Below are 288,358 nucleotides of genomic sequence, written 5' to 3' on the forward strand. Positions count from 1 at the left end.
AAGTCAAGTCAGGATTTTGAGGATAAAACAATTTCTTTTGAATGAATTGTAATACTTTGCAACAAGGAGATTCACTAGCAAAGACTGTAGTGCTGCTATGGTGCATGTTATCAATGGGAGGCTGCCTTTCATAGCTGTGTTCAAAGTCGTGCACCTAACTGCCATGCATCCTCTTTGATTTTCTGAAAGCACTCTAGCCTATGTTTTTCACTGATCTTACATACATAAGCATGTCTGAGAAAACCATCTCTAAGTGATAGTGCAGCCCTGTGAATTTTCTCTGGTCTCACTGGTCACGAAGAGATGACTAGCACAGTAAAAGTAGAATCAATGAACAAAATTCCCCTTTTAGTCACATGCTCTGCCAGCTCCAAGTATTCTTGGAACATTAGACTTCTTTAGTAAGATGTAGATTTAATATTTCTATGAAATATACCATATCTATGTGTATTTAGCATCCCTAAATAGACCTATCTCTCTCACTCCTGTCTAGTAACCTCTTGGGCCCAGGTAATCTTTTACCATCCAAAACACCCTTAGGCAATGAGTTTCAAAGCCCTACCACCCACCTTGGTACCACCTTTTATTTTATTTATTTATTTAAATCTAGCTCATCCTAATTTTGCTTGATTGCCCAAAGAATTAAACATTTTTGGAATTCACCAGAAGCCTTGCATAGATCTAACTTAAAATTCTTAGTATCACTGTAGTGAGGGAGAGAGAAAAGATGAGAAAGCAGGTGGCCCTGTTCCCAGACCCTTTAAGGGTCAGACATGTCCAGCTCACTCCATTCGCTCTCCATTATGATCCCAGCCATTAGCCAATTTCTTCACCACATAGATATTCCATTTCCTTCCCTATACCTTGACATATCCCCTCAGGTCTTCCAAAAGTGTCTAGTGCTTCTTCCTAATATTTCACTAGCCCTACTGTCATGTTGCTATTTTCACTCCTTCTTAAATGTTTAAGCAATGACAGATAAGTTCCAGATGCGCTTCTGCTCTTCCACATTCCCCCTCCTGCACGGTAAATATTTTTAAAAGGTTGGAATAAGAAGTTCTGGTGATAACAAGGATACCATATGACTACTTTCATTCCTGATTACTTCACTTACTTTTAACTGGCTGGTAAATGGGTCACATTAGTCCCTTTGCACCTAGAGGTTTCCTTTCAGTGGGTGGTCTTGAAACACTCCTCCTGATTTCTAGTTAGGATAATCTGACTTATTTCATAGGGTGATCAAATACTTTTCAGTCACGATTTCTTCTTTTTATGAATACTTATTGGAATAGACTATATACAAAGATCATGATCTGTGTCATATTCAGAATAAAAGCTATGTGGAAGAGGTGTCATTATGATTTAGTATATATGTAACATGAACATAGCATATACAAGATGGATCATTTTTGAAAGAAGCTTATAGTATATTCTTTTTTTCTCCTGGACTAACTCCCTTTTGGGTTAAAACAATACGTGACTTGAGTATGTTGTTTGCTTGTAAGAACTCAGTAGAGTCATTTGTTACCCAATAGCAACTCATCTAATGCTGAGAAGCCATTCACTAATCTTTATTAAAGAACTATTTGGAATTTATTTTATGAGGAATAGATGCAATGGCATTATGTGAAAATTGGCATAACTATTCCACTTCTGAGCTCAAATTCATGCTCTGGATACCTATAATTGTATTGCTTGTCAGCCAGCGCCAACAGTTGGGAATGCTGGGAAGATAATAAAAAGAAAGCCTCAGATTTCTGTCTCCACATGTATCATAGGTGTACTGCATATGCCAGGTCTTAAGCCCAAGATCTATATATAGTTCAGATGCCAAAGATAAAAATATGCAGTTTGCACACATCACTCAGTGCATAATCACAGTTTGTGGGGTACAGCTATTAATATGAATTATATTTATCCAACTATACCTACTATCTGAATGTCACCCTAAATTCATGGGAATCCTGGGTTAACCTATAGCAATACAGATTGCAAACCTGTAAAACTGAGCTCCTTCGAGAAGCAACATCTGAAAATATAAGAAACAGTCCAAACTACCAAATAAACACATGCATCATCAAATTTATGTCAGAGCTTTTTCAAAGGAGTAGACATAAACATTTCATAAAATGTCTCCACTGAATCCACAAATGAAATTACAGCACAGGTTTTGGGGTGGAAAAAAGTGATTGGAAGTTAGAGGAATGGATTTATTTAGGCATTAAAAAAAAATGCCTAAAAATGAGGAATTACAATGAAACACTATTTTCTCAATTCCTATTGGATTCATAATAAAATAAACCAACTCAAATTGGAGAATATAGCTGTGCAATTAGCAATGAAAGAAAAATGAATAAACAAAAACCTTAGCTCATAGTACCACATTTTCAGGTTCAGATTGGTATGAATCCAGAAAAAAACAGTACGGGAAAGATTTTCATCTCTAGATATTTTGAGCCCAAACGATCCTAATATGAAAAACAAAATATAACTGAATTTATTTTCTGAAATGAATCTTTCATTATCCCTTCAATTCTCACTATTAGCGTCCTTGAAAGATTATGATGCTGCTCTATAACAAAAAGCAGACCACACCTTCTAAGTAGGCTCCTTCAGAGCGTGACACTAACAAATTCAATCTACTGCTTGCATATTTAGCTAATAACAAAGAGCCAAATTCCAGCTCAAAAGCACAAGACACCTCCTCAGATCAACTCAGAGTGAAATAATTAGAAAAATATTTTGAAGTCAGACTGCATTTTCAAATGCAAACAACTCCCTTTCTCCTGCCTCTCAACCACAAAGTAGCTTCAATAAAATATATATACATATATATATATATATATATATATATATATATATACACACACAAGATCTGTGTTTCCTCATATGAAAAATATCTGTCACAAATTTGGTATCAGACACTACACTACTTACTAAAGTAAAAAAAATCATTGGTAGAAAAAAATCTTTTGCTTTTGAAGGTGATAAAATACAGAAACATCATTCCAGCTCAAAATAATCCACGAACATTGGCCTTAAACTAGGAACACTTAGGAGAACGTTCCAGGGACATATGACTACCTACTTGCCCTATTCTTACATTAAGCATCCATTTTTGACCAGTGTTATAGATGCATTGTGGAAAGTTTTGGTCCAGCTCAGCCAGTCGTTCCTACAACATCCTTTTGAAGTTCCTTAACTCATCAGTATCCCACACTGAAGCAATGTCAATGCTTCATTAAGTAACTTCAAGAACACCGTACTTATTCCAAATCAGAAAAATACTTTCCCAGCTCATGGTAAGAAATGTCTTCTTTTGGAGCCTCCTTCTAGCTCAATAGCCTGGAGAGAGTATCCACTTCATACTTGACACTCTTGTAGATGTCATTATCTGACTTGAGATTTTGTGGTTTGAAAGTAGAGGAGGTAGATGTCTTCCTCCTCCCTCCCTCCATTTCATGTAAGAATAAGCCTATTCTTTCAAAGCATTTTTTTCTTTTTAGAGAGAGATGATAGCATGGTGTGAAGCACTGAGGTTCAAGTCTCTCAATGACTCTTGAAAGAATGACAGGAAAAGAAAGGCAGAGCAAGGATTTGAACCTGAGCATACTCTATCCAAGGGAAGTTACCTGAACTTAACTGTCTAGTCTTAGCCGAGTCTTTTTTTCTTCCTCTCCAAACTTGTGAAGCCATTCATGTCAGGACTTTCACAGGTATTCCCAAACAGAGCATGTGATGTCGCCCTCTTTGTTGCCTTTTATAGGATGCCTTTTTTCCCCTAGTAGCTTCAGGATTTTGGCATGTATCATTTAAGATCTTATATAGCAGAGCTCTTCTTTCTCTCTCCAGTTCTGTCAACACTGCGAAGGGTCAACTTATTCCATAGGTGCTGGAACAGGACGAAGCCTTTCACTTCCTTTTTTTTAAAAAAAAAAAAAAAAAAAAAAAAAAAAAATCTTTTACTCTACAGACTAGAAGGTACTTCTTCCAGGTATTTAATCTCTTACAACAGAATGAGAAAGGTATTCTCTATGTCTTTGTGGAGGCAACAGCTGTTTCTTCCTTCTGTATTTTTTAGAAGGGAGGAAACAAAGAAGTTGGAATGACAGCAACATGTATACATAGTAAACTGTGTGTGTGTGTCCGTGCGTGTATACACGTGGGGAAAGGTCATTTCTACACTTAAGAGTACTTAAAGCCCCACTTATATGCTTAACCATTTCCACATGCACAGTGTATAGAATGAGAAGAGGATTTTTCTCCCCCCATCACTTTTGTGCAACAGGACTCCACTGAGTTCTTGTACCTCAAAAACAATATAAGGTAGAATTTTCAGCCAACAATCTCAACTACTATTTTAGGCAAAAGTTAGTAATTACTGAGGAAAAAAAAATCTGCCATTTGTTAAGTACTGTATATTGCACAAAAACTGCTACAAGATCACAACTGCAACGTTATATCCACTTTGCAGTGACTTGAGTACTCTCATAGAGATCACAGACAGTTCCTTGCATCTGGGAACACAACCTTATCAGGAGGTCCTGGCGGACCTGGTGGTCCTGGTTCCTCTCTATGGAGGAATCTGCTTGGAGGGACAGGAGAGTCAATAAGGCCAACACTGTTTCTTGCATACACTCATGTGCCCCTCATTCTCTATCCTCAGCAACCTGTGCAACAGCATTCTTATGGATGCCAGAAGAGCAATGTCTGAAATCTGAATCAGATGTCCTGATGGTGCTTGCTATTTTATTAAGGCAGGGTCTGAAAGAACATGTTCAAGGAAATAGTTTCAGATAATTTCAGAACAAAATTTGATGGGGGACTACAAGAAGAGTAGCGATCTGTACAACACGTGCCAAAATCAGCTCCTCCACCTGTCTTGTTAGATCCTCCTCAAACCACCAAGGATGAATAGAAAGATGGCAGTCTAACAACAGGTCAAATTAGAGAGTATCTCATTTACTGAAGCTGAGCTACATGCACTGCTTCTTGATTAACGGGCAGCTGCATTAATAGTAGAGAAGAGGGGGAAAAAAAAGATTTCATGTCTGCTCTCTATGTGGGTGATGCAATCACACAAACTGACACCTAAAGATAGAGCCACATAACCTAAAAGTATAAACACAAGCCTGTCTCTTGGTATCTCTATTCACTTCATCTAGGAATATTAATCAGCAGAATGGAATCTAAAAAGTGAAAGACATCTAAAAAATAACAAAAGGTCACCTTAAAAATCGCAAGGCATTTATCTGGTCCTAACAGTGCTACACAATGTTTCATGAAAGATCTCAGTTCAAGTTTCCTGTACGCTTCCTAGTTCTTTTTCCTGAAAATGTCGGAAACTCAAGATGGGCAAAGGAAGAAAAATCATTCTCATCTAGTGCAGAACTCTACATTTCTTTGTTATACACAAGGCAAGCAAATAAATCACACTATCTAAATATCTTTCTATCATCTCCAAAACCACAATATTTTTCATCTTTCTCAACTATTTCCTGTTACAAACTTGAAAGGTAATTTTAAGCCTGATCTGTGCTAGTGTATATCGCAGATCACCAAAACAACTTTGCTAAGATAAAAGCACAGTTTTCTTACATAAACTACTTGCAGAAAGTCACAGAGAGAATAAGATTTGCAGCCGCTCATACATAACAGTTAACAGCTTCAGTCTGAAAAATCTTGACGGTCCCCGCACACCCAGCTCCCACTCAGGGATGCAGGCTGCCTCCTTGCTCCCATACACACACCACAGCCATCTGTTTTAGCGACGTTAGCGTGATGCCATGCAATTTCACTCAGGCAATCACTGCAGAAGGCCCATTGCCACAATAACCTAACACTCTGTTGCTAGTGCTACACGAAAATAAAAAATAAAAAAAAAATGTAACAGAAAAAGAATTATAGAAAAGCCCTGCTCTTGAAATTACCTTGAATATTGAATATTTTTCAACTTACGCTGCAATATATTTTTGAGGGAGAAAAGAGGAAGTTTGTTTGGAAATATATTTTTGCAGAAAAGACATCTTTAGCTGTGTATTCAGCTCAGTTATGTTACATAATTTGCCTTTGATTTCTGCTCGCTGTAGAAAATGTGTTGCTCTGTCAAAAATACTTTAATAAAAATGATTGGTAACTACTGTACAGTAACATGCAAAAAGATGATTATTTTGAAAAGAAATAAGTTTTTTTTTTTTTACATCATTACAGTTTTTTTGTCTTCCTTTAAAAATTTTTTCTAAAATGCTGAAAAGTTACTTTGAAATGAGTTTAGAGGAGTTTTTAATGACGTTTTCTCTTTCAAAATTTATTTGTAAGTGAGTTCGAGATGGACATAGTGGTCTCAAATAGTATTGTGAAGTTAAAAGCTTTTTGGTCCAGCTTCATCCATTCCAAGCTAAGCATTCACCTCTGGAGCCTAGATCACCTCTGGACTGCCATGGTAGCCTTGGTCTCAAGGCCAGGTCCCCTGATCACCCTCCACTGTCACAGTGAAAATCTGAGGATGTCACTGGCTGAATCTCTTAACTCTGAAAATCCGAACCCAGATTCAAGCCCATTTACAACGCATTTACAATTGCCTTGCTGCAGCAAAGCAAAGAAGACGTTAGGGTTCCCAAATAACGAACAGAGAAAAGTATTTAAAGAAAAAGAGGATGATTTGTCCCTCTTAAGACCTTTTTCTTTTCAATCTTTTTTTCTGCTTTCAGACCTTCCAGACCTTTTTTATCTTTTTTTTTTTTTTTTTTTGAAAGTCTTGAAAGGTCTTCTGCCTTTGACCTTTTCTTTATTACCTCTGGCAGCATGGAAATCTCTGCAACACTTGGGTTGAATCCCCATATCTCTCCTTTGTACTCTAAACAGTACGCAGTAATAATATAGCAGCAAGGAAAAAACTTTCAACGAAAAAGAAATGTTTGAACCAAGCAATTGTTTTGAACCAGTTTTTCCGCTCCAGTCTCCAATGTCTGAGCTAGATTGAACATACAAAGGCAGAACATTTAACAGAAGAGCCTGGTTTTGAAGATTTACAGGTATATTTTGCTATACCGTTTTTCTTACCACCAGAATTACAGCCAATATTTCCCTTTTGACTGCTTAGACTAATTGAAACCAAGCTATCCCCTTTTTGCATTTTTGTCCCTCTTTTTGCTATTCTTTTGATGACGCTAAACTTCAATTCAGGAACCCTGAGGAAAACTAAAATAATGAAGAGATCCATCTCAGCTATAATACAAAACAAAAAGATTATATGCAATTCATCTTGAAAGTAGAAGCCATCATTATTCCTTTTCACAACTATTTAAAAAATAAAAAAGAAAAGCTGCTGAAATAATATTTTCACCTTTATACATTGTCCTAAAGAAGGTGTCATGGTTGAACAAAGAAATCATCAGAAATTCTATTTTCCATTTCCATTGTGAAATTAAGAGAGCTTTTGCATTCTGAACTCTACCCACACACCGGGGCAGCAGTTCTCTGGATTGTTCTGGCTCTTAAATAGGTATGCTTTGGAGAAAGCAGAAGGAAAAAAAAATATCCTTCAATAGATCCCACACTAATGACATACCAAACTTCTAAGAAGTTTTCTTTCCATATTTATTGAAGCCAGGCAGTTAACTCTGTACTTACAGGTCCCAAGGTATTCAGAGTTTCCTACGGGAGATTTGGATATTTCGCTGCTTGGACAACTGTGGCTGTAATTATCTATTATTCCAGCAGCCTGAGCCTTTTTGTGAGCGTATATTATTAGTTAGTAGCAGTGCTCAAATGTTATTTGACATTGGGAAAGGACAATCTCTGGGCCTAACTTTTCCCTCTACGTATGTGGTATGTGAATCATAAATAGCTCTTCAGAACTCAAAAATCTAGCCCAGAGTGGGACTGGAGTAATGAGGCAAAAATCAGACTCTCCAGTTCTAAATTCTGTCTTATTACAGAAGCTAGATGCTGTTTATAACTGGATATTTTCTTAATTTTTCATCTCATCTGTGGAAACTGGCCCAGTCATGGTGAGCAGCATCAAATACAGACAGTTTTAACAGGGAGGATGTTGTGGCCGCTACTGCATCGCATGAGTGTGAAGTACGTGCTGCACTTGATGGCATCTTATTTACCTTATCAGCAAGTCTCAGCTGAGAGGTCACTAGAACCGCTTTAACAGTATGTCTTCACTCTTAGAATATTTACATCAAGTCTCAGTTAAGGTAGCACAAATGTTTTGAAGGCAAGGCACTCATTTAAGAAAGGCATGTCTTCACCCTTAATGGCAAGTCTCTGCCATTGCAGCAGAACAGGCTGTTCCTCTGGGGATGTCCTAGTTGATGCAGGAGGGGAGGATGCATGCTCCTCACCATGCAAGTGCTGCATGGTAACGTACTCCCACTCTCTCACCTCATCTGAAACTATATGCATGGGCAACATGTGCTCTCCAGGAGCCCACAGATCTGCAGCACTATCACAGGATACACAACATGAGCAAGTTTTAAACTGTGATCTTGCATACCCTGAAATTCTTTCCTGTTTCTCTAGTCTGGTCTATACATAATCTGTAAGAAGTACTTTACGACATGCTTTACTAGAAGTGGCTGGTGAGTTTGGTCATGACTATGAGACAGCCTGCGTGTGGTTTTGTGTAATACTGGGCAACAATCCTCCTACAGCTACTGAGACATCCCCACATCTTCAGTCACGAACAAAGGATCAGCTAACGAGTCTGAGAGCAGGGCAGGTCATCTTCCCCCTGCATCTTCCCCTCCCTCACGGTACACATATTCCTGCTTTATAAAGAATACATTTCTGGAAATTAAAGGATTTCCACAACACAGTGAATTAAACACAAATTCAATAAAATACATTAGAGCTTATCTTTGTGTTTGACACATAGTTAACATAAGCACATGTACACTTTTTTTTTAAGCCCTCTTACATTTTTCACCGCCAATGAATCTGTGATCCTTTGGGACCTTTCCCCTGTATCCACTTTAGCACTACAGAATTTTAAGTGCTTAGAATAATTTACGGAGAGAGAGAGCACTTGTACATATTTATGATATATTCTATTAGGCCTAGAAATGTGGCATCTTGAAAGTACAGTAGAAACTAAAGTTCCAGATTGATGATGGTGGAATTGTTCTCCTCATTATATGATTTCTAAATTTGGGCTAATAAAGAGGATCCAATAATGCGGCATGTAAGAATGAAAAAAAAATGACTGCTGAAGCATAAGAGAAATGCCAGGAAACTAGTGCCGGACTGCTTCCACTCGTTCACCTGTCCTTAGCCACTTTAAATTGATGACAGCTAACACAAGCCATGGGCATCATTAGAAGTGTAAACTAAAAAGAGAATCCAACTGAAAAATATTAGGTCATCATTTCTTTCTTTACTTTCCAAAATCAAAAACTCCTTGCTTGCTGCGTGCTTTGGTCTCATAGTAAAACTGTACATTGAAGTGAACTGCAGGAGTCCTTACAATTCTGTTTTCAACAATGTTAATTCATGAAAGTCCAGAATTAAGTTGTGTAAAATCCAAAGCATCATGGCTCTGAATTAGCATGTAAGACAGAAAAATGTTAAAAGTACAATGAAAAGAAAACTGACTTTAAATCATAATTAATGTCACATAAGGGTAGCCACTCTCCCAGGACTGAAGGAAATAATTATGAAAGCCTAAAAGTGATCAGAGAGATTATAAGGGCAGAGAATATTAACAGCGGAAAACTTCAAGCATCTTTATGCAGACTAGAAAAATACCATATTGGGAGATGGATGCAAAGCATATGTTTTTAGGGATCAGACAGTACTGCTTCTTTAAACAAAATATTCATAGATACCCAATCTCTCTTCCTCTCTCCCAGTCTCCCCAACACACTGAAAAACTTGAGTCTTAGAAAAGGCCTGACACCTAACTTAAGTGGTAATTATCAAAGGTACAACATTGTATTATTAAATTAATTATCAAAGGTACAACATTCAGCTTTTATAATAAGAGTTCTTCTCTCTTACTCACAGAAGGGTAATATTTGACTATCATTTAAATGGTAATATTTAGCAACAACAAAAAATAGAGAAAATAAAAATTAAAAGCAACAGATTCTGGTGGCACCCGGACTGTTTGGCAAACCTGTACAGAGGGCTCAGAATAAATGCAGACCATCTGTAAGAAAGTTCTCCTCCCTCTCAAAAGCCAGCTGGTTAAAGAATCAAATGTAGGAGACTATTGAAAAAGCTTTCTGAAAGTGGAAATCACATACAGTTATAGAAAATAGGGGGAAAAAAAGTAGATTTTGTCAAGCTAAAATACAAAAAACAAAATCAAACAAAAAACCCCACACACTTACACACAGAAAAGTCACAAAGACGTTGTAAAGTAACTTGTCAGAGATCTAAATATTTTTGTGATAACATCAGAAGGAGAAATCCTGCCACAGAATCAATGAGCATACCAGAGATCAAAAGCAGATCAAAAGGAGATAAAGCCAAAACAAAATGTTTAATCTATTCTTTTTGTTAAAATTGCTGCAGAAGAAACCAAGTAAATTCTACTGCTACAGCTCTCTTTATGGAGGTGGAGAATCACAGAAAACTTTACTTTGAAAGGGACCTTTGGAGAATTTCCAGGCCAAAACCCTGCTCAAAGCAGGGCCATCTTAGAGCCAGCTGCTCACTCCACCACCTCTGCGGCAACCTGCTCCAGCGCTCAACCACCCTCGCTGTGAAAATTCATTTCCTTATATCTGATTGCATTTTCCCAGGTTGCAACTTGCATCTGCTGTCTCCCACCCTATCACTGCCTGTCTTTGAGAACGGACTGACTCTTTCTCTGATCCCTTCCATCAGATAAGCAAATCCTCCAAAGCTTCCTCTTCCCAGGCTGAAGGAGCCCCACTTGTTCCCACGCTCCACCATCTTGGTGGCACTTTGCTGAAGAGCCGCCCTGTCTTGCACTGCATCAACTGCTGCCCCCACCATCTGTTAATCTGCCGAGAGTGCACTGCATCTCTCACCCAGACTGTTAATACGCACGTTAAGCAGTACTGCCCCCACATAAACCATGAGGGACACCACTAGGAACCAGAGACCACCTGGACTTCACGCCACTGAGCTCCAGGGTTCATCTTTCAACACAACTCATAGCCCGCTCTTCCAGTCTATGTCTCACCAATTTGCAAAGAGGATATTATGGGAGCCTTTCCATGTCAAAGGCCTTGCTGAAGTCAAAGTAAACAACATCCACTGCTCCCCCCTCAATCACAGAGTCAGTCATGTCATCATAGAAAGTTATTTTGCTGATAAGGCAAGGCTTGGCCCTTGGCAAATCTGTGCTGGATATTCCCAGTCGCCTTTTGTCCTTCACATGCTTGGAAACGGCATCTAGGAAAAATTACTTCATAATCTTCCCAGGAACAGAGATGAGGCTGACTGGCCTGCAGCTTCCTGGATCCTTGTTCTGGAATGCTAAAATAAAACCCCTGACACACTCTTTGGGGTATGGTGCTGAAACTTGCTTAATTTGGACCCAGTGGAAGATGAACACAAGGTGACAGTCAAGACAACCCTATTTGAAAAGGAGGTTTTGGAAGGAAAACCCCTGAGGGAATCTGGAATCAGTAAATCTGGCCTCCGTGCCTTAAGAACTATTGGAAAATACAATAAAGAACAAAATGAAATGCAAAGGCATGTTTTAAACATTAAAAATTGGCCATTGGACTATTTGGTCAAAGGATAAAAAATAGAGAGGAGTAAACAATCAGCTTCTGCAACGGATGGTGGTCAACAGTAGGGTCCACGAGCATTCATGCTGAGACCTGTGTACTGCTCAAAAAAATTCATAAATTATCCAGAAAAAGATGACAAAGATTGCAGCTGACCAGAACACTTCAAAACACCCAAAAACAAATTTCACTCTGAAGTGCTGCAGGACATCTGGACTGGGCAATAAAATGATAAAAAAATCATTTCTGTATCTGCAAAAATATGGGGGGAAACAGCAGTAGCTGTACATACACAGTCCTACCACTCAGGAAACAGATCATGGAGTCAGTGTGACAAATTCCCTGAAATGCAAGTTTAATTGACAGCAGCACCTTATGTCCCCTGAAAAGTCAGGTATTGCTGAGCAGAGGGTTTGCAAACAAACAGAAAACACCTGTATGCCTTTGTTTAAACCCAGTGTTAAGTACGACAGCCTACAAAACCTGCAATTCAAATCATTGATTGCGAGAACCTTGCAAAGTATCCCGCGGGGTGCACATACACCAGGAATACACATACATCTGCCAGTGATGCTGCTGTACTCAGGTTATCAGCCCAAATGTATCTTTGGTCAGACTCAGTACAGAAGTACTGATACTATGAGTCTCTGAATAATGAAATGTAAATCAGATTTACATTTCAGAATTCATTCCAGCTTTGATGTGCTAAGCTCTGTAGCACTGCAAGTAAGGAAAAATGGAAACGTTACATTTAACAAACTTGACAGAAAGACATTTCTAGGGATTAAAATGATTAAATGATTAATTCAAATGTCATTTCAACAAGTGAGTTTACTATATGTTTTGAATGTAGATAGTTTTGAAAGATAAAAAAAGCAGTTTGGACTAACTCCTGCTAGCTTATTTGGAATTCCACTAAGCTGTCCAAGTGAGGTAGATGGACTGCTATTGATAGGAAAGGAGGTTAGCACAGCCATCATCTCTTGGTGTTCACAGATCACATTTTCTTTTCCTCAGAACTACCCTTTAGGATAACTTGTCAAACAATTGGAAAGCAGGTGCAATGGTACATACGGAATACAACGTGAAAAAAAATCTTGTGTTTTCTTCAGTCACTATGTTGTATTTATCCTCAATTTATTAAAATATACAAAATATAGTACGTAAGACAACAAAACTGTAAATGGGAAGAAAACATGGCCCAATAAATGTAATCACATTGGAAGTCTTTATGTTTGGTAGTACACTGAAGATAATCTCTTCTAACTGCTCTTTACTACAAATTACTAGACCAGGTCTGCTATAAATTAGTCACCAACTGAAGCGACTAGCTGATAAAGATAAAATTCTCTCAATTCATTCATGCAAAAAGGGGCAAGCAAAAACCATAAATTTGAGTAAATGCGAATTTCTCTTAACCTTGAGGCAGAACAGAGGGAACTTGGCCTGTTACAGACCCTTCACATTTGAGTTTGTGGCAGATGCTTTCCTTTTGGTAATACATAATGTTGAAACTTGCACCTTTCAGTATGAAAAAGGCTATTAGCATATGATGAAATGCAGTCAAGCTACATCAGCTTAATAAATTACCATTTAAAAATTAAGCCACTTTAGCTCTCTTTGGGCATACATTTGCAAAAGAAAAACACGTTAGCTTAAACTTCACTACTAGAGGTTTAAATTAACATAGCCCACCTTGCAAGTTTACAGTCATATTTTACCTTATAGCTACTTCAGGGCATTTATATGACCATCTATGGCATCTTAATAGAAGTAACCCATTACAATGCTGAATTCAAATATATTCTGACTCCAGGCTGTTTAATTTATTATAGTGATTTTATATTACAGAAAATTAATGTTGGCTACAAAATGTAGCAAGTTCATAAACTAGGGGGAATAGCACAGGTTGGGAAACTCAAACATACGTGAAAGAGAGACAGACAGACAGACAGACAATTCATATAGCTACTAGTCATGGCTAAATAAATGGGGCTAAAAGATACATTTGTTCAGTTCGAGCCATCAGCTGAACTATGCAGATTTTATCTAAAGTATCCCCAGCCTTGCAGGAAGAAATTGCTTTTTGAAACTTCTGTATTTTTTCCAAAGGTAGAGTATGCCCATCTGGCATAGCAGCTTTCAGGTCAGGGTCACGCAGAAACACCCTGAAGTAAAGAACCCAGAGACAACTTGCAAAAGTAAAAAGGGTGCTTACAAGCCTGTTTTCGCTAGTAAAGGGAAACGGGTATTAATGTACTTAAAGACCAGCCTTTTGGGCAAATGCTCCTGATTAGAATACTATAATTATAAGATGCAGAACTGTAATGTTTCTCTGCAAACTGCTTCACCTTTCCATGTTTATTAACATCATGCTAGGAAAAACCTCTACTGATCCTTTTTGCTTTCAACAGACACGTGTCAAAATCATGTTCTGCAGCTGGGAAACATCTGGCAAAGTTGTGTGGGTTCACATTAGGGGACAAAAGGTGTTCGAGATTTCATTTTGGGAATGATATTTGACAGTCCTTAACAATATTACTAGTGACACTGTGAACAGCTGCTGCAGGTCAGGCAGGTAGGGAGCTTTAATGGTCTCTTGTTTCTAACTGTCCAATGTTTTTATTTTCTATTTCAGCAGATATGAAAAAGGATAGTATCTCAGGGCATCTATATAAAAATAGTCAGCTAACAAGGCTAATAAATAGACTTCTATCTAGGTCATAACAATGTCAAAACAATCCTTTATGCACCGCAGTTTTTTGAATGACAAAACAAAACTGATACTTAGCTGAAGTGTTACTAAATGAAGAGAAAAATTAAGTCAAGTCCAAATTTTCAAAACTATTATATGCAAGTTGAGAGAAACCCTGATGGGGCTAATTAGTTATAAGTAAGTGCCATTTTTTCATGCAGAGGGAAACAGAGGAAACTATATACAAAGAGGTACCGTAAGAAATACAAGGCCCACGTAACATCTCAAGAGTACCACTAAGGTGGCAGTGGTAGAAACTGGCCAGGAATTTGAATTCAGATTCCTGATGTTACTGCCACTGCGTGTGTGTATGTTTGCAGAAAATTGAGTCAGACAGATGAAAAAGCCTCAGACATAAGCAAGAAGCCTGCGAGGGTTACCCCAAGCCATGGCTGAGAAAGAAAGCTTTGGGGATGAGCAGAAAAGAAACAAAGCTAAGTAGGGTTGGGAGTTCAGTTCAGTTCATAAAAAAAAAAAAAAAAAAAAAAAAAAAAAAAAAAAAAAAAAAAAAAAAAAAAAAAAAAAAGATGCTTTGGCTGAATCTAAAAAACCCCAAAAAACAAAAAAAAACCCAACACCCACAGCCAAATCCTTAAACACATTCTTTTTCCAGTGTAAGAAATCTGTTCCATACAGAATTCTGTGCAACTTAATCAAAAAATAATTGATCAAATAATGCTGTCTGGGGCGTTCAAGAGGCAGACAGGAGCTACGGAACCCCTCCAGGGCAGATCCCTTCTGTTTGAAATCACAAGTCAGTCACTAGGCAAAACACAGTTATCTTTAGGTGCCTAAAAAGCTCAGAAAAAAACATAACCTTTTTTTGCTTAGTGGTTTTTAAGTACCAGAGGTGCCTTTTTCCAGCAGAAAAAAAAATCTTTAAGAAATGTTTGATCAGCTCAGTAATACCGCTGCTCACTGTGCAATCTAAAAGACAACCAGGTAGACTGCCTGAGGGCTGTTGAGCAAGGCAGCTCTTCAGTCACTCCCTCTTCTGGCCTGTTTATTCCATGTGTCATGTCCAGAGGTAGAGTCTTCCTCAGTGACCTTCCTGCCACTGTTTTTTCTGACCAGTTAAACCAAATCCCACAGCTTCAGAAGCTGGCAGACTTGCCAACTAACATTCAAATGAAGCCTGGCAAAGAGTATCCACACGATAAGCAGGACTAGTTCCAGTACGTATCCGCCCGTACAGAGCGTACGCTGAGGCCCAAATCTCACTTACGCTACTGAAAATCTCTACTCATATCTGCACTGTCATTTAAGTTTCACAACAATATCGGTTAAATCAGAACCTAAACCTATGCCAATGTACTAAACTTTTTGAGTTTGTATTCTAAAACACAGTATAACAGTCTGGCAGGACATTCACTGACATGTAATACTTCTACAGAAGACACTGCCATTTCAAACGGACCTTTACTGAAATTCCTCAACTTGCATAGGATCGGTGCAGCCAACACCCCTTCAAGAGCCTCCAACAAAAATTAAATTGTATTTTTGATGACACCTGTGTATCAGAGGTAAGTGGATCTAGAACTCCTGATCTACGTAAACCTAACTATAGTACCTATAACTCCTGTTACAGGTAAACAACGTCTGGAAATCTGCATTTGTATTTATTCAAAAGATGCCTGATCCAAATCTCAAACTCAATGAGAATCTTCTCATCTACTTCAATTCAATCCTACCTGTTTTTTTTTCCCATACCACAAACAATGTGAAATGAAAGCAAGAATAGTAGAGATCTTAAAGAGTGAAAAAAGGAGTTCAGGGTGAATAGCTCCCATATAGATAGTAATATTTAGTCACCAGAATCCCACTAAAGCTAGAAAAACTGTGGCTTTTCCCAAGTAATTCGTGTTATGTTTATGAATCACCTCAGCTACAATAATAGCAAATCAGTCCTAGATTGTGTTACAACATTCAATCTTGAAAATTAATATGCTTATATTTCAGTACTGAGTAATTCACATTATTTTTTCAACCCAATGATCAATAATTCTGTCAGTTTTATGCTAAAAATGAGCAATGAGGCCAAAGATTTCAGTATAGATTCAACTCAAATTGCAAATAAAGAAGAGAGATTCAGTCTTTTAATAGACTTTTACATACTACTTATTCATACAAAATTACTCAGGGTCTGAATTCTACCAATGATTCTATCATGAAACAATATTCATTTTTTACTGATGAAAGCGAGTCATTGAGATATATGAAAGAAGGAGAAGCAGAAGATAAACAAATAAGTACTGACATCAGCCACAAACTGGTTTTAGATGAACAATTTTATTACATATTTGCCTGAAATTTCAGCCCAACATTACGGAAAAGGAAGTTATACTACCCTGGTATGTAGTAGCTGTAAATATCTGAATTGTCAAGTGGGGTCAGATTTTCTGCTAGTGTTCACTGGCAAACTACAAGAACCAGTTTAATGTTGCATTGAAAAATCTGATGGATTATTTTTTCACAGCAAAAATACAGAGACTTCTACTGATGTATCCTTGCTGTCTTATAAAAATAAGTTTATTCTTCTCACATAAGAGTAAACCAAGATTTGCAGAATTATTGTGTTAGATCAACTTCAGGACTATATCCTGCCACTTCCTAATAATAATTTGAACAACGGGGAAGGAAAATGAGGCTGAATAGAAACATTTTGTAATGTAAGTCTGACAACTTTTGTACATGAAAGATCAAGGCATCAAATGAGGTTAATTTGCCTAAAAAACACATACGAAGTCTTTGCCAATACAGTTTTAGCCGCTTTATATAATGCCTTTTGCCCAGGATAGTTTATGAATCATAATATTAAGCTAAGGTGTGATAAACCACCAACCTGTAACAGCAGTGGAAAGAACTTTTTAGTGCATGATCATGACTCACTAGTAGTAGCCGGCCTCAGTGACCTGGGCCAGCTTGAGCTTAATAAGTTTTCCTCCCTAAAGAAATGATATAGTAGCAGTGTTTGATCTGTAGATACGTATCTATGGGCTCTCTCCACGTATAGGGGCATCGTTCTTCACAAAACACTGGCTTTTTGTTGTTTGGAGGGCTGGGAGGGAGGGAGAAGGGTGTGCCCTCCAGGGATTTCTTTGCATTATCAATTTATCAGTTAAAAGTATCAGTATGATGAAAAGTTTCTATTGGAGACTTTTCATACTTTGTTTATAAGTTTCCACAAACATTGTTTGCTAATGCAGTTTGTTCAGTTTCATAATGGTGCTACTAGTCTGATATTTAAAAAAGTTTTCTTGTTTTTTGAAATGGCAAGGCCACTGTGAAATGTGTGAGCCTCCATCAATTTCTTGTATGCATGCATACACTCAAGTTCAAAAGCATCTGAAATTAAAGAGTTACAGGCACTTGCTATGTTTTGCGTGCCCAATGAGTGGATACCAGAGATGAATAGATGCCGTTTTTCCCCTCATTAATCACAACAGTGACATTTTCAAGACTACTTCAAGCTGACAGCGTAACAGTAACAACTCCACTTATAAAACAAGAAAACAAAGGCTAAGTTCCTAGGTCTTGGATACATCACAGGATATTCACACACAGAGGCTGATATTCTTTTATACCTTTACCACATCTAGCTTGAAGTGACAGGCATCACTGCTTCCCTTTTGCTTTTGACAGATAAAATGAATCTAGGAGAGGTAGGTGTACATGGAGGCAACTAGGACAGCAGTTGAGACACACTTGGTATCAGTCCAGATTTCTCTGCACAGCAAACTGGCTAGCTTCTTCCACTCTCACCTGTTTGTATCCTTCTAACAGTAGTGTGTATTTGTCCCAGATCTCCACCAGCCCAGACTCTTGTCCAGGTACAAATGTTTTTCTCCTGGTCTCTCCTACAGCTGTTTTACAGTCTTTCCCCCACACTTCAGGTTTCCTCCAGCCATTCCCACTTTGCATTGCACACTACTCGTCTTCAACAAAATGTTATTACTACAACCACATTTTTGTGCCTAGACATCCCCCAGGTCCCTCAATGTGCCCCATAAAGTTTGCAGACACCTCTCCTGACAAATTTGTGATAGCTCAGCCCCTCCCTTCTGTCTCCACCAACTCATCCTAACTGGTAGTAGCCATCTACTTCTACTCCAAGTTATTCAAACAGTATTAAAACCATACATTTGAATTTCCTTGACCCTCAGATAGTTCTCAACTGCATCTAATATATTATTCAACCTCTACCCACGTACTCTGCATAATTCCTTATCCTTCCCTTACCATTTGGTTACTTAATATGTAGTTTATTTTGCATTAGCATAACACTAATCAATTCCAAATATAATGGTAAAGCATTTAGTTAAATCATACAGTCTCAAATATCTTATTGAAAAAATTGTGAAGATGAAAGTTTTTAATCCATGTACATAAATCATAACAATTCCAAATGCTTAACTCTTAAATATTTCTTTCTTTGACTCACTCACTCATAGTTTTTTTTCCCGGGCTGCCGGCAAGGAGAATGGTGACACATCCTTTCAATAGGGCCAAGACCCTCCCCCTCAAAACTAGGTCTGTACAGTCTAGGGAAAAATGAGAGAAAAAGAAATCATTAAGAAGTCAACTGGAATTAGTATATTTTGGCTAGGCTAACAGCATATGACAAGATTCTCCCATCTGAAAAAAAGGCGATGAAGCCCAGCTGGTACATGCTACACAATTTACAAAAAGTCAACACTTCTCTTACTGGCAAACTTATGTAAGTTGAGGTCAGAGCTGGTAAAAAATAGGTTATTTATCATTTAACTAGTTTAAATGATCTCAATTTTTCTAAATAATTTGCAAACATTGCAATAATGAGTACACTGAATAAATACTATGAAAATCACGCAGAGATCATCCAAACAATTAACGAACTCATACTACTAGCTAATGGACGGACTTTATATTAAGAGCCACCCAGAACTCTTAGACTTCAGATTTTTTTAGTAACTGGACAGCCATCGGTGACTGTTTGCAACCAGCATGTCAGTATTATTTTGTTTGCTTTGGTGTTTCCCTGAAAGGAAACTTCCATGATCATTAGCTTAAGCTCCTGACTACACAGATAGGAGTCCCTTGCTGCTGAGACAGGCAGGCTTGCGAGGAAGAGATGACATCAGCCACGTATTCAAGATCCATCTCTGAGCAGCACAGACCACAGGACTTTTATATTTGGAAATCACAGACTTGTGAGGACTTCTCTAGCAAAAGAGGTGCAATGGCTGCACTTCTGTAACACATCAACACAGCCGTCACCTTTTGCATAAACCATACCGGAGTTTTTAATATTCTAAGGTGCTAGTAAATCTCAAACTACAGAAAAGTTGAATTTCTTTTGATCAGGAAACTAGTTTCACTGGTTATGTGTTACCCAACAAAAATCTTCTCAGACTTCTGCTTTCTGGGCTTATTTTTTATTTTTTGACAGGAGATGAAGAAGAAGAGGGTTGGATTTCTTGTTTCAGTTTTATTATTATTTTTAGAGGGGAGGTTACATAAAGGGCTTCCTGAATACTAACACAATTTTATCTGTATTTTCTCAGGTCAGATGTTAAGCCCCTTGTCTTAGAGAAGATTTCACCATCACCTGGAGGACTACCGTGCTGCGTTCTGAGTTTTGGTGCCTTGCTGTTTACTTCACGAGACAGCCCTGCAAATAGGGTACCTATCCCAGAGACTGACAGCTCATTTTAGTAGCAAGTCGAAAAAGGAAAATCAATACATAGCTCTCTTACCTCAGACGTCGCTTGTATGAAAAGAACAGAAAGTTACAAATTAAAGTATTGCAGCCTCCTTGACTTGATATGTAGAACCAGTAATTTTCAAATCTTGCTGGAGTGCGGGCGTGTGTCTGAGTTTGAGGTGGGAAGTGTAAAGCTTCTTGATAAAAAAATTGAGTCTTATGCCTGAAGTAGGTAAGCAACGAGAAGTGTAGTAGAAATTCAATCTACCTTACAAAAAATCAATTATTTTAAATTACAGTTTTTCTACATTGTAGTAACAGCCTAGCATTAGCAAGGTTAGCAGCTGTTTCCAATACTGACAACTCCACAATATATGAGATTTTTTCCTCCATTGCTCAGTGACTGTATGGATGAGTAGAGCAGTTGACAGTCATTTGTAAGCAAAGTGCAACTTCCCCGCAATTTCTTTAGCCTTTCATCCCAAAGTTACCTCACTCAGCAAAACCTCCTCTCTCATGGCATGGAGCATACGAGTCTAAGTCCCATTAAATGAGATGAAGAGAACAGCAATTCTCTATCACAGTAATTTTCATGGGTAAGATCACTTATTAATCCTATCAGGTTATCAGTATGTAAGCAAATATTGTATTTTCCCTCTCTTAATTTAGCCTATTCTTAACCTACCAGCCTCCCATCTCCAAATCCTCTCAATGTGTGAGGAAAAAAAAAGGGGGGGTGAAATAACAAGTTTAAGATGAATAATTTAGCAATACAGGAAAATCTACTTTTGCTGGTACCATTTCCTTTGACTAACACAATTTCATGCTTTTGCTGCAGGCTTTGAGGGATTTCTCCCCAAACCATCATCTTCTAAAAACCTTTAACTACATTATTTTTTTCAGGCAAGTTAAAGTTCACACTTGGCATTGGAATAAAACTAATCACCATGTCAATAAAATAAATAACAACATGTTTAACAGATGAAATCTTAAAAACCAAGATCTTCTCTACTTTGAATAAACATTAAAAGATCACATTACTACAGAAAACCTTTCCCATGATTTCCCCCACAAGGTTGTTCTCTCTCTCCTCTCCTTTTCCTAATCATTCTAGCATGCACTATGAACTAGAATGCTATATATCATACCTTCTGCCTGAGAGATGCCTTCTGAGAAATTGTTGCATTATTACCATGCACAACTTTTATTTTACTCACTTGAGTCCAGAAGAAATAAAGAATCTGAATTTGGTTTTAGCATGAAGAAAATCTTTGAAGTAAAAAACATGACAGCAGTGCAAACTGCCTCTTAAACATAGGTACTTCAGTCTTCGAGCTGGTGAAATGGCAAGATGCAAATAATTTCTAATGAATTTTGATGTTTTTCTGTGATCATTTTTAGTTACATGTATGCAGCATGTCAAACAGCAACAACAAAAAGAAAAACGGACTCAGGGATATTTATTACTGTAGAACAAGTACGTTGTGTACCAAAGAAGAACGTACTGGTTCTGCCAGCTGCAGGGAAGTGGATTGGGTTCCCAGGCCAGTTAGAGCAGAGCAGGCATTTAAGCAGGTCTCTTCTCTTGGCTGTTAATTACCACCACCCAGCTGCGATGCAACATCCAACTGCATGAACACTCCTAGGCATTCAAGTCCAGTTCTGGCTACAAAGGCTACCTACGTTTACCATTGAAAGCGGTCTGACCGTCTTAAGGTTAATCTCATCAACTTCAGAGTAAAACAGTCTAAAAGTGCTCATTAAGACAGGATAGGTGGTCACAGCTAATTGTGCAAGGAAAAATCAGTCAGTTCGTATCCAAGTGTAATAGTCAGATATATGCCGTAATACTAACTCCGCAGGAGTATCTAGTAGGCATCCTCATGCATACCTACAGAAATGCTACTTGAAAACTGCCTGGTCTTCATAAATACAGTCAGCTTCTGGTTCTAATGTCTGTAGGCTAAGAGCAACACAAAAGCTAAGACTCTAGGGCCCAACCCTAAATACCAGTGTAAATATGTTCTAAGAGATTTCAGAAATCTGAAATAAAACAATTGCTTTGCAAAGCTTCAGTCATGCTATATACTGCTCACAGCTTATGACATATGGTGGTTATTTATTCTTCAATTGAAATAAAATGAATGTAAAAAGCCACACAATACAGCCAAGTTGAGCGACTACATTTTTAAAAAAAGATTGAAACTAGACCCAATTGCAGCTTGAGGTCAAATCACAGTTTCCAAAGCACTCATTATTTTTTCCTAACACTGCTAAGCTGACAGGATTAATTACCTGCATTGCAAAATATAACTGAAGGAATGCAGCAAAACTGACAACCCAAAGAATAGCGTATCTTTAAAAAGCACTATCCAACTTCATAACAGCAGCAGGAACCATTTATAGACTCAATAATGTTTTATCTAACACCAAATCCTGAAGGGCCTCAGTGCTACAGTGCCCCAATCTGTGGTGAGATCCCCTAATGAAAGGGAACCAGGATTGAAAGTAGGGAATAAACTAAACGGGTTTGTAGTACAATACAGCAGGAAACACATCATCACAGAATACATTATTAGCCTTTTTAATATGCAGAAATGTCCTGAATTAAACAACAAGATTTTTCCCTTATTCAGTCAATATATAGGTGCATAGTGGGGTGCTGCTTGAAGGGCTTCCAGCTACTCTGATAGAGGTAAGGGTGGAGAACCACATGCCTGAAGCACAGTATGTCTGCACCTGATCTGATTAACCCTGCACCTCACAAGTGCAGCACTCAAATTAATGTAGCTGTACAGACTATATAGGAATCTGTGACTGAACAAGCACTTCCTCCCAACACAGTGGTACTCAGAGATTAACCTGATGCATCAGCATCAGCTCAAGGACTTGCATTGTAGCATGAGACTGTGCTATGTAGCTGTTATAGGATGCATATCCTAGAAAAAAAAATAAGCAATTTCCAGAAGTAAAAATGAAACTTTACAATTCCATTGGTGTTAAAGAAAGAAAAAAAAATCAAAACAAAAAGGCTTCATGAGAACTTCCAGAGAAAAGAATGTACACAATGTAAATGGAAAATGGGAGATCTTTTTCTCAGCATTATTCCCACTTCAGTTTTGTAGCAGTGGAACTCCAGTAACTTACAACACCATAAATGGACAAACAAGCTCTTGAGTAGGTATGTGGTCCTGAACAAAATTCTCATAGCTAAGCAACTTTGAACTCAGAGGAGTTAAACTCTATAGTTACCTCCTGGCAGCCCCTCTGGAGTAAACCTTTTTATAATTACATTTTTCTAAAGTAAAGTATACAGGGAAATGAAGATGACAAGCTATAAAAAGAATGTCACTCTGGGACATTTCTCAAAGCAGAGTGCAGTGGCTTTGTGGACGAGCAAATAGTTGAAAGCGAGACCTGTGAAGGTAAACACAAAAAAGAAAGATTGTGCTCAAAGATGAAACAGGAAAGAGACCTTGCTGGGAAATGTAGTAACTTATCTTCGATTTGTTCCAGGAGACTGGGGTAAATATGACAGAAAGAGAGATGTTTTCAGATGAGAAATAAATGAAAACATACTAGAACTAAGATGATATGACTCTTCCTTGAAGGAAGAGTAAGCCGTAAGTCAAGAGCATTTTGAGGTCAAACTGTGCTCCTCTTAAATGTTTCAGAGAGTAACTTCCCCGTGCAGGCAAGCACTGAGTGCAGGTACAGCAGACACCTGCATGGCACCTCTCAGTAAACAGAAGTACTCTGGTTTGTTTTTTGCACATGCAATAAGGGCTATACAGTACAAAACAGATGAGATCTGAGCAGCCGAGCAGTTTCAAATTCAGAACAAATTATAAACACACAAGGGTGGGTTGGAGAGAAAAAGAAGTTATAAAGACGACGTGGCAGCTAGCTTTAGTACTATGAGTAGGATAAGCTTTATTAGTATTGTACTCTGACAGAGTTAATTAGCTCTAAGAATCAGGGCTCCGCTATTGATTTCTATATGGAATATCATCCATAGTGACTTGCTTATTCATACAGTGAGCATGAGACAAAACAGGGAACTAAACCAAGTGTTTCAAGTCCTAGATCAGCATAAGCACTGGCTCTTCCCCTAGAAATGAAGCCCACCTCTCCTCACAGTACTGTACATGCCCTTTTCCATTTCAGTTCTCTGCATGATCACACAAGGTAAACGCTTAATGCTACTTATGTCTCTGCCCGTTAAAAGTAGATCATAAGACAAAGATGAAATAAATATAAAAATTTGGTTCAGACTTCAACACATCTCACATCAATACTACAGCATCTCTACGCACAAGATTATAAAAATTCATGTTACTAGCATCTTCCATTACCCACAGCAAGATTCAAACACCACCATTTGACTTTTGATTTTAAAAGATAAGACGACAGCTATCTGTTTCTTCTCATCACGAAGCTCTGCCATAACTTCTCCTCTACCTCTCACTTCATCTTTAGGTCACACTAACAGGACTTGCTGATACTTAATGTAATTCTTTTCTGGGTGAGGCTCTGGCAGGCCAGGGAGTCAAGTATGTTGTTATGGTAAGATCCCCTAAAGCAGACAGCTGTGTTCAAAATGCATACTACACCCAAACCACACCCTTGTGCTACAGACTTAACTTTCCTCGAAGTTTTAATCGTTAAAGACCCAAGCCCCAAAATTTGTTTCCCTAAATTAGGGCTGCAGAAGTCTCCATTCTTTCAGTGCCAGCATGCATGCAGGCTAACATGATGAGTGGAATTAGCGTTTAGCTGTTTCATTTACTCAAATGAATAATCTGACTGTAGAAAATGCTGTCGGTACATGACAGTTAAGACTGCATTCAGTCTTAATTCTTGCTACGTACCAGCTCATAATTTCTTTCAAATTCCACATAGTCTCAGGGCACCTGCGACCCTGATCTCACTAACAACCGCAGCAAATCTCTGTGCTGCACCACTACCTACAAACTGGAAAAAAAAGAATTGTTGCAATAGAATCAAACCCAGCAGCATTCATTGTATTTTCTTCTCTTGACCCATCACCCCTTAACAAATCCATCACATTGGCTACTTCTTCATTCAGATGCTTCCTAAGGCCAATTAGCAGCTGGCATTATACTTGCCCGCAAAGCTGGAGCAAGTCCAAAGCATAGCAGGGTAACTGAAGAGCTGCGCTTCACTGAACTTCATTTGGGCACGGAGCTTGTCCCACAGACTTGTATTTCAGCACTTAAAAGCATCTTTAGATTTTAAGCACCTGGTATTTCCTAATTAGTACCCTGGTAAGTGCCTCCAAGGCCTAGTTCTTCCCAGGACCTCCAGACATGGAGTTTCTGATCCCTTCTCAACAACTGCCTCAAAACGCTCCCTTTCAAGCATAGAATAGTGGCAGCAAGTTTGTCCCATCTGTGTTTGCTGGTCTAAGACTACTATGCACATACACTATCACAATGCAACTTACATTTTCCTCTATGAAAGGGACCTCCTTGCTTTTGCATGTGCCTTCAATGCCTTAATTTTATTGTGATTTTAATCAAATTACTGCTCCTTCAGTGGTTGCAAGAGCACTAACCAGACACGGTGGAAAAACTCACTTTGTATTATCCCAATTATGACACACTAAGTTGATCTGTTCTTAATCATTCTCAGCCCATTTTCTCCCAAACTTAGATAAACAGAAAAATATATGCAATCTCCTCGATGTTTCATATTTTATGCACAGAGAAATGCCTGCAAGTTTATACAGAGGCAGTGATATACTGTATTATCATATACAGCTTTCAATCATCTGCATCTTATGTAAAATTCTATTCCTATTTTAAATCTGCACTTTAAGTTATAGGTGAATTCTCAACACTTGCAAACCTGTCATCACTGAACTTCAGACTGCCTCCTGTGTTATTTTTCCAATCTAACCTGAAATCTCAGTGACAGAAATGTTTTTTTTTTTTAACAGAGCATAGCATTAGTCATTTCTCTGAATCTTGTCTTCATCTGCAAAATAAAGTAGAAGAAATAACATATGTGAAAGCTAAAATGATCTGTTTCAATTATATTATATATGCAAGTTTTCCTGAGTCATATGGTGATTGTATAAGAGACCTTCATACAATAAAAAGCACAATTTATTTGATGGATGACATTTGGGGTAAAATGTGAAGGGACAGTTTGTTTTTTTTTCCTGTCCCTGCATTCCTTAAGTTTTCTCCCTATCCCCTCCCTCTTATGTGTATGCAGGTGTGAATACGAGCTGTTTACAGTCAAGAGGAAAGAATGTGCACTTCAAATTTCAGAAGCGTGTCATTCTTCCAACACACTGTGGAACACATTGCAATTCAATAAAACACAGTGGATTTTGACCTGGCACACACATCTTGAGCCCTGCTCATTTCATCTGAGGAAGAAATGAAAGTATTGTAAGCACAATACTCTTCTGGATTTTTTTTAATACTTCTTATTTTCAGTCTGTTTGAACTTTGAGATGGGGAAATGAGTCTGACTTATTTTTTTTTAGTTGCATCTAGAGCCACTGATGGCAACAAAAACTCTGAAAAACACAGAATCTCTGGATCAGAACATGGTCACGCTGGTGGAGTGGTACCTTTTCCAAAACCATGGCAGTTGTGCCTCCTACATGTGCTCTCCCTGTCCCCTGCCTGTCTGGATTCTTCCAAAATGGTGCTCTTGGGACAATATCCCTTGATAAGTCTACTCCCCTCCTACTACGAGAATCACAAAGGATCTGCAAATACTTGGGAGTTAAAATCCACTGAGAATTCTGCTTTTTTAACCCTTCCATCCATGTTCTGCTAACCTGATTGAGCAGCTCTCTAAAAAAACATTTTTAAAACTCTCACCTTTTTACCTAAATTCCACATGGCAAATAAGTGAGTTGTCAGTGCATTTAGGAATTTTTCATAATCTTTGCTCCCCCTCATCTTCAGAGGAAGGAACATCAGAGGGTGGAATGAATACTGCTTCTATTTTTTTTCTTCCTGTTCTCCATTCCTACTTCCTTTAATTCTATTCTGTGTCTTTAATCAACAATCTGACCCGGGGAAGATGTCATTGATTTTTTTTTTTTTTTTTTTTTTTTTTTTTTTTGTTAGTGAGAACTACTTCTTCCCATCTAAATTTGGTAAATTGGTCAGATGAACAGCAGTTACATGTGTGTGCTATGAGGTAAAGTTAAAATGGTCTGCTAGTGTGCCTGCGGTCTGCTTTCAGACCTAACAAGGGCTGTGAGAAGTCATGAACTACTCTAAACAGTTTGCTTTGAAGTCTTTTCACTGTTGAAAAGTCATAACACTTCAAAGTGACAGTTTTTTTCCTCTCTCTCTCTCTTTCTCTCTCTAAAGAAAATGAGCAACAACTGGGTTGATATTCTAGAATCTGAAATAACTTGTCCTTAAAAAAAACAAAAAACAACAAAAAACCCACCACCCTTTTGCAGAAATGAGAGGAGTTACTACAATTACTGCAGTCAGAAATTCGCTGGCAAGTCACTACAAGATTCCTGATGGATGTGAAATCAACCTCTCCAAGATGCAACAAATTTAAAATTGCATCCTATGTCAGAGAGGAGAGACAATATATTTCTTTATTTCTAATCCTGATTTCCTACAAAAGCTTTGGAGACCCTGATTTCTCTTACTCTCTCTGCACGTGTTTGCATATGTATACTTACATGTCTCCGGACCTCTTATCACTTTGGAACCTGCTAGCAAATTTCAAACAAACGTGATAGAAAACGAAGGTCTCAAAGCCATGAAGTTCTTCCAAGTTTGACAAAACCAACCACAAAAGCCGTTAACAGCTCCAATACTGAAGGATAAGTTGCAGCTCATCCTTCTGGGATGCCATGGAGAGAGGCGTCGTGAATGTCTCGAGCAAGAAAAGCCCGAATAGAGCTTGCCCCTTCACAGATACCAGAAAACCCAATCACAAGACACTAACAAGAGATCAAAAGTTAAACAGCCCTAATTAGTTTGGCTGATCATACTACTTGCCTTAACTGTTACTATAGCAGCATCTATAAATCCCACTTGAGTGGCAGCCCTCTGTGTGCTAAGAGGGGCTGTACAAGCCCATAGTATAGTAATTTTGCTGCTATCGAGAGGGTTGTCTTTTAGAGTTAGTTGAACTCTAATAAGCTACATATTTTAGTAGCTGATGTGGCACCTGCATTTTGTTGATAAGTATTTTCGATATGTCTGCGTCACCTGAACTCCTAGTAGAGTCAGGCAAATTGATATTGCCTATCAATAACAGGCAAAGCAAAATCATTCCTTTCCCATTCCTTCTGTAAGTAAAAGCCAAGATATTCAAAGCAATTATAACAAATCTATACATTGTAGCTATGTAATTAATTTGGAGGCTTTCTAATTGAAGTTTTTCAGACTTTATTAACTGAACTCACAGAATATAAAAGGGTATAAAAGGAATACAGTTTCACACCATAGACTATATTGAAAGTCACAGATCAAAGCAATAGGGAGGATTTTATGCATACAAAGGTTTTGCTTCTCTTTTACTGGACCAATCATACATGGACAGATGGGCTTGTATTTGTCTATTTCAGTTACAAAATTACTATTTAGTTTATGTATCGTCATCTACCTCATCATGTGTTGGCTGCACTGTAACAAAACATTCAAAATTTTTATAGAAAAAAAATGTATGGAGAGAAAGGAGAGGAAAAGAAACCTAGTCCTAGACTCTCTGTTGACATAGGCAGATACATCTCCTGTGGCATCAGCTGGCCTATGCTGATTTATAATAGGAGAATTTGTTCTATAACATGCAATGCTTGTACTTCAAGCGACAGGTCCTCCACGCAAACTCTTGTAAAGTGGTAAAAGCCTATTAACACCATGTTTATGCAGCATAGCACCATATTAGAGGAACTTGCATCAGCAAGAAATCATTCTGCTTAGAGATGATTGTTTAAATTATTAATATATACATATCGCCGTGACTAAATTGCCAAGTAATTTGTTCTAGATAAATTAAACATGCTGAGTAAAATCCTGGCCTGCTATAGTCAGCAGAAGTTTCTTTGACTGACTGATACTCCAGAACTTGACCTCATGATCATGTCTCAGCACATCTGGTTTATAGCAGCAATATGAAAAGATTGGTATCAATTTGCATTATTTTCTTATGACCCAATCAGTACTTAGCCCTCTAGAAGAGATTTGCATGTATATGTTGCATTAAGAATGAACCAATTACTGATCTACAACATTTACTATACTTTGTAGCAAGCTAATTTGCTTCAGACATATTAACCTATTTAGAAGGTTAAATTGTTGCCTACATGTTCTAGTGTTATTGGCATTTTATTCGTACTTATCACTGAAAACTGGAGCAGAAAGATGCTGCTTTCAATCAAGCTGGTGTATTATAATTATTTCCTGATTGAACAAGATGCTTGATTGCAATTTACACTGTAACCTACTATTTTATGGAAGGCTCTTTTAAAAGTGATTTTTACCTTCCAGTATGGAAACGTAGGTGATGCTAACTATGCTTTTCAGGTTTCTTTTCCTGGCAGCAAAGTCGTCCTCACCAACTTTGGAATCTCCCTTTGTTATTTACAGTGTTTTTACAAAACCTCTTCTTATTTTCTCAGTGTTCAATCAATGGAACAAGAATAGCAGTAAACTGGATCATTAGTAAAGAAAGGCGAGTACTTCCCTTTATCCAAGAAAGTACCACTTTCTTAACACATTAGTTCAGATCTTGGTGAAGATACCCTGGGACAAAGTGAAGACCAGGAAATGACTTGCTACCATCAAGAGACCTTCAAAAATACTTAGATTTGGAGACATGGCAGAAGTTCTTCATCTACCAAACTTCAGCCTTTTGATTCACATGCCAAGAGTGGCATTTTAAAATATTTTGAACAGGATTTAACAAATAAGGAGAGAACATCCAGACAGTGATACAGAGGGAACAGTAACAAAGTAGATGAAAACAACTGAAATAAGAAAACTGAACCTTCCTCTTTGCTTTCCAAGTGTCTTTTTATGTTCTAGTTCCATTTGATACAAATACATAATTGTGCATGGACTCACAGTCATTTCAGTGAAACCATGATTTGAAACTGTGATCTTAACCTTAGGTTTTCGTCCAGAAAAGCATTCAAGCATTTGAATCTTACTGAAATTAGTGGCATATATCTAAGTAGTTAAGTATATGTTCAAGTTAGGTACTGGATCAGCTACTTAGTCTCCACAAGTAGAGAATAAAAACAGATATTGAGATGACAAGTTAAAAAAAAAAAAAAAAAAAAAGGTCAGAGTTGCCCAGCTCTTTCCTTGATAAGACCCTGCTCTTACTAGCATAGAAATCTTTGACAAATCAAGGCATTCACAATGGAATTTTTCCATACCAAATGTCTGCCTCAATTCTACATTCTATCAAATTGCACCTAAAATAATCTTGATTTTATATATATCTAAATACACACACACACACCAGGATGAGACCCAATCTCATTCTGTTTTACTCTTTCCCCCATAACACTTTGATTTCCACAAAAACGAGAGGGTTATATGTAGGTGGCAGGGGAGAAGAGCAGAAGAGACACACCACTTTCAAACCAGTCCCCCAGTCTGCAAATCCCTTGGGGCACGCTACAGCATATTGCAGAAGACAATCCAGAAGCAAACATATTCTTCTTGCTCTATCTAGCTCTCAGAATGATTTAGCACTAAGTGTTAGAGCACTTGACGCTTTGCCAGGGAGATTAATTTTTGCATGGACATTCATCCTCCTGTCAAAGAGGCACCTGATGCTGCAAGTCTGTCCATGCTACCAATCTCTGAATTGCGGTCCTGTCTCAGAGTCAACATGTTTGCACTGAGCATGAAACAAAGTTTCAATCACAGCTGTAATGTAAGCTTATCAAAAAGACCAAAAATCCAGGTTTATTAGAATGTAAACTGTAATACTGGCACATTTAGGTTTTAAATAAAGTCGAAGTGTCAATGAGAATATATGCAAATAAATAATGTTCAGAATCAATTCTCCCTCTGTGCATTATGACTTTACAAATGCTTACTTGCTTTTAAGCTTGGTTTCAAGAAAAAAAAAATAATTCTGTAGAGCAGCAAACTTTGCACAATCCCCTCAGGCCCTTAGGAGCCCCCTGTACATCACTTGCGATGCCTCCCTCTCTGCTCCCAGCTCTGCGCGGCAATTCCCTTTTGTCTCCTACCGACTTCTCTTGTCACTCCTTTTTGTCTTCAAAAGTTTTTCTCCCTGTAACAGCTAAGAGGAAATCAATCCCACACAAAAGCTGCAAGTCAAGAACTAAATTAAAGGTTACCTTTTCCCCCCTTACGTATTTTTCATTTGTATGTGAGATGAGATCAAGGGGACAATGGGTACACAGGACAATCTAAAGCTGCATACTAGCCTACATTTAATAGAATAATTCAGAAATAAGGTGTGCAACTTCTAAACTTACACATGCTGCAAGTATTATTCAACTGTTAATGGCTGGTATCAGGTCTGTTTTAAAATACATTTGGCTTTACATTATGTAGTAAAAAACTATCAGTTTCCCCTTATCCTTGTGTAAAATGACATCTACTGCCTCTATCTTACTTTATGTAGGACACAACTTACAATTTGTGAGAATGGGAACTTGAAAAGCCAACAGATTTTCCTTACAATTGTAACGTTTTATCGCTAACAGCCAATAAAAGGAGTCGAACAAGCTCAACATGAAAATACAGCCTTTTACAAACTGGTGACTAACACTAAGAAACTAGTAAGCTGTAAAAAAAGATACCGAGAAATATAAATATCCTTTAATGCACATTAAAGGGGACCTTTCTCAGCCTGAGCTTATTAGCATCAAAGAACTACTGTTGGCATTTTAACTCCAGGTGCTGCAGGGCCACAGGGAGCATGGTCAATGCAATCAGGTAAAACATTACGTCCTAAGGAGGAGCCATAGATATGAACTACATAGATCTGATGAGACTAGAACTGGAAGCAACTCAGTAATAAAACTAAAAATGTAATTCTGAAGGAAAAGAGACAACCTAAAGAGACTAAAAACATGAGAGAGAAAAACACGTTATTTGATGAGATTGTTCTATTTTTCCTCACTTTCCATCACTCAAGAGGAACAAGAAGGAAAGAGAAGGAAGAAAAACAAACCAACCAACCTACCCACACTCTTTAAGTGTTTTCGGATATTTAAGAGGATATATCGTATATTATTAGAACACCTGGTAGGGTTCTGTCTTCTCCCATCCGGGCTCCAATTTAAATGCATTCAAATTATCAACCTCAGGTAAATGTAGCAAAGACCTATGGAGTAGCTATTGTTGTATGCCACGATTCTACAAAATACGCCAGCACCTATTGGGGAGGCCTAACTATTTCATTGTGAAGCTGTATTTAATTTACTGCCCCTTACCAGCCACAAATCTGACTTGACGCCACAGCTTCTGAGGTTCCTTCATTCCGCAGAGGTTGTGCTGCCTCCCTCCAGTCTGCATTTTCCAGAGATGAATCCCATTTTGCTGTTCTCCTCCTCATCTTTCTAATTTCCCTAAAACTTTTTGTATTATGTTTTGTCCTCAGTGACATTTGGAATGGCTCACAAGTTAGCATCATTTACTTAGATCACTTACATCACTCCAAAGCTGCTCTTTTTTTTTTTCCTGGTCATTCAACAGGATATTTAATAAGACTCGTTAACATGAGACATCGTGGAAGTTAGACATCCCTTCCAATTCCCTTTCTGTTCTACCTTTTGTTTACACGTTGCAAATACTAGTACATTCTTCATGTGTATGTCAAGGTCATTTGAAATACAAATACAGAATAAATACTAGCATCTATAAAAAGAGAGTAAATTTTGCCAAAGTATTTCAAGAAAAAAATTGAGGTGTTTCATTGCCTCTAAGTAAAAGTTTGCTGCTCTCATCCAAACAGCCAACCGAACAGCAAAACTGTACCTATAAAGTTATTTGGGAGAATTTAGTTTTTATGAAACTGTATTAGCCTCCACGTCCTTTTATCCTACAGACAGCTACTCATTTTTATTTTAGTATTTGTTCCATTATCTTTTCCAGGAATTAGTTAAAAATTTTGGTCATACTTTCAGTATTTTTCGTTATTTGAATATCCTAGTACTGCCATTTTTATCTGCATCTCATCTTTTAAGTTCTACCAAACTATCAGTTCTGTGTGACTTGCCTCACAAGTAGTGCCATATCCGATTGCTTCCTTAGTGTCACAAAATCCATGTCATCCAGATCTGCCGATTTGTATGTGTTCACATTTTCAACATCTCCCAGGTGTTTCCTTATCTAGTTTCACTGATATTTCTCAGCAGATCTTCAAATTTCTTCCTAGCTGGCTAAACTTTGATTTTCTCCCTTTCCCCACCATTAAAGATGGATTAAAGCAAACAAAAAGTTCAGAATTTCAGTCATTTTAGGGCCAGAATCACTGTCTGACTCACCAGCCACCAAATCATTTGTGAGTCAGAGCCCATTATGAAACCTGAGATATTCTTATCCAATTTTTATTTTTAGTGCTGTAATAAATTTAATGTATATAAAGCATCTTAAAGTCCACTATTTTCCTATATTACCTTAAAATACTACATCATTCAAGAAAGAAAATTGGGAGGAGGAATTCAATGCTATTAAATTAACTAAAATCATATCACAGTTAAATATATATATACTGCACTCGTTAGGGTAGTAGAGCTCAACTCTTCTCTTGCCTGTTTTCATACAGAGTGGAACTGCTGCTTCCCACTACAGCAGAAGTGCTAGATCTTATATTTGAACCTGGATGCAAGTCAGGTACTACAAAGCATCCTCAGCAAACCTGCAGAAGCTCACTTGTGTCCTGATACGATGTTTAGCTTTACATTTCTCACCATCCACAAAGTAGCAACTTCACTACTCACCAGAGTATCTTCTCCCTCTCAACACAAAATGAAATTGGCTCTGAAGTGTGTTATCACTCAACTTCAGAGTAGATGTAACCTCCGCTTGGGTAAGAGGCTGCAGATGTATGATTCTGCTAGTGTCATATATCCTGCAGCATGCTTTTTACTCCAGCTAGCTTCAAAGACAGGGAGAGCTCTCCTGATAAATCTACAGCTAGTGTAATTAAATTAGTGTTTAAGCTTAAGTTTTCGAAGAATTTTCCAATGAAAGTTTTCATTTTCTTGGAAAATTTAAGGTCGCTTTCCCTAAAGTGGTACTGTAACTTTACTCTAAGTGAGACAAATCTACATTACATACTAATCCATCATTCCTCACCTGATCTGTTTTTTCAGGTTCTGAGTTAACACTCTTTTCCATTTATTGCTGTTTTGCTCTTCACAAACGGTGTCAGTGAGAATTACCACAAAGAACCACAGTACTTGCCTCTCTGCTTACATCATTGAAACTTGCTGGTAAAGATTTAGCCCATCCACTAGATCATCATACCATACTTTAATGATAGTCCCAAATGCTGCCCTCTGCAATACATCTCTGTCAGATACAACTGACAAGCAAGCACAAAGCAGCAGTCCTAATACTGCGTAGGATTGCCTCTTTAATGCAGCATGGAAACACAGCAATTACTGTAAACTAGACACAGAAGTTCCACAGGAAAAGTTCAGGCTTAGATTTTTTTGGTTTTTACTTTTTAGTCAGCCAATAGCTTAGGAGAAAAAAAAACAAATAAAAAACAATCCCCCCAAACCCATCTGTTTTCAATAGGAGTTTTGAATATTTACACATAGGCTTTGCTCCTGAATGCCAGCATTTGGCTCAAAGTCAGGCTGTAAACATGCACTGAAAAAGAGAAAAGCTGGAGAACCTTCTCTCTAGCCGCAATCCCAGACACCATGGGGAAATGTCAACCAAAGCACGAATTACTGCGCTCCCTCGTTTGCTGATAGAGCTACAAAAGGCATTCCAGTAACAGCCATCCACTGTGCCTCACTGCACTTTTTGCTTTTACCTTTCAAGTCTTAGTCTTTCATATCTTTTGTTGTTTTTAATGATAATAAAGTTCTTCCATTCATTTGATTCAGGGCTGTGAATGTTTATTCTAAACAGGCAGCGACCGCTCTTAATTAGGAGGGGAAGGGAAGGGGGAGAGGGACTGCAATTTCTGGCTCAGAGATAAGTGCAGGGTTTGGTACGCAGCGTCATCTAGAGGCCACAGAGCTCCTTATCTCCTTAGAGCTTTATGGTGAGGGGCTGAATTTCCCCCTCCACACACACACTTTAATAACCAACAGTTGTGCCTCCTTGGCTGGGCACATGCATTACCTCTACAAACATCTTGTGCTGAAGACCACGGCAGTAATTCCAAATGTCTGCACTGACACCTACAGATTAGTGCAGGCGTGTTTCATTGCAGGCTGCCCATCAGCGAATGGACTGAACGTGACTGACGTCCTAGGGATAAAGCTAAGCTCCTGAGCTTTCTCCTTACCTTTCCAAGAAAAAGCTGTCAGCACAGGGAACTGCCAATGTCTTTGACACAGAATTGCAAACACTTTAAGTTTACTTTAAATACATTTGTACTTGGATTGGGATGGGCGCCAATAGGGCTTAAACCATAAATCCTTGTCACTTCTTCCATTTTGCTATTTAAAACAACTTTCAGTAAACGAGATACATACGAGGAACTTCCCAACTACAATTCTAAAAGTATGGCGCAATGAGAAATAAATTGTTTTTGTCAACAGCTGTCACACAGAGGCATCAAATCTAACTACCCAAAACAAATACTTGCGGCAGCCCAAATATGACTTTATGACAACCTATAAAAAAAAGTTATGTATAAATCTAAGATGGTATGCTGCTTACGTGTGTGCACCATATCATATGGTTTCTAAAAGAACGCTTATTTGAACACATAGAAAAGAGTGATATTCACCTGCCAACTCTCGCAGAACAAAGCACAAAGTTAGATAAAGCACATCCTGAAAGTCAAGTCTAAACAGATTAGTATCACACACAGACTAAGACATTGGCACAAAGCAAATTATGCACACAAAGATTTGAGGCTTGACACACACTTAGGATACTCTGTTTTCCAGAGGCAGGGAGGGAAGAGTTGGAGACATGCGAGAGCAAATTATGGAGACTGTCATTCCTGTGATAGCACAAGGCCCATCAGAGCTGTTTCAGGAGATAAAGATGGTAGAGCACCGCGCTGAACATGAAAAAGCTCTTAGAAGTGTGTGTAGACTGTGGTGGACAGCAGGAAAGGGATGTGTGTCCAATTTGACTCTGTTCCTCCTGAGTAAGGAATAAAGCTGAACTGGTCACAACTACCCGCACCAGAAGGATGAGGTTCATCTATAATGAATGACTCAACCTTAGCGTAGTTTCTTCCAGGAATGTTATAATCCAGACCAAGATTATGAGAGATGAGTCTGTCTATTCCAACTATGTCAATAAAACTCCTCTTTATCTCAGTTAAAATATAGTTCAGTTTCTTCTCTGATCCAAAATTACTACTATAATCTTACCTGCTCTTGCAGCTTGGATGAATTCTTTTTTTATTCTTGATAGCATCTGTAATAGTCAAATGTAAGTGGCAATTAAAGCTTAAATATATATAGTCCTGTAATACCTTCCCCCCTACCCCCTGCTATTCAAGTCAGTTGAAAAGAGAAAAAAAAAAAAAAAAAAGTGGGAGAAAATGAAATTTCAAAACATTTATCTGCTATTTTTTCCTCTGTTTAGAGCGAGCTAAACAAGGATGTCTGTAAGAATTCTCAGTGCTGGTAGAGGAAAACTCCTACTTGACTTAATTCTTTAGTTCAACAATGACAACCACTATTGATATAAACATTACAAATATTGAAAAAGACTGCTCATTTATGCTAAAAAAAGCACCTGCTGCTATACTAGAAAAGTTATTTGAATCCAAAACATATTTAGTAGTAATAAGATTCATTGGGAAGAACAGGAATATATACTCCACTTAAGAAAAGAAATGAAAATGAGAAATAACCAGTAAATTAGTCTTCCCTGCCATGCTCAAAAGTACAATGAATTTTAAAGTGTTAAGTTTTAAGAATTGAAGCACTAAGTAGAATTATTTATACAAGTAGAGACTGCATACCCAGCTTTTCACTGAAGACCCACACCTCCAAACACCAGTCAGTCTTAACACTTCCTACACACCTGTAAAGCAGAACAGAGTTTAAAATGAGGCTCCACAGCCTGTTCCAGCAATACAGAAACCAGCCAATTCCATTTAAAAAGAAAAATACAATCAGTTCCTGGGGATTTACACACAAAAATGGGAGCACAGGAAAAGGGTAAAGTCACCATTAGGGCGACCATGCACACGTAAAATTCACCTCTGAGCAGGGCAAACAAGCCATCCTATCCTCATTTTAACTTAGAAAAGTGCTGTGCCTGAAATGGATTGAAAACCTCAAACTGAATAAACTAACTGAAGTAAATCAATGACAAAGGAGGTAAATACGACCTCTGCAATGAACGCAATCACCCCGGCAGTTCTCACCAGCTTTTTATTATTTCTCACACTGAAACAGGTTCTGACCTAGCTCTGCAACACCTGAAAGTTATGGCTGCTTGGCTTTCCACAATGTCAGGTGAAATCAGAAACCTTTCTGCTGATGTCTTTGAGGAGAAACAGTAACCTCGGCGTTTCTTTGCAGTGGGGAAAATGAAGGTAATTGATACCTACGTTTTTGCAATTGGAAACTTAAATCTCAGCATGATTGCTACTGAAATTTGACAATTCATGTTTCTGTCACGTTCTGCTGAATTTTCATTAAAATATACAGATAATCTGTTCTGGATGAAAAACAAGTATTAGCCAGACAAGGAAAAAGTTTCTATCTTCAGAAGCTTACAGATTGGCAGCAAAATTAAATTAGATCCAGTTTAGCCAAGAAGATATTATAGGTGCTTGACTAGAAATCTTGCTGATGTGAATGGGATTGTCATCTGCAACCAAACAGGAGAATAAAAATAATTAAAAAAATATTTCTTCTAAGTTTTAAAACACTCATTTTTCTTTTAAGGCAAGTCTTTCCATACTTTCCTTGATCATTATTCTGGTTAAGAGTACTATAGGATTATCTGGCCAAAGCTGCACAAAACTCTTTGAAAGGATATGTGGTAGTTTTATAGGTTGTTTCATCTTCCCTCCATTTCCGTTTTTAATCTCCATTTCCATGGGAGCTAGGCAGCTCTCAAAGTTTCACTAGGTGCTTCTCTTCATCTTTTGGATCTGAAACACCCAGAAGTTTGACTCCTGTGACTTTTGAAAATATTGTGTTAAATCCAACATAACGCTCTCCTAAACAGGATAATGTAAAACTAATCAATTTGCTTAGGTATGTATTCTGTTCATAAACAGTTTTAACTACTGAAAAAAGAAAGAGAGAGAGAGAAAGAAAAGGTTTCCAAAGCTCTACTCTCATTTTAAAACTGACATGTTCTCAATCTGTCATATTCTAGTCTTTAATGAGGAAGAATTCATAACTTAAGGACAGACAGCGAATTCGTTCTATATAAAGGATTACTTTTTCTTTTTTTTTTTTTTTTTTGACTGTGGAGAGGGCTTCTTCTATTCTTAAAATTGGTACCTTTAGGATTCACACTTAAATTCAAATGATAAACATCATAATGGGATGTGATCAGATTAATAAGACAGAACTAATATCAGATGACCTAGGTTGCATCTCTAGTTTATTAGCAGTTACGCGCAGATTTTAAGATAATGTTTTGAAGGACTCCTATGTTTCAAACAGAATCTTTTTTCCTTTCCCACCACCACACAGAGGTCAGAGCACCACAAAAGCACAGAAGCAGCTCGTTATTTTAAGTCACTAGTTGGAAGACGGTTTTGCCAACCAGTATTCCCCCCTCCACAAGAAATAACGCTTCTTTCTAATGATTTTTCAATTTAGCCCAGAAACTGTATGTGAGATATAATATGACAGGCCTTTTACAGACAGCAAGATTTTTCTTGTAAAAATTTTTGTTAATAGCTTCTTCTATAACTGTAGATTCAAAATCCACCAAAAGATTTCAGCTTGCACATATATGAGAAATACAGTGATCACATGAATCTTCTGCCTACTTTTTATTAACATTTGCTAAAGAAAAACAAAAGCTACTTAATGTGTGGCAATGAAATCAGGGTGTACACAGTGAAACTTCTTGGATCTCCCAAAAGAGCAATTCACAGAGATGATTAATGGTTGCATGTAAAGGGCATTGAGGAAGTATTACTAGAAAACATTTCCATTCAAAAAAAAAAAAAAAAAAAAAGAAAAGAAAATCTATTTGCCAACTCTCCAAGCAGACTATTACATGCTGTAGGTAACTAAAAGTAAAATAGTATCTACAGATTGCTTGCTATTTATTTGATAAAAGAACATTTGGTGTTTTACAATAACTGTAATATTATGACTAGAATATATAATCAACCACTGGCATTCTCACTTGGTCATCCATGTATTTTAAAAATCATTCATCACAAGTTTTTGAATAATTGATGGCTTCAGAGCACAATCCTAATCAGATTTAGCTGCTGTAGTTCATAGACCAGGGTATTAATTTAAACTGTATTAAAAAAATTCAGTTTATATCAGTATGCTAAGCTAAATCTGCAATAAAAATATCAGTTCTTCTGACACCCCTGCTCCAGGAGAGTAATGCACTGTATAGGAGAGGAAGATAGCTGAAGGTGGTAAGCTCTTCACCCAAAACAGGTGGGAGTTGAAAATGGAGAGATTTCCAGTTTAGTTTGCAGAAAATTGAAAGAGTCACCTTACATCATGACAAAGTTAATATAAGTATTATATACTGTAAAGCTTAAGAATAACAGGATGAGTAGAAGTTAACACTGTGGATAAGAAGACTCATGGAGATGTTCACAAAAACATTCAGAGCAATTCGCAGATCACTGGCATGTCACTGCCTGCCATGTCACTTACTCTTCCCGACCCCCTCACCAAATGCAAATGCTTTGTCCAGAGCCCCAAACACCCAAAAGACTCAAACTATCCTACTAATTTATTGGCTTATAATTCCATATTAAAAAAAAAAAAAAAAAAAAAAAAAAAAAAAAAAGTAATCTGCTCCCATCAACTGTTGCTGGATAAAGATATTAAATCCCTCAATCCCCCTTCAAATAGAATGCTAACCCTTAGGTTGAAGCAGGGACAAAAAAACCCCACTGTTCCTGCAATAACATTTTCACATTTTTCCATGAAATTATATGGTTACCCTTCCTCGGGGCTGTGGTGGCAAAAAACAACAACACAAATCACTCCTCTCTTTTTCTAAATGTCACCTCAAAGAGACTGTTGCTGATGCCACTCACCTCCCATTACACAGATCCTGCAAATTCCAATCATTTGGGTTAGAAAATCAACAAAAATAAAATAAAAAAATTACCTGTGAACACTACTAAAGCTCTGTAAGATGACTGCCCTTTGCATTTCACACACATGACTTTAGAACAAAAACAACTAAGCTCTACACAATCCCAGTGATCTAAAACTTGCTTGTTTTTTCTCTACGGTGGAGATTAGTTTGCCTTCGAGTATAGTCCAGAATGAATTAAAAAAATCCACTCACCTGTGAAAACTGGAAATTTGTTTCCTAACAAACATATATACTTGGGCTTTTTCATTAAATCAAAATTTAAACACCGATTGAAAAAAAATTATAAATATTTTCTTTTGCAGGACTAAATTCTGCTGTCATTCTTTTATCATGTATCCTTTATTTAGGGTATGTTTTAAATATATTAATCAAGTTTCTTTATTCCAAAGTAAAGCTAGGACTACTAATCAATGGTTGCACATTTGGCTTCACACAATAAGATGTAACAGTAACATCTAATACCTGCATCAATTGAAAAAAACTGTAAGGTAACTATTTTATAACTGGATACTCTTATAAAAGCTGTATTTCTCAGTAGTGCCTGTCAAGTCAGTACCTCCTCAGTACCCATACAGACTGCATTAAACGTGAATGAAATCAGGGTAATAATGAAATTCAACTGCAGTGATCCAAAAGTGCACTAGATCGCAGATAAAATTTTATTTAGCCTTTCCACAGCATCTTGCAGCTCCTCTCCATGACCTTATAATCTCACTTGCCTGAGAGAAAGCTGTGGGTTGTGAAATATATCTTGCTTTAGTTTCTAAGCTAGGTATATCCATTTAGTTATATCAATGATCATTTATATTACCAAAAAAAAAAAAAAAAAAAAAAAAAAAAAAAGACCTACACACAAAAAAAGGTAATATGCACTTTTGAGGTAACTAGGATTTAGCTTAAGAGAAGGAAAAAAAAAAAAAAAAACACTGACAAACTAAACTATGTAAAATTACTTTGTAACTTGTTCCTTGCTGTACTACTGTTGTGTCAACACATTTTGGCAGCACCAGAAAGCAGGGCAGGCAGCTCGGTCCGTCGGCTGCTCAGTTTTCTCGAGCCTCTTCCTCATCCTCATCCTCTGGAACACCCTCGCTATCGTGCAAATGCTTTATACACTGGCAGCACTAACTCGGACAGCTCCCTTGCTAAATCTTTTTGAGACTATTGGCTGTAAACTTCCTCCAAGTTTGTTTATTTTTATAGCTAAATAAGAAACTCTTTATAGGCCTGAGATCTGAGAAGAAACGCAGAATTACTAGGGAGCATCGCGGGAGCTGGTGCTGAACTCCCCGAACGCCCGGTGGAGGCCGGCAAGCGAGCCAGCACGCTGAACGGGGCGCGGGCGAAGCGTCCCCCGGCGAAACGCGGGACAGCCGAGGGAAGAGTGCCCACCTGCGTGCGGCATAGACCTGCTGTTGCGCTGCACGTTCACAAACGGTTATCTCGCAGTAACTTGTTCGTGCGGCCGTAGCGCAGCACGGTACGCGCAGAACGACAATTTAAGGGGCCTGGAGTACGGCCAGAAAACCAAAGCACCTACCGGGGCTGGGGCCAGCGACAGCCACCAGGTGGCAGCTGCACATGGATTTTCATCATTACCATTTTTTTTTTTTTAATCTGTTTTGCCTCTTGGGACTCCTGAATGCACATGATTATTCCTTTTGCATTTAAGTATTTGTGTTAAATATTTCATTAAATATCAAATAAAAATAGTATCTTTAGTATTCGCTCTTGCCATCTACTCTAGATACCCTAGAACTAGGGTATATTCTCACTTGGAGAGGCAAAGACATCACTGAGATTCCTTCCAAATGCAGTAAGTTAGGGTTTACTCAACATATGCTCCTTCTGAACCATTGATCATTTTGCTCTTCCTTTTTAGCAACTTAACTAGATCAAGCTTAAAGCTCTACTTTTTCCAGAGATACTAAAACTGCTTCTTGTTTTCCACAGCCTTATTTGCTGTACAATTTACCATTTCTGTCATCAACTGCCTGCATTCCCTAATTCAAAATTCATAACCATCTCTATGAAACCCTCTGTTTTTTATAACATACTATATATTTAATATGAGAGAGACACTTTTACTCCTACTACCATTTCCAATGAGGGCATTAAGGTTTTATTATGGGTGGATCAGAATGCATTGCAGACAAGTAGAAAAACCATCAATAAATTATCCAGGTCATTCTAAGCGAATACCAATAAAATCTTAATATACAGCAGCATTCCTTTTGGAATTTAGTATGTGCTCTGCTTTTAAGCTTTATTTTTTGTAATGCATATTTGCTTTTTCTCTCCATTTTTTGCACAAGTAGAGCCAGATGTCTTTAATCATCATGAAAGGTATTAAAGAAAGGGAAAAAAAATTACTCCATTTCATTCTCTAAGAATAACCAAGAAGGAGTCTTCTGCATAAAGCACTGTTGGGAAGAGTTTCGACCCTCTAGAATTCCAAGGTGTTAAAAAAAATGTCACATGGCACATTAAAATTTGGCTATTTCCCTTTTGCATTTTCTGTACATCTGAAATTTATAGATATTGAGGGCCATGATGCCTTTAGCACTAAGCTTGCCTTAAAGCTAGAAATTTCTCCCTTTGCAATGCAAGAACATATTTGCTGGATAGTGGTTAAAGTCAAATTCTGCATTTCTGAAAAAGGGCGAAGAGACATTGCTCAAATCCATTCCTTGCTGGAATGGATTGGTTGGCAGACTGGCAATGAAATGAAAAATGTGCATCATGAATCCAATTTGTCATACAGACATCAGCACCGTGTTTGTGGTCTGCTTCTCTGGGTTTTTCATTCTGCAGCGCAACACAGACACCGACACATAGCCTTGAACAAGTGCTTTTGGAGCAAGAGCTGACAACCTGCTCCAACCTGCCATGGGTTCCCAAAATCTTCTGGGCTACAGCAGACCCATCTCCCCTGCAGATAGGATACGGACAGGAACATATCACATGCACGTTCATACTGACCCACGCATTTGGGTAGAAAACAGCTAAGTCAAGTGATCCTTAGAGGTGAGAATTCTCTAAAAATTTTAAATGCTATATGAAAAGCACTCTTTGTAGAAGCAGATTTATATTGGAGAACTAACATTCTGCAAGCCTTGAGTTTCTAAGAAACAATGTTGACATTCTGTGTAATCTTTTGGAGGAGAGCACTGATAACGAAAAGTTTCCCAATTCCTGCAGATAGGCACATACAAGTTCTCAAATTATTTTTACTCCGGAAGCCAAACAAAACTGAGAGAACTGTAAAGCATAAATAAAATTCTTAGTGAGCCTGACTATAATGCCTCTTTTTCTCATCCCCCACAAATTTACTATCATTTCACTAGTTCAGTAACAGAGTTGAAATTTAAAAAGCAGCCTAGAATACTGAGGGATATTTTGAGTGGCAAGCTTTGATGTGCCCTTTTCCTGACAGCACTACTATGCCTTAATATTACTTTAAGAATTTTTAATATTTCATGATCTCACTTAGAAGTTTGATTTTAAGTGCTCAGAAATACATTCAAGGAAAAAGAAAACAAAAACCACACATACACACAGAGAGGATGGAGCAGGCCATACCTGCAATGCAAAAAACCTCAAACATTTAAATACTCCATGGAGATCTGGGGGATACATTCTTCTTTCATGAACAGAAGCACAGATCATCCTATTGTAAATAAGAGAAGCAACATTTACACACTACAAGGTAAGACGCTAATTATACTCCAGAATAAGCGTTGTACTGTGAATACCACTTAGATCAGCATTTATGTTGTACATTAGAAAAAAAGGTGTTCCTAAAATGTTACCCTGGGTCTTATTTTTCATGATTGCTGAGATTGCTTGACTGCCACTGGGCTGGCTTATTGCCCAAAGCAAACATTGGGGGGTTGCTTTAATGGACTCAACCTTTGATTTGTACATGTTTCCGTCTGGGCTTCTGTTCCTAGCTTTGGTTTCTAATGCACACTCCACTCTAAGCCCTTTTCTTGAGATAGGTCAATTCTGAGCTTGAGTTCCATAAGCTCAAAAATTCCTGCTGAAGTCTGGCACTAGCATTCGTAATGACTGAACATGATCTCCTCTCCCCACCAGCCCCTCAGCATTTCCTTTTTTTTTTTTGCTTTGTTTTTGACTAGCATATTTCAGGAAGAGAATATTGATAATAATAATTTCTGCTTTTCCTGCTAATGGACTTCTCTCCAGTCTTTAGTCTGCAGTATATCTTCTTCTACTATGAATGTTTTCTTTCATCCCCTTGTTATCGGTCAGGTATGAAATCCTTAAAAACAAACAAAAAACCAAAAACAAAACAAAAACAAACAAAAAAAATTCTATTGCAACAGTTCTGATAAAAATTACATTGTCTCACAGCGAAACATGTTTATTACTGAGATTCTCTCAAAGGATTTGTATGAGCTGCCCCAAGACTCTTCTCTGGCTGTAACGCACAGGTCACACTCAGGATCTCAACTCTGAGGAGGAACCTTCCCTTAGCACAGCCAGTACAGCATTTGCTAGCTACAAAGAACCACTGCATGTTTAAACTATAGACATTGAGGAGTTGTTTCAAAACAGTAACAACAACAAAAAGATTCCTGGCCAATTTTGACCGTTTTTTTTCCTACATACTTTTTAACTTAATATCATAAATCTTAATTCATCTATTTTTAAGAAAATAGAAATAAAGACACCATCTAGTGGCTGGTGTATAGGCCTTTCCACATAAACCTCTGATGACTACCAGTTTCTAAAACATTTCCTATACACATAGTGTATTGAGAATACTGTATTCAAAAAAAAAAGTGTCAGTGCCACTTGTCATCACAAGGCTGTAAGAAGGATGAGATGCATCATCTAATCTGCTTTTATAAAGCTAACATTCATTTAACAGGAAGAAAAAATTAGCATTGGACACTAATACAGAGATGAGAAATTTTTATCTAAAGAACCACACAGAGAAATCAGAGGGCTAGGCCAGATCGTTTTTAAAACTCATATTCCAAAACTTCTTTCTCAGATTTCCATTTAAGCTTATCCTATGCAACAGAAAACTCATATGCTTTTGAGAAATTCTGTATTGAAATAAATCCTTTGTTAAAACACAGTCCCAAGGCCCTGCATATGCAAGTGCTTCTGTTGCTAAGGAACTAGATTTCTAAGAAAGTAAAGAGATTTTGTTAGGTTTTTAAAACTTATGAAGTTGAGCTTTATTATTAGCTTGACTCTTTAATAGGTGAAGAAGCTTAATTGAAAACCTGTCCAGACTTACCTAACAGCAAGCTTCTGTGTAAGTTGGAAAAAGATTCTTGCACACTAACAGTTCACAAATTACTTTTGGCCTTTCTTATTTCAGTACAGAGATATTCTTTTACTAGTTGTGCTTTGCTTACTTTATAGGTTCTAATCTCTACATATTCTAGTTATTTTCCCTTCTCTCACAGCACAAGCATTTCTAAGCTGAGCATCACAGTCCTCGATTTTAGACACAGGCAGAATAGCGCCACAGAAGCCAGAATTACTATCAGGAATCCGCACTGAGCTGCAAGCGTGTAAGGAGAATTTCCCATTCTTCTGCTTAACTTCCATCAGTCACTTACCGCAGAGCGTTCCGCAGACTTGAATAACAACTGTCCAGTACGCTCCTTTCATTTAAAAACTCATGCGCTACTTTTGAAAGATAAATGGTCCCATCAATTTAACAGATGATTCAAAATTCTTGGCCCTAATTCTGAGTATACTTACACTACTTTTATATTTATGTGTGGTCTTTCATCTGCTCTGAAAGCACTCCTGATTGCCATGGATCTTCACTTTCTGTTAAAATGACGGGAGACATAGCTCTGAAGCACGTCTCCACAGACCCTTTGTTTCACGCTCTCTGCTCAAAAAAAAAAAAAAAAAAAAAAAAAAAGGAGGAAAAAAAACCCTATTGTCAGAGTTAGTAGGAAATTCTAGCCAATAACCTCTACTTCGAGTTTATACGGTTTCTATGATGTGGTTAAGTTGCTAGAGAGCTCTGGATGTGTTTTCAAGTTAAATGTCTGACCCCTTTGAGGTTTCCTTTCCCCATCACTATTAACTGCGTGTGCGCAAAAAAAGTAAAAAATTCTCTTTCTAGCCATAAGTAACTTTAAAAGGCTCTTTCCCCTTCTCAGCCTTATTTTTCACTTTGTGTTTCTCAGAAAGGTCTTCGTATAAAGCACCACGATTCCTGAAGCATGTGATCAGTCCTGTAATTCTCACTGTCGGTTGAAAGAACATCTCCAAAAGCTCAGCATACAGATTTGGCATGTACACAGATGTTCAAAATAGCACCTTATTGATGTAACGCTGGTAGAACTGTGATGAAAGTCACCCATAAACTCTTGCCTTCCCTCTCCAGGCCTTCAGGTTTTTTCATCATTAAAGAAAAAAGCATTCACGAAATCTTTTCTTATAGCTGTTCTTACCCCCTTCAATAGCTTATAATGCAGGAACGTAACGGGAACAGAGCAATTGAGAATCAAGAGTGAGCATGTCTAATGATGCACAGCTCGGTCAAGTGGCTGAACAAATGAAGATAGATAATGATGAATTCACTCTATCAGAGCACCAAATTCCTTTTAGCACTCTTGGCAGTATTTTGCAAAAGCTTACAATTTATCACTACCTAGAGATAGAAACTGTAATAACACAGCATAATACACATACACGTTGGAAGATAGACACCAACAGGTAACCGAAAGTTTTCTATAGACTGCTCAGCTGAGAAAAGCAAGGCTGTGAGAAGAGGAGGGAGTCATCAGGATCCCTACCTTTAGGTATAACAGAGCAATATTCAGAATAACATAGCAACAGGACAAGGATTGTTGGATTTGACACATGGTACCACATATAAATAAGAGGAGTTAGGCTGTTGATTTCCTGACTAGGGGAGATAAAGATAATAGGCTTTCGATGTGACTTTTGGGGGACCATTTTGCTGTTTAGATACTGGCTAGTATGCAGCAAGTCCAGTCTTAATCCTTAAATAGAGTTTCTAGGTGCTACCACAATTTATGCATTAAAAACTAAGCATGTTTACTTGCCCAGAATTGGGCTAAGCAAACACCTTTTACTTTTTAAAGCAAAAAAGGGAAAGGAAATGGTGGACAGAACTTCCCTTTCTAAAAGACCCCATGTAACGACATATAGATTAGCTCACTTATGTAGCTGGGCAACCAAAAGGCATCTGCCGCTAGCAAGCAGTGCTTTGTATATGCAGTTTCTGCAACACGACAAGGAAGAGATCATTGCAAATGCAATTCATTTGCAGCACCATGTTCACTCACACTGTGGCCACCACGACAATGGAGCTCATACACAGAGAAATACCTGACATTATACATTCTGGCTTTTCTAGGCAGCTATTAAAATAATTATTATTATTAAATGGAAATTGTAAAATGGAAAGATGACTTCTTAATTAACACAGTTATGGCTTCAAATTGGCAAACTAAGATGCATCCCAAGAGGATACATGCTCATCATTAATACTGATAGTACTGTTGTGCAGTACCTCTATCAAAGAAAAAGTTACCTTCAGTGCTCTTAAGCCAGTTTACAAACACATAGAGCAAGAAAAACCCAACTGAGGACTAGAAGTACAGATCAGCACACTTGAGTCACTCTTTCATCTAAGTTCACTGCAGACAGATGGTACAGAAGAGTTCAATTGCATTTTCTGAGCTTGAGACATGACTTTATCTCTGACACAAGTTATAAAAGATGTAGCAAATTGTGCCCTAAATATAATTGCTCCCCCTTACTCCTAGCTTGGCCCCTCTTCCTAAGGCGTGCTGGCCAGGATTCTGCTTCACTGATCTGCTTGAATTGCCCCAAGTGAGGCTCCGTCTCAGATGGCAGCAATGGCTGTGAGCAGAGCACAGAACCCAGAACAAAATGTGCTTTTGGTCACAGCTAATTGACGGCACAATAAAAGCAGTGTATGTTTGTGTGTCTGCTCAGGTGCATTCACTGACCCAAATTTTCCTCATAAAAATTACTTTAGTAAAAAGTTCTGTGCTCTCACTGATGAAAATCAAGGATTTCTTAAAGCACCTGAAAACAGGTTTCCAAATACAGCAAATAACCAATAGGAACCAAAGAGCTTGGCCCAAGGTCACATTGATGGTAAATGAATGGCCAAATTAAGAAAACAATGCATTTAATTTCTTGTTTTCTATTCTAGCGAGCACAATAGGTCTTTTCTCTAAAAACTGCATTCCAGCACTTGTGGATCTAAGAATACAGGTTTAATTCAGTAAGTTGTCTGCACGAAGAATTACCGTAACAGTTAGCATGCCTCTCTTCGTAAGGATCTGCAGATCATTGTCACCATCTAGCTCCCCATGAACTCTGATTCTCGGCTAGCATCAAAGTTAGAAGCACCTGATGATGTGGCTGCTCTATTCCTAAGGAAGTCAGTCTTGAATACGCTCTCCCAAGTGATTCCGAGTATACTTATATCATGACTATGAATTCTTTACGAGCTCAGAAATATGGCTTCTTTCAAATGTTTGCACAAAAAGAAAAAACAAACATAAACATACCTTTGGTAAAATATATATAGATATATAAAGCAAAAAGTAAATCCAGGAAATTTAACTGCCTAGTGCATCACATGCACCTCTGGAGAATGCTGGTGTAGCAGCTTCAGCTTCCCAGTTCCAAACAAGAGGAAACGTGAAAGTCTGCAGGAGTAATTGAATTGGCTCAATTATAAGTGAAACAGAAGATACTAATCTTCCTTAATCTGCAGAATTGACTAAACTGACAAAGAAGCTAAGGAACTGGTAAATTTGAATTGGTTTCAAAGAGATCCCCTATTGCTTGCACAGTTTAGGATTTATTTGTTTAATTTTCAAATACACTGTGGCCAGATCCAGAAACTACAGGATAGAAGAACTTTCAAAATCTCTGGGGGGCTGGGGGCGGGGAGGAGGGGAGGAGGAGCAGTAGGAAGGAACAGAAAATATCTGTTCCCACAAAAACAGTCTCAAGAAAGGAAATAAAAGCATCGTTTCAAAAAGATAATTTTAAAACTCTCCAATCTGAGCATCTCATGTTAACCTGTTAGCCTCACATATTAAAACGTGAAGAAAAAAAAAATTTCAAACATGCCAGGGACCGCCTGCTGATTTCATAAGGTCCAACTTTCGCCACTCATCTGTCTTCAACACAAAAGAGTATCTGAGTCACTTGACAGCATGGATGGAAATGACTTGGTACTCATATGTGGATTGCAGAAAATAGTTTGATAATTTTCCCAGAGAGCATAAAAAGAACGTGCCGGTCGTTTACCATGATCTCCAGAAAGGAGCAAGCTTGTTTACTGAAGAACAGAAACAAAAACCAAAACAAACAGAACAGGTTGCCCAGAGAGGCTGTGGAGTCTCCTTCTCTGGAGATATTCAAAACCTACCTGGACGTGATCCCACCTAACATGCTCTAGGTGACCCTGCTTGAGCAGGGGGTTGGACTAGGTGATCTCCAGAGGTCCCTTCAAACCTCAACCATTCTGTGATTCTGTGAATATCCTCAAAGTTATTTGTGCTAACTTAACCATAGATTTATTCCTATTAAAAAAAAAAAAAAAAAAAAAAAAAAAAAAAAAAAAAGAGCCAGCAACAACAAACCTGTTAAAGGATAAATAGTTTGAAAGAGTGTTTTTTTCCCCCTTCTGTCATAAAAAGCAAGGCAAATGCCTCCTGTGCTCCCCACGTGACGCAGGTATGCTATTGAATAAGCTGCATGGTAGTAAGCAACTGACAAGGGAGAAAAGTATACGATAAGATAAAGCAACTGAAAAGCACTGTTAAATGCTGCCCATGGAATATAGGGAGATGATGAATTATGTCTTCTCATTACAGCTATGCTACCTATTCAGACAGGAAATAGTTGCAAACTTAGTAAGTGTTTGCAAGACACTGAAAAAAGACAAAATTTTCACTTCCTTCTGCATCTTCAGATTGCCTTCTTCAGGCAGACTAGCACTGCTTAACCCAAGCCCCTGCTGGCGATGGGCATCATGCACATACCTGCCCTGCTACGCAGCTCCTCACCGTGGACAGGTGGGTGGCAGCCCTGTCACCACCAAAAGTGGGGAAAAATCCTTGGCTGTACCTGTCACCTAGGATTTCTGGTCATATTAATGAGTCTTCTTAATTCTCCCTTGCACTCTCTAAACCCCCAAATAATTATTCTTAAAATATTGTTGCCTGTGAGTTTAACCGTAACTCAATTGCGAGAAATGAGCAGTATTTTCAGTATTTCAGAAACAACCTCTTACTGAACTTTTAAGATTTCAGAATTGCACTGGTTTTAGAATAGAAGTCTGATGTTCAGCTATTTATGCTGCAACAAATCTCTTGAAAGTTTGACCTCTTAAGATGGTTCAGAGAGGTCTTTTTGCTGGGGGAAAGGGAGCACATAAATGTACCTAGTCTATCTCTATTAAAACAAAATTAAAACAACCCTAAAAAAATGCCTGGATTAATTACATCTTTTAGGGATTGTCTCATAGTCAGCATATCCACTGTAGCCACACACAGTTTTTGTAAATTTGGTATGCTCACAATAATACAGAGAATTTAATACTTTCTCTTCCTGACAGAAGCCATATTCATCGACCTTTGAGGAAGGCCACTTGCTTTTCTGTCTTTGCATCCCTCATCCCTTAACAATTTCTCAGTTTGAGAAAATTCTCAGTCTACAGGTTTCCCACCCTCTCCATATTGGCTGTCATTCACTACAGCAAGGGAAATCTCTCCTCCCCAGCACCCTCAGTTCCCTCCAGGGAAGGAATCTTCTCACCTTTCTTCAACAAGAACTCCTAACCTCCTTTCTTAGTTTTTATTTTAAAATGAATGTGACCTATGAACCATGAGTCAAACATATAAAATAGATTTTTCAGTTTCAAAAAGACAAAAGATCCATTTATTACCAAGTATTGTTACTACTGGTTACCAGCCTCCAAACATTTTGGAAAAACCCTTTAGAACTTGCAGAACAACCCATGTCCTGGCTCATCTTCTTACCTCCTGGCCAGAAGCCTAGATGTTCCTTTCTTCTCTCATAACTTTTTCCCCTCGATTAATCTCTTCTTCAGGCTCAGGCTGTTTAATGATATTCACCATAAGTAGTGATGCAGCTTCCTAAATGACTGAAATTCTCGTTTTGAATTCAAGCTTTAATGACTATATCAAACCATTGTTTCTTTTAAGACACATAACAGATAAAAAGCACCTTTCAATTTGCCTGTTCAACGAGACTAGTTCTGGGAAGTCATCATCTGAGAAGGGATAATACCTGAAAGCTACTACAAAATAAAACTTACTGCTACATCATTCTGATTTTCAGAGATATATATTCCAGTATTTGTTCATATTACAAATGAGTTCAATGCAAAGAGCAAAAAATCTAGTAATCTAGAACAACAGTATGTGAACTTCAGTAAGTTTATGGGGTGAAATGGGGGTATAGGGGTTTTATGTTGTTCTGGGAGTTTTATTTATTTTTTTATTATTTTTTAATAGTGTTACGTGGCCATCCACTGGCCTTCCCAAGTCAGAAGGATTTGCATGTCCTTTAATATTATTGTAGACTGCAAGTAGGATTTCAATCAGGAGGCAAGTTCAGATGGCCACAGATCAGGAACTGAGCCAAGAGGCACATGGCTGCTCTTACTCTTATGCTGTGTCATCACCATCATATGGAACACAGCACTTTTTTCTTCTACCTTTCAGGGTACCAGACAGGAGTTAAAGTACAAAATAAGACTGTAAAGGCACGTAAAGCAAACTGGATGGTACATAGATCTCTACCAGTAATTAGTTACTTAAGTGAATAAGGCAGCTTTCTACAAGACTTTGCAATGGAGATCATGGGATGTGCTGCTGTAGGCAAAGACTTCTTGGAGCCTGGAACAGATTACAAAATGTGGAAGCTGAAAAGAAAACTGACTGGCCAGAAATAACAAATTCTCTATACTGCTTCTGACAGTAAAGGTGGGCAGCAACATCCAGAGCCTAACTGAATCATTATGTGACCAGATGTTCATCTGAAGTCCTAAATCCTAATACTCCATTAGTCCAGTTTTACAGAGTGGCTCCAGTAAAGTCAAATGACTTCTAATAAGCATCAAGCTGTCATAATGTAGTACAGAATCAGGTCCTTTACTGTCCCGCACATTCTTACAATCTGGCAGCTGGGGGAACTACGGTGTTGCAGATTGGAAAAAGCGTGGTTTGATGTGTGGGCTTTGGCACATGGTGAGCATTTTTGCAAGGAAGTATTTTACTGTAATTTAACTTTTATTGTAAGGCATGACACATCCTTTCCAGCTAATTGCTCTATTCTAGCTTTTAAAATGAACAGATCTTTCTCTCTTATGTTTCAACTCATATATTGTAATGATATTACTGTTACTGTTAAAGGTGACCCAAAAATGACTTTAATAGATTTGCTTTTTGCCTCTTCATGCATTTATGAGGAACAAAAATGCCTAAGAAATTTTAAACTTTATTTCTGAAGTATATATTTTTCTCTTTTTCTATTTTTACTTTGTACGTGTCATCGCTTGTACTCTGGCTTTACTCAATGACTAGTTAAGATCACACATGATATAATCCTAATACCTGTTTGAAGTCAAGGAGGTAATAAGGACTGTGAGGACAAGCCTCAGCTCTGTTCCATGCTCTGTTTTACTGCTTTTATTAATGTTACTCCTGGGGGAGCTATCTGGGCTTTCTCTCTTCCACATTGAGCATGAAATTCTGTGGTCATTTTATTCATACGTAAGGCTCTTCATTTTAAGATTAATGACTTTGGAGTGGAGTTGCCTTTAGAAAAAGAGGCCATAAGGCAAGAGATGCTGTCAAAAGACCTGCAAGACACCAGTAAAGAGCAGGCAGGTACAGCTCCCATGGACAGCTGTATCAGCATAAAAAAACAAACCAAAAACCAGAAAGATTGAACCTTATTAAGATTTGTTTATGGAAAGAAACATGGATGTATTTAAAGAAAGAAAAGGTGGGTTCAAACTTTGCAGGAGAAAAAAGAGGAAGCCACAGTCTGAAAAAGACTACTAATGCAAAGAAGCTCTCTCATCCAAAGCCAAGTCAGAAAAACAGCTGCATCTGGGAATGGTGAGCATTCCTTAATCTTTCACTTTATGTGCAGAACAAAGAGATCAAACAACTTCTAAAACACCCGAGCAACAGTTTGTTCTGCAAAGAAGAAAAAGTTCTCTTTTTTTAATATCTGTTATACTGAAGCATTTACAAGATGTAAAATCCCTACTGGGAATGTAATGTGAAAATCCACTCAGTGGTGAATCCTTCTTTAGGAAGATAAAGTGCTAGCAACTTTCTCTCTCCCCAACCACCCTCAAAAGATGAGCATTCTGAAATGCACAGTGAAAAGTGTTTTATACAGAAAGGATTTTATTATGTGCAAATCCAAATTAGATGATGCATTTTGTTGGCAGAGTACTATGCATGCTGAAGAGTGGTGTGCCATGACAGCATGAGGCTGCTAAATGCCTGCAGGGACTCTATATGAAAATCCACAGGTAGCCAAAATCTAAATGCAAGTTCAGTGGTCCAGTTGCACAGAGACATTGCACAAGTAAGCGGGCAACAAGCTTAAATCCCTGCAGTCCCAAGGCAATCGATGCATTTAGCTGATTCCACCAGCACAAAACCACGTAACAGTTCCAAAACCTACGTGAAGGATTCTTTCTCAACTGAAATTGCACATAGCCATATCCTTTTACAAGGTCAGCCTTGTATCGTTTAAAAAAGCTATTATTTAAATTTCAAAGGAATGTTTCAGAGTGACACAGCACTCAAACAAATCCTCAAGTGGTGATATTCATGATGTGGGTCAAGACACACAAAAGTTAGATGCTTGACTGAAGAACATGTCCAATTGATTTCTACCCAGATTAGACTGTAGTGACAAGGCTAAATTCTACATGCTCTACAACACTCCTCTTAACATTTTCTTGAGGGAATGAAAGGCTTTAGTAATGCTTTTGACACTGTCTCCCATAACATCCTCAGACAAATTGATGAAGCATAGGCTAGATAAGTTTTAACAAGAGTGAAAACTGGCTGAAAAGCTAGGCTCAAAGGGTTGTGATCAACAGCATGAAGTCCAAGACCAGTCACTACTGGTATCCCCAGGAGACTGGGGCCAATACTGTTCCACATCTTCATTAATAACCTGGCTGAACGGACAAAGGGCATCTTTAGCAAGTTTGCTGATGATACAAAACTGGGACGAGTGATTGACATGCTGGAGGGTTGTGCTGCCATTCAGAGGGACCTCAACAATCTGGAGAAATGAGCAGAGAAGACCTTCGTGAAACTGAACAAAGGCAAGGGCAGAATCCTGCACCCACGGAGGAATAACCGCATACACCAGTGTAGGCTGGGACTTGAACTGCTGGAAAGCAGCCCTGTAGAGAAGGACCTGGGAGTCCTGGTGAACACCAAGCTGACCACAAGCCAGCAATGTATTCTTGTGCCAAGAAGGCCAACAGTTTCCTGTGCTGCACTGGAACAGCATTGCCAGCAGGTTGAGGGAGCTGATCCTCCCCCTCTACTCAGTCCCGGTAAGGCCTAATCTGGAGTAATGTGTCCAGTTCCGGGCTCCATAATACAATCTGCAATACAGAGCTACTGCTGTGAATCCAGAGAAGGACTACTAAGATGATAAAAGAACTGGAGCAGCTGTCATATTAGAAAAGGTTGAAGCAGCTGGGACTGTTCAACCTGGAGAAGAAAATGCTCAGGTGGATCTTCTCAATATGCATAAATATCCAAAGGAAAGGTGTAAAGAAGACACATTCAGACTCCTCTTAACAGTGTATAGTGACAGGACAAGAGGCAATGGGCACAAACTGAAACACAGGAAATTCCACTTACATAAAAAAAAAATAAACCAACAAAAACACACAAGCAAAAACACCAAACCTTTGGGTTTTGTTTCCCAGAAAGGTTGTGGAGTCTCCTTCCTTAGAGATACTCAAAAGCCATCTGGACAGGGTCCATGGCAGCCTGTCAGCTCTCGGATTTTGGTCAGCAGTCTCTAAAAAGCCTAATTCATATCACATACAGGGGACACATCCATACGTAAGCAAAAGTATGCATGAAAATGGTCATCACCACAGAGATCTTCATGCCTGTATGTTTGCCAGTTCCCTTAATTATTCACCACTTTGATGAAAATGTTTTCCTGTTACCCTCATTGCAGCAGTCAAGGTGATATTAAATCTTCAAGCAAAACCAGGACAAGATTAAATCCTCAGGGAAAGCCAAGAGTTCAGTATTAAAAAGGTTGATCCTCTCATTCAGAGAAACACAGCTGAAAGAAACGTACTAGGACTTACAGCTTTGACCAAGTAATTTTCATGATGTATCTCATCACTTCACATATAGATTCAACAGTGCCTTCAGAAGCACCACTATTACCATTAGTGTCTAAACAGTCCAAAATTCAACACCCTTCTGTTCAGCTGCTGACTAGGTTATTTGGAGAAAAAGAAAAAGAAAGTGTTTCTTCTTTTATATTTCACCGTATTTTTTTTTCCAGGGGTGGGATAAGAGACAAAACTTCAACAGCAACTGCAGATACATTTAGAACCATATTGTTCTGCAGGAGAACTCAAAACATGAGCTTGATGGATCTTCTCCCCACACTATGGCGGAGTAAGGGGAGAAGAAAAAAATAAAAACAAACAAACAAACAACCCCCCCCCCATGCATTCCCAGTGCAGAGTACAACACTACCTTGCTACAGAATTCAGTCACAAAGCAATCCAAGTACTCTCACTCTTACATAGTCTACTAATATACAGTGGTTGGGGATCTCAGGCCACTAAAGAATGAACATTTTTGCAAGTCACACAAAATCGCAAAATGGCTGAGGTTGGAATAGACCGCTGGAGATCATCCAGTCCAACCCCGCTGCTCAAGCAGTGCTTAAATAGTCCCTAAATAGCGGTAATAGTTAATACAGCAATACTTAAACAAAAAAGGAGAGTTTAGCTACATAATCGGGATAAACCTAGCAGGAGGGGTTTGGGAGGATGACTTTTTTCTATTTCTTGAAACATTCTATACCTATGAGTCCTCTCCTTTTTCCAAATTGTATGGGGGCAAGGGGAGGGAAGGATAAGATGTTTGCTATACTGTGAGACTCAAAAAAAACCCCAAACGCCAGGTCCTCATAATGTTTCATTTCATTAAAAAAAAGTGTGATTTTTAGACTAAAAAAATTTAAATGAATGAAGCCAAGGTTCAGTCTACCATAAAAAAACTGAAAGTGTATATCCAAAGACAATAAAATTCAAAGCTTTTTTAATAAAATATTTCCATTTTTAATATAACTAAGTTTCTAACTAAAAAAAGTTGGTAAGTTTTATTTCTGTAGTTTGGGACTTTAAATGTTGGTCAATTATTAGCACAAAACACCCCATCATAAAATCTAAGAGTATTCTAGAAATTAAAATTAGTTATTAATAAGTACTAAATCACAGCTTTTAATTCATAAATACTGGATTAGAAGCAGACTTGCCATAATTGCTGCATCTACTAACTATCCACTTGTCTGATTTCCTCTTATCCTTACCAAAATGAATACTAATGCAAGTTTTTTTTTACTGCCCTGTATTAAGAAGGTTTCCTGATACTGTACTGTATTGTAAGCCATATTGATAGGATTTACTGTAAATGCAGAATTCTATTAGCAATCACTTCTATTCCAATATGGACCTTTCATATTTCAAAGCCCAAGGGAGGGGAGGGGGATTAAAAAAAATAGAATTTGAGATAAGTGTTGCCAGTTTAGTATTTATGGACCAAAGCAGTTTAATTAGTTTTCCAATTACCTTATTCAAAGTTTCCAATAGCCTACCATCACTTTTTTTTTCTTTTTTTAATCTATTGTTCCTTAAACTATTCATGGGGTTATACTGATGGCAGAGATCATTTGTCATCAAAGGAGTAAGATTAGACAAGAAAATATAACATTGGCAAACATATTTCAACAACAATACACAGGAAGGGCAAGTACATAATAGAACTTTCAAACACACTTTATTTTTTCCTATTTTCCTTCCAGTTAGAATGTGTTTTCTTACCATCACCGGTATAATAACTTTTAGACAACCAGCAATGCATTATATAAACAGTGATTGGAAAGACAGTAAGTTTTTTTTTTATTTTATTTTTTTTTAAGACTGCTTGCATCTACTTGTTTTTGACAAGGTCAAAAACCTCCTTTAATTCAACTTTGCGCTTGGCTGATGATGAAAAAAAAAAAGAGGACAGAGAAAAAGAAAAAAAAATTGCACAGACCTCAGTATTAAATACATTAAATAGTAAACACTTAAAAGAATTTCTACTAGTAACTGAATTCAGGACAGTGACTGAGCAGAAATATCTCTCTGCCAAACACAGTGCTTCTAAAATATTCTGCTAACCTAAGTGCTGTTAACCTTTTATAAGCAGTGAGCATATCATTCACCTAAGTCTAATTCTATTGTCTGGTTGTCTATTATCATTTCAGACGAAGAGTAATTCAAATAAACATTTTAGAAAATGTTACAGAACAGATCTGCTTCAGAACACTCCCTTAAATGCAAAAAAAAAAAAAAAAAAAAAGTTTCTTTTCTTAATTTCTTAATTCCTCTCTCCTTAGCATCTATTACAAATGTGAAAATGTTGAACTCCATCCAAATCAGTGCTCACAGTTTTCAAAAAATTCCACCCCTTCCTGCCCCAAGCTAGACTATGCTGGAAAGGTTTACTCTTTGCAACAAGGTAGCATTTTTGGAGAGTGCACATCAGGTATTTTCCACTGCTACCTGCACACACCCGCAGATGAAAACGATTTCCAAGAGCAAATAGAGCACAAAGTCTACAGCCAGGCAACATTCTGTTAGCTAACAATGTTCAAGTGACAAAACATCAATGCAAAAATGTTTTTGTTTCCATGTTTCCATGTCTTTTTAAAAGCAGAGAACCATTTCCACGATAGCATGCCATAAGAATTCTCTCTATCACAACCGTTAGGGATACCGTATCCTTTGATGCTGCTCTATTCCTCTTCCATTCTCTGACTTTGGAAATATTTTAGCATATTACTAGAATTGAACAATAAGTTATGGAACTGGCATGTGAAAGCCCAGTCATCGTTTGTGCGACAAATGCTTTCATCTGCTGCACTTACTTTTAACAAGGCCAAAATTCTCTGCCAGTTCTCCATCAAGCCTGGCTGATGATAAAGTGGGGTGTATGTTTTGATGGTAAGAGTCCCTCATCACCAAAAAATAGACATTTCACTGTACCTCAAACAGCAATATATAACATACGCTGCTGAGGTGGATACCAGAGGAAAGAGAACAACAAAAACAAAAACACCCCTCTTCTCTACTGTTCCCAAAGGATTGAATTTTTCTATGTACATTGAGTTACTGTCACTTGTGTCACTGGACCAGGTTGCCCAGGGAGGTTGTGGAGTCTCCTTCTCTGGAGATCTTCAAGGCCCGCCTGGATGCAACCCTGCCTAACATGCTCTAGGGGACTCTGCTTGAGTAGGAAAGTTGGACTAGATGATCTCCAGAGATCCCTTCCAACCTCAACTGTTCTGTGATTCTGTGTTACGTTAGGAGTTGTAGAGAAAGAAAAAAATCCACTAAACATCGCCTTTACCTTACCTTCTAAATAACCTCTATAACCATTCAATCAACTGAATATACTTGACAATACTGGATTCAGTTCCTGCAAGCTGAATTTACTTTTCATTGCCAGACAGTCTTTTCAGCTGAGTGTATACCAGAACATTTCCAGGTGTGTTCTTTAGGGTATATTATACCATATCTGTACTATAATGCTCTAAATTATTAGGGCATTTCCCCCCCCTCCTCATTTTTCCTCTATTCTTAATTTCAAATGTCTTATTTTTAACAGATAATGTACTAATATAAACAAACTTCCTAGCCAATAAAGCAATACTGCAGGGAAAAAGCAGGTTATAATTAAAAAAATCCTAAAGATACTGCTATTTCCAGGAAAAGTATTACCTTGGCTAGTTATTTTCATCACCTAACAAATGGGGTAAGAAGAGTCTTTCAGAATTTACAGCGGGTGAAAAAAAAATATTTGTGATTTACGAACAGTGGAGTTTTCCAAAATACTGGTCACTAGCTCATCTATTTTCTTCATTTTTAACACATTTCACACTGACACTCTTTCTGAAATCTCTCTTTTGCTTTCAGAGCTTTCCCCTCCCAGCTCATCTTTCCCTACCCTTCATTTTGCTACTGAGAAAAGGTACAGTGAAGAGAAGGGAAAGATAGAGGAAAAAAAAGAATAGGACAAAAAATACTAAGTTAGAAGTCACAAGACGTTCGTTAGAAAAATGTCTTTATCAAATTCAGAAGCAATAAAAAGGTGTAAAATTGAATTCAGTATTAGCCTACAGACTATGCATCCTAGCCTTTACATTACGGTTCTTTCTTTTCAAAGGTATTACAAAGGACTTCTCTGTGATACATTATTTTCCATACAGAACAAATGCACAAGTTTTAGTCTTCTTGTTTCATATACCATACAGATCTATTTACAACAATGATAGGAAGCCTGGGAGAACAAGCACACGAGAAAACCAAAAACGCACAAACTGTTGTGTAGCTCTCCTCCCATCAGAGCACAGCTAGATTCAGCCTTGCATAAACTCATAAATTTACTGGGCTCCCTGAAAAGCCAGAAAAATCTCTATTTCATGATCTACCAACCATGCAGTAATTCCACAACATATCCCACAGAAGCCTGCATCTACATTAGTTCTCTATCACTGTTTTGAAATGTCAACTATTATGGATGTTTGGACACATGTAGATTGAGGTCCTAAATCTCTACATTATTCATTGCAATAAAAACGTTTAATGAAGGAATTCATTAAGCCATGGCACAGCCAGACTGATCAACCTGATGCTGATTAGCACATGGATATGCTATCATGCACTTTCTAAAGAGGTTTTGTTTGGATTTGAGAGCTAAATTATTTCTAGCATCAAACCACGTCCTTTCCCACTCCCCCTGTTCAAAGCTCAAGCTAACAACTGTTACATTGTTGTGGGTGTTTAGTACATGCCACCTGATCAGAAAGTAGAAGTTGATGAGGCCTTCTACAGACAGCTGGAAGCAGCCTCACAGTCACCAGCCCTGGTTCTCATGGGAGACTTCAACCACCCTGGTATCTGCTGGAGGGACTACACAGCAAGGCACAAACATTCCAGGAGGCTCTTGCATCGATACTGATGCATCGATAACATTTTTACACAGGTGGTGGAGGAGCCAACAAGGAAAGGTGTGCTGCTGGACCTTGTACTAACAAACAAAGAAGGACTGGTCGGAGAGGCAGAATTACTGAACGCCTTCTTTGCTTCAGTCTTCACTGCTTAGGGCAGCCCCCAGGAATCCCGGAACCTGAAGGCAAGGCAGAAAGTCTGGAGAAGGGAAGACTTTCCTTTGGTGGAGGAGGATAGGCTTAGAGACCTTCTGGGCAGGCTAGACATCCACAAATGGGCCCAGATGGGATGCACCCACAGGTACTGAGGCAGCTGGTGGATGTTATTGCCAGGCTGCTCTCCATCACCTTTGAAAGGTCATGAAGAACTGGAGAGGTGCCTGAGGACTGGAAGAAAGCCAATGTCACTCCAGTCTTCAAGAAGGGCAAGAAGGAGGACCCAGGCAACTATAGGCACGTCAGCCTCACCTCCATCCCCGGAAAGGTGATAAAACAGCTCATTCTGGATGTCGTCTCCAGACATACGGAGGAAAAAAAGGTGATCAGGAGTAGCCAGCATGGATTCACCAAGGGGAAATCCTGCTTAACCAATCTGATATCCTTCTATGATGGAATGACTGGCTGGGTAGATGAGGCGAGAGCAGTGGATGTTGTGTACCTTGACTTCAGCAAGGCTTTCAGCACTGTCTCCCATAACATCCTCCTAGAGAAGCTCAGGAAGTCCGGGTTAGATGAGCGGACAGTGGGGTGGATTGAGAACTGGCTGAAAGGCAGAGCTCAGAGGGTTGTCATCAGTGGCGTGGAGTCTAGTTGGAGGCCTGTGGCTAGTGACATCTCCCAGGGCTCAGTATTGGCTCCCATCCTGTTCAACTTCTTCATTAATGACCTGTATGAGGGGATGGAGTGCCTCCTCAGCAAGTTTGCTGACGATACCAAGCTGGGAGGAGTGGCTGATACACCCAGAGGGCTGTGCTGCCTCTCAGAGAGACCTGGACAGGCTGGAGAGCTGGGCAGAAAGGAACCTCCTGAGGTTCAACAAGAGCAAGTGCAGGGTCCTGCAGCTAGGTAGAAATAACCCCAGGCACCAGTACAAGCCAGGGGCTGACCTGCTGGAGAGCAGCTCTGCAGAGAAGGACCTTGGAGTGCTGGTGGATGACAGGTTGACCATGAGCCAGCAATGTGCCCTTGTGGCCAGGAAGGCCAATGGTATCCTGGGGTGCATTGGGAAGACTGCTGCCAGCAGATCGAGGGAGGTGATCCTGCCCCTCTCCTCAGCCCTGGGGAGGCCTCATCTCGAGTACTGCGTCCAGTTCCGGGCTCCCCAGTACGAGAGACCTGGAGCTTCTGGAGAGAGTTCAGCGTAGGGCTACAGAGATGATCAGAGGGCTGCAGCATCTGCCCTATGAGGAAAGGCTGCGAAAGCTGGGCCTGTTTGGCCTGGGGAAGAGAAGACTGAGGGGGGATCTTATCAATGTGTACAGATAGGTTGGGGGGGGGCCTGTCAATAGGATGGGGCTAAACTCTTTTCAGTTGTTGCATGTGACAGGACAAGAGGCAATGTGCAGAAATTGAAGCACAGGAAGTTCTGCCTGAACGTGAGGGGAAATTTCTTCACTGTGAGAGTGACAGAGCACTGGACCAGGTTGCCCAGAGAGGCTGGGGAGTCTCCTTCTCTGGAGATCTTCAAGGCCCGCCTGGCTGCAACCCTGTCTAACATGCTCTAGGTGACCCTGCTGAGCAGGGAGGTTGGACCAGATGATCTCCAGAGGTCCCTTCCAACCTTACTGATTCTATGATGCTATGAGTCTTTTCTGTGAGAGTGACAGAGCACTGAAACAGGTTGCCCAGAGAGGCTGTGGAGTCTCCTTCTCTGGAGATATTCAGAACCTGCCTGGATGCAACCCTAACATGCGCTAAGTGACCCTGATTGAGCAGGGAGTGTGGACTAGAAGATCTCCAGACGTCCCTTCCAACCTCAACCCTTCTGTGATTCTGTGTGAAATGCAAATACTCCTAAAGAAACAAGATGAGAACGATTTTGTTTCTCACTGGTATCAGAAGGCCTACAGAGAACAATGTACCACATTGAATTACATGAGCAAGGCTAGATAAAACCAGAGGAACTTTCCAGGCAAGACTTCTGTTTAGGTGACTTCTCTCTATACAAGCATATATGCCTCCCAGGCCAAACAAGTTTCTCTCACTTCAGGAACAAACTTTAACCTGTTACATGACTGTGGCAAACAAAAATCAGGTAAGAAAATTATCTTTTGAAATCTCCTGAGCTTTTAGGAAGCCTGCCGATGTTGCATATGTAACATTTTCAATGTATTTTTAATTGTATTTTATTGGAATAACTCAAAGTCACAGGACTAGCATAAAAGAAAATGCACATAAGAATATCATTATCTCCCGAAAATTCTACAGAAGTGAAACTTGTCAGCAATATTTAGGACTGTAAAATATTTTAGAAAGGAAACAATGACTGACCAAAGCCAGGTTTCAGTGCTGCTTTGGATGTAGCTGAACAGGGTTAAAATATTACTATATCCATTTATGTCCTTGTCACTGCTTCCCAATTAATTTACCAGTCCACCCTAATTTTCCTGTGTAACTACAGGCTGCAGAACAACTACAGTTGCTCCCTGAGCCATTCAATCAACGAGCTGACACAGAAGCCAGTACACACTTCTAATGTCAGGGGGATCCATTTTGACAGGAAACAACTATACACACAGATACGCTGATGCATCGGGGCAGGGAGTGGGCAGAAACCCCCTTTCACCCAGCTTCAACCACAACAGGACAGCTGACCCCAGTCTCACAGAAAAGAAATTCTCCTCCTATGCACAGAGACCTGTGCACCAAGGCTTAGTTTTGAGGCGACACAGCTGTGCAGCCTTTATTCAAGAAAAAACTGCTAACTTGCAAGAGAATTGTGAGCCAAGGTAAGAAAGGTAAAATTAGAGACATATTGAAGAGTGTTGAGACAGATGTCCTGTAGCTCAAGGACTGAGGAAGAACACTAAACAAAAAAAATAAATAAATAAATAAATAAAAAAGGGGGAAGAAAAAAAACCTCACATTGGAAAACTGCAAATCAGCAGCACTGAGGATCAGCCCGTTCCACTGCAGCACTGGAGACCAACAGCCTCCCTACCTAACTGATGACTTATTCAAGGGCAGCAAGTACATTAATCATTAGCCTGCAGTTCATGAGTCCCAGTTACCTATTAGGCAATAATTAATTGCTTCTTTTCTGTATAAGGTGAAAACTTATACAGTACAACTGCTTTGTACTCTTAAACTGTGCAACCGCACATCTGCCTTGTGCATAGTATACTCTTCCTCCCAAAAAAACAAGAAGTGTTGAGGGGGAGAGAGGAAAGAGGGACAAAGGTGACAAAGATAAAGTTGCTATTTGTAACTAACTGCGAAGTTTCCTAATATAAACTAAGTTAAATATGCCAGCATTAATAGTACTTCAGCAGTGAGGTTCCAAAATCAGTTTCAGTATCATCAAGAAATAGCAGCCTCCGTATATACAGTGGTAGCTTCACCTTAGAATTTTTCCTCTTTTTAGGCTGCTGAAAAACATTATCTTGCACACAATTGTTCATGTTAACGCAAGAGGCTACATGAAAAATCCTAGGAAAAAGAACATTAATTCAAAAGGCTCTTTTCATGCTGACAAACTGTTGCATCTTTCAGAGGGAGGATGAGGAAGGACAAGGGAGAAAAGGGAAATATGGCCAAGCCCTCCTTCCCCCCCCCCCAAAAAAAAAAAAAAAAAAAACAAAAAAACACACTATTCCAGGTACATATCCCACCAAAAGAAACCTTTTCTAAAAGGAGATTATAAAAGACAATTAAATGTTACCAGTACTTTTACACAGGAAAATTTTTTGGCATTTTTGGCAAAGATTTTTGCCTGACAGAGAACTGTAGTAGTTGGCCCAGAGCCTCCTGTTAGTTATTCAAAGCTAGGCAAATCCATTTCAGTAAGCAGTAAGTCCAGATAAAGGGGGAAATCCATCCAGCAGATTTCTAGAATTTCTGCTGCATCTAGTTTACTAGTTTAAGTGGCAGTGCCGTCATCTTCTCTCTTTGGCTGTTTAAATAGCTCTATATGCTTCTTACAGAGAACCACCAATAAAGAGTTCTCTCTCATCAGCAATGAGCTTCATACCAGGGAAAAACAACTTGTGGATATGAAAGACTGATGAAATAAACAGTGATTTTACTTCCTTGTTTTCCTAAAATAATCCCCCTCTTTAGAGGCGTAAGAGCTGCTTGCTCCAAGAGTAGTCTTAAGTCTTCAAGAGTCTTTGAGATAAGATATTGTTAACCGGACTAGAAACATAAGGCCTTTAACCCTTTACTATTATTGAGTCCTTTAAGTGTTTCTTGAGATAATCAATGAAATTTTATTAATAAAAATGAGAAAAACTTCTACTGTATGTGCTGCCCCAGATTGAGATGGCAACTCGCTTAGAGCTGGACTGATGGAAGACTAGCCTTCAGCAAGAGTCTGGAGCAGGGCCTCAGCTCATGTTTGAGGAAGCAGAGCTACTCTGCCATCAAAAGTGATTCATAGTTTGCTCTCCTCTAATTTGTCACACATGAAAATATTGTATATACATCCCTTCTAAGAGCGTGTAGGGCACTAACATATGTTACACATACAAAAGCAGGTACCAGGACATGTGAAGGAAGAGAGGGCTGCCTCCAGGAACTTCCATCTCTCTTCTTCCACACACACTCCAAAGCAGTCATTAAGAGATGTACATTGATAAGATGTTCTAGCATGTTTGATTTATAACATGCTAGCTCACTAAAATGTTGCCCTTTCCAACATCACTTCTACACTACAGCCCTCCCCTTTGCTTATCCTGCCCTGCATATCATTTCATACATATGCACCCAATCCCTGATTTACAATCAAAGCTTTTTATACCAACTTTCAGCCTCTCTCCAGGATCTCTCAAGTGCAATAATCCATGTTATCCATCACAACTCTCCCAGAAGTTACATAGTCTTTGCTTGCCTGGTTCTGGCCATCCTATCCCAATACAAATTATTTGCTTCTCATTGCCTAGCAAGCTTTTTACACCTCTGTGCCGCAAAGTCTTTGTGCTCCAAGTGATGCCATGGTCTTCATTTTTGAATCCTCTGTGTAGATGGAGATGGCAGGAACCAGGATTGCCCTGGACAACTCTCTCCTCCAAAATATAGCTACCCACAGCTGCTTTGTCTAACTAGCACAGCACAGCCTTCCTACAGAAAGGGCATTTCTCTGCCAAACACATTGGTATCCCTGCTGCAATGAATGCAATGGTTTGGCTCCCGTTACATAGCTGGAAGCTGCCCTTTGCCAGCCAGGCATCACTCCAGTTCATGCTCCAAACCAGTCACAGCTTTTGGTACTCATCTTCTATTCCCCTACCACAAGCTGGCAAAATAAAACACCTGCAAGAGACTTTCCCTCCTCACGGAAGCAGGAGCAGGGGGAAGTAGCAAAAAGCAGCAACTGCAGGAAAAGAGGAACCATGAGAGTCAAGAAAATAGATGCAGAGTGGAAGAAAAAGACAAAGAGGCCCCCAAAAAATTTTATTTTCCTGGAGTTTCTCATGCCTCTTCAAGTTATAGTCTACATTTCCTCCCTACTGGATATCTACAAATTAATCCTATTTTTTTCCATTCTATCTCAGGTCTTCCAAGACAGTAAAGAAGTAGGTGCATGTGTATGCATATGCACCCACAGGAAGTATTTCAAAATATAAACTGAAAAATGAACCGTTTCACAAAATGGCTGTTACCCTTACAGACAGTTAGATTGCCTAGAAATGTAGATGTTCCCTACAAAGCCAACTTACATGAAAATTAAAGAGCTATATACAATCCAAAGGGACATTTGTAACATCAGCCATCATGAACAGTTGGAAGCATAATGAATTAGTTAAAATGTTTTATGGAAGAAATGACTGGGAAGACACTCAGGGAGCACTGTGTATGCTGACACAAGAGTAAGGATTTCAGTGCAATGCTCAGTTTATGAAAAAAATATGTATGGGCTTAAATGACAATGTGAAAAGCACTCCTGTATCCTACTTCATGAAAATTTAGTTTAAACAGTCTTCTAGGTTGAGTTCCAAGTTGAGGAACCTACAAACCACAACAAATCAAGAATATTTTGCATAAAAGATTTCACAGTAGACAGACAGCAATATAGACTTTAGATACTAAGCTCATTATGTGTATTGCCAGTGCCTTTAAGGTCTCTTAATCTGTTTTTAAACCAAAAAAATATATTTTTCACAAAGTAGGTTAATTTATATTGTCACTGAATTCTCATCCTCCACCAAGTCACAATTCTTCCAGAGGCAGACATGCATTTGCTGTAGAAGTTTATGTAAATCATTTATGTGGCTTTATAAGCAGCATTTGAGGGTTACCAGATACTTCAAGAGATGAAGAACAGTGCTAAATCTCTTCAGACAGAGACTGTTGCTCAACCACAGATGCAAAGGCATTCAAGTCTAATGCTACAAATACAGTCAATGGACACACTGTGCCCTCTTCTGCCACCCAGAAGCCTTACCTTCTCTTCTCCAAAGCATATAATACCAACTAAAAGCCAAACAGAAACGTCTGTCGCCTTTGCAGCCATAACCACATAGATATTGCTGTCATCTTTCTGACCTTTAACTTATCCACATTATAAAAATTAAAAATAACCACTCCATTCAATAGAGTGGTTCCCAACAGAAATAATTCCACAACATGCAATTTTGTGATTTACCAACTTAAAACTTAGATGCCAATTTGACCTGAGCTAAGCTGAGTTAGAAGTAGTGCCATAAACCCACCTACTTCTGAATTCCATCACTGCTAACATTAACATAGGTCCAAGACAAAAAGCGAAAAAAGAAAAGAAGAAAACCTCAAACAAAAGGTACCAAGTTCCAGATCTTTTTTCTTGGGAGTGGCCCTCATGAATATTTCATGCTACAGCATAGGTTTTAATCAAAGCTAAAATTGAACACAGGGCCCACAAATCGGTGGCTGCACTCACAGCTCTCTTGGAATTCTGTTGTGTCAAGAGAGGTAGTAGTACTGAAGAAACACCTTAGTCACCACCACCTGGCAACATACATACAAACCCCCTGAAATGCAATTCTCAACACTCCAGCAAGGGAAAAGAGTATTGAATGCAATGGCTTATTTTTAAGAAGCATTTATTAATATTCCTTAGACACAGTAGTTCATGAATGCCAATTTCTCCTCTATATATTGTATTTTGTCTCCTTTCATTACATGTCCTGTTCCCCTCCACAGATAAATCCTTTTTATTATTATTATTATTATTCATTTATGAATTATTTCTCTTTACTTACGTGTCAGGTTTCTACATCTCTTGAGATGTGAGACATACAGTTTTGTTCATTTAGCCATCCCAATAACGTATGAAATGGGTAATCCCCACTGGAATCCTGGAGAACTGAGTCTGGAGAACACAGATTTGTCACCTAGGTGGGTAGGAGATTAGCAGTCACATTGCCTCATTTTACAATGCAGCTGAAGGTAAACAGATACACTTTGGGAGTGTTAAGTGTTCTTTAAATCAAGAGAGAATCAGATATCCTTTTGAAAAATAGGACTTAAGAATTTAAGGAGGAAGTGGACTGGAGTACTTACCAGAAAAGATCTGGTGAAAAAAAAAAAAATCAAGAAAACTCTTGGGTTTTTAAAATCAGTCCTCGAAGTATAAAAAAGTTACAGAAGATTCTTAGGGAAACTCTTCCGCAGATTTTTTTCCTTCAAGTCATTCCAGCATAAACATGGTATTACGAGTGGATTAGGTGAGTGTTCTTTTGTAGATAAACAAGTAAGCACAATTGCCAGTTGCCTTTCTTACAGAGGAGAGGAAAAAACAAAAAGCCACAACCATCCTTCTCCACATTGAGTTCATACACACACAGGAAGGAATTATGTCCCACACAGTTCATGTAATCTAGAGTGTCATTTGCTGTAAGCTTTAACTACTAAACTATTCTGAAGATTATTTATTGTAGAGAAAGACAGTGCAGGAACAACTGACAAATAATTACAGCCAAAACAAAAGAGATCACGTATTACTTAAAAGGATGTTTATAATGAAAATCTAAAGGAAGTTACTCTTTAAATGAAAATACAATGTTTTAAAATAAAGATATCTTCACTTCCTTATTTAAGGAGTAGAAACTACCAAGATTTCTAAGACCATGATCCTCCTTGCAATGATATCAAAGGCAAATCTCCTACAACAGTCAACAACAATAGAGTAATACTGCGTGTAGCTAGTAGGCTAGGCCACAGATAACTTACTGAAGGTTATCAATCTAGACTTCTTACTTGTTCACAGTGCTTTTTCTGAAGTCTGAATCTCATGAAGTAACAAGTCCAAAATGCATTCATCTAGCCAATAAAATCACTAGTAGATCACTACAAGAGTGTCACAGCCTTAAGCACATCAAAATCTGTACGTTACCTATGACTGTTGATATAATCATTATAGACTAAGAATCTAATCTCATGTGACTACAGTCGTAATGTTTACATGACAGACAAATGAGGTAGTGCACAACACCTGGAGGTACCATTTCCCTCTGCAGTTGAAGAGCAAATCCTTCTGAACAGATGCTGTGTGATGAGTATTTGCAAATGAATGGAATCGTCACAAAAATCGCATGCATCAAAATGTTTCGAACAGGTGTGGCATGACGGTAACATCACTATGACTTACTCTTTTATATGAGATACTTTTTAAACATTTAAGCTATAGATCCTGGGAGGTACAGAACCTGTTCGTCAACAGATTGACTGACAAAGAATGAGCTCTGCTCACTATAAGCTGCTCAGGACATCTTACGTAAGTACCAAAGAACACAGAATGAGGATTCACACATCTTATAAATAAGAAAAAGATATTTGACTACTTAAAAAGATCAGTTTAGAAGACCACTTAAGTAAATATCTCCATTAATTTAATTCACTTTAAACAGCAGTTCAAAATATTTTTCTTCTTAATTGTATTAATCACAAAATTTGAATATATAATTTACTGTTCCTGCTCAGCATAGCAATTGCCTTTAGTTCTGTGCCTGTATTTATCTAACATGCCTTTTGATGATTTAAACACATTGATGATTTGATAATAACCATCAAATTAAGTAGGCAAGTTTAAAAAATTAAGGAATACCATTGTGGGACTTCATCCAATAACATCTGTGTTCTTCATCAAGATTGATGCAAATACTTACACATCTTCCTCATGTATTCTACTGTTAAAGGTAACTTTCAGTAATTATTTTACTCCTTAGTGACTCAACTGAGTAAGCTGATAGATACAGCCAGTCTTTTTTCACCCCTTTACACTGAACAAGGATTTGAGAAAACAAAAAGAACACCTCAAACCTATCACCAAAAATATCACAACTCCTTGCCTATGTCTGGCTTTGATTTTCCACTAAAAGAGCTTCCCCTGGGCAGATAACAATGACCAGGTTACAAACAAAACAAAATACAAACCCTAACTGTTGCTGGATAACACTCTAGGAACCATTCTGAGATACTTTCATATTCTGTGAACACAAGTTCTGAAACTCCACAGATAAGAGGATAACTAAAGAAATGCTGTCGTTTCCTCCATAGGTAATGCACATTCACTTTACAGTTTCTGGTTTCCTTTTGAATCCTTCAATCATAGCATAAGCAAGCTACCACTAGTGAAATCTGTGGTTACTCCTGCTCAGAATACTTTTAAGATTAGACCATTTCCTGGCTAAATGAAACATATACTTCAAGTAAAGTATTTGGATACACTCAAAACCTTTGCTACACCTTAATTAAGAAATGCAAACACTTGGGGCTATTGCATATAGGGGCACATTTATGTTTTACTGTAAGCATGAATATCAAATTCTAATCTGCTTAATGGGATAATTTCACTTGTCTTACAAACAGGAATACATGGCTTAAAAACAAAGATCAGACCTCAAGACAATATACAGTTTTAGATACTTGAACAGCCATATGTGATTGTGCACCTTGTAAAACTATCAAGTTTGCCAATAAAATATAATATTAGTGAAAGGGGGACATACTACAGATTGTTAATATTCTGGATGAAAGGAGTCTTGCTGTAAAGAATGCATCCCCATATCCAATGAATAACACAACAGACTTTAAAGTGCCCTGCATTGATTCTACCCTGAAGGTAAACCAACTACCTTGCAATGCTGTAAATTCCTCCCTGAAAAAAATTGCTCTGTGGAAGCTAAAGCCGCTGCATGCTAGTGACTAAAATTCAGCTTAGCTGAGGGATACAGAGGCAGAATACAAACCGTACAATAGAGGGGCTCAATACAGAGTACAGCCAGCCCAACACACTTGCTAATATGTAAAAAGCAGGGAGGAACTACAAAGGCTCATGCAGGAATCTTGCATCTGTTTTAGGATATACAATACAGGTATACACACTTGCCCAGAAACATGAGTATCCTCAGAATCAAATCAAATTGGGGCTTTAGATCCAAATTAAAGCTAAGTCTAAATAAGACTATTTGTTGTTCACACATTCAACAGTTGTTGCAGTCAGTGGTATCTTGGGAGACTCTGGCAGCCAACTTCAGGCTAAATAATGAGTTTAAAACCCACTATTTGAAAAGGTATTTCCTCCTTCAGTCAGTTTCAAAAGTAAAAACAAAAAGCTCTTTCAATAAGTGTACTTACAACCCAATAGCCTTCACTACCACAAAGTTTTAATTCAAAGATGTTTTAAGGGTATGATATAAAGCCAAATGTAAGCAGGAGTTTAACTTTCAACAGGAGTAAGCAAGGAAAGAAATGAAAACATGTCAGATACAGACATGAGGAGACTGTAAATATATACTTTCATTAACTGTTTTAGGTTACTAGCAAGATTGCAGAAACATCCTTTTCCTCAGAACGTTAATTAAATAAGCTTTAATATAACTGTTCAGGCACCATTTTTAGCAAGGTCATATTTAGTACTGAATTCTGGTTTTGCTGCAGTAGGGGAGAAGTTGATAATACTTTGAAAAAACAGAAAAACAAAACTAAAACAAAATATACTTCTTTTTGCAGATCAGAAGGATTTTGAAACAAAACACTGACTAAAACAGGTAAGTGGGTTCCTATTACGGATACGTTACAACCAAACTAGTCACTAGAAGATGCAGAAACACGCAAGTTCCTGATCACTGGAAAAACTGATTCCAACTGAGTGTCAGGTCGGCTGCACAAAATGTCTATCACAAATGGGTTTCTTGATAAATGAAGGACTTGCTTAGACAGCGAAATTGCTTGCTATTGTAATTGACTTACATAGCCGAGAATAGCTATTATATATTACTGTAAATCTCCATCCATATCAACCTTCTTATTCTTAGAAAGAACTAATTCCACAAGCTAATGTAAGCATAGCTTTACTGTAATTAACACAAATTTACAATATCATTCCTATAGACCTAATACAGTATTTTTGTCAAACATAACACATGGGTAAAGCTGGACAGCTTTAAGAATTCTTTAACTGGGGAACTACTCAGCACATCAAAGTTTCAGAGAGCCAACTTCCTTTAAATAGTATGTGCGTATGTATGCTGAAAGGAACTAAGTACTTTTTCCTGCAACTTTCCTTAATTTTCTAAAAATATATATTCATAGAATCATAGAATCAGTAAGGTTGGAAGGGACCTCTGGAGATCACCTAGTCCAGCCCCCCTTCAGCAGGGTCACCTAGAGCATGTTAGACAGGGTTGCAGCCAGGCGGGCCTTGAAGATCTCCAGAGAAGGAGACTCCATAACCTCTCTGGGCAACCTGGTCCAGTGCTCTGTCACTCTCTCAGGGAAGAAATTCCCCCTCACGTTCAGGTGGAACTTCCTGTGCTTCAGTTTCTGCATATTGCCTCTTGTCCTGTCACATGCAACAACTGAAAAGAGTTTAGCCCCATCCTATTGACAGGCCCCCCCCCAACCTATCTGTACACATTGATAAGATCCCCCCTCAGTCTTCTCTTCCCCAGGCCAAACAGGCCCAGCTTTCGCAGCCTTTCCTCATAGGGCAGGTGCTCCAGCCCTCTGATCATCTCTGTAGCCCTACGCTGAACTCTCTCCAGAAGCTCCAGGTCTCTCTTGTACTGGGGAGCCCAGAACTGGACACAGTGCTCCAAACGAGGCCTCCCCAGGGCTGAGTAGAGGGACAGGATCACCTCCCTCAACCTGCTGGCAACAGTCTTCCTAAAGCACCCTGGGGCACCATTGGCTTTCTTGGTCACAACGGCACATTGCATTCATTTGTTCCCTTCTTTGGCAAGCCACTTAGTTTAAAAAAAAAAAAAAAAAAAAAAAAAAACACACAACACAAACAAATCTGAAAAAGGAAATAAAACCTTAAATTTTGAAGTTACACAGTAACTCTGCTTTACACACAGAGTTAAATAGCAGTTACAGAAGATTTATAGCCAATCTAATGGTCCAAATTTTAAAATATTTGGATTGATGTAAATAAGAGTGAGGAACTCATTAGTCAGTCAAATAGTTGGTTCTGTCAGAAAGAATAGTAGAACAACAATAAGCATTTCAACAACAAGCTTTAACGAGGAAAAAAATGAATCATTAGAGTTAGAGCAGAATACCAGTGGCTGCTGAATTCCAAAACTAAAAGCTTTTCGTGGATTTTGGCAGGTGACACCTGACAGAGAGCATGCCAAGATGCAGACATTTCATGTTAATAATCATTTGCTTTCCAAATTCACCATTAAGGGCCGCTTCAAAGCCTGAGAAGTTTGCAATTAACATCACTGAAGGGCTAGAAGATAGGAAGGTTTATATTGACCATAACAGCATCCTAAATACTGTTAAAAAGAACTATTATATTCATTTAACGAAAACACAAAGAATTCTGCAATAAAAACTGTTAGTACAGAGGAGGAAGAGGTCTTCAAGAGTTACATCAATTTCCAGCTATTCAGATTCCAAAGCATTCGTGAAGCATTTGACATAATATGACCTGACATCATAATAATAAATAATAAAAAAACCACCACACCCACACACCAAACTAATCAAAGAGTCAGATCTAAAGCCAATTTGTGCCACTGACAGCTTTTCCGTATGATCTTGGTAGTCTTTGGATCAGATCATAAAGAGGCCAAATCATTCTTCACTTAGCAGAAGAAAGAGACAGATCCAACACCAACCTATCTGAACATGGGGGACAAGAGGCGAGTACAAATAAAGTAAACAGAGTTACTATTTAAACTATACTACATGTTTTGACTTAAATGAAATACACTTTGCAGCAATGCTCTTAAAACAGCCCCTAGCAGTTTTGTCTCAGGAAAACAGGATAAACTACAGCATATGCTGTAAAAACGGGATTGAGTAAAAATAAAAAGAATAGGCACACACATCTGTGAATGTATCTGAGTGAGAGATGGCACTGCACAATATTCTATTTGTAGGCTAGGTTATCAGAAGCGTATGAAATATTTAGAAGCACTGAATTTAAATACTATATTAGAGCAAAACAGATGGAGAATTTTTGAGACAGTTTAATGAATCTGTATCTACTTCTTTGTCAGATTCATTTTTCAGAGTACTTTCTGCTGATCTCCTCGTAGCTTTAAATGTTATGCTGATTGAGCGCTGTCCTGACCAAAGAAATAAGCTGTAAAAGTTACTTATGACTCTCAGGCATCAATTCTCCATGGGCACAAACCTACCAGTCAGCTCTATTTTATCACAAAAGCACAAAAATGCTACAGCACCAGGAAACCGTATGTTTATTATATTGATGACAAGACATTAAGGATTTTCATAGCGTCTAACACTTTATGTGAGATGCCTAACCTGCCAAAGATATCCAGGCAGTCTCCCCATATTTGTTCACCCATTACTTCAGAGGCAACATAGCTGAGGTGCCTTGAACTGGCTTATCTCCATTGCCAACAAGGAGAGCCAAGACAATAGATTTAGTAGTTTCGCATTGGGTAGAACAAACAACAACTTGTCACCAGTCCGGATCTGATGCTACATTTACATATTGAGATACAAAAGAGTGAATGAAGCCTGCATATAAAAAACTAAAGGCAAAATTTACCTCTCAGTCCAAATTAAGTTTCTAGTAAGTCATCTCTGGCTCTGAACAAGTGTTTCATTGACAAGTAAATGAACTTGATGTGCAGAAGACAAACACAATGCCAAGATAACTTCACACTGTGTCAACATGCGTTTTAAAGCAACTGTGGAAGCGATTTGCATTTCTAAGAAACTGATTTCTTATTATTAAGTAGTGCCCTTAGCAGGCATTCTGGTGGATGTACCTTTGTACGCTGGGAATAGTGCTACATTACCTTTTGCTTATGGGCCATTACTTTTCTCCTTATATCAATGTCAGGTGAGAGCTCAGAGACTCTGTGCCAAAAATCTTCTAATCACTTTCCTTGCAAGACATCTCGATTCTTGCTGAGAACAGCCGAGTGAAGATCCCTCCTCCCACCCATTCTAGCAAGGCCTAATATACGACTTTGTATTGACAGCACTGCCTTGCTCATTAAAGGTTCATTCTGAAAAGGCCAGGGCAATCTCAGACATGCTGATGTCTGAGAAACCAAAAAAGCTGAACCTTAAAGCAGCACCCAACACATTACAAGAATGAACCTCAACTAAGATTTAGACTTAGTATCACATTTGAAAGCAAGTGCAACTCCAATCACAGAAGTTACTTCATAATATTCTGCAAATAGACTCACGGGATTAAGTACCTAGAGCTAGATTTATAGTCAAGGTGATATTGGTTTGCTAAGGCACTCTATCACTGTTCATGCTCAGAAAGTCACACATGCCCAAGCTTGCTGAACTGGTTCACAAAAAACAGATTTTTGTCCTCTTCATCACTTAGAATTGCAAAGCCTATAGCATACGAATTCTTGAAAATGAAAGATCTATTGGGACAACCCACATTCTTCCATTAAACATGCCAGTTCTCCACAAGGGATGAAGCTCATACACTCCATTAAATTGTATCTGTTGTAAAATAACATTACAGATACCTTGTATTTTCAGAAAGCAAGACATTTAAATTCTTCAGACACACTGTCTCCAAGGACCAGACTTTGAAGTTATTCCAAAACATACTTGTCTGGAGAAGACATTTCAAGTGTTCTTTACAAATTAAACACAACAGGGTGACACACTTCACAACTCTGAGCAATCCTACATCATGGTGCTTCGAAAACCCTTCATGGTTTTCATTGCTTATGTGTACTCTGCATACATCCCCTATACTCGGTTTCTGAAAGGCCCAAGTTTCAAGTCCCAACCTGGCTCTGAAGTCTTCCAAAGCCGAGAAATACAGGATTCAAAGCTCTTGGTCTCTGCTTTCAACTGGATGTAAAACAAAAACAATACTAAAATAATTTAACTTGATTTATCAAAAATCGACTCAGAAATACTAAAATAAAATTAATTTGGACCTAGACTGTAACAAAACCAAGCAAATAGGTTTCTGCAGCTCTCAAACTTGCTCAAGCCTCCTAAGGCCCCAGATTCAGGGATGAGTCATCTCAGGTTTTAGTTTTTAAATAAACTACGTAATATAGCAATTTCCTCAGTGGAATTTCTCCTCAACTTTGGTAAACATCCATGTTTGTTTACACAATTACAGCAAGGGTTTTCTTGGCCACTGGCCCTCTTGTTTGCCTCGCCATTCACTTGAAAGAACAGCTGGATCCAGCTAAACCATTCCTTTTCAGTGAGATTTGACATTTTCCACTAATGCTTGTGAAAATTAAATGATTCATCCAAAACAAAAAATAAATTTACTGCATGAGTAGTGGATTCAAACTACTAACCACAGGAAATACAACTTACTTTTAAAGTTCTAAGGATTAAAAGTCTGTTTTCAGACATCTCCAGAGTATTTATTAAAGAAAGTCAAAAATGCATCTAACTAAAATTAGGCCTTCTACTTTCCAAGTAGAAAGCCAACAGATTTTTTTTATCTTGAAAATTGTAGTGAAGTAAGTACAGGGAAACATTTTGTTCAAAAGACCGAGGGCAATGCAATGAGGACAATACAAAGAATACTTGTTTTACAAGTGTCCCAGTTACTTGCAATGTACTTTTGTTTTCCTGTGCTACTATGTTGTATTTCACATTTGTAGTATTTGTAGACATTTTCTTGTGGCAGATCTAAAAGTGAGAAACAATAAGTAACAATCTGTCACACACTTCCATCTCTAACTTTTCCTTTTCATTTTGCATAGCCACAAAATCCATGACTCTAATATAGGTGTTTTAAATTTATGATATAAAAAATGCCAAATGAAGAAGTAAATCTCAGGAGCATAATAGAACTTTAAAGAACAGATTTTCATTTCTGTTATTGCTTTGGTAATTTTAAATAGGCTATATTTAAAGTATCTGTGACAAACCAGGACTGTTCATCACTTTTGACCAGTGTGTGTACGTCTACACAAGCCAGTAGCACAGTGCACTGGAAGTTCATAGGAAGAGTGAAATGGTTGGAGCTGGGAAGCTGAAATCCACACTGCGTGCACTTTGAGGGTTTCACTTTTCACTAGCTAGCCTAATCTCATGGGCTGAATGCCCATTAGCAGTTGCAGGACATTCTGATTATCTTTGGTCAAAAGGAATCTAGTGCATTCATCTCAGGATCATAGAAACCAAAAAAAGCAGCTTAGTGAGGACAACAGGGAGATTTTCTTCAGGACACACACTTCTGATCCTAACTACAGTGTTAATGTGCATACACCATCAGGTTTAACAATTAAGCAGCTCACCTCAGATCTACAGTATCCGTATAGTGGTTTAACATGTGATGCATAACACAGGGCAGAGATTACTTTAAATATACAGGATGCATGTACTCAGGAATAAGACAGAGCAATATTATTACAAGTGATGAAAGGAATACAGAAGAAAGTTTAAAATCAGTCAATAGAGAAAATACAAATCTAAGATTGATCTGTATAATTTGAATTAGGATGTGTGGAAAAAAACAGTATCTGAATGATGTAAAATTGAGTCATTTTTACATGTATTGAATTTGAGTTGAGTCACATCAAAAGTTCTCCTAAGTAAAAACAAAAAGAGAAGAAAAAAAAAAAGAGAAAAAAAAATCTGGAAGGCAAACCATGTTTCCAACAACTTCCAAGTATTTCCATCTAGTACTTCTCCCACACATAAGCCAGGATAACAAATGAAATCTAAAGTTATGTAATTTTAGATTACAAAAGGATATGTTATTTCTTACTTTCAGTAGATGTACTCTGCAAATTGAAAAGCGTATCAAAATACCGACATCCAAGGAAAACCCAGAAGCATACTGCCTAAATTCAGTGCATGCTATCTATTTGCCACTTACTGCTATTCACAATGAAGACGGTGCTGGTGATGATCCCAGAACACAGAAATCTATGCATACTTAATGCACAGGCTAAGGGTGATCAAGTTAATCAGATGAAGATTCGCTAATAAATTGGTTTACGCTATCACTTACCACTTATGATTAAAGTGATTAGAGCTGCATCCGACTCCTTAATGATAGACTGCACAACTTTGTATTTATTGTACATTAGCATTAACTCTCAGTAAGAATTGTCTTTGTTATTGTTGGGCTCTTATCACCTACAGCTCCGAGTTCAATATTGTTCTTCTGAAGTTACTCTAAGAGATTATTATATTTTGTGTTTCACTATCAACATCTTTATTGCTTTGCTTGGTTTAAATCAACTTCTGCACATGCATCTGGGTCTTTGGACTCCTTCATGCTTCCAGCCTTCTGAAATGGATCATTTATTGTTAATTTTCACTATCGGAAAGATGTGGGCCCAGCTAGAAACAGTTATAAGTAGATATTTGTTAACTGCTTAAGAGTGAGTTACCAATCAAGTGCCTCAGTTGTGTCTGAAAGTTTACTTCTGTGAAAACCTTAAAGGCCACTCACAATAGAAGCAAAGCACAAGTACCCTTGGACTTTTTGTAACATTTTCTAAATATGTTTACAGTCCCACATTTTTCTACTATTGTGCTCTATATTGGAAGAACGTTTTATGTTTGATGATTGTTTTTGAGCATTGGGTACAGTGCAATGGCTCAGAAGAAAAGGAAGATGGAAGGAAACAGCTTTTAGCGGTCAGTATTTTAGGCAACTGCTTTTCACCCAGTTGCATCTACTTCCTCCCCTTCTGCCCCATACAGTCTGAGAGTTTGCAAATCTCTCCTTCCATTGGTAACACAGTAAGGAAAACTTGTTACATCATTTCAAAATGAAACCAAACAACCAATCACTCAGACTCTTCAATTTTACTAACTTGCGCTACACTGTACTACTGCAGACATTTTACATAGCTATGCTTCACAAATTAAACTTATTGGATGCTAAAGCTATCAACAAGAATTTATTTTCCTCACAACTGTGATATAGCACACGTATTACATATCTTACAATCTTCCATTAACACACAAGTTTCAGTAACATATCCACAGTTTAGGGCAAAATTTATCCTTTTGTACTTAACTATTTTAGAGATATCATACTAAAGGCAAAGACTTTCCACCTAGTCTGTCATCTTGCTCTTTTAAAGTCTGCAAAGCAGAAAAACGTGCATGACATTTCCTGCAATTTCTGATCCAGGTAACATTGGTTAATATCAAGCTTACCCATGGAGTTCTTTTCTACATTAATCATTAAATTCATTTATCTAATTTATATTAATTTCTTTCATAAACACTCTAGAACACCCTTTTCTCCTTATATCCACTGATTGTCCAGCTTCAAGCCATTCAGTGCTGGTGTCTGAAATTCAATATGGAATTGGAGGTAATACGCTCCCCAGTACCTCCAGCGCTTGCTTTCAACCATGACAGATCATCTGTTCCTCAGACATTTCCATTGGTAAGCAAAGCCTTCCTGTCTACTGCTAATATCTAATTTCTTCTCCATTATTCTGATAAATTCCAACAGCTCTCCAACTTACAGCTATGTATTATCAGCTATTTATATTATCAACTTATAGTCTCCATTATGTTCTTGTACTAAATACTTTGATTTCTAAACCCTGTTGCATTTAGTAAGTACTGCAAGCACCTTTCCTAATTGTTGCAACCCTACTACCTTGAGGTCTCCAAAAGACAGTGAGGCACAGAAATACTGAAGCATTGTGTTCTCCTCTCTCTCTCTTTTGATTTTGTTCATAAATCATTTTATTTTCTGTTTGGTCTTACGCCCTGTTAGGGTTTCTGTCTTTATAGGCATGATGTTCTGAATGATCTTCCAGAAATGCTGACCTCCTGTCTGCTGACAGCATTACCTGTGTATGTCCTTCTACGGTGGCACCAGGTAGCATGAGAGAAACACTCAGTTCTAGTGGCTGCATTAAGCTATCCTGTTCCACAATCCCCTTGCCATATTTGGCGGTAACTATGAAAGTTTTGGCTTGAAGTCCAGAAACCTAACACATGGTCCACAATATTGGCTGAGGAAAGAGTCACCTTATACATTCTTCTATGAAAGTTCTTCAAACAACTGTACTTTCTATTAAGATGTCTTTGTCCATAATGTATGCTAAGTTCCAGTAGCACTCCCCCCATCCATCTTCCAATCACTGAGGAACAGATGGGGACAAAAATGAGTCTTTTCAATGCATGGTCCAATAATCAGTAGTAGTAGTTGAGATTCCATCAGTAAGTGATGAGAACAGGCGAAGAAGTTGGAGTGTGAAAGCAGAAATGCGAGACAAGCACAGTAGTGAGGAGAAAGAAAAGAAAAAATAATTGTGGCAACTATTATTCCTCTCTTTTCCCATTCAAGAATGACCAAGAAAAACTTCAATCAAAAACCCAAATCTTCATGTAACATCACTTGACATAAGTCTGCAAGAGAAAAGCAGATGTCAGTTGGTTTTGGTTCCTGCTCTGATAGTTCGATTTAAACTCCAGCCCCAAGATATCTAAAGCTTACACATGCTGTTTCCCCCATCAGCTGTTCCAGGCACCTCATACCACCTCACTGACTCCTGTGACTCACTGTCAGCATCTAACTTATCAGCTGCTCCAGATCTGCCTCAAAGCACTCCACTTTCTCCCTGCATCACACAAGCCAGGGGCCTCACTTAGGCTTAATAATTCTGCTCTGGGAACCAGCCGTATACAAGTCTAAACATACAAAGCACTAAATGTATGTGGCAGTTACTGGTTCTCTACATATTTTAACTACTGTGTAAAAACTGTTCAGAATTTATGCATTTTTCTAGTTTTAATACTAGTGTAAGGATTTTTGCACATTTGAATGTTTATGTCGTCAAGTATCTATCATGTTACAGGTTCACAAGCACTACAACTATACACTGTAGAAACCTCCATTCCTTTCTAGATGCAAGTATGCACCCAGCTAATCAATAAGAAAATAAGATGAAAGATGACCTCTCACAGCTAAGAATTATTCAGCTCCACAATTCTATCTAGATAAAAGCACGTGCACACAAACACACACTGAAGCAAGACAATTAGGAAAGAAACCACACGGGCAATTAAGACGAGAACTGATAGGAAGTTATTCAATTCTCCATTAGATTGGATCTGTTAATAAGGACTAGCTATTGAAAATAATCCCTCTGTTTGGGCCTCTGTGCTTGATGAAGGAATTGCTGGTTAACAGTCTATGGCCTGGGTTACTCATTAATTCTGATCAGAAAGTCAGAGTGGTCCCTCTCTGATGTCAAGATCTATTACTTTACAAATTTACTCTAAACCAGGCATTTCTCTGTATCATATCTGAACATACAATCTAACACAAAATGTGGAATTAAAGATGCAACACTTGGAAGATAAGAGAAATTAATTTCATTACTACATACTGCACAAGATGCACAAGTATTTATATTTGAATAATAATGTTAATATTAGGAAAACTATAGCATGATCGGTTGTGCTTCATTACCCAATCTTTGTTGCTGCAGCAGTATTTCAATTTGATACAATTACAAAGCTACTTAGCACTCTGAAGCACAAAACAATTTCTCAGCTTGTGAGCAAAGCCATTTTTCACTTCCCTGTTGGCTATGCCATCGGAAATATTATTAAAACTCAAATCGGTCATGTACAATAAGAAATCTCAACATGACAGTTACAAAAAAACATTTTAAACATCTTTCAAAAGAAAAGCAGTCAATCTTAATAAGACTCAATGGTAAGCAGAAGTGGCTAATGTTGCAGAAACCAAAGTTTCCTAGAAACACTCTTCACAGTAACATACCTCCAAGTTCATCCTCATTTGTTCTTAGACTACCATAGTACGACGAGGACTCAAAGATTTTATGCCTTCCCCATAGTCCATGAAGAGAGGGTTTTCCTTACAGGATAAACTTACTCTAGAGGCAACTCAAAAAACTCCATGCAAATATACCTTTCTCGCTGTTATCTCCATCACACTCCTTCACTTCCTCATTCCATCCCCACCTACTACACAGGAGACGAGCGTCACTAGGCTCAGGTTGGTCTCTGTGACTACTTCGCAGTTTGTTCTATTTGTTTAGATCTTGTATTTCTCAATTCTGTGTGTAAAACAATCCGAATACTTTCAGTAAGAACTTCTAAAAACAAAGAGACTTATAACGAATACAAGAATAATACAGAAATTTAGCAATTTTCCAAAAGAACAAGCTCCTATTGACTTTTGCCAGCAAGAAGGCACCTTTTCCTAGTTAAATAAATTTTCCTTGACAGGAATAATTCTCTCCTCCTCCCCGACTATTTACCAATGCTATTAAAATCAGCAGTTTTGTACCAGTGAAAGTGACTATGCAAAGTGCAAAACAACATTTGTTCAGGTATAGTTAAAATGGATTTTTATATTATATTTTATATTAAAAATAATCTGCATTCAGAGCACAGCAGAAAATACAGTTTCCCAAATTCATCTTGCACTTGAGAAATCATTGTGGATATATGGACACCTGGTATTTATATATTTGTACACAGATAAAATGCAAGACCCACTTATACAAATGAAAAGGGGCCTTCTGTCTCTAATCTTGCATTATCAAGAACAGCTGTGATGCAACCGCCACTGAGAAGAGTCAGTTCAAAAGCAAAAATGCAGGGAGTCGGGGGGCCCTTTAAGAAAAGCATTTCCTGAGCATCGCTCCTGCCAGGATTTGTCATCCATCCTTTATTTTATAGGACATGTCATACAGTGGCAAAAATAGTATGTCCTGTGTCAAATCAATAAAGCAAGCACTTTATCCTGCACTTCAGCAGCCATCATGAAAGATTAATCTGCACAGCACATAATCATACTTCAGTCCCATTATATTCCCACAGAGCAGAGTCTTGATTGCGTTTCAGCTCCAGGCAGGAGCTCACACAGGGAGAGGAAATCTCCAACAAAGCTGGGGCCAACTCTGATCCCAGACCCCAGTTCAAACTAAGGTTTATGGGCTATCCCACACTCCCACAAAACGCTGCAGTGGCCTCAGGTTACTTCTTTGAGCCATCTGCCCCGCTGGCGAACGCTTCAAGAATTTCCAGCATTCCTCATCTTTCTTGCTACGTGTGCCTCCCAAGTGTTCGGTAGCAAATGGCTGAAAGTACAGTATAGGCATTAACAAGTCACTGTTGTGGGGGAACAGAAGTTCATTCCCCTGTCCCCCCTCACCATTCTTTTTTTTTTTTTTTTTTCTTAATATTAACTAATTGTACATGACCCACTCCAGTGAGTGTGTAACACACGAATTCAAAGATCATTAGAATAGAAGACCTGTATTGCTGTTTGAAGAGAGTGAAGGACATAGCCTGACAGTTTGGGCATCAATCACTGCTTGAAAAGCAGAAAAGACCTCTGGACATTTCTACTTATCTTTTCTGTTTTGTTAAATATTATCTTCCAAAGTTCAAGGAAACTATTTCAAATGGGAATTTTTACTGTGCTTCATTAGTTCTATGTAGTAAGCTATTTTTGTTTTGTTACATTAAGCATTAAGAATTAAGGGGCATAAAGTTTTAAAAGCAGTCTTGGACAGAAGAAATGATGATTCAAGTAAGAATCTTGGAGAAAATATTGCAGAAGAGAACAGTATCTTTTAGTCTCTTTGCATGCTGCTATCTTATGATGTAGTTCTAGTTGCCTATACAAGCATCGTAGTACCCTATATTAACAAAAACAGTTTATTGACAGCTAATGATTGATAGCAAAACATTAAAGTATCATGGTATAAACCCTGATGCTTCTGGATTTTGACTATCAGACACTTGCTGATAATGTTAACGTATGGTAGTTTGCTTGTAATTCTCTCATAAACTTCCCACCCAGAGTGAATCTGAACCTCATTAATACACACCGTCTGCCTTCTCAATTGCCCCATCTGCTCTGATACTGTCAACTTTAGATTGTTTTTGTAGCACTGTAGGAAAAGATAACATGCCAAGGCTTTTATAACCAATTCAAAGTATTTTAGAAATATGAAGTCAAAAAACGCATGGAGTGGGGTGTTACAAACTAACTGCCAACTCTGAAAAGATATTAATTTGAGGCAAGCATGAAATCTCCTTGGTTTATTAATCTCACAGAGTCATCTAGAAAGAATTTGACCAGGTCTTCCATTTTACATACTGCTAAAGGCCATACCTACACAACTACATTTATGTAATCTGCATTTATAGTCAGCACCTTCTGGATAAACAAAGGTGGTTGAGTATTCGTAGAAAACTTAACCAAGTATTATGTTGATATTTTTTTTGTTGATATTTTATGTTGCAAGTGACTTAATTCTCTGAAACTCAGCAAGAATCAAGAAATCAAGTCATTCCTTTCCAAAAAAAAAAAAAAAAAAGTCTCTTCACAGTAACAAAAAAAAAAAAAAAAAAAAGAAAAAAAATCAGGATCTAATAACCATAAATAACTACTAAGGAGATCTGTGCTACACACTATTCTTGCAACCTTCCAAACTGCAGCAGATTTATTCTAAATACGATGTACATTCCCTGCACTGTCATATAAAGTGCATTTAGTACAGTAACACGCAGGCAAAACTGTAATTCTAAGGTACATTACTGAGTGAAAGTCAACCATATTTTCTAGGCAATCCATCTTTTGAATTTATAGAAATGCTACTACAAATGAAAACCATGAAGTCTTGATTCACTGTACTCCAAAATTCCCTATTACTTTACTTACAGGAAAAAAAATCATTAGTGTGTTAATTCTGCCTAGTACTCTTCTCAAATTTAAAGAGGCATTACTTATGTCACAGTGACAATGTCCAGTAAGACTACAGATATGAACATTAATTACTTAATGTTCCATGCACTCTCTCTACTGTCCACAGAAGTTCTGATTTCCCAGATTTCAGTAGAGCGAACGTTATTAGTTCGCTTTGAAACTTCTGTTCAGCTCTTAAGATATGGGGATGAGAAGAAGGAAGGGAGAAGGAGGAACTGTGATGGCGTTAACAGTGTTATCATCAATCTTTAGGTCATTTACATATGACCTGTGGCTTCAGCTATTTCATATTGCACCTTGAATATGACACTTGATAAACATCAGGGTATAAGCTACATGGAGTTGAAAATCTAATCAAGAACCAGTGAAACAAATGCTTGAAGGGTTTTTGTGGGTTTTTTTGCATTATTAGAAGCATCAGAATTTCAGCATTCATTTAACATTTCTATTTCTGCTATAGAAAAATACGCTCATTTTTGCATTCATTGATGACAACCTCAAATTTTATTAAAAGGTAAAAAACACTGTCAGTAAACTCCTTTTTGATATGGGCCAGCTGGACTCTTTTTAGCATGTTATCCTCAGGAGCTTTCATTTCTTACACTGAAGAAGTTTTACACCATTGTATTATTCCAGCAGCTGCTTTTTACCTCAGTCCTATACAGCAGCACTACTATACTTAGCAAATGGCCTACCATGTAACCAGTTTTTGCATGTTACAAGGTGAAAATCTGCTGTTGAGTACCTAAAAGGTACACTAAGGATTTTGGGCATTAATGGAAGCATAGCCTTTACCAAGAATATTTATAAGCTGAAATACTTGTGAGAAACCCGTAGTATCAGATGACACTGTTCTAGATAAAGACTGCCAGATTCTTCTGGCTGAATATAGAACACTAATGAAGTATAGTATTTCTTTTGCAAGATAAAATGCAACATATGACCAAACTGGGAAAGGGTGAAACTATTTCCTTCTGCGATTGCCGTATAAAGATGGGCACCTTCACAACAGTCTGACTGCTCAGTTAGGTGAGAACAAGAACAGAAGATTAACCATAGCGCATTTTACACACACATAGGTCTGAAGAGACGCTGAGCAGCTTTTAAAATATGACTCTATGTACATTTTCATCTTATCTGCAAAGTTTTCTAAACTGGGCACGTTACCCAGTCCTAGAGAAGAACATCAGAACTCACAATCGCACTTACATACACCCACTTCTCAGTGTTCACAAGACACAGGGCAAAGGAAAATATAATGTTTCTAGGTAGAGATACACAGGCCCAATATTTGACAAAAGCAGTAAAAATAGAAGTTAGATTTAGCATCAAGACAGGTCAGCGTAAGAACATGGAGTAACCATAAAATCATGTTCCAGCTAGAGGGGAAGCCCAGGGTGGTCAAGTGCCCCCTGTGGAGAGAAAGTTCCCCTGGCAGGCCAAGGATACTTTAGGCCACTTTGCCTGTCAACTGCAAAAATATCTGGAAGGAGTGTGGGAGGATCTCTTCACTGCTTTTGTCATCATGACCTCTAATCAGACCATCAGATATTTTGATAGCTCATGAGAAAGGGTTGTAGAGGTAATCTCCCTTCAATCCATGCACTGGTCACAGCTTTTGTCCAAGTCTTTCTGTGGCTTTAAATAGAGATGAGATCTGATGTCTTGAAATCAACTTCAGCATCTGTGTCATCTTTTATCTACACATTTGAATGTGCTAAGGTTTTTAAGAACCTTTTACATATGCCAAATGTTTGTTTGCCATCTGAATCTCTCAAGCAGCACCGATCTGAATATAGGTATGCTGCCAATATGATAAAAACATTCAAGAAAACAAAGACCCCATAATATGGTTACTGTTTCATCAGAACACATAAAAAAAGGTAGTGAGCAAGCTAACGGATAAGTAGAGAGGTTTAAATAATGTTAATTAGATTTCCATGTTTTTGATCATGCTAACATGTTCAGCTACCTCTTCCCTTTTTCTCCTCATTCTTCTTGGAGTCATCTTTCCCCAAGATGCAGTCCCTCACCACACTGTAATTCCAAGTAAAGATTTTTTCAAGGCAAACATATCTAATAAGAGAGGTTCTTCAAATAAGCCTTTAGGTTGTCTCAGTTTCTGGTATGGGAAACAGGAACAACCTGTCTGGAGCAGATCATCTGTCTTGTCCTTACAGCGCCAAGATGGCTTGCCATTTCTGGCATCCAGAGAGACAGACAGAAGCCATGTAACTTACTGCTGAAGTTATCTGATAAGTTGAAGTTATCTGATACAAGCTAAATGCACCATTATTGCTGCTGCTTCCTTGAGCTGCCAAGAAAGGAAGCACTGACATAGCTCAGACGAATTCAGTTTTCCCACTTTGAAACAACACTGTGCCAATGTCAACTCTTATAAGGTGCCATTTCAGGATCAATAGGTGGGATGGAAGAATGGGTGGGATGGAAGCAGTCCACATCTTCCTGTCACTGAATGCAAATGAGATGTTGTGCAGAATGGAAGAACCATTTAAAACAAAATAATTGGAGCTGAATCTCTTTGTGGATTTACTTCTTTAAATATAGGTGGCACCCCCCCAAAAAAGGGGGGGGGGGCTCAATTTGATGTACTAATTGCCATTAAAAAAAGAAAGGCAGTGAAACACAGACTGCTCATTTACAGAGACTGCCAGTCAACAATACAAATTTAGAAACATCGCTAGCAGTCTATAAGATGAGTACTATTATATTTGATTTATGGTTTTCCTTGTATCTTTGTGCATCAATTTGGATCAGAATCCATTATACTTCAGAAACAACTACAACAGCAACAAGAAAAAAAAAGCCTCAGCAGTTTTCTGAGAAAGAAGGCTCTCTTTAGTGGCAGGCTGAATTAAAATGGAAGTCAAAACTAGGTTATACACCATTGCTAACAGAGGAAGCTTTAAAGAGTCAAAGGTAAAGCAAACACTTTCTCAAGCTTTTCACGAGATATGATATAGCAATAACTGTATTATTATTAATGACTGGTATGACAACCACCAGCTACAGAAATCTAACTCAGTAGATTTCTGTCAAGGATACACTGGGAATTATCCACTCCCGCTTTCTCTCATGAGGTAGTTGTATTAAACCAGCCACGAATCAGGTTAGAGCAGAACTTCAGCTGATTTTTATTTTCACAAATAAATAATTCTGAATATTGTCTGTGCACAACATCCTTGAGCAAATAAGGCTGTCCCTGCCAGAGATGCTCCTCTAAGTCAGGATTATCCAACCAGTTGTGTTCCAGGGACTGAGATGCAAAAGCAACCATATCCAAACATCCGTGCATAGCTCTCTGCCACATTTTTATGCTACATACACATCAGCTCTATTTCCACATCAGAGCATATACCATTATAGCTCTCTTGCCTGAAGCACATAAAGCAAAGGTACTACTGCTCAGCACCACAGTATTAATAACAGGCAGCTGGCGTCTGAGAAGAGGTTACCGCTAGTTCACAAAGCAATGACAAACAACAAGACCACAGCATGCCTTGAATAATGTTCTGCTCTGAAAGTTACCTGGAGCACATAATTGCACTACACATAAGAGCTCCTCTACCATATCCAGAATCGCTTCCTTAAAGCAGTAGGTCTCTCCACCTGCTGTTTCTCCTCATGGCAGGTCCCCTCCCTCTGCTTTCTCTCCCACCTTCCTCTGCCATTATTGCTCAGTAAACACCAGCCAGCGCAGCCTATGGCAGCCTCAAATATCCCTCGCACCAGCAACCTGGAAACATGAAGCCCTGTAAGCCATCAGTGCAAGTACTTGCACAGGTACAGCTCCGATTTTCTTCTCTTCAGCCCTACAGAGCCTCTCTCCTGAGAAGGGCTGTCGATAAACTGGGGTTACACAACTCCCTGAACACACACAGGCCTCGTGAAGTCACAACGAGCTCTAACCACGAGCCGCACATCTACAGCCCTTCCAGGCTCACTCTGAGGTTGCAATGGTGACTACAGCTACTCAAGCATGCAGCCTGCTGCCGGTCAGGCACATCCGCTCTGCTCAAGCCTGATACAAGAAAACAAACACCCAGAATATTCCAGAAACAACAGAGAGAAACCAGCACTGAAGCTCAGCCTTAAACTACTGGGAACGGTCCAAGTTCAAAGGAAGCTTGGAAATCCTTACTCAGCTACTAATTCTGGAGGCACTTGAACACCGGAAGGACTCTGAGTTTCCCTGATCGCCCACAGTTTTGCCTCTGAATACACTCAGGTTTGAGCACCACATATTTGATAGGAATAAGTAACTCAGGGCCCTGCTCACATTTAAGTCACATTTGAAAATAAAAGTACTAAGTCCTGCACCACCTAAAACCTTCAGAGAAGTTCAATTAGTAGTTCGGAGAGAGTACTAAAGCCACAGCGCAGACGAGACCTCCACGGAGCGGATATCTGCAGACAGCCCAAAGCAGAGGACAAGCTAACCATACAGGCTCAACACAGCACGTCAGATACCCATATCCTACTCCCAGTACACCCTAAGGAAGTTATTAGTTACTCAAAACATAAACCATAGGAAGAACAACACACAGTACCTGGTCAAGACAAGAGGAAGTATTTGCTGAGGCTTGTGCTGCCAGCACTCAACTGCCAAGGTGAAGAGGCTTCAAAAAATCACAACTTTACAGTAAAGAATAAACAAAAGCAGATACTTACTACAGCTCAAAGGCAAATACCTGCAGGGGAAAACTGAGCATCTCCCCTGTCCCTCACCACAGACTTTATTAAGTAGCTCTGCCACAGGTGAGGACTGAGGCTCCTCCTCAGGTCCCACCTCTTCCTGGCCCTTTACCTCTCCCCTTTGCTGTGGAGCCAGCAGTTCCTCCCGGCCATGTGGTCCATAGCCCCCTCTCTTCTGTTAACCCTCCCATTGCAAGGGGTGCTCCTGAAGGACCAGCCTCTGCACCCATTTCCTATTCAGTGCTGCAACATGGCCACAATCTTAATCCTTCTGGAGAAGAGCCACCGACTCCTCACTTTTACACCACCTGGCACAGCTTACTGTGGTCTGCAGCCAGAAGTGGGGCTGGAAAAGAGCAAAAAGCTCCTGTCTCCAATTGTGACGCTAATTAGAGAGCAGGAAGGCAGGTCTGCCTTTCTTGGGCCATGCTGTATTTTCGACAGGACTACAGCAAGCTGATGTATGCAAATAGATCCCCCTGTGACTTCCCAGCACTACAGAAAGCGAAAGGAACTGACTGTGCAGAGCAGTTTGAATAATTAGGGGCCTTAATTAGAAAGTGTGAACTATGCTTCCAGCATCCATATAAGTTTCACTAGGATAGGTGGCTTCCAGTTTTCCTCTAAGTTGTCCTCAGATAAAGCTTTTATGCTTTTGAATGGGATTATTATATTAAATTACTGTTTATTTAATACTGAAGACTTGATGCAAGACATTATTTAAGCACATACTAATTCTAATCACATGGCTTCTCTTACTCAATATATTAATGGGACATTTCACCTCATCATAATTAAATTCTCTTTAAATGCTTACCTAAAGTCCTTGAGACAGGTATAAGATGAAATGCAATACTTTTCACATTTATAATATTTTATCTTCTCTGTTTGCTTTAGAAAGATGTCATAAAAGTAGATTGTTGATTAGAAATTCCTATTCCTCTTCCTTTTCAGTCTCTATTTATTTATGTTTTTCTCTACTTATGTCTTTCACGGTGATTTGCTTTTTCTGGAATCAAAACATAGCAATGAGTCAAAACTGACAACTGAAGCAAAAAAACAGATCATAATGAAAGCCAGCATATAATATATACATAATACTTCATGTATTGCATCAGGGTAGTCATTATCTTTCTCATATTGGAACATTTATGTTCTGAAATGTGCCAACTGAATTTACAAATATCCCCCTAGAGTATTAGTCACACAACAGTGTTGGTAGTCAAAGATACGCTTTATGCTGGAAATAAGACAGACAAAAAACTTTTAACATAGTAACAAACTGGGAAGTGGAGCCTGAAAAATGAGTATTCAACACTAGTTTTATTGCAATGGGAATGGAAGAATTTACTTTGAAGTATATTGCTTGCAGTAGCTCTCTGTCTCCTTCTAGCTTGTTGCCAAGTAAAAGCAACTCCTTACATTTTATCACCATGTATCCTGGGCTTAGTCCTTAAACAGCATGTGACATTGACAACCTCGAAGTGACAGTCCTTGCACTCTTCCAAGAGCGCAGATTACCCTAGAGCTGCCAGGGAGAGCAAACAGGAGGTATTTCGCACACTCCTAGGCCAGCAGACATGTCCATCTGGTAGCAGGAACTTTATTCACTTGTCCTGCAGTCTTCATACTATGCCACAGATCTGTCTTGTACACTGAAACAGGGGAGAGAGCCCTAGCTTAAACTGTAGTACGTAATCATTCAGTTAAACAGTAGTAGGTCATAATATATGCAGGTGTGCATAGGCACTAAAATCCTGGCATTCTCCTTCAACCATGTGTTAATCAAAAATAGTGATTTAAGTACAGCTTCAAATTTCCACCAATTAAATGCTATACATGTCAGTTAAGCCAGAGTCTTTTGCTCTTCAGCTACGGCAAATGCAGGGCAACATGACTTAGCTTAACTGTCTTTTGCCACAGGCCAAGCTAAGTCTTACTACCCTGTATTTCCCATGAGCCAAAAACAAAGCTACTGTAGCTCAGCTGATGAGCTGCACACAGTATATGTGAACCTGAGCTATTAAAATGTTCTTTTAATGTCATTCTATTGCTGTTCGATTCTTTTAATTTTATATAAGCAAAGAGTCGTATCCTTTTCTAGTTTTTATTTTCACAGGTATATAAATGCATAGCTATTGTACGCAGCTGCAATGCAAGTGTGTCATGCTGTTTTAACTAGCAGAAGAAAGGGCAGAGATGTCTGCACTATGCACTGGATTCACAGAAAATAAAATACAGGCCTCTTGGGTCTGCAGGCTTACAGAGGGTATGGCCCAGACCACTTCTTGGCCAAACAAATAGGCAGTTTTAGTGAAATGCTATTTGACCATTGCAAGTGAAGCCCCGAGGCACTCTTTTCTCCTACCCATGAATGGTAAATTACCATGAAAAGAAGACGACCTAGACAGTGCTATAAGCTTGCAGAGCTAAGATGTCCATTCTGCCTTCTCTGTGAACACAGCAAAAATCATCAGCAACTACACTACTACACTAGAAACGACTGTAGCTCTTTGGTGATGAGACCTGACCATTCAACATATCTGCGTCTGCTATTCATATTTTGTGGTTTTCTGAGGGACACACATGGCATAGGGAATAGCTACTGTCCTCAGATGGAACGCAGTTTCATGTGACAAAGTAAAATTATCCCAAAGGCTTGTGGTCAACACTGAAAGAGCTGGAGTAACTCAGAAATTATCATTAGAATCTGTTATAATGAAACATGCCATGTAACTTCAATGCATGATTACAATCCATTATTTCTACCAAATATGTAATAATTTTCAGTTGGTCTCAGCTATTTCAGCTTCAAAATCAGCTTACAAACCTGATCTTACAAACTGGACATTATATGTCATTTCCTCCAACAATACAATGATTTGTCTTCACTATTTTCATTTAGAAATATATTGGAAGGGTAATATAGTCAAGCAGTTACTCTTTTTTAAAAATGAAAAGTAATCTCATCTTAAAGCTCATCGTGGCATTTACCCAAAAGTTATTGAAATGTGTGGGGGTGGAGGGGGGTAAAATCAGCTTTGTAGCTTCATAGTTTCATTATAACTTTACAGAAAAAGAAACAAACTTAAAAAGCTTTTTATTATGGAAACAGGAGATTTAGTCTCAATTGGTATCCTGAGTACTGCATTTTAATTCTAGTTTTTTTTTTCCAAAATGGCCTACTGAGGGAAATGGTTAGGATGAAAGGATAGATCTGGACCTTCAAAATAATTTGAACAGCAATTGCCAAACTTTTGAAGTCTCCATAAAACACAGACTATTGGGGAAGACTCTAGTGTTGCTAGCTAATATGAAAAAAATGATAGATAAACACCTAAGATCACTATAATCCTGAAGAAAATGTGATAATATTATCAAAATACTACACACAGCAAAGAAAAAAATGAGCCCAAGTTTTATGAATGGCTTGGGGGACAATTCGCATTTCTCTAAAATCTAGAAATCATAAAGGAGGCTCAGATAAAGCTTCTTTGTGTTTTAAAGGAAAACACTAGGCATATCCTAAGACCCTTGAGCTAGAAGAAGAGTAGAAGATGCTGCAGCAATGGATGAACTTCCATGCCACATGATTGCAAACACACAATACAGCAGTCAATGAAGTCAGCCTTCCAGCAAAGCAGAGGCCAGCTAGGGCATTACTTACAGTCTTCTCCTTCTGGTAAGTTTTAATCTGGTTGGCAGAAACTACAAGGCTAGAGCCTTCTTTGTCTTTTTTTTTCAAGCAATAGTTGAGTTTTCCCTGATGTCTAAAGATTCTGAGAGCTAGAACATCAAGAGAAAAAATATTTTAGGAACAGCAAACACACATCCCAGAAAAGATGAACACAAGATGGGTCGTAAGCATGTTAAAGGTGAATTAAAACTGGGCAGCTGTAGCTGTTCTGCCATCACAGGCAATAGTCCAGCTTAAAAATGAATTCACTGAACTCTGGTTATAAGAAATCTCTCTATGCCTGCAGAAACATGCATCTTCATTCTTCTGTTTCTTCACTTTTGTTTTTCCACCACTTAAAGATATAGACAACTTAATAAATATTACTTTAATACACAGAATAAAAAGGCAAACACAGAGATGCTCTGGAGCAGTAAGCTCCAACTGGAGAACAGACAGTAAATAAAAGGAATTCCTACCTTCATGTTTCTGGCAGCTCCTCCTCTAGCACCCCTGCTCCCACTCATGCAGGCTCTGCTTCCACAGCTGAGACCAGTTACTCCTTTGGTTTCCAGAGCCCAGCTCCCCTGTCCCTGCACAAGTCCATCCTGTCCTTTGCACCAGCTCTGTCACTAACTAGTTTCTGCGTGGGCCCTTTCAGTGTGGCAAGCCATCATGAAACTTTGTCTTCAATGGCTTCATGCACTGCTCACAGCCTGGTGTTGGAGAGAGGCCCACAGGGTGAAGGCAAGAGAAAAGGGGGAATCATTACAGCCAGCAGCCAGGTGGGTTTATGCTGCCATTGGACTACAGCCTGATAATCAGTATCAAAGAGCTTTTACTGCTACCTGTCCCCAAACTGGTTACCAATAAAATAATCAACCCATAAATCCCAGTGTTGGAATTTATGCCATTGTGAATTCATACCAAGTTTGCTTATCTGTCTTCTGAAGCTCTTGCTTCTTTCTCCTCTACGTTCAAGCTTGGAAACTAATTTTCTGAGATGAGCTACACTGAAGAACCAATGTAGGATTCTAATAGGGAACTACTGCTGGCACCCTAAGTATGCTGATGGTAACGAATTTTATCTGCTTCAAAATGTCAACTATGTGTCAACAGTTTCACTAAGCCATTATTTACACATCCAGTGTTTCAAATAATGATTTTACCGATAAGGAGAAGGAGCACTCATACTAAGGTTTCTGAAATGAAACACTGAGACATCCTTTCAAGAAAGAACAATCTAGGAGTGCTGAATGATATTATACTACCTTGAATTCAACAGGGAGAAGCTTCATATCTGACACTTCATTTAAAAAACAGCCTGTGTCTGAATAGAACAGATAAGACGACGACTGTTTTTAAAAGTATACACAGTGATTCACAGACTTCTTCCAATATCTTTTCATTGATTGCAATATTAGTCATGATAGAGGTATTTTTTTCCTTTTGTGATTATGTGTTTTTATAAATGCTGAAACAAAAGTTTTGGAGTGACAGAAAGCACCCTGTTTTCCCTTTTCATTACAGCCTATAACATACAACCAGGCTAGCTCAGGAACTGAAAGAAAGAGTACTCACATCACTACAGAGCTCAGGTTGAGTAGCACTGCTTTGCTTCTGGGATAAATCCAGTGATTGCCATACTCCTTAATAATATAGCTGTATCTTTAAGCAGTTTGCCCAAAGTCACAAAGGGCTGAGTTAGCTACGAAAGGAACTGGGCTGATATTTTAACTCACAGTGCTTAATTTAACAGAGACTTCAATGTCTCTTGCTTATCTCCATAAACATAGACCTGAGCTTTCCATCTCCTGCGCAAATGTCTTTGCTTTCAACAGCACTTGCATGCACTGACCACACTATGAAACTGGCACACTCAAAGAGTAATACAAGGTTTAGCCTCATTCCAAGTGTAGTCTGAATTATTTATACCAGCTAGATCGTATTCTTCATGATTCCTGTTGTATGTGTTGTCCTGTCTTAAGAACTTTCTTCACAAGTAATGAGGGGTTGCTGGCTTGTTTTGCAAGATAAAAACAAACAAAACTTTTGTCTGGGAATGACTAATTAGATTGAGTATGTGCAATATTAGTTCCATATCAAAAAATAAGTTCCTTTATTTCTCCCCTCTGACACCTCTTCCTTTGCTTTTTAGCTACAAGAAAAAAATATGACATTTTAATGACAGAACAAAGTTCTCAAGGGAGGAAAAACAATGTAAAACACAGTGAAGTATTCACAGACTGAAGAAAAATACTGAACAATAGAATGAGATAGTTACTCCAGAATTTGTTTAACTCTCCTTATGGAGCCCTAATTGCAAAGGAGTTGAATAGTAAGAACATATTTCTGTCATAGCTTCCTTTAGGTATAATATTTGCCATGGGTAAGAAAACTTGACTTCTCCTTTTCTCTCATTTTGCAAGACTCGTAATCACTGAATCCTTGTTGAAGATTTTCTGCAGAGCACTACTATCTTTATCCAGCCTTCCTATCCATGTAAGGGCCAGATAGAGGTCACCTTCCCACAGGGTGCTTTTTGTAAGAAACTGAGTTTAGAAGACTGACATTTGGGCTTCACTGAGAGACTGCTTCAGTTTAGAAAAACGTCATGAATAAACTCACACAAATGTAGTATTTTTGTTTCTTACTAAAGCTAAAATGAGAATATCCAAAATAAAGATGAATAAAGATTAATGAAAAATATTTTTCTCTCAGTTATGTGAAGTGTTTGGTTTCAAATCTGTTCAGAATTTTAGATTTAAAGTTCAGATTTGTCCTTTTTTCAATCAGCACTGATTATTTTAGCTGTAATCCCTTTGATTCCTAAGTGTCCAAGGTACACAAAGGTACACATCCCCCAAAGCCAACTAAGAGAAGAACTGGCCAGGGGAAAGTTTTTTGGCCTTCTCTTCTCATAAGAAAGATTTTGTTATTCTTTTCCTTGCCTATTCACATGTTGTCTTCCTGTGCTATCATCATCCAGTATTCATATGGCTGCATAATATCTTCCCACTGTGTGCAATCTACAAAGAAAATTGCATTTCAATAAATCAATACCATATTTTAGGCAAGCTTAAATTCCCTGGATAAGTCAGAATGTCCCATTTAGTGTAAGAGCTGACTGACTGCTAACAATAGATTAGGAATTATGAGTGAAATCAGTTTTAAAATTACATGAATTAGCAAAACTAATATACTCCCAGTGCACGAGTCTCTCATAGTCTCTCATTCTCTATTTTCTAAAGCCCCAAACACAAACACACACAAAATATATTCACTACATCAAGCATCTAGGAACACAAATATATTTGAAGACATCAGGTGGGTTATTAGATCTATTTTCCTCCTAAATTATAAAGGAGGATTATTTCTGCATTCATGCTGGTTTCTCCTCTTATTTGTTACCCAGAGAAATATCAGAAACATAGTTGATTAGGCCAAGAGACAGAGTAAGGAAGGCACTTTAAAAACCAGTAGTTAGCAAATTAAAAAGGGAACTTTGCATAGTAGTCCCTTTATTGGGCTAGGAATACTCTGATATAGTTTTATATGTAGATGGCATAAAGGCTACAGGGAACTGATAAATCAATCCTACGCATGTTTTATTAGTGCACTTCTTTGAGTTATGCAAGTATTGGCTTAATACACCTGTGTCAGTTCTTCAGAGTACAGATACAATGATGTTGTATATGAACAAGAGCAATGTAATCTGACATTTACACCTTGTGCAAATCCATGTTATATCTAGTCAGACAATGAGAGAAAATTTCTGTTCACTCATGTTACTGAAAACATCTAATTTTATATAAAAACACTAAATTTATCCTAAAAAGTTTAAAGGTGGCCAAAATACTAAGTCATTTCCTGATGGGTTTTAATTTGATATGAGGTATTTAAATTTCTATAAATTATTCTACTATATAGCATATAGTTCTACAGGAAAAGAATATCATTTCTGTGATAGTCTAGATATATTAGATATATGTATTTGTCTAAATTCTGCAAATCCAAGAAGAAATCTGTATTTTTGTAAATATTGAAGTTAGTCATAAAAATCTTCCCTTTATTCCTATAACAATTGCTGATCCATTCTCAGAATGTACTCAGCTTTTCTTTCATCTTCTTTGGAAAAAACAAATGCCTTTCACTTTATGTAGAACTGCTGAAAGAGGAACAAACACTGAAACTGGGAATGGTCACCTACAGAAAAAACAACCAGACCTCCTCTCTGTCTTCCTTTGCCATACAGTTCTTAATACATGTCTTTTGCTTTACTATGGCACATCAATTGAAACCAGATTTCTTGTTTAGAAACTAGGCTTCCTGCTTAGAAGTGTCAGTCACTAGGTGCTTTCTAGGGCACACATGGTGGAGAAATGCATGAAAAATTAGACAAGTGAGCTCCAATTCTGCTTCTTGTCTCAACCTGTGTTTTGCAAGATCTCCATTATTACAGCATTACAAGTGTATGAGCTAAACTCAGTTTTATCTGACTATCCAGCCTCCAACCATGGGTACAAGCTAGAAAAGAGCTGATGTCAGATTCTTCTGGCTATATTAACCAACAGTTAGTAAGGATCCTTTCCCTAAATTTTCCAGATAAACCAGGAAGGCAGAGTAAGTCAACTATTTTACATCAAAGATTGCTTCTGTCAGGACAATACTCAGCTGATCACTTAAAGATCAGTTTGCAAAAAAGCTCCTCCATTTGCAGCCACAGATTTCACAAATATGTGAAATCAAAGATGCTGTGTACTTCTGAAAAGGCTGCCCCCTTCTAGGGGGGCTGGAAAAAATGCAGAGCTCTTCTGAAATCACAGCCTCAATTACTGCACCTAAAGAGGTGGTAGTATTTCAATTTCCTTATCCTCAAGTAAATCTCATGTTTACCACCATTCGATTTGTTTGCCCTCAATAACAAAATACATCTCAAGGAGAACCCTGAATAAACTCATATTTAAGTTTTGAGCTAAATTTAACTTCCTTCGGATTTGAGGGCATGAAACAAGCAGCCTGTTTTCACTTAGATTTCCTGTATTTGAAGCGCTAAATCAGTACAACTAGAACAATGTAGTGAAGAGCTATCAGTTTGCTCAAGAATAGGTATTTTACAAGGCCTTGTCTACTAATATGGATACCATTTGAGAACTTATCCAAAACTGATGCTTTTCAAATCCAGTGCATTTTCTGTAACAATTCATGTTCCCAGAGCTTTGCTCAAACTGGACACTTCTATCACTGCATGGTCAAAAAGCCCTGCTGGGAAGATGACATACCCTCTGCTAAAGACTCCAGATGCAGAAGCAGCAGCTGAGACCTGATTAGTCTCATTGATACAAGCACTTAGCCATGCTGGGAACTAGGCATTTTGTGCTGCAGTTTCTGAATGCAGTTGTAGGCAGCCCAGTTTGAAAATACTGCTTTTTATATGTTGGCACAGAAAAGAGCAATAGTTGTTGCATACAATTATGGAAAGCAACTGTAAAAAGGTTTAGCACTTATTCCCACAAATATGAAAAGCCACACGGTAGTTACGTGGTTACAGTGATATGTTACAGATGGATTAGAGCCAGCATATCAAATGCTATCAGTAAGTCTCTACTAATCGGGTTGTTGTACATATGTTGTTCCAAAACCTTGATTAACAAAAGCAAAAGTAGGTCTGCCCAAAACTGCAGGCACTGTATGTCCAGGGAATTGTTTCAGCAGTCTCTTGTCTTCTCCAGCTGCTGAATTTTGTGGTGAGAATCCCTGGGCTGGTCATCACTTCTGATTATAGGACACTGCTTTGATGAAAATGCATGCTAGCATTAAGAAAATCTGTATATAGAAGAATGAACACTGGAAACCTGTGGGATGTGAATGAATACCTCTTGCATTTCTTGTTAGGTGAACCCTTTGTTGTTATTTTTGGGTTTTTTTTAGGCACTAGCCTATACATTTAGCGATGTATTTGTAAGTTAGCAGTTATATTTCATAATCATTTTGCAGAATGAACAAGTATATAATGTCTAGATGAAGCAATTAAAGGAAAATCATTTTTTATCTTGTATCATATGTACCATATGACAACTGATAGACCATTTCTGATCTTCCTTTTCTTTTTCCTTTTCTTTTTTTTTTTTTTTTTAATAGTCTATGTATTGTCAGTCCTCTTATATATATATCCTAAGGGAAGGATTTTAAAATTAAATCTAATTTAAAAATTAGAGATACTTGTCCTGCAAATTGTGGCTTTCTTAGCCCAGGCATGATCAGAATGAGAAATGAAGTGGAAAACATGGTCCAAACGAGTGCATTCACTGTGCATACATCCATGGCACAACGAGCACCGTATTTCTGATGCTACCGCTGCAGAAGGTGCTTGTGTGTTTGCTGAGTTCGGTTATAAGCCTACGCTTTGTCATTGTTACTCATCTGTAAGTCTGTCCCAGAAGGTAGCTGGGGTTATAATCCACCTCTTATCCTCTGCCCATTCATACTCCTGTAGGAAATGATGCTACTCTGCAAAATTATCTCACCTACCTAAATTTTGCTCCAACTCCTTCTTTTCCTGTTTCTCCTATCTCTGAAGTATATATTCCCTGTGCTCCAGGAAATATACTCAGAGATGTTTTTTTTTATTCTATTTCTATTCAAAGACATTTTACCCTGAGACTGCTGCCTCTGTTCACAACCACTTCTTTTTTCCCCCTGTTAAAGAGAATTTAGATAGCAGAGCCTCTGTTGTGCTCGTCTGCCTCACCTACACATCTCTGCACACTGCAAAAAAGAAAACAATGCAGCTACCTTCTGTTTTTACACTTTTTAATATCGCCCTTTAAACAGTCAACATGGGGGAACTCAGCCCAGACAATCCCCCAAGAGCCACAGACCTCCTATTCACTACTAATCCCTTCACGTCCCCTGCCAACATATCCATGACACATGGTGCCTGCACTCTTAACAGCAAAACACAAAAATATGCTCCCTGCCTTCCACTTTTAACAACAGCAGAGACTACCAAGTAGCTATCATTGCTTTTTTTAGAGTTTTATCTCTATCTAGCAAGAGATACCTCGGACAGGTATCTCTTGCTGACAGAACAGGCATTGATAAGGATGACTTTTTTTTTCCATACACCCACTTTAATCACTATATGAAAGCTTGTCAGAGGACTTTCGCAAATTCAGCTAAATATAAAAAAAATCTCTGCTTCAGTTGTTCATTCAGACAGATGGAACTCTGCCTACTCTCTGGCTGAATATATTGATTGGAAAGCAGCAATCATTGGATATATTACAGTCCTTTGAGACCCTCTTTTTCCTATGACACACTTCATCTACCAGGAAACAAATTGGTTAAGGTTTGTGGGTGTACTGGATGTGTCTAGAGTGGGTTAGAATGGGGATATCCAAACTCGTAACTCTGAAAACCTCTCATCAGCTGCCTTCTAGTGCTGAAGGCACCCAAACTCTGCACAGCCCTTACATGTTTAGTTTAAATTCAGGTGACCAGGTAGTGCATTTGCACTTCGCTCACAGATTTTTCATAATCTCAGGATTTGGAAACCCCCAGGGGCCGCAGGAAGCTGAGCTCAGTGAGGCAGCCTTACACAATTCTCTGATGAGTTCAAAGATGAGATGAGTTTTGGCTAAGAAGCAAAGCAGAAGCTGTTTCCAAGCTGCATGACCTACACATTTGGATGCAGTTTGCAGGAGTCTGGGAGACTCATCAGGCCAAAGCCCAGACTTCATCTGTACTTCGAGGACTTACCTACAGGGTTTGACATTGTGATCTGGGACCAGACAGCCAAGAACTAAGCATGGCAATAATTTAGTTTTAGCCACCTGAGTCCTTGCGGGGGCTTGTCTGGGATTGCTTCCAGAAACATAAAGAGTGGGCAGAACAATCAAAACATTCAGCCATCAGTAATATATAAAAGTGATTTCTAAGTGTCTTTCCTTTGTCCACATGATAATAAGAAATGTTCACTTTCGCTTTTGTCTTGCTTGACCTCGACCCTCACTTTGCAAAACTCTTAATTCTGCATTTTCTGTGTACTATTCAGTGCTAGTCAAGTAGCTGAACTCTGGGTAGATAACCACGCTAATGCAAACTGACCTATATTTAAGAACTAGAAAGATTGATTGTATACACTTTATTGTACAAAGCTTGCATTTTGGCAAATAAGAAGCAAATTTACTGAAGTCTTTAAATGTAAAATCGCTTTTCTCTTTTCCTCAATAAACCTAAACAGCTACAAACACGTAATTGGCTACCGCAGAATATAATTTTAGCTTTCCTCTCTAACCGAAATTCACTGGCTAACAGACTGCATCTCGCATGGAAATTAGACGAATATAAATATATTGCACTGTTATTCTTTTTTAGGAAACAGTGTATTTTGGTAGTTATAAGGAACTGTCATTTTAGTACTGAGAGCCATTTTATGTTTTTTTTTTTTTTCTGCCACTAGTGCAGTGAGAAACCCCATCATCAAAGAAAAGGAACCTTTACCCTTAAAAAAACATAATATGCCAGTCTTTTTCCCTTCCCCAATGTTCTTTGTTAGCCATAGCTGAAGTAAGGGGTTTTTTTTAAAGTTATACTGGCAACCTGATTTTAAAGTTTACTCTCATAAAATTATAAAGCAGAATTTTAACATTGATGTATGTATTTAATCTAAACAGCTTGGGTTTTAAATTGTGAATGTAAATTACTTAAAGCAATATTCTTAGCAAAGAATTTCTCAGTAATCTATAGGTTGAAATATATTCGTATAAAATAGCTGCTGAATAATTCCAAGGAATGAAAATATTCTGGGAAGCAATAATTATTTGCCTGCAATTCATGAACAGTAGAAAGTGCTATATTTATGAACAAATTTGTTTGCTGCAAATAATTCTCTTCACTCTAATCAAAAGATATCCATCTATTTTCAGAGTATTTCAGGTGACAATGCACAAAGACAGGCCCCTAGGTATTCCAGGCAATTGCACGGAAAATAATAGAGGATTTTCAATTTAAAATAAAAGGAACAGTACTAATTTTAGTGTAATCACAATTCAAGTCTATTGAACAGAAATTGTTTTAGCTTGTTTTTTCTTACACAGTACAGAGGAAGCAGTAACCTTTATGTTGTGGAAGAGAAACAGAAACAAATCCAGTAATCAGGCTTCAGTAAGAAGCTTCTTGGCACAGTGGCCTTTAGCTCTATTATTTTGGAGTTCAATGTGTGTTTTAAATCTGTGGACTTCCAAGAGAGCAAACTACTGTGCCATTATACCTTTTTCCTGACCTGATATATTTCCTTTGAGGTCCGTTTAGAGTTTATAATCTTGACTCTCTTACATAGTGGGATTCAAGTTTATTGATCACCACTGGCAGGTATCACTCCATTTCATGGTCCAAATCTAGCTCTCCACATGTTAGTCCCAACGTTTGCTAACTTATTTGTTTTAATTTACAGTTCTCAATGGGACATCCAAATGCAAAGATCGGGCAGAAAATAGTCTTTGATATTTTCAAAGGTTGGCAAGCTATTTTTCTCTCCTGCTCTCCAAGTTTCATTTGGACACATGGAAAGAACACTGAATTTTTTCAGGAGGGTCATTCAGATGTAACAATCCACTTCACCTAAATACATCCTAAAATGGTTAGCAAACAAACTTTTCCTGACCTCCCATTTGCTCACTTGGTGTGAAGTTACTAACCCTGTTGTATTGTAAACAGAACTGAGAGGTAAAAAACTACAATAGCTGTAAATGTAACACAGAATTGAACACATTCTCGTCTCTTGTTTCCCAATCCACAGACCACATGAACCTATTATTTCCTCAGGAAAGATTTTTTTCAGGGAGAAGTGGGAATGCAGTGGTTTTGGTACTGCGTTGGAGAGGGCTGATTAGTCTAGTTTATTTAGGCTTTATAAGAACAGGACAGGTTACAACCTCTGCCTGCATGAGCATTCCAAGGCCATGATAGGTTCTACTCTGACGCATCTTTTCTGCACCTAATCTTTCTTTGGCCTTAGTGTGATTCAGCACTGCAACACGTTTCCTGTGCATACGCTTCATGTATGTTATGCTTGCAGCTGCCATGGGTTATCAAGAGTGATGCTGTTATTCCTTCTCATTGCCTTCCTTTCCAGTACCTGCCTGCAACAACTGTTTTGAGAGACTTCACCCTGTTTAATGTGGGCACGTGCAGCTGTAGCATGTATTCCCTACAGAGACTTCGTATACATTTCTAGAATAAGTCACTCTCTCCACATCACAAAATGTGCTAGTCTCAGCAAAATAATACACTCTGCCCTCAATTCCTATATAACCTTTCCACATTCTTTGGGCTTATGTAGTTTCCAGTTTGCGCTCCTAACCGCGGTTTCTCTGTCTGGTCACAGCCTAATCTTGGTTCATCTGGTTGAAGGGTCAACCTTTGCTCTAAAGTACTACCAGCTTCTGCCTCAGGCTGACGTTCCATAATCATTATTACCAGATCCTTCCAGTATAAACAAGTAAGATATGAAGCAGAAATGGGCATACTGGTCTCATTTTCTGTCAAATTAGCCAGTGAACACAACACACTGGTTTATGCTTATACAGCATAAAGATGGAACGGTACTAATACATGGTACTGCTTATCTTGAAACCTGCTGGCAAAAATTAAACTCTAATACATTTTTAAGGACTGGTAGAGCATATCTCTATTAGAAATACTCTGCAACATGTAGCTGTAGCATTTCTGAAATGTACTAGAAGCCTTAAAATCAAACTTGCTCTGTTTGCTCAAACCACAGTCTTGAGGTCCTGCTTATGCCTCCAGGATCGTTAGCATGCCTTTGACTAATGATCTCACCAAGTATGCGCACCTTTGCAGGTGCTCATTAAACCTGAGGGACTGAGGTTGTTTTGGGTCAGCCAGGGCTATTGCTAGTAAGACTGACTGCACTGCGCAGATTCTCCACAGTCAAAGGTCTCCCTTGATCTCCCAGCAAACTGGAGTTTATCAGTTACAGATAAAACAGGTCTTCAAAGGCACCAAAATAGTTTAATTTTTAATTATTGCAAAAGACTAATGTTTAAAACGGTCACAGAATAAGCAATGACAAAGCATATTGGGCAGGATGGCCGTTCTGGACCTATATTTCTTAGTGTGCTATTTTCTAACCCAAGTACAAAAATTTCCATGAATACATACTTTCACAGGTGCTGCTCTTTTCTGAATACTTGCTCCACTGTCTATGTTTGGGAGTCTCAAAGCAGACCAGGGATCCTATGTCCTGTGTGAAAGCTTACAATATGAGCCCGGAGCAAGGCCTATGCTAAAGTTAGTTACAGTCCCAAGCAAACTCTCTGCCTTTCATATATCTTCATTTTAATTCATTCAATTATTGATTTTTCCTAAACACTAAATCTATTAATGGATTTTTCCAAGATGAGGTTTTAGGTGAAAGGAAACAGTATGTTTCCTATTCATCATATTTAACATATTATCGTATGTTTCATATTTATCTTATGAAAGTGAGCTTGGTAAAAGGTGTCAATGCTACTAAGAAACTCAGAAAGGGTTAATATGCAAATTCATTTTTTCCAAGATTACTTATTTTAGGCATAGTGTAGATAGTTTTGTAAAATTAACTGGAGTCTAAGAAATAGTAAATAAGGTTGGAAGAAGCTGAAGTCTGTGAACACATTTTGTGATAGGTCAGTAAAATTAACTGTAATTGACTAAGAAATTGCTGTAAAGTAATTCCCAGCTTTGCACGGGACTCTAGTTCCAGCTACCAAAGGTCACAAACGTAAGCTTATGAGCCACTAGGAGTACACCTTTGAAATATTCTGGTATTCTTCGGGCTACCCCTCAAGAACAAAACACAGGAACTTCGTTGCTGGAGTAGTTTCAAGCACCTTTTGGTATTTAACTGCACAGCCCAAGAGAGTCTCTTTTCCTGGCTCCTTGTTAAATCTCACGCACTCTACAATCTGTTATCCAAATTCTCCAATAGCTCCAGTCATGAAAGCTTATGCTAGTTCCTGCCTTCGTCAGACTAAACTTCCATCTCAGGCTACCATTACTTCCATCCTAACACCATAGTACTAAACCTTCCTTGTCCTTCCCGTGGTAAAGCCACTCTGTTTCTCTTTCAGGCTATCCAAACCTTGCATGGTAGCTCTGTAAAAGGTCAGCTGTATTTTTTTCAGTTTCTTTACATCCATACTACATATGAGTAGTCCACAGCAACACAAAGTACTAACTTACTTGGGAGATCCTGCCCAGCTCCTTCTGCCTTGGAATGCTGCATATACAGTTACTTTGCGGACGTAATGGCTGTACAAACCAGCTACGTGCAAGAGCCATGTTAGACTCAGTGATGCTTAGTGCAGATAGATTCCTTTCTTTTATTTGGACAAATTTTAACGGACACTTGAAATTTATTGAAAATTCAAAGTTTTGACATCAGCAGTAAAACTCAGATCCCAAATGCAGCCACATTTTCAGTCCCTCCTTCAAAGAGAGGGATGCTAAGGTTTCTTAATGAATACCTGTATGTACATTTTCTTACCACAGACAAAGTAATGTATTTCTTTCTCATCCCATTCTCGTAACTGTCTGAATAACTATCTGGAACTTGCCCCCAGATCATCCTGAGGAAGACACTCAAATTAGAAAACTGCAGACCAAATAGCTCGAGTTTGGCAGTTATAAGCAACTTAAAACCTTGTGTTACAAAGAGGAGTGAGAGTCAATATAAAGACTAGGGGCCAGGTTGGCTTTTAATAATTGTTATACATTTTCTTTTCATACTCCTACTAGCTCACAGTTTAGATGGGTGATAATGAAGTCAAGTCCATTTTAAAATAAACTGCATATAAATAGGTGCCTTCTACTGTTTTAGTCTTGAAACCAACATTCAGTTTAAATAGCTGAAGAAACAATTGGATCCATTTACAGTTCAACAACATTTAAATCAAATAACGTCAAATGTTTGGATTCAATCACTTGAATTCAATAGCACAATTTATAATAAAAATTAAAGAGCATGTTTGGGGTGAAATGAGTAATCCAAAAATCAATCTAAAAGCAATGTGATTAAACTAAAACTGTTTAACTATTAGTGATTGGTATTTACATAGGAACATTAGACTACAGGAATTACTTTTACCACGTTTAAATTCTATTAGTGGATTATTTTAATCAACTAGTTGTTACTGAAAAAAACAAAATTAGAAAATAAGTACATACAATTAGCTTCATCATTTGCTTACCCGTTCGTTGCTATGGATGTCTTATTATAGTTTCAAATATTCTAAGAAATATTAATCTATGGAAAACAGGAAGATAATGTAATACTTCAGTGTATATTGAATGCAACACTGAACATCTTATATCTTGTTTAAACCTTATTTCTAGTACCACACAAGCACAAAACTCTACACAAATACAGAAAACTGACATATTAGATGGTAGCTGATGCACTGGGCTCTGGTTTCTTCTTGTAAAAGTGGGCACAAAGTCTGATCAGAACTCAGGTCACTGGGAGAAAAATACTCACTGTCAACAACTTATTTAAATCTAGCAGCCAAACTAAAATGCAGTATTTTAAATCCACTGAGTTGCCCGTAGTGTCTCTTTAAATGTAAGAAAGGTAGCACTGGTCCAAAGTAAGGTAATTTTCCACATGTGCCCCAAATACACCGTGGTACATCAATACTAATGCTCTGCCTTCAGAATGCTAGCGTAGACTAGGGTGAAACCTCTACTTTTCTGAGCTCACTAGAAACTAATAAAAGGTATAAGAAGGAAAAACTGCTAGTCTAGTGTCAAGGCTGGAAGTCTCTATTGCCTGCTGTCATCAAGAAAACTGAACCCAAATTGGAAGGAGATAAAAAAAAAAAAAAAAAAAAGGAGGGAAAAGAGAAAGAGAGACAAAAAGAGGGAGGAGGAAAGAGAGAGAGTATATAATACTGTAAATCACAAAGCCATCTTATTCTTTACCTGTCATAGGACTCTGTACTTATTAGGATCAGGATATAAAATTCATTCCATCATATTCCAAGCAATGATCCAACCCAACAGAAAGTATGGAACTGCACAGCGAAAGTGAAAAAAATAAAATCATAATGTGGTAATTGTAAAAAGCTTTTGATAATAATCCTCAGGTTCTCAACGACAGAAGGAAGAAATCACGTTGCTACTACAAGCATCAGTTCACAGACAGTATACAGCTCAGATATCCGGTTCAGATCAGCCATCCTCTCCTGATAAAGAACATTAGGATTAGGGGAAATGGGCTCTAGAAGCATTACTTTTGAGAATAAAGTTTTCATTAAAAATCTTCCTCCTTCTCTTAGTCACTGTATCTCTGGTTCTGCAGATTTCCGTAACAAAATTCCAATGCATGGCAGTGTCTCAAATGATACTAAATTGTTGCTGAGGAAGGAAAGTAGTTAAAAAGAATCAATCTTGGCAAGAATTTTTAAATAATTTTAAAGGCTTTACAGTTCTTTTGGGGAAAAAATATGAAAAATGTCTAACTAGTTGTTTATATTTGTATGTCTTATTTCAAGAAGAAGAAATTTTCATTTAAATTTAATAAATTACACAAAAGGCAGGTGTAATTTTCAGAACTATTTTTTAGAAATTGATGTTTACTCCAGAGGGACATGATCAAACTTCTGTTTTTTTCATAAGCTGTTTATTTCCAGTAACAAAATTAATGTGAGATGCATCAATCTTGGTCTGTCTGGGTAAGCCAAGAAGCTGAATAAAACTGCATCTATTAGCTTGTGGGGTGGTGGGAGGCTCTGAATGATAGACTGGGGCTCTCCCAAGAGTCTTTTAGCTCTAAGCATTTAATAAAAGTTTATTAGAAAAGAAATTTTACTTTTCACACAATTTTTAAATTTATGGTAATTGATTTTTTCACTTTTCATTTCAAAATGTTTTGATCTTCTTTTAAACAATGGTATGGGAAGCTCAGTCACAGAAACACCTGGAAAATAAAAAATCTTGAAAAATGATGGAAGATGGTAGAAAATTTTGAAAAAATGAGAGATAATTTCAATTTAAACAATCAAGTAGTTTACAGCTAAACACAGTTTATATTCCAAGAGTTCTGTTTTAGAAAAAATATATATGTACACACACACACACACACACACACATATATAAAAAAATAAAAATATACACACATGCACACACACACGCTCAACAATATCCTTTGTCATCAATGGATTGTTTTCAAATACCACTAGTTTTCTGATTAAATTTATCTTGAACTATCAACTTATAAAAAAGTGCTGGGATTTGACATGGTTGCCTTGCAAGAAAGTGTCAGATTGTTTCATGAGATTTGTTACGCTGCTAGAAACAGTTTGGAAACCAACTTGAACATTTCAACCATCTTTATTTCTGCAGTCTTGATATCTTGTTATTCATAGTCCTTTCCAATGAAAAGTAATAGCAAGTTAATGATGACAAAATGTTAAATATATAAACTAGCAGTGTGAGAATATATCACATGAGCCTCAGCACTTCCAAATGTGAAGGATGTTTTTAAATTCATTTCCACTTCAGTTGTACAAGGACATTATTTACTTTTTGGACTCATTTTTAGATTCATCTCCTTCAGTTCAACCTGGCATGGTAGTGTTTTTCCAGCGTATCTTTCTGGATGTTTTCTCATAACATTAAACCTAATGGGGAAAAATTCGCCTTCTCTACATTTAGATTTCTGGTGGTAAGACCCTTACTGTCCCAGTGCTCATTTCTGTTCCACTCTTTCAAGTCACACACGCTTCCCCTGTGTCCAGTCTTCTCTACTTTCATATCTTCAGCTTCACCTGTTGTTTCTGTCCAATTAACCGATGTCCACATGTTAACATTCCTTTACTATCACCCTTCCGCCAAAAAAACTCAGACCTGAGCCCCCTTTTAGTTACATTAAAGTAAGTTAAGGGTAACTATAATTACTATTAGCCTGTGACAAGGCCACTTTTCTTTGAAGCTCTGAGGACCAGACTAATTTTTAATGTGTATTTTTTAAAAAGAAAGCTGAAAAACAGAAATGATCTACGTATCTATTGCATGTGATGCCACATGACATAAAATAAACAGTTGAACTTTTCACGCTTTACAGAATGCAGAGTAAATATTTATGAATAAAACTGTGATTTTGGATGTAAATATTGACATTGCACAAGGAAGGTCTTATTTTCATGGACGAAATGAAGGTCTAAAACCCACTACGCATTTGAAAATCCTGATCTATATTGTTCATTATCCTTCATGTGTAACTTGATGTGTAACTTTTTTTAAGACAGTTTATTTGCCCTCATAGAGCCCTCATTACATTAGCTGCATTATAGCAAAATAATAAGTAGTATTTGCACACTTTTACACTGGGTTCCAGAACTGGAAACACCACACCTACTTCAGTATAGCTTTACACTTAAGCAGGTACACTATGTTGAGGCAGAGATCTATGCAGATACACTGCCATAGGGGATCAAAACATAATGTCCATGTGCTGCTGCCCAGACTTGCCAGCTCCAGTGGTTACATGATTTCTCCACATTTTGTGGTACAAGCAGACCTGAGAATGCCTAGGGGGGAGCAACAGACTGCTGGAGCTCCACACTCTCATCAGTACAAAGTGTAACTCTCTGTTATCAACAGGCGATGGACATTTTCTCAGATGCTGTTCTCAGCAAAATGCAGAAATGAACTACCCAGTAAATCAGGTTGTATAAAGGAATCATCTTGATGTATGTTTTGAAGAGCCCTAAAGAAGCCTACAAACCTACCACTAGCCAACAGTGAATCAAATGTTTCATCTAAGCATATTTAAGTGCTGGACTGTAAGGAAACAGCTCAATCTGCACACATTTCAAATGCAGTGTGATTAATTTACCTGTTTTTTCTTTTTCAATATGGTGAACAGAGTGACATAGCTAGATAATATATGCTGCCACCAAGCTGAGTTATAATCAGAAAACATTAAGCAAGAATATATTTTGTGTTTTGCTTTCATAAAAAAAAAAGCCTTTGTATCTTTCTGGAGATACAACATTTTATACAGAACAAATAGCTATGATTAAGGACCAAATGGTTTCTGCTTATTTTAGTTTTAAAGCTGATTATTCTTTTTTTTCTTATTACATGAACTTTGCTCAACTGAAATTAGCAAAAATAATCAGTGAGCACTGTAAAGCAGAGATTTTTTTTTTCTGTGGGGTTAGATTAATATTTAGAATTGTGCATAAAAACCACAGACAAGTTTTAACATTACAGAACCTCTACCTCCACCTTTTTAGCAGGCTGCCTCTAAGGGCTGAACTGAATTCTACTTTCTACACATGGGATTGCATTCTGCAGTATTTACAGAGCTCACATACAGAAATAGGAAAGAGAGGCAAAAGCGCTCAGACACCCCTGAATCCTGAAGACCAATCTGAAAGTTCATCCAGCATGATTTGAACTGGGAATGGGCCTGTTGCTTAGCACTGTAACCTGGACCCCAAGCAGATCTTCTTATCACGTTCATTCTACTTAGACTGAAGTCTTGACTTGGACCTTGAGTTGGGCAGATATCAGCTCCAGATACCAAGACAGTGTTATCTTCCCGTATCTTCTCTTAGTGGTATCTTCTCTTTGCGAAGAGGTCTGGATCTAACACTTTGAGTTTTTTCCCCCCTCCCCATTCTGATGGTATCTTGCTGTAAGTTTTGGCACTACACAGTAGATCACGGTTGCATTCCTAGAAGTATTAGGTCGTTTGTTTTGTTTGTTGCTGTTGTTTCCTAGATATTCTAACAGAATATACTTTAGTGACTTCTAGTCAGCATGACATAGTTGAAGCTACTTTTGTAGTAAAGATGGAAAACCATTTTTGCTGATAATACCTGCAAATTTCTACCTAGAGGTGAACATTCAAGATATAGAATCATGTGCCACTGACTGATGTTTAATCAGAAACTAATCATAAATCTTTCAGTTATAAGAGTGGAAGAAAACAGATACTCCTATGATTTTCTTTGCCTGTTTTGCAAGCTATATTCTAAAAAGACTAGTAATGAATACAGCTGGAATCCAAAGTTTAGTATAAAAGCTTTGGTAAAGAAAATTCTGCTTCTTTATAGTAAACATTCAAGAAAAATAATATAAACTGTAATTACGATACTATAACCTCTGCTGAGGAATTGCAACAAAGTGAAGACAAGGATTAAATCTTAGAAGTACTATAACAATCAATACGAAGGAACAAGCTACACTAGCCAGGTACAGAATAACCATACTGGAGTTGCAAAAGTTAGCTGCTATCATATTGAAGGAACCAATCAGCAAAAAAGCATGTTGGGAAAAAAAAGTTTCCATAGAAAAGTAAATTTACATCTAGGAAGTAGGATTGATTAAAAAAAAAAAAAGTACTCTACTTTTTTCTGTTTATTTTTTTCATTTACCCACTATAAATCACGATAAATGACTGCAAAAATCATTCTAACTCTGTTCCATAACTATTTGCTAATGCTTCAGAACAAAATCTAGTTAAATTCTTACCTCTTTTGTGATATTACTGTTCATTATCTCTTCATTGTCTGATCAGGAACATCAGATTTCTATGAGGATAATTTCCGTGTAGGAGATTTTAAGTGTGTCATTGAAGCACATGTAGTAAACTCCTTAGGAGAATTATCTATTATTAGAGATAGAAGAAAGCCATACTTCAAAGTAAATTCAAAGTCATAGATCCTTCCGCTTTAATGTCTCTCTGCAACATTCCACAATGCTCTCGCCTTTTAGAAAGAGGCTAATGATCAGCTCCGTAAATCAGCGTCACGCTAATGAAGACAGCGGAACTCTGTTGATTTATATTGACATAGGGTGAGACCCAAACATGCTATCCTACTCTGTTCTGAAGCAATAGCCAGAAAAATGTAAAGCAACAGAAAAATTCTCCAACCAAATAGCAGCAGGAGGGAAAGAGATACACCTGCCCTCTACCACATTAATGTAAACCAGTGCTCCTATTTTGCAAGCTGGCCCACATGGATTCTTGCGCCTGGGCAAACTCCATTTCAAGTTAACATAATTTCAGTGATGGCACAGATGTAATCATGTGGTTTTGCATATGCCCATGTACATTATCATAGCTAGTTATACTGAAATATCTAGTTAGAACCATTTTCATGTCATTATTATTAATTAAATTAAAAGGAGATATTTGTGCAGACAACAATTGCACAGTAGTCTTCCTCTAAAATAAGGAAACTAAAAATCAGAGTTCCATTTGCAATTGTTAGTGAGGTAGCCCTTATAGATACTTTGTGACATGTGTAGTACAAAATACAGAAAAGACAGTATTGCTAGTGGAGCCTTAACTTTAATCAACTATGTACTTTATACTTGATTCTTGTTTAAAACAAGAATAGTGAGAATAAAATCTTTTGTACTGTGATTTACTGTAGACAGTTTGAATTGACTTTAAAAAAAAGAGGAGAAGAAAAAATTTCAAAGGTGTTGTGTTTACTCAACAATAGCTTTCTCAGTACTGGAAATTATTTAGATTTGATACGTGTCTGGGGAAAAAAAGAAATTTAAATATCCAGCTGCCATCTAGCACATAATTCACAAATTTCAGTCACAGGCATATTTTTTACAAATCATACTATATGTGTCTAAGACATCTGAGTTAGCTGAGTCATATACTAGTGTTACAGGACTCAAGGCTAAATTTCCATCCTTACGATAGCCCCTCATCAGCAGCTGTCATCACACAACCAGCATCAATGCTCCTGGCAGAATCTGCAGCAACAGTCTTGAGCATCTGAGGCAAAGCCGTTCCTGCAGCGTAAAGGTCTACATGTTCACCTTTATAAATGTCAAAACCAGCACACTCCTAGTATTTAGTTCTGCTTGACAGTTCCTGCAGTTGTGTAAACCAGAGAAGGTTTACACAACTCTAAAAAAGAGTGATCACTTAAGTCATTCTCTGCACTGAAAACTGAGCCATGCCATGTTATCTTCCAAAATATTTTCTACTAGACAAGATGCTCACAAGACTCCCATTTTGGACTGACAATTCCATTTCCATATTTTGCCATCCTAAGATCTCACACAAAGAAAGAAAAGGAAAGAAATAAATGGGTAAACCAGCTCACTGAGAATTCATTTTAAGCAACCATATTCCCAATTCTTTTTTCATTACATTCTTATAAAGGAAAAGCACTGTAACTTCAGTAATGTTAGTGGAACTATGCTAGCAAAAAAAAGAAGTTTGAGGAAAGAAGCATCCCCTGTGAACAGGACTATTTTTTACTTTCTTATTAGTATATTAAGACAATCCATGACAGAAGATCCAGACAGTGTTATATGCAAACTATTAATCCCTCAGCACAGACTGAAAAGTAGTTAAGTTGTATATATTACAAACTACAGAAACAAGGTTGACTAAGATGGGGAGAGATATTCTAGGATAGCTCCCCAAATGCTTTAAACTGTTTAACTGTGGCCTTGTTAACACATATCCTTTCTGCCTTGTCTGGGATGATAATGATTAGCAAAGTGTTTCTGTCACATAAGAGAGAAAACAGTATTTCTTTTTTAATGACCCAAATGCTGATCTCATTTATATCAGTATAAATGCAGATAAATTTACTGATACCAGAATGCATTCAAACTGGAATCTGGCTCATTGTTACTATCTATTTTCTGTTCTTTCATAAGTTGGGAAAAGAACAGCTTGTTCAGAGCTCTCTCTTGCTATTTCTTTATCTTCTTTCTTTCTCATTTTTAAAAGATTCTTTTTTCTTCTTTCACACTGTTCTGCCTACCAGGAATAATTCCTTCTTTCTCTACAATAAGCACCCTCAGCTATAATTTTCTGATATTCCTCCACTTGCTGGTTTTCCACTATCAGCTTCATGTATTTTTTTGCTAGCAGAACTTTTCAAAGCTGTAGGTGAACCTTTATTTTTGAGGCAGGCTTTTCAGATAGTACTGAAGCCTGGTAACTTCTACATTAAGGAATCTCAGATCAGGGCCTGGATATCCTTAGATACTTTTTTGAAAAATTTGGCTATTGCATTTTCTCCCATCTCCCACTCTGTTTAAAAGTACGAGAACTGCTGCGGCTTTATTATAATTTGTTATCACTGTTTTTTGTTTGTTTGGTTTTGGACCAAGGTGTTAGGAGCTCGTACTATCTAGAACAATATTCTTCCATTCATTAATTGTAACTGTTTCACTTGATCTATTGACATATAGATGACAGTATGGTACATATATATTCATCCCAGAAAGGCTGTGAGGTAATAGCTGCATTCTATTACCATGTGCTTTTCAATAAAATGTAACTGCAATGCTCCCAGTCTAGTCGTATCACCACAGGGTAGTATATAGTTCATGTGCATCAGCTTCATTTCCATAACTGGACATCCATGGGAGTATTTTCATACACATGAACAGAGATAGTGTTATAATGGAATACTTAAGTTCACAGGGCAAAGTGGAGACTTTTGTCTGGTTTTAGCACTAACTGGATTTATCATATATGTATGATAGGTAATTTAACAGGCTTTTTCTTAATATCTGCGTCTCTTATTTATGCTAATCATTTGAATGACTAAATGGTAAAAAACATATCCTTCAGTGAACCTCAAACTACCCTGCATGTCTCCCCACCACTAGACAGAGCATCAGAGTATGTTCTGCATGTCTCCTGTGATTAATTGAAAGATTCAATTACGCTAGAAAAAGCTTTGGCTGCCTAATTTGTGTGATTTAATTACTTGGTATGTTTTCTTCTTTCCTTTTATGTTATTAAACACAATGACAGAGCTGACTGTGTGTCAAGCCAAAGAGCATTAAAATTTCTGACATATTCATCTAGTTTTAGTGAAAAACATAATTAGATACTGTCAGCAAAAAAGAGTTAGGCCGGTCCAAATTTCTTTCTCTCATCTCTATATAACTACATTCCACTAAATAGTAGCAACTGATCAATACAGAGGGGCAGTTTTTCAAAACAGATGCTGTTAAGACTACACTTCCAACTCCTGAGTAGGAGAATAATCGTATGTTCTGATTTTCAAGAAATCCTCATCACTTAGCTCTCCCTTTTGTAATACGATGAGCAGTTTTGGGGGGATCTGAATATGGCAGATTTATAAAATCTCTGTGCGTGTTTTGCACTTCAAATTTGGGGGTAATTGTTTCTAAAGCAAAGGTATTCGGAGATGCAGTGTCCTGACCACGTTCTTTTCTTTCTCCTTCCTCCAGTTCACCTCAAAGGAAAAAAGAAAGAAGGGAAGGACATTCAATTTTTCTTTTTATTTAAATAGGATATTTATTTAAAATTGAATATATGTAATTAATTAATGTCAATATTTGTTTTGCAGACAATTAATATAATTGCAAACAAACAGCATTTTCACCCAAATAGGATATACTATACTTTCTATTACTTTTCTTAAGAATGAGTTAAGTGATCACTAGCCAGGAAAATATCTTACAAATGTGCCAGATTTCAGTTCTTTCTGGATCTGGTATTTGGTCCCTGGATTTGGCATGATCTTATTTAAACTTGTCTCTAGGGCTCTGTGCTATTTTTGTTGCTGAAGTTATTCTAGAAGGTCATGATTAAATATGAATGCAGCTCTACATATATTACACTTTCCTATCCCTTCATGCCTCAGAATATGGATGAGAGACTAACATTATATATGCATGTTGCTGAATAGATCATATCTTTGTTAAGGTAGCATTCTATCCAAAATCTATAGGGGCAAAATATTTATTGAGTAAGTATGAACTCTTTTTCCCTTTGACTAATGTAGAACGTCTCAGCTTATACACAATTCACAGTTTATGGTTTGTTTGTTACTCTTCAATGGAAAATTCAATAAAAACTTAATTAAAAATAAAAGATGCAGCATCATAAAACTAAAACAGAAGTGTAATCTCAGACCCTCATATTTTGTAAACTTGTATTTGTATGATTTATAATTGTGAGGCAAGTAATAAAAATATTAAAACAGTGATCTTTTTCTTTTGCTCTTCTGATGAAATATTAAGTTACCTGAAGAAAAGATACTTCCTTAGCTCAACAACTGACATTAGTGAAGATGAAGAGAAATAAGATAAAGTAAGACAAAAGATTTTAAAGGATTAAAAATTGAGCTATCTGGGAAAGGAAAAAAAAAAGAAATATTAGTTAAAAAGAGCAATTGCATAAATTATTGCAATAATGTCCCTATAAAAGCCATCAGAGTAGTATCAGTAATATACGCATTTATGAAGCAGGTGCTACTGAAACGATACTATAAATTCAACAGAAAGAGTCAAATCATTTGCCAAGTGATTAAAGTATTACAATTTATTATACTTTTAATGTAATATTTTCCTCAGATATGAAAAAGTTTTACAACATGTAATATAGCAATTTCACTCCTTGCGATCAATACCAACTTAGCTTTAATAGCCTGTTGTAAGATTTATTATCGTATTTTGCATCTCATACATACATAAAGGTAGTTATGAGAGGGAAAATGTAACCTACGTGTTTTAAGACTTTTTAAGAAATTCCACCAAGAAAAGAATATAGCTCCAATATGCCTTACATTACTGAATAAAGTCTACCCTTACTGTTTCCTCTCTTGTTCCACTAAAGTTTATAGCAAAATTGTAAATGACTTTAAGGGAATACTATATGACTTTATGCCTGATTTTTAAGATTTTTGTGCCGTTAAAACTACAAATCTGTGTATTAATTCAAATAGACCTGTTACATTAAGTTTGATTCTAGATCCAAAATTTGTTCTGTTTTTCTACATTTTAATTCAAGCTTATCTCTTACATGTATCTTAAACACCTAAATCATACCCTTTGAAACCAAAGTGCAACCTTGGAACACTTGAACACTTCTGTCAAAGGTTTAACATGCTTTATTATCATTAGTGCCAGTATAATTTGAAGATGTTGAGTATCTCACACAATCAAGCTGTAATGTGGGATTAGATTGCCACCTTTACTCCTTGTGATTAGTATCATACTCCATAGAGAGTCTTGTTGATTAATATCAGCCAATTTAATCACAAAATGAAGGTAACATCTCATAGTAATCCATTGCAGAAAAGAAACTATCAGAAGGATGGCTGGTAGAGCAAGATCATGGTGCAATGCTCTGTTCCATTTTTAATTGATAATATCAAGCTTTAAACTCCAACCTTGTCTCTATTAAAGAACCTTGCTGCCATATATGTTATACCATACTAAAGTTCCATACTATCTGAGTAACCTTAATGTTCCACAAGAGAACAAAGCTGTGCAATAATGTCTTTTACATTCATAATTTTTCAGCAAACCTCAAAAGGGAGCCTTTTTCAACTTGATCAACCAGACTACCTTTTATGCTTATTTGCAGATAATCTTCTCCTTTCCTCTCTAATGCACACATAGATATATCTACACGTGGATAGAAGCCACAGAACAACTTATCACAATCATATCTGTTGCCTGGACCATCCATTCTCCAAGAAGATGAGTAAAGCTGCTACCATGGCTTTTTTCTTAAACTTCTGCATACCATTCTTAAGTAAAAGTAAAAATCTTTTCAGAAAGCTCAGGATGTGCCTGAGTGCTCCAACTTCCAGTAACAGATTAACAGATTAAGGCTGTTTCAGTTTGCTTATAGATCTTTTCCCCTACCACCCTAAACTAAAACATATTCAGAGATGAATTTGCCTAGAAACTAGGAAAGGTATTAACAGCACCTACACATCTACACCTAATTTAAGAGGCTAATCTCTCTCCACCTCCAGTATAGCCAGTGGAGACAGATACGATCCTTCAGAAGGTCATTCAGAGGAGGCATTCTAGGGAGCATTCACTGGATCCAAATCTGGCATCTGTGTCAGCTGTCTAATTCCCTAGACTCCCTCTGTAGTCACTGAAGAGGAACAGACACATCAACAAGGTTTTTCAGGCCCCCAAGTTCTGACCCCTGCTGCTCACAAACACTCACTCTCGCTATCTGGAGTACTATGGAGAATGGCTCCCAATAATTCAGGTATAAAGTTTGGCGGAAGAATAACCTCCTCTCGCCTCTTTGTTAACTTCTTAGCCAATTCTTCTCAGCAGCCGAGTCATGGTTATATTCCACCTATCTATTGCAAAGTCATTATCTGATCCTTTTATTTTGGAAATATTACTATTTTGCAGAAGTTAACAATTAACAGAATTCTCAAATTCTATTGGTCTTAAGTATATATTTGAACATCCTTGAATTTAAACTGTGGAACTGAGTACATGAAGTCAGATTTTAGCAAGACGTGATGAAGTAGTAAACAGTATGATGCTCTTCTAGTATTCTACGTTGCTATATGTGATATATTAAGCATTTTTCCCTGAAGATACCACATTACAAACCTATAGATAGAGTTTTTAAACAAATTATCATTATTCCAGCAAATTGAACTCAGAAAACTTTGTAGACATAATTTGCAGAAAATATCACTTAGTTATTATCTTAAACTTTTCAAAGCAGAATTTGAAGTGCTTTGTAAGAGAGGTAAGTCTCAAGTCTAATTATTCATATGGAGAGGACAAAGTGAGGTATAAATACCATAAGGAGACAACCTCCAAGAAAGAGTAAAAGTAAATGATGCTGTAAACTCTATCTCAATTCCCTTGCACAGATGATACAATGAATGAACGTCTAGCTCGTTCCTTGATTTGTGCTGCCTTCTTGGCAATGAACATGTATATAAAACATATATATAAAACGTACACTGTGTTTCCCCCTTTGCCAATGTTTGTCTTCACTTTGACTTTAACACCTCTTTGTTTCTGTTAATAAGACATGCTCAGTACAGCTGACAGGACAAATCACCTGAACAGCTCAAGACCTCCATCAAGTTCTTCAAACCCTAACTCAAAGTCATAGCAACTGAACTGAAAGAAAGAAAAAGAAAGAATCTACAAATCCTGAGCTTGATGCTTTTTTGTTCTATTTCTGATTTCTGCACCTTGATCCATTTTCTAGTCAAATATAACCTGATGTGCCTGTTTATGGCTACAGGCTATATTTAATGAATTCCTTTAATTTTGTAGCTATTTACAGATTCTAAGTATCTCACTCTTTGAGAAGATCATTTGAAAATCCATTAAGGAAAGTGGACTTTTTAAAAAATCTACTACACTGAATTTATGACTTCTTCTGTTTATTGTTTACACTTTTTCTCATTACAGTTAAGATCAGTTAGATAGCGCTATCATTTTGCGTTACAAATAAAATAGCATGTCACTAGCATATACAATTTCCTTGCATTTATATTCTTTATTTAAATTATGCTAATCAGTTTGATTTCCTTAGGTGTCTGAGAGGTACACAGACTAAATGACTGGAGTAACATAATGGTAATATATTTGAAATAAGCACTTGCAGTAAGGCAATTTCCAGTATCACAATATTTACAAGCCTTAATACTTTCTTTTCTTTGCAAATTTGAGGGTCACATCACCTAATTAACAAAAATACTTGTATAAAAGAGGATATTGAAGACACACACACACACACACTTCAACTAAGTGCCTATTCTGAAATTGTACACTGGCTTGTAAAAATTGTCATTTGGCATTTACAAGTCATATGATGTTTCCCTGTTAAAGTCCTATGATACTGCTCCTGTTTAATTAGCAGGCTTCTGGAATTAAATTGCTCATCTGATATAGTTATTCATATTATGCTCTTTTTCTGATACCTCTTTTGAGAGCTAAAATGTGTTTACGCTTGATGAAACCATCTCAGCTTCATGAGAGGAGTAAAAGGACTTCAGTGCATACAAAGTATATGGAAATAGGAAAATGCTCCTGAGTCTATAATCTCTGTTTTCTTTCTTGGGAAGATGCACAGTAAAATCAAAACAAAACAATATTCTGCAGAGTTTGGATAGTGTCATGTTACATAATTTACTTAATGGCTTCACATTGCACCTGCTCATAGTTTCAGAGATGGACCAGTGATGTGACTTCTGTATTCTGCCTCCCTCATTTCCTAGCTCCATTAAAAATTGCCCTACTTGCCATATTAAGCCTCTGCACAAATGCTTTTAATAGTGCTAAGTCTGTGTCATTCCATGCAACTCCTTCAGATACTGCCAGGGTGTGACTATCTGAGTTGTACTCACTCCCACCAAAGCACAGAGAAACCTCAAGCTTTTTAAATTTTTTAATCTCCTAATGGCAGAGGATGATTCTTTCAATCTTGATATTTACACTGAAGAGTGGTTTAAAGCTTAATGAGCATATTTTAATTACTCCTGCAGTATTTCTTGAAAGAAAAATGACTTTTGTGGAATCACTTGTTCATTAAGGAATATGCACAAGAAGAATATGTATACAGAATGCTCCCATTTAGAAAGATTTTTTTTTCCAGTAAAAAATTTAAAATACAAAGAAACGTGTACGTAGGGGCACTTTCTCATGATATACTTTTTTAATGAGCCTAACTGAAAAACAATTACAAAGGAATTTTCAATATTTTATCAGATTTCCTCCAAAACTAACTATTGTTATTTTCTTTTACTTCAAAAAGTAACAAATTAAAACCAAAAAGACAGTACTGTTTTCAGAGGATCTATTCCTTCAGCATTATTTGTTTCCAAATGAAAGGATTTTGACTGCTTCACTGAATATTTGCATTTATTAAAAAGCTTCTTCTGTTCATCCACAAAAAAATTCTGAAGTCTAGGCAAAGCAATGTATTTTGTGAGAGAACCTAACATTTTATGTAGGGAGGAAAGCACATAATGCTTTGATTTCTCATTGGCATGAGCAGGACAACAAGAATCTGTGGCTTTACTTTAGTCAGTGGTGTTGTACAACTTACTATCTAAACTTTCCATTCAGAAGGATGGGCACATTTATGTAGGAGGCTATGAATTGTGAATACTGTGCTACCAGTCTTATTCTAGTCATTGAAAAAAAAAAAAAAAAAAAAGATTTTTCTTAAAATAAACACCTACAATAGCCTGCATTTAAATGATCACAAAACAGCACACTCATGATCTATAGATTTTACCATCCAGACTGGATTATTACAATTCTGTATTTATAGACCTCTCCCAGGACGCTAGCCATAAATTGTAACTCATTTAGAATGCAGTGGCTTAGGTACTTACTCAGACAAAAAATTACCCATATTTTTTCAACCTGGCTGCATTGCACTGGCTTTCTGTTTGACAGCATATTGATTTTTATTTTCTATTAACTGTCAATTATTGTTTATTAGGTAATGCTCTATCATACCTGTCTTGGCTAATAAATATTGGCTCTCTTGCCAGTTCATAACGATCCACTTACAACTATCAGCTGTTGGCAACAGAATATTAGCATTTATGGATTAAAATACTAAAATTACTCATCATAGAGCAACTCCCGTTTGTACCAGTTTCAAAACACAAAAAGCCCATGCCCCATATTGTGATTATGCATTAAGACAGTCTAATCTAGACAGTATTGTTGACAGCATATTTCTTAAACATCCATTACTTCGTGTAGTCCCATTCTAATAAATGCAGAAATTTGGGAAAATACCTTTCTTATGAAGCATTTCTATCTCCTTTTAAATACTGAGGTGCTGGATGCCTGTATTATCTCTTTTTTCCAGTGCTACCATGTACAAAAGTAAAAATTCCTGTGTGACAACACAGCTATAAAAACACAGCTGATCTTTCTGTTAATAATTAGGGTTTCAGTGCTATTCCTCTCGCATTCTACTTTTGCATGTAATGTGAGATGGTATTAACCTTTGATTTAGCGAAGTATTTGATCACTGATACCTGATATGACATTCAATGTAGTTTACAGTGAAACTATTAAATTCAGGTACTTTGTTAGTGAAAGAAAGGCAAAAAGAAAGCACCTGGTTAGAGCTTTAGCCTTGACCTCATATATTTACATGACACAATACGGCATTATAAAACAAAACTTACCTGTGCCTGAGTTCCTGCGGATAGCTATGTTAGTATTGCTTTTGACCTCGATAAAGATTTACATCACTGTCATATTGAGACATATTCTGGAAGGGATATATTTACAGAAAATGAGAATTTGTCAATAAAATTGTTAACCATGACACTGAAAAGCTGGACATTCTCTTACTTTCAATATTTTTGTGCATAGCTCAAAAGATTTGCTCACTGTGCAAATCTTAGCTGGATCTTTTAAGAAGTTTACCTTGTAGCAATTTAATGTATTGTAATTCCAGCTTGCCCTTTGTTCTGGAGAGTGAGAGATTATTTCCAGAACAAAATTTCAAGCCACAAGGGAGAAGTGTTGGCCACCATTTTAGACAGAGTGCTATCAGAAAGTTTAGATTTACAGTGTTATTTCACTATCTATCAAAAAAAATTCAAGTAAAAATCTCAGAAAGTTTAAGCAAGATATGTATTACCTCTGATATGCAATGGCAAAATGGAGACAAGCAGAGGGACAGATCCATACACTACGTATAAATCAGCATAGCTCTTCCGAATCACTCAATGATTTTTCACACTGGCTGAGCAGCTAGACTACAGAAATGCAGTGAATTGTTCATTGGCAGGTAAGGCCAGAGGTGGAAGATGAGTTTTATTCTTCTGTTATAAGCACCCACCTACAAGGTTTCCATGTTCCTGCAGCAATTCATTTTTGCTGAGGAATTACGCCAATTCTAACTCAAGCAAGATCTGAAGTTGTACTCTATTGGTTGGTCTATAAAGGCTGTATGCAAAAATGGCAGCTAATACCATTTGCCAGATGCTAGCATGACTATAATGTGTAAGAAACATCAGATAGTACCATTCATGTGCTGACAGCCCTCCAAAATCTTCCAATATTTTTCTCCACGTGCCCAGAGAAGTCAAAGATTTTTCCAATAGTCACAGAGAAGAAGTTTTATCAGGTATGTCACTTATTTCAGCATAAAGAATAATGGAAGTCTTAATGCCCACACAAAAAGTACAAATCTCAGATGGCTGTGATTGTTCTTTTGCACTCTGGTAATGGCCTAAGGACATACCGTTCTGGAGCCAGTTGCCCTGCGGAAATAGATTCTCTCCTACCTAATCCTCAGTGCTAGAGGATCCCAGTACAGCTCATCTTCAGCAGAGAAGTTCCCTCATCTGCTAATTTTGTCTCAGACATAACCATTCAAGTTCAATTAAATTTAAACAGCAGGCCATGCAGCTTTGAGGAGAAATTGGTCATGCTCATACAACCTCCCTACCAGCTATCAGGGACCGATAAGGAATGGGTGGCAGTAACCACTGTCACAGCTGGAGCTCAGAAGAGCCATTTGTCTGCAGTCTGATGCAAGAACAGTATCCCAAGTATGGATATTATGAACTGCAATGAAAATGCACTTTAGACTGTGGTAGACTGTGCCCTATCTCTGCTTTCATGAGTAGCTAGACACTTTTGTCATTTTTTTCATCTAGAACTGAGCAAGTAGTTTAAAGCAGTACATTAATTAATACATATCTTATGTATTATTTACTGTGATTATTATATTGTGATGTTTTTTCTAAACAACTCTTACTATGCAGATTTAAACAGCAAAAAGCTAGCCTCTTACAGACAACTGTTTCAGTTATTTCATTTCCTTTTACTACACAGACAAGGTCATAACAGCTGTTTCCTAATTCCTAAGTGCTTATTTCCCCTAAAACATCTAATATTTAAACAACAACAACAAAAAAAGACTATTTTTTGGAATATTATTTGTTACAGTCTGGGAATGAATGTTCCACATATTTGAGCTTGATTGTGTCTGATCATTAAGTCTCTGTTCTGTTAAATACCTTCTGAATGAACTTTTGCATACATTACTTTAAAATTTTTGTTTCCATGTGAACACTGCTGCCAATGACTCCATTGCTGAAAAACTGTTCTTAACAAAACTGAAAGGGAGATGTACGCATATTCTTCACAATAAATTTATTACAAATGGGACCGAATATATTCAGCAAGTACTTTACGTTATTCATCCTGTCTTAGTGTTGGAAAAACAGAAAACTCTCACTTTCTACATCTGATTTACATTGGCTGTATACATGTTTTCTTACATCTTGGGAGACACACAACTGGACTTGAAAAATTAGAAGACACTCTCTTTCAAATCTGGACAATTATATCATGTAAATATATGATGATGTCAAGTCTCAGAAAATAAACTGGAAATACAAAACATGAGAACATTGAAGCTAGGCAGTACAATATAGCACACTCAAAACTTAGTAGAAAGAATTAATATTTCTCATACAGATGGTAGCTGCTCTCCATAGATTAGACGCGCCCCTTCATGAAAAATAAGATTAAGAAATATGTAAGAATAAAAAAGAAATGGAGACATTTCAAAGTGGCATAAGTTATAACTTAATTCTTTGGAATCCTTTAAAACATAGATATATTGATATCTAACATACTTTGTAATTTGCAAAGTTACAAAGTAAGGCACAGTACTTACCATGGCATTCCTTTGTCTGCTTGGAAACTGCTGCTTTGTACTTCCATGCAATGAGAAATGAAGGCCTTTAGATCATGCACATCATTAGGTACTGCCTGGAAATGGGGAAAATTATTTTAGTGTATAAAAAAGTTATTAACATGTTTTCTGTAACAAGCTGATTGTTCTGCTTTTTTTTATGACAAATCAAAATTGTCTAGGAAATTTTAATTAGTTGCAGATTTGAACTAAAATCTGGATACAAATATGGGTTATTCCTATGGCCAAGCCTTCTGGAATGTAATGCAGATAGATAACTACATCACAATGCAGTTCTACATATACATATCATGTATGTCGCTATAATTCAGAATATCCATTCAATATAAGATTCATCATGATTAAATTATTAATTTACTGTAATTTTTGGTATTTTAGTTATCCAGTATGACTCCATGATAGCTGACCTCTCAAAATGTAGGATTTACTTTAAGATTATAATGGGTTCAAAGTTAATAGGCAGGTAATGCAACTAAAACTTCTTCCTCACTAGACTGGACCATCTTGGGAACTTGAAATTTGGTAAGCAATATGAAGGATACTTCTGCCTCTCCTTTTGAGCTATTCTTTCCAGAGCTCTGTGGCTCCCACCACTACCTTCACTTAATTAAAGTCTCATCCATCCTTGAAGGCACGTGTGTCAATGCCATCCTTTGAATTGCTGTTCAAAGGACAAATCAGATACCACTTTGGTTCATAAAGGTTATTATTGCTTAGAAAGATGGTACAGTGGTACCAGCATTAGTTTCTGTAGCACAGTGACTTCAGATCTCACATTTGTTTTATTCAAACTACCATACACAGCAGTGAGATCAGGAAAGATGAATAATATCACCTTTTAAAGTGCTTATCAACATATTTATATCTAATTATTCTTTCCTTAACATTTGAAAGGGAATAGATTGCTGCATTATCTTTCCACTGAGTATAACTGCTCATCTGTTGTGGAATAGTAATTTGCCTTCACAGGAATAATATGTAAATCTGCAACTCTATAAAACTGTAATCATAAGCTCTCTACGAACAGATATACACACATAAAGAAAATGTTAGAGGGCAATGCCATTCTGTATATTCCCTTCTTTGTTTTTCCCTTTCATTTTCTAAACAGCCAATGTAGTAAAAAGCATTTTATAGGAACGATCTCTAGTCTCTCTAGTAATAGATTTAAGATTCTGAAAAATATAATAAATTATTTTAAACTTACTGATTTAACTAACGGAACACTTCAAAACTCAAAATTGTTCAAAATTAATTCCTTATTTTCATAACAGATCACCCTGGATATTTGAGAATTCCAGTCAATTTGTCAGGTGTCACAACATTTCTGAAGAATGAACCAATTTTGCAAATTGATTTTAAATAAGCCTGTATTAAAGGTGAAAGCAGGGGCCTCTAAACTCCATCATAACACTGATTAGATTTTACATTTTTATATCACAGAGTTTTCATCAAATCCCACTACTTACAATACCTGAAACAAAATGATTCTATGGAATTAGAAGCAGGATTTTGATTTTTTTTAATGAAAAACTTCACTTTCTCTTTGATATAAATGATTCTTACTGACCATTCAAAGATTTAAAAGCCAGAAAACACCATGGAGAAATCCACAGCATCTCTGCCTTTGAAGTACATGTGGGATTTGTTTTAAGCAAAGGGGAACTGTGGTTCAGGAAAAAAAAGCTTCTAATCTGAAAGATTTTTTAATACTTTTCTTATGAACCTTACAAAGCTTACCCACTACTACTAATTATTATTATTTTCTCTTATTCATATATTTTATTTTTCAGTTGTGAATTATTTCAATGAAGTATTAATTGTAGCTTTCTTGAAAGTTAAGAACAGACTAATACTCTGAGTTAAAGATGGATATGAATGTGAAAGCAGGACAGTAAAAGGATTCTGAATGCTTCTCCTTTAAGATTAGGCAAAGGCATTATATCACTTTCAATGTCTAGGAACTATTTTAAGTGAATGCCCGAGGGATAATTAACAAGAAAGCACTTATTTGACTGATTCAATCTCTTCTGCCTAAAAAATGGCCACGGGTAGACCTTGATTTCTTTTAACACGTTAATTATGCAAATGTATTCAGAAACTTTTAGAATTTGTTCTGGGTTTATTAAAAGCCTGTGAATTAAAGGTAAATTACTTCATTGGTGAGAAAAGTGACATGACACTATTCTTGACTTCCTGATGAAGAGAATCTAGAAATTCCCCTTGAAATCCTCCTTCTACCTCAGAGACATGCATACAGCCTCAATGCTGTAAGTCTAGAGAGCGCACACAATAGTGTGAATGAAAATATTTAAAAATTTAAGCCAATATTTAAAGATAATATTTTCTATTATTCATCCAATCCTAATTTCAAGTTGCTGTTTTCCATCCTCCCTTTGAGAATTAAGTTACTTAAGGTCATTCCCTGATACTCCTAGTGGCAGTACTTAAGTTGGCGTTCTTTTATAAAGGGCTTTGGGGGGAGTTTGCCTGTGGCATCTTCCTTTCCATTTTTATGGCCCAATTAAAGGGAAACTTACTTTGGCTTTTTAATATCTGCCTATATTTTACTGCTATATCATTGGTTGGCTTTGGTTCAAAAGCCTCACGTCCTTAGTGTATGATGGTTTCTGGCAAACAGCTTCCTCAGCATCTCAAAATTACTACACAGAACACAAGAACTGCTGTAATGGATTAAACCAGTCATCCATCTGGGCAGGTCCGATCCATCGGTCTCATACAAACATTGTTGAAACAAGCCAGTGTTCAGCATTTGAGCAGACAATTATGACTGATGCTGTGCAAAAAGAGGAATGGGGCGGGGGCTAGGGGGGAGGCGATCAAAACAGAGAGTATAAAATATTAACTTTCAGGTGCAAGATTAAGTACTACCAACATTTCTTTCAAAGTGCCCTTGTAAAATACTATGGCTTTATGGAACGTGTACCCCTTCAGTTGAGGGATATGTCTTTACTATTTTTTCTCATAATGAAGTCAAAGACACAAATGCTGTCACATCTTCTATGAGCACTGAATTGCCTAAGATACGGCTAGAAAAGGATAAGCATTTTATTTCTTAATTTAACAAAAGAACAAGTGAAATGAGAGATGGAAAAAAGACCTTGAAAAAATTAATTCCCAGTAAATTTGAGGAAATAGTTTTATTCTTATTACTCACACTTTTTAAATTCAAAATAAATGGGATAGTTCCTATCTACAGTAACAGCTGACATGTCTGGCATCAAATCAATAATAATTTGAATAAAACCCCAGCATCAACCCCAAATGTGTCACCACATTGTATTGAGACACTCTTAAGTCATGACTTTTGACTAATGGCCAAGGCCTTGTCATTGGAAACTCTCCAATGTAAGATAATGGAACATATTGAGAAAATTTCAATTATTATTGTATTTTCTTATGGATGCTAAACTCACTGCTGAATACTAAGAAACTTTTATCAGTAATTAACAGATGATGCTGCTAGTTAAAGTGGCTACAGTGTTGCCTGTGTGTTTTCTTATATTACAAGTAGGTGGGTTTGGTGTACATGCATCCAAATCCAGTGCACCTCTCCTCTTTGATAAAGGATGCATTTTGTAGGAAAATCTTTTTTAAAATCATGGTGGTTTCTCATTCTCTTTGGAGAAAAAAGTTCACAATGGGAAAAGATACTTCAAGGTCTACTTCACAGCTGGGAAATGTAAACTAGACCCTGCTGCTGCCAGTCTCCCCATCTCTCTCTCTCTCACATGTATCTGACCAATTTACATTCAAAACATGAGAAACAAGCTGAAGATATGATCCCAGCAGAGAAAATACGATATTCTAACAAGGAACTGTCATATTCCCACTGAAGTAGTGAAGAGACTCCCACTGGCATCAACAGGAATTGAGCCAGATCCCTAGAAACCTCTTCCTCCCTTCGTGCAGGGGGACCCGCAATTCAGAAACAGAAGAAGGAAATACTGTCTCAGTCTACACCTGCCTGAGATATCAGCATGACACAGGAGACTTGGATCAGTGCAACCAAGTGGTATTGATGGTAATCTGAAAAAAATCTCTGCATGAGGAAGATGGAGAAATGTTACTGTATTAAGGCAGTGGTTGAAAAAATGGAATGAAACATTTTGGTACGAGAGTATAGTTCGATGCTAGAACTATTCAAAATATACTAATCTTACTGGAATATGTAAATTCTCCTTTCAGGAATCCTATTTTGACTATTTATTTGGAGGCATAATTAAAGCCTGATAAAGACTCCACTTCTCAAAGTCTCTGAGTCTCGGCTTTCCTTTAAAAAAAGGTTTCTTCTTCCTAATGTTATGAAGAGAAACTTGAAAAAGTGATGTATGTCACTGATGTAATCAGTGCAGGCGTCTCTGCCTTTTATTTATGTTTGTAACAGTAACTGCACAGCCAGATAAAGAGAGGTAAGAATCAGGAGAAGAACGAGGGATATAGCAGATGTTCTTACTTCATTTAATCCTCCTTTTCTGGCTTGAGAATGAAGGGGGAAATACTATTCACGTGCATGACATAAATTCATGTTTGTCTTCAGTGTGGTCCGTTATAATACTGCTGTTATATTCCTGTTACTATTGTGGCCACCTGAGTCTGCTTCTAATGGTTTTACAGTGCTCTCGCTGGATTCCCAGCAAACTGAATGTACTGGTTTATCAATAGGAACTGGATATAAGTTTTAAAGCTCAAGGCATTTGTCACGAAGTATTTTATAGCAATTTGTAAAGGTCAAAGTAATTTTGCTAGCTATTTTTATTCCAAGCTTTCTGAAAATGCCAGGGACTGCTCTGGCAGCTTTTTTCCCCCACTGATTTCTATGAGGTCTAGCAAGCATTCAGTGCATCTTGGAATAAAATAGAGTGTGAAGGAAAACATCACATTTTAAAGTTATTGGTGCTTCCCCCCTCTATACAGTAAATGTAAGACAAGTGCTTGTCTATTCCTTCAGATTGCTCACTCCCATTCTCACTTTTCCTCCTATTTTTCAGTTTCTCACACGTATTCCTGAAGAGAGTACTTTACAAACTCTTTTGTAAAAGTAGGTGTACTTCCTGCTATCATCTGCAAATATCTGTAAGCCACTGTTTCTATATCCCTGTCATTAATTTCAAAAAAATATGTCCTGCTGCCTGTCTCGTCGATATAGCTTTAAATTAAAAAAAAAAAAAAAAAAAAAAAAAAAAAAAAAAAAATTTGGAAAAACTTCCAGCAAGTGGAGGTACCTGAGATATATTAGTGAGTACAAAACATTGTCTGTGCAATAACTCTAACAATTTGTCAAACTATCCATCAAGGTGAAATCAACCTATATAGCATTTCATATCAAAGACTATAATTGTGTAAACTTAAAAGTTAAGTTACCTACTTTTATATGTACAAATATATATACGACGTGGGGCATGACTGAAAAAGTAAGTGATACAAAAAATAATGGAGGAAAACACAAGAGGTTGGGGGAAAAAAAGGAAAAATCAGGGCACTGAATAAAACAAGAATCTTAAAGAGAATTAGAATCTTAAAGGGAAAATGGAGTAAGCCAGATCTACCAGCGAAGCAGGATAAAAGCATCATAAAACTTAGTGGAGAATGTACAAAAATTGGGCAGGCAAAATACATGAAAAGAAACTCAACAGCTAAAGAAGGCACCAAGAACCAAAGTAGAAACACAGTATTAAATCACATATCATGGAAATACAACCTAGGCAGTGATGCAAGTACTGGAAAAATTTATAAGTCAATAAACAGCTCATTACTATGACTGCATGTATGTACAAAAGGAGTACTTTGAAAGTGTGCTAAACCTTGTACTCCATTCAGGTGCAAACATTAGACCACGTAAGGCAGCTTGCAGTATAAGATGGGTTCAAAGATGCATCCTCCAATCAGAGAAAAAACACGAATAGTAGAGAATCTGTGCTTTGTGACTGCAGTGTTCACATATTCTGTAACATAAACGCTTTACAGAACTGATGGAGTGATCAAAATACCATGTGTTACACAAAAACAGGAACCGATCATACTGCAGACCATTAAGTATAACATTCTCTAAATCTGAAAATCTTGCATAAATAGGTTATACAACTAGCGTAACAACTTCTTTGACAGGCAGCAGGAGTGGAGAGTTGTTAAGGCAAATGAGAAATATAGGAGGAAAGTAGACGGACTGGCTCTCAGGGACTATTTTTACTTAGGATCTGTGGAGCTTCCATATCCTGTGGCAGTACTCAGGGTTGTGCAAGTTCCAAGGATATGATAGCGCAGCTGTGCCATTCGCTCTGTCATCAGTTCTTTCAGGCCTGTGAATACGCTTGATCCAAAAGTTTACGACGACATGGAGTTCATAAAAGGCTAAGAGATGATAGACTGGTCAGACAAGACCACAGAAACACAGCTGTGGTAAATCCAACCATCAGCTGAAGGTCACGTGTAGTAACACGCTAATGCTCTAGGCCTGATCATGGAATAGGACACAAAACTATCAATGTCTCACTCTTCCTATGCTTTCAAATATATTTGGTGTTGAAAACAAGTTACATTACTACCGTTCCCAGCCAAGAAGTCCATTTTTAGAGGACAGTTTTAATGACATGCAAATTAACCTCTTCAACACAGTTATATCAACCACTAATTACAGAGAGGAGGCTTAGAATATAACCACATAAACACAAAACATTTAGTTTTCTTGATTATAAGAGGAAATTAGGAGCAGAGCAATTCTGATTCATTTATAGATATAACTTCAAAAATATTTCTCCCTTTGATGGCGATAACCACAGAAAACTTCACTCCAGGCCTTGATTATAACTCATCTTATTAAATACAGAGTTAGAACATGTGAAACAGCAATTCCAAAGACCTGCTAGTTTATAAACTGAAAAAAAAAAAAAAAAAAAAAAAAAAATTTGCACTTCTGCAAAAGCATTTGGCATTTTCTACAGAAATTAAAAGAAGGAATAAAAGGGAAATTGAAAATTACAAGCAAGAACAGTGTAAGTTTCACTCATTTATTTGTTGTCTAACAAAGTTTTAGAATATAAAACTGGGAGGGTTATGATTGAAAAGAAGATTCTAGTATCTTTTAATGGGTAACTGCTACATGTATGATGATCTGTTGTTCAAAGGCTTGTGCTCATACGTTAGCCACAATAACAGTGTCATTCATACTGGCTTTTCACAAAATTCTTCAAATAAAAAAGTCAGCTGCATCATGGGCAACAATGAGATCATGACAGATAAGCAAGAGTAGACTGAAACTAGTAATTAAGTCATTGAAATTAATCATTCAGAGATTAGACTTAAATGAGAGCCAGAATACAGACGGCACAGGTATTCTGGCCATCAATGCTTTTCAAGATGCTTAAAATTATTTCAGAAAAGATGATGTCCTTGGGAGATGAGAAGTTTTTGTGCCTATAAACAAAAAATGTCTAAAATTATTTTTTTTCTGATGTTTAGTATATGGCTTCTTTGGATTGACTTGCTCAGTCCCTTGGAAATTCCTTATCTGGTGATAGGTAATTTCCAAATAGAAAAGAACTCAATGCCATTCCTATGCTGAATTTTCTACTGAATATTGTATATTTTCATTCAGTTATATTTACAGTGGCAACATTCTATTGTGCATGTTGCTGTATGTCAGCTGCAGCACAGGGAAACAGCCATGAATATGGCCATTTTCTCTGAGTAATAGTTCAGAATTATCTATCAGTCTCATTCTTATTTGACTTAGAAGTGATGTGCTTGTACTGTAACTTAACACATTTTACTGAAATACTAAAAGTTTACGTTAAATTTGAAGCTGCTGCTGAAGTTTTTAATTTTTTTTAATCCACTGTCAAATGACATAATTGTGACACAGTTGTGTTTACAAGTAAAATATTAAACTGCAGAGCTTTAATTCAAAAAAGCCAGATATTTAGTGCTGATGAAGAACTGGCAGTGAGTCTTTTGACTGTAGTTTGTACAGCATGTGCCTGTGTTCAAGCTGCCTAAGCTTTTCCAGCTCTGCTACATATAGACTTGGAACACAGAATTCATGGACAGTGCTCAGAATCTTCTGATTCTCTTTCCAGAAACACTGAATTTACAAGAAACTTCATTACTGACTACCTATGGATGCACTTACCCTACATTTCAGTTCAGATCAGAAATGCACTTATAAAGTTAATCTCCCAAATGTCCCCACTTGCTACACTTCAGTTCACACGTCTGGATTCAGTTCACATATACTGGATTTATTTCAGGTGAAACTAAGCCTGAAGATTCTCTCCAGGAGCTCAAGTTACGGGCTCTCATCCGTAGCAGGCATCAGCCTGCAGGATCTAAAGCTAGTTTAAAGAAAATCCTCTAGAGGTGCATACTGTTGGTATTGGATCCTCAGCATCAACTACTTCACTTTACCTGTCTGCTTGTACAAGGTTGCAGTACTAGCGAATGTAGACATGGACTTGAAGAATTGATTTAATGCCTGATGACACGTTTTTAAATTTGGGGAGTGCAAGAAAACAAAGTATGGTCAGTTTTTCTCTCCTTTCAGCCTACAGATCATGAAAGCTAGGCTGATGATCTGCCTGTCCAGTGCATCTTGCTGATTACATTAATGTAAATCAAAAATTCTCTACTAGCGACAATGTAGTTATAATGGAACAAATGTAGCACCTCACACTTTACCTGTTTTTTTCAATTACAACCTCATGAAACCTATCAGCTATTCTAGCACAGCTGAATTCCATACAGAAACTGACAGATCCCACCCTAACTAAAGTAAGACTTGACATGGACAGACATGAAGTCCCACTGAATATACCAACCTTGGGGTTGGTTAGATGAAACGCCAGCATCAGTTCCTTCCTACCGAGCTCACATATTTACTGTCTGTCTTGCAGTTAACTACCAATACTCCATGTAACCTGACATTCTAGAGAGAGATGAATGGTAAGTGCAACAGAAGCATGCATATACAAATAATAAACAGATATAATATTGTTTGATGCTGGCAATTGATATATTTAGGATCTGGGTCACTATGATGTTCTAATAATTTATTATCGCTATTATATACTGTTTTCTGTATCAATTATAATTAAAATTATGTATGATTTGATAACTTGCCAAATGTAGAATATATTTTTTCACTCACATTTTTTTAGCTACCCTTTAACTTGCTTGATGACCAACTGCAGTGATAAGCTATTCCACTAAGTGGCCATTCAACAGTGTGACTGAGTGAGTGATTGATGGTGTGCTCAGTTCAAATGCAGATGAACACAGCTTGAAAAAAAAATAATTGATATAGGCAAAAAAATGTGGCAATCAGATGAATGGATTATCACTCCTCTAATGAAAAATTTGCTTTTTTCAACAGGTAGGTATAGAGTCACATTAAAATTTACTAAGCTCATTCTTAAAAACAAAACAGAAACTTTAGTTTCACTGTTTATTCGCTATTTATTATTTTTTACTCATAGTTATGCTAATGTATTTCACCTCATAAGCTATTAGTGAATTGATTTATTGGATGTCTTCAACCATGGAGAAATTCTGGAGTCTTCACTTAACATTTACTTACTTCTTAAGACTGAAGACTCAGTAGCATTGTCAAGACCTGGCTCAGCTATAAGGAAGAGAGTGACCATTCCATTTAGATAATATTTGGATTGACTGAAATGAGCTAAATAGTGACATGATTTCCTTTAAATTTGTAGTCAATTCCTTTAGCATGAACTTAGGTCCTTTTATTTGATTTTTTTTTAATATAGCTCTACAAGAAAGGAAAGAGACCAAAAGTTACGAAAATTACTTGCATATTAGCTTGTAAAATTCAATGCTAGCTCAAACTATTCTTCATTTCAGTTTTACACAGGTAAGATTTCATAGCATGTTAAAATGATAATGACGTTTGGCAGTTTTGACTCACAGAAAGAAAACAATACATACACAGACCTAAAATGCTTCCAGGGAGGTGTAAAGGCTACGTATTGAGTTAGAAGCAGTTGTTCCAGTAGTCAAATGCCATCCTGACTATCTACTCCTGCAAAGCCCATGCTCCACTCAGATACCTCTAATTCCCAGGCCACGTAGAGGGAGGCACCTCTGAGATCAAGGCTCCTAGATCAAATAAGCCCTGTACATATCGCCTAGCACTTGGCTTAGTCTCCTCTGCACTGCATGTGGTACTTCTGTGGTGTTTCAGCAACATAATAATTTTTTGCATTTTTTTTCCAGCTGTGAGTGCAAAAATAATAAAGGAAGGCTTTGTCATAGTCCTCCAGAGCGGTGTTTACAGTGATGTGTGTTATATATCTGGTGTACATAGCAGCACTACGGGTAGATATCTGAGGGTAGGTGATCTGCTGGGATAGGCTTGGAAGACTTCTCATGATAGAGGGGGCCAAATGTGGTATATTCATGTCTGTACTTCCTATACGGAGTGTGTTTCACCCCAGAGAAAAACATTTGGTTTACTGACACTAAATCCAGCAGCCTAACATGAATAGATGAATAGCACAGATTATTATGGCATAAGCATACGGAAGCGGACCAGATTACTTTCTTCCCTGGGAAGGAACTAAGGTGAAACACATCCACTTTCCAGCATTAATTTAAATTACATTCATAACCACAAGCTGATATTTCAAGAAGTTCAGATCTGAATTCACAGCTAAATTGTGTAGTTTACACCCACTGAGGATGGATTAGCTAGACTAGTATTATTGCTATGCAAAATAATACAAAAGGTGGTACGAGATGAACCTGACAGAGGAAGCCTGCCAAGAAAGCCAAGGACTATGATACTATGATAAAATGGACTTATTTGAAACTAACTGGAAATTATCACTGCAGATCTTCTGCAACTTTGATGATAAAAGTAACTGCATAACTATTAGATATCCTTGTAAGGTGATTGATTTAGTACAGACTATTGAGAACTAACAATAGTAATAAAATATATATTGAACGGATGAAAATCTACTTACCTGACAAACTTCAGAAGACTAGCTGTTGTCAATGGGTTGATATCTCCGAGCAGGTTTCTCACCAATGTGGTTCTGCAAAGACAGATACAAGTCTAATGTTAGTCAATGACCTATGAACTCACAGTTGATAACTTCTGTGATTGTTGAGTGATTCGTATTCCTTGATTTGATGTGCCTATTCAGACAACATGCATTTTATAGCAGTCAAATACAAAATAAAATAGCTCGTACACCTACTGAGTGGGAGAATATATTTTGAAAAACAATTAACTTGAAAAGGAACTCATGTCAATGTGGATAACAAGTTATCAAATCTGAGCCAGCAAATCTTTGCTGTTGTAAAGAGAAAAATCATACTCTGTAAGTACGTAAAAAAAAAGAAGTTGAGGGTGGAAATGGACATATGATTTCACTTTTGTGTATTTCTTTCATATGACTAATATTAAAATACTGAATAGGGTTCAAGAGCTGATATTTTTAAGAGAACATTTTAAAGCTTTGAAAGAGTCCAGAGAAGTGAAGTAAAAAATGATTCAGTTCAGTAGCTGAAGAAAATCTTTACTGTAAAGAACTTAAAACACAATTTATTCATCTTACGACAAAGAAGATTGAGCCAATGCAATTCAAGGATATAAGTATCATTTAAGAAAACTATAGGTGGTAAGGGAATCTATAACCTAGGAGAGAAAAACAAAGAAAGAACCAATGTCTAAATGTTTATCAGACAAATTCAATTAGAATACAGGCCCTAACATTTTATATTGAGGTTGACTAAATAGTAAAACAGACTACCAAGAAAGATAGGGGACATCATCTCCTTTGAGATTTTCCAAATGATTTAGCCAAACATGCACTGGTGGACTTAGAAAAATAATCACATGAAGTTTAAAAGCCATGAACACAAGGAGAAACTGAGAACATGATCCCATGCGAGCTCCCCACTTCATCTATTTACATGGAACATGCTATCTCCACTTATATGGAACAGAACAAGTGGGCAAGACCGATTTCTCCTCTGAGACTGGCATTGCTCAGTGATCAGGTCATTTTTCATTCTATAGGATTTCACTAGATTGTCCATTTCCCTTAATCTTTATTCATGAATAAAAATAATTGACATGTTCAAACTCTGCTTGCCCTGAGCTTTTCAACTACTGTTCTTTGCCTCTTAAAGTTTCCCCAAACAAAATTTTTGAATAATTCTTGTTTAGCAAGCAATGGCACACGAAAGGATGCAGACATTAGGGTTACTGAAATTCTCCATTAAGCAAATCGATGTAAATATAATAATTACTAAGCTTTCTTCTCCACATATCAGGTTTAGGAGAAGCTAATAATGGAATTTTTCAAGAATCAGCCTTAAAAATGATCTGCCTGATATTTTCATTAGTGATCTTAACACCGAAAGTGGAAGTAAGCTAACAACATTTCTTGAGGACAAAGTCAGAAGGCACTGTCAACGGTGAGGTGGATTGAAATATCATACAGCAACAATTGGATGACTTTGAGGAATACAGAAACAGACATGAGATAAAAATTAATAGTGTTAATTGTGCACTTACGCAGGGATTCACCTCACTTAACTTCAGCCATGTAAAAGTTACATGCCAAATCTATGCTTGATATGCAAACTGAGAGGGCAACACCTAATTCAGATTCTGTAGCACCACTGGAGGTTGTTCTCCGTACTGCTCCCTTTAACTCTGTAGACCTAACAGATCCTAAGTAGTAGCCTGAAAGTAGCACTCATCTAGTTTAAGTTAGGGCCATCTAAATAAGCTGGAAACCCACCCTTTTGGACCAGAATCAAAATTTCTGTGATAAATTTCTGAATAAAAATATCATGAGAAGAAAATTACTAGCTGAGCAGCAGAGGACTATAATTTATTACTGCATTTAACCTCAAAAAGAACCTAAAAGTTACAAAATTAGCATTTATAAGAAAACAAAATAGTACCAGCCATTGCCTGAGTGTCATCTGGAACTTTCTATATACAATGCTAGGCTTGTAATATATATTAAAAAGAAAAAAAAAAAAACACTTGGAATGGGTACAGAGAAACAGGAAAATGGAAGAAAATGGATTTTAAGTGCATTTTAAGTGGAAAACTAAAATAGCTTGTGTTTGTGTAACAAAGCAAATGCTTAGAGGAAAGAAAAAATGTTTTATATAAATGTAAGAGGAGAAAGGTAGAAGAATTTAAACATAAAAAAGGAAGAATTTCTGTAGGACAAAGGGTTGCACTGACAAGTATAAATGATTAGAGATGAATAAAAATGATCACAGAAATTACAAGCTTTTTCATTATGAGTGAATCTCTAGAGAAATTTTGTGTTATAAATGGTGGGAACAAGAAACTGAACAGATATTAAAGTCAAAATTTCAGAACTGTATTAAAAGAAGTGCAGACTTGTTTGCATGCATTCAGAAGGAACCTGAATCTACAGCCTCAACGTTCACTTCTAGGGCTCTGTTTTTCTTCTTCTGACAGCTTTTCTTTCTACCTAGTACATTTTTCACTGTTTACATGTGGTCTGAGCCTGGTTTCAAAAAAAACATTGCTTATAGAGGTTAGTTGAACAGCAGTTCAAAGGGACTCAAAGCAGTTGCCCTTCAGTGGTTTCAGGTGTGCAAGAATAGTTACTTTTTCTTTAATATTTCTGTCTTTCTCTCTCTTTCTCTCTCTAACCAACTTCACTCATAGCGGAAGTATAAAAGAGAAGACCACGGTGGAGTGAGCACAGAGGAAAAAAAGCAGTTGTAAGGAGACAGATGGAACAAAAGGCATTCTGAAGAACTGGAAATGTAATAATAATAGCCTAAGATGGCAAAAAAAGTTCCTACAGACACCTCTGACCAGAAAATACACAACTCCAATAACCTCTAACTGTTATGTTACTGAAAAAAGGTGTTATACTGTAGTCTTAGAATCAAAAATTCATTCTCGCATGGCTCACAATTTCTCTTTCAGAGCTTCTCTAGCTTTAGTTTCTCAACTTTGCAGCTGAACCTAAAATAACATTAGACCCAGTTAATGACCAAAGCCAGTCACTTTGTACAACTTAAATCAATTCATGGGTCTGATCTGTAAAGATGATCATGGCTCTTGCCTGAATTTTCCTTTAGGTTTCAAAATAATGCACTGACTTAATAGTTGTATATCTGATGAGTCAGCATTAGCATACACAAGAAATAAATTTCTTACTTCTGTTACTATGCATCATTGAAGCTGTTACGATTTGCATTTGTTTTGGAGATTCTGGGAAATTTTCAGCTGGCTAAAGTCAAAAAAGACAGGTATCAATGTCCTTATTATGAGGCTCAAGGTAGTACGGAATTCAGTGGTCCATTTCCTTCTGAATGTATGTTTTGATCCTTCTGTTATACTTAATATTTCAGGCTCAACTACTCTTTTGCAAAGACCTTTCAGAGTTTCAGATTATGTACCTGTTATTTCACAAAATATTCTGCGCATTCTAGAAACCACTAGAGCACAGATTTTTAATCTGTATGTGACAGACTCCTGAGGACAGGCTAGAGAGACTGGAGGTACTAAAGTGTATGACGAAGACAGCTAATACAAGGGCAATATGGGAAATTTTTGAAAAGGTCCAGAAAATCCATAGAGAATATTTAGGGTTATAAAATATTGGGGTTGATTTTCTTTTTGGTGCCCCCCTCCCCCCCCCCCGAAAAAAAGCTGAAGACCACTGTAACAGCAATATTATATAACTGTTACTATTGCCTTGCCATTTGGTCAGGGGGAAAAAACACCGACTCAATAAAGGCTAAAATCAAAGGCACTGTCCTCCTGAATAACAAGGACATAATATTAATAATGATATAATAATTAATAAGAAGTTAATAATCTGCTTTATCATGAAAAGTAATATATCCCATTTCTTCCAAAATATTATTACAGCTCTTAGTATATTCCTCACACAGACTATTGATATATAGCCCTTTTTTAGGATGTCTCAGCTGCTAATAATGAAGAACAAAGCCCAGAACAAAACTAGTAAACATCTCAGGCTAAGACATCCAAAATTTTGATCCTTCACTGAAGCAATCTAGACATTATCATTAGTTATTCTGGATAGGCCTGACCACATTTTTTTATTTATATTTTATTCTTCGAGCTCATTTTATGGTAGTACATTTGCAACCTTCAAAACAAGAGCTGACTTGACAAGAGCTGACTGATGTAAAAAAGATACGCAGACAACAGGTCCTCCTGCAAGGGAAGAATGCAGGCTTTCCCTGAAAACTTTGTAAGATTCAGTCAGGGAACTGTGTGGAAAGGGGGAGTTAGATACTAAACAGGCTCATGACAGGAAGAATATAGGCTGCAACACTGTAACACGGAAGCAGGATGACAGCACCACCAGCATATGGCATATGAAAAATTGAATAGAATCATTTTAATGACAGAAGATAAAGTAGGGGATTCTAATTGTTAACTAAACTTTGCACACAAGTGGTTTTAAAAAATGAAGTCGTTAACCTTATGTAGTGTTATTTAAGCAAATTCACTTTTACTTTATATCCTGTGACAGATGCAATGAGGATTATTACTGTATGTTCAGTATCATATACAATAGATCTTAAAACTTGCCTGTTAAAGAGTTTTATTTCCTAAAGATTAGTCCTGCTCATCAAATGCTGCATTGTTCCACATCTTCTGTATTTTTATTCTTTTCACACTGTTCTCTGAACAGCTTTTGGATATTGTTTCAGGGCTGCTGGTTTACACTGACAGAAGTTCTTGGAACAGAACTGTTTTACAATGCAGTGCTAAAAGATGTTCATTTAAGGCAAACAATGGCTTGGATAGTTTCCTCTGTTGACTGATTGACAATTTTGCTGAAGAAAGGATTTGCCTTCAAGCTTACTGTTTCACAGTCAAAACACTTGCCAGATCCAATAAATCTGCATTTGCACTTAACTGCTCCTTTTATCTTTGCTTTCTGGGCTACAGAACAAATTTAGAAAAGCAAACTTCAGCTAAAAGTACCATCAAACTAGTACACAAAACATTACTTCTAAAGTCTCCTTTTTAGACTTTAAATTAATTTGCACAGGATCAACAATAGTAATATGTTGTACTTTCTAAGGTTGTAACTTTCCACTCCACAAGATCTACACACCTCTGTGTGGTTTAGGAACAAAATTGGTGAATCAAAACTGTCATACTAGTGACAGTTTCACTACTGAGGAAGAGAGGGAGACGATATCACTTTATGCTGCCTCACCCAGGGTAAAATCCTTTTACAGCTGTGCTGGTGAGATAAAAGTCTCAGTCTCCTCTTTCCACTGAGCTGTCAAAAGTGAGAACTACACAAAGCAATTTAGAGACTAATTCAGAGCCAGTCATGTTAATAAGAAGGGAGGTCAAGAGCCATCTACCATGCAGTCTCCTCCCCCTCCGCTCAGAGCTCCTTCTTCCCCTTCATTCTCTACCCTAGCCCACAAGTATCAGTTTTCACAATCAATTTTTAAAAGATCATTTTGGATGTTGAAGGTAGGCAGGTGGTGATGTTTTTATCAGGCTTTATGACCTGTAGACAGGAAGGGCTCCAGATCAGTTTGACAGTCAAACAGGACTATCCATAAAATAACACATTCAGTTCAAGTATAAGCCACCTTTAAAACATCTGTCTCATAAAGGTCATTTATTTTTGTTTTTGTTGTCACTTTTTAATATCTGGCCCTTCGGCTCATCAAATGTTTCAGACAGAAGTTTTCATGGGTACTTGGAGCAGCAGGACCTCTAAATTGTGCAATCCGAATATTCATAAAACGCTTTAGTTTCTTTCTTCACCTCCGCAGTAGGTCACTTTAAAAGTTTTCAGTCTTTAGCTAATCCATGAAGCTTTTGCTGTACATTCTGTAAAATGGTCATGTCGTATAAATGCCTTCTTTCCTTACTTTCTTCTAAGTCAGTCTGGATGCATCTCAGATAACAGCATTTTTTTTTCAGAGATGGAAACACTACAGTTGACTTTAACAAATTCTAGTATATCTGTACACTACCCAGACTAAAGATTGGGGACATAAGACTAGAATCTGATAAAAGCAGTATCAGTAACAACAAGCTCTGCTTTTTCAGACAATTTTACTTTAATTTAAACAATTTGCCTTAGATTTTTGGAGTTTTTTCCCCTCGAGCAAATAAATGTCTGAAAAATCAACAGAAAAAAAGTTTTTTGATGGATACAGACATATTAGACTTTATTGTTTCTCTCTGCTTCTACATTTTAATGCACTTAATACATTCTGCTGATTTTCTTTTGATTTTCAAATACAGTTTTGTTGTTTCTCAGATTTAATTTTAAACCTATTCTCCTGACTCCGCCAATATACCTTCTGTTTGTATCTGGAAAAAAGGCAGAAACTGATAGCCAGGACTCATCTGAATCACAAATTGATAGCAGAAGAACAAAGGGTCTATCTAACTCTGGGAAATATGCTTATATGCAGAAAATTTTTTCTTAACTCCAATTGGGATGAAAAGTCAAAATATCTAAAGTTTGAAAGTAAGAAGCCATTTAAATAAATCCAGTATACCATGTTTGACTTTGACCAGATATTCCTTTTATGTTGACATAATTTGACTGAGATTTTACAGGAAAAAGTTATTTAGAACTGAAGAAGTAAATCTCTCACTCTAAAAAGATCAAATCAGGTATGTCTATAGCTTAAAAAAATAGTATCATTTAAATGGTGATTAAAACCCACACTTTCCTGTGAGATGTTTTGGTTAGATGTTTGCTGTTCTCCTTCTTAAAAGCAAGGAAACCTTTAACAGACTCTTCCAACTGTTTCTGGGCTATTAGTTTTTATCTGCTTACCTCTTTAAAGGGAACCATAGTTATCTTTGCTAATCTGACGCCAGGTCAATCTTCCTCTGTTAGGGTACCGGTTGTAGTGGAATACTATTTCCACAGAACCTGGAATGGAAAAGTCTACATAGTGATTACAGAAGCTTATGCTATGTCACTAAAATAGCCCCAAATAAAACTTCCTCTGTAATTTTTACATTTACTTCAGGCTTTCCCCCCCCCCTCTTTTCTCAGAACAACAATCAGAGATCTGAATTTGGGATTTTGATCATATGATGACTATTGGCTTCATAGAGATTGCAAAGCTCTTGTCAGAACTGCAAAATTAAAAACTGGAAACAGTTCTGGAACAGTCCTTTACTGAATTAGGTCTTAGGGGAAAAATATTTACGGGGCTTAGAAACTATTACTTGATATCACTTCTAATCATAAGTTATCTCTTACAAATTTAGTACTATAATTACAATAGCTATAATTGAATTTCAAAAAATATATTCATATATCATTGTATATTCATTATAATATATTACAGCTCAGCTGGATGAAAAAACTTCTTTTTTTCTCCTTTTAATCAGAATTTGTCTGTGACATTTTAGGTGGAAATTTGTGCTTGACCATATTTCTAGTGATACAGGAAATTTAAAATAAACTTTAAAATAAAATTTCATACCCTTTTATTTGCAGAGAAAATTAGTATTTTTAGAAACTTCCTGAACTACACATTATGCCTTGCATATAATCAAATTTCCCAGTAAGTTCTACTGGCATCTTAGTAGTTAGACACTTAATGAATTTCCTTCTTAATTCTAAATGTTGGAAAGCAAACTCCATATACAGAGGCCTATGGGCTAGCAGGTAGGTAAGAAAAGGTAATGAGAAAGACATTTAGAATCTTTGGCTTTTTACATAACGATAAAAAAACACTACACGAACCTTCTCCCATAATTACGTCAAAGAAAGAAGGCCATGTCCGGCAGAGTCCTTTATTCTTGATTCATCCACTGGAGATCCTTCTTTGTTCCTGAAAAACGTGCTGGAATTGCACAACATCCAGTTTGCATCATCTGAAAAACAAGCATAGATAGGGGTTTCATAGGGAGCCATGAGTTAACTAGAGTTAAGAAGTAATTTCAAAATGCCACAAAGGTAACCCATTTAGTCCCCTCTAAGGGAGCTCTAAGGGAGCTTCTATAGGCTTCTTCAGAAGATAGAGATAACCTATATAGGATAAACTATTGAGATAAGATACCACGACTGATCTGTGTGAAAATCAAACTTTCAAAAATTATTATTTTTGCCAGTTTTACGCTTTAAAAACAAGCCTATTATTTCAGAAAAAATGTCATTTGTTTTAAAAATTATCATAGTGTCTTATGGATTTTAAGGTACTGAGACAGCTTCACAGTACTGATGTCAAAGTGAGTAATAAGCCTGTGGTGATTTTTTTCCCCCTACTGTAAATACTTTTGGACAATCTGATCATTAGTCTTTCAATCACCTCCTGCTGTTAAGCGCATATTGCAAGAACTCCCCTACATTTCCATGCCCATGAGGCTTAAACAATAAATGCTAAACGAACCAAATGAGTCACATACCTATATGACATTTTGACTGAAACAATTAAAGGAAATTTGGAGTGAGCTCTTGTTGCTGATGATAAATGCAGGAATCTTTCAAAGCACTGAAGAAATGACAGTTTGCTCCATCCTGTCGGACAATTACTATTATTTTGCCAATCCTGAATGCAGTATGTAATTCAGATGGTAATTTGGAAGTTCGCATTTTTGTAAGATATATTCAGACACTGACATATCAAGACAATGTCACAGAAAAAAAGGTCTAAATGATTTTAAAAGATTAAAAGAAAGTATATGGTGTTCTCTTAAATAGGCTATTGAGGTTGACACAAGCCATCACTTAATTCTCCCCGATACACTGTGATCTCATGCCATAGCTTTTTGAAGTTAGAATCACTTTCTGTATGAAAGTAGCAGGGTTGAAGTCTATCGCATCCTTTATACCCAACACTTGCTAAATCAGAGAAATTCAAGACAAGGAGGAAAGCAGAGTAAATAAAGAGATTGAGTTCTGGATTAAGAGTTGTCTCATTTTTGCAGGTTTTCCGGGGCTGAGGGGGGAAGCAGGGGGAAAAAGAGGAAAAGTGGAAGCTCATTTCACCAGAAGCAAATTTGATGCTTACATTTCCCCTCATGCTTTTTGGGGGGATTTTTGGTCTTTATTTGTTTTTGGGGGGGAACTTAGCTTTATCTCACTTCAGTACCAAGTTCTTACAGGTCAGGCAGGGATTCAGAATATACAGCTTCTGGAGAGCTCCTGGTTCGTAACGCGGTAAGAATTTATGTAGGATTAGCCTGTCTTCATCTCCCACTAGACTAGAGTCAAACAGAAAGCAATATTATCGTATTTAAGTTATACTACTAGAAGGACAGAGAAAAGAATATCATTAAAATGGAGTCACTTTACTTCATATCCATACATTGTTTCAGATGAAAAAATGGACATAGCTTGGTGCTCTCTTGAGATACCTATTTAATATCTTGCTCTGAATCACCCATTGTAGCAGTCTCTCTCTCTCTCTCACGGGCACTTTGAATCAAATGCCTAGAGCTGAGAAGTGTAAGTTTATCCTTCTCCTCCCAAAGTTTTCTTCACACTCGATAAACTTCTTTTTACTCTTGTAGGTATAAATCAGTAATTACTCACCAGACAACAATATAACTGTTGTAGAAAAGAGTAATTGGTTCCTGGCCTTTTTTTTTCCTTTAGTAATGTACTGAATATTTGCTTTTAATGACTCTGGTCTGTGTCAGTTGTGCTGGTTTTTGATATTCTTCAAATGTCAACATAATGTCAAAATATGCCTTCCCGTAACAAACTGATATTTCACACGGTCCAATATAAAATTCCAAGTGAATGGTATTAATCTATCATTTACAAGGACATTTACAAAAATAATTAAATTGACCAGAAGACATGTCTGTCTGTTTCAAGCATTTATCTGATTTTTTTCATCAGCATTTTCATCTGGAAAGCAGAATTGTAAAAATATTCCTCAGGCCTCTAAGACTTGTCAACAAGAGTTCAATAGTTTGTATCTGAAACAAAGCAGGAAAGAAGGAAAGAGAACTAAATAAAAAATGATCATGTGAAGTAATTTATTAAACTAGATTCTAGCTGATCCTTCAGCAATTAGATATAACCGTGAATCCTATGGTAGAAACAAGTGGCCAATGAAGCCAGGACAGAAATAGGGCAAGTAATTTATGTGAGTATGTACAGGTATCAGCACCTTGAAAATGGTGAGATGGAACATAAGGCCCTTCTGGCTGAATATAAGAAAGGAGACATTTACAGTATGAATACCAAAGTCACATTAGATGTGGGACAGAAAGCAGCATTATTCTGAAAAAAAGTGAGAACTGTATATATATTTAAGTTAGTATGTTTTAGTACAAAATACTTCCTTAATGCAGCGCTTGACAAACTACAGTTGCATTTTCCATTGGTGTCACTGACAGCATTGGTTATTTTCTTCAGGCTGTTTTATTCAAAAGAAAGGTCACACAGTTTACAAAATAATGTCATTAAAAGCAATACTCTGGGTATCTTTTCATTGCTGGCTTTGAACCATTTGGATCAGGTTCCACATAGTGAGTGAGCAAAGATCATGCTGCATTTAATGGGGGTCAGAGCTTTCGTTATTTGGCAACTACAGTAATGGGAGAAGGCAGATGACTGAAGCTTCTTTTTACTCTTTGAATTCCTTTCTTCACCTTTTAAATACAGAAAGAAAGTAGTACTTTGCTCTTCCACATCACTTACCTCAATGATCACTTAAGCATAAAATTAGAAAAAAGAGAAAAAAAATCAAGGATGCTGTCAACTCCTAAGCACTATGCTAATGAAATCACTACCTTCTGCATAAGCTTTTTGCATAAAATTGTCTCTAAGTCTTAAAATAGCTTTTCCACCACAGTTCTTCTGACATTATTCTTTCATTAAATCATTGCCTGGTTAATTGTATCCTATTGATGATGGCAATCTATTGATGCTCTATTTTCTTTTTATCAAGTAAAAGGTCACATCCACTGAAACCTGCTATTAAGCAAATAGCAAGGAAATTGAAAGCAGTAATAATAGTCTTTGCCTGCATACACAAGGTTGATGATGAAACAAAGATGCAAATACACATTTAAAACTAACCCATGTAAAAATAACACAATATCTGAAGAAAATATTATACAATACTCTGTTTATACATAAAAAGGAGCAGAATTGAATTTATAACAAAAATGAAAACTATATACAGTGACATACTAGGAGAAAAAATTATAATACTGGTATCTACCATACTTGTATCTTGCCAACTGTTGACAATTTATCTTAGGAACTTAGTTATATTTATAAATAATTCAGCTTATAATTGTCTTGAGTGTTCCTTGGGGAATTTGGGTGGCTTTGAGCATGAATATAGTATTACTAACTTTCATAAGCAGGGCAGACATTTTACTCACCACTTCTTAATTATCTGTCCTCAGGAGTTAACTGCCTTTGCTATAAATACATATGGTTGAAAACAGAAAAAGTAGAAGATCTTACTAAAGGAAAACAGCAAATTACAGAACACTATTGTCAGTCACAAAGTGGGATTCACTGTATCCTATATTGGATGCCTAGACCTTCTGAAAAATTAAATAAAAAACCCTTTTGCAGATAACCTCAAACAATTTCTTGCATAGAAAACATAGGCAAATTGAAAAGCTGGAGAAAATGCTTATTTCAGATGAAGAAGATAATTTGTTGCCCTTTTTTGGCTCAAACAGCACTGAAACTTCAGGAAGATAAAAGAGTTTGTCTCAATTTAAAAATAAATCAGATATCTCAATTGGCAATTTCAAAATGGAAAGCTTGACTTTTCCTCTTTTGCCTTTTTGCACAATACAAACACTTCAATAACTTGAAATTAATTCAGAAAGTATTTCAGCGTCACCAAAGATGCATTTTTTTTTTTTTACATGAAAATATGTCAGCCTAAGTATTTTACCCAGTTTTCTCCTCTAGATACCCATTCTATTGTGTAGCTCCTATTATTATGGTATCTGAGCAATTCACAGTCTTGAATGTATTTATAGTCATAATACCTCTCCAAGGTAGGAAAAGAGTATTGTAATGTACAGAAGGACAGCTCTAAAAAGAGTTCCTAGCCTGAGGATATTAATCACTGAGTGGAATTCATATGGCTGCATTAACTTCTAATGCCTCTCTACATTAAAAGGTAAGAACTACATGCCTAGGAAACCTATCTGCACTATTCAGCCTGTTGAAGAGAGAATAATAAAGCCAATCAATAATAAATACTGAAAATATGACTGAAATTCTGTCTCCATCATAGGTAAGTATCTCTGTGCAATTCTGGCTGAAATATATACATACTGACCAAAATAAAAAAAAAAAAGTCCATCTTAACCCATGGGGTTAAGCTCCTATTTCCCCAGAAAAAGGATTTAAACATGGGTCTCGCTGAAGATAGGATCCATCCATCATGTGGAAGGTATGATGCTGGAAGTCACTCAAGCTTCAAAAAGATGATCGGAGATGGAAAAACTAGATTCCTACCTTTGTCCTTAAATCTGTTTCTCCTCTTCCTTATAGCCAATGAATGTCTTATGTAAAATGAATAAACAGTTTAGGGAGCTGAGACAGCCATCACAAATTACCTTCTTCCCGTGTTCTTAGCTAGTTTTATCTATTCAGGTACAACGTCATGAAATTACGCAGTTTCCAAACTTCACCTGGTCAAATCACTCAGAACTGTTCTGCCCCTTTGTAGAATCACCAGCCCCACTCTGCTGGCCTGCGGATCTCTGCTCTGCCTCTCAGGGGCTGTGAAGACATCCCCTAAATTTCTTGCACAAGGTCAAGCTGGATGGAGCAAGGGATGGAATCGAGATCACTCAAGTCTCTGTGCAATTCTGTCTGTAATCACTGGACCATCTTCCTTCTTAATCTGGTTTTTATTCCTTGCAGATTTCCATGGAGAATTGCAAAAAGGGTGTTCCAGGGATTTATAGACCGTTCCAAGGGACTTTGACAGTAGCTGTGTGTAAGAAATGTGATGGCCTCCTTGCTGCTGGTGTCTGATTTAATTTTTCACTTGGTATCAGCAGTGAAGGAGCAAGTCAGTGGATTATGCACAATCCTGTTATTTTAAATATTTGGGCCAGCATCTGAACCACTTTGAGCCAAATACACTGTAGTCTAAAGTGGACAAATAGAACAAAGGATGGGATGAAGTTTAACGTGTAAAATCTGGACAAATATGTAGAGTCAAGTAACTTTTCAGTTTCAGGTTGCTTGCACTGTTGTCCCTGAATAAAATACTTTTCCTGTGGAATCTAATAAAGAAGGCTTGTTGACACATTTCTTTATAGAAATCATTTCCAATACCACTCATGATTACTTAAATTGCTCCTCTCCAAGGTAACCTTATGATTAATTGGACAATTTCAAAAGCCTGACTAAAATAAATCCAAATGCTTAAAAATGTTACTGTTCCTCATACCAAGTATTATTTACTCTAAAAATTGTCAAACTAGTGGTAGAATAAGATGCTGCTTTAGTAAAGTTATTGAAATCTGTCCTATTATAGGAAAACCTTTATTTTTCATCATACTTATCTTCTAAATCTTACATGTTTTACAACACCTTGATTACTGTGTATGTTTTCATGTATATGGAGAAACAAATGTATAAACTATAAAAAAGGAAATTGTGTAAACAGTAAGAAGAATCAAGAAGCAGGAATTTACAGTGGCAACACTAAAACAGAATGCCAGAAAAGGAAAGGAAAAAAAATGGTCTGCAATAATCACATGGAAGCCTGTTAATGAAAAACTTTCGAAACTGTTAGTTTGCTCAGATATCCATCTTGAGGTGATACAGAGCACTCCAGTCACCATCAACCGAGAACTCACAAAAATATTAGATCCTGAAGTATTGAATGTCTCAACTCATTGGTCACCTTTCAAGCCTTGCTGGATGCCACTGTAACAGGTAAAAATCTCTCATTTTAGATTTAGGCATATCAAACTTTAATGTCACTGTTCAAGGTTAATCATTTCTGAAGTGCTCCAGAATGCCTAAATTAGGGGTTTCATACACTCTGCTGACAATACAGGGCACTTATAGGCTTCTCTAAGACAATTCAGAGCCTCAGCCTAACAAATGAAGAGCAACCTAGAACTGAGTGCAAAGAAAGTGACCAAGCAGAGGTCTGATGCAGGGCTCTGTAGTAGAAAACAGATATGAAAATTCTGCCCAAGAATGAGCAGTTAGAGAAAAACATCTGAGGCAGAAATAGTGGTGATGGCATTGGTGGTGACAGCAACTCTTGCACATTAACCTAGAAACCTCCATTTCCTACACCCACAACTACTCATATGGTTTATATTTGACAGTGTTTAGATAAAATCAGACCTAAGCTAGGAGCAGAACCTAGGCTTAGCTCACTTCTAAGCCAGAACTGCTTATTTTCCTCCTGGCCTTGTGATTCTTGCTTTCTTGGCTTGCTGTGCAAGAAACTAGCTTCTACAGAAGGGTTAGGACTACCTCATCAAGCCTGATGGTTAGAGCACGCATCTCAATTCAGCATCTGCTCAGAGGCTGAGGAGGGCTTAAAAGGCATCTCTTATTTCTGGAACCACAGTATAACTCTGAGGATATGAAACAAGACAACCCACCCCAAAACCGTATCATTCCAAGAATACTCAGTCATTCTTGGTTTGGCCTAGAATTAAGGATCAGTATATTCACTTCCTTGCCTATCTCTAATTGTGGGCACTTAGTTCCTGCCTCTCCCTCTAAACAAGAGTTCTCCAAACGCACGCTGTTGCCTTTGCTGTAATGGTCAAAACATTGTACTTCATGATTCTAAGTACCTTCAAGATACTATAGGCAGATTGAAGTGCCATAGAAAAGTCTGCCTCTGCTAGTTTTTAACAATTCTTTGCTTATTGTTTTTCTTTCAAAATACATTTTTGTTAATGAGCAAACATGATCAAGCAGATAAAAAAGAGCTATAAGCTGGTTTTACACTTTTAATTCATGTGACTGTGACTTTAAAACCTGATAGAGGTGCATGATCACTGTTTCAGATACGTATGGCAGAGGGTGTTGGTTACATTAATAAATGATGGTTAACTAATAATTGCAATTCATTACACAGAATTATTTTGAAGTCTATTTATCACAAGAACAAAAAAGAATAACAGAACAGATGTGATTATAAAGGATGAGTTCCCACTTTCAATAGGGCCCACTTATTAATTTGTCTGTGGATCTACCTGTACAGCTTTCAGGCTTGTTGACAAACAATTGAAATGAGAGAATCAAACAAGCTAATATGTGGTCCCAGTGAGCCAGGCAGCCAGAATGAGAAGAAGGTGAAATATGATGATAATAGAAAAAAGTGATATATGTTCAAGTCCAATCTTCAGAACTATTGTGTGTGAGCCTCCTAAACTGAGTGGCATATAAATATGAACTACACTCTCTTTTATCCTGAGCTTACTGAAAACCTAAACCAAGCAGATTTTTCAGTATCAAAAGTTACATACAGCTGCCCCATGCTGACCTTTCGGATCTGTAAAACAACTAACCACAGGATCTTCATTTTCGAGAAGAGTGACGCACAACTTTATATGACTGCCAAAAAAGGCTGAGAGTGGTTCTGAATATGTTATTAATAACCACCAATAAGCCTGCTATTAGTCTGGCCATTATAACAGGTGGCTGTAGTTAGCAAGGGATATTAACACAGGGTTTTTTTCTGTACTTCACCATATGGTTCCCATTAATTTAATACACACAAAAAAAGAAAGAATATTTGTCAGCCATCAAATCTTCCTCTTTAAGCACCTTGTCCAAGCTGCAGGTAGCTGTGAGATAATTTTTCTGAATAAAACATTATGGCCCACATGCTTATCCATGTAATAAGCACTAATGGATATTTTAACAAATCTATGGCAGCCTCTGTAGGTTGACACAGTGATGTATGCCCTAATGAAAAAAATTTCACAGTGCAGTAGATGGCAGTAATAGTTATACGATGTCAAATTAAATACTACATTACAAAGATAGAGCTTATCCTTAGTGGTTTATAGGACAAAAATATATGGATCTGCAGTAGGAAATTTTCTCCTTTATTGCTAACATGCACCTAGTGATTTGTTTCCACTCTGCTGCATTGCATCAAGGCAAAGCCTTTTAAGTTAAGGGAGAGTCTCCCTTAGTTTGCAATAGCAAGATGCCTATGCTATACACTTATAAAGGTCTGCCTAGAAAGGAACGATTGAGATGACATAGGATTAGAAGGCTATAAAATTACAAATAGCATAAAGAAGATGAAAAGAAGTTAACTATTAAACACTGTACCTCACAGTGTAGAAAAAAGATGGCATCACATAAAGTAATCATGCAGCAGGTTACAAATGAACAGAAGGAGTATCTTCTACTACAATGTTTAATTAATTCCATGGAAACTAATTGCCACAAGATGTTGTGAATGCCAAACACTTAGAAGAGCTTAAATGACGGTGAGACAAATTCAAAAAAGCAGAAACTATTGAGGGCTCTTAAAAACAAGGAAGATCTTAAGGTGCACATTCCTGGCAGCGGGGAGTCAGATGAATTATCACTGTATGTTCTTCCACTTTTGCTCCCTGCTGTCTGAGAAAGTTTTCAGCTAGATTATTTATCTGAAGTTGAATGGCCATTCCTAGTATCAAAAGAGCTGTGCAAGTGAATGTATACCGAAGTCAGTTCTTTGCATACACATCAGGCTGTCTTGCATGTATGAAACTTCAGTAAAGAATACCTTGTAAGGTTGGGATCTTTTTGGCAATGTCATTAAGGGAATACATAAATTAACTTCCTTTCAGTTCAGTTCCTCTGGGACCAATGAAGAATGAACTTTAAAAAGATACTGTATTATGAAAAGGCTATTTTTGAATTCTAGGAACGTACAAGCAGCGTGAATGCACTGGAATTTGGATAGGACTTAGATTGTTCATAGTGTTACAGAAATAATTGCAGTCATCAATTTTCAAGTTTGAGTGACTTACTGCAATAGCACATAGTGAACCGCACTCTGACTCAGTGTATTTCCAGTAAAATTATCAATTCCAAACATATTTATTTAAAAAGTCTTATGCTATATACAGGCAAATGTGAATAAAAATCACTCTCACATCAAGAGATTGAGACTTCAATTTGAATCATTACATCTGTACTGAAATGTCTGAGCTAATATCACTGAGTATGATAGTGTAGGCTAAAAGTATGTGCCTGGATGAAAGCAAGTGCAGAACTGGGTTGTGAATATTTGTTCTAAATCCTGTTCTTAAGTGGTTCAGAAGACTTGTGCAAAGAGGTTGAGCCACTGTTTTTATTAAAAGTAGAACTATTCCAAAGGCAGCAACAGATCATGGGATCCACCCATTGTAAAACAAATTGCATAAGTGTTATGAAATCAAACAGAATTTTGATGTTGCAGACTTAATTAAAGAAGACGTGAATATGAGAGGAAGGACAGAAAAGAAAGTCAAATAGAGGAGAGAATGCCTCATGAAGTCAACAGAATATTGGTTGGATAGAAAGTAGTTATTTTTAGTAGGGATGTTAATCTTATAGCCCCTCAAGTTGGAATTGTCATTTCCTTTGTATGAATACGTTGAATATTAGCAAAATACAGTTTTCTGATGCTTCCATTTTGCACTTTACTCTCTCCTGTGCTTGCAGTGACAACAGTTAGAACAATCCTTGGGAGAGGGGTCAGAATAACTATCACAGTCTGCTATATTTTGAATGCTGTGAGGACACTCATAGGATTTTCAGTCAAAGACAGACTTTGGCAACAATTGGCATTAGCCCCAGCTTTGTTACGGTGTCAAAGATTTAGCATGCCAGTCAAGGTGAGATGATAAATGTTCACTTCAAATTGATCACAATGTATTTCATGCTGATCAGGATGCTGAACTCCAACAATAAGTTGTGCTGGATGCCAAACAGTTTTAGCTATATTTTCACATGCTATTATTTCAAATGCCCTCAGGATATTCATCAGAATGACAGCTGTTTCTCTGTTAATATGTGGAATAACAGACGAGATACAGGAAATAATTCTCTTAAAGGGTTTGATGATATCACACTCCAAAAAAGGAGAGCTCTAATGATTTATTACATCAAGAGTTCCCAGATGGGAGCATTTTCATGTTCTACTTCAGCCAATTCATTTATTTTAATAATATATGGAGTTGTGACTTTGAGACTTTCACAGAGGCATGGCAGAACTCTCCAACTTGTCTTAGCATGCAACTAACTGTGGATGTCAGCAACAGTCATGTAGGTATAGGGAGGATCTTTATAAGGATTCCAGCATTACTTGTTGCACTGTCCGTAATGGTGCATTATGTGACTAGACAAGAAGTATGATGCATTTTTTTCTCACAATATTGCCTGCTAATTTACAACTCTGAACACTTCTCTCCATGCAATGCATTTGTCTACTGCAATTTTTGTGAGGCTTTCGAATGCATCTTTCATGTAGGGTGTTAGCTATTCTTTCCTGACCTCAATGAATAAGTCAAAGAATTTATGTGCTAAAGGTCTCTGTCTGTAGCAGCTCCATTCTTGTAATTCCCATGGCATTCAGAGGTTAAGAAACAGATACAGTTGTTATTTCCTTCTCCTTCCTTTCTCCCTCTTCCTTTCCCCTTGTACTTTCCAACGGCAAAAAATGGTTGTCTTCACATTACTGATTTCATCTCAGAATTTTTCTAGGGTAAAATTTCCCTGTTTCCCTGTTTCCTCTCTCACACAACTTCACTTTCTTTACCAAAAAAAAAAAAAAAAAAAAAAAAAGAAAGAAAGAAAGAAGGAAAATGCAAGTTTTTGAGCCTTAAGCGATTAAAGAACAGGCAGATTTTCTGTTACCTCATAAAAGCGAGCTCAAGTTCCTGCACTGCTAATCTGAAAAATAAGCAGGCTGCTTCATTTTGCACAGCAGATGTAACATTAGAAAAAGCTTGATTCAGAGAGTTGTGTAGAGGCCTTCCTCCTAGTTAGGAGGATTTCATACGAGCTTATGGACCTATGGACTCAGAAAACTGCGTATCTGTGACCCTAGCTCATGGGATAATTTAAATATGCTCCCTAAAATCTGTTGTGCATAAAGTCTCTAATGTTCAGCTTCACAGAGATATTCAGACACTTTACTGCAAAAGATCTAACAAATTCTCCTAAATAAGAGCAATGGACTTGACTAGCCTTTACTACATACTTTACTGGGCTTTTTCATTGATATCAGGAGCAAATACCTTTGTAGATTTGGGCCTAGTTTCATTTTCAGAAAAAGACTGATAATGTAAGAGCTTACTGTATAGGCTAGATTTTCAAATATATTCAAATACCTATACACATGGATAGGTTCCCGCCATGATTCCTGAAAGTGCTACAGAGAATATATGCCTACCTCTCTGCCTGCATACTTTTGGAAATCTTTCTGAACCTTTAACGAGGTAGGCTTTTTGTTTAATGTAAACCTTAATTAATCAGGGAAAAGTGATAAAAAAATCAGAAGTTTTTTTCTGAAATATCTGTGTCAAACCTGTCACTGCACACATTTTTTTTGCTTCACTCAGGTACACCATTAACATGCACCAGAAGCATAGGCTGCTAGACTTGTAGCAATACCTTGCCTTACTAACCATTGTTACTCATTTACCTACGATGAATCCACCAATGAATGCCACAGTTAAAATGGAAGGATTAGCTTTAAATTTCCAAAGAAATACAATTATGTTTAAGAAACATGACACTGAAAAAACAATTAGATTTTGAATCTGTTTGTAGATAATCAGTTGAAAATATGTGCCAGAATGTGTCACGTGTCACGTATCTGCAGAAGTTTAAGTAACAGGAGGCTGAAGTTGTTTTAAAGCCAGATATATTTGTCTTCAATGAAATAATCATCCTCTTCTAATGAATTAATTAATGCTTTGCATTAAAACAAGATGTTCATACATAAGCAAAGAGAGAAAACTACGATAAAGCATTAAGACATCATTAGGAATTTTAAAGTACATTTACCTTAATTTCCATTAATGGCCTCAGAAATTAGTTTTTAATTTATAACCATACAAATAAAGAAAATGAACCCATCAATATGTTCAATTAGGGCATCATTCTTTGGTTATATAATGAATAAAAATTAGACTAGTGCTTCTTTAGAAGGCAAAACTGAACGAACTAGGTTTTCCCTCTGCCATCCTGCTATTATCTTAGTTCTCCCTGAAAATTGTTTTTTCTCAAAACACTCGTATTGCACGAACTGAGATGAAAGTGAATGTTTCACAACAACAAAAGCTATATAAAAAAGTAATAAAACTACTAGTCCAATCAGATAAAAAGGGCACAACTTTACAGATTAAATGATGCCAGACTATCTAATTAAATAAGGGTACAACCTGTCTCTTTTGAAGTTTTGTTCATCAACTTCAGTAGAACCAGGATTTCATCTGCTCACTATAAATAGAAAAGTATACCCTCTTTTGGAGTCACACCCCACCACCACTATCTCCACCCTCCCACCCCCCTAAAAACAATCAGACGGGTTGAAAAACAGCCTGTTTAGGCTACAAATCTTAAAACGTTAATTTTCAAAATAGACCAGAAAAACTTGTAGTCCCATTTCAACCTACCCTACTTCAACTTACCTTGTTCCCTTTCTGTGATAAGCTTTTAAAAATCAAGTTCATCTGACAGTTTACATGACAAAATTGATATATCAGGAAATATAGTACTCACAGAAATGGCTCTTCTGTTGCAGAAAGTGCAACAGAAATGCAACACATCAGGTAAAATATTCTGCTTTTAAGAACAAGGGGAGCGATGAGAAAACATTGGCTGAATTGAGAGAAGCTGTTTTTCACTGCCCAAGTCACATAAGAGTGCCACTTCAGGATGAAGAATTAAAAAAAAAAAAAAAGAAGAAGTCATGATGATACCTTCAATAGGATGAGTTGGAACCATCCCTGAAGTTTTACTGGCACTCATAGCTTCACTCTTCATAAAAACAGATCTCTTACTTTTCAGCAGGCAGAGGAGGTGCCTGGTCTGGTCCTCCGCCTCCAGGATGCCAAGCCCTCCTGTGGAGTAGCTGCCAAGAAACTACAGAGTGAGCAGCACCATGTCCCAAAGCAAAGGAGGATTTTAACTGTTTAGACCTCTAGTGATGGCTTTGATCTCTCTTCTACTTGTCTACTACTGCTCCTCTCCACAGTTTTATCAAGTGGGCTGTTTCATCTGCTGTGATTCTTACTGCTGTTACAAAGGAGCACGGGATTGCCACTCAGACACCGACATGGGCTAGGGTTTCTCTCTGGAACAAAGAAGCTCAACTTAAATGGTTATCACTTCTTTCTTCCCACACTTGCTGCTCCCAGTGCTACTCTCTCTGTCAAACCAGACCTGTCTGCCCAGGACCACATAATCAGAGTTCTCTGTTATTCATATCCATACAGGAACAATTTCACATTTGCTCTCAATTTTGTTACTTCTAGACCTTTGATCGCTTAAATTCAAAAATATAAATCCTCTCAATCCTGTCCTTTGTAACAGGCCCAAAACGAGGCACAGTCTTCTGATTACAGAGGGCAGCCAACTGCAGGTGAAATCCTGGACTTGTTGAAATCAATAGCAAACTTCCATCGACTTACTTGTTCATCCTCTTAATCCTCCTTTAATCCTTTGTAGGGCCAGATCAAACTCAATCCTTTGAACTGTACCCAGACATGAAGAGGTAGCCAGTGCAAATACTGGAACATCATCTAACGCATTCCTTTTCACTCTTCCCACCTAGCAGGTGAACAGCCACAGTCTGAACATTTTGTAGATGCTGCCTTTGACTTCTCCTTAAGCATTTCCCACTTGAAAGTGCATTGCAATATTCTAATTTCAAAGTCAAAATTCAAGTTCGTTGTCATCCCATCCTGAAAAGAGAAAGAAAATATTTTATCAGCTACTTTATGATGAAGAATTATTTCAACAATGGATTTGCCACCTTAAACTATAGCTCAATATGAGGCACACTGAAAATGATATACTCTGCCAGTAAAGGTAGAGAAATCCCTTAAAATGGCAAAAAATCCCCTTTGTTTATGCTCTCTACATACTTCTCTGGATTCACCAGCTTCACTTCTGTCTTGTGAATTAATCACCCTCCAGTTCATCACACTCTGAACTTCAGCTGGTCACTGAGAAAAACACTTAAGGCAAAGCATCTCAGCTTGAAAAACTGTGAGATAAAACTTTGTGTGATCTGCTTATCTGTGATGCTAGAACTGCAGCTATGTATCTGCACTTCCTGCAACTGTTCATAATAAGAACAGACGCACAGAATCTAAATGAAACTTGCTACCAATTGAAATGTAAAAGAAATGAACAATGATTTAACAGATACATACAATTTAATGTAACACTGCCTGTGTAATGGGGCTAAATACATACTAAAAGTGATGATCCAATTCAAAATTAAGTATACCTTTCTTAACTACCCAGCAATATTAGATATACTTGCATAGTAGGTACAACCTACAACTTGAATCACTGTACAAAAACTGCATTTTGCAGCATTACCTCAATGTAAGTGACACTACAACTTAATGCTATGGAATCCTCAAAATACTATAGCTCCCTTGATTTTAGGGACCTCCTTATCATATTAATTTATACTTTAGGATAGCGCATATTTAAATGGTAAACATCCACAGTCCCTTCCCATAGCCTTGAAATCATGAGCTATACTGCCTATATATCCAACGCTGTTTTAAAATGAAAAAATACAGACAGCAAGGGTGTGTTTTCAGCAGCTTTTTTTTCCCCAGAGCAGAAACTCATTAAAAAATTCCTTTACTTCTTTTTTTCTGTATGTACTATAAATATTTAAGAAGTTATTTGGTGTATTCTTGTGCCAAAATTTCGGGTTGGAGTAATATTTAGAAAATCACCTTTCCTTACACTTGGTCTGTGGTTGGCTGTACAGTTCCTGACAGCTGAAGATCAGAAGGAGAATTCACCAAGAGAGGAGGTGAAGAGTCAGGCTACATCCTCCTGCACCTTGCTGTTCAAACTTTAATCAACTCTCAGAGAAATAAACAACAAAATGAGAGTTGGCTGAGAATCAAGAAAATTTGAATGACAAGGTGCAGCAACTTGAATGCCACAGGGCTGAGAAAATGTCAGATTCTAGTCTGTTATCACTCTGTCAGAATCTGCCAAAATCCATCTGCCTTTTTCAGTTCAAACCTTTTGAGTTAAAGCAGATCTGAACTGAAATCTCATAAAGGTTAAAGCTGACCAAAGCACAGCTATTTTATTTTAGACAGAGATCTTAAATTGCTGCTTTCCTGTTTTAAGGTTGCATAGACTCTGGTAATAGGACTGTAAACAAAGATGAGTGCATTGATTTTGGAAAAGTTTGATCCATGTGACATTCATTAATGCTCCCTCTGAATCATATTAATAGCCTTCACCTCCCACTTGCATTTTTAGCTTTCTATAAACTTTGAAAATACCATTACAGTTATTTCAGAACAACATGCGATATATGTGAATATCTCTTATTTCTTCTGAAAGATTTGATTTCTGAGCCTAAGATGCCACCAATCTTCCATCAACAAGGAACAAAGAATAAACTTGTTAATACTATGTATCTAGATTTTTATCTCCTCTCTTCCATTTCAAAATCTCCTCAGTGCACAGTAGAAGTTACAATTTATTTGGGTTTTTCTTCTATTTTGAACAGAAAGAAGAAAAATCTCTGAGGGAAGCTTTACCTCACCTTTAAAAGAACAGCTTCTCCAGAGCTGCCTCTGAGTTTCACCTCAGTTCACTGAGATTAGCTTTCCAGACGTGTAACACACAGAAGTGAGTGTTTTGCTGTTTTTATATTAATTCTTGACTAATTTTGTTTCTGTTTGAGCAGTGAGCATGCAAAGCAGAGAAGCATCAGGACCTTGCCTTGCAAAATATTCTATAGATCTAAACCTTATTTCTTTCATGTGAGAGTAACCAATAAAAATCAGTGGAGTTACATTGCTATAAAACTGATACAAGGATGAAGAAATCAGACCCAGTGAGTTGCGATTCAGCTAGAGCATGAATAGACAGCTTGATTTTTATCTGAGCCTTCTCTTTACTGAGTATTAACTGCATAGTAAATAATCACATCCTTTACAAAGCCATCCAAGACTGCTGAAATATGACCATATTGTGCATATCACCAAATTGCTATCATACTATTTAAAAACAAACCCTTTCAAGACCTTTATCAACAAAATCCTAACATAGCCTATATATCTGCACTGCCATGGATCCTACACTTTTTGATTACCAAAGCTCACATATGCTGATTTTAATGGAGGTCACAATTCTTTCCTGTTGCTCATAACCCTTCTTTTACCAGCAGATATCAATAGGGATTTGGAAATTCATCTGTGGGGGGCACAGTAGATGAGGCAGTAAAGAGGAGGTGGAAAGAACGTGCTCACTTAGATTGCAAATAATGTATTTTTATGATGGAAATGGTGTGCTTGGGCTCTGGATGCATACAAAGCTGTGGCTTTAGGTTCAAGTGCAAAACTTGCAAATGCTTGCAAAAAATTAAAGCTACAACTAACAGAGGAGCCTAGGAACTCTTCCCAGCTGCCCGGTTAAGACGCTTGCATTATCTGCACCCAGCCTCAACAGTGGAAGTAGACTCAGGCCCCATCTCCTGTATGTTCCGATTTGTGAAGGAAGGAAGGAAACCTGGATGCAGAAGGGAGCTGCTGTATGCTCTGGGCAGAGCTCTTGCCTGGACTCCAGGTGACCAGGATCTCAGGGTATGCTCAAAAGTGCACCTAACCATACTATTTAGGCAGAGATAGATCTTTTCTCATGACTAAAAATTGCTAGTCGCAGGCATATCTTAACAGCACTGATTTGCAGAAGATATTGGTAGTCATGCAACCAAATAGTACCACTTGGAATGAGCGCACAGCTCATTAATGTTTTCTTGGGGGAAATTTCTGGGGTTCTGTTGCTGTTTTTCTCTGCTCCCTGTCCAGCACACAAGTACATGGTAATAACGATACTGTTCAAGGTACAGTACTCCTGGTTGACTGAATGCCTGCCTTTCTTGAGAAGTGATTTACAGTTTAACATGAAGCCAGTCTATGAGGTCAATGATTCTTAGAGATTGATTTGCTCCTATAAATTATAACCAGAAACACTTTCTGAAACACCCTGTGCTAGCCACCATTTTCAGTCCTTCATCTCACCATCATGCTCAAACGCTTTTTCAAAGATTTGTCTATGCTCCTCCATTCTTCCTCAACCTCTGTGTCCTCCATCCTTCATTTCTCTTCCAGCTCCATGAGTTTTTATTTTTAAAAAGTACATTTTGAATGGTTAAGTTCTCCTTATTCCTTCCACACCTTGCACACAATTCTAAATCCTCTCATTCGCATCTAGTGTTTGTTTAGCTGAGGCTAGTACTCAGGTCCATAAGCCATCAGGACAAAAATTCATAGGTGGACAGACAGATCACTGTCCTGTGTAATATCCTGCCACCTAACCTCTGTTTTCTGAGAGCTTTCTTGAGTAGTCATCCCAGGAGAATGAAAGGGTAGCCAGCAGTATTTTCAGTTTTCTAAAATATGTGTCATGTAGAAAAGATGGCTAACTCTTGAAGGTCGTAACAACAGTCCTTTTCAAGCTGTTCACAATATGCTCTACTGTTTCAAAACAGCAGACTGGAAAAAATAGCAGTTGTTGTATGCAAAGAGGATGAAATTCACCCAAAGCTCTCAGCGTCTTATAAAGAAACCTCTGACTGGAGGGGTAGCACAGGAAGGTCTGCACAAGCCAGACTGTCAAGTCTCTTCCCTGGAAGAATCATTCTTTTTATCATTTTTTATAAAAAGAAAGTTATTTTGACGTCAATATAGGTATACACAAGCAAAAGCTTGAGGAAGACATCCCCAAGCACATAAGGTATTATACTAAAGCCGTTTTACACAGTTCATGAAATTTAAATTCTGTACATTGCTTTAGTGTTATAGGAGATTGAATGCATGTAAACCCAAAGTACCTCATCAAAGTAATAGCCTATGTACTTGGGTTCACTGTCTATCATGTCCTGTATCCTGTGCAATCTGTCATTAAATTACCTACCTTTCACGGAGATGCAGTCTCGCAGAACCCATGCAAGCTGACATTTTGCAATTAATTTAAGTGATAGACAGTAACAGTGATCAGATTAATTAAAAACATTTTAACCACAAAGACACCAGTGTAATTCCAATGAAGTTACTCTGAACATGCATCAGTACTATTGAGATCAGAAGCTTTCTATAAAACATGAAACAATTAATTTGGCTGTTGACATACTTGAGCCTGTTTCAAGTAAAAGAAATATCAGCATCTGATCAGACGCACAGGCAGAGGGAGGGCACGGAACTCTCCAGTTCTCATCTATGACCGAGCAGAAAGGGCCTAATAAAAACTAGGTCTGACAGAAAAGATTTTCCCACTGTCTTCTATCACCTGGAGATCCCAAGAAATGAACATCTCAGGAGAACTTTCCTTTTCCCCAGGAACACAGGGTACAACGGGGAACAACCTCCTCCTCCTCCTGTCACAGGACATAAAATACTTTCCAAAAATCTGTAAGATTTCATCTTGAAAGGATACTGTCTAGCTTCACCTAGTTAGATTTTGTATTATCACTTGAAGCATATATACAGGACAATCATATCTTCTGCCATTCTTCATTTTGGAGGCTAAAAGAGCCAAGTATTTCTAGTTTCCTCATGTGAACGACACTTTTCATTCCATTACAAAGGAGCTTACAAGAAATACGTATGTATCCTTTAAAGGAGACTTGAGATCATGCTTTATCCTTTAAGCAACATATTTGTTGTTTGCATCATTAAGCCACTATGAAGCCTATAAGAAAGATTTTCTGAGCTTTTATCTACCGTGCAATCAAAAATTGATACTAGATCAACAGACATACAATATGACTTAAATCAGTTCATTCTGATCAACAAATATGCTTCCTCTTCCCCCCTGCCCTGGATATATGTATAACATCTAAATTAGAATCCAGTTTTTAAATTATAGAAACCTGTAGCCTTCATGACAACTTTAACTTAATCTGAGTACGGTTATTCCTATTTTTTAATGATAATCAGAGATACAACAACTATACTATCTCTAAATTTTAGCTGAAATATTCGCATACAATTCATGCTGCTGAAATGAGATTGGCCCTCCCGCCATTTGTCAATGCAGTAAGGTAGCAACTAACACCACATTCTTTTATATCCTTCGTGTTTTTTTCTTTGCTTGTTTATGTTGTATAATCTGAAACCATTTAAATGTGAAATAAAAGTATGACCAAAGAGGTTCAGATTTATGTTCATATAGCATAGTCAATGCACTTTCTCCTTAGATTGCAAGGAAGATTATGACTTGAAGTATTACAGCTGAAGTGGTGCTTACTAGCAGTGTTATTTTTAAAGATCTGCAGTAGCTCAGAAATTCCTACCTCTAAAACCATGCAAATATCTTGTTTATTTAATTTGAAAAAAATAAAAAAACAAACTCAAGATCAATTTAAACATAAATTTAAATTCAAAACTGAATTTATTTATTTTGTCAGGTACATTCTGCTGTATAATGCAAATCTTTCTGAAATCTTATTTCACTGATGAGATACCAGATATATCCGGGTGCTAGGCAGCTCTGAAAAGAGTGCAGCCTGGACAATGTTAGAATGTGCTAGTGTTCCTCCCATTCTCTACAGTCTGTTCGAGAACAACCACTAGTAGTTGAGCAAGGACTAAATAAAAGCAATAAAAGTAAAATCACAGTTTCATGCATAAAGATGAATGCTCCCCCTCTAGTAGGACCCAAACATTGCTGAGGTGGTACCTCATTAGCCCTTCATAACAGGTAGAATTGCTCCAGTATTTCTCCATAAACAAAAATGAATGCCGGGGAATACCAGTCTCTGTACTAATCAACACAAGAAATTAGCTATTCTAGATAATGGCTGATGATGACTTTTCCCACACTCAGTCCCACAGGAAAAAAGAGTTAATGGATCAGGAATCTCTTCTCCCTCTGTCATTACACCAAGATGGGTTGGCCAAACTGCTACCAAGCCAACTGCTACCTTGTGATTAAAAGTACTTTAACAGGCTAAACACAGCTACATCAGCCACAAGCACCTCTCTTTTAAGACATAATGGATAAAAAGTTTACCCTTCTGGTCAGCCATAACCATTGCCACTTCAAACAAAACACCCACAGAGCACACACCCTCAACTTGTTTTGTGATCTAAGGGCCAAGAAAAGATGGAAGGGGGGGAGAATTGCCATTCTTTTTCCACTTATTTTCTTTACTATACAACAAAGAAGACTTCAGAGCTGTGTTTTAATAGACTCCATCCTTCTCCATTTCCATCTCACCCTCAAGTCAGTTCATTTCTCAGATTAGCAGGTTACTTAGGGGGAGTGACAGCCACTCCCATAGGTTGTTACTCTGCATTTAGACATCAAGAATTCCTCCAGAAAGTGCAAGCATAGAAAACCTGCCAGAAGAAAGGCAGGACGTCCGGCTCAGAAATGCTTCCATGATATCCTGTTGCAAATATTTGGAGCTTTAAATTCAGACCTGTATGCATTCTTTTTTAGTTTTTTTGGGGTGGGGGTGGGGTTCCACCAGGTTTCTCCTCTACCTCTGAAGAGGGGCTGTGACTTTCACTGATCACAGCTGTTTCATCCATTCATTGATCAGATGTTCGAAGTTCTCTGACTTCTTTCATGTGGTTCTGAAACACTTTCCTACCTTTTCCTTCATTAAGACCTGTCAAAATCTAACTTCATTGCAGAAGCAATGTGAAGTCAGCCATTTCATTCTGGGCTATGTTTAGGGATTACCTTCCATTCACTGTTGCTGTTTTTGATCATTTGTTAAAAAAGAACAAATTGTTTCGTATTTTATACATTTTTATAGTATCCCTCTTTCTCATCTGTCTCATGTTGTCTTAGTTTCTAAGTACTTAGGAACAAGACCAATGTTTGTCTGCAAAGTCAATAGAGCAGTGGAGCCTTCAGTTTGAATGGGAGCTCATGGCACAAAAAGTAGCCCTAAGGTTAATTTCTCCATTTCCAAAGAAATCCCTAGTCTTCTAGCTACCTCCACTAGCAGGTCTAATCCTTTCCCTCCCACTCCTTCAGCTCTTTGTGTCTAGATAAGCTTGTTAGCTCTGTTACTGGGCAAGAATGCAGATAAATTTTATCATCTTTTTTCGTATCTTCCTCTCTCACTCCTCCTTTTGACCTCTATCTTCACTATTTTGTGTCAAGGAACATAAACCTTCACTCCCTTCTTCTGTCACATAAAGATGAAGGTTTTGCCACTCCATTAATGAAAGTAAACAAAAAACTTTGATATGTACGTATATCCTCAGCCACGGACCTCAACCAAATCAAACATTCACACTGCTCTCTTGAAGACTAGTGAGAAGTCAATGAACTTTCAAGCCTTATTCTTCAGGGCTAAATATAACCATACAGAAGCCTGGCACAAAAATCAACGCCAAGCTGCACATAACATGTCTTTTCTGTACACATCACACTTACTTCTACCTCTCATTGGTAAACCAGGTGGACCAATTAGACTCCTTTACAGAGCTGTGAATTACACAGAGACAAAAGTCTAAATGAGACTGCACAAATCTGAGTACAAAAGAGGTCTGAAGATTCCAAAGGTAGCACTCATTTGTGTTTTGTTCTTTTGGTTTCACTGCTGTATGATGTTACTGAAAAACAAGTCTCAGAGAATGTGAAATACAATCAGGTCTCTGAATATAGCACAGCAAGAATGTCAAAGTCCATACAACAGCCACAGTATCAGTTTTGCAAAGAAAAAGCAAAGAAAAGCAAAGCAAAACTACAAAGTAAAGAAAAATTCAGCGGCTCTTCCACCTTCTTCTTGTGAAATGAACTGGTATTGTTACCAATCTCTTTGTTAAACTTCTTTTTCATAAAAGGATTTCTCATATTTTGTCTGAAAAGAACTGAACAAATGATTACACAGAAGGCCTTTCCCATAGACAATAACAACGAAATTTAAATTCATGTTTAACAAGAGGCTATATGAAGCAGATTTCTTTCTGAGTGGACAATAAAAATTGAAATTGTTCTCATAATTCAGTTATAACTAACACTAGAAAAAGAATCTGAGATAGTAACAGAGGAATAGGAATTAGAAACTTAGCTCCTATTCTCTGCTCTGCCACAAAAGTCCTGTTTAAGCCATTTCAAATAACAAGAATAGTTCCTCAACTAATCAAATATTTGATCTTAAAAGTTTGGCATCTGGTTTGGGTTATCATGACATGTACTTAAAACTGACATTTTGTTTGATTTTCATATTTCTCTGCAAACATTAATCTTTCTTAGCCTGTGCAAAGAGACAGACAGACATCTCAAGACATGTACGTTATGGAGATCTCCAGTACCACTTGCACGATCAGGTTTTTATTTACCACGAATCTCAGTTTCTTCTCTTACAAAACACACGAGAAAATGCATCTGATTCAAAATATTATTGTGAGACTCTTCAAAAAAAGCTTTTTATAATTTGCGTAATTTTTGATGTTCTTCAATTTCTACGCCTATGAACAGAGTCTCACAAAAACAAAGCCACTAAAAGCAGCTGATTTTGGAACAAGGTAACAAGGTTTTTTCACCTATTACACATACCAGTGGGACCTGAACCTCATGGTTACCTTCCTCACAACACTTGTTTTTAAAATCTTTTAATTTTATATATATGTGTATACATATACATTAATATCTATATATACACACACATACACCTACACACATATATACACATTTAATTTTTATATATAATTTTATTTTTATAAATAACGTGTATAATATTTTATATAAATTTAGATTTCTATTATATATTTTATATATGATGTATATATTTATATAAATTACATACACAATATAAAAAGCAAAGAAACCATAAAGAAAGAGATGAGTTTCGATTCAGGAATACAGTGTAACAGACTATGTGGGCTTCGTTTGACCCTGTAGTGCCTCTGTACTAAGAGGTACTTACACTTTGCTATGTGAACAAATACTAATAGTTTATCACAGAATCTATGTCCAGAATTCTTGGACAGCTCCTGGTTCTTTATCTATTTAGTCTCAGTTTGCTCCTCAGATCTTATTCCCATCTTCCTCATCCTCACTAACCTTGCCTCTTTCCATTACCTTCTGAAATTCTTCTATACTTTCTGGCTTTTGCTCTTTTTCTCCCAAGTTCCCAGACTAAATGTCCTTAACTTTCACAGCATTAGGAAGCAAATTAATTTTGGTTACTATCTGAGTAATGGTTGAACTGTTTTGACTGAGAAGTTTTCAGAGATAATCTCATGTAAACATATCTTACAATAAACATTTCAATTAAAACAGTTAACTTCTGAAAAAAATTATCAGTAATTAAAAATAAACCAATGATCCTCAATGGGGATCATGAGACAGCCTCAGAAGATGGCCTTTTTATTAGCTCTGCCTAAGCAATCAGCAATTTAAAATTAATAAATAGTAGCTGTTTTCTTCAATTTCTTCTTCCTTCAAGTTTTTTCTTCTTTTTTCCCTCAAGTAAGAAACATTCTTGCAGAATAAAGTTTAAGATAACAAGAGAATTACTACTTTTCTGGATATTGTTTTTGGACAACTTTACAAAAGCTGACATAAAATTCTGTTTTTTGTGTAGAACACTAAGCATATTGGTAAAATCCACAACAGACAGGACAATGCTCTGCATTCAGGTCTACAGGTTAAGAAGAGTAATTTCTGTAGAACATTATTGGCTTAAGTCATACTAAACCAATAGTACGGCTTTCCTCTATAAGCTATTTGAGTTGTTTTACCAAGCAATTTGGCTTTAGAAAGGTTTCCTCTTTGTAGGCAATTGCTCATGTAGCCAGATGTCCACAACTAATGCCAAGATGAATGTAAATTTTAACAGCTCGTAAGACATTGATGGAATGGTTTCAAATTCAGTTCAGTTTGATCATCAGATAGACCAACAGATTAAGTGAGATTCCTCTTGTCTTCTATCAAGCTGAATACTAAATGAACTCAAAGTAACTACTTTGATCATCAAGCCACACACATTGTTAAAATTAAACTTCTGGGTAACAGAAAAATTATTTTATTTTCACCACATGCAGGTAAATTCTCAAGTGCTTTCAATATGCTGTGTATGGTCCAAGTTTATCCTCTTTGTTTTCGTGTAGCTTTGCTAAAATAAATATGAAATGCAAGCATACCTGCTGCTAGGTCTTTCTTTGTAGGGCCCCATTAACGAAAGTCAGGTACTTCTCTGCTTCTTGAAATCTTTCTAGGTTCAATCTTTCTAGGCAACTGTATTGGCCCTAATGGAGATCCAATGTTTAGCATAACTCACCAGCTCAAATGCTACCAGCTGTTTCCAGCTGTCTCACAGTATAGTCAACCCTCTGTTAACTGACAGGTTGTAGCATCTGATACCTCTGGTACAAAGGCACACTGGACTGCATAAAAGCCTAACTTAGAAGTAATTAAATTAAAACATTTCACTACGTGGTGTGAGAAATTCAGTTGCTATTGGTCTGGCTTGTATCAATTCTGCTTACAGTCTTTAATAAAAGCTTTAAGCCAAAAGACCTTGTTTTTAAACTATAAATCATACATCTTTAAAGAATGCATAACCAGTTTAGGTTAAGCAAAAGAACTTCTATAGTAAGGTCAAGACACAAAGCACAAATTGCACAAATTATTGACAGGGACACCTTGATTCTGTAAGCATAAAGAACATGCTTAATTTTACTCTTTTAATCAAGGTCTTATTTGCTTTCCTGAAAGGAGGTTTCACTGAGGAAAAGAAGCTGATTACAAGTAAGTATTAGTGTACTTGCTTGCTTTGTAGAAAGAAACCAGGATAGACATACACATGAATGACAAGAGTAAAAATTAGAGATATAAAGAATATCCACACTAGTCTTATATAGCAAAGTGGTTTTTTTGCCTCCAGATATCATTAACATGCATCAGGAAATTGTACCTAAATTATGTGATGACCAACCAAAAAACTGCATTGTTGCACATTTATAGAAATGCACAAAGGTCTCATATTTCTGGCTTAAGAAATAGCCTAATCAATTCTGAACATTCGAATGAGAGGCTTCTTTAGAACTGCAGCTGATGGGACTGGGACTATCTTGTACTCTAGACTATCAAAAAACAGATGCAGACTGTCTCTTTTATTGAAGAGTGATGGAAGCAGCTCCCTCAGTGGCCAGTTTGTTGAGCTTGATTGGAAAATTTCTTTTCTAGAATAAATTATGTTTAGCAATTGAAGATTTCTCTTCCAAATGGTACAGTATTTTAAGCTGTATAGAAGAGGACAAGAAGAAACACAAACTGTTAAGATAACAGCAGAAAGTTATTGTGAAGGTAAAATACAGAAATTGCCAATAGATTCTGTCATGAGGGAATCAACAGCACTTGGCATCTAAGTATCTGGTATTTGAAAGAATTTATAGTTTAATAAGACAAGTTCAGCAATGTACAGACTCAGAAACCCAAGAAATTTTTGTGGAGAATATAGTACGCTTTTTCTGATTATTTGTCACTCGGAGTAATGCAAGCCAAATTCTGCAGATCCTTAATCTTATAAATAATCCTTTGAAGTCTAGGCAGGTATGGGAAAGACACGCATTGAGACAGAGTTTCAGAAATAGGTTCTTATTTCCCTTCCAGGTGTTTAAATGAACAGTGTCTAATAAAAATACTATAACATTCTTTAAAGCATCACTTATTTCTGTCAACTCCTTTCACCATTCATATGTAATGCCACTGTACCAGACACGACAATGAAATCTTGCTCCACTGCATGCGCAGTGTAAGAAACATATGCTTTAATAGCCAAAATAGGCTCATACACAGGCAAGTGAAGAACTTTTAAGCACAAACATGTTTCACAAACAAGGTCTAGTGATGGGGTTAGGGGATGAAGAAGGGAAAGAACAAAATTTCCACGGCCTTATAAATAAATATAGATATGACAATGAGATACTATACCATACTTCAGATACTATGCTTCAAGGAGTCATAATGCCCCTTAATTGACACCCATAGTTCACACCAATGACATAATCATGGCATAACACATTGAGCAAAATAAGAGATGCATGTTGGCAGAAGGAAAAATGAAAATTTCAACAGTGAAGCATTTATCCTAAACGTTTAGCTATGGAGAGCATCTATTATTTCACATGAAGCATCATGGTGAAGAGAACAAGCCAAGAGAAGCTGCTTATTTTATCCTCCATGCAGCCATGAACAGTACAGCTGTACAGAGGAGAAAAACTGCTCTGCCCTCACTGACATCTCTTTCCCACTCAATACAGCCAGTCCAGCATGGACAGAAAGTCCAAGTACAGAATTGGTGTAAGTGACCTTCTCCTTTGAAATAGCTAACCACAAAGTAGTTCGAAACCTTCCTCAGTCTGGCTGCTTGGTGGCCCCCAGAATAGCCAATGCCCCCCAAAAGCCCACAGACATGTAACTGTAAGCAGTCAACCCTTGCAGCAGGAGGAAGAGGAGGGCTTTGCTTTTTGCTTGGCTGGCCACAGAGAAAACAGGACATGCTGCGATCAGGATATTTTTCGCAGCAGCAGGAGCTGCTGGGAATGGCAGCAACCACTCTGTGCTGCCTTGATAGAGGAGCTAAATTTGAATCCTGGGAGGGTCAAGAGGCCCCAGTGGCCCAGGGGCCTCTTGAGCATGTCTGCTCTCCTGTAGGGCAGAAAGCTGCATGGAGGCATCTTGATCCTGGGAGAGACACGAAGCTGCAGTTGCTCCCTGGCATGCTGCAGGATCTATGGCTCCTGAAACCAGCATCCAGCCTATAGCATCAAAAAGGCAGGACCACCTTCCCCACAAAGCAGATATTCAGGGCCACTGACGACAGCACATATTATCTAGTTTAATGAAAAAAATCCATCTTGGAATAATCTTCATCGTCTTTAAGCAGTAGCGGTATACTTCTTTAGGAGCTCCTCTGTACCAACAGCTGTTTTAAATTAACAGTTCTCATCTATCTTGTCTGTATTTCTTCCCTTAACCAACTATTTATCAGGTACCTAATGTGGATGAATTAAAATTTCCTTTAAATTATAGAAGAGCTGAAGATCATTATGTTTTCTGCTACTAGTCACACTGGGTGGGTGAAAGAGAGAGAGGGCAAGAAAAAATTACATATGAATCTTATGTTAATTGAGTCTTACAAGTTACGCAAAAATAGAACCATGTTTGTTGTTTAAATGGTCCATAAAATTTACAAGATTTGAGCTGAAACACAAAGTATATGAGAAGTAGGTAGCATTTAGCTTTTTAGAAAGAATAGGACAAATATTTCACAACATGGAAAATAAACATTAACTATTAGTCACTATTTGTATCTTGCTAAGTGTGGTACAGGCAGAAATTTTACCAGTTCTGGTGAAACAGGTGTCTTTTAAGTGTCTTTTCAATTTCTTTGAATGATAAATTATTATTTTACCCATTCATCTAGATTACAGTAAGAATCTATCTGTAATGCTGAGTGGCTGAAACAAACTGCTAGTGGAATGGAGGTTGAACGACTCTGCTGAACCTTCATTTTGCAAGTATGATGTCTCTTTATTGCACCCATTTATCTCTTTTTTTTAAAAAAAAAACCTTTCAGACAGGATTATAGAGGATAATTACACGGTAGTTAAATTGGTAGAAATTAATACATATCTCCCTCCAAGAAAGGTTCTTTTCTATTTTGTATCTACCATATACTCTAAAACATAAGCTTCTATGCGACAGATTAGATACTGTGAAGTAGTATATACAATAAAAGTGATTAACACCATGAAAATAGACTGACTTCACTTTCAGAAAAATGTAGAAACATTTCATATGTTAGATCTTAAATATTGTAGGATTCTCCTATTGAATAATTTGAATGCCTAAGGAGTTTTACTTTGTATTCCAAATTATAGTCATTAAAACTCTTGGAATAGTCTACTAAATATTAACTGAGCATTCCTCAATTCCTCATTACACAACAGGCAAAATGATTACTTCTGCTGAATTTCCCTTTCATTCTTTAGTTTCACCACTCTTTTACAGTAAAGATCTCTGGGAAGCAAAGTGTACAATAGAATTTCTAAACCACAGGTATCTTCTTCTAGTGCATCAGAAAGTAAAACAATAACAATGCAGCTTATATAGAAACAGAGGAATAAACTTCGATCTTACTTTCACTAGCTGAAATCTAAAAACCCCTCAGAGTCAGTATATAACATTGAAATTGCTTCTAATTCTGATTTTACATACCTCCTTTCACCGAGTATCCCAACTTTGGCATCATGTAACAATGTTCTGTAGCCAAATCATCCCGCTTGTAATTCTAATAGCATCAGTGATGGGGCTTGGTTTCCAGTCTTGAAGATAGAATTGGGTTTCATCCTATGGGAGAAAATCTGTGAATTGTGTAATGATTACTTCTAAGACCTTTTTTTGCTATGACACAATGTCTTCAGGCCATGGTGGCTGTCAGTATGGTGCCTAAAGAGCGTGATGAACATGAGAATATATACAAATTATTAATAGGACAGTTTGACACTGCAAAACAATAAATGGTTAAAGAAAAATATTCAAAGGAATAAAGATTTGAGTGTATTGTGGTGGCTCACAGCAGTAGAAGTTAAATGGTTCAGTATTTGCAACATAGGCTGACTGAACTAGAAGAGCCAGCAGTTCCTTGTAGGCCTATGCAAAAGAAAGGGAATGGAACTGCTTACATCCAAACAGGAAAGATCTAAACACTATCTTGCTGATTATTATGGGGCTGTAGATAAATGTAAGGATGAGTCCTGCACATCAGGAATACTTTTGGCTCTTGCTAAGATTTTATAGCCCTAGAGATAGTTTCCAGTATAGTTTTTATTACTAATTGAATATATCCAACGAAATATTTAAGCAATTCTATTAAAAAAATTCACAAATGCCCTTTAAAAAAAATAACAAAAGGAAACTCTAAAGGCCTATATTTTCTGATTTCAACATTATGTCAGTTGAAATAAAAATTTCAATCTCTAGTCATGTAGAAGATTCAGAATCTTTCATGATCTAGATAGCCTTTGAAAGTTTTTCTGTTAGCTACAGATCAACATAAGTCAGCAAAAACAGTAAATACGGTAGAGGGACAGGATGCAAAAACACCTAGCAATTTAGAAGACATTCCTATAAAGTAAACCAATAAACTGGGATGTGACATAAGGCTTTACAGAACAATGAAAATCAATACTGCAATACTGTGCAAATGTTAGCAAAATAACAATAAAGAAAGAACCACACACAATACTAACTGTAGCAGGAGCTCAACTCAGGGTAAACTAGATTCATGTTGATGATTAAAGATCTGATATTTAAATAAATCACTGATACCATGGGGACCAGTATGTTTTCCCCTTATAGTTTACATTTACTGAACTAAATTTTACTGGTCTTACTGAGCATCTGATCTTGCAAATATTACAAATGCTACTAGCACAATTTATCATTTCTTCTTCAAGTATGGTTTTAGAGAGTTCAGTATGCCTCAGCAAAGAAAAATCCCACTGACTAAGTTTGACAAAATATTATCAAATCCCCTTTTCCACAGCTATATATATAAAAAAAAAAAAGTGGAATAGGAAGTAATGACTGGATACTGCTGTACCCCCTCTTAATACTGTTGTAGCTTCCTCTTAAAATTGTGACCTGTTAAGGAAATAAGGAAATAGTCCATTCTGTCATAATCAACTGGGAAAATAGCAGGTTGGGGGGGGGGGGGGGCGGGGAAAGACATATAATTCTTAATTTATTCTTGCATAATATGATGAAATGCTTTTGTAAAGAAGTATTATCATCTTTGTACATCTGTGAAAGATTCTTCAAAAATATAATAGAGTCAAAGGTATCATCTAGTAAGAGTGCAGACTTTACTTTTCATGCTGTTACATCTGTATAGTTTAGTTCTTGTAATGGGGGAAAAAAGGACTTCATGTCATCTTGCTTGCTTTATTTATGAACAGTTTACTAACATTGCACCAAAAGTTCATTTTATTCTTTTTCTGTGTAGTGGAATGCAGTAGCTATTACTTTGTCGTTCAAGTTAATAGAATGTCTTAAGGTCAGTTCATATTTCATGATTTGTAGATACGTTCGTGTACGCCAGTTTATGATAGATTTCCTTTCATGTTATATTCTTTCTTTTCTCCTAACAGCAACGTCCATCAGAATTTTTATTTCAATAAAGATAATTGGCTTGATTCTTGTATTTTTTTTTGCTGAGAAATCTGTCCTCGTCTTACCATGACCTTGTACTGTTTTACTCTCTTACTTGCAGATGAATATTTTAGTTTTCTTCTTCTTCCACAGAAAAAAAATACGTAAATGTGAGACAAATGAAGACAGACTGCAAATATAAACTTCTACTCTGAACCAATCCATTTTCTAAACTTATCAACAGTGTCTTTGATGGACATACTTGAGACCGGTTAATTAGGGACTCATACTAAGTCCTCCTTGCTCTAAATAAATTCATTGGAAAATGAATGAAAAGGAGGTCAAAGGCAAAGGGTTGTTCATCTGGCCACTGCAGCATTTAATGAGGCACCTTCTGCAATTAAATTACACACATCAGACAATTGGTGCTGCTTCTTCAGATGACTCATCTCCTAGCTCCATTGCTGAATGTCAATAGATAAATAGAAGTATGAGTCTGCTTTAGGGGCAAAATCATCTTTCTTTGCCTCAGCATGTACATCTGAAACTGGTATTCAGTGTCACCTTTGCTTCCTGATCTAGCACAAAACCTGGTTTTAAATTTTGGAAACAGATACTGCTCAAGCTATATCCAAACGTGCAATATGTTCCAAAAAAATGGATAGAATAATAAGAAATGATTGCAAGCTTGTTACCTGCCTTTTCTATACAGGACTGAGGACATGCTGTCTGGTATTCCTCAGTATTAAGATTCCATTACTTTGCAAATCTTAAGTTTACCTGTGCCTAAGGTTTGCCTAAGCACAAAAACTCAAAACAGATTTTACATGAAACAAATGCAAACTTGATGTCACTCCTACTGAACAGGACAAGTTAATTCCTACGGACTCAGGCAAGTCCATTTGAACTGGAATCTCTCACAGGTTCTGCCTGCATAAACTTTAAAAGATCTATTTTGCTGAAATGAAATCAGAAGCCTATTTTCCAAGGAACTAAGGCAGTAGTAAAAAGGTAGATAGCAATACTAGCAAATACCACAAAGAATTATTGTATGCTTACATGTACGTACATATATATTGATCAAATGATGCACATTTTTGTCTGCAAAGCAAGATGATGAGAATAATAGATTTTGTAGCAGCAAAAAACCCCATGAATGTTGACTCTGAAATCTGCCTAGTTTCTGGTTTTTTTTCTTTTCTTTTCCAACCTCTTTTATTGTACTCTTAGAAATAAAGTCTAGACAGGGACTATTTCTCAAGCAAAATGCTGCACTCTTCTTCTCTTTCCAAAGTTTGTTTCTTTTATCTCTGCAAAACTATAAACATACAGGACATTTCAATTCAGTAGGCTATGGTAAGATAAGCTCTTCCCATTGCCAGCAATGACCCCTTTTCATATAGATCAATTCTACTTTCCACTTCTGAAGGTAAGGGAACCTCAGCACTTTTCTCTAAAGTTAGCTTTTTTATGGCTTCACATGGCAAGACACTTCCATTTTCACTGAGAAAAACAGGCTATTCAAAAGCTTCCTCTTGTACTACATGCCTCATTCCTATGCCTGTCGGGGAGAGCAGCCAAAGCGCGGGCTCAGCCCAATGCAGAGTCAGGCTGTTGTAGTAGCAGCCTGTGCACACATGAATAACATTGGTCTAAGAAGCAAGACTGAGAACTTATGCTTAACACACAAGCTAGCACCTTTATGTGGATAAGACAATCATAAAGCTGCTTGCAGCTGACCAGGTCAGCTTGCCTCAAATGTTTTTATGAAGCATGTATCTACAATATTCAATGAAAATACAGATTTGATACTATACTCAAAGAAAAATGAATAGGTCTGAAGACCCAGAGGTCAGTCCTTTAAAGGTTCCTAACCACTTCAGTAAGTATTCAAGGTTACTGAAGGTTTAATTCTGATTGCACATAATATTCAACTCTATCTGGATTAAGCTAATAGTAGTATGCTACTATATATACAGAAACATAGTTATTTAACAATACCGATTATTTAAATTGCACTGGGGCTCCTTGCTACACATTTCATCATGCTATTCACCTCTGTTAATTCCCACTATAGCTGAACTTTCTGGATAATCAGAATGATCTGGCACTTGTTTTCCAATGAATTGTGCACGCAGAACATCAGACAAAACTTTGCTAAAAATAATGAAACATATTTTGCCTTTTTCGATAGCACTTTTGGCCCCCAAAACCATCACTAAGGTCATCTGGTTATTTTTGATCACCCTCTTACCTTAAAGTGTCCATCATATATCTTGGCCATTGCTGAACTGGAACCAGAATAAAGGTGTCTTCATATTCCATCTTTGAATATCTTTATTCGAAGTGACTGAAATTGGATATTTCTATGTTAGAATCTTGCAGGTTAGACAAAAATGTAACCCTACAAATAAGAGAACAAGCATGTTTGCCTTTGTTCATTTATGGTGACTGCACATCATTTTTTGAGATATTTTATAGGTGACTAGGATATTTAAGTGTAACCCATGGTCATAACAGGAAGTGCTTTTAATACAAGAAAGAAAGAAAAATCACAATCAAAATGAAAAAATCTTTCTTAACTATATCGTGTATTTCAACACAAGCATCAACCTGTTTATTAAGCAGCAAATAAACAGCATTTATGTCTACCTTCTTTGAAGAATGGAGACTTTGATTCACACCAGATAAGCTGGAGAAGTAGTTCTGGGGAAGAAATCTTATCCCTGGAGCAACACTCTCTCTGCTATTATTTATAGATTGATATTGTACTCTCTCATGCTCCAACACCTCATTTACTTACCAAATGGTATAACTATTTTAGTAACTAAAGATTAAGTCCATTAAATTCATAGGGCAGTTTATAAGGTCTTGTTCTTATGCTTGTCATGCAGCATCACCAGGTCAGTTACTGCATATCTATACTTCAGAATTATACTGTTAACATTTTCACATCATAGCTTCATTCTCCAGGGAGTATAAACAATTCTTTACAACGTGTTCGAAGTTGCAATGATTAGGGAAAAAAAAAAAAAAAAAAAGAAAGAAAGAAAGAAACAACAACAACATAGAAAATGGACTGCTCAGGGGAAAAAAAAGTCTAAAACAGAATAAAGAAGAAAAAATAAGATGTGGTAATAATGAAATAATGCATTGGTAGAGTCCAAATACTTTAAATATTAGCAATTCATGGAATTTTTTGTGCTTTTTGTTTCTGTTGTATTTGCAATATAGAACAATGTTATCTTCAGGTGACATAAAATACGTGCTGCTGTTGCGCATTAGTCAATCAAACAAAAATCTCAAATCTCTCTGCTCTGTACCAGGTTGTTACACTGACATCAGAAAGTTCTCTTACTATCTTCCATTATCTTATTTTTCTTCCAATCAGGAGACTCAAATTTTAATGTAATCTTAAGTCAGCATTTCAAGAGAAACTGACGTTTTCTACTTCGGCGTGATTTCAATCTGTAATTAAAACATTTTTTCAAAAGACGAATGCCACTTCCACATATAACATCAGTTCATGTCGATAAAAACAGCTAATCATTTAACTTCAAATTTCTTTTCAGAAATAAATGGTAATTGCTAATATTTGGACATATCTTTAGATGCCTTTTATTTCCTCAATATAAAGATATTTCTAAATGATCAAAATATCCCGTATAATTATCGGGGGGGGGGGGGGGGGAGGGATTAGTATCTTCACTTCTTTTTTTTCATTCCTTCCAAAGCTATTCTCAAATTTTGTTCCTCAAACACCTTGTTATATACCTCCAACTAGGCAGCTGAATGAGATGCATTCACACTTTCACGCATGAACAAGTAACCAGAGCTTAATGAACTTAATGAGCCGTTTAATGAAGCCTTCACTTCTGACCATGTGATATTTTCTACCCTATTGCAAATGTGAACTGAAATGCATTAGCACAAACCACACAGAAGTTTGTAGGGAACTGAAAGAGCTTTTGATTTAAGTGTGTTTTTTTTTTTAATCTCTATGTATCATTTTAAAGAAATGTTGCAATAATCTTCCAAAGAGTTGTTCTGTTATTCTGTCTTAGCCACCACTACTCATAAATTTGGGCAGGGGGAAGGAGGAGAAAAGCATGCCCACAGAAATATATGAACAGGTGTCAGAAAATATGCAATGAACACTGAAATGCAGTAGGAGCTGTGTCCTATAAAGAGTGAAATACAGCACAGCATTTCCCAGGACAGCAGAAAAGATATAATCATCTATATTTAAGGAGGTAATAGACAAACAGCTAAATACCATCTTCTTCAGAAAAGCAGATATTTGTATTACAATCGTATGTGAGGTTTCATACAGTTAAGAAATAGAAGACAGAGAATGTGACTTTTGATTAGAAAGGAAAGACTTACAGTCTAAATCTGATTTTTGAAAGCCCTTTTATCAGTCAATTAACTTAAACTAGAAGGCTTGTTTTCAAAGTCACTTAGCAATAGTCAGGCTATTACAAATGCATTCCAAAGTAAGCAATGAATGAAGACTACTAAGCATAAGAACATCACTTACTCTTTTCTACCTGTGTAGAAGACCTCTTTTTCTCCAAACATATATTCTTCAGAAGTTAGACGGCCATGTAACTGAACAAAAAGCATGACTTTTTTTTTTTTTTTTTTTTTTCCCCTATTGAACATTTACTTTTTTTCATCTTATTAGGTGACATTTACAAATAACCAGCCCGGAAATAAAACAAGTGATACCTTACAGTTTTCATAACACACCAGTAACAATAAAGTAACCAAGTAATAGTTGTCATTCACAATACAAAACAATGTAGCTGCAAATCAAAAACTACTGAAAAGTTACTAAAATACAGTTACTAAAATAGTAAATCTTTTTTTTCTTGAGTATGTGTCATTGAAAGCATTATTTATTTAAATTTTAGTCTGTATTAAATTGAATTTCCTACCCTAGAGGAAAATCTCTGTTTTGGTTTTACTGACTTTGCTTGCTTACTTATTTGAGAAAGAGAGAAAATACGGAATCTGACCAAATCAGTGTACTGTATTAAGTAACAACGAAGTTTTCACACATAATGGAAGGAATGTGGAAGGTTAACTTTCATAGTGGATAAGTATAGTTGCCTTTCACCTCTGGAAACTCACACTCAAATGATACTTTAAAGGTCAAAAAGAAATTTATTTTGTGATCTCTTCATAGTCCTGGACTACCGTTAGAAAAACCTGTGACCAGATAGATCAGCAAGAGGCTGCCAGGCACATATTTTACCTATATGCTTAAGCCTCCTGAATGCTTTAAGACCTCATCCTTATGTTCAACCTGAGATTACTGACCTGCATAAGGTAAAGTATACCTTTCTTTACAGAATCAGCGCCTTGACCTGTACAGCTATTGCTGTTACTGAGAATCGTTTTACCCAAGCCTTAATTTCATAAACATGACTGTCAAACATCCTGTTACTCACCCACCAAGCCCTACAATCACAAAGAGCCTAAGAAACCTTGACCATGTCCTGCCAAACCAAAGGAATTTCCAGCAGCTACTCAAGGAATACATTACAGCACAGTGGTACAATACTCATACCAGCTTTGCAGTGCGTTTGTCTGAAATAATTTACAGAAATTAAGCAGCAGTAGACAAGTGCTGCTACATTCACAGGTTACTAGAGGAGCTTACAGAGCTGGAATGCGCATAAACTTTTGGACACTGCCTACAGCAGCTCTAACTGGAAGTTGAAAAATTTCAAGCAAAAAACAGGCTTCACAGTCAAATTAAAAAAACTAAGTAAGAAAATATTGTGTCTAACCTATAATTAGGTTGGATTTTCTGACTTGTTTTCAGACCTGACAGAATAAAGTCAGAGGCTCAAAGTTCACCTCCTCTATTTTACTGCCACGAATATCATGTGATCTGATAAAAGGTACTAAAATTTAAATTACTAAATCATACTACTTCTCTGCATATACTTTGCCTCTCTCCCATTCTCACACTGACATGACTACAACAATACTTCTTTTAAAACACAATTCAAATGCATTTTATAGGCTCCCATTTTCTGAAATATTTTTTATCTGAAGTAATTTGCAGTAATTTCAATGCCAAATTCAGGCTTAAAGATCTCCCTTTACTGGCCATATTTACAAACATGTAGTGAATATGTGAGACAGCTATTTGCCAAATTAAGCAGCAAGAAAATTCCAATACAGTTTGTCACATCAGCCATCTATATAAAAATCTATCTCTTGCCTATTTAAATGCTTTTATGGACTTTAATTCCACAGCAACTGAGCAACATCCCAGTATTTTAAAACAGAAATAACTGTTTTATCATCTTTTTGCTAAGCCTTGAGGAGAAATAGCTTTATTACATTACTGGGGGGGGGGGGGGGGGAGATCTCCCTCATAGTGCGTGGGCGTGTGAGAACAATTACTGAGGAAAAAAAAAGAAATAAATGAATGAATTTACCTTTTATTTCTGGAAATGGTGAAATCTGTGGCCATTTTCCCATGTTAAGACTTCTGAGAATTCTATTTCAAACACCTGTATGACTCCTAACACTAACCAACGGGAGACTGCTTAAAAAGAGTTTTAGGCTTTTTAGCCTAAAAAGGCTTTTTCAAAGAGTATTTTTCAAAATTGTGTCCCATAAATGATTTAACATTTTATGCTACTAAGTAACAGGCACACACAACATTACATACCAACCTTTAGAAACAACATTGTGTTTAAAAATTTAGTATATTCTCCTGTAAATAATGCAATACATGAATATAGTTCTACCTTACTGGAAGGTCTGGCAATTACATTACAATTTCTACTTATAGTCAAATAGAGTCATAGTCAGAAAAAGCATTAGCCATTATTTTCCTAGTATTTTTCTTTATTATTTCTATTTCTAAAGTTGTTAAATGTCTCCACAACAAAATTAAGACAAAATTGAGGACTTTTCCAGTAAAACACTTGCAATTTAGAACATACGTACAACCTTCTCCATGGCTGTTTTAACCTTGCACCATCTTTCCAAGCGTGACTAATCATCTATGCTTAGAGAAAGACTCAACAGCAATGCTTCTCCCACTACGCATGGAGCTTCTGTCAGCCAGCAGTTTAGGGATTTGCTGAGCTAGAGGTCATCTGCACACCATCCTGTTAATGAATGTTAGTAGACCTTTCTTTTATGAGTTTACCTAAGAGATTTTGGAACTCAGTTATACTTTTAGACCCCTCCACAATATTCCTCAGGAGTGAGCTAATTGAAGTCAGAGTTGTTCACTACATCCTACTGAACAGAGCTGCATGCAATCTTGAAGACGTGCTCATAACAGGTTTCCTCATTTTTATTAATTCCCTCTTGTAAAGTTAAATGCTAATGCAGTATATTCCAAAAGGCTTCCTGGCTCCTATAACAATGCTGAAATTGAGTGTACTGTGATCACTCAATACTTGCAACTTTTCTGGACAAAACTTGAACAAGACCTCAAAAATTATTATTTAATAATATTATGTTCAGCATGTAAAAATTACAAAAAGGTATATATTTTTTTCACTTAAAATTGGACTTGGTTATTTTCAGGGCTGACTCAGAACCTCCTCTAAAATCTATTCAGCGCTAAGAGAAGGCTTTGGTAACCTTTCATTTACCATCTTACCATAACCAACCAACTCTGAATTCCATGTTTTGCAATTTGAAAGACAAGTCATGTGAAAGGAATTCTTCTAAGTTTTTTGTCAATTTTTAAAAACATTTATTTAATAAGTGCCTTTTTTGGGCTTCTCTCCACTCTACAGAACTCAAAATAGAAAACAAGAAAAACTTCTGCTTCTCCATAAGAAATTTTGTTACCATCACAGAAGTTCCCACCAGACGCACTGAGAGTTCAACATAACAAACTGTATTGCCTGAATGACGTGTAAAAGGTCTAAGGGGCTCTGCTTCCATGTGAGCCTGTATTGCATCACACAAACACTTAGTAGGCCATTTCCCGATGAAAAGAGGAAATAACAAATGTATGCACCTTTCTGCCAGCTGCCTACCCTATCACCAGAAAAGAGCTGTAAATAGCCTTCCAATGGTGTATGTTAAATTGGTTTTCTTACCCTGCTAAATCTTCCAAGGACAAGCGATCTGGGATCAGGGAACCACATTAACAGTTGTTATCCATACCCCCTATCCAGTTAACTTACCAGGTGAGGCACTGGTCATGAGGTTTCTTTTTGTACTAAAGAAAAGACTCACACTGAGACTTTGACGTTTCTGAACTACACGGGCCAGTTCACATTTGTTACCTTTCCTTGTTCAGGCTTTGAAAACACTAATAAAAGTTTCAATTGCCCAGTTTTCTCATCTCTGCTTATTACTCTTTGTTTATAGGGCAATTTGGTATTATCATAATAATCTCTTCATCAGTAAGGTTTATCTTGGGCTTTGCATATAAATTCTGCAAATATTACATCATCTATGACCTTAAACACCATAAAGCCTCTACTGAAGTAATTTAAAGACATAACTTTTTCATTTTGTTTTTTTCATCATTTGCCCCCTATAATAATTTTGACTGTTACTTTCAAAAGAATCATGAAATATGCAATAGCAACTAACATAAATGAGCAAAGTGTTGGAAGAGAATAAAATGATAATCACTTAAAAAAGGAAGAACAATACGTCTAAATTAAAATGCTGGTCAACAGAACACAGAGCTGACATTTACAAAGGTTATGTTTGACTGTAATAAAATAAATGGCAGCTCTTTGTGTACACAGTTGTCAATTAGCATTGCATATGTGTCTCTCTTGGATACATTTATTTTTGCCTAATGACTCCTTATTCAGGATGCAAAAATCTATTATTAATGTTTGGTAAGTACTCTTGACTGAGGGAAATAACTAAGAATAATAGCTGCCTGTCTGTATTAGCACTTTCTTTTCGTGAGCATGTCACTAAAATGAAAAAATAATGTAACATCTAAAATCATCAGAGTCGTCTGGAAAGAAAAAAAGTCAAAATATGATAGAAATTGAAAAGTTGTAAGAAAATCTTATTTACTGTAGATTCAAGTGAGACAAGAATGATTTCTTTTTAAAGTTAGATTAAAGTCAGTAAATTTGTTATTTACCTACTTTGGACTTCTCATCTCCATCAGGGCTGCTAATATAGACATGATTAATCTTGAATCATAGCTTTTAGAAACAGAAGACAAGAATTATTTGCAAAAACATTTATATTTATTGCAAAGCAACTATGTGGCTCCCCAGATGTCTGAACCTTGTGAATGATTCATCTATAATGAAAGTTCTATTTCCTTTTTGCCCTTAATCAAGAAAAAGCCCTTTCCAATTGAAACTCAAAAGGGATAGACTATTCCCTCCTGACATTGGCAAGGAGATCTGCTTTGCCTCAGGAGGAAATGCAAAGAAACCATGCTTGCTGCATCTCTCATTAAGCTTGAGCTTTGCTGGATAATATTCAAATCCCCAGACAGCACACACAGGGGCCCACTGCCAAAACACATCCCAATGTGAATTCAAGTCAGATTCTTTCTATGATCTTGCAGTGAGCAGTAAATTCAAATCCTCACACTCCTTCCTCCAGAAGAAGGCAGACATAAATTGATTTTTTATGTCAACATAACTAAACTGAATATTTTCCCAAGACAGAGAACCTTCCTTTAGTCTGATGTCCATCAGACTCACTAAACGGGCTCACTAAGAAGGGCAGGCAAAGGTATCCTGGTTCTAGTCCTTTCTCTCAGGATAATTTATACATTTTACATTACAGTCATCATTGAATAAAATTTGACAATAATCCTGGCAGAAGGGATACCAGGATGTCTGCTGCCAGTTGCATGCCTTGACCACTAAACTACAGAATCCCACATAATTATACATATGTTCTCAGCGAAATCAGTCTCCTTCCTGTAATTTTCTCTTACTTGATAATTTTAACATCATCAGCTGACTCAGATATCTAACCTACAGCACAGTGGTTGCTGCACTCCCTGGAAAGGTAAAGAGAGAACTTTGAACATCCTCTGGCTGATGTAGCTTTCTTACTAGATTTCATACTAGATTTCCTGCACCTCTTTTGTGAGTTCTCTGATTATATGCTTATCATGAGAACGGTGCTTACCACTGCTTCCCAGACAACTCCATTAAGAAAAGTAAAAGGCAGTTGTACAGAATCCTTTGAAATTAAGGGTTTCAATTCTTTCCCCTAGGTCCCTGCTTATATGTTGATATCAAAGCCCAGAAGATGGGCATGATCTCAGACCCACCTGAGTCCTCCATGTTTCCTACTGGCAGGCCCAATCAGCTTCTGAGGTAGATTCTGGTTTACAAAGAATGCTCTGCTTACATTCAAATGAATACAGTTAAAAATCTGTCTTCATGACCTGACTTCCTTTCTACTGGCAGCTTTCTCACTTAAAAAAAAAAAAAAAAAAAAAAAGTGTATTTGGTATCAGTGTCTCTTACGATACTATTACCCCTTCCTATTGATTAAGTATTAACATCTATGGCTTGTTGAAAAGTTTGGAGAGGCTAAAAATGCCATTAATATTTCAGAAATGTACAGTTTATTTATTTATTTATTTTGAGAAAGGGCTTGATATTCTGCATATTGATAGATTCAATCCACAAGCAGGAATGGGATGTAGAGGTATACTATTATTCCTCTGACTCCTATTCTGAAATTCTTCATAGTTATTTATATGAAGTACTTTATCTAAGCAAATACAAGTTTCATTCTAATATGTTGAAAATGAGGCAGTTTATATGATAATGATTTAAGCCTTCGGTATTTCATATCTATAATGACCAATTTCATTGGCCCTTATTTACATCTAGAACACTAACAAACTGCCTTAATTTATTGTCAGATAAAGTTGCTGACAATCTAAATGTGATCACATACATAATAAAGGACTAAGCTAGGATCCAGGGACAAAACAGAGAAGTCTTCAATAATAGTTTGATAAAAGATTAAAGACTTTGCCCTTATCTTTGGAAGGAAAGAGTTCAGGACTCAGAGATGAAACAAGTTAGAAAATAGTGTCTTTTCTTCTCCCCCCCCCCTTTTTTTTTTAATCAATGAAAATCCAGAGTACTGTCCATGTAGCATTTATCCTAGGATGTCCTACTTATGACAACAGCAAAGCAATTCAGTGTGAATTTCTGCCAAACTAAGATTAAGGCATATATCCAAAATTTTGAACTATATAGAAGTTATTCCCACAATCAGACATGCAAATATTTTAAAGTTGACATTCTTTTTAGAGTTGAACACACAGTCAGAACCAAGATATATAGAGATTTCATACCATTAACTCTAGCTCATCAGGAACTGCCAGTATGCAGTGCTTACTGTCAAAATAACCCTAACATCTAACTGAGAAACTACTTGGGAATTCAAAACCTTCAAGACTATTTAAGGGTGCCAAAACATCTTCTTGAGTTCTATCACTGTATTCCTCAACAGGAAGCATATTCCCTCAAATTGTTCTATTTCTTCTTTCTAGCCAAATGAGTTGCAATGCTATGTACAACATAAAAGAGAGTCCAGGAACTGTACAACAGTATTGATGTAGCTTTTCCAAATAGAAATATTTCTCAAAAAAGATTCCCTATAGTTTCTTCCTGCACTTTGACACACTCACACCAGTAAGAAATTCAAAGTACCTTTCCATGAGCACCTGAGGATTTTTTCCAAACACACACACACACACACACACACACACACACACACACACACAGACTCTGATGTCAAGTTTCACAGTCAGGTGTCGGGACACCTTCTAAAACTAATAACGGATATGTACAAAGCTTCTGAACTGATGTGTGCTGTATACACAGAACCACTGAGGAGTTACTTTGCATATCTCCTCCAGGATCACAGAATGCTATCTCCCAAAGATTTCCTGGTGCTGGTTCCACTGGAGCTTGAACCCAGGACCTTCAGCATGTAAAGCAGATGTGATAACCACTACACTATGATAATTTACCATTGACAGAGTAACAATTATGATGGAGAGAATCCTGAAATCAGCAAACGGGCTTGCTAACTAGACCACAGATTTCATAGCTGCTACTCACCTCTATGGATCGTATTACTTAAATATTGTTATTGGTCATTTCGCCAGTTTTAGCATTAGCAGGTGACTCCAAGTGGGAGGTACAAAGTGGTACTGCAAATCAGTGATATCAGCAGCAAATCCTACAGCAGCTCGAAAAGACTCAGGCCACTCGGATCACTTCTACTACTTCCATATACAAATTCCCAGGTCAAACCATAAACTCAGATGTGCACACCTCTTGCCTACACATAGTAAAACTGGGAAAGGAATATCATGGCTATCTGCTCTACATTTTCACCATGACTGTTTATTTTGAAGGAGAAACTATTAGCAAAATTTATTTCCATTTACTGTTAAGTTTCGCTTCTGAGAACAAAAACAGTGTTTTGAAACCAGCACCTCTTGGACATTTTCCAGGCCAGAAGAGGTGCCCTTAGGGTTTTTTTTGTTTGTTTGGTTGCCTTTTTTTTTTTTAACCTATCTTCTTCCACACAGAGCTAATTAACATAGAGTTAATTTATCAGTTAACTTTTATCAATATCATTATCAATGCTCTCTTTGATATGCTTTGACCTAGTGTTCTCCCTTCATCCCTAGGTCCTCCGAACTATTATCTAACACTGCTACAGGATTGTAACTTACCCTAAGGCAATTTTTAAGTCCAAGAACAACAACCATTCACCTGCCACTACCTTGCAGCTATTATGAACACAGTAACAGTTAGTCACCTTGAATGAAGAAACTGATGTGCAACAAACCTCCCCCCGAGGAAAAAAAAAAAGAGGGGTGGGGCAGAAAAAGCTCAGCACCCATAGGTTGCTTGCTAGAGTGAAACGAAACAGAAATAGAGAATGCCTAGAAAATATTAGAAACAGTCAGACACAAAAGACAACTTAATTTTTCTACTTCATTGCTTGATGGAAGCACAGAACTATATCAATTCACAGGGTAATTAGATGACAAATTAGGTAACTTATTCTCAAGTACCACACATAAATCATAAATTTAGGGTGCATTCTAATTATCTTTGTTTATATAACAAGTCTTCATCTAGATAACATACAGGAAAATCACACATTCATGTCACTAATTCACAGGAAAATTACCTACGTAAAAAAAAAAGCCTGTACTGAAATACTAAATTCCCACAATAGGTGAAAACAAACATGCCCAGGAAAAATGGAAGGTCATGGGTGTCTATCATAAAGGAAAAACAAAGCTAAATTATTGAAAGAAACAATTTATCCACAGAGTGTATGTTACGTCAGGTACCATCTGGTCCCGTAAATCTCATACTTCTTGCTTAAATCCATGTTACTTCATTCCTTACTCTTCTCTTCAAACTGTCAAAAATAGCTACCTTTTTTAAACTAGTCTCCCAAGGAAATGAGGCTTAGGATCCACATCCATCTGTCTCTGACCTCCATTTTCAATCAAAACTGATGAGAAGAAACGAGGTCTCAAAATCATTAAATTCCTGAAATTTATGTGAAAAGGGTACTTGGGGAGAAGACATCCATATCCTCAGTGGAGAAAAATGTTGCCAGATTAGCTCAGCCGTGCCATACCAGATACCAACACAAGAAGGAAATCAACACAAGGAGAGCTGTAGGAAAGCAACCTTCATAAATTCTGCTTTGCTGAAAAGTGCCTATTGCTCTTCCTAAATAAAAAAGGACTTAGAGAAAGGAACATGATTTTTCTTCAGGCTCAACAAATGTGAAATAATAATAATCTACATGTATAGTCACAGTAGAATGCGATACTTTGTGTGGACAGTTCATCAGAAATCTTTATATTCCGGCTTCTGGGCTATTTCTCCCTATTAAAATCAATCTAAAGCTTTAGATTCTCACACAGTCTGCTAAGATGTTACGCTGGACTTTCAAAAGCTCCCTTTAGTTCTTTAAAAGGAGCTTTAATTTCCTTTATTCTCCATGAGAATAGAATTACTATTTCTCTTAGGTACTTTTGAATTTTTATTAAAAAATAATATAAAATATGTATATCTAGTGTGCTTGTCCCACTTCATCCAGTGTCCATCATTTAGTGGCAGAAACCACAGAAAAATTAAAAACAAAGTGGAACTTCTGACTGTTTTTTCAAATGATAGTATGGAGGAAAAATACAATTTGTCTTCACAAAACAACATGCAAGCCCTATTTTTCTGAAGATCCACTAGACAGACTTGACGCCTCAGTCAGTCAGAATTTCCAAATGAAGTGAGAGAAGGAATGTATTTTCTAGGTGCGCAGTAAATATGAAATACTAATTCATATGCTTCAGCACTATACTATTTGGCTGATGCACCGGATATCTTTCTATTATATGTATTTCAAAATGGCTTCTAATACATCGAAAAATGCCATGGTGTGCCACAGCTCCTTAGTTATATATATATAAAAAATCTGTCAAAAAAAAAAAAAAAAAAAAAAAAACAAACAAAAAAAAGTGATTAGAGTAACACAGATGGTCTTCCTTTTGATTCCTGAAGTACATAAAAGAAATTAAACATGCGAGTACACACACAAAAAAGGTGATGTTCAGCACAGGATCCACACAGCAGATATAGGCCCTGATGAAGCAACAAAGCACAGGTTGTCTAGTGCAAAAAAGAAGTGACCGAAAACATCTTATCAGTGATATGATTCAAGTGACCGACAGGCAGAGCCACATCCTGACTTGGATGCTGCTGCTGCACTCAGTGGTCACCTGAGATTGCAGTAATTCAGCACCTGCTTAGCAGCATGTGCCAACAGGCATCCTAGGTGCTAAAAGCTGCACTCAAGAAGTCTTCGTCAGAACTGCCACCTTGAACTAGGAGACTAGAAACAGTACTATTTGTACTTACACACCTGACTAGGGTATTTTCATATTAATCAACTACATTGAGATATATACAGATATAGATTAACCTTTTTAAACAGAACCTTCAAAGGATAACAAAGCTTCCAGCCCTAATTTTAAAGTCTTCTACTATTCTAAAGTAACTGTAAAAGGTAAAAAGAAATTGTGTAGGTTGTCCTTTCCTGTTATCATTGCTCATCTTGCAGAGACAACTCTGAACAGTCATCGAGTTTGAAACACTGAATCTGCCTCTGCATTGCAGTACTTCCATTTAAAGTTGGGAGGATCTAGTTCGAAAAATCATTCTTCCTAATACAGCACTTCATCACTTTTATCAATCTAACCCTGAGCTTTTATTACAAATGCTCAAAAAAAAATTCTTATTTTTATCTTCTGGCAGAGAAACAACTTAATCTGTGAGCAGCAGGAGTAGTAATGAAGCACATTTCTTTCCAACGTGGATTCTCTGATGTCTAATAGAGTGTACACGATTATCTGTTTGCTCAGCAAGAGAACTAGTTTATCTGGCCATTAATTTTAATGAAGCTCACGGGAGTAAAATATCTTGGCAATTTCCACCTCAGGTCAGATCGGTAATCAGGCTCTATACTCCATCAAGTGGGGGCTTGATGGTGAGAAGAGTGATAGTCACAGAGTATTTTTACAAAGCACAGCCTAAGAATCAGAAGGAAGAAAAAAAAAAAATCAGATTCCACTGAGCTAATCAGTATTGATTTTGTCTGATTTTTAATCAAAATTGCTATGAGGAATATCTACTTGATCATGCTACATGCATATCCCTTAATAGTTTTATAACCATTTGGCCAGTCTCAGCCCAAACAATCAAAAAGAGACCAAAAATAATTTACGTCCCTCAAATTCCAGAGGGTAAAAGAGAGCGACTCCTCCACTCCCAAAGGAAATGTCACACTATGAGCAGAAGTGTATGTATCAGAGACACCATTAGGGCAAAGTCTTTGTAAATATCCCAAGCATGGGGAAAATATCAGAGTTTGAATCTTCTTAGGGACCAATGCTGCTCAACCAAGGGTCAGAAATTTATAGAAAGCAAGTCCTCCTTAATGCTTATAGAATTATTTAGCATAATAATAATAAATCACATCTCAATAAAGCAACAATATTGTATCCTCCAGTATTCCCCATCAGTTCTAACAAATACTTGGAGAAGTTTGCTGGCTTCGGAAATGGCAGATTTAAAATCCATAAGCAGTAAAATTTAAATCACTCAGCTAAAGAATAATAAAAAAGGAACTTAAGCAACCACAAGAAAAAGAGATCAAGCAAGCCAAATTTAAAGATTAAAACAAATCCTTTAACGCTGTCAGCCATAACTGTAAGAATGCATGCAACAGATTAATGTCTAGCTTGGATACCATTTGCAGTTATTTTGCAATACTTACCAAGATACAGTTTTTTTTTCCCCCCTTTGCAAAGCACTCAAAACCTTGGCATGTTTCAGGATCTTTTGAGTATTTTTTCCATCTCCTGTGGCTGCCTTTCAGTTGGTCGAAAACTCCACAGATTCCCAGCTGGCCAATTAAGTTTCTCAGGCTCTCAGTAAGATTTTTCTTAATTCAGTAACAAGTGAGAAGACTCTTAGGGGTATGTACTGTAACATATATCACACATCACTTTATTTTTTAATTTCAGCAGCTGTTCCAGGCTCTGAAAAATAAAAAACAAATTGACTTATTCCCTTTGGCACTAGTAGAGTGACTCACATCACATTTATTATTAGGCCCATTTCAACTTGAGCTGGTTTTGTAATAGGCGTACATCTGGCATTTTGCTAGGTATTAAAGTGGACCTACGTTATTCAGAAGTATTTGATTTCAAACAAAGCAACACTGGAAGGCCCAATCCAGCACAGCTATTAATTATTAATTGTGTTGTTATTATTGTATGCACTCCTAAGGCACTCTTCACAGTCCATCTGGTGTGCCCCTTGCATAATTTAGAAATACAACTGTTCTTTACTAGAGTAGGGCAAGGAAAGCGGGACTTTCCTCTCCCTTCTTTTGGCTGGAAATGCTTCCTTAACAAAAATGACAAATTCAAGTGACAAATTCATGTAGTATCCAGGATACAACATCACGAGCACTCTAGCATCCAGTGACAAGATAATTACAGAGAGATGAGTTTGAAATACTGCCATAAATGAAAAATAACTCTTGTTTTTCCTGGTAAGAACAAATTCTCACAGAAGCATGTATACTAGAAAAAATCCCTCCTTCTGGGAGTCAGGGTATCTTTGTCATCACAGCTCCTAATTTGGGTTTGGAAAGTGAAACAAGCCGTAAGTAACCAAGCCCCATTCTACTAAATGTTTGCATGGAAGAAATGACTGATCTGGAAGCCACAGAATGGAGTAAGAACATAGCAAAACGTAAATCAACTCTACTGTGCCACAGGGCAGAATTTTGCCTTTTCTTCAGAAATAAGTTAACTATTAAGGACAAAAATTATAAATGCTTTTCCTAGAACTAAACTGCATTTCTAGAAACCAAGGGAAAAAACCCACATATTTGTGTAATGACTTGTTCATAAAACAAAGAAACTTTTTTTTGCCCATTTATCATTAGTGAAAACCTTTTATGTTCTTCTACTTTCTTAGCGCCACCCCAGTGATAATTCCTATATCAAGTAGAGTTTGAGGTAGAGAAAGACTGAAGTTGCTGACTTATGGAAGAAGCAGATGTGGGGATAACAGATCAACAGAGCACAGGAGGTAGAGAGATGGACAGGACTTCAAGAAAAGGCAGGAATGGCAGCAATTCCTCATGCATAGGCAAATCCTATGTCTTGTACTCTAGCATTGGGATCTTACAGACAATACTTGTTTCTTGAAATCAAGATTTTCCTTCCCACACAGCGCTCTGACTCCTGCCAATTCTCCACAATTCCAGTTAATGAGCAGACTTTCTGGTTAATAGTATATTTCTGCCGAAACAGGCCAGCACAAAGATAAGCACAAAGATAAGGGATTAGCACAAAGATAAGGGATTAGCAATGGGGCTCTCCACTATTTGCTTCAGAGACAATGCAATACAGCTTCCACATCATAATCTCCCCTGTCATGAGATCTCTTGATCCCTGTTTTACCCGTCATTCTTACCAGTTGACTCTGGACTTCTAAAAAAGTTATCAGTGAAGTTCCTCAAGAATAAGTCTCGGAACAAATCACATTTTAATTAGTGACTCTGCTGCTAACATTAGCATTTATGAATTACACACTCTGACGACATACAGGTGGAAGGCATCAAAGCATAGCAGAGTCATGATACAATTTAGAAAGAACTAAGTGGCCTTTGAAGACCGAAGTACCAAAAATGATAAGAAGTTAACAGAGTAGCATAAAAAGGCAGATATTTTAACATTAATATTTTAATTCTTTGACAAGAACTTCCTTTATCACTAGGATGCTCAACAGCTAGAATAAAACATATCAGAAGACAAAACTTGGATGGATCAGTCAGGAATGGTTTGTAAGCCATCAATATGGTGCAACCATAAAAAATAGCGAATATAATTATAAAATCTATCAGGTATTTTCAAGAAAGATGAGAAACTAACAGCACCATTGCATATAGCACTGGTTAGACCTCACTTAAAATATTAGGTGCAAGTCTAATCATATATATCTAAGAAAGGTTAATTCAAAATGGGGTAGGATCAAAAGAAAAGTAAATCAAGGAAGAAAGGACGTCTAGGAAGAGGGACAAAAAGTTGGCTGAGTTATAAGTCTGATAAACAGAAGATTCAAATGGGATATGACTGCTATAAATATATCAAGTAAATAAATATAAGGAAACGGAGAAAAATACTTATATCCACAGCCAGTATTACTACATGCAACCTCCCCCGTGTTTTGTTTTGTTTTAATACACACACACACAGACTACAAATCAGTGTGGCTCAGGAGTTAGAAATGAGTTCTTAACATCAGATGGAGTTTTTCCAAGATGCATAGGATAGTAGCAACAGATGAAAAAAAATGGGACTTTCAGAAGTGAGTAGAAGTGTTAAATAATTTTAATAGCTCAGCATTTAATAGCTTTTAAGAACTCAGCATTAGACTTGGTTTTCACATCATCTTTTCCTGTTTAGTATTCTGTATTTCTGGGAAACTTCTATTTGACAAATGATATCTCCTAACAAAAACAGCTATGCTTGTTTCAGTAAGAAGGCATTTACATTAAGAATCCTTCATTACTAGCTCTGTGCATACTTGCAAGAGTGAAGTTATAAGACACAGGAGGAAAACAATGCAAGGACTCATCACAGAGCATTTACTGTATTAGATGAGCATAGATTTCCCAGTTCCCACATGGAGTATAGTAGCTGAACTATAATTAATCACAATGATACCTGCATTCAATAGAGAAGTTACAACTTTAATACCTGGTCATACTAAACTGAGTGCATAACAACATCCACAGCTTCTGTTGCTGTAACAGAGTCTTTCAGTTGTAAGCCTGCGCTGCTGAGACATCAGACGTACTGTCAGATAAATCCCTAACATTGAATCAAGAAGTATGATCACCCCCAAAAAGGAGGTTCTATTGTAGGTCAAGATTTTAAGACTATGAAGCTAAAACTAGCTGATGTGCCACTTGCAAATATTCCAAATTCAGTTGGTAGATGTGATTATGGTTCGTTTCATTGCTAAAATCTTAAGGCCATCGACCCCCAACTTCTTGGGCATGCCATATTCGTATCTTGCCGCATTCTCAAGTGGTCCTAGACAGCGTTAACTTCGCTGAAAAAGATTTATTTTCCTAGCCGCTCTGATTAACAAGCATGGCGCAATTCAGTTCCAAGTTCTAAGCCAGAGGTTTTCTTTCCAGGATCAGACAAGCTTGGTTTTAACTGCTCAAATTTACTGTGAGCTGGTGTAATTGCATTTTGAATTGTCTCCTGACTAAATTAATCTCCTGCCTGCTTTTGTTTATCAGCTCTGCCAAGATCCTTAAAAATCTGTTCTGATATCATAATGCTATTAAATCAAAAGACTGGTTGGCATGCTGTTTGGGGCTGGGTTTAAATTTATGCTAGGTAAAACTATTCATCAAATATATAGTAGCATTCACCAGTAAAGCTCTTGTGATGCTACAATATTCTGAAACATTAATTTTGAGTGCTGTAACTTTTTTTTTTTTTAAACAATTGGCCCTACTCAGAACAGTACATATCATCATCTAATGTGTTCATGTTGGGTGAAATGTAAGATGACTATTTGAAGCTCATTCTTCTTTCCCTATGGGCCTCTGTTGGACTGTGCTAGAGGCAGCATTGAGGCTACAAAAAAGAAACAGCTATTAGGAAAGAAAGATGACAACACAGAAGACAGTAAAGGATGAACATCAGAAGACAGATCAAGAGTATCTGAGAAAGAAAAAATACATATACACAAAGAAAGTACCTTTGGAAAGAGAAAATGAAGGTAATTGTAGGTTTTTCTTTCCTAGTAGCTAGCCTTCTCCTCCTGCATACACAGGAGGAGCTATTTGCAGCTATACTGCAAAGCCTTTTCTATTATCTATTGGAAATACAGGTATACAAATAAATACCTAAATTTACTCACTAGAAGCAAACAAAACCTGCATGAATAGTAAGCATAGACTAAGAAGAAAAAGCTAGAAAAGCCACACTGAATAACTCATAAAAGAAAGTGAACTTGATTTATATCAGAGAAACTCAAGAATGAAATATTTCTATAAATTAAAGGTAAATATTACTAAAACCAAATATTGAAGCTAAATATAAACTTTCATATATGGAACGCTAACAGTTGATTATCACAGATACAGTATGACAAAGACATACTGAACTTAATACATGAAAACATGAATGAATACATGGAACAGTCCCTTGGGCCTAAATTACTCAAAAAATACAGGCTTTTCAAAATACTGCTTTGACTTCCTTAGTTTTGAAGTACAGGTGAGTATTCCTGACAACACTCAAAAGAACAGAAAAAAATTAGGGGACTTCATTGATAAATTAATCAAGAGCACAGTAAAATGAAAAATAGGGGGTGCTTCTGTAAAGGTTGAAGAAATGTGTATGTATGAAGAAATGTAATTCCCAAAGGCGCAAGTACATATTTACAGAAAGCGAATTTGCATAGTCAGGCATGTCTTAAAGACACCTTATAAATTCTAACTCAAGGTAACCTGAGGACACTTTTTTGATGGGCCTCCAATTGTCGGAAGTGCTGACTCATTGTGATCTTATTTGATGTTTAAATAAAAGTGAATTAATGGAAGTGTGGATAAATCATAAGTAACTGTTCACACTATCCAGAAGCAGAGATACCACCTGCAATGAAAAAAAATAATTAGTAAGGGACAATTTTGCTCCTACTGGAATGTTTGCTTAGACAAGACAAAGTGAACGGGGGCCCTTTGAAATAAACCAACCAAATGTGTTAATTAGATGCAGGATCAAAACAACTTTTTGGCACTTTAAATTATGAAATCAAGCAAATTGCCTGCAGAGAAGCAGTTTAAGTGGGAAGTGAAAGTTTGTAGACTAGTGAATACTAAATTCAATTATGTAAGAATGTGCACAGTGGAGAGGTATTTTGAACTATAGATGAAATACTATCTATTAGAAGATCTTTCTCAAACTTACGGACTGTGGCTCTCAATTCTAATTACACAACATGCTACTTGTAATAGTATAATGTTCACAGTAATGTTTCATGTGGTTTAATAATTGCAAGCGAAAAGGAAGAGCTGCACTATGCTTGATTCTACATTTTGTTAGATCAGGATTCCTGAAAAACATGTAACTTTCATTCACCAGCAAGGTCTTTGTGAGTTGTAGTTCATGATTCAAAATTATGATCATAATTTAAAAAAAATGAGCCAAACAGAATGAAGTCGTACTTGTCAAATGTTTTTTGGGGAACGTGGTCATCAGATACTTTCGATCAAATACTACATTTATCTCCATCATGTTATTGACATCATACTAGTTTCTGCCAGCTAATGATCCTACTGCTTGCCTGTAAACGTTGAGGCAAATATATAGTACATTATAATAGCTGGAGTCCATATAATTCTGATGCCTATTACGAGAAGATTCACTCCAGCTCTTTACACACCATATATTCTAAATTATCCTATTAAATTTTAGTCTGTGATTCTCTATTTACTCAATTGAACCTGCTTTTAATTTAGGAATTTGAATTGAATTTGAAATTGAACCAATAATCTTCATTTAGGAAAAAACTCATAGGAAAAAACTTAAGTAAAGTATGGTCAGACTTTAATGAAGTTAAGTAAAGCAATCACTCTTGATTTTTGGTGCAGACGTCCAAAATTCATCCTGCCCGAGAGAGGCTGAAAAGAGGGGAACTATGGTTATGACTAGAGCAAATAGTTCTAATATACTAAAGTAACTCCAAATTTGTAACTTGTATCTTACCAGGACTTAAGCAGCTTGTAGAGGCAGCTGTATCAAATGCAAAACACTTATAAATTGAGTAACTAAGCAGATACAAATTGATATGAATGTACTAGTATCATTTGTATTTACATGCAAAATTGCTCATTTTTAAACTATAAAAATAGCTTATTTAATTACTGAAATAATTCACTCATAGACAGACAACTGTAATTCAGGAAACGCAGAAAACTGGACTCTCCTGGCTCTCTTTTTGGAAGTGTTGGGAATCCAAACTAATTTTTGCTACATGTTTTTATCAGTTGAGTGTCTTACAGTCCAATCCACCAGCATCTCATCTCAGGAATAAAAACAACGTGACACAGGTGACTAAAAACAAGCATGATGTGTCTTTACAGAACCCAAGAGTATCCAAAATACAACAGATATGAGAAAGGACCTAGAGGAGATCCATGCTCTTCCACTGAGGCAAATGGAATCTGAGCAGTTACATGTAAAATGGCAGCAGACATTTAATATAGGATACTAAATTGTTCCTTCAGAATCCACCTTTCCAGAGGTTCAAGCAGAACAGATAAATAATCTGACTTCCAAATCTTTACCACTGCATTCTCAGTCACAATATACATCTTGACAATCAGCAGATGCTTCTGGGTGCCAGGACATAAAGGCCATACTCTCTTTGTCACTGTGTGTAGCTAGTCCCTCCCCACTGCCTATTTCCCAAGAGAAATAAATGGTACAAAACAACTACCTGTAGCAGTCATTCCAGTTAGGTATTTTAGGAAGTATGAGATTTTAAAAGCTAAGGAGACGCAGCTTAGGGAGATGTAGCTTACCCAAGGATGGATTTTTTGCTAAAAGTCAAACACAGGATTGTCTAGGTGTCGCACAAGACTAAGAGAGGTCTCAAGCTGTCCTCTTCATATTCTCTTTCCAGTGTTGTTGACTACAAAACCTAGAGTTTTCAAATATAACTCCTTAAAAAAATACATCTTTCACAACACGTCTTCAGTAATAAGACCTTCTGGTAGTCTTCTGAAGCTACAACATAAACAGGTTATATTCCAGAAGAAATCAGACACTGCTAAGTAGGTAGTCAGGAAAAGCCTGATAGGTGAGGCTAACAGACCACAGCAATCCCAGCATTTAAAGAAATGGGTCTAGCTCCTGCAAGAGCTGCAAAGCAGAAACTGTTACCTAACCAGAAGTCTTGCACAGCATTAATAAGCCATAATATTATGATTATTGAATAAGAGATAAAGAATGTAGATTCTCAAAGAAACATGGAGTGATGAAAAAGAAAGACAATCTCTAGAATCTGACTGGCCACTGAGGGCAATGGAACCCTATGGTACACAGAGGGAAATGGTAAAAAAAACGTCATATCTGACCTTCCAACTTTCCTAATGTCTAGTTAAAATCAGCTTCTGGATCCTGGAAAGTAAGATAACAAGCGCAGAATGAAGGAGGCATACTGTAATCTTTTGTCAACCATCAGGTTCAGGATGCCTTTGCTCTCCTCACTAGTGATGACAGCCAAAACGATGATTTTACAATACCAACAGGGCCAAATGTCACCATAGAAAACAAATGTATTTGTGGCGTCAAGGGTTAATTAAAACAGTGCATTATTAAAAGCAATGAAAGCTTCCAAATGGCAAGAAAGTTGATATCCTATCTACTTACATACATGAGTGTGAAGACATCTCCTGTTCTGTTTCAAAGTTGCTTCACCTAGCCACCTGTGAAAACACCTTACTGCTCGACAGGGATAGCACATGGCACCAATGTTCCACTGAAGAATTGGTCCAGTGATCCAGAAGTGATCACTAATCACTTCTGATGAGAAGTGATTCAACATATGTAGGCAAAGAATTTCAGAGGGGTTCCCTTACATAAAAGAAATGTATTTTACTCAGCTTTTTTGCTAGTAAGTTTCCCTACATCCCTTAGCAAATAGGCAGATACTGTATATTAATTTTTTTCTATACAATTTTTTTTTAAATAGGCAACTCGCCAAACAATTCTTAAACTAAACATGCTATTTGTTCTTTGAACTGAAAAGAGGAAACAAAAAGACCTTGAACATAGCTACTAAACAGTGCTAGTTTAAGTAGACTTCAGCTGCCAATTAATTTGATGTGATCCCTCTCTCACCTTCCTAATGAGTCTGATACAATTTAACGTACTCAAGTTATTCTGACTCAATGAAAAACACCTGTATAGGATACTTGAAGAAAAAACGATGTTAGCAGTGTTAAGTGTGAAATGAAGTATTCACATACTTCATTGCTGGGGACCATATAAGTGGGCAGACAGATCTGCAATACTCATTTCTCAATTTTTATTATTTCCTTAACTTGACAAAGAAAGTTCACCTCCTTTCTTCTTGCCCTTCTGAGTATTGAAAGTTAGCAATCTCTGTCAACTGCTAATGGGTTTTTGATCTTTTTTTGTTGTTTCCTAGATGCATAAGCACAGCAGGGAGCCAGCTAAATCACTTTATATTTCTGAAAAGAAAGAAAAAAAAGCTTCAAGAATCACTTAGGAGTTCACAAGAATTAGGAGAAGTGAGAGAGCTTAATTCAATCAAGAGAAGTGAGCTCCTAAATTAAGTGCTGGATTCAGTCTCTCCTACTTCCCTTCATTTTGAAATTAATGGGATTCTGTTCCTGTACCTCAACAGGTTTAAAATAATTGCCCAAAATCCAAATTTGGAGAGGGATTAACAAACACAATGTGGTCACTTTGAATTACACTATCTGCCATGGAAAAGACATTCTTAAAAAAATAAAAGAAAAGTTGCAGGATAGATCTGGTCACATTACTTTCTGATGGATACTTTTCTATCAAAAAATGCAGTTTCAGTGAGGTAATATTTCTCAGGAATATAGGTTTTTAGATAAACTTTTCAGTGGAGAAGTTAAAATATTTCATCCCAAAAGTCTGACAGAATGTTTTATTTTTATGTTAGCATGATAGTAGTTTTATGACATTAGTTCTATTATTTTTATATTAAGGTAATTTAACGCAGAAGCCAGAACAGAGTTAATAGTAACATGAGTTACTCTTCATCTAGCTTCAATATAATGCGAAATAATACAATTTTATTAATTTTCTGATTTAATTTCACAATCAGATCTAGTTCAAACTTTTAATTCTTAAAGTATCTAACTTTTAAAATAGCATAAGAACTAGACTGTTACCTCAGTGTGACTCAACATAAAAATTAGGAGATTACAGAGGCATTGAGATCTGGTCTCAGAATTTTTAACAGGAAATGATCCCTGACTAGATGATAGCTGATCTAATAAAGTCTAAGTAAAGGGATGGAAGTAGGCTGAGGTGAACAAGTTTTAAGACTATAGGAAGGAGAGTGGCCTCTCCAGATGTTTCCAACAGCTTCCAATGAAGACTTCCAGCGGTCTTCCATAAGAATCTCAACCAAGGAAGCTGGTGATTTTTATGGCATTGCACATAAGCAGGTCTGCAGAGATTGCAAGAGAGTATTTAAAAGTAGAAAAAAAAAATCAATGCAACTGTTGTACGAGACTTCAATGCAAAATCTGAAATCAACAATAAAACACCCCACAACTTGTTACAAAAAATAATCATTGAATTTTGAGCTCAAAACCTGTCCCTAATGAATCAGATTTTTGTCAACAGTCTGACATGATGGAGAAGGATGTTTCTGAAAGTCTGAGTACAATCTGCAATTGAACTTTAATCTATACTTACACAGTAAACTTAATGTGACTACACTGTAGATTAATAAATGCATTCTAGCATTCATCTACCTAACAGGGATAACAGTAAGAGCAAAAAGTGGCAATGTGACATGAACATCATCTACCACCTACTGGCATCTACCGGTTATTCTTTTAGTTTTCCACCTCAACAACACAACCTAAGAGCATTGCTCTGATAGCATTTAATTCAATTTGCTGTATTTTAGTAGAGGCTGGATAGAAAAATAGCAGACGGGGGAAGGAGGGGAAATGTCTGCATGTGAACAGTCCTTTAAATGATGGCTTTACGCTGTGGAACAGCCCTTACCCTCCAAGCATCCAGGAACACCAGACAAGCTCAAGGCTCCATTGTGCATTCCCAAAGCAAAATATCCAACTCCTAATAAAAAAAGGGTATACCATCTTTAACAATACGGCAGAAAACAGTGTATCTATGTTACACACCAATGCAGTGACCAAAATTGTGTCAAGATTGAGCATGTGCATTTATTTGGCTAAGAAACAGTGTGTGTCAGGCATCACACTGCATACAGTGATGTGAACTGGCTTATCTCTCTTTGCTAAAACACTTTAGACGACAACACTTTGCTTCCTGATAGGTAAACTGGAGCCTCAGTCACAACATTGTTTTGCCTTCCATTTGCTCACTGTGAAGGAACAAAAGACAACACTATTTATTCCTTAATTTAGATAAAATGCCTTTTAAATTGTTTATAATGACTGCTTGGAGCTAATTGCATACATTCATTCCCCTCCTCTCATTTCTTTTAGTTTCTTTTTCTGAAACAAAAGCTCTGAAAATTCCAAAGAATTGCACTTTATATAAATGTGAAAATGCAATATGAGCTAGCAAGTATAAAATTGATGAATTTAGCTCACTGCAATCATTGGCAACATCCCAGACTTCTGTGCTAGACTTCATGGGCTTTCTGGTAACTTCACAACTATCTAATAAATTATACTATAACAGTGGTGAGTTTGGCTCCAGGGAAAAAATGGGTAGTATGTTTTAAGCAATAGCAAATTAATCAAAAAATGAAGATTCAGAAGGACTGAACTTACTTGTGAATTCAGTTTTAAAATATAGAGACTATGATATAAAGAAATAGAAACATTTCATTCTGACATCTTAGAAAAACAAAAAATATTATCTTGTTTCAAGCAACACTATAAAAAAAAGATTTACTTTCTAAATACTAACATTATAGAAAAGCTACCACCCTAAATACAATTTCAGATAACAAAAGATCTTCATTTGAGGGTAAACAACCACCTAATTCCCTGTAAGATTATCCTGAGTTTGAAAGGTCTCTTACTGACATCTAACTAGAACTGAAAAAAATCATAGGGCTCTAGTTCAGAGTTTCTTAGCTTGGTTTTGGGTTTTTTTTTTTTTTTTTTTTTTTTTACCTTTTTTTTTCCCCCCTCCCTGTAGCCAGCTAGGCATTGTTCCTAGGCACAAATGAAAAGAAACATACAAAATCCCACTCAGTTGATGGAATATGAATGCTGCATGTAATATATTCAAGCACTACATTACAGAAAACTTAGACAGAATGTTAGTTATAAAACTGAAATAAAGAGAGAATTAGGTAAGAGGTCCAAAAAGATCATTTTTCACCTTGTGTCTTCCCAACTCTCTTCATCAGGTATGCTAACTTATATAGTGAATAAAGGCATATCTACCAAGAGTAAGTTGTCAGTATATTCCGTTTTCAAACTGTTGTAGGCTGCAATACTTTCTCTTAAATCCAGTGGCAACATGCATTAATTGACTTTTATACAACAATGGTATTGGTTCAGGTTCCAATTTTCATCTCATGGATTCCATTGCATTTGTCCAGTGTGATGTTCTGGCATTACACAGGCCAGAGAGCTTTGAACATCTGGTGAAAGATCCAGATATTAATTTGCAGCTGTCATTCTGAAGGAGTAGAAAAATGCTTTCAACATACTTCCCTTTGGCAGCATTTAAAATAAACCTCTACTGTCCAAAGCAGTGCAACATATAAAGGCCTCAGTCTGGTCCTGAGAGCTGTGCAGCTGCATATGATGCAAAGGATGGATATGTTCTGTCCTCTTGAACCTGACATCTCTAGTGCTCTACTTGGTGTTGCACACTAATACCCAGCCGTTAGGACACACAACTATTTATACAGTATTCAAAATATAAGTATGTAAAAAGTAAACATTCTCTCAAATGGCTTCTAAAAATTAGGTCTTGAATTCTGCAAAATTCCTCAGGGTAAATGAGTCCTTAAATCTGTCTTGCAGACCTTGCATGCCTGCAGCTGCTCTGCCCTCTAAGAACACACAAAGGGCTGAGCAAGACCTATAGTGCAGAGATGAAAGCAGGAACTTGACTTGGAAGGAAATAAAGCAGCAAGGATGGGGGGAAAAAAAACTGTCTTATTAAGTACATAATTATATTACTTATTTTCAAGAATGTTCCTTGTGAGTTGAAAGTACCCAATCTTCCAGCTACTTGGAAAACAATTTGAAGAAAGATAACCACAATGAAAGCACTAAAAAGAATTACACTCTTAGTTGCAGAATTGAAGAATAAAGCTCTTACAGGGATTTCAGAGGAAATCAAATCACACTTTTGCTGTAAATACTGAGAGCTGCAGATACTACTCAGTGGTACTAAAAGCAGGCTTTGGGTTCTCACTGGACTGAACATGGTTCAGAAAGATGCCACAGCAGTACTTCATGTTTGCTTGGCTAATAAAATATAAAACACACTGCTGGTTCTCAGTGCTTCTGAAGCAATAAATTCAACCGACACTAAAATCTGCTCACATGAAAACTGAAAATTTGTTGTATTCCTAAACTGTAAAGGTGTTTATTGTAACTTGCAAACTGATTAAAATACATACATATACATATACATATACATATATATATATATATATATATATATATATATATATATATATATCAATACAACTTCCGGTCAGGTTTGTCACTTAGTATGAGGCTGCCTCCCTTGCTCCAGAAAGCCTGCAGAATTGCCAGCCCTGGGGATTCTAAAAACACCAACATCCTAGATAACATGCTTTATATTTAAAGAGACAACAACTGCATAATAAATGTCAGAATTACTCTGTTACTGTCTTTCAACGTGCACTAGAAGACATTGTTTAATTTAACCCCTATAGTTTTCTAGCATAAGATATGTGTGCACGTGTGTGTGCAATCCTCTATATATTTCAAATCAGCAGTAATTAAAAGTGGAACCAGTCTTCCCAGAATAATCAGACTTGTTTCCTTCCCCCCCCTTCTATTTTCCTGAAAGCTATCATCAAATACTAGTATGAAGTCTACAAAAGCTTGCAGAGTTTCTGGTGAGAGAATTCTTTAGAGACATAAAGGAATTTTCTATGCACTGAAGTAGCCAAATATTTTAAAAACAAGTACCTATTCCTTCCAACAACCTTGGTCAAAGAACATTTCAGTATAACGCTGCTGTGAGCTAACTGGTACCTTAGCTATATTCCATGTAGGAGTCTTTTGTATGCAGTATTTCAGAGTCTATCTCGACAAAAGTTGCTTTAAAATTATCATTCTTGCCTGAGTTTTAAATGAACTATTAACCTTTTCTCTTGATCATGCCTCTTATGAAAGATGCTCAATTGCTGCCTCTGAAAGAAATTATAGTATTTTAATGTAGTATTAAGAACAATCAGTGCTGGAAAAAGAAAGAAGTATGTACACTGTAGTACTGCATTACATTGATTTAAGTAGTTCATCCTCTAAAAGATATTCTATTCAAGGCTTCAGTGACTGTAGCTCAGTGATTTTCAATCCTCTGAAGCTTTGGATGTCTTTTCCCCTAAGGTCTCTCCCCCCCCCCGACAAGCCCTTAAGGGAACTGTCTGTCTTTAACTAGAAAGCCTCTGGCCATATGAACACAAATGAGGCTGAACTAGAACAAATACAACACCAGGCCTGAAAAACTACCAAACTTAAATGGTGCCTACAACAACAAACATGCCCACTTGTCATCCCAGCAGACTAATTTACCTCTCTGGAGATAGCAAAATAATAAGTTACTGAAGGATTCCAAAAAGACCACATGCAGGCCAAAAATCTGAGGGACCATAAAAACACAGTTTAGCCTGTTAATCAGGTATTGACAAAGAAAAGTAGTAAATGGAAGAAATATTGATTATGTAGAAAGAGTAAACATATTCAATCTTTAAAAGGATATATAAAAAAATATAGCATCAGCAATAGGCTTGTAAATACCAAGTTAGTGAAATATTTACTGTGTTTTCCGACAAGGTTAACAGTGCAAAACTGAACACGCCATCTCGTCCACCTAGAAACTGAGCTGACCTGAAACTGACCAAAACAACTGCTATGTGCATCCTTCATCTCAGATATTAACGCTGTACTTTGTAGTAAGACATGATCTGTTTTTCCAGCACTGAGATAGCTTACAGAATTAGTCTATCATTTCAAGAGCATATCCTTCTTTATTCATGGGAATACACACATCGAAAGTATACTCCGAAATGCTGCAAATGGAATAGAGTAAAATATTACTTCAGCTGAGAGCAGGAAAATAAAATTTCTGGATAACCAATTATTACGGACACAAACGTGCGTGACACTTGGTTTCTAGGTAAGCTTTCTTCTTGTTTATACCAATAATTACAATAATAGCAAATGTATCTCCAAATGGCAAAAGTGAAGTAAAACCAGACTCTCTAATTTGCTGTAAAATACGACAAAGCTGATTTTTTTTTTAATATCCAGAATTCGCTCATACTCAGTAATATTACTGATGTTACTGCAGCAAGTGATCATGTTACAGAATACTTCGTGAAATGTGAAGGGGTTAGATGCTCAGCTGATACAGGTTAATATAAGTCTATTGACTTCAAATCATTGATTGCAGCAAGTAAGAACCTAGAAAATATTTTTCTGTTGTAACCAGACAGTATTTTTATTTTTTGACCAAGAAATCTTACCACATGCATCTTCTGAGATTTCCCTTGACGGGACCAAACTCACACAAGCGATTTATTCATTGTTGTTTAAAAAGTAGTTCAAACTAACAGACTGAGAGTTCGGACTCTATATACAGGGATTTTTTACTTAATCTTGATGATCTGGTACTTTAATGGCTATATAAACAAGAAACAACAAGAAAACAATGTTGGAGCAAATAAAATGAAAAGTGAAGCTAAAACTAACAGTTCTAAAAATAGTAAAATAAAATAGGAAAGAAACGAATGACTTCACTGTAAGGTAATGTGAAACAAGGACTATCTATTTGCTCATCTGTATACATTTTACTGTTAAGTTAGCTGTTTATAAGAGGTAAATACTCCTAAATTACTTCATTTTCTGTATTTGATTCAGTTTTATTTGCTCAACATTGAGTGAATCTCATGAATCAGATACAGAACAGCATTTACACCACAGAAAATACCATAAATCCCAGTAGAGAACTTTAGCCCTCTAAAGCCTACTTAGAGAATGCTTTCAGGTGTCCATACTTTCCCCCTAACCTCCCTTTTCTAGGTGACATGACTTGAAGGAAACAAAAATGGCAGGGAATTACCTAAATTATGCAGAACTCCAAAGCTAACACATCAGGGCTTTAATTAACTGCCTGGTGAGCCACAAACAAAAAAGTTCCGTCAAAGTAAACTTTTTTTTTTGTTGTTGTTGTTGTTGAGAAGCATCTAGTAATTTTATGCATGTAGCTGAGGGCCAATTCCTGTATCGATAGTGCCCAGCTTCCAGAACCGTTGCTGTTCCCTTACTATCCTCTCCCAGAGCACAGATCAGTTACAGCTTATCACTCTGGGCCCAAAACTCATCTACAACTTGATTAGATCTTGCGGTGTGATGTGACTTTATTTACCTGCTGAAAATCACAACCTAGTGGACAGAGAAAACTGGAAGAGATTCTGGAGAGCCATGTTCCACTTTCAGCTAAGATGCTAGCCTAAGTGAAATAAATAATGCTGTAAATGCTGTAAAAGTCTGCAACATAGGAGTTACAGAAACGACCAAATCATGATCTGGAAACATCAGTTTTTCGTTATTTGGTACCATGTTTTTTCCAGACTTACTTAAAAGAGATGCACTGCTCCACTACAGATAAGTGCAGTACCCTTCAGTACTGTTACTCACGACAAGTAGAAAAGTAAAAAAAAGAAACAGAACTTTCCTTAAAAATAAAGCATAACATAGTATGAATGTATTGATTTCTTCCCTTCCTGTATAAACTAGTAGCTTTTTAGGGGAGGGTCAAATATTAGTTTGCCCTCCAGCATATTTTAAACAGTATGTGCATGTTAATAATGCCTCCAGTCAGAGAGTTATCTAGTTTAATAACTGTAGCTTTCACATAATACAGTATTTTTGTATTTCTGACTCTCACGACAGATCAGAATTGTGTTATGTGCAGAAAGTTAGCTCAGATAAAGTTTTGCTGCTACAATAAACATATTAAAGATATTCATCAAGCCATAAATGGCTACTTTTTTCAGATTAGTGCCATTTTCAACTCATACAACCCCTCACATTGATTTTATTGTCTCTAATTATGCAGGTAAAACAAGTGGGATTCAACTCTGCATGCTGTGCTCCCATCATCAGATGCTTAATTTTTTGCCTTAAAAGCAGGCATCACAAGTATAACTTCAATAGTTATGATTTAGGGCAATGCAGGCATCTGCAGTATTCCTGTATCAGAGAGGAAATAGTTTAGGTAAAAGTATTCATTTAAATGCACATTCCAGGAATGGTGTTTTGTTTTCCTATCGACATGGCACATTTTCATTTCTTCAATTACATTAAATTAGTACCATGCATAACTAAAACTGAGAAGATGCTTTGATGTTCAGAATTGGAAAACTTTCAAATGAAAATCCTACATGAGAACTCAAACATGTAGTTTAAAGTAATTACTTCTAAACGTAGTTTAGATCTGTTAATCATTTTAATGGTTTTTTTTCCAAAGATGGTAGTACAATTAAACAAAAGATTCAGACTGTCTTACAGAATAAATAAAAAACGCATGCAATCTCCTGTTCGTAACAGTGAAGTGACTTCATTAATTGTTTACGGCAATATAGTATCTGCCACCACCTGCATCTGTGCATAATGGTGTGTCCCAGATCATTACGCTGCTGGACCTGAGACAGCGACAGCCCTGTCCTGTGGGATGCAAGAGCGTTCCAGTCTGATTAACATCAATTTCAGCTGAGGATGGTTAGTTACAGCTTATGGCACCCAACAACACACAGAATCAGGCCTCAAATCCAAGTTCACATATTTTTAAATGAAGATCTTTGATATCAATGTGAATACTTTTTCCAGCAGCAGATTTGTAAAAGTTCAAGAGTTTAGAAGTGGTAATTTCTGGTAATTTCACCTATATAAATGTAACCATGTGTTTTAATTTCCTCTCTCCAGAGGTTATGGACTCTTGACTTTTCCATCTGACTATCCTTCACTGTTTAGTGCCAGCTGTAGCAGGACATACCATTTTCAGCAAAGCCCCGGTCAAATTCTCTATGCAGCAACAGCAGCATAATTAGTGACAAACAACTCTGCTGTTTAAGTGTGCATAGTATACGTTAAATGAAAGCCTCTGCAAGTAGACAATTTAAACTTTGATTCCCATAGATGGGTCTCAGTAGACTTGACACAAGGCTGAATGAAGTATGTTAGCAACAGAATTCAGGTGTTAGGAAGATACAGCCTTCCCACCCTAGCCTGCAGTAGGAGAGGGCCAGGGAGCGCACCACACTCTCATCTCTTCCAAGATGCTGGAAACACAATGGCCACAGCCTTTGGGTTTTATCCAATGCAGCCTAGGAATCCAGGAAAAATCTTTCCATTATCAGTATCAAAGTGTTACAGTTATTTTGGTAATTTTATATTGTCATAGATGCTTCATAAAAACAATTATACCAATTTAGGAAAAAAGTTTAGTTTCTTCATGCACACTTATGTTTAAGAAAAGCCTTGTAAATGTTTTGTATGTCATACGCAGAGTACAAAAGAGCTGCACATTAACATTTTTGTTTGTGGACATGATGCATTCAGTAATTCTGTACTATCTTAAAATCTCAGGAGTAGATTCTATTTCGTTTTTTAAATTTCATTCTTTTTGTTGAATTAAAATGATCACTAATCAGAGCACAAGTACCACTTCATTGTATTTCCAGGTGACCTGTAAACATCTTTTCTTTTTTTAAGAGAAGCATTACTGTATACCTCCATCAGTGAACACCTAACCCCAATCTGAGGATCAAAATACAGGGAAAAGGGACTAGTAACTGAGAAAGGAAGAAGGTGCAAGTAGTTTATGGGAATCCATCTCCTTCAGAAATCAAAAGGCAGTTGTCACTAAACTACTGCTAATGGAAAAATCTCCTGATAGGAAAGGTCTTGGTATCAGTTATTACAAAAAATGGCGCACCATAAACATTGTACAAAAAACAAAAGAGAAGCAAGATCAAAGTAATTTGATAGATACTGCAGGGACAAGCTGCCTTCACAGTCTTTATATTTAGATGTCTGGATAGAACTCTTGCTATTTTCAAGTTAAAAAGCCCTTGTGCAACTCACGAATCTCATTCTTTCCCACTTAAGGAAATTTTCAAAGGTTTCCATCTTTTCTGACAGTTTTTGTTCTTTCATATTTCCATGTGAGGAACAGTCTGTACACAAGCTTTCTGCAGCTGGTATGAAATACTTGTAGTGTACACTTCTAAACAGATGTCATTACTAAAAGTAACTGTTTCTCATTCTTCCCACCAAGACCTAGCTCTGACCCACAGCAAGCCATACGCCTCCATTATTTTGTAGGTGGCTTTGTGAGACGGAATGAATTCTAAGCCATATAATGACAATGACTTTGGCTTCCACTTTGGCTTTAAGTTATAGAATCCAACATTATTCGGAGTATGAGGTATCCATAGGAATGGAAATTAATCTGATGTATTTATTCACAATGAAATTGCATTCAGTATACTGTACAGGCTTTAAAGCATCACTTCTCTCTCATCTCATTATTAGAATTTCTTAATTACCTCTCTAATCACACTACCTAATATTATAAAGTGCCTTGGAGTGTGCAGAGAAGTTGTCACACATTAAGAAGCAAATTAGCAGATTTTGGAGAGGGAAAGATGCATTTTTGTATATTCTTCCCATAGCACTATGGAAGGAAGAATCTGCTTTTCATCTTGATACTGACACTACACCTCTGAAAGTCCAGGTGGTAAAACATGTTCTCACTCTAATGGTCCATTTGCTTCAGAGAAGAGTTATTTCTCAAAATATCACTTGGAAATTACAGCTCATTAAGCGTTACTTTCCTACCCATACTTTCTTGGATTTTAATTTGATGCAACTACTGTGAAGCATACGCTCTAAGGAAACAGAATGTATTATTATATAATGATAAAAACATAAAAAGAAAATATACATAAAAATTTCCTCTCAAAATTTTGAATTACATTCATGCTATAATAAACAAAAATCAATTCCGTAGGTCTCTTCCATCACCCATCCTGCTTCATTTTTAAGCGTGCCTTGAATGGGACTTTTCCTCAAACCACTGGTTTCTCTATAGAGACTGAATGTCAAATCTTCTGGGTATAAGCCCAGAGTATATCTATTGCCTTTCTCCTATTCTTCTGCCAAGGACTTACTGCATACTTGCTTTTAAAGGTGTATTATTTCTTCACTAATATTTTACCAGACCATCTATTCATACCAGACCATCTATTCGTAACATTGTAAATGAACACATAAGTTAGTTTTCAGTTAGAAATTCTTAGTTTGATCCCTACCGTAGATCTTGGTATGTTGTTGACTTCCTTAAATGCTGCGAATGCATTTCCATCCTTAAGGGGTCTTTCTTCTTGAATCTCTATTAACTAAAAAAGTACCAGCCAGTTATGCTCTGCCTATCTTAAAACTGTCTCCTGGAATGTCATTCGCACTTGACCACATGTATTTTAAGGATGCTTGTTCTGGCATAACTTGGAGTCCTGTTTAGCCTGCTGCTTTTCCTATGTGCTGTTCACCAACTACCATTCTCTGTTTTGTTGGTGGGACTGCTCTGCTACATAAAGTCCTAAGTGAAATACAGTGATTTGTAACTGCAGCCCTTATAAGTGTTCATGTTTTGCCTACACTTTTCATCATCATCCAGACTATGACAAGGCCAGTCAGAAAAGGAATGCATAGCAGGTTCCAATCTGAATCATTCTGTGGTTTTGTTGTTAAAATTTGTGTCCCTACCAAACCTAATTTTCATAACTAGAATTTCAGAGAAACTGTGGAAAGTTCCGCAACAAAGTCTGCAGTCACTCAAACTCCCTTTAAAAATCATGACTCTTACTTGCATGCATACTTGACCATCTTTGTATCTATATAATATATATACACACATAGAATCAATAAGGTTGGAAGGGACCTCTGGAGATCATCTAGTCCGACCTCCCTGATCCAGCAGGGTTACCTAGAGCATGTTAGACAGGGTTGCAGCCAGGCGGGCTTTGAAGATCTCCAGAGAAGAAGACTCCACAACCTCTCTGGGCAACCTGTTCCAGTGCTCTGTCACTCTCACAGGGAAGAAATTCCCCCTCACGTTCAGGCAGTACTTCCTGTGCTTCAATTTCTGCCCATTGCCTCTTGTCCTGTCACACGGGGCCCCATCCCCTTGACAACCTCCTTTCAGGTACTTATACACATTGATGAGATCTCCCCTCAGTCTTCTCTTCCCCAGGCTAAACAGGCCCAGCTCTCGCAGCCGTTCCTCACAGGGCAGGTGCTCCAGCACCTTTGTAGCCCTGCGCCCTACGCAGGACTCTCTCCAGGAGCTCCGTGTCTCTCTTGTCCTGGGGAGCCCAGAACTGGACACAGCACTCCAGATGAGGCCTCTCCAGGGATGAGGAGAGGGGTAGGATCCCCTGCCTCGACCTGCTGGCAACACTGTTCCCAATGCACCCCAGGATATCATTGGCCTTCCTGGCCACAAGGGCACATTGCTGGCTCATGGTCAACTTGTCATCCATCAGCACTCCCAGGTCCTTCTCTGCAGAGCTGCTCTCCAGCAGGTCAGTCCCCAGCTTGTACTGGTGCCTAGGGTTATTTTTCCCTAGGTACAGGACTCTGAATGGCAGCACAGCCCTCAGGTGTGTCAGCCACTCCTCCCAGCTTGGTGTCATCAGCAAACTTGCTGAGGAGGCACTCTGTTCCCTGGTCCAGGTCATTGATAAGTTGAACAGGATGGGACCCAGTACTGAGCCCTGGGGGACACCACTAGCCACAGGCCTCCAACTAGACTCTACACCACTGATGAGGACCCTCTGAGCTCTGCCTTTCAGTCAGTTCTCAGTCCACCTCACTGTCCACCTCACTGTCCACTCGTCTAACCCACACTTCCTGAGCTTATCTAGGAGGATGTTATGGGAGACAGTGTCAAAAGCCTTGCTGAAATCAATGTACACAACATCCACTGCTCAAATAAATAAATATATATATATATATATATATATACTTACATGTATACACACACAGACCACACTGTAAATAACTTCCTGCAACTAAGAGTAGTACAGACCATCATCCATTAGATGTACATTTTCTAGGAGATCTGATTCTTTGAGTAGTTTAACAAAGATTCTGCTTTTACGTTGCCTGCACAAAATTCTATACTTCACAATGACCACTTCTACCATCTGACATCTTTAATGCTTGCCAGCAGTCCTCTTTTCCAGACCAGAGTACTAGTCAGTTCCTAACCCATTTTATGCATGAAAACTCTCCTGGCATAGCTTAGTTCTGCATTTAGATTTGGGTCCCTATCTACTTCATTTTTTACACATAATAACCCATGAATGAGGAATAATAAAAGGCTTAAATGTTTCAAATACCTGCTATTCTCATTCTTCCTACTATCTGCAGGGATGTTAAAGAGAATAGGTGGCACAACTTAGAAATTACAGTATCATGAGTGGCCAGCTAAATTGTACGGTTATACAATATATTCAGAATTGAGCTTAAAGAAGGCAATTAGGATCTCTAGCAGGGAATCAAGCAACTCAGCCTATCAAGCTACTTTGTTTACATTTTGTATTTTCTTACTGCCTGAAACAGTAAACAGAAAAAAATGGAAAAAATATTTCATATTTTCTTACTGCCTAACAGAAAAATAGAAGGAGGACAGAGCAGAGCAACTGTCAAACAGGACTGCATGAAAGAGCCTGTACTAATTGATTCCTCAGGCTGTTGGATGGGAATTGGCACAGAACCACCCTAAACCAAAACCAAAAAAACCCAACAACAACAACAAAAAAAAACAATCAAGCATCCCTAGTAGTTTCTATGATGGCCCAACTCAATTATGACCAGAGCAAGAACTTTGTTGCTATCATGTCCAACCAAAAATAATGAGTTTGCTGCTCCATATGATTCCTCTTCCTATAAGCTAACTGCTCTGCAAACAGCATTCAGTGGCCAGAAACTAACGCATTCAACCAGCCAGCTTTTTGCATATCATCAGTCAGGGCTCCATAGCCCATGTGTAATTTCCTATTCTCCTTTGAGATATCACTTTGTAAAAGCTGTTTCACTAACATTATCTGTTCCCCCCTCTTCATCCTCTCCCTACACTTCCAGTAACCGCGCCAAGCAAATCAGAAATAACAAGGGATAAGGTTATTACAAGTATTTTATATACACACTGCAGCTTATGTGGAAAGGCTTTTAAATCCTCATAAAGAAGCCCGTTACACGTTACTAAATACATGGAAACCAAGCTGACCTCACTTACTCCTCAAAACATAAATTGTTAGAAAGTACTCAGCAGAAGTATCATGTCTCTTCTTCCATTCTTTCCTTCATCTCTATTTTAGCCACTGTTGGAGAGAGTTTTCTGGGCTATATAAACCTCTTGTCTGAATTAGTGCACTCACTCAACCTGTAAGCAAATGAGTCCAAAACGCTGTTTGGGCAGAAAATCAAGTCCCACAAATTCCCCTCCAAGCTTTAGACTGCAGCAATAGGTTAAAGCCCATCCAGGTGACCACTACACTCTGATCTGGACAATTTGCTTGCATTCTACCTTCCCAGTAAAATGATGATCTTCCTAGTATTTTTTACAGCAGTTATGAGTGAAAAATATTTTAAAATGGCCCACTGAAAAATAAAAAGCCAAAAACTCACCCCAAATCTGCAACACTGCTGTAAAATACCAACAATCCACAAAAAATACGGTATTTACAAGCACCTCATGTTGTTAAAAAACACAAGAGAGTCCTGGACTCCACAGACCTAAGAACGGATGGGAGAATGGCAAAAAGGGAACTGCTACTTGAACTGCTTCAACTCCTTGTCCACATGCTCTTAGGCTTCTACAGAAGGGTGGGAAGTGCTGTATTCATGAACAAGTTCTCATTTCAGGTTGGGGGAAAAAAAATCATCTGTTCTTTGACTAACTTTCCTGTGAGTAAGGTATGATTAAAAAAAATGGTCCCTCTCAGTTCCACGCTGCACCTCCAGTCTGGAGCATCAGCCAAAAGTTTTGGATATCCAGACCTGAATGTTAAGCAAGCTAGAGAACTCTGTGTGCAAACAATCTGATGTAAATCCCTTGTTGGCTTTTAAGATCCTGTACACTTTGCAAAAGAATAGTGTTTAATATCTTAAGTAGCCAAAGGGACTACTCATCTCTCCATCAATTAGTAAAATGATACTAGGAAAGGATCAGTTTATTATCTATAAGTAGACAAGAGAATCTGATGGAGAGGGAAAAAAAACGCTATTTAAGCTAAAGGACACAAAAACAAGTAAGTATAAACTACCCATGAAAGAAATAATGCTGAAAATTAGAGGAAGGTTCTAAACATCATTGAAGCTTTAGGAACAGCCTCCCAACAGCAGCAGTAAATGCAAAAAAAAAAAAAAAAAAAAAAAAAAAAAAAAAAAACACTAATATTGTTTAAGAATGAAGGTTGGCTAGTTAACAAATGTAATTATACACTGCAATTGTCTGCAGTATCAGGATGTTGGTATCAGCAATCCAGCATGTTTTGATCTACCTCATATTCCTTTGTTGCTTGTTGATGAGGGTGTTAACACTCAGCATGTTGGCATAACCTTCCGTGAAGTATGTTTTACAAGTATGCTGAGCAACCTTCCTGGCCAAAATGTTTGGAACACTGTTTTTTGAGAAAGACAGATGCTGGCAGCAGAACAGAGAAGTCAGATTTTAAAATTATCTGCATTCAGGAGCACGAGAGGTTCATCAAGATTGATTTTACTGAGAGTTACTGAGCAGACACTTTTTGAATTGGAATTATAGAAAAAAGACAGCATCCTCAGTAATTCTGCATATTCTTCAGGGCAAGTATAATGTTGTCCTTTGTATTAAACATAAAGAGTCTCCTCAAAATTGACTAAATTTAACCTGCATAATCTGATTTCATAAACAGAGCTATACTTCAAGCAGGATTTAAAATTTCCTTATTCTGACTTTTAACCAAGCTGAGCTGCTCTGTGAAAAGGGAGTAGAAAAAGAAAGAGAAGTTTCAGTTGTCTTTCATCTTTACAAAATTCTCCTTTGCCTGCTATTTATGAATTTCATGAATTTTAAACAGAAGTACAGATAATTTATTTAGTAAGAGAAACAAGTAGGTACTGAAAAAACAGACATGTATGGCTACCTGCAGAAATCAACAAAATACCCAAGATACCAGGAATGGTTGGCTGTTAGCTAGTATTTTTAAGAGAGAAATCCTGGAAGAACTGGTATTTTAGTGAAATGATCATTCCAGAATGTCTTTCTCAGAAAGGTGACAGTGAATCAGCACAAAGGAACAGAGGTACTTACTATATTCAGAGGTGAACCGTTTTTGCATTCCCCTAACCCAGCGTTAAACCTTTTCCGTTACATTTTCTACAAACACACACACACACACACACACACACACACACACACACACAGAGAGGGGGGGGGGGGTGGAAATTTTGGTACATTCTTTCCCACACTCCAGAATGCCTATGCTCATATTCTCTTTAGGCCTTGAATTGCTGAAATAATAAAGTAAGTTCGGATTCAGTCTCCTGACGTATCTCACACTGCCTAAAACTATAATTTAGCCAAGGAGAATTAATTTGCTTTTTTTTTCACTGAGTCCAGAGTATTTTCTATACAAATAGATTTCTGTGGAGTCACAGCTCTCACTGTTTTATCTCATATAAATGTGGGTATCATCAAGGGCAAGACAGCAGAGTTGACAGACCAATGTGAAGTTCTGCTTTGGCAATTCCTGTGTTCCCTGAGTAACAGTTGCCCATATTGTCTAGTACCTACCATTTTTGGTATAACTGAAAACAGCAATATTCCCTTGAATGATATACAATCTATGCCAATGTCCCATTGATTTTTCACTCTTTTTTAATATTACAGCAAAATAAGATTTAATATCCACCAAAACTTTAGCAATTTCCATTCACACGTATGTCCTGACACTTTCTGAAACAAACAAATCTGTGTTGTCTTCTTCTTTCTTTCCTTTTGTTATGCTTTCATGAAATTCAACCTTTGTCTCCAAAATGACGTCCTCTATTTTTGTTCATTTGCCCTCTACCTTTAAAAATATTATTCTGCTATTGCTCTTCAAACCAAACACCTTTAGAAGCCAATATGACATTTACTTATGCCCTGCTGGCTTGAGTGAGACATTGCTGTTTTAACTGGAGTTATAGCAATTTTTACAAGACTGATAACTACACAAGGAATTTTGTGTAATTATCAGCTACAGTAATACACAGTTCTGCCGGCCATTTCCCCTTGTATGTTCTTCCCTAACTTTTATTCTACTGTAAGCTGAAAATAGTTATTTATCTGTACTGTCTTCTGCTGTCTTCAAAATTTGCTCTTCAAAGAATGAAAAAATATATTTAAACAGTAGCTCATTTACTTTGTTCTTTAGAACCCACTTTTGTTCACTATGAGCATTCAGGTGACTACTAGGTATTCATGGAGATATTTGAGAATCTAAGGAGTTCAATGGATTAGAGCATGAATGATTATTCATCTGAAAATTTGCATTGCAAGTAGATTATCCCCTACTGAATATTCACTATTATCATTGGTAATTCTTCATCTTAAAAGTGCTCATCTCAAAATCAAAGAGCTAAAGCAATCCCATCTAATGTATGCAACCACTGATTACTTTTAACAAACAAATACCATGTTGAAACACACACTAAATTCCAAGGAAGTATTTCCTTGACTTCTTAGCCTTTGGAAATACTAGAAAAGCTTTATTTTATCTGCACTAAACAGCTGCACTTTTTTTAATTAAAAAAAATCCTACTACAGGAAGCTAAGAAAATAAAGCTGTTGCTTTCTTATTTCATAATGTGTTTTTTAAAGCTTTAGATTTTTTTTTTTTATTGAGCAGGTTCTAAATGTGTTTTTCTAGTATTTCTAAAGTAGGTCAGAGGCAGGTAGTACGTGTGATCGACAGCGTATAGACCTGTTCGGAAGATTCAGCTAAAGCACAGATCTCTGTAATTGCTAGTACTAGATACTCAAAAGCATCTCATTCTGCTATTATTGCCCTCCAGTAAAACAGTACATTGCAGAAAATATTGCTTGCATTTCCAAATCAATATTTATTTGTAGCAAATGATCTGACCAACTCTGCTTTTTGTATTCCACATCTCTCATTCATACAAGTACCCTCAAAGGTAAATGTGTCTGGTTATAAAAATAGATAAGCCTTAATGTCACATGGACAACACTGCTAAAATCCCAAAGATAGTAGTTTTTTATTTTGTAGCATTTTGAACTAGGACAGTTAACAGCTACATTCCCTGCTGGCAACTTGTCAGTTTGGCACATTTATTTCAAAGCTGCATATGGTTCCAAAGTATACAATAAACATTAATTATGTCTTTTTGTGCCTTTTTATTATGTACTTCTCTGGGTTTGGGGCATGTATTTGTTTATTTTGCTGTAATCAGAATATCAACGATTCTCATTTCTGTGAAAGTCTGTTACTGGCTTATTACCAAATGCAGTATGTGCCAGGATAGAAAGCTCTTATCGTAAAGCGAACTTTAGATCTTCAAAACTTTGTATACTAATGTTAACTAATTAAATGCTTATTAATATAGTAAGAAAACAGACACTTCATATTAAAAAAAATAAAACAAATTACAATTATATACCTCATTCCTAATGGTAATGACAAAAGCTAGATAGTGCCTTGTACAGTCAAAAGTCTTTGTAGTCTAGAATTCTGTAATGTTTGCATTTAGTCTCCCTAAAACATTTTAAGCCTGTTCTATTCCTTCTGGCGTTTTTTTTCTTTTTTCTTTTTTTCTTTTTTTTTTTGACTGCAAGGTGCACTTCAATCTTTTCTTTTTCTGAATACCTCTCAATTTAGTGATGAAAAAGCTAAAAATACTGTTCTAAGAAGCTGCCACTGTTATTCAAATGCGGTCAAGTCAAAGATACAAAAAAAAGAACAAAACGATTAAACATATCAATATTCAAATTTTCCACCTTTTTCCGCAGTAGAACACTTCTCTATACCACGGATTGGTCCTAATTTTTTGTCTTGATACCTCATTGCCTAATGACATGAGTGCAGAAAAGGGGATGTGCCTGTACAGAAATTATTTTCCTGTTGAGAGATCATAAGTGCTACTGAATATTGCAATGTAGTGCCAATTTTATTTCACTCTTTTTACTGTTCAGCCTTTTTGGAATCACTGCTGATCTATCATTTCCGACTCCAAGGAGCTTGTCAAGACAAACTTAGAAATAAATATAACCTCTGTAGTCTAGACTATGCTTCACAACTTTCTTGGACCATGACTCAATTCCAGCAATTTAAAATTCTTCTTAGAATTTTCCTACTGTATTTACTGTTTGTAAAGCCTGGAGGGTACAAGTTCCTTACAGGCTGGGCAGGGCTAGGCTAGTGGGGAAGATCCTGGACAGAAAATCAAAAGACAGAATTCCCAAGATATGCCATTCCTTACTGTACAATCTCATGGAACTTAACTGTCCATTTATCTACATCCCTTCTTTCCTCTCTAAGCCTGTCAGCAAAAGTAAATAATTTGCCAATAGTTCTGCTGTGTGAAAACAAAGAGAAAGAGGAAGAGTTTCAAATGATGTAAATGACATGTCAGAACCATAATTTTTCTTTTTAGTTTTCAGTCTAGCAAACTAAGCATTTGTGTGGATTCTGTCCAATTTTACACTGCATAGTGATTGATTTGCAATCATATCAGAATCCTATCTACAAGCTTAGATAGGACTATCTAGGGGACTTTGATAGGGCATGAAGCACTAACAGTTTACTCTCTGTTTTTACGGTATTCAGACAGGTAGAAAGAAAAGCTATATGGAACCAAGGATAAAACATACTACCAGCTCTACAACAGCACTGTATTTATTCAAATTGTTTTTTGTGGAAAAAAGAAAACTAGCTATTGTCGCAACTTGTAGCCAATGAAAATATCATTTAGATTGTGAAACATTTGTCCAAGACATAAAACTAATTGCTGACAAGAGCTGGAGAGAAATTTTTCACATCCTTTTTCTGCTTGGTGTGGATTTCTCCCCTAGCACTTTGGGGAAAGAGAGGAAGACGACTCTCTCACTTCAAAAAAAAAATATACGTATCACAAAACATCTGCCATTGAAATACGGAAGTGGAAAACAAATCATTTCTATGTTTTTTAAATAGCATAAAAAGTACATTATTATATTTGCTGTCAATTTCTTTGCTAAAATCATAATTCCCATGCCCCTATTTAGAATAATTATATCCCCAAAGCAGAGGAAGGGAGGCAGAGAGAGAACTGAATAAAAGGAGATACACCACCATTGTGCATAATGAATGGATAATGAGCTTATATACTTACCTCCAAAACTAGGATGCCAGGCACAGATTCCAGATTAAGATAATGCCTCTTCATGACCTCCCAGCTCTTCTGCCCCAACACAGGGGCTCACATAGAATCAGATGTGGAGTAATGACGAGACAGCCCCCTGTCCACTACCCCCTAAATACAGGCATCCATAGCCAGATGCTGAATTGGCTTCTCTTCCTCCCCACGCAGCCAATCTTACAGGAAAGTCGCATCCCTCCTGTTTTGACCTGCCACCAATCTCTGACGTGTTGCTGGTTTTTTAATAACTATTAAAAAAGGGCAAATATCCTTATATATAACTGTGTGAGAGCTGGGTTCAACTAATGTTGAACCAGTCGATCCTATCACAAACCAAATTCGGGTCAAACACACTGGTATGAGCTAGAAATAGCAAGTGAGGTATGAAGTACCATAACTATGCATGAATTCTTAAGCAAATTATAGTTAACTATTCCTTTAAAAAAAATAAGCATACTTGCACTAACTCACGGTCTCAAAAAGTCTATTTATGCTACAAATCATACAGACTAATTCCTTTAATTTGAAGAGTAAGCTGCCCCTCAAATAATGGTAAAATAGAAAAGAACTTCATTGAACTGTTACATTTTAAAGCTTGTTGAAACATAAGCCTTCACTTTTCTTCACATGTGAAACTTTTTTCTGTCAGTATCTCTGTTCTTTCTTCAGACTCCCCAGCTTCTAGCCACCTACATCAAATAATGAACTATCATAGTTACTATGTAAAAAAAGATGCAAGTAGCTAGATTCCTCAAAGATACTGCAAAGACTGTCTACAGTCTCAAAAGCAGAAGTGTTTCTCGCAACTCCAATAAATGCATCTACAGCATTTACATATATAGAATACTCTGGTTTGTTTCCAATAAATTGTGATGATTTCTCTATATGTTCCAAATACATTTCATGTTTTCCACAGTAAAATGATTGGAGATATTTTAATAGCAGTGTCTGAGGTTCATTATAATTTATTAAAAAGCAGACCAACACAATACATTTATGTACACTTTGAAGTAATGTAGTGTCTTCCAGATTCATTTTGACACATCTATGCGCATTTTATTTTCAGTGTGCTAAATGTACATGTGCTATATAAAAACTGACTACAAAAATATTTTCAATCAATAGTTTCCTCGAATTATGTCTCCTGAATGATACATTAAAACATCATTTTTCAGAGATCTTTATTAAGCTCCTCTCTCCCAATTCTATCAACCAGCATATAAGAGTTAAAGAAATTAAATGTAATGTTTGCTATGAATTTATTTCCTACCTTCAACAGCAACACACACACTTTCCTTCAAATCAGCCTGTATCATCTGACTTGATCTGTTCCTATTTAACCCAAATACCTCTGATTTTTCCTCCTTCTATTCAGCTTACCATACTCTAAATCCCTCAACACAGATTTGTCCTTAAACTAACTTGCTTCATAATTATGTTGCATTTTATCACTCAATAAAATGAAGCTCAGGATTAACGAAAAGCTGCTTCAGGATATCTACCATTTTTTCCAGGCTTAAGAATCAATACCAGTTTGTATTCACATCTATCAAGAAGCATAAATCAATGATATCAATGGAATGGGCAACTATCTATGAAACTGTGAACAGAACACATTTTCTACGTATCCCATTCAAAAAAGGCTGTTTCTCCTCTACTTTTGTCAGTATTCCCACAAAATCATAACAGAAACTGAAATACAGCAGGCACAGGAACACAGCAAAGCCACCATGAATGTAAAACAAAAGCACCGAATTTGTTAACCCAATCAACGTGTAACCCTCTTTCTTCCCAGGACATGTTTCATCTGGACTAAATAGAGTCATACTGAATACTTGTCAACATGAAAAAAAAATCACAACATGGTATAGATTTACAAACTAACAATGCAGCATACATAAAAACCTTCACAAGACAATCAATAGTTCTAGGGTGACTAGCTGCTTGGAGATCCAGTGGAAAAATAGCATACTATAATTGCTCTTCGGTAGGTGCTTAAGCTGGTTTTGGTTCTCTTGAATCAATTTCAATGAAGTATAATAAGCTTTTCCCTTTTTCCACCACCTCACATTGCCTCCTAAAATATTTATGTAGCTATTTGAATATTTAATATTTACTATATTATGCATTATCTAAGAGGTTTCCCAAATATTAAATGTGCCTTTGTACCTTTGGGCATCCAGCAGTTTTTCATGTATAGCTCCTCAGAGTATTACTGAAGTGACATAAGGGTAGTTTAATACATGTTAAATTACACAGATATTCAAGCATAATCACATTGCAATAATGTATTCATGGTTTCCTTCTGACACTTAAAAATATAATCAGGATTCAAAATATGAGAGTGCAGACAAGGACTGAACCATTTTCTGAACAGAAAATTTTGCTGGTTTTGGCAAATTTAAACAATATTGCAGAAACCAAGTATGAGAAGACTCCTCTGCTCATCCTGGAGATTTTACAGCCAAAATCCAATAAAATAGAAACAAAAAACTACAGAATTACTTCTGAATTTCATTTCAAATGTTATTTTTTAATGGAAGATGTCAACATTTCTGTCAAATTAAGTTTAAAGTTGCAAAACTAAGAAAAATTCTCATTTAAAAAAACTCTTCTGCAGCCACAAAATTAACTTTATGCCAGTCATCACAAGTCAGAGTTAATTCCAAAATTTAACCACAGGTGATCGCCAACGACTAGCAATCTCGGTGCCTATCATGAGGGCAGATATATAGATAGACTATACAATTATCAGTAATCATAAAGATAATCGAATTCACTTATCATCAAATACAAGTCCCATTTTAATCACTGTAAATTTTATTACTGATCTGAACAGAATCAGAATTTCATTAACTCTGACATCCAGACAATTGTGAACCATGGCCCACTGTTTTAAGAAGTCTGTGAATCAATGTTTTGCAGTAAAAATTGAAGAAAATAGCACGTGCTGTACTCAAAGGATGTATTTATCTAAAAGCTCTAAGTGAAAGCTTCTCTGAAGAAATGAAAATGGCAGGAAAAGAACAGACATATGTACTGCTCTTAGTTTTAGAAAATAATACTGTAAAAATAACCTACCCAAAAGATTTTAAGTTTCTGTACTAGTTCAAAGGACATAGAAAAATGTTTTCATGACCCAACAATGCGCCAAGGAGCTTCATCTCAGCCGAGGTAATTATATATACTTTTGCTCTCCTGAACACAGACTTGCACACTCAGGTACACACTGACACTGAACAAATTCTGCGTGAATTAATAGAAATAATGATCATTTAACAGAGGACACTCTAGAACTAAAGCGGCAATGTCCATCATTCCTGGCCATGCTTCCTATGGCCCAAGATCTGCAAAACATCTCATGTGCTTCAAAGAGTTGACTGGCAAGAGGTCAGCATGGGGTTCACAGCTGCAGAGGATGCTGACTTCAGCATCACAGTGGGATGAAGTTAGGCTTCCTGCACAGCTGAGTCTTGACATAACCTCTTCGTCTCCCTGCCTCTCACAGCCGGGGAAGCGAGGCAACCCACAGTCCCAGATCCGGGCAGCCCTACTGCTGCTCACACAGCATAACCCTCCACAGGAGTTGGAGTCAAATTACTTCTGAGAGAGAAGCACATCAAGACTGATTGGTTGTCCCTCCCTGTACAAGATCTTATAGGAAAAGGACTATTTTGGAAGCCTAGTACAATTTTTTTAGAAAATAACCAAAACATAATAACCTCAAACTTTTCTCTCTCATAAAAAATACCTTTATGGGAAATATGTAGCTCTGATGACTCATGTCCCCACTTTATTCTATGGTTCAGATGCCACAGTCACTTTATTTCTTGTGCTGCATCATAGTTTCCAATACTTCTTTAATAAAAGTTTGATTATTGTAAAATTATTTTCTATCAAAAAAAGGATCTTGGTAATTTCTTTTGACAGCTGCCTTCTAGATCTTTTCATGTTGATGTAAAAACTATACATTATTCATGCGCACTTCAATACTTGCATTTGAGTCTCACCATGAGAAGATATTTATGTTAGGAAAAGATTAACTTTACAGTGCTTTTTGTCCAAAACTACTACAATAATTATATCTAATGCCACAGCACCTAGTAATTGCCCTCTTTCAAACGGCAGCAGTTTATCAAGCCCTTCAGTGCACAAAAAAACTATATATGTAATAGATGGGCTACGGGGTCAGCAACTCCTTCTCCACCTTCGAACATGCACATCACTCATTGTATGTACACAGACACCTTGTCATGCAGCATAAAAACAGTTTCACATTCCTTACCTCAATTCAGACCAGGGCTAGGGCTGCTGCTACATATATTACCATTTTCAAGCACAAGAAGCCACGCATTTATGCTTTTTTATGTAATTCAGCAAAGGCTGCACATCATATAACTAATGAATTGTCTGTGGTCTGTCTAGTTGTCATTTTACGTATCCTCCAGTATACTTTGAGATATAGATATAAAATTGAGCAATCTACCTATGCGTCTACAACACTCTGCAGAGTACTCTGAGTCTTTAAAATGACTTACCAACTGAGCTACTCAAACTATGAAACACAGCCACACAACCCTATTATTATTATCCTATGATAAAATCTTATTCAGTGCTCATATTATCGGCTCTGTGAGTATTTGTCACAGATTGCCACAATCCATCTAAAGATACTGAAGGAAGAAACAAGAATTTATCCCCCCTCCCAAGCACAAATTAAGTAGATGAGGATGAAGGGGCAAGCATTTTTCTTTGACATTTAGAAAGAATTGTAATTCTTAAGTTTCCTAGTATCAGCTAGCTAGTATAAGTAAGTATCTTTCTCACATGAACAGGGAGCTGAAAGGTCATGCAAAAATTAGAATAAATCAAAACAAAACCAATTTTGTTTTGTTTTGTTTGGTTACAATTAAGTTGCACATCTGGATTAGCAAATTACATCAACTGTTCACAGTGTATTTCTAATGAGTATGACACGATTTCTAGATATTTAGACAGGAAACAAAAGGTTATCTTTTCCTCACTAGCTTCTTTCAATTTTTGAATAGAAATTTTTTAATACTTGAAATTGGTATATGAATAAAACAGCTAAGTCACAGCCAGTAGAGTTTAAAATAATCACTGGGTTTGAGCTCCCAGTCGTTTCTTAAGAGATAGAAACAGCACTGATAAATAGAGGCTTCAAAGAACTGTTCAGGTCAGCTGTCTCTCTCTCTTTTTGTCCTAAACATTATTCACCAATTGTTTTGAAGTTTTCTGAGAAATGCTGTTTCCTATTCTGAAAAAAACAACATTGTCTTTTCCTCAAAGGAAATTTAGAAAGGGCTGCCAAAAAAGTATTAATATCTCCGAAGAGAAGGTTGGTATTTTGGGAGATGACTAGTTAAATACTATGTGCACAAACAATAGCAATATTTGTTGAGTACATATAGTAACACTGCCCTCACAGAAGTATACATACACTTTCCTTCTAAGCCATTGTTTGCTAAATCAGAATTGGCAGAACTGTCTTCAAGGGAAGGAGATACAGGAGCAAGTGAGAGAGAGAGAACAAGGGGCAAGGGACCATGTCTTCTTTTTTTAGTTTGACATATTCTAATCTCACTATATTTTAGGAATAATTTCCTCTAAAGTCTGTGGCAACTTCAGCAAGTCCAAAATCTTCTAAGAAAACAGACTGCTAATCTCAATAGCATTTTCCTTATGGGCTTCCCCACTGTCTTCCCGCTTGTCCAAACGGTGTGATATGAGTAGGACCCCTTGCACTCCTAGCAGCCCTGAAGAGGATTCAAATTTCATAGCATCCCACTTTACCCTCTTCCTTTTCCTCTCTCCTTACAGAAAGGATAAAGATGCTTTCTCTGATTTGTTCAACAGATCAAAAATATAACCGTGTTAAACAAAACACACTGCAAAGCGTTGTGGGAAGCTGAAGTATAAAAGGTTTTGTACCTTTTTACCACTGGCTTCTAAAGAAGCAGAATGGGACACAATTGAGTATTTTCTTATTCTCAAAGCAGCAGAGATAGGAACCAAATGAAGTTTCTCAACACCAGGATTTTATATATGCATCACACCATAGCTTTCCACATGTATTTAGTCATCACATCATATTTCAACAGTTTCAGATTAAAAGCACCAGATTTTCTGGGTGTCTGGCTGACAACGAAGTACCTATTTATAATACTCATATTTATATGTTTTTAAGCATTTACTGGTTATGTATAATATAGTATATATACAAAGAACTGATATGCTATTTTACAACAAAGGAGGTTAAGCATTAAAAATGACTGTGATGCTGTATCCTAAGTGACAGAAAATGAGTCTACTTATAACTATTTTTTTTAATCCATTTAGCTGAAAATGCCATAGGTATGATCTCTCCTGTGCATTCAACCCTTATGATCACTATGCATCATGAGATTGCTTTCTCAGTAGCATAAAATTACAAAAATCACGGAGGGGAAATTTTTATGGCATCTGTATTCCACTTCACCCAAACTGCTTCTTCTTTGTTTGCAGTGGGATAGAGTTAACATCACCTACGAACAAGGCATTGGACTGAGATTCAAGAAATCTGTACTCTGGTTTCTGGGATCTGTCACACTGCCTTTCACCAACTAGTGTGCCATTGTTCCCCTTTTCACTTCTTGTATTTTAACAGCGACACATGTGAAACTAGGATAGTATATTATCTTGCATTGCTATTTCCCAAATGCTTCAGGGCCTGACCTCACTTGAGGCTTCTAGGTGCTAATGAAATATAAATGATAATGCAGACACTTAGCTTTATGTGTTTCCTAAAAATGTGACTGAAGTGTATATTCAAAAATGGTAGAGGATTCATTTGTCCTACAAGATTTGTTAATGTCTTGTGCAGACCCCACATTTTTGGATGAGAAAGCTTTGAGGTCAGGGCAAAAATTGTTCTGTAAGTAACTCAGCTGAAAGTAATTTGCTTGAGAGGCTTAATCAATTCTCATCTCAAATGCATCCAACTTTGTAAGGAAGCACCATTTCAGTGATGGAGTAAATAAAAACATACTGGAAAGGTTCCTTTCAATTGTATCATTTTAATTTGACAGAATGAAGTTTGTCTTAGGTAGAAGGTAGATTGCTAGCTAGCAATATATTGAGAGAAGAAATTGCTGTCTCATCATTCTCACATGTTTGTCAACCACCTAATGTCTCTGCTGGGATACTAAAAACTTATCTGAATCATCCTACCTCAAATCATTGGTTACGCTTTAGATTCTTAAAAAAAAAAAAAAAAAAAAAAAAAAACCACCCCAAAGATCTATTTATAGCAAGGAAGGGAGCAGGATGTTAAGTCAGGTTATGAGTACCTTGGGCTGCACAGCAGCAGCTAATGGAGGTTTATTGTTTCCACTCCCAGACATTGGACTAGTTTAGCAGTCTCTATACTGCCTCGCGCTAGGTAAAAGTACACTAGCCCAGACAAAGATTAGAATCTAAATTGGATCTTCATCTTATCACCATTTTCCATATTTCACAATTGATTCCAAAATCAATAGGATTTCGGTCTCCACGAGGCCGATGAGAAAGCAGGACTTGGTCTGCCTACGTACAAGGTCCACTGCAAGCTTGTATTTTAGAGTTAAATGCAGATAATTGCACGAGCTGGAAGTTATTATATGTAAGTCAGTGGCTTTTCTCTGTTAATGGCTATACTATATCCAAAGTTTGTATGTATGTAGGTGTCACTGGCATATGGTTTTATGCAGTTATATATGAATGTGCATCTAGATAGATGGATACATGTAATTCTTTAGATAACTATATTTATCAGCACATAATACTGAAGAATGAACGCTCTAGAACTTGGAGGCAAACCAGCATTGCAGGGGACTCAGATATATACGTTACAATACCATAAACAGACAATATTACAAAGACAACTCAGAAATGTATTTGCAACCCTGAATAAAACTGAGATATGTAGATTACGACTGTGGTATAGTAGAAGGCAAACAACAGTAAGAAGAGAAGTGCTGAGATTCAGAAAGAAAAAGGAATGGTTGCCAGAAGACATACCAAAAAATGGAAGATCGCTGTAACTTAAACTAAGATTAAATTAAACTCGGATAAGGCAGGACTGACTTCTGAAGGTGTATGACAAAAAAAAAAAGAAAAAAAAAGGAAAAAAGGGAAGAAGGAAAGAAGAAAGAAGAAAAAAGACATCAAAATGTCAAAAGAATATTAGAAAAAGAAATCAAATATATTATAGGCAATTGGCAGATTGTATAGACTTCTTGAGTTTAAAACATGGCCATGAAGGAAAGCATACATCAGGAGGAAAGAAAGCATAGATCAGGAGAAAAGTCCAGGTCCACAAAGGCAGATTAGGAAAGATATCAGAACAATTTAATTCATGGAAAATATAAATTAACCGGGAGGTACACAGCAAAACAGTGTCTAAATTCAGCAGGTATTATCTGGAAGTTAAATCAGGCTTAGGCTTAGTAGCAGACAAGAAGTGGAGAAGGCCACTTCATAGTTAAAAAGTAGAAACAGAACAACCTGAAGTAGAAACAGAACAACCTGAAGCAAAAATCCAATCATAACCTCTTAGTTTTGAAGGATACAGCGGACATTTTGATAAACATCTCAAGGGTATGGGAAGAGGAAAAATGTGATATGAGAAGGAAAACACTCAGATAATAAAGCTGTCAAAGATTTAAAAACATTTTAAAAAACTCAACCAATGCAATATCTAGAGAGGAATTCAGTTTGCTGCAAGTAAATATATTTTAGACAACTCTTTGGAAAAAGTAATGAAAGCACCAGATACAAGACTACAATAGATAGGATTCAGACAGGAGAAGTAAATATCAAGTACTTACCTCATGGTCACTCCAAAAAGCTGAACAAACAGCAATTATTTCCGTATAAACCTTAAACTTTCTCAAAAGATTTCATACAATTTATGCAACAGATCTACAAAAATTCCTGTCCCTTGGAACTGTTAACATAACTATGATTATATGAAAAGCTATGAAATAAACAATATAAAATAATACTTGAGGCAACTACAGGTACTAGCAGAGATGCCTTCTACCACGTTATGCAGGACTGAGGGGAGGGGGAAGAAGGAGAAGGGGAAATCAATCAATTCTCCACTACAATGAACACTGATGTAGAACAAGAAATCCTAGCAATGAGAAAATAAAGAAATTCAAAACTTCAGGTGTCTTGACAACACAAAGAATAAAATGGATGGAATGTGCAATGAGGTTAAGCAGGATTAGCAAATACATAGATGAATCTTTGTAGCCCTAAATCCAGTCAGACAGAAAAAAAACAGATTCAACATTGCATAAACTAGATTCAACACTGCATAAAAACAAACTCAGTGTGTGGTGCTGAAAAACTGGGGACTTACCAAGATCCTTCAAATTGAGCTCCAGATCTTCAAGCACAGCTGTCTTGAAGAAATCCTGAATATCTGACTGGGGGGGGGGTGGAATGCTATGGGGAGAAGCCAAAATGAAGCCATTTGGGATTAGAAAAAACTGAACAAAAATGGAGACAGCCGGCGTGCCTAGACAGAAAAGCCCTGGGAGCAAGTAAGACTCACCCTAGACAGGAAAATTCAGTAAAGAAAACTGAAGTGGAAGTAAGACATTTTGACGATAAACAGAGGACCATGAAAAGCAATTAAGATGAGAGACAAACAAAGACAACTGTAAAAGACAACCAAAGATAAAAGAGCATATTATCAACATGTTCTAAACATAGCAACTATGTTCTAAACTGAACACAGAAGATTAAATGGACAAACGAACATATACTTCCTGGCAATTTTGAAGTGTATCTTGTAGTCAGTATTTTATTTTATTTATTTTATATATTCATTCCTGATCCCACAAATGGACTGATGATTGCACAAGTCATTTTTAAAATGTACTTCTGTGTACCTCTTTAAAATGTAACTGCTGTGCACTTAACAACTCAAAAAAAATGATTATGGGACAATGATGGTACCGCCCTAGACATGAAAGTTAAAAAAAAAATTTAAAGATCAAAAGTTCAGAGGGAAAGGAAGTAGTTCTTCAAAAAAATTGTGACACGCAAGATAAAGCAACAAAAAGGAGCATCAATTTTGAAGGACAAAACTCGTGTTGCCTCATATTCTGAGGGTATGTTCTTTTCCTCTCAGCTCTAAGGACTGCATCTCTGACCATGGATTTAAAGAGGACATTAACTGTTATTTTTACCAATTTGTAAAAACAATAAAGAGCTTAAAAGCCACATGATACAAAGCTATAATATCTACTGGCTGATTCTCACTCTAAATGTCCATTTTCTATATTTAATTTTATCAGTTATCCAACTAAAAAATCACACATTAATGTGTCTTTAAGTATCTTGAGATTTTAAAAAAGACAAAAAAAAGCTCAGATTACACACAATAACAAGTGCAGTCAGCTAAGAGGCGCAGAAAAAAATATAAGGCTTCATGTCAGGATTGTTTCTATCACTCAGAAAGCCAAAGGGTACAACCCCTGGGAGAGGCAATGCAACTGAGTGGTGTACACCCATACAAACAAATGATTGCTGGGCTTGCACACCAGTCCTGGAGTCCCAGGCAGTAACAGATCTCCACGCTCGCCCTATACTCACCTTGCACCACATGCAGAAGATAACAGGGGGATTGAGTAGCATGCGATGGACACCGTGCTCCTAGTCCTGAGAACCCAGCTAGCCTGGATATGGCACTGCATGCCGCCATGACACCTTCACCCACCACACAGTAAGCAGCACCCTTCATAGCCTTGCTGATGCAGATGGACCCACACTGGGGAACTGCTCCTGCTCCACGTGCACACAGCTGGCTGCTTCCTAATCTTACAGGAAAAATTTTCCTACCAGAGAAAATCACAAGCACGTTTCAGATAGTGTTAAAAGATCACAGTATCATAATCTGAAAGATGATTCTATAGTAATTATTTAAGTGTTAAGTACAAATGTCATACAGCTTAGAGATGAGGCAAGTATCTTTAATACAGAGGCTATTTAAGGTAGCACAGAGTAAGAGTCTTGGACACACAGTACAAGGGTCATACTATAAAAAATAAACATACTCTGCCATAACTGCCTGCCAGCTTTCCAAGTTTCCAAGTTTTCTACTGAGACAACACAAGGACTTCAGAATGAATCTCAAGTATGAATGATTCTCTGGAATAGAATGAATCATGTATTATATTACAGATTATAATGCATTTCAAGTTACATGTTATATGCATCAGAGATGAAATGCATGTCTCAAAAGTGCAAATGTTTGCCTCTCCAGCAGTAAAACACCTTCATCAATAAATCCTGCTGGGAAATAATTCCATGAAGTTCCAGAGCCTTACTGCTCTTACACTGGCAAAAGCAACATTATTTTGACATGATTCTCACCTTACTAGGATAAAGTACATGTTTCAGACAATTTGCAATATTCATTACAAGATCTGAAACTTTTTAGTGAAGACTTAAGTTTCATATTTTTCATACATCCATTCAAGAAGTACAGAATCGTGCAGTTAATCAGTGGAAGGAGAAAAAATCATTCAAATTTGAATGTAAGTTAACAGCAAAATATCAGCAGTAAAAAATTAAGAAAGATCAATGTTCACAACAAAAGTTATAAAACACTGATATTCAAATGCCATAATGATGAAGGACAGTATCTGAGAACAGATAATATAGCTTGACCTCATCCCCACCCACAAGCTCTCTACACCTTAATAGCACAAATCTAAGAATTCAGTCTGATGCTTTTCTTTCAAGGCCTTCCTTTCAGGAATCAATGTTTACCCCTAGTGTATTTCAGACCTTTCATCTTTCAGATGATTTCAATTTCCTCTCTCTGTCTCTTTCCTAGACATGTTACAGACACACTTCAGTTACTCTGTCACCTTTTAACAGCTACTCTATGCCTCTTGTTCCAATTGTTTTCAAACTAGGTTCTTGCTCATTCTAGCAAAGGCTATCTCCCAATATATGACTGTGTTTAACCTGAATCATCAGTACCAATTCCTCAGCAGTTTCAGAGGAGAAGGGAAACCAATATGACACTGGGATTCTGGTTCACTGGAGATCAGAGTGATAACAGTATTGCTGATACTGTTCTTCCCTGTGATAATTTCCTATTATTGTCAGAGTTGCATACAGAGCAAAAATAGAGTGATGATGAATTAATACCACTGACTGGGTTCACACTACAGCAGGCAGATTCCATCTGCTAGTTTAAACAGATATTTTGCAGATGTCACATAGAAGAGTGTTTGCAGCCATCATTATCACTAATTTTTAAATTGCTGAAAAGGAAAGGGAAGAGAGAACTTTTAGCACTGTTTAAAGCAACAGTGTTTCTTCCTTCCCCCTCCTGTTTTCCACCAGCAGTCTAATTTGGTCCATGCAATTCTACCCACGTTGTCTGCATTGTCAGGGGCTAACTCATGTGCTGTTCAAAGCATGCTCAGAGAGAAGTGGGAGGTGTTCTCCCACAGTGCAGCCACACCAAAGGTGCACTCAGGAAGACACAGGAGCTGCTCGCTCCTGCACCTCACCAGTTCCTGCCGCTTGTGCCACACCAGACACAAGGCAAGACCAGTATATGCACCCTCAATTTCCACCTCTTTACTTGCAAGAAAATAAGGCCTTACCCAAAGAAAAACATATAGATGAGATGGTGGTCAAGAAGAAACAGGCTAGCACAGGCTGGCTGGACTGTGATCACAACAAACATGGCAGCCTTCTAAATTTAACTGGAGGAATTGCAACATGGAGACACACCTCAATAGCGGATCAATTGCAGCTTCTAAAATACATTCCTGTGTAATGATGTCTCTCTGACAGTGACGCAGAAGGGAGACTGCTTATCAGAACCATCTGTGCCTGGACCAGGGATTCATATCTCTTAGCCATTGGTGGAGTGGGAAGCAAAAGGAGGCACAGTTAGTCTCTTTAGGAAGTAAAAAGTGTATGTAGTGAATAAAGCCAGCAAGCTCCAGCAAAGATCATCTCAAACAAGGTCATGCAGGCAATCTATGGAATAATAAGCCACACTAATAAAGACTAGAAGGCAAACACTCTATCACAGGTTTCACTAGTACTGAAGCTTAACTCTTCTCTTAGTTCCAATAAATTTAAAAAAGAGGTTTATACCCTACTGTTTATCATTTTGTTTTTCTTATCTCTTTTACCACATCATTATGCTGCCTCTAACACACAGTGAAACCAAAACGCTATTTCTGATTTCATGAATACCAAGAGAAGTATCTTCCTAAGCAATTAGTAATCATACTAGGGCACAGTTTCACTGGTGGTTATATAAAGTCAGGGTAAGAAATTATTTGAAATGCAAGGCATACCTACTACTAAATTATCAAAAAGACATAATAGCAGGATAGTAAATGTGTGGTATGTATATTTAGTATTTATTATAGAAATTTACTGCATATAAATTATAAGGAAGTGCCAGATGCATCTAATAAATATGAATGAGGAAAGTTTCATACCCCCAGAGCTATAGATGATGCTGTCTTATAGCTCTTTGGTTGAAAACATTGTATGAAAATCACTTCACCTTGTTTAATTGGAATTGGATCCCCTAAATCTTCTGTACCGGCACTAGTCAGCCAGTCCAAAACAAGATTTTATATGCGAAGTTTCTAGTGGAATACTTTAAAAGGTAATATAGAGTTGAATAAAAATGGAAGAGAAGAAAACTGAAGTACCCAAAAAAAACCCCAGAAAATACAGTACCTCTGTAGGCTATTTATATTGTTATTTTGTGTCTGTAACGAGCTGACATCCCTGCATGGTTTAAACGAACATGAAAAATAAATACTTTCTACATGAGCAGGGAAAAAAGGACAATCATCACTAAATAGTTCACATTCTGAGGAACAGAAAAAGGAACTTTGCAGAGGAAGCAGATTCTGCAACTGCAGTTGTTTCACTACAGAAGCACTTTTTTCTAACAGATGCAGTACCATTTGCCCTTGAACATTACTTTTAAATTCTCACTTAACTTTTTTAATATTAAAAAAGGAGTGCAAAGCTTAATAGTCTTCAGACTATCAGACCATTTAGAACTGTGTAAGGTGAATGTTGCATAGAAAAATAAAACAGCTCCAACAGTCATATTGTACACATGAGAAACAGAATCAAAATGGTATTTTTTGTTTCCCCATTATTACATAAAGCAGCCTGTGTAGAAGAACAATCAGTGTTCTTTCACAAGCAGGCAAACAATGCCTGTGGAAACATGCTAAAGAATTAATCAAAAGGTCAGTCCTTGGTTATGGTGACTGAATCAATATGAAATAAAGGTCAATCCAAGCCTCTGGGCCACTTAAAAATTTTGTTATCATTTTTCTTTACTATTTCTTACTTTTTTTAAAAAATAAAGTAGTATAACTTTAAAGTAAAATTTGCATTTTAATCGCAAAATTTAAAATAAACTGCATCTGTTTTCTTCCAAACTAGCTTTTGAAAACGTTAAAATAAATGATTTGACATCTTCCAAGATGTTTTCTCTATTTTGACCAAAAAAATCTGCCAAAAGTTTTAGTCCCATCACTTCCTACCAGCTCCAGAACATGCTTTTATCAGCAAAATCAGTATTTACCAAAAGCAAAAATATGCCCAGATGAACAGAAGTAATTTTTCTATCATTTGCTAAACCTCCATACTTTATAGAATTGATTATATCTTCTGCTGTGCAAAAGAAGAGAACGCACAGTAATAAATTACGTTGACTAAACGTAGACCTCAAAGAATCTCCCTAAACATCTCATTTCCTCAGCATTTCCACTGTAGCATATTACAGCCAGCTCACCTGCACTGATACTAATAGAATTCAAGACATATTGCATCTCATTAAATAAGTTGGATTTTAATATTCTTTGGAAACATGTATTTATGGGGTCAGGAAAGCAGACAATGGCAGCACATCCACTAGCCACCTTTTTCTTCCAAAGACAATGACAGCTTTACACTGTTTCACAACTAAAATAAGGCCAGTGCTATCTACCAATTTATACTGATTTCTAGTAACTCTGACCACAGCTTTGACTGGTTGCCATTTATCAAGTATCAAGAGCATTCCTGACATCCACACTGACATTCACACTTATTTAAAGGAAAAGCAAGTTCTCCACGAGCCTCTTTTTTTAAAAAATCTTTTTTTTTTTTCACAAAAGTCAGGCTAACTAATAGCTTAGATTGCTAGTTAAAATGTAAAGTTCCTTCAAAGTTTCTCTTTGCTTCTACTAATGAGATTACGTGAAGGAAAAAATGTCGTAAATGAAGCTCAGTTGGTTAGAGCATGGCGTTAATAATGCCAAGGTCACAGGTTCTATCCCCGTATGGGCCGCTTGCTTGAGGGCTGGACTATATGATCTCCAGAGGTCCCTTCCAACCTTATCAATTCTATGATTCTATGAATCCTATATCACAGAACTGTTTTTACTTAGGATATAAGCAACATTTACACTGCTTATTCCAAGCCAGCTCTTTATCTGATGATGCTGATTCACACTGAACAATAATTCACTTGAAAAGCAACATATGAATAAATAAATGAAAGATAGCTAATAAAAACAAATGTAGTGCAAGTCTGTTTTTCTTTTTATGCGAATCCATGCATCAATTTCACACTCCGTTTCCTTAACTCCTGTCAGGTCACTGAAAAGTGAAACTTAAAGGCCCATGGACATTCTGGAGTCATTGGCTTCTTTCACAAATTTGAATGAAATAAAACCAAAGAACTTTCTATGAGTATTTCCAACATCTAGATTACTCTTCTAAAAAAACTCTCCTTCTGGATGCCTAACCTGGAACAACAGTTAAAAAAAAAAAAAAAAAAAAAAAAAAAGCTTATCTGAACTTATTTCATTTGGTTTGCTCACAACAAACACCTTCATTCCACTGGGAAGCACTAAGGCTGTTAGGATAACACTTCCAGCAGTGCCCTGCTGTTCCAGAATGAGAATGGGGAGAATGGGCTTTTTGGAAGTTCCTACCCCACAGCCAGTGGCTGCCCACAGATAGTCTGCTATAAGCAATCAGTTTTCAGTATAATTTTCGCAATAGATGGCTAGCTCTTTTAAAGCTTCTGGGTCCCTACACTAGACACTCTTGGGAGCTAATGCTGTAACAAATCCTGTTAACAAAAGAACAATCTACTGATTGCATGCGCCATTAAAGGCCTCTGGCAGATACCACCAGGACCCCCTTGTTTTGGCACAGAGCACATATACCACACTAAGCTATACTAATGAGGAACATATAGCTCTTCACAAATCCTCCCTTTCCCTGCAAATCCAGACAGCTTCAGATATAAAGACTGATTAAAAAAGAACACATTGCACATTAAAAATGCGTGCATGATGCAGCAGAATACCACTCTTCCAAGAGATTTCAAAATTGATGTGGGGCAGCTACCTCCGGTTAATTAGCTCTCTAAACTTCTGCAAACTCCAGAGATACTCAGCTGATATCACCGATAACATGCCAATTACAACGTAAATTACAAATGCATGAGGATAAGAACTAGAAAGAGATGGACTTATTTTAGTCCCTACTAGAATGGGTCATTATCAAAAAGTGGATTTCAATATGACAGATTGCATTTCACTTCCTACCAGTCTTAAGATCTAAACATCTTATCTTGAGATAGGATGTCAAGAATTCATATTCCAGCTGGAAAACATATTCCAGCTCCCTAATGCATTATCATTTCTCAGTATGGGTTGTGCCAGCATTGTGGGCAAGCAGTGTCAAACATGTTTACTATAAAGGACTGATATCGGAGCAGAACAATAGCCTGTGCAATGAAATATTGCACTAGTTCTACAAGTACAATGAATCTGTCATCAATTTCACACTCACAATTCTTCCAAAATACTTGAGAATAAAAATGAGTGGTTTCTTTTTTTTTTTTTTTTTTTTTTGCATTTATGCTATTAAAACTGAAGCAGGAGTATCCTTTTCTCCAGTTTAGGAATCCAGAGTTGATGTTTCCCTTACTATAGTAACTTTTAATTTTTTTTCCTCCTATGTCCAGAAATAGCAAATAGGTTATAGCTTAAAGTTGTCATTAATAGAAAACACAACAGCTATAAAAACACTTAAAATGTGCTTTATTTGAACACTATTCATTATTTTTATTACCGTATCATGTAGGACCTAGCTGAGACTGGAACCCATTCTAAAAGAACTCTAGACATACATCCTCAAAGAGGTGGTCTCTATCCTGAGGATTTTATCATTCAGATTGGTAAAATGATAAGAAGATTAGCATCAGAATTTGTATCCCTTTTTAAATAGGCTCCAAATTGAGGCAGAAAGAGATTAAATTGTCATCAAGGATGCCTATGTAGAATGGGAATAGAATTCATCCTCTTTTACCATGCCAGCAAGTATCCTAAGAAATCACGTTTTGCTAAAGCTATTTATCAGGCAGGACACTGAAAAATGAGACTCACATAAAAAAAAAATATATAGAGAGAAACACGCAAGGAAACTTTAGGAATTCCCAGTCTTTATGAATCATAGGATCACTGTCAATTTTCAGCAGTTCTCTCAGATCCCAACCATTAACTTTAGCTCACATCATCCACCTGTAACAGAAAGTGCTGTAATGGTGAGATAGTCCCACCGGCCACTTACCTTTGTCTCAAACCACACAGTTTGGGATCCAATAAACTGACTATGAAACCTAGATTATTGAAGCAAGGGATTTTTGCCAAACTATACAAAGTCTGCCCATATTTAATAGAACTACTACTTCTAGGTAACTTTGGTTTCATTCCCAATTCCATATAGCTTTTCTACATTTCATGTCACCAGTTGCAATCAAAATCTACAACGTTGTCATAAATTCAAACACAGGACTCGAGACAATCTCACAAAACTCTGATGGTATTGTGTAATAGATAGTAAATGTTGGCAGATATAGCTAAATTTAAAAATATAGGTTTCTATGAATTAAATATGAAAATAAATATTACCATTAGTACATTAGTCATTGTAGTAATTGATACTACATGTTCAGTTTATCATGTTTTCTTTTTTAATTTTCAGCGTTAATAGAATTTTGGTCTGAAAATGTAACCTAAAGAGTAGGTAAGGAATATCCAGAAATTTTAGCAGATGTATAGGGTCCATAAAGACTTCTCACACAGTAAAGCACCGAGAGGATTTGTAGTCTTGTAGGTAGGCACACAGGTTGCTTATTACTGTCATGCTGGCAAGTACTGAAATGGTTCATCATCTATTTTAAAATTGTTAGTGTTTGATTACAAAGTTGATCCTATTTGAAGCCTGAATTTCCTCAGAACTGCTCTTCCAAGGATTTGTTTTCAGAGGAAGACAACATTTGAGTAGCTTTTCATTCTGTTCATATTTCAAGATTTTATTGTCAATCACTAAGCTTTTTTTTAATTCATCTTTATTTATCTATTAAAGGTCTAAGTCTGATACTCAAGCCTGAATGGTGGTGTTTATTCTAAGGTAAGTTCTACAAATTAAGACTAATTGGAAGCCAGTTAGAATGTAATAGAACTGAAATATAATCAGGTTAGACATTAGGAAAGAAAATCTCTAAACAGTAAGGAGATTGAAGCACTGGACTGCCAGTGAAGGTTGCAAAATCTCTCACTGGAAATGTTTACAAACATTTGTCAGCTATCATTTAGGTAATTTTGACACTACGCTGGGGTAAGGAGATGGAAGAGACGAGCCTCATCTTTTTATAGTTCTAATCAGAACTGTAAATTGATATTTGTACTTGCAGAGCAATATCTACACAGTAATACTGATGCACTGTAGTTTATCATATCCATGATGATAGGTGAAATCACAGGGCTGATTTTGTTTAGTATAGTAAGCTTTCTTCGTATTTTCCTTTTAAGCAACAAGACTGCCAACAGAAAATCCCTCCTGTGAACAATGAAGACTGTAGAATGGCAGTTACCACCACCCTGCAGGACACAAAACTGCAGTTGCTTTTATTCAACAACTCAGAAGAAATGCTAAACACAGCGTATTAAGAAGGCTGCTCCCATTGCTTGGTAAGTTACTATATGCTTTTCTGTCTTTTTTGTACCAGCTTCTTCCTCATTCTACCTCCTTAATTCTTGCAGTAATAAAAGAAACAAGTGAATTTTCTCCATTCTGCAGCTCCGATTCCTAAAATTAAGTTTAAAAGAGTTCCAGATATTCTTATATACCAAAAGATTTTCTACCTCAATGATCTAGGAGCAATGTCATAAGAGCAGGATTCTAGTCTGTTTGAGACCAGGTAGGCATCCAATCTCCACCTGTAACCTGTATGACATGCTTCCCAGAAACTTAAAAGTAAACCACATAGAACACAGCATAGGATAGTCTGTACACATAGAGAAATCTAAAACATAACTTAGTCATTCTCTTGTGCCCTAAAAAACATAATAAACATTTCTAACACCTGAACAATTTTCAGTACTATTCTGAATCGTGGTTGTCCTTACCATCCTTGTGAAAGTCCTTCCTTAATTCTGGATCTACTGAACTTTTTTTCTTCATGAATATATTACAGCACCAATTTTCTTGAATTAACTATGTAAAAGTATTTCTTTTTAAACAGTTTCATAGGTAGTGTCATCTAACTTCATTTTGTGTCCCATTAAAGGAGACTGAATAAAAATATCTGCCCAATTCTTTTTTTCCTGTAAAGTTACTAATTGATGGGCACATCTGTTGTCTCTAGCATTCTTTGACCTAAACAGAATTTCAAATATCATCACATCCAGATTTTAGTTTAGAAGAGTTCCCTGTCTATTAGTATTCCAGATGACCCCAAGAATCTCAACCATTCTATCTCATTTTCCTTTTTCCCTGAAGGGAAGAGAAGCAGGGAAGAAACAGGGTCTGCAATACCGAAACTAGTATTTGAAATAATTTCCTTGATCCAGATAATTTTACAATTTTATTTTTTATCCCATTCCCTGTATACCCCTCATATCTGTAGGTGACTGTACTATCCTACATGCTGTTGAACACTGCATGGATGTTTTCATCAAGCTATCCATGATGACAACTGTTTGTTTCACCTTAATAAACACAATCAATTTTGAAACCAGTAAGGTACCTCAGCAGTTCATATTTATTCTTCCAATATAGGTGGTAATTCCAAAATTCCTTCCACTCTTCTTTATTCTCGTATCATCTACTATTTTGTCCTACCTTAGCCTCTTCTTCAGAACATTGTCATATTAAACAGTTGCCTACTGAGCCATTCTTTCACTAAAACTTCAACAGAGAATGGTGATTATTTAATTATTCTTAATAATCATCATTTACTTGCACTGCAATAGTACCTAGGGACCCCATTATGGACTGAAGTAAAGGCTGTACAATCCAAACAAAAAAAATATTCCTAATACCAAAGAGCTTTCAGGTAATCCATACCTCTTAACAGAATTCTAAATTTTAGAATGTAAATAAGGACAAATTATTACAGCTATGGATTGTTAATACAGCTAAGAGAAGTTAAAGGTTTTTCTCAAACACTTTTATTATTATTATTATTATTATTATTACAATCAAGTTTCTTTACCTCCCATTTTCCTACTGTTGACTAATGCCAGGAGAATTAGCATACATCCTACCTAAACTAGTACTATGAACATTATGTGAAAAGTGGTATTTATATGCAAATAAGAACATTCGTTCATTCTTCTCTTAAATTTTTTTAGGAGTCAGAGTCACAGTTTGTCAGGATCATGATGCGATACTATTTTGGAATGCTAGAGACATAAATAAATCCACCAAAAAGCTGAGACAAGCTTATTTTCACTCCTTTCAATATTTAAAAGAAAGCAACGCAGATATTCTATTAAAATCATATGATCATTGATATTAAATATCAGCATCTGTACTGTACTTTTTTTTTTTTTTTTTTTAGAACAAGGTCACTGCTCTACCCAAAAATGAGGGGTCTTCATTTCATTACCACAAACAGAAGAAATTGAAAGGGATCCTAGGTACTGTTCAATCTCCCAAACTGCTCCAAGTCTACTAGAGAAGGCTATTCTTAGCAAGAGAGCCAACTCTTCCTTCTCACTGATGAGGAATGTCATTGCTTCGCAAAATTTAAGAGTCCGAAGGACAAGAAAAAATAAAGACAGACTGAATCTATATTGCAGCATTTAGGGTATCTTTGTGGGATTAAACTGTCCTGAATTCTGTTCCTTGCTCAAGGCATTGCATTAAAGAGCCATACTGTACCTAAAAATAGATTTAAAAATCAGTAAAAGTTGGAGAATATAAACAGACTCCTTTCAAAACACTGCTGGACTTAATTTTCTAAGCAATTCATCTGGTAATTCTAATAAAAATTGGAGTGTTTAGCTTGGTTTACTAGGAATTATTTTAAACAACAAAGGTTCACATTCAGGACAAAAAATTTCTGGTGATGTTACTGAAAGAAATATGACCTGGGCTCCTAATCCAGGAAAATATGGGATTAAGAAAAGCAATAGGTAATGAGTCTAGACCATTTCTGAATAATGACCGAAACCTCAGAGATAATTAAAATCTTCTGGAAACTATTACCTGTAAAAGAAGCGTCAAGAAACACATCACAGAATCTACTAAAAGAAAAATGATGAATTGCACACAATCTTACTATGTTTTCCCTGAGCATTCTTTCCACTAAGAGTTTCAGAAGTTTAAACAAAAACTAAATATCTGGGGGGGAGGGGGAGGGGACTTATTCAAAACCGATGCAATGTTATCGATATTATCCTTCCTTCATTTCCTCTGAACCACACAAACTTCACAACTGAGATGATTTGCAATTCTTTTTCTACAATCATACTAAGCAGCATGCTCATTAATATGGTAGAAACATTTTTTTAAATCTGCCATTTCACTGCCTAACATTCAGCATCCTCCGTGTTCACGACATTCTGACATAGGTGCCATTGTATTAAACTGCTGTATCTCAAAGGTAAAGAGCCTAACCTATCCCCAAGTTCTCTGCAGCACCTTTTTCTGCAGCACTTCAGCAGATCTGTCCTTTTTCACTATATGTTCACTGTATATAATGAGTACAGATAGTTCTCTAAAGTTTAAAATCTGGATTCAGGTATAAGTCAGAGTCCATCCACATGTAAATCAATACATGAGAAAACACAGGTGTTTTCTATGTCTCTTGGACACAGAACAGGATTGGGAAATCATGCTGGCACAAAACTATTCATACAATCATAAAGGATGTGCTTCTTAGTGTCAGGAAAATGTTGAACACCAATGTGTTTTTCCAACTGGGCTAATTACAAATAGCTACTTAGTTCTACCCAAATAAGCAGAATTCTAGTACAGCAGTAGCTGCTATGCAATTCTGTAATTTAATTCATGCATTGTCCTGCAGGTCTTGTACAGGTAGCTTGGTAGAATACATGCAACAGTGCGCCATCTCCAACTCTCACATAAATAAATAGCAAACTTTTTGTTATATTGATCATGAATATGTCCTGGGATTCTATCAAAAAGATTTTCTCCTGTCTACATTAGCAAATAGTTGCCGCTTTCATGGAAACTTCAACAAACTTGAAATCTTTTTTTTTTCTTTTATACTTCTCAAAACTTAATTTACTTATTTTTACAAAATCTTATCTCCACTTTTTCTGTCACTAAAAAAGTTTCAATTAGCTGCACTGTAAACTTCCACAACTTTATTACCTACTTTATAATCTCCGATTTTGAAATGCACAACGTCACTTCATTTTTAACAAGTAAACACAATTTTCTCTAAATAGTGTTCTTAGATATCACTCAGCTTTTACTATCTGGGAAATACTGCTATCATACAGATTCCAGATCTTATAACATACTATTTATAAAGCAAATTCAGGCCCATATTGTGAAAGATACTATGTGAAGCCTCTGAGAGTGGTAAAAGTGCAAGATCACTCTGGAGCACTATAATCTCTGTTATTTTAAAGCCTGGTGTATGGCTTTAAAATACAACGCATGGAAACATTGTAGCTATAGGCTCATATTTTTAATTAACCTATAGTGTAAAATCCTTGCAAAAGTGTGCAGTAAGGTATTAGCATTTACTTCTCCCAAATTAGTTTGTCCAAACCAAGTGGGCTTTATTACAAGAAGATCATCAAAAAATAACATCAGTTTTTAATAGACTTAATGAACATTGAACAACCTCAGATGCTGTTTTACTCGATGTAGAAACGGGGCCCATGCGAATACTGTCAATTACCCTTTCCAAAAAAAGAAACAATTTAGAACTAGGAAAAATGCCCAGACAGCAGCATATTCAAAGCAACAGTTACTTTTAATATTAATAACAAGACTTCTCCAAACTATATAAAAAAAAATGGTAAGTTTGTTCTTCCCTTTTCCTATTTCATTTCCCTTACCCAAAGGAATACATTACTTACAAGCATTTCAAACCCATGATTCCATTTACTTTGGAACAATGAAATATTGTGTCCACCCAGCAAACAATCTGTCATAACGGTAAGTATTTCATTGTGATGTCTAACCATCGGCATACCATGTCTTTATTGCTTTCATTTTCTATGAAGAATGGCCATAAACTCACATTTTCATTAAATTAAAGAGCTAGCCAATCCTGCAGAAAGGAAGAAAAGGAAACTTCTGTCAGCCAGTTTCTAGACCTTAGAAAAACTGGGTTTTTAGACCTTAGAAAAATTGGATTTTCAAGCGTACTGGGAAGGAGATTTTAAAGAGCACAAGGACAGCTCATTTGAAACACAAAGCTATACTAAGGACTTAGACAAACAGCTACTACACACAGATCTAACTTATGCATTAGCCCTGATATGAGCAGAGGATTGGACAAGATGATCTTCAGAGTCACTTCCCACCTAAACAACTCCCAGTTTCTACACACAACAGCTCAAACAACAGAAAATCCCCAGTCAAAGCAAGCAAGCCTACCAGAAATACCCAAAGTAACAACCCTATTAAACAAACAAAAATCCAAACTGCACCTTCAGTGGGCTTCTTTCAGGCTGGAGTGTCAAGTGTTCATCACCGTAACACACAGACTACTGAGTTATTAGTTACTATAATAAAGTGGGGCAGTTCACCAGCTGTAATAGAAGCAGGTCAGCCATAAAAAACACTTGAGAATAAACTGCTGGACTTAGAGCTAAGATATCAAGGCAGCTTGCTTTTCAACACTGGTGCTTAGCCCACTAACGTATGCTCATACTAGTGCCAACCAATTGATTTTAGCCTGAGAAAAAGCCATGCTGCATGGAAAGGGTTCAGTCTATGAGCCAGGGAAACTGAGCTATCACATCTTTCTAGAAGTTCAGAACTTGGAATAAATGTAAATTTACAGATGTTAATAACAAACACATGAGCTGCAGGAGATAATCTGCCACCACCACCCAGTCGAGGGTAGACCAAGTCACATAAGCCAATACAAGTGCCACTCAAAAACTGAGTCTGGAAGATATAAGGACACATCCTCAATCGCTGCCGCTTCCTGCTGCAGGCCTTCTCCCAAGGCCTCCTCGTTCCTGGTAGTACCAGACACATGCAGAGTGACAAGCTCTTGGGGTGTGCAAGGCCCTGCAGGGAGCTGCTGCCGCCTGCCGCCTGCAAGAGGCCAGCAGCAGCTCTGAAGGTAAAGTGAGAGGGACCACGTCTCGGCTTGGGCAGATGCACAGAGCTGTTCAGCTCCACCCCTCTGTGCAGGCTCCCTGGTGAGAGAGATGCTTCAACTGCCAGATAGAGTAGGAAACTCTTAGGCAGCCTCTCACCTCACTGCTGCCCAGGCGTCCACATATACGCAAAGCACATGTGCTCCTACAGGACATACACAGCTCCTTCTGTGCACATTTGGAGTAAGAAGGTCCATGGAAAAAGTATCAGGAGAGTAACATCCCACTTGTCTTTACTAAAGGGCTGTCGTGAGCAAAGCAGTTGTGACTCAGGGAATTTCACTTAATTTACTGCCAATTAATACAACTTTTAGTTTCTGATTCAGGTATTGAGAAATCAGGAAAGCAGGAACAATTAAACCAACACTTACGGAAACACATTTCTTCTCCTCTCCCCAGCTCAACTTCGGTCCAACATCTCTCCTTGCTTCTTACTCTTTTCCTCCGCTGCTCCCAGCTCCTTACTCGTTTCCTCCGCCCGGGTGTGGGGTCTCCCCAGCTCGCAGTCCCCTGGGGGCGCCGTCACCCCGGCGCGGCCACCGCGGCCGCAGCCCCTCCTGGCGCCCCACACCGTCCCCTCCTGCCTGCCTGCGCCGCGGCGCCTCAGCGGACACCTCCCTCCGCGCCTCCCCGCCGCGCCCCCCGGCGACCCGCCTCGCCCTGCAGGCGCCTCCGGCGCGCGGCAGCCGTTATCGGCCGTTACACGGAGCGGGCGGGAACCGGCCGCGGCCGGTCCAAAGCGGCTCGCGGCCGCCTGCCGCCCCGCCCACCCCGCTCTCACAACCCTGCTAGCTGGCCCCACGCAAGGGCCCAGCGCTTCAGTGTATACAGACTGGAAACTACGGTGTTACGGAGAGGGCGTCAACTGATCACCTTCCCGCGCGTCCGCTAAACAGCGTAGCGGAAAGGTAGGACAAAATTACCTGAAGGGGCACCCTCGCATTTGGGACTACCAGTCATCTCTTAAATTCCCGTTTTCATTGTCAGCAATGACTTTGCTGCAGTGCAGGAAACTGTTAGAAGAGAAAGAGCTGATGAAAAATAACCCAAGAATAAAAGGTACCCTGCATATCTCCTGTACATGTTCATAATACCAAGAAGCTTAATGAACACGTATTCAGCCTTGATAACCAGTGGTGTCATTTACAAAGAAAATACTGCAAAGTGAATTTCTATAGAAATGAAAGCTCCTGTGTGGAAAGAAGCCCTCATAAATGAATACCAAGCAGTATGTAAACTGCTGAGAGAGTGTATTTTCCATGCACCAAGAGTATGCATTTAACAGATATCCTCTGTCCTCGTGCTTGCAGCTGATAGTCATTAGAGTAGCATTGGATCTACAGCAGATTTATCACATTTGCAATGTAAATTTATTACTATTCAAGTAGTCCTAGCACCTGTGCCTTACCATCCCACTACATTTGCAAGTTTTCCCCATCATTCACAGCTGAATGGCTCTACAAGTGAAGCTAAAATATAAATCCAAACCCACTCTTTGCAAAATTTTGTCCTTTTAAGTCCATTCATATGAACTTCTCTTACTGGAATGAAAACTGCTATGACAACCTCATTTCTAGTGTTTCATGTGTAGATCAAAAACTGATTCAGGGAGATAAAGCAGTCACATGCACTGTGCTCACATCATATTTATTCTATAGATGACATTGCATTTATTTCCACCTAAAGTCCTAGGAAAGCAAGGAGTTGTTTACCACCTGCATTCTTTGGATTAGGCACAGCAGAGTAAGAAGTGTTATCACCTTGCATCACAGAAGAGTTGGGACTTCCAGTTTGGTCATACTGTAGGAATGCAAGTCTCTGAAAAATTCTTCAAACAACTGAAAACTGGTATTTACAGGGATGCCTACACAGCCAGCTTTCTCTAAAACAGCCCCAGTAGAGAACTAGATAGTAAGAATGGAGGATCTCTTGTCATGCCTGTGTCTAGAAGGTAAAAAAAAATAATAAAAAACTAGGTTTCCCATACCTTGTCTTCCAGTCATGGCTCTGTAGGTCATCGATAGGTTTCTTCCCAAATGCAGGGAACAAAGGTGATTATTTATGTAGCTATTATCTCTCAAAGTTACTGTAGACTGTATTCTAGGTGAGATTTATAGCTATAGTAACAAGAACAGTTTAATTTATAATATCCACACATTGTAGATTTATGAGGGATTTATTAAAAAAAAAACTACATCATTTTAATATGACCAACATGGATTAGTTCTAATCAAACATTTTTATAATGGTGTGGGCATATTTATGTTACAGATTCACATGCAGTTCCTGCACATGAAACTTTGTCAATATCGGTGAAAAATTCAAGTTACTTTTAGAACGATAGTGAATACCAAGCCTGATGTATATTCTGCAGGTAGTCAGGTTACCAAAAAATGACCCTTTATATTTGATTGAAAATATAAATCATTCAAGTGCAAAAAAGTGTCTTAGGGCAAAACCATAATACTGTTTCCTATTTTCTTGTTGAAATTTGTACTAATATTTTGATTTTCAACAATTTCCAGTAGACTTTTTATATCACGAGGAAAAATAATTGAAAAACTCTTCTTCTACTGTGTATTTGTAACAATATAGGAAAGAAAGAAGAGTACCACAATCATTTTTTTAAAACAAACCAGAAAAAAGGAGGGAAGTTTCTGAAAAAACTCCAGATTATATGTTATCATGAAAGCAGGAACTTTTGACTGTATTCTTATTCATAATCAAAGATCTTAATCCTAAATTACATACAAATTAATCATTTTACATAAAGTTTAATTTACATAAAGCTTTAATTGCATAATATGGGATTATACTTACTTAGCTAGGCTCTACATTTAGGGTAGGGAAGTAAGAGGTGAATTTTTAGCCAGCTGTACAATCAGAAATCAAATCTACCAGCAATATGAGCCAAAACAGTGGTTCAGAGACACAGTCTAGCTTTAGATAATCAGCTCAGAGAAACACATGATCCTTCTCCGTAATTTTATGACTTCCATGGATTTGTAAGTCATATACTAGCACAAACATTAAAAGTTCCCTCTCGCAAGTTGAAGCAATTTCAGATTTACTTTTGTCTGACTTTGTTTGATGTATATACTAGTTCTTATTGTCTAAATGTCTTTGTCTCTCATAATTGATAGCTTTGATCTTAAAAGAATCCATAAAAATGTAAGGGCAATTACACCTTCAGGTATCATTCTCTCACCATTGAAAATAGTATGACAATTCTTACTAGAGCACGTTTTAATTACCTATCCCACTACTGCAACCCCCAAATTACCTTACAAAAGAATTTGCAGCTAATGTTACAGAGATGTTCTGAACAGTATCCTGAATGATTTTCAGAAAATAGAGGTTGGTTATAATTAGCTTGGCTTTAGTAGAATAAATCTTTTACAGAGGCAAAACTGAAAACATTGTAGAGTAGACTGCTTTTATGATTGCACTAAAGTAAAATTTGATAACAGATCTGAAGTTTATTTCTTTATAATGGATTAATTGGTTTCTGAACTGGGAAAGTGAGAGTGCTGTCATCTTATTATTGTCATCTATTGCATCTTTATGGCTCTTATAATATAAATTCACTTCACCAACGGTGGAATGCAATATTTAGTCTCATGCCACCAAGGCCAAACTGTTTGTTTAAACGAAGGCTAGCTAAAGAACTAATTTATTTCATACATGTCCGATATGCCATTATATGTGAAGCCACTTGAGAAATATCTAGATTCAGCTTGTCCATACCAATATAATAATATTGTTAAGAATTGAGTAAAATAGAAGAAATATCTTATAAATAAAATACCTTCCTTATTCCTGCCCACACACACTTTCTGAATGTCACTCACTTTATGCCAACACATGAGAAAATAAAACTGAGTCTTTCCATAATGTAGTTATGCTTTCTCAGTAAGTTCTAGAACACTGATGAACATAGTCTGAAATATATTAACATAATAATAAAAATAATAATCACAAGGAGTTTTTTGGCAGCAGGTGCTCATACTGATTTCATTTCTGCTCCGAAAAATTGCATATAAAATCTAATAAACAGTTTGTTTTTACTTTAAAATATTTATTGCTGTAATTTATGCTTTCTACATATTCAAGGAGCTTTAAGAGAAAAACATGGACAGATACTTACTCTTTACTAAATAAGAAAAAAATGACACTGAACACATCTGCTTATTACTTCGTATCTGTCCCAAAATGGAAATGGGTAAGTGAAATACTTAAAAATTTCTGAAGTTTCTTTAAAAAATCTCAAGGCATTAACAGGACCTGGAAGAGCAGAAGACCCTGTTTAGCAATACAAGAAGCTGCATGTGACAAGAGTCACCTTAGGAAGTGAATTCATCTTCCTCAATAGAAAATAGTGTTCCCCTCAGAGGGGCAGGACAGGACTTTTGAAGGAGAGCAGAGCTGGGAGAGGAGGAATGGTGTGTATTTTGTGGTTGGTAGTGGTGGGAGGTTTTTAATTTTCATTGTTAAGAATTTTTCCAATTGTCTAGTTCAAAGGGGAAAAAGAATTATTCTGAATTTTTATACCTGACTGATTGTGACACTCATTGTCTTGCCAGGCAGGAAGCACAGCGAGGCTGCTGTATGACTCTGACCCACTCTGCCCTCTAAGACACAATTAATAAGGTATTTTCAGAATGGCGCTGTGCTACTGTATGGGGGAGGAGATTTTTTTCCTTTCATTTTCCAGCTTTAGATCAGCTTGAGTTTTCATTTCTTCAGACTCCTTTCTCTGACCTTAATTTTCTAGCTTAACTTGAAATAGCAAACAGCCACTACAGTACAAGGAAGTATATTTACACTGATACTAAAACTAAACTTTAGGCTACCAGGTATCAAGAAAATCTCAAGGTTAAAGTTTTGGAAAGTGAGGTTTTTTTCTTTCATCAGGAGCTGAAATGTATAAGTAGTCATAACTTCTGTAAAAGTAAATAACCTGCTCAAGTAAATTGCCAGCTATTGAATACCTAGAGTACATATGTAGTTAAAGATACTGTAGGATGTTATACTGCATAGAGTCATCCGGGGACAGAGAATTATTAGACACTGAGGTTTCTCTACAGGAGATCGTTAATGCCATCAAAAAATTGCCCCCTGGGAAACACTGAAATCCCAGATGGCTTTCAAGTATAATTCTTTAAATCTTTTCTGAATATTGTACACCAAATTTTAATGGCTATATTTAGTAAGACGTTTGCTAGAGGGCTACTCTCTAGAGATATAATGCTTTCATTAATCACTGCAATCCTCAGCAAAGGAGGGAGTTCTGTTGTATATATCTGCAGCAGACCTGTACTTTTGCTACCACCATTAGCATGTGGAACAGACTATTTTCTGGTCAGAGTTCCAGAACACTTTAACTTAAAGCTGCTTCACTAGCATTGCAGGCCTCAAAACAGACAAAATTCTTAGTGTCTTAAGTAATCTGATAGGGTTATTACCATTTACTTACATGCACCAATATTCAGTGTTATTTCCAGCCTTTCAAATTTTAGAATCCAATCTCTGAATATTAAACTCAGTGGATATTTAAGGATATATAGATCTTAGATAAGCCAGGAGCTGCAGTCATTAAGACCTCATAACTGAAATCAGTGATTGGATGAGTCATTCAATATATGCATTACTGGTGTTTTGGAACTGCTAGAGGTTGATTACCATTGTCTTGGGAGAAAGGCATTCCCCCTCCACCCCGAAAAGTTATCAAAACCCCACCAAAGTCACCATTCTCGTTCCATCTACTAGAAAACATGGCTTTTATTTTTATAAGAATGACAAAAGTGAAGGACTTGAAAACAAACAGATGAACCTACACAGAAATAATCTTGAGAACAGCACCTCAAGAAATCACCTGCATATTTTAAAGGTCTTAACTGACAGATAATGCTAGTAGCTTTATAAAGGAGTATTTGTTGATTACATCATCCACGGAAGGCTAAGGCCAAGGAAATCCTAATTCCACTAATGTTAGGCGATGCTTTGACTTTGACGTCAATGAGCTCATAATTTCATTCTTCTTCAGTTTGGTCTACCACAGTTAGTACTTATTAGTGTTCCCAGCACATCCACAGACTATCTTTATTTCCAGTAGTTAGAGAAAGAGCGTAACAGTAGATAAGAAGGTTTATTATTTCTTCTGTGGAACTGGGTCCATTTGATTACATTTGCTGATGTGTATTTCTATAATTGAAATGAAATCAGTAGACAGACTATCACGACATTTTATTGTAGATAAGTTTAAATTAAATGCAAGTATTCAGGCCTCAATGAGAAACACTATGCTTTAAAAATAAAAATTAATTAAAGCAATAAATTTTTTGGGGGGGAGGGCAAGAAAGCCACATTCATTCTGCATTAACGTATCCTCCTACTGAATAAAACATCAAGTACTTGTTTTTTTTCTGTTACGCCAGATGACACAGTTATTCTTGATGTATAGCAACTGTAATATGGTAGATGGGTTTCACTAATACATATTTCACTAATATGTAGATGCCAAGTAGTTTGCCTGTGGGAAATTCAGAGAGACGTTCTACCATCTTTTAATAGAATGGAAACAGTGGATAAGAAAAAAAAATGCCCAGTAGGCTAATTATACTTCTGAAAAAATCTACCAGTAGCCACATTCTTGTTCAAGCTTAAAGAGATTAAGATTTGAGAAACTGCAGTATCCACAGATTTGGGGGAGTCTTCTATTAAAAAGAAAGCTGCAACTTTCAAAGATTTTCAAACTTTTTTTTTAAATTATTTTCCTATCAGGAAAACCAAACTCTGCTATATTATTTGCTTAACCTTTTTGCCAAGTGAGAATTTGGAAACATTCAACTGACCCAAAATACTTCAATTTAAGTGAAAATCACTCAATTTGAACTACAGTGTGCACTACAAGAGTCAAACCCATCTGTTAAAGTACAGAGCCCCTTAGGAATCATGGGGGAAGTTGTCCTCCTGAGGAGACCAACTGACTGTCGGGAAGAGCAAGCACATTCCCAGACTACAGCTACCATGACATGATACACTGCAATGCAATTGGGAAATTCAATTTAAGACTGCACAACTTTAAAGATTTTTTTTTTCAGTAAACTGAAACTCTGAAGTTGCCAAAGTTCACAATCAAAATACATGCAAAAATACCTATTAAAAGAGTCAGGGTTTTCAAGAAGTTAAAAATCAGAAGTTTATCTTCAGGCCTAATGCTTTCAGGAAAATTATGGTATCCTTAATTGAACTAATGCCCCCTGGACACAGGCACTTCTGAGTAATTTTCCAAGTATTTCCATGCATCATTCTCGTTACTCTCTTCTTTCTTACTTGTATTTTCATCAGCAAAGTATTTTCTTTTATTCCTTTGTTTTAATTCTTAAGGGCCCTAATTCAAAACCAATTGGGATCAATGGGAACCTTTTTATTTAAAAAACTAGGGATTAAAATCAGCCACCTCAGTGCATGTTTTGGTCTCTGTGGTCTGAAATAATCTGATAGCTGTCTTTGACAGATGTTTCTGGCATTAAAGAAATTTTTTGCAGCTTCCCTGAAGAATCTCTGAAAGCAAAGAAATCTCTAATGAAAACTGTAAATGAATCAAATAATTTGATAATTACAAAATGCTTTAGCATCTGTATCAATTCTTTAGGGGATAATGTTGACCTTTAATTAACTCTAATGTTGTCCAGAAGAAATCTATAAAATGATTTAAAGCTGGATAACTAGCTACCTAGCCTTTTGTTGCCTGCTTGAAATGCCTTTTCTGGACTGGATGATTATTTTATCCAAGCACAGATATTTATGTTCTAAATGTATTTTGGCCATAAAAAACAGCTGGTAAAAAAAGTTTTGAACAGCAGGTAGTGATAAATACCACCTACAAATACATGTTAGTAGCATTCATAATTATCCTTATTGTGTGCATTAGCTACATGACTTAAAATGTCTTTAGCCATTTCATTTAAATTACATCAGTCTAGGAAATACACTCCTCCTAAAGTGAGAGATTCTCTCTTCCTAAGAGAATCAAGTACCCAGTGCCTTCGTTCAGGAACTCACTGGTGTATGGGAGAGAAATAATCAGTTAAGAAACACAGATAAACCTAGGGAAGACAAGAGATCATGGACTGAACACATATCCCACGCTCCACACAAGAAACAATATATGGAGGAAAAAAAAAGAGAAAAAGTGTGTCGCGGGGGGAGGGGGAGAACAACAGCAAATACAGTCATATAAACACAGAAGGGGCCAACTCTGAAACAAATAATATTTTTCTTATTTTTATCCATTCATATTTTAAGAATGCTTCTTCTGAATGAGACACAAACAATTTGTGAGCAAACTGTAATGGACATTGACTTGCACAAGTCTGTGCTGTAGTCATGAAAAGCACACAAGGGGGAAAAAAAGCATCTTAACAAATTTTGTTGCAAGTAATTTGTTCAGCTTTAGTTACAGGTGATACAAGCTGGAAAGTGTTCCAATATACTCTGAAACAGAGTATCCTGTAGTCCATTTAGCAATTTACTTTCATAAAACAGGAAATGTAGGCCTTACTTGCTTTTGCATTAGTCCCTACTCAGACCCTTCCAACTTTCGTTCCAATCTCATTGTATTGTTTGGTGTTACATCTGTTAAATACTCTGATTACTCTGATTAAAGGAGCATTTAAAAAGTATTATCACAGAGCAGACAAAATAGTTACCTCTCGTTTTGTATGCTAGTAAAGTAGGATTGGACAACAGCGGATGTTTTGCAAGAATTCTTTCATAGTTGATGTCTTCTGAACGCAATATTGGGAATGCAGGATTTCACTCTAATTCCATCAATTCAAATTTTTGCAATATGAAATTAAAGGCTGCCTACAAAGCAAGCTAAAAGGTGCATCCCCAGGATGTACATAACTACTGAATTACTCACTGGTTCTCCAGAGATCAGTGTCTTGCTTGTGTAGTGCTTGCTAGTGTAGTGTTCAGGAGTGCTGACAGTTTGCAATTATTCCCACTAGAAGAAGCTACCCTTACATCAGGTGCTCTGATATTTTTTTTCTTTTTTGACCTGATACAGTTTTATGCTCACCGTGTGCAGATGCCTGACAATATTTATTTTGCCTTGGAAATCAACTAGCAAAGACAACAACAAATAGCCAGCCAAATGTTAGCCACTGTGCCCAGTTTATTTTGAGATTTTGCTGCTCAGATGTGCGAATGATTTCCATCTGTTCCATTTCAAGATAAAGATTTAGAACTGCTGGCACAAGGGAACCTTTTTTTTAAAAAAGCCAGCTTGTGCAAGTATGGCTTGTCTGTGTACGTGAGTATAAGTTCTCCCTGCCTTCATAACAAGTGCAGTGAAAGCTGTCTGTGACACACAGGCTTCTCACTTCTGTGACTATGTTTTCCAAATAGAAATCCAAGTGCTTTGAATCTTGAACAAAGTGTGATGCACTGGGTCAGGATGTTAGTGTGTCTGCCAGCTGGGTGCCAGGGAGCTATGCCAGAATAAGCAATTACAAGAGTCCCCTGATGTCCAGCTTTTCTGTTTGCACACACTGAACATTACTGTACCCAAGACTCAAGCTGAGATTCCAGCAGTGAAACAGCAACAACTCTGCCTGATAAACTATTTTGCCAGTGACCAAGTGAGGAGGTGTTACAGCAATTTTTGGTGTTACAGCAATTTTTCTTTAAACAAAACTTGTCTTTTGTTTTATCTGTACTTAACAAACATGCAATAGTACCAGCTGAGTTTAACATATACAACTGCCTACACTGAAGGAAAATAAGAAATTTAGCTGTAAAGACTATCCTGGAGGAGATTTATCACAACTGTACACTTGTTCTGAATTCTGATTTCTGAGGACTATTTTTAAAAACCCTCATTCTATAGGCCCTAGTAAACAAAAGAATGATGTTCAATGGCAACAGCAGTTTAACCCCTGTTCATCTGCAGTCCTGTGCACCTTCTACCACCTTTTATTTTCTCAGTGTGCATCAAATAAAATAGATCGTACACACAAAAACACATACAGAAGATATGTATCTTTCTTTTCTAAAGCAATTTTCATTTCCCAGTACCATCCATAACATGGCCACAAAACCAGCTGTGTCAGTATAGGCCAGAATATCTTCATCTCACATTACCACTGAATTACAAACTAAAGGTACAGCTTTCAACAAACTAGCAGTGTCTGAGATCTCTAGTACCACAGAGCAGCTTACCAGAAGGAGCTTCTCTAGGGAAGTTAAGCAGTAAAGCCTCCTGCTGTCCTCTTATGCTGCCCTCTCATAGGGCTGCATGTACAACTGATGAAGGGACCACACACACAAAAGCTTGCTAAGTTTGATCGGAGTGTTTGCTAAGAGGCATTGCTACTTTGCTTCTTCTTACAAAATTCTCATTACTCATACGCAGGACAAGTCAGATGAATTGAAAGGATAGAGCCAGCAAGGTTAAGAAAGAAAGAAAGATTGGTATATACCACATGAATAAGTAGAGCAAATTACATTGCTGTGAGTCACAGAAAACCTTCTCATGCCTCTACGGACTTGTGCCAGCAAGTGTTTTGCTGCTAGTCTTTATAATTGCGGTGTATTAGTTCCTGCTGTTTCATACAAATGAATTGTCAGCGTCTCACCACGTGTTACTACAGTATGCTTCTGGATCAAATCATGTGTTATTTAATGCTGTACTTATAAACATGCAGATCCTAATTCAAACAGTCATAACTCCAAGCATGAGCTATACTTGTAAATATAACAGGCTTTAGAGGGTTTAGCTCAGTTGGTTAGAGCATGGTGCTAATGCCAAGGTCATGGGTTCAGTCCCCGTATGGGCTATGCTGAGGGTTGGACTAGATGATCTCTAGAGGTCCCTTCCAACCTTACCACTCCTCTATGTTTCTCTCTGTTTCTCTTTCATAATCTTACACTATAGGATCTGCTAAATGAGCTGTCAGTCGAGTGCTAGGAATTCATAGGACAGATACTCTGAGTTTCAGTGAAAGCTTTATGTAATGTTGTTACTTAGTAATACTGATTCTGAAAAAAAAAAAAAAACACATTTGCTTGCAATACCTATAGTTTACACAGCTAAACTGTTTACATAGTAGATCTAGAAAAATTAACTCAGCTTCTGTAATAAGAAAAGGGTTTTTATTTTCCTGAACCTCTAAGAATCTATACTGATATTCCTGATCCTGAAGTGCTTGCATAATTTCCTACTAAGAGATAAAGGAGTTCAAAGAATCATCGGGTCTTAAAGGAAGACCAGGGACATAGAAGAGAAGTGGAATGTATGATGAAGGCTACACAAGGAAGCGAAGCACATATACATACTTTGCCTGGCTGAAAAGATGTTAGCACTAGATTTCTTCTTTTCTTTGGGAAAAAAAATGAGGTGGGTAACTATAAATCTGAGTATTTCACCAGTAAAATATGCAGCAACTTATCCCACTCCAGTGTCTAAACCAACATTGTCTTACTGTGATATTAACTGCTCAATCACTAAATTTCACATAATCTAAAGTCTCTTGAGCTGGGTAGTAACTGATGATATTAAAAACCTAGTCAGTCTCCACAGCTTTAGGTGCTCACCAGGTTACTGCATCCAGGTTGCGTGTCATGCTCCTCAGCATCCTTCATTCTAAGGTGGCTTCATCAGTGTTTCATTCATCACTCTGGTGTCCTTCACAGTGACAGGCTTTCCACCTTTTCATTTTTGTGAAAAGGTAAATTTTTCATCCTAGCTCCCTTAAAATCACTCAAAACAATAACCGCCTTTTAGAGATCTAGCTTAAACACACCCTTTCTTCCTTAAATTCGTTATCACTGTGACTTACAGCTTCCTTCTGAGGAATGTGTGAAAGTAAGGCACATGCCCCATGAATATATGAAAATCCAGTGATCCTCTGCCCCAGTTTCTGCGTGAATGCCAGTGCATTCTGTCCTTTTAATATTTTGTGTCTCTTTGCATAGGCTCCATAGGCTTCTCCCCTATACTGTTTTCTCTCTGGCTAGCTTCCATTAATATTCGCTGGTCCTGCAGTCAGAAAGCAAGCTTCTTCCTCGTCCAAAAGCCTCATTCCTGTCTATCCTCTCATATCTCAAAATATACCTTTGGCTTTCTAGGATTATGGGTCAGAAAGCAAAGAGTTGAATGTGGACTTACGACAGAAATTTCTTATACGTGCACTTCAATCTTTAGATTTGTAGCTCTCTGGGATTTTAAAAGACAGTCACCTTCACTGCTCCTTGAGCCTGTGGATGCAGTCAGTACGTCAGAGGAAGCTAAGTGCCTCCTGTCTCCACTTTGCCATTTGGAGTCTATTTTAGTGATTAAAGCTCTTCATTAGCTTAAAGAATATTTCTAGTTTAAAGTGGCTTATGACATTAGACTTGCACATCTTTGAAGGAATGTCCAGGTTTCCCATGTCCTCTGGTTTTCTAGAGTTCAGTACTGAATAAAGGTGCATTAAAATATAATATGCCTGCACTCAGAATTACAGTAGTCCTCCAGGTTGCCAGGATCTATGCAGATGTTCTCCAAGAGCAATGCCTTCGAATGAGTATCCCCAAAAGGCACTGTGGAATCTAAACATGCATTACTTCATGGTAGTTAGATTATGCACAACTGTGAGCATTTAACTGGTGTGTTATTCCTATTATGTTTAAATGAGTTATCAACTATGTTCCCATGAAGCTTGCAGAGACAAGAAAGAAGCCATTACCTATGCAGGCAAGTGCAAAATACTAATTTCCTTTGCATGCAAAGGTGCTAGCATCTTTCTCCTGTAGCTCTTCTGCTATTATTAGCAACACTGCAATTGCCAGTTAACTCCAATGACTTGCAGCCATAAGGAAAGGAATATAAAAAGATGGGGCAGATCAATGAAGAGGGCTGAACAGAGCACTTTCAATCTTGTTTTCAGCCTGGGCTTAATCTGAAGGCAGCTCTCATTTGATTGATCCACAAATCTCTCCTGGAGAAGGGAGGCTACATTCCACTTTGGCTACAGAACTGCTGGCTGAGAGCTTCCCTGGGAGACAATGGTGCAGGTAGATGGAATCACTATTTCCCCGGTCTCTCTCTGGCATATCTAATAGGATAGGCTTGAACTGATAGCTTATCTGTCCTCACTGAAGTACTGAACTACTCTAAATACCGTTCACCTTGTCTTACAAACCTATATTTGCAGAGGATGCACTAAAAATTAAAACTTTGGGGTTACTTCCCAAAACATCACCCAAATGTTTGTGTCACTATAGTCATTAATAAGGACATTAATGTAACTGCATGTACACACCAGGTCTGTGTCCAATTTTTCTCATCTTTCATTGCACTGGCAGCTTCCACAACAGTCAAGACTTAGCAGGCAGACTTAGCACCTGCAACGGGATACTGACAAAGCTGAAATTTTCATTTTGACTGTTTCAGTCCTTCTGAGTGCATGCATTTGTTCTGCCACGCAGAATAAAATAAACAAACAAAATAGCATATTCCCCAACTTTAGGCAGCACCAGAGGAGGGTGTTCTTCACAGCCTGCCTAAACAGGATCCAAATTTTTTTCTTCCTCTGCTGCACTCAAAGTCATTGTCACAGCTGCAGAATTAAATAGCCGGAGGGCTTTCAAAATCCCTCAAATGTCTGAGATTCAAGCCAAAAGTCTGAGGTCAGGGAGGTTTGCTGCCAGGGTGCCAGGGTTTCCTTGAAAAAATAGTAAAAGGAAAAGAGAAAAGGAGAGCTGCCAAAGACTGGGAGAACAACTATAAAGACAGGAAATGATCATTCTAAGAAGAAGGAAAACAGAAAAACTGCTGGGAAAAAAAGACTAAAATATACCAAGATTCTTCTCTGCTAAGAACAGAACTCCAAGGAAGCCATAAAACTGCAGCTTTGTGGCCCAGATCCTGTAGTAAGACAGGCAGCCTGGGTCACCTCTTCCAAGGGGTAAGAGGAGTAAGGAAAACAAAACAAAAAGCTTTGGAGGAAAAATAGACCATACTCCATTTACAAGCATAAAAGTAGCATAAGGAAAAAAAATGATAAAAGAAGGAAAGGATTATTTTTTTCACGGTGCATTTCTCCCACAAAATGTTTCTATGAACCATTACCCCCCCCCCACACACACACACACACACTGTATTTAATTGCATAAACTGAGCCTTAGGTGAAAAAAAATTGTTCCACCCTGATGATCTGAAGTCTTTCATTTTTTTTTTGCTGACATTATCTGAAGAAAGCATGTAGCTGAAGCAAAAGGTAAGAAGGTTTATATGTATTCAACCCGTATTTAGTTCTAACAGTTCAGGGATTCGTATCCTGTACCCATAACTTCCCACCTGCAAAACTGCTGTATTCAAAACCATTTTCACCTCTGCTGCTTCTGATTTGGCAAAGTTTAACTCTTTTCATTAGTCATCTTACATGTGGCTTGGGTAAGCATGGGAAGTATTTTCCCTTAGCTATCAGATAATTGCTACTGCAATTACTCACTTGAAAAGTATCATGAAGGGTTGTGATGACACCTGCCAAACGCATCCTTCATACTGCAGTCCTTTATAATTTTTCTTTTTTAAATGAGCTAGGCATCTATATTAAAAGTATTTTAGTTAATTCAGGAAGTAATGGCTGAAAGTTAACAGCACTGAGTTTCTTACTTTGGTGTAGTAGAGATTGTTTGACTTGGTAAGGAAATTGAGAGAAGGGAAAAGGATTCGACGTTTTATCTAAGACATGAGTCTAGGAATTTGCTCACTCTTGCCAATCAGTGAAAGCTTATGCATTAGTAACAGGCTTATATGCTTATATACATACATACTGTAAAGCCCAAGCTGGCCAGGGAAAGAAAGATGCTGTACAAGTTCATTTCAATGAAGATTTGGAGGAGAATTCTGATAACTGGAATTATTTGTCTACTGTTTTACAAGCTCCTTATAATAAATATATTCTGTTGTCAAGGTAAAATTGTGTATTACTTGTTTACAATATATTTAAATGGTTGTTACAATTTTTCTTCTTTTCTTAGGAGTATCTTGCTGACCAATAAACAGCCAGATCTCAAGTATCACAAAGTAAAGTTTATGGCATTAATAAAGTAAAATCAAGGGTTTTCTAAGCATTGCCACCCTTCATACTTTGCATTAGAAACATCAGAATTACAATGTCTTTAACAGGAGCTTCACTTTTTTTCCCAGATAGATCAAGACCAAACAAAAGTACTATGGTAACATAAATACCAGCATTTGAAGGGAAATCTTTTCCTCTGACATTCCTTATAGAGGTCAGTATCTCAGTTTTAATGGAATTCCACAATTTCCCATCTCTCTCACTAGTCCCTTTTCTTTTCCCTGTAAAGGTTGTGTATGCATCCTTCTGACTTCCATTTTTTGTTCCTGATCACAGAGGATCATCATGTACTTTTGCAGCATATCACCCATAGCCAGCCTAGTTTTCTGTGAATTCCTGAAATGCAGACAGTTGATGCTTTTTCTAATCATGTTTCAAAGTAACCCCTATCCCCTGCCAGATGAAGACTGTGGAAGAACTCCTGCTATGTTCATTAAATACTGATCCTTTGTTTCTGGGGGTCCCTGGAATTTCACAGGAAATACGAAAAAATATAATGCACTTTAAAGAATCCCCCCCCACACACACACACTTGCTTGAATTTCTATTTTGCTGAAGACAGCAGTACAAGATTTAGATTAGTAACCTGAGAAGCTTAGGATCAGTTGGTACACTGCTGTCTGCCTTTAATTAGTAAGCATGAAAAAGGCTGGCTTATGCCTGCTTTCATAAATGCTATTGATCAGGGACAGTGTGTGCTTATTGCTGGAAAGAGAATTCCTAATGTAAACAAGTTCTGAGTCAAGATCAGACAGATCAGAAATTATCCACATCTCTGTCAACATCTAGATAACTTGCATCTTTCAAGAAATGGATAGTGATGTTGACTAGCTAAAATAAAAATACTTGTGGATCATTTACTAGAGATTGAGAACAATTTGAAAAATAATGCAAAAACACAATAGTCCCATGAATTGTCATTCTGTAATCTCAGTAAGCTTCCCCTTCTCCTTCCAACCTTTCCTGTGAACTGAGTAGCAGCATATCATAATCATAAGTTTGAGATGTCCAAGCATGCACTGCATTTTTTTTTTTTTTTTTTTTTTTTTTTTTTGCAATTGCATCTTTCCAAAATGCATCGGTGTTGCCATGGTCCTATCAAAAAGGAGATCCTCAAGCACCCTGACGTTTTTATGATTGATGATATACCTCTGTATGTGGATGATGCAACTGTATTAATATAAATAAACCTAGCTTCCCACCTCCTTCACAGAAGCAAACAGTAAACCCTCTACAAACAGCCTGGTACTAGCAAGGAAGCAAAATTTGGCCCTGAGCAGAACAGAGCACCTTTGAAAGGCTCTCTGGATTTCCTTCTTATTTGGATGTTTCCTTCCTTTTTAATCTGTAGTCCCTTGAAATGGGTAAAAGGATTACACCCAGTGTCCACAAACTGCTAAAATACAATGATAAAGTCTTTCATTTTGAGGGTGTTTTATATTCTGCAGTCAAGATGGGGCAGTAGGTCTTGTTCTCACCAATGCCAAATACTAGTCTCAGTCTCCATATACAGTGACAAAACATTTTAAAAGCCTGGCCATTCTTCTGAAAAAGAAAAATTAATCTTAGGTTTGACTGGGATTGAGATGATTTAAACAATGAGATGATCAAACAGCAAAACAGATAAGCTTAAAAACAGTAAGAGTATAATTTCAGCTGGTCTTAAACTAATTATCATAGCTCATATTTCCTTTAACTTATCCTTTCTTTTCCTCTTCTACAGTCAGTCCCCAGAAAAAAACACCAATTCTGTTAGAAAGAACATGCCCTTAAGTTTAGTGGCAGATCTGGCACTCATTTACTCTTATTTATTGCTATCTTTAAGATATTTACAACTGTATTGAGATGAAAAAAGGCTCTAGATTCTTTTTTTTTTTTTTTTTTTTTTTTTTTTTTTTTTTTTAAAGTGGCCAAGCAATTTTCAGGTTCTCCAAGCATCCTTGCTTACAGTCAGAGAAAAAATTTTCAACAGACTTCAAACTTAAAAACTAGTGAAAACTAAACTGTGGCCATAAGCACTCCCTTTGCCTGAATATTTCAGGAATGTAACCATTAACAGGATCAAGCTTTAGGTAGTTTGAGGAGTGCATTAAGAGTGCATAAATTAAGGATGGTCAAGATATTCATATTCATTCAATATTCATTTTCCCCCAAAGTTACTCAGAAATGACTTTATCTGAGATATTTACCCTATAGTAAGTTCATCATATCTTTTTTTGAAAAAAACTTAATTTTACTTAACATGATGGAAACAGGTCTCAGAAAAAATAACTCAACAGCTTTTTCTGTAAAAATAAATTATTTACAGATATCTAATTGTCATTTTAGATCCCAGACAGCTTAGAACTGAAAATAAACCCTACCTGCAAAATTTTTGTTACAATCCAAAGGCTGTTGTCTTTAAAGCTGAAAAATGGCCTCATTTGGTGGTCATGGTTTATTTACAAAACAAACTTTCTCTGTAGATGAAAGTCCATACCATTCTTGGCTTCCTCAGTCTGTTAATGCAAAGCCCGGGGGTGACATATGTGATTTAAAAGCTAAAATTGAGTCCTCAGTAAACTCATCTCACAGGAGCTGCTAAGCATCCCTCAGAGCAAAACAAATCAAGTCTTAAATTGGCCTAGATTCAATCAGTAGTGCACAAGAACTCTAGTTCACTGGCAACACCTCGAGGCACCGAATTGCCTAGTAAATACTGATTTATTAAGAGAAGATATTTCTAATAACAAAAATAACAGCACGTCAGAAGAATGTTGAGATTACAAGTGAACTTGTAACTAATACAAACCTATAATAAGGCTGCCTTTTAAATTTAAATGTGCTCCTTCTGCCTAGGTTTTGATGGACCAAAAAGGAACATGATGACAAGCAGAATTTGAATCCAGCACTTTCACATTGACAACGCAATCCTCTTATTTCAGCTAAAGGAATATGAGGCAACGAAGATGTCCCAGATGCTGCAGTCAGCATACATATTAAATTTCCTTAAAAAAGGTAAAATAGAGTTTTCCCTGGAAAAAGAAAGTATGAACATGGCACATACTTAGTCAGAATAACTGACTGACAACTAATGGTCAAATATGACCATAATGAAAAGAATATAGCCCTCAGTAACATGTTTTGCCTGTTTGTTTTGGAAGAAGTTTGAAGTGGCAACTGTAAATGTATGATTTTGGTCACCAGCTGACAAACAGTTCCTGGAATTTGGTGAGACTAGCATCTGTATGTGTCTCCATGCATGAGAGATCATATTCCTCAAAGTGAAAGCACGTTTCATAACTCAGTGAGTAGCTGCTGTTCAGAATAAGTAAAAAAAAAAAAAAAAAAAAAAAACGGGGGGGGGGGAGAAAACGAGAGAGAGAGAGCAAGCGAGAGAGAAAGAGCACACTTTTTCTACAGCAAATAGAGTTAGAAACCCTGGTGGTGCCCTCCAACCAAACAGGCCACTTTGTTAAGCATAAAAATTATGTAAAACTGGCTTCCTTCATTCTGTTAATGCCCTAGTCAGTCAGGCAAAAAGACATACTGGCTAGTGTCTTTTCCCTTTAACTTAGGTTTGTGTCACATACATCCTTGAAACAAGCAGTAAAACTAGGTTGCTTACCCCTCTATGAGGCGTAAGCATGGGGCCAAAGCATGTCTAATATATATCCATGCACATTCACTGATACAGATCTCCACTTTGAATGTCTGTGTGCTCACATCAGTCTGAAAGTGGCTCTTCTGGAAGGCAATCCTTCCAGAAATTATATCAATAAAAACATGATTTCATTCTTTCTGATGAACTTTCTGAGAATAATACAGTCTAAGCTATGATTATCTATGCCAAGAAAGAATGGTGTTTTATTCCGGGAGCTTTATGTATGCACCTGCAGAGGGAAATCAACAGCAGACATTTTAACATCTGCAAATGTTTTTTCTAAGTCAATTTAATTAGGAACGATTTTTCTTCATTGAGTCCTTTTTAACAGGCAATTTGAGACTTAAAATGTATTTATTTTTTGAAATACCATGAACTCTAAAATGGTTAAGAGAAACTCTTTCTGCATTCATTTATATTTAGGGTCAAATATAAAGTAGCTAATAAAGTGTTATAAAATAAACCTACTTAAAGGCACAGAGAGAAATCAGGCACCTTTATGTCTATTTGTATTTTGTAAATGCCAGAAGAGAAGATTAAAGCAGGACCAGCTTTGTTAGAGGAAGAAATAGAAGTTCATTTTGTTTTCTTCTATGCTTTTTCTCATCTAGCCCTTTAGCACCAGAATTCTAGCAAGTTACTGGCCCTAGAACTGTGGAAAAAGGGGGAGAGAGAGAACCTACCAGAGAGAGAACAACTTACATGTTGATTGAAGTATTTTTTTTATAAACACTGTATTTTAAAAACATCTGCAGAGAGATTTTATCAAGTATAGCTGATATATTGGGAAGACAGTGGAAGCTATAAGTTACATCAATTTAGAATCCCTCTGGTCTCCTAGACTGCTTTACTCATCTCCAAATACAGCTTGAAGTCCCTGCAGAGTAGCAACATGATTCAGACTATTTCCAGAAGTTCCTGTAAAAGGCAAGATGAAGACCACAAATCAAAGAGGTAAAGAGGAAAGAGGGAGGGGAAAAAAAGCCACATCAAAACAAGTCATGCCACTGCACATATTTCCCCCATGGGGAAGAACTGAGAGAACTGCATGACAGGTATTTAGTCATGTTGCTTAACCCAACACTAAGAGATGCTCAAAAAATAAAGTGATAAGGAGAGTACAGGAAGATGAACAAAACATCAGAAGTGTAATATAGGCTAATACTGCCATCTAACTCTCAGCAATCTGGTATTTCATCAGCATAACCACTGACTTTAAAGTGCTGTCCTGATCTCCACGGACAGGCAAATTCTGCTCTTTGAATGCAGGTTTCAAACTGCATTCCTAGTCAACTACTGAGAGCGGTGAGGTATTATTAGCAATATTAAGAAATGTCTCTGAACTGGTAGCTATCACAAGGTGAATGAAAAACAGCAAGGTATTCCAATACAGACAGAAAGCTACTGGCGTTCACACACACATCTGCATATACAAAGTTATTCAGATTCTCAGCTGATATATATATATTGAAATCACAGAATCCTGGGGCTTAAAGGTACCCTCCCCCCCCCTAAAAAAAAAAAGGAAAAAAAAAATCTTGTCTGTTAGGGTTTTCTCCAACTAGTTTATCCTTTCTAAAATACTGCACCCAAAACTGGATGCAGTACTCCAGGAGTAAAATGGAAGGGCTGCTTCACCTGTCTTGGCAGCTATCCTGCTTAAACTTCCCAACTTTTGATGCTTTTTCCAGATCATATTGCCCCATCAGCTTAGTTTATGATATTTAAATGCTCCAGGATTCCTTGACAATGCTAACCTTACACAGAATATCGACACTTACAGGTAAATCCTTAGACCTCTATCACTTGTTTGAGAAATTCAATCCTATGTTGAAAGGCAATATAAGTCATTTCAATTACCTCTGCATGCTTACTAGCAGTACAAAAGAGCTGGGCATGAGACCACATTGCCATCACTCCTTAGGAAACGCCAGCTAGTGTTGAAATTTCACATCAGTATAGGTTTTCTTAGCACCTCAGACCAACATTGTTTCTTCTTAATTTTCATCTCAGACTAAGCAAATTAAAAGCTTTAGACTTCACACACTGAGTTGGCCAATGGTCATCCCAGGCCACTGTTTTATTTCTAACCTTTACCAGTTGCAGATGCTTAGACAAGCAGAGTGCAAGAACAAGGTGGAATCAGACTGCAAGAACAAGGTACATACAGAATGATTATTTCCCTACTATACACTACCTTGAATTGATTTTCCACTTCAAGATTTGGTATTCACCTAATAAACCCAAATACTAAAACAGAAATTGTCTCAGGGAACTGCCCTTTCTTTGGGCTTCCTGTTTGATTAGCGTCATTGCATCTTTCATTCATTAAATGAAACTCAGAATTGAAAACAAAATCCTGCAACAATCCTGATGGCAATAATCCCTGGCCCATCTCTAAACTGAAAGGGAATGTAGAGGTTAGAAGGTTAGATTGCTTCAACTGAAGCAATCCAGGGGGCAAATGTGCCATTTAAGCAGTAAATGCTTCTGTTCAATGTTTCTACCTAATAGTCAAAATAGTCACAAAGTCAAGAAATGTGGGGTCCGCACAGCATGCTAGAAGCTTCTGCAATTAATCCAGCTAATGTATTTGTTTGCACCAACTAAAAACATGGCTGCTGCTCTTTAACAAAGCTAAGGCTGATCCTTCCAGTTTCTAATTAGACTGCATTTATGCAACACATGCAACTAAGGTATTTATAAATGCAGCCATATCCTATTTGTAGAATACATGTACATATTTCCAACAAGTTGCCTGCAAAGTTGATACCCGAGGATTGGCTTTGTGTTGGCAATTAGGCAATCTCCTTCTGATTTGTTTTTATAAGATGACTTGCATGCTTTTTTGCCTCTTCACTCACAGAGTTTTTGGCGAAATGATTCTGCCAAGCTACTGTACACCCAAGTTAAGCAATCATTTTCATAGGCTTTGCTGGAAAATTTCTCTGCACCTATTTATTATTTTCAAGAAAGCAGAAATCTGCTAATCATTCATAAACACACTGTATGCACAGAGTCACTAAGCATTCCCCATTCATTTCCTGGGAAATCAGTGGTTTTTTGAAGCATCTTTCTGTATTGTGAACCAGAACTAACCCAGACCTCTGAAGAGACAAATACTGAGTTTACAATACTGCCCACTGCATATATCAGAGAAAAATTTTCCAGCAAAAAATAAAAAAGCCTAAATCTTCCCATCCGTGTTAGAACTGTGAATGAATTACAAATTATATAAATTGTGATCCTCTCTTGGGAGGAAAATAAGCAGATCCTAGGTAAAGTAGGAATCATATTTCCCCAGTAAATCAAACAGCATTATTTAAGAAGATTGTATCTCTCTCTAGTTTTCTGTCTTGTCCAAAGAGACATTAAGGTCAGAGAAGAGCAATGTCTCACTGTGTAAAACACAGTTCCCCCACCATGATGCAACTGGGGAGCCTACACACGAAGACCAAGAGTTCACAATTTAACAAAAAAACTGAATGATAAATACACTATGGATTCACATCAGAGCATATTTGTAAGAACCTCTTTTTCTTTTCCATGAACCTTATCTGCATCAGTAGTTGAGTTGCCTTAAGTTCTGTACAATTCGAAGACACACACTATTCTATGTATCTAGAATCTATGTATCTATGCATCTACCCACCTATCTGCTTTTGCAAGTGAAGATATTAGGAGCACAAGCATTCTGATTCGCAGAACTACTTATTTCTATAAGCATGAATTAATATTCTGCTTTCAAAATACAAAACTGAGTTTATGGCAGTCTTAGTTGAATTTGAGAATCTATCCACACGTAAAATACAGTTGAGTCTAACTTTTTTTTCCCCTAGATCCAAATTAATTCAAATGTCTAAGTTCAAAAGCTTAGACTGAATAATTATAGCAGTGATTGCTGAACAGAGTAGAGCTAACACTGAATCACACAGTAGAATTTGCTGCAGCTACTCATGGTATTCCCTGCAAGCCTATTTTTGAAAAGTACTCTGTGAGCACAGAGCTACAGAGAGGCACCTAGTGAGATTTTTCAGAAATCTCTGAATCTCCCTTGAAAAATCTCTAAAAGTTAGGCAGATAAATGTTTTTGAAAATGTGACTAGAGCTTAATACTTTTGAAAATATTACTATACCAAAATCCAACAAAATCTTGGTACTTAAAATGTCCCTAACAGTTAGGGTGGTGCTGGTTACTTCAATCGGAACCAGTGCAGACTGGCTTCACAAATGTATTGCTGAATCACTTCAGTAGCTAAAAATGTATTCAGCTGTATCATCTGGGTAAGCAACATCACACAGTTCAGTATTTTAGGAACAGCTATATCTCCCTGAAGAGATAAGCAAGGGCTGTTAATGATCTGCTTCAACCAAAGATCCTCCTTTTTGCAGGTTTTTAAGCTGCATCTGTCAATATATACTTGCCAACTCTAAGAGTGTAAAACCAAAATAACATCAGTATGTTGAACTGACTGAACATCACTGAAAACTAACCAAGCATGTTTAAACTTTTTCCTTTAATTAGAAGGAACTGGAAATGCCCGTGGATTCAGACAGAGCTGAACAGCTTCCTGTTTAATACAGCCTGTACCTGGACTTCTACAGTGGAAACAGAATATAGGTACGTTTGTGGTCTCTGTTAGAATGCTTGTGCACTACCTGAAGCAATGCAACATCTAGGGGAATTGAGGACTGTCAGGTTTTCAGCAGGTCCTGCCAGAAGAATGTCTGTAAGTGGGCAAAATAAGTTCATATCCTTCCTAACTTCAGTGTCACTTAGGCAGATGAAATTGTTACACTGATATCACTGTCTAATTTGGTTTGAAATTTATCCCTCTTTATCAATTAATCCAGCCAGAAGTCATCCCAGTAACAATTCTTGATTTCCATCTTCTAAAGTACAAAATGACAACCTCAGAATCAGTTAATGACTACCCAGTAGCTTTGATATACCCAAGACACAGGCATACCTGCTAACATGGAGTAAGCTGGTACTGGAATAGTAGTTAGGGTAATATTGTTTGTGTTATATACAAGATCAGCTCCCTCTAACTCCTGGACATTATTTCCAGCTCAGTATGTGCACTTTAAATGTTTCATCTCTGCATATATGCAAGATATAACAGTAACCAACCTCTAGATGGCCTTCTAATTGGTTATCACAATTGTCAAAAGCAATAAAGATAATAGAATCTCTGAGCAAGCCTACAAAATTAATATACAGGAGGTGTTTTACAATGACATTTACAGTTTGGGACAGACCAGAAGCAGCAGCTTGTAGGAATACAGCCTCTCATGTCTCAGTGTTAAGAAAATCTTGGTCTGAAGTTGTTCATGCTGAGAACTGACAGTAAGAAGAATGTAATAGAAGGCTGAATGGTGCTGACATTTTGCACAAAAATTAATACACCGCTAGCCAGACATTATCAGTTATCATTGGTAATTAATTAATAACTGCTAGAGTTCACTCAGCCACAGACACTGTAGCTTTGCAGTCATCTGTAACACTTTTACTGAAATGTTTATAGCCATTTGCAATCTGTATCTCTTATCTGTGAAGGTTTATAACATCTATTCTTCATTTAAAAATCTCTTCTACTAGTATACGAATACACACTCGATAACACAAATCTACACTCCTGTGGAAAAATATCTAATAAATGAGTTTTAAACTTGTCATTCTTTGAAACCTTTCCTTTGAATAAAGACCCAGAGAAATGCAGTTATGCAATTCCAGTGATTGCCATAGCAAACTTTCACTTTGCTGTTGACATCTACAATATCCATTCTTAAATAACATATCTGCTGCATAGTAGATATGTAAAAGAGATTCTCTTGGAGACTATATTTAGCTTTAGATTCTTTACCACTACATAAAATACATTTAGATGGCAATGATACTAAATCTGATATTTATTTCCTATTTTATTTTAACATCATATCCTACAGTTGTATGCAGGAAGGAGTTACACCTTTATCTATCCAGTTGTTTGTTACTTAAACCACACAAGTATTTAAAACATGGCACATGTTGCCTGTTCAAGTCACAGTACCCAGGCAGAAAAGAAACATAGTCTCAGAAACCTAAGTCACCATGCTATATCAAAATATATGAATGAGCTGAGATGCTAGAAAATTAATCAGAAACTGCAAAGGCTGCAGGTGCAGTGCTAGAAAAAGAAAAGCAATCGATGAAAAAGTTGCCAGGTTTCATAAAAAAAAAAAAAAAAAAAAAACTATTGATTCTTCAAATTATTACCCAAAGAAACTATTGTGACAGCACGTTTGACAAACAGCTTGAACTGTGAAGCAGTCAAGTGTAGGAATTATGGTTCTCAACTTATTTAGGATATAAAGTATTTTTATTTATTTTACTACTAGCAACCAAAATAAGAACCACTATAGCAAATTACCTTAGTATTCTGTGGCTAGGATAAAATAGGCCTGAAATGGAACAATTCTTGTAAGAGAAAAACATAGCTTCCACAGTTCTTCAGCACACCAAGTCTCTCTTGTTTAACCATGTCAGAACTGAGTCAAAAATAAGTTTTCCCTTGCAGTGTCCACACTTCGTTCTATCAGCCTGAACTTCAGTAATCCTGTTGACAGTATATTGATTGATTTCATTTATATTTTCTGTTTAAGCAGAAAAAGAAAAAAGATTCTGAGCTGATGATTTAACCCCTTTATATCCACAAATCAATTAACTTCCCTGCTCTGACAAAAATCAAGCTAGACACTGCCTTACGTTGCACTGACAGGCACTATCATGTTTGGAGTTCAAGGTAAACCATGAATATCAAAATGTAAGTTTTTTTTGGTTTATCAGCAGCAGAATCATCTAGAACTTGGTCTGGTAGTAATGGACAATTCCAGTTACCCAAATTATCTGCTCAAAACAAGAATACAAAGAGAAGCAGAAAGCAAGATTCAGCCCACTAAACTTCAGAAATCTAAAAAAATTACTCATCTAAATCTAATCCTATTATCTAGACTCTATCCTCATGTAAAGGAAAGGGTGCTTTCAGAGAACGATTTATTCCATACATCTTGAGATCATCATCGTCTGGAGGGGCCCATTTCTGTCCATTATTTACAGAGGGAGCCTAGATAACTAACTTTGGCTTAGATGACTAACTTGGCAGATATGTCTGGTATGTTTTTGGAGTGCTTTGTGAACATTTCTTGATATAGAAGGTGCAGAAAGCACTTAAAGGGCTTTTAGATATGATCCTGGAGAAAAAGGATGATCTGGTTTTAAAGAGCCATAGATTTCATTGAAGTTTCTTCTTGCCATAAGTAGAGTTAATCCTGAGAAAAAAAGGAGAAGTAACAGCCTAATGAAAACTTTCCTATTTCCATGCAGGTAGATTTCCATGAACTTTTGAATTAGTTGACAAGATACCCTGGTAGCCTGGTCTTTGAGAACAGCCCCTCCTCCCCCCCCCCCCTCCACCCCCCCAAGACAACAACCACCAAAAACCCCAAACAGAAAAAACACCTTATGGAAGAGATAAAATGTATCAGAAAACTAATCTGGCTAATAAAGAATCCTTCACATAAGAAGGAAGCATGCAGGAAGAAGGAAATGCATGTAGACACAATCCAGGAAATGACAAAACAAGAAGTTACTCCAGGAGAATCAATTTAAGAGACATAGCCACAGGAAGAATCAAGTTATTCTGCATTTGAACCACTAGCTGATTTGGAGGAGACAGAAGCATCTGCTTGTTGCACTAATAAAAGATCCGTTGTTTTAAGTAGTCTATCCCAGTTACCACTATGGGAATGGAGTAGGAAAGAACAAGACAACTACGTTCTTGTATAAGCTCTGCTTAGTGGGCTTCCCTCAAAAATACTTATGAGTTACTGTATTTGCCAGTTGGAATTACGGGAAAAGAGCCAGAAGACCAAGAAAAAGTTATACTCAGCCAGAATCCCACCATCAGATTTGGATGCTGAACTGTAATAAAATGTACATTAACTGAAGAAGTCTAGAAGAGAAGATGAATAACCAGAGGTCTGGAACACCTTTTGTAACGGAAAACATTGAATAAATTTAGTTTGCTTACTTTAAAGATGGAGGAGAAGTTATGTACTTGTTTAAGTACATAAATGCCAAGAAAAGAATGAGGGACTAATCTGTTTTCCTTTCCTATAATGAATAGGGCAAGTAATGGGCTTACATTACAGAATAAAAGATTCAAGTCAGATATTAAGATACTTAGTAAGTATAGTGAAGAACTGGATACATTGTCTGGAGACAATGCATTCAGCCTTCCTGTTTGAAGGTCTTTAATAAATATCTATCTGGAATGCCATAGGTAAAGGTATTCATGCTTGAAGGGAGAGGGCAGATAAATTTAAATCCCTTTAAACTATTCAGCTCTGTTACAAGCTGAGCTGGTGTAATAAGCATTAGAAATCGGGTACTTTCGTTATTGAGAAGAAATGCGTTATAACCAGCATTCAAGAATCCTAAAGAAAGACTTGACTCAGGACACCTTATCTGCTGGTGTATGTTTCGGATAAATTTGATAACTGGAATAGTTCAGAAGTAGAGTGGTCTAAGTACTTCTATTTAGTTAGCTAGGTATGAATTGGGGCAAACCTATGGCATATCAGCATAGCCTCATTTAATCAAGAATTATGGCAGAAGTAAAAGTAATACTAGCCAACTTAAAAATTGCCTATATGAAAAATTACTGTAATAAAATAAATCTGATTGTGATCAAAAGTTTGGTTTATTAAAAAAGTATTTCTGTTGAAATGTTTATGTAAACTTAATAATTGACTTAACACCACAAAATAATCTGATTTATAAAAGAGCACTATCCAATATCAACAGGGCACACTAACTGGTGATGAGTTTGTTGACTGATCTGAAAAGCCAAAAAGAAGTTACCATCAAATCAAGGAGCCTAACTTTATTCTATATTTTCATCATTCACGGAAAGTAATTATTAAACCTATGTATAAAATTCACAGAAAATACAGAGTTAAATAATGGTAACAAAAGTAAAGGTACACATAGCATTAAAAAAATAACCACTCTAAGAGAGACACATCAAATACAGTGTTTTTAAGTCAGAAAAGTTTAACCATATGTATATGGTTATATAAATAATGCAAAGCTGTGAAAAAGTAAGTCTGTCCTATGGAAAGCAGTCAATGAGAAGGATTGCTGGATAACTCTGAATACAGAACATCATTTGTGCTTTTGGTGAGAGAAAGGGAGGGTGTACAGAGAAAAAAAAAATAAAAAGCAAGAGGAGGAAAAGATTTAACAATCTCACAAAATGGAAACGAGGTCCAAAGAGATTAATTCAATTGCCTGTAGGTGAACAAGGAGCCCTACTGACTGGAGGCAGCCTTTTGCTGATACAATACTGAGATTTCGTCCCTTTGTTCTTAGGCCAGCCAGAGTTTTATGTACTGTTTCCTAAATGAAGCTAGAAAGCTTGAAATGTGTTATGTGAATATCAGCCCATTAGCAGTTCATCAGGAGTTTGCTTCTATAGACTATGAGCTTCTGTATGGTAACAAATAGGAAGGGGGGGGAGGGCCATTTTCTATGTTCAGGGTGATGCATCTCTGACAACTTCTGCAGCAGTTTTTGAAGCTATAAGCAAGTATTTGTAACTGGAACTCGGTGGGTGGCAGATGTGAGATTTACTATCAGTGGTTTTATTTTCTGTAAAAAAAATATTTTGAAACACACAGAGAGACAATTCTACTAAAGGTTTTGAGGCATAAACAACAGGATCCACACAAAATTAATATAACTGACTCATACAGCAAATGAAGAGTATTAAGTGAACGAACTTAATATCAGTGTGAAAACAAATCAGCGGATACACTATCTTAATACTCTAAGTAGTCTGCTGTCCTAGAAATAGGACGCAATTTGATCCCATAATGAACCAGAGCAATTATTCCATTTGAGATAACACTTACTCATTTATGTAAATGCTATCTAAATCCAGGACTTTCACTTGCAGCAACATTCTCTGTTCTGAGCATCAGAAGCAGAACAAGCCAAATTTACCAACACGAATGACATCAGTTAAATACCTATAATATGTAATAATTCTAAGATTTCACTATGATGCACTTTCTTTCCGGTTCTTGGTGCCTTTTTTTTCCTGTAGTTCAGTAGTATCCTTTGTGCAGGGGCACTCAAGTTGCAATAGCCGCTATCTTTATAATTGCTGTTGCACTTGCCTTAATCCAGCCATTTTGCTGCTGTGCTATATCAAGAAACATTAGACTCTGATAAGGAATATACAGTGGTGCAACAGAACTGAAGAATGTTAAAAGTTACTGATACAGAGTAAATTATATTTTTATTAGCTACATATTTTAAAAGGATTCAATGTACACTGAAGACCATGAAATTACTGTTACTGTAAATACTATATAAAAATACTATACAAAAACCAAACTGTTTAGTTATCTTTAAGCAGCCATTAGAATTGTTTTTAGAATCCTTTTCTTTAATGCATTATTGAAATACTGCTCTTTTTATTTAAAAGTTTGAATACTTGGGTATGCTAGCAATGACACTCTTTCCTTTCCAGAACCAAGGACGCAGTTTCCATTTCTGTAATGGCTGCAGACCAGAGGCTTGCTTCAAACCTGTAAGACCTCCTTCAGTCCCTCCTCTGACTTGGTGCCCTCCCAGCATGCCTGCATCTGAGTGCATAAGTCTGTGTTCAACTGCTGCATTTTCACATTGAGCAGCATTCACATCAGGTAGCTTGGGGCAACCTAGGTGAATGCTATAAAGCCAAAGACAAAAGAGTTCTACTTAAAGACAGGAAAAAGAAAAGAAAATTTGGATTTTAAAAGAAAAAAATCCTTTTGCACGGAAAAGAAAGAATTGATACAAGTGGAAGGAAATGCATGTAAAGAGGAATTCTGCTTTTATTTGAAAGCAAAAGGAGATACAGAAAACACGACTTTGCTCAGAAGTCACATAGATTTGAGAGATAGAGGGGGGTTTCCTTTTGTTAACAAATGTAATATGGTTGCATAAAGAGAAGATTAGTGTTGATAGCAGAAAACATGAGGCAAATGAAGTTGCATGCATTTGAGAGACTGGACAATGTAAAGGGAAAATCTAATTATTCATTCATCTTCCTGCACCAAAAACAGTATGATGGAAGTATGTAACCATATTTAATATTAAGACATTGATGGCATTTTTGTATGACTACTTCAACTTCTAAATCCTGAACATTTATTTTCAGTTTAGTTTTTCTGGTCTTGATTAGAGTCACTCTGATCTCAGTGTTATATCCTGCCTATGGTTTCTTCGTTTTTGCTTGATTTCCAGAGGTCCCTTCCAACCTTACTGATTCTATACAAATGAAGAGCTTCAACTTGATTTTCCAATGTTATTTAGAAAGGACTCCACATAATCTCACCTCTTTTTGTGCCAATTTGAATATTCCTACTCCACAGCTTTTATTCTGCTTGCCATTAAAACATAAGAAAACTGTACTTAAAAATAAAAGCAACTTTTGCAAGAGTATACTCTTACTTTAAAGACAGTCTGCTTGGACGCTACAATACACAGTCAACTGTCAGAGGCCCATTTCTCAAGGTCATTCTTCATATGAAGAAATTTAACTGCTGGAAACAGACCCATTTCTGCCTTGTTGGCTTTACTTGACCCTTAAGCTATGTATTACAGAAACTGTGCCCTTGGAGTTTCGCAACTCACCACCACCACAGGTTTTCTAATTGGAAGCACTGCTTGACCTGTGGAACATTTTTGCCTAGACAGAGGCTTCAAGCCTTCATTTTTATGGCCGATTTCAAGAAACAAGCATGGACTATCAGATTGCCTCTGCTTCCACAGGCAAAGAATTCTCTTTAGTACTTCTCTCTTTAATACTTGTATTATTCGCTTTAAAACCGGTCAGAAATGGAGATTCTTTCAACTTGACACTATTTATGATATAAATAGACAATTCAGTACCCTGTTTCTAATCACTTTCATCAAGTCGTCTTTTATTCTTCTTTTATTCTTTTTTTAAACCTTACTCTTTGTTTCCTTCACTCCATATAGTGCAGCATCTTTTCAGCACGTACAACTAGCATATCCAAGACGTCACCAGTGATGTTGTATTGTTGTAGCATATATAAACAGAGTAGTTCTTAACTACAAAGACATACCTGAATTTTGAAATAAGGAATGCATTTTTAATTTTTACCTGTCTTTGAGGTATCTCTTTACAGGACTTATTATAGAAGGATTTATAGAATCCCAGATACAGTCAACCTAAAAGTTTGAATATATAAAGTTTTCTGTATAGTAGAAGCTGTAAAAAAAAAAAAAAAAAAAAAAAAAAAAAAGAGAGAGAGAGAGAGACATGTTCATATTTTTCTTAGCAGTAAAAATAATTATCTGTAGTTATCAACTATATCTTATACTTTCAGATATTAACTGGGAGTGGAGGGTTGCTCAGATATTCTTTAAGCAGATTTACAGCATTTTATGAAAATCCCAAATCTTATGATGAACTATATCCAGCTGTCTCCTTACATTCACACAGAACTTACTGCAGGAATAAACATAAAACACATGGTGGTTTCTGTTGATACAGCACAATGCCAAATGGTAAGTGCAGTAACAGGCCTAAGCAAATTAGTACCAGCAAACACAATATTCTTATGCAATACTCTTACTGCATGAAATAAGTAATCTTTCATCTACACTAAGGAGCCCTTTTTATTGCATTCTTGCTTCCCATTTTACTCGCCCAGATCTCAAATCTGCAGCATGCTTAAGCATCCCTTTGAAATTAAGCTAGCAGTTATTCTAAAAAGCAGTTTTCCTATACGATTCCATTTTTACTAGAGAAAAATGTGACACTACAGGTCAGCTTCCTTGCCTCTCCCTGCTGTAAAATTTTGTAGCCAGACACACTGAGTGAATTTCTTTCTAAGGGATGAAATATTACCTGCTTTAGAATTTATGCAAACTGGAAGAGCTTTTATTTGACATCTCGTTAGATTTCAAGTTACATATTAACCAGCTATCAGCCTGCCACTTCTCTTCCACTATATAGTTCTTTTTTCCCTATTGGAACTAATTTGTTGTGTATTTGTGCTAAAGACATCATCATCCTAAAGTGATTACATTTTTATTGTCAAAACACAGAATTTACATAACAACTGAGTTAGATATGATATCCAGTTAACTGAAACCCAAGAGTTACAAGCATTTCTTCCAACAGTTCAGAAAGGTGTTTTTTGTTTTAAGAAAACTATAATACAATCTGATTTCTTTTTATCTTCATTAATAGCCAAGTGTCATAAACATGGTATTTTGGGAAGGTACACAGGGCAGTATAGGCAGGACAAAAGAAATGGATGCTATTGAAAAAAAAAAAACTGATTCTGAAAAATTATCTGTACTAACACTTAGGTTTCAGGAAACTGGATCAAGTGACAGAATACAGTTTGTTCCTTCCACGTCTTTTTCAATTAAGGATTTCTGTTCATCAGTTTTTTTTCCATCAAAATTTGTTTTCAATTAATCCATAAATAAGCATTTTTATTAATCTGATACATTTATTCCAGGGCTATGAAAATGCTGCATCCAAGCTTCTTATTTACTTTTTTATTCTCTCCTAGAAGATCAGGAATTTAGTAATACTTCACTATCCTAATGTCAAATTAAAAAAAAAAAAATCATCTCTCATAAACAGATGATAATTTGGTGTGACATTTTATCAGACATACCTCAAAGCCATGAGTAAGGACTAGCAAATAAATTTATGCCTTTGTGAATGGTAGTCAATAGCTCAAATGCTATGGTTGTGTGTTTTTTTTTTTTTTCTTTTTCCAGAAAAGTGTTTTCAGAGGACACATTGGACCTCATCATTTATGCCAGTTTTACTCCGTTGTTACTTTGATTTCCACAAAATCTAATTTTGCAAAGCTGTAAAGCAGCACCATGTCCATGCTCTTCCATCAGAAGAGAGGAGAGTGTGATCCTTTCATGTTGGCTACATGGGGCCACACCACAATGAGATGCCACAACTGTCAGGAAGACAAGTACTCATCTTCTGAGGGACAGCGGAGAAAAAAATTGGAGTTAGTTCTTTCAGCTTTCTCGTTATGGTCTTTAATTGCATTAGCAGACAATTTGGTTAGCATTAAGAGATCTACACAGCAAATGTGCTTGCTCCATAGAAGAGGAAAACACTGAAGTACCCTATCTGTATAAGAAAAAAGCCATAATTGAATTTTAGTAAATCTGTTCATTTCAGGAATAGTTACCATATCTTAATTATATTCATTCTGTCATTAAGGACTATTAAAAGAAGTATTCAATCTTCAAATAAAGGCAGAAACTGAAAGCTGCTCAAATAGCGTATTTTTTCTTTATTCCAAGAATGCTTATGAAAAACGCTATCTAAGCAGTATAGATACTGACAGTTGTAAGCTGTAGTGGGCTGCTTCTTCCAGCTAAGGGTAATATAAAAGGTATTCCTGACTACATCACGACTTGCCTCCTTCAAAGTAGTTTTTATAATGGAGAGAAGAAGGACAAGCAACCAAATTAAGATGTTAAATACTGAACTTGATGTTCTTCTGGCAAATTTGCCATGCCTACCATTTTCAACATGGAGTCTGCAGATAGTTCTTCCAAAATAATCCTATACTAGATCAAGTTGGCTTTAATTCCACCTATCAGTTACTAGTATCACCCTGTATGCATACAACTTGGGCACCGCTGTTACAGGTCTCTGAGCATAAGCATCTGCCTGTACAGGGCCTGTTAAAAGATCTCTCTCAGTAAGGAGGATACTCTACTCTACGTGGTACGGAAGACTCCTCTTAGTGCTAATTATTATTCTAAACAGAAAAAAAAAATCAGTCTTTTAATAGTGGAAATCGAACTTCCAGAGGCACAGCTGGTCATCAGAAAACACTGTATTGATTATTAAGTTGTCCATGTTAAAAAGTGGAACGTAACTCCAGTATCTGAATACACACAGTAAAGGGATAACGCATCAAGGCCTGGATTTCAGAGTCAAAGAAGTTTTTGATTGCCTAAGTCATGTTCTAGCAAGACGTTATTAACAATAGCTAGATGCTGATCCTGTTAGTCTCACCTTTTTACTTGTATTTCTTCCTATTCTACTACAGGACTGAATAAAGTAGTAGTATTTCGCTTAGCTTTGTGGCATTTAGCTTTCTCCATCCACTTTCCTATCAACAGTTTAAGAAAAGAACTAAATTCAGTGAAGTGAAAATGAGTAGTTTCTCTTACAGGCAAGAATCTCACTAACAGGATACAAGAAATCATTGGCAGTTTATTACTTATTTGTCTTTTATTACTTATTTGTCTTTTACTGTCAGTGAAATGTGGCTTGGAAGAAAAAAAAAATCAATCAATAGTTCAGTAAAAGAAAATCAATCTGGGGAAAGATGAATACAGTTCAACTACTTTACCATCTCCTCTGCTTATATGATTGAAATATCATTGAATCTGTCAGAATAGTATCTGATTCCCAAAGTGAATAGAACATAAAATTGTGTAATACATAGAGGATAGATGCAAAAATTATGTACTACATTCTATTCCAGGTGTAATCCCTTCCACTAGGCTTCTCTCTGGTTCTATTTCAATTGCTTCAATGATTTTTTTTTTTTTTTTTTTAAATATAACTGGTGTGGAAAAGAGAAAGTATGTTTTGTACTTGCACAGAATTTGAGGTAGATTTGAGGGGGGGATGCAACAACACAGTATGTTTAAGTGGTATGAGCTGCAAAAATAGACCTGAAACTGCATTCCTAAGCTATTGGTAGTAAATTCCACGTTTCAGTTGAATTCAAGATGTGACAATTTAAGTTCAGTTCTGTAGCTCCAGCAACTCCCTAAGACCTTGATCCCGCTAGAGTCAAGAGAAGTTTGGACTTGCTCACATGCTCTCTCCTCTCTCTCTCACTAGTCTCCATACCATGGATTTTCACTAGTGACTTAATCAAAATAACTTCACTTGCAAGTATTTCGTACACGCTTTGTTGGATCTGACATAGAACATTCTGCACTTAATCAAATATTTCTAAATAATGTAGGATCATAGTATTTACCCAATAAAACAATTCCTTATAGATGCTTCTACAGTCTCAAGTTGCAGCCATGAGTGTATAGAGCAAAATATTGCTTTTCCACTAAGGTGTAAGCTGGACTTCATACACTTCAGTGAAGACAGTGGCACGCTTTTAGAGTAACACGCAACAACTGCCTCTGCAGCAAGGATTCTAGTTTACGGCAGCACCCATGTTCTCAAAGCTTCTTTCCCATTCTAGAAGCACCACATCCTCGCTTCAGTTTTCCTATGATTCTTACTCCCATATACACAAAGTTTACTAAGTGATCCAAGTCAGCAGCTTGACTTAGGACAGTCCTGACTGGGCAAGGAGGGATTAGACAGAAGTGAAGCAATGGAAGAAAACACAGGAGAAAAATGAGACACCCCAAAATGGGAGAAAATAGGGAATGTTTTTCCTTTAGTACCTATGGATTCCAGTAGACAAGCTTTGCTCATGCAAGTGAAGCCATATAAATACAAGATATCCCCTTCTATTAACAAAAGCTATTAAGCCACAATTAAAATAGATGAAATATGTATTTGTGTATGTATCCAAACACACACACACAATCTTTTTTTAATTGCATTGCCTCAAGGCTTTCAAGTACCACGGCTTCGAGCTCTGAGCCAAATTCTACTTTTTGGATCTTTGGTATACTTTTTGGATCAGGGTATTTCTTTGATCATTATCGATCTGTATCTGAATTGAGAAAGCAGTATCTTCAGATATGTTCTCAGTTTCACTGTAGAGCTTCTGTGTGGAGCCTTTGTATGCTCCTTACAGTGCAGCTTCCTGTGCCAATATAAAGCAGCTCTTTAAATCCTTATCCTTCTCTGCCTATCACACTTTTTTTCCAGAACAAGCAATACTCAGCCAGAATTAGTATTTAACACAGCATTAAGTGTCCAAATGGCTCATCTTCTAGTTTCGAGATGTTTCCACTGAATCAATTTTGTTGGGTAAAATTAGTGAACTTCCGTTCAGTAGCCCGAGTCAGACTTTTCTACAGTTCTCTTTTTATCAGACCATGGTCATGGTCTGACACTAATAGGTTCATCACCTATTGAGCTGAGTGGAACTTGACCAGAGGTGTATTTCTCTGTCAGCACCCTGGGATGAGTACCTAATTTATGACAGGCATTTCTGAGCACAGCAATAACAGCAGTCGTTAGAGACAAACTTCAACTTTTGTTGATCACCAGGTACCTTTCTATTGCTAAAGCAAGATCTTCAGTCCCTCAAATTTGCAATGTCTTAGATTTACAACCTTCAAGAAATGCAGTGGAGATTGAGGTATGCCTGTAGAGCTACAATGACCCTGACTGGTAGGTGCACAAGCAATTATCTGAAATTGCTAACATGGGATTTTCTTGGAGAATCTTCTCTATAGTGTTATCTACACCAAACAACTTCTGCACAGAATGAGGGGAGAGCAGAAGCACTCCTCCATTTCAAAAGACTCCCGAGTTGAAAAATCCACTTACTGTCCAAAATGTAGAGGAAGTGCTTGCCTTTTAAGTGCCTAGGAACAGTGAGATATTGAACCATTTCTGATGTTAGTCAGCTGCTTCTGCATGCACATTCCAATGAGTGTTGAAACTTTGACAGTGTCCGGTGATCAGCAAGAGGTACTCATCTGCCTTTTAGCCTCAGTCACTAGTGAGAAACTTACCACTTACTTGAGGCTGTCAAATGTTCAAGATCCATAGAGCCAATCTTCTACAAGTTTGCCCACACCAGAATGCACGCAGAACACCATGTGCCAGCAAAACTGAGAAATGAGCTCAACCAACCCTCCTTACCAACCAGCCAGTTTTTAAACTAAAACTAAAAACCAGTTTTAAACTAAAGATCATCATGAGCCTTAATGACTCTAATTCCACACACAAATATGTTACTGAAGATACAGGGTGTAATTATTACAGACGAGACTAGAGAAGAACAATCTTTGCATATACAATGGGACAACTAGAATAATTCATGCACTGTGTGTGCTCCAAAAAAGAGTATCCTAAACAATCCTGCCATGTGTGACTACAGTATTGTTGAACTAGAGAGAAATTACTCTTTGCAGGTAAATTCTTGTCCTTGGCATGACTGTCCATTCCTGGGCTTCAAATACTCTTTGCTCAGTCAATCAAGGATATGGCCAAAATGAAAAAGAGGAAAAGACGGAATAATGCTAGCAGGCTTTGTACAAAATGTTTGCCTCATCAGACAAAGAGGGTGTAGATTTGTGAAACAGACAACAGGAAATAATTACAGAGCAAAAAAGACGCAAGAATGTGTCTTTCAAAAGAAAGGAAGACTTGGCAAGGAAAAAAAAAAGCTGTTGTAAGAGAGAACTAAATACATAAAGTTTAAATATAGTGAAGTTTAAGTGGCTACAGAGAACCAACTCAATTGCCTGCACACCTGGGCCAAGTCCAAGGGAATTAGACCCACTTAACACAAGAAGTGAATTGACCTGTGATCTTCAATTAGCCCAGCAGAAGTAATTTGCCTCATGCCAGTGCCACATGTTTTTATTTAACCTGCTCTTTAAAGTCACAGGCTAAACGTAACTGTTATTTAACATCTAAACCTGCTTAGGAAGAAGTGGCATACAGCCAAGCATAGTAGAAACAACTGAAAATGACAGGCAGAAGAAAAGTCACTGTCATATGATTGTATATGTCATTTGATGTCTTCTAAAGGAATTAAGATTTCACTACAAAGGGGAGGAGGGAAGAAAAGGAGTACCAACACTTCACATATACAACATCCCCTGGAGACAAAGATATTCTGCTTGTGAATCAAGGACAGTCAGGTCATGGCCATGGCTTTGCAACAGTGCAGAAGATGCTGTCAAATTGTATCTGCTACAGCACATTCTCTCTGCCTCTTATTCAAACCCCACTGAAGTCAAAGGAAGTATTTTTCTGTGCGAGGCCCTGTGTGATTTTCTTTGACTTCTACAAGGTCAAACAAGCTGCCCGTTTCCCTTCTACACTCTAAGCAGACCCTGCTTTGCTGCCCATCACTCACTAGGATACCACATTGTTCAAGAACAGAATGACATTATGCTAAGCACTCTAAATGCCCTACTGCTGTTCTGTTGAATAAACTGGCTTAGGTATGCTAATAATAATTTTTTAAAAAAATCTGTAAAATGTAATAATGGCATTAAGTATTGAACATCTTCCTAATACCTAAGGGTCATATACCATCATTCCATCAATAGGAATCATATTCCAGTGATTTCTACGTGAATGTAAAAATCAATAGCTATTAAGAAACATCAGTCTACTTGGACAATTCTTGCTCCAAGAAGAATACGGGGATTTTTTTGTTGGAAAACGCTGTGGTGCCAAACAGGGTATATTTTGAAAACAGGGTAGCACAAACAAGAGAATAACTTGGCCTAAAATATCTTTACTCCTAAAGCTATCCCAAATCATGTTTGCTGCATTGCCATTAAATATATAAAGTGATATGAAATCTGTAAGAAGGAAGCAGGACTTGAATTACTTTCCTCTCAGTGTTCACAAAACAAGATTTGTGAATAGAAGTAAACTGTATAGCATGGAACCCTTTGACACATGAGAGAGGAAAAAATGTGTGTCATTCAAGAGCATTTACAAGGACTGGTCCTTGAATTTCCCTGAGCACACAAAGTTACAACTCACTTGAGAAAGCCTGGAAACCTCATAAGATAGCAGTGAACAGCTCAGGTATTTTAGGAAGGACAAAAGCCAAGGGAGTTGTTTATTACCTTCTACTCATTCAGCAGTCAAGCAGCATCACTACCAACTACAGAGAAGCTTAAAATAATTCTGTATTTCGAGATTGCTCAAGACTGTCAGCTCATTCAGCAAGACGACACAATAGAAGTACAGGTGGGGAGGGGGCAAGTTTGGTGGCTGTGGGTTTTTGCATTGCTCCAGTTATCCACATTATATTTAACAGCATTACAGAGATATTAGTTTTATAAGGAGTGGGTCTTACACAAAGATGATCTTCATCACTGAGCACTCAGAAAACAGTGAAACATATGTGCATAGTTATTCAAATACTTTTAAAGAGTTACCAAAAGGTGTAACTGAATCAGCTGAATAGCTCAGAGGTCAAACTGAGTTTGAGTGATGCATTTTTGCATGTTATAAACATGCATACAGCCCCAACTGAATTACCTTTGCATACAGAGCAAGTTCAAGGTATTTAAAACTAAAAACAACCCATGCATGTCAACAGAACTTTTCCAAATCGCTTATTCCTGTCTAGGTTTCCAAAGAAGAAAAATTACCAGAAGAAAAATTAAAGAGAAAGCAAGCCTCAAAACCACTTAACTGCCAATTTAAATAAGCAAGTGCTATAAGGTCATTTTGTCAGAGAGATGATCATTCAACCTGCATATCAACAGCCCACTTCTACTCCAATAAATAAATATGAATACGGCTCCAACAACCTTGCAGCAGCAAATTATAATTATAGAACGAAACTTTCACTGTTTCTCCTTGTCCTGCGCTTGGGGTGCCTCTACCCTCTGAAAAACATCTACCTAACCTCCGGGTGATATTACACCCTGTGACTGCAAGGCAGGCAAGAGAGGGTCAGGTACCAGCAGAGACACATTCACAGTTCATAAGGGGTTAAACAGGATAGATTCAAGGAAGGACCTACCCTGCAAGCTGCAATGGGAATCGTGAGGAGGGGTCCCCACTGGAAGGCTGCTGGAGGCATGGGTTGGACACAGAGCAGATACCCAGGCAGGACTCACTGTTCTACTCAAAGCAAACAGGACAGCACCAGAACTGCCTTCTCTATGCCTGAAGACATGATGACCTTATGAATTTGTCCATGAATGAGAGGGAATGCTGACAGAAAGGAAACATCCAGATTCTTCAAATTTCCAACAACTACTCATGAGCACTAGTTACACTTTAAAAGGCAGGGTTGGGGTTAATTTTCAGGAAGTATGGAAGAGAGATCACACTAATCTATTAAAGCAAAACATAAATGAAAGAAGCAACTGCCTTGCTATCCCTTTAGAAGAATCTCAAACTTTGAAGCAAACTTTCCAAAAACTTTAGGATATACTGAGTTCATAAATGGCTTCCTGCTGTTACACAAAGGATTTCTGGACCTTTATGATGAAAAATCATGTCTTGAGCCACAAAAATAACTTTTAAAAACATTTTAATGAGTTTTGGGGCCTGAATTTTAAGTGTTTGGAGTGGATAAAATGAGAAGCTTTGGAAAAATATTTCAAAACAGACACCTATGCCTTTGTATAAAGATTAAATACTACCCATAGCATGAAAAACATCAATATATTGCAACTTCTTATTGTTTACATGCTAACATTAAAAAATACAAGTATAGGTTCTAAAGGAAATAATATGGATAAAGTGAAAAACATAGAAAGCTTGTGCATGTAAATCACTTCAGTTTTACAGAGACACTCCCATTATATTTAAAATGGAAAAAACCACGCAGAACTTATTTTTCCATTTGCAGAAATAAACTCTACAAGTACAGCCTAGGAATATAACTAAAACAGATTTCTTTATAAGATCAGTTATAAGATCAATTTTCCATTAATCAATTATTCCTGTTAAAATTATCTATGTTTAGACTGTTAAAAAAAATCTGGTGGCTGCTATGTTTGTGTAGAACCATGGTTTTAAAATAAAACAAAAAAAAAAAAAAAAAAAAAAAAAACCCACAGATCTCCAGCCAGAACAACATTAAATTGGTTAGTCTTATGATGGAACTGCTCCAGTTTTGTCCCCCACCCTACCCTGAAGATTATATATCAGTGTCAGAGTTGTAGAAAGTTCATCAGAAATCCAGCCCCTGGCTCAGTGCAGGACAAGTGCCAGCGCTAGATGTGCTCAGCCATGGCACTGTGTAACCAACTGCTGAGACCCAGCACCTAACTCATAGGTGTTTTATGGGATCTTGCCCTGAGGAGCTGAAGTTACTTTCAGAAAGAGGAAAGTGAATACTTTTTAATTATGCCTCTCATTCATTACTTTTGTGAGGGTGATTTTGAAGACATCAGTTTATGACTAGAAAAGTTAATGTCTTGATCAGAATTAACTACAATATCCCAAAGACATCCAAGGTGCACAAGGGAGAACAGGAGCAGTCTTTTCTATAGAAAGACGCACAAGAATTCAAGAAAAAAAAAGGAGTATTGACACTACAGAATCAAGGCAGTATGTTGATTAATATATATGTCAAGTCAATCTAATACTCTGTTTCACACAATAAAGATGACATTATCAACCGTTTATACTCAAGCTACCTGATTCGCAGCAATTGTTTTTAAAATACCAAGCTGAATAATAAAGATAAGGTCAGAATATAACAGAAGAGAGGTCACGTAGGCTGGAATGAAGTTTCCAAAAAATAAAACACAGACAGTCATAAATATCCTTTAAATAAAGAGAGGTAGGCAGAAGCTTAACTGCAGTTAATAATTTGAGAAATGCGGCTTATTTCAACTGGGCACTTCAGTCACGGCAACTGAACAATCGTTACAGTACATCATTCCAACACTGCTAAATAAATCAAGATTAGTAATGAATGAGTCAGACAGTACTGTCATACCCAAAGAAACTGACCCCTTGATGATTCTAGTTTGAAGGAAAAAAAACAAAGTAAAGTAACATACATGATGAGTAGATACTGTGGAAGACCCAGCAGAAAACATGTAGGATTTGCTGTTCCAAATAAAGTCAGATTCTCAATGTTTTTGTTCTAAGAGAACAGCCTCCTCCAGCAGCAGCACTGAAGTGAATTCCTTATTACGCCAGAAGAGTACGAGTAGGGAGTAGAGACTACAGAGCTGCTTTTAAACTCTTCTAAAAAAGACTTAACCAGCAGACTTACGTAGGCTCAGACAACATGTTTCTCCGTGCATGCCTGGAAAATGATTCAGTAATTGAAAGAGACAGATCAGGAACTGGAAAAACAGGCACTTGTATAAGGATGCATACGTGCATGTGGACATGTACGTGTGTCTGTGCACACACTTAAAATGCAAGATATTCAGGTTTTATTTTCACATTCTCACTTGGCTTGATCTAACTTAAAATAAACTTTTCCTCCTTGTAATTATCTTCCAGTTCTCACTTTCAATTGAAAGTAAAAATGACTCAATCATCATTTGTCAAGAGGTTTTTTTCCCCCATTGCGTATCTCTTCACACAATGCCACCAACACCTGAAAAGTAAGTGTTCAAAAATGAAGCTTTACGACAACATTAATTATCAATCCTTATGCCAAAGTTTTAACTAACAGTTAGCTTGGTGGTCTAACAGAACCTCTCATCAACCATTTGCTTCTTCAGTTAGCAGAACAGCCCTCTTCGAGCTCAAGAAGAGAGGAAACACAAAGAAAGACACTTATTAAAATAGAGGCTTTTTTTTGGAAAAAAAAAATCAAAAATCCATGCAGGTCAATGACTGTTGACCTTCACAGTCCTATTTTGACCACAGCTGGGGCAACTAGTGAAAGTTAGATGAAAGTCCCCTTTGTTTTTCTTCACACATAGAAACGATTCACATGTTTAATCAGATCAGTAAATGTTCAGAAGATCAAAGATCTGTATTTTACTGCAAATTAATTCCATAACATTTTTTTTCTGTTGAGCAAATACTGGTGCACTGTTTTCTATGAGTTTGCCAACTGTGGTTACAGTCAGAGATGGCCTATGGGTCTCTGCTAAGTTTAGAAAACTGGAGACATTTGTCTGTAACTGCAGCCTAGAGCTCAAACAAAGAGTAAAGACTCAAGGGAAACTTGAGAGTCTCTTGAATTTCCCACTTATATCCTCTCCTTCTAGATTCTTTGGGTCAAAAATTTCTCCGGAATATGAAGGTCAGATGACAAGAAAACACCACAGGATTAAACCCTTAAGTACACATCCTGATACATATATAGGGGCCATCTAAGCATCCTAGATCTCTTTGAAGATGTAGGCCATGGTCATGAAAGATTCCAGTTAGTCTTGAATGGAAAGCTGAAACAAGTCCTTGGAAAACTGCAAAACTCCTTGATCTGCTACACTATTTTCCCTCTTTTGCATAAAGGGGAAGTTACATTGATCATGCTCTTTTCTTCCCGCAAGTAACTGGCCTCTGTTCTTACAGTCCTTCACTCAGGAGTCAAGTCCTGAGCAGAAAATTTAGAAATCTGGAACCCTTCACAACACCACCATCCCAGTATCATGTAGAATAGCAGTTATACCACTTCTTGTTAAGGAAAAAAAAAAAAAAAAAAAAAAAATGTCCAGTCTCTCTCTAAAGAGAAGAAAAGAAAGAAAGCCTCCAGCCTACCACAATGATCACACTGGGCAAGCACGCAGCTATCCTACTCACAAATGACCTGGAAATTAATATGGCACATCTGCAGTTCATTTGCTGCATTTGAGATGGTGTTGGGGGGAATACTTTCAAGCCTGTCTACACAAACAGAGCACTGGATGGGGACCACTGTGTGCCAAATTTTTCTCTGTTCATTTGCGCTAGAGAAGATTTACTACATACTCTACAGTCTGTAATATACTGTATGACTGACTTCCCAAATAAAGAGACATACATAGCCACAAATTAGGTATGCTATTGTACTATTTTCGGTGGTGCTGAAGGGAGAGAGGGAGTTGTGGATTTTCTTCCCTCTCCCCACTATATAAATATATATATATATATATTTAAATCAGTTGGCAATCCCTAACAATTTCATTTCAGACAAGTCCAAAACTAAACTCAGTAATTTTCTCTTTGCAGCTTGGACATTCTGATTAGCATGCCTGACCTTTGCAATCGTATACTCTTTTCTCAGCTCAGGAGTCTAAGATCCTCTCCCACAGCCCACCTTTGCCCTTTGGAGAGTCCTCTCCAGTACCAAGCAACCTGTGGCATAGTTCCTCAGCATGAGTACTGAAGGAGAGGAAATGTGCTTGGAAGTTCCCATGTGAAGAGTAAATAGGTTTATGAGAAGACTTGCAAAATTGGAGAACTAAGGAAGAATCTACAGCTGCAGTAACATAGGCAAGTTATTTATGACAGAGTAACAGCCTGACACCTCTTTTTAAAGAGATTCTTTTAGCTTTTCATCAGTCATTAGCAAACACACACCAAGAAGAGAAGTGCTGTTGCATAA

This window comes from Rhea pennata, chromosome 2 (assembly GCF_028389875.1).
Source record: "Rhea pennata isolate bPtePen1 chromosome 2, bPtePen1.pri, whole genome shotgun sequence".
Taxonomy (NCBI): Eukaryota; Metazoa; Chordata; class Aves; order Rheiformes; family Rheidae; genus Rhea; species Rhea pennata.